Source organism: Balaenoptera acutorostrata, chromosome 16 (assembly GCF_949987535.1).
Source record: "Balaenoptera acutorostrata chromosome 16, mBalAcu1.1, whole genome shotgun sequence".
Taxonomy (NCBI): Eukaryota; Metazoa; Chordata; class Mammalia; order Artiodactyla; family Balaenopteridae; genus Balaenoptera; species Balaenoptera acutorostrata.
The window spans coordinates 49,103,450-49,345,543 of record NC_080079.1 but is presented as its reverse complement, the minus strand read 5'-3'; the positions used below and the strand labels follow the sequence as shown (position 1 = coordinate 49,345,543).

At 47.4% G+C, this 242,094-nt stretch overlaps 1 protein-coding gene and 1 pseudogene across 4 annotated transcripts; both read right to left on the bottom strand.

The window, feature by feature from the left end:
- Nucleotides 1-3,080: 3,080 nt before the first annotated feature.
- On the bottom strand, nucleotides 3,081-160,599 carry ARHGAP22 (Rho GTPase activating protein 22). 4 transcript variants are annotated; one of them, XM_007178737.3, is made up of 10 exons: nucleotides 160,209-160,599; nucleotides 137,679-137,878; nucleotides 108,185-108,272; nucleotides 42,969-43,145; nucleotides 19,218-19,425; nucleotides 13,816-13,948; nucleotides 12,847-12,920; nucleotides 12,134-12,255; nucleotides 9,314-10,217; nucleotides 3,081-3,617 (listed from the first exon to the last, which is right to left on the bottom strand). In XM_007178737.3, exons 1-10 carry the CDS (start codon nucleotides 160,240-160,242, stop codon nucleotides 3,389-3,391), a joined length of 2,169 nt encoding a protein of 722 aa, XP_007178799.1. In that variant the 5' UTR covers nucleotides 160,243-160,599; the 3' UTR covers nucleotides 3,081-3,388. The 4 variants fall into 4 exon arrangements, with proteins under 4 accessions (XP_007178799.1, XP_007178800.1, XP_007178801.1 ...); XM_007178738.3 differs by having other exon boundaries at nucleotides 43,017-43,145; XM_007178739.3 differs by lacking the exon at nucleotides 42,969-43,145.
- A 20,413-nt stretch (nucleotides 160,600-181,012) lies between these two features.
- LOC103002303 (atlastin-2-like) lies at nucleotides 181,013-185,850 on the bottom strand (annotated as a pseudogene).
- Nucleotides 185,851-242,094: the final 56,244 nt, after the last annotated feature.

Here is a 242,094-nt window from a genome sequence, read left to right as displayed (position 1 = left end):
ACTGGGAGAACTCTCCAGGGGGCTGGGGCCCTGCATCAAAAGGGGGGGATATTGTCACTGACTCCATTTATTGCCCACAGATCGCGGAGCCTGGTTACATGGACTCCATTCTGAAGCCCATTTACTGTGTGGAGTGAACACGGTTCATGCCTGGTCTGTTATTCCACCAGCCAGGTAAAACAAAGAATCTCTCTCCCTCTGTTTTTCTGTCTCTGCCTCTGTCTCTTTCATACACACACATCCCTAAAACTGTATTCTAACTTCTTAAAAAAGGGACATTTGCCAGTCTTTTAAAATAAGCCAACTCCCTTTTTTTCAGTATGAGACTTAAAATTTGCAGTTTTTCTTTAGAGTCAAACACAAATTTTAAAACACTTTTGAAGTAATTTGGGAGCAGAATCCTAGATTTTCAATTTTCCACTATTGCATGGTTGATTCATCCATAATTTGACAATTTTTTTTAGTAAGTTGCCTTTACTGAGAGCATTCATGTAGGTTTTCAAAAAATTGATTCCGTCTTTTCACATTTATAATTCATTGGTTTACTTATTTTCAAATTTAAGGATTTATTGTTATTAACCCCTTAATCTCTAAACTCTGATTACAGAATTTAGTGACAGGCTTCAAGAGGTCTTTGAAAGCTGAATTTTTAGTATATGTGGTTATTTTTCTTCTTCAAAGGGTCCATAGGCTTCGTCAGATTCTCAAATGTATTTTTTAATTGAAGTACAATGTTATTTTAATTACTGCTGTACAGCAAAGTGAGTCAGTTGTGTGTATGTATGTATGTGTATATATATATATATACACATACACATTCTTTTTTTATATTTCCCATTACGGTTTATCATAGGATATTGAATATAGTTCCCTGTGCTATACAGTAGGACCTTGTTGTTTATCTATCCTATATATAAAAGCTTACATCTGCTAACCCCAACCTCCCACTCCATCCCTCCCCCAACCCCCTCCCCCTTGGCAACCACCAGTCTGTTCTCTATGTCCGTGATTCTGTTTCTGTTTCATAGATAGGTTCATTCGTGTCATATTTTAGATTCCACATGTGATATCATATATTTGTCTCTTTCTGACTTACTTCACTTAGTATGATAACCTCTAGTTGCATCGGCTTACTAAATATTAAATGATGTCATTACAATAGGTACAACTTGAATCCACAGGTTTGGGAACAGGTTCTGTAAATGCAACTCAGCTGGAGAGAATGAAGTGGATGAGGACAGGGTACTGGGCTAGAGCCCCTCAGTCTCAGTGCTCAGCGTGCTTTACAGGCAGAAGTCAGTACGTTTTACAGATAGAATGGAGGGTGCTGGTTAAATGGAAATTGGAGGGCAGAACATCTACTGAATATTGCCAGCTAATTTTCAGAGAAAAATCACATTTGCAGGTCTTAGTTTTGCCAGCAGGTGGCAGATGCGGCTCATGAGCTGGTTTTGGGCAAGGACTTGGCCAGAAGCTGAGCCTTTGCCACTATTAATGGCTAAGAGAAGACAGCCTCCCTTTCATCATGTGAAACCCCTTTGGTCTTTTCTGCTCTTTTGATAGCCTGGCAGCATTTTCTCTCTAGGTCAAAGTCGGCAGAATTTCAGGGCTCTGGTGAGGGAACTCAGGACCATAAAATACACTGGTGTTCCCACCAATCTCCTGACCTCAGTTTCTCCTCTGAATGGGGAGCATGCAGCTAATTCCTTTGTTACTGAGTTGTTGTGAGGAATCAGTCACTTCGTATTATTTTCCTTCTCCTTGAACAGAGGAAGGCAATATTATTTCACCTTCTGAGAAAGCTAGTCACCCAGACTGACTGCTGTGATGGCACTGGTCCTGGGAGCAGATGCAGGTAGTGCTCTCCACTCATCCAACCCCTCAGAGCTCTGCAAGAGAACTCTGACTGCTAATGATGCTGAGGGCCCTCGGCAGCCACTTGTCCTCTTGGCTGGTGAGGCCAAAAGTGACCCAGCAGCAGACCAGTCATTGGCCTGCCTCACCACTGTGAGAGTTACCAGTTGGCCCGGGCCTGTAGGCTTGCACCTTATAGTGTAGAGCCAGCACTTCTGGGAGCACTGAGACCCTGGCATTTAGAGCACTGCTATCACATGATAGTTTATACCTGACTCCAGGTAGATGGGTGGTTGGGCCTGAATGACTTCTCCAGAGACAACAGTCAGAAATTGGGGCACTTTGTTGACCCCACTCCCCTCAAAACCACTGCAGTTTATGCTGGGGGTAGTGAGAGGTGATAGGTAAGGATACCATGAGCAGGAGCAAGTGATGCTGGCGCCAGCACTGCCTGTGCCCCGGAGGCCAGTCCCCTCTGCTCAGAGGTGGCTTCTTTGGTGCCCCTGAAGGCCCATCCTGTGGATCTCTGGCCCAGGCCTGGGCTGTGTGTGATGGCAGCCACGGAAAGGCTTTCTTGAAGGATTTACCCCCGTGGAGCCTTGAAGTCTGAGGATGAACTGGAGGACGAAGGTAAGCAGGCAGGGAAGGGAGAGGGATTAGCACCAGCTCGAGGGGAATTTGCAAGGGAGATGGGCACAGTCTGAGGCGTCTGTACCTGGAGGACAGAGAACAGGCACTACCCACCACCTTGGCTCACCTTTCCTTTAGAGGCACACCTTGTCACCCTGCACACTCCCGGGGTGCAGAAGCAGGGAAGTGCAGCACCCTTGCTGAGCTCTGACTCACAGGCTCTGGCTTTGGAGCAGAGCTAGAGTCAAGGGAAGGAAAGCAGGTTACAGGGGAAGGCCTGAGAGGAATTCCAGGACAGACACAAGCTGCAGAGGCCCAGGTGGCTCAGAGAGGGAGCAAGCAGTGAGGAAAGCCATCCTGCCCAGAGCACAGAAGATGGAGCTGAGAGCACAGAGATGTGCCTAAGTCCAGCTTCAATGACCATGGCAACACTGGGTGCTCCTCTGGGACCTTTGCACCCCACTTCTGAAGGCCCCATGCCATTCCACCCATGGGACACCTTGAGGACTCCCAACCCCGCGAGAAACAGGAGAGGTCACTTGGTACCCTCACTTTGCATGCCCATAAAGGAGTCAGGCATCCAGGCATCATGCTTTCAGGGCAAATTTAATAAAGAATGCAAAAAGGTCCCGGTGAGCTACTCAGATCCCAGGTGCCACCTGTTTGGGCAGCCACGGGACTGTCCCCTCTGACGCCTGCCACACCCTACTCAGAGCAGCATCCAGATCCAGAGCGGGGCTCGGGCTCCCGACAAGGGGTGTGAGGACTGCTCTCTCCAGCTGGCACCAGATCTCCTGGCACCACTGAGGCCCAGGTCCAAGCTGCAGAGGCTCTGGTTCCTCCCGAGGCTGCAGGAGGTTAGGGAGGGCAAGCTGAGCAGCAGCAGCGAACTCCCCCCACTCCTTTACTTCGGTGCTCTGGCACCTTTTGCCCCAGCAGTCAGGCTTCCCAGGGTTGAAAAAAACTCCTCCATCTCCTTCTGCAGCAGCTGGTTCCTCTTCTCTGCATCCTCCCGTGCCCGCTCCGAGTTCCTCAGCTTTATTTCCAGCATTGTGTACTTTTTCTTTTCCTGGTCTAGTTCTTCTTCTAGCCGTGACATTCGTTTCCTCAGGTCAGCACTACCTTCTTCGAGTCTTAAAATTCAAGAAGAAAGACATCATTTTAGACTTGGGCCTGCTGGGTTTGCCAAGAAAACTCCATTGTCATCAGACACTTGATGGGGCGAAGGAGCTGGTCGGGCCTGGGACCAGGGAAAGGACGTGTGCGGGCTCAGACCCGGTGCTGGGTGAGGCTGCACGGACTGCATCTCTTCACAAGACCCTGGGGCTTTCCCCCAAGCCAGCGGGGCCTCATCCCCGAGACCCTCCCCTCAGCCTTTGGCACTAGAGGCCAGGGGCCTCCCTGAGTCCTCACTCAAATACGAAGACCACTAACCCTCCCCGCCCAGCCAACTGTCCTGCTGAGGAGGGATGGACTGCCGGCTGGCAGAGAACAGGACTGAGCCCTGCACCGAGAGGGGAGCAGGAAACTGTCCTCACGTTTGCTCTTCTACGAGACCCCTTGAACTTCAGGCAGAGACAGCAACTCACAGGAAACCCCATTCGGGTTGCCACTTCATCTTCCGTTCCCTCTCAGCCTTCACACCCGAGCCCAAATGTCTCAGCCTCTGGGAAGCCTTCACACCCGAGCCCAAATGTCTCAGCCTCTGGGAAGCTTCTCTTGATCCTCCCCAGCATGTCACCCACATTACTGCTCCTTTTTGCTACCACAGAGCTACACTTCAGGCCTCTGTAGAGGTTAGCACATCTATCTTTTCAACCAGATGACCCACTCCTGTGAGGCATGAGGGACTTGCTGCGCCTGGCTCCTAGGAACCGACCTGACTACAAGACACATGACTGTGGGCAGGGCTCAAACTGCACTGAGCCCTGGTGTCACCCTGAAAATGCAGGGGACGGCCTTCCACCTACGCACTATAGCTACGATGGACCGAGGAGACCACGTGTGCACAGCACGCCACCTGGCACATGGTGTACATGAAGCAAATATCCATTCCCTGCCCCATCCAGGATGAGGCCTGGGCCTTCACCCTCAACCACTGAACACAGAGCACGGAGAAGGGCTAAAGTCTGGAAGAGAAGGATGCCTACTTTCACTACTTCGATATAGTACTGCAAGTCCTAGATACAGCAATCAGACAAGGAAAAGAAAAGGTATTCAAATCAGTAGGGAGGAGGTAAAGTTGTTATTATTTGCAGATGACATGATACTATATATAGAAAACCCTAAAGACTCCACACAAAAACTATTAGAACTGATAAATGAATTCAGCAAGGTAGCAGGATACAAGATTAACATATAGAAATTGGTTGCATTTCTTTATACTAACAAACAATGAAACAATCCCCTTTAAAATTGCATCCAAAAAAACAAAAAAAAAACCTTACGAATAAATCTCACCAAGGTGGTGAAAGACTTATATGCTGAGAACTACGAAACATTAATAAAGGAAATTGAAGGTGATTCAAAGAAATGGAAAGATATCCCATGCTCTTGGATTGGAAGAATTAATATTGTTAAAATGGTCATACTACCCAAAGCAATCTACAGATTTGATGCAATCCCTGTCAAATTACCCATGACATTTTTCACAGAACTAGAACAAATAATCCTAAAATTTATATGGAACTGTGAAAGGCCCAGAATTGCCAAAGCAGTCCTGAGGAAAAAGAACAAAGCAGGAGGCATAACACTCCCAGACTTAAGGCAATATTACAAAGCTAGAGTAATCAAAATAGCATGGTATTGGCACAAAAACAGACATATGAATCAATGGAACATAATAAAGAGCCCAGAAGTAAACCCACACACCTATGGCCAAATAATCCACGACAGAGGAGGCAAGAATATACGATGGGGAAAAGACAGTTTCTTTAGCAAGTGGTGTTGGGAAAGTTGGACAGCCTCATGCAAATCAGTGAAGTTAGAACACACCCTCACACTATACACAAAAATAAACTCAAAATGGCTTAAAGACCTAAGACATGACACCATAAAACTCCTAGAAAAGAACATAGGCAAAATGTTCTCTGACGTAAGTCATGACAACATTTTCTTAGGTCAGTCTCCCAAGGCAACAGAAATAAAAGCAAAAATAAACAAATGCAACCTAATCAAACTTATAAGCTTTTGCACAGCAAAGGGAACCACAAACAAAATGGAAAGACAACCTATGGAATGGGAGAAAATACTTGCAAATGATGTGACCGACAAGGGCTTAATTTCTAAAACATACAAACAGCTCATACAATTCAGTAACAAAAAAGCAAACAACCCAATTGAAAAATGGGCAGAAGACCTAAATAGACATTTCTCCAAAGAAGACATACAGGTGGCCGGAAGGCACATGAAAAGATACTCATCATCACTAATTCTTAGAGAAATGCAAATCAGAACTACAATGAGGTACCACCTCACACTGGTCAGAATGGCCATCACTAAAAGGTCTAAAAATAACATGTTGAAGAGGGTGTGGAGAAAAGGGAACCCTCTAACACTGTTGGTGGGAATGTTAAGTTGGTGCAGCCACTATGGAGAACAGTATGGAGGTTCCTCAAAAAACTAAAAATAGAGTTGCCATATGATCCAGCAATCCCACTCCTGGGCATATACCCAGACAAAACTCTAATTCAAAAATATACATGCATTCCTATGTTCATAGCAGCACTATTTACAATAGCCAAGACATGGAAACAATCTAAATGTCCATCGACAGATGAATGGATAAAGAAGATGTGGTATATATATATACAGTGGAATATTACTCAGCCATAAAAAAGAATGAAATCATGCTATTTGCAGCAACATGGATGGACCTAGAGATTATCATACTAAGCGAAGTGAATCAGAGAAAGACAAATATCATATCACTTATATGTGGAATCTAAAATATGACACAAATGAACTTATCTATGAAACAAACAGACTCATAGACATAGAGAAAGGATTTGTGGTTGCCAAGGGGGAGGGGTGATGGTGGGGAGAGGGATGGATTCGGAGTTCAGGATTAGCAGATGCAAACTATTATATATATAGGATGGGTAAACAACAAGGTCCTATTGTATAGCACAGGGAACTATATTCAATATCCTGGGATAAACCATAATGGAAAAGAATATGAAAAAGAATATATGTATATGTATAACTGAATCACTTTGCTGTACAGAAGAAATTAACACAATGTTGTAAAACAACTATACTTCAATTTAAAAAAAAAAGCATGGAGAAGGGAGAAAGCCTCCCTTCACCCCAGCCTCGCATCTGGGGAGCACGGGGCATAATGTCAGAAGACCCACCCCCTGCCAAGGCAGGGGCAGCAGGGCCCCCATGAGCCCTCTCACTGCTTCTCCTCCTGTCCAGGCCCCTCCTTTGTCAGGTCCTCCCTGCCCCCTGGTGCTCCTGAGCACAGCCTCCATGCCACTCCTTGAGGGACCTTGTCCAGCCTCAGACTTGAAGCACTTAAAGCACTCAATGTGCTGACAACCCTCAATCTTTATCTCCCTCAAGTCCACTCAGAAACTTAATAATAAGTATCTCCAACTTAACAGACCCACAGCTGAGCTCCTGCCCTCCTTCCCCAAGTCACCCTCCTATAGCCCCAGTCTCCCCAGCTCAGTGACCACCTTCTTCCAGTTGCTCGGCCAAAACAAAAATGGTATCTCTCAAGTCAGTTCTTTTTCTCACCACCACACCCGATCAACTGGAAAAACGCAAACATATTCAGAATCTGGCTGCTTCTCCCACCTCGACTGCTGCCCTGTAGGTCCATGCCAGCCACAGGTCTGACCTAGTTGGCCATGGCCTCCTAACTGGTCTTTGTCTGCCTCATCAAGCGCTCCTGAGCACAGCAGTCAGTGCACCTCATCAAAGTGATCAAAGTCCTCCAGGTCTTCCAGCAGCTTCACATCTCACTGGCAATAAAAATCAAAGCATCACTCCTGCTAAACGCCTTGCCGCCTGCCCCACCCCGACTCTGCCACGCTTTCAGAGCTTGCCCAGACACTCCGCCAGTACACAGTGGGGCAGGGACTCGAACCCATAGCCTGCCAGGCAACAATACTGCATTTCCCCTGAGAACCCCAGCCTCCAAGAAGGTGAAAGATCTAGAAGCTCAAGTCAGCTCCACAAACAGCCAAGAAAGTGAGATGTTGATTCTGACCCCCTCTAAGGCTGCCCTCAGACAGTGTCCGCTGAGTAACACTTCCTGTACACTCTGAGCTCATCTTCAGCAGTAAACACCTTCCAGTCAATCTGCAGAGAGCTCCTGCTATTATCTCTGCCTGGTAAATTCCAACCCAGTGCTTACATTGTGGGTTTTCTCCACAATTTTAAACCCCGGGGTTTTACTCATACTGTGTCCTTTCTCCTCCTTGCTCAGCTCAGTCCTGTCGGTCCTTCAAGTCCTGGCTCTGACATTGCCTGCTGTGACCCCCGCCCCCTGACTTCCCCCATGGCAGGGGCTGCTGCCCTCATAGCCCCTTTCCTGCCATCTTCCTGCCGTGAACACAGACTGCACACACCTGACACTCCCCAGGTGCCCAGGAGACAGCTGCCAGCAGAACAAAAGGGTCAAATGCTACCATTCCAGCTCCTTGTGGGAATCCCAGGCTCAGAAATAGAAGCATGAATCCCTTCCACCTCCACTGTCTGATGGAAAAAGGAAGCACTCAGAACGCGCTGAAGCCCCCTGCTAGTGGGTGGGACATGGGTTCATAGGTCTAATACATAGGCTGATGCAAGGCCTGGGGCAAAAGGAGCTAAGGGGTCTGAGATGCTGATGGAAGCACTGCTCACTGTCCAGTGTAGGCTGTGCTGGTGATTGTAATTGGGGAACTTGGCCTCTCAGAGCTGGAAAATGCCCTCTGCACAGGGAGGCTGGGAGGATGGATCCAGGGCCCATCAGTGAACAAGCCTGCAAGCCTTAAAGGGTGGCACGAGGGACTTCCCTGGTGGCACAGTGATTAAGAATCCGCCTGCCAATGCAGGGGACACGGGTTCGAGCCCTGGTCCGGGAAGATCCCACATGCCACGGAACAACTAAGCCCATGTGCCACAACTACTGAGCCTGTGCGCCTAGAGCCTGTGCTCCGCAACAAGAGAAGCCACCGCAATGAGAAGCCCACGCACCGCAACGAAGAATAGCCCCTGCTCACAGCAACTAGAGAAAGCCCGTGGGCAGCAACGAAGACCCAACGCAGCCAAAAATATATAAATAAATAAATTTATACATTAAAAAAAAAGGTGGCACGAGGCGTCCTCTGTGACCCAGCAGAAGGGAGGGCTTGGCTCCCTCCTCAGAGAAAATCGGATTTCGATCCAGAAGTCCTCATTCTACATCAGGTCCAACCACGGTCAGTCAAACAGGCTGGCCTGGGGCCTGCAGTGCACGCGTACCCTGCCCCAGTCCCAGTTCCTGGGCTACAGGACATACATTGGGGGCCTGCCTCCTCCCTGACTGAGGGCCCCAGAGGGACCCCCACTCTGAGCCTCTCCATCAAAGGTCTCTGACAGCAATGCCAGCCCCTCAGCTCCTGAGCTTTCCCAGACATAGGATCCCCAGCTCTCCACTCCCAGCCCTGTCCTGTGGGCATTGGCCCAGAAAGGCGGCTCCTGGGCGCCGGCTGCTCTGAGCCCTGCCAACAGGAGGCTTTCTTTCAGAGCCAGAGGCCAACTGCCCGGACTGGTGCCCAGTGAGCTGGCTGGCTGCGAGGGCCCTGCCTGGCCCGGGGAGCGCCCGCCTCGCACTCGCCCAGCAGCTGCAGCCCTTTACCTTTTCACACTCATCTCGTACTCAGTCCTCTGACGACACAGCTCTGCCCTGAGCTCCGTGACCAGGCCCTGGAGAGCCTCAGTACGGTGGGCGAGGTCCTGGGTGGGGCTGCCTGGGTCACTGGGCTCACTGCTGCTGATGCAGGCGCCCACCCTGTCCAGGCCGTGGTCCAGGTCTGGGGATCTGCACTCCTCGCTGCTGCTGGGGACAGGGGAGGGCTCGAGGGCCCCCTCAGTGTGGAGGGAGCTGCAGGCAGAGGAGTCACTGGCCCTGCACGCTGTGCAGCTGCTGACCGAGCCCCTGGCTGAGGCCTCGCCGGAGGAGGCCCCAGACCATGGCATGCTGGCCACGCTGGGTGTGCTGGGAAAGGGGCTGGGCAGGGGCACGTTGTCATAGGTGGAGAGTCTCTGCTCGGAGCCTGAGTCCTTGAACCGGTCTCCCGATGAGGCCCGGCGGTGGCCTCGCAGGGAGGATAGCCCGTTCATGAGCCAGTTCCCTCCGGAGGAGATGATGGGCACCTCCAGGGATGAGGTGCCCACCTTCGGGCTCCCTGACCGGGACCCTGACTGCCGGAAGGATGACCTCCAGTTGGGCAGAGTCTGCACCTTCTTCCCAGGGCTGGTGGCAGCAGGGCTGCTTCGGCTACCCAGGCCCGTGGAAGAGGTTCTAGAGAATGCCGCCACGGCAGCCCCATCCAGAGAAGAGGTCCTGTGCGAGGGCAGGCCGGGGGCGCTGGGGCTGCCAGGCTCTGCCCGGCTGTCCCTGGTGACCTCCTCGGAGCCCCATCCCACGGTGCATGGTGGGCTCCCGCGTGGGGAGGCTGGCCCTTCCGTGGTCCTCGAAGTGAAGAGCTGGCTGTGTTTGCGGATCAGGACGGTCATCAGGTGCTGCACCAGAGAAGTGCCTGCCAGGAAGAAGGAACCAGAAAAGCCGGGCTGTGAATGCCTCCAGTCCAGGCTCTCCAGACCAGTCAGGGGAAGCTGCAGCTCGAACCCAGGGTGCCCAGCCCTGATAGTAGCCCCAAACCAGCCTACTTCTCAAGTGAGGACTCAACAAGAGCTGGCCATGTGCCGCCCCAAAGGAAAGGATGGCCACCACCCCTTCCAAGTCCAGGCAGGGACAGAAGGACCATACCCAAGAATCTCCGTCCTCCAGTGTGGGCCCTGGAGCACAGAGCAGCACTGTGCCTTCGCACCCACTCCACCCAGCTGGCGGGGGGAGGAGCAGGCACAATGCCTGTTACGGCTGTGGGCGGAGCCAAGGGCAGGCTGGGACTGGAGACCAGGACCTGGACGGCAGGGCCCTCGGCTGCCCCATATGCTGCCCACAGTGGCCGTGCCTGACCGTCCATCCTCTGGGGGGCACAGGGCTCTGGGACACAGAGTAGAGATGTCTTACAGGTACATGTAGGCACACATACACAACCCATACACACAGAGTCATATACACACAACCCCGTGCACAGACAGATGCACACGGCTGCCCCCCAACGTGAACAGCCCCCCACACATGCACACAATCCCTCTTCTCCAGGCCACAGACCCTGAGATGCAGCCTGTGGCATCTGTGGGGACTCGGTTCCTGAGGCTGTGGGGTGGGGGGAGCGGTCAGTGACAAAGGGAGGCGGCGCAGAGGGACCATGGTATCGATCCTCCTGCCTTGTTCCCTCCTGTTGTCCTCAACCAAGTACCAGAGACTGGGGAGGCTTCTGCATGATGAGGAGGGTGAAGTACTTGGGTGGACCCTCCCACTAGAAGTAACTGAGAATCGTGGGGAAAACTAAGTAAACAATCTTTAGTACAGAAAAGTAGGTGAGGCAGGAACTCAGCAAGTCAGTGGGGTGAGCATCTGCCCTCAGACATTTGTGCAACCTGGCAGGCGGGAGCGCTGGGGAGACCTGCCAGTCAGGCCAAGGGCGTGCCAAGCGAGAGCACCACCCCCAACGGTCACACTCTCGGCTGGGGGCGGCAAGGGACAGCTCCACAGCCCACCCCGCCCCTCCCCTAGGTCACGCGCAACAGGAATGGCCACTCTGCCCTCAGCCTGCCTGGCGCTAGGGGCAGCGGGCTCCAGCTGGCGTCGAATGGGTCCTGTGTGAGTCCCCGCCGGTGGCTGCGCTCAGCCGGGACTGGCTGCGGGTTTCCTGCCTGTGAGCGGCTAGGCTCTCACACTAACCCCGCCGGGACAGTCTTCCATGGGGTCTCCAAGCAGGGCTCTCATTTCCATGCCAGCCTGCACCTGTGCCCTTTGAAAAGTTGGGCTGACAGAGTCACCTTGCCTCTCCTGGCCTGTCTCATCAGTAAAATGGGGGCAGTAACCACAGCGCGGGCTGCTTGTGAAGATTAAAATGCAGTGGCAGAAGTAAAGTACTTAGCAGAGGCCGGGACATGTTAAAAGCAGCTGCTGTTGCTGCTGCTATTTTTTTAAATCATTATTAGTCTTCATTATAGAACGGAATATCCCTAGGGTTTGCAAAAGCTCTGACATCCAGAAGAAGCCTGTGACAATTACTTAATTGAAAATTACTTTAGTAAAGCAAAAACATCTCTGTGTATTCAAGGGCAAGGGCGCTGACCTTTTCCACACCCGCCCCCCAGCCTCTCCCACCATTCTAACTGCACCTTATGACCCCATCCACAGGGCAAAGCTCCTTTTCCTCTTGTAGCTGCCCCATGGGGGAGGAGGAGCTGGAGGAGGCGGGGTCCAGAGAGGCTGCTGCCAAGTCCCCAGCGCCCTTCCTGCTGGCCTGGCGTTGAGGATGCTGAGGACTTGCCCAGGATCAAGGCGAGCCCAGAGCACCACGCACACCCCCACCATTACCTTCCATGATGGTCACTGGGTCTTCTATCTGTGGCCGAAGTATATTAGGTCCAAAAACAGTTGCCAGGTTCTGGACGCTCATCTTGTTGACATCTGAGTGGGACTGGACTTCATCCAGAAACCTGCAAAGTAAGGAAGAGACAGTTGGCAGAGAAGCAAATCCTGATGCCAGATTTACTGGGAATTGCCTGGCCCCCATGCTCAGCTGCACCCACATTTCCACAGCTGCTAAGCACAGCCAGCTGCCCCTGCCAGGCTTGGAAGAAGGCAGAGCTTCCCCTAAGATCTGAGAGGGCCGTCAGAAGCAAAGGCCACTGGGACAAGGGCCTGTCATGGAAGGGGACACAATTCTCCCACCTGCAGTGGGAGTAGATGCCCAGGAAGGCCCAGATCCCCCCAGACACGGGGCTAGGTGAAGGCCACCCTGCATGTCCTCTCCTGGTACCCTAAGCCTAGGTTGTGGTCAGGAGGCAGACCCATGGGGAGGGGATGGTGAGAGGCACCCAGAGGAGGCAGAAGGAACAAAGGCTGTATCCTTTTCCTTCAGGAATGATGTGCTCAGGACTGTAAGCTCTATGAGCGCAGTGACTGTGTTCTATATTCCCCATTGGCTTGACAGACATGTGAGTGGAATCATGACCCAGGCCCCCGACCCCCTTGAAGGGCAAGGAGCCAGAGCACAGGGGAGGGAAGCCCCACCCCTAGTCACTTACTTGCAGATATATCTGAGCAGGTTGTAATTGACCAGGGGAAGGCTGCTCACTTGTTTAGCCAACTCCAGAGTTCCCTTGGGATTGAGAGAGAAAAACAGCATTTCAAAGACCAGCAAGGAGGCCCCAGTCCTTCTCTTACTAGAGGGAGTAGGGGGTGAGAATCCGAGTCCAGACCTCCATCCACAGCCCGTGGGCCTGGCCCCTGGTGACCAGAGGGCACCACCACTTCCATCTCCCTGGCTTGTGACCTCCGGGGGGAAGCAGATTTACTTTCGAGAAGCCGTTGTGAGGGATGTGCCTCTGCAGGGCCACAGAGGAATGTCAGGGCCAGCTCACTGATGGAGGTACAAATATTTGCCAGATAAAGACCCCTCATCTCCCACACAGTCAGAGGGAGGGCAAACAGTCCTTCCCCAGCCGGAGCCCACCAGGGCTGCAGGCGGCCACTGCAGGGGTGGGGTGGGAGGCCCTGTCCTGGGAGCAGTCTCGAATTCTTTTGGGAGGCGGCAGGATAGAAACAGATGCAAGGCCTGGTTGTTTCTGAACCCCACAGCCGGCCTGGGTAGCCTGAGTTGGTTGTGGGAGCAGGTGATGGAGCAGGAGTGCCTACTGGGTAGTGGCCCAGCCTGAGCTCCCTGTGCGCAGGGGCACGGCTGGAACACGGCCTGCTTTAGGGAGTACCTGTCCCTCTGAGAGACAGAGGGCCGCACACAGGGAGGGGATGCTCCAGGCACCTCGCCCCAGGGTGCCCTCGCACACACAGTGGGATGTTCCAGCCCTCCCCAGATTAGGAGCTTCTAGGCCTGTCCCCCCCACAGAGCAGGCTGCTCCAGGGCACCACCCCCCGACACACACAGAGCAGGAGGCAGGATCTGTGTGCCGTGAAGAGTCACAGAAAGTCCTGTCTCCACATACCCGCCACCAACTAGCAGGCCCACCCCCCAGGATGGGTCCCCATGAGCCACTAACCTCCCCCTCGTCCTTGGTGAGCAGCTGGGCGCAGCTAAGGAAGTCCTCATACCTGGCGAAGGGGACCACAGGCTCGGGGAGCTCCCGCAGGTAGAGCTTCAGGAGGGAGGCCACCGTGTGCACGTCTGTTGTGCTGCAGGCAGAGGGACGAGTGTGAGGCCTGGGCGCCAGGGAACCGCAGGAGTGACCAGTACCCCGCCCCACCCCCACCAGGGGCAGCCTCTGCTCTCACGTCCGCGTGTGTGTGTGTGTGTGTGTGTGCGTGCGCACGCGCTGTGACAACTGGCTGGTGAACAGGTGAGCGTGAAGGGCCCCCTTCCACTGCCCTGCTGCCTGCCCCAGGGTACTGTGGAGGGTGACGTACAGCTGCTCCACACCGGGGAGGCGGGCAGCCAGGGGCACAGCTGTCCTTCGCCACAAGCCTGAGCTTGCTTCTCTGCCCAGGCTCACCCTCCAACGGAAGCAGGAGGGCTGTGGCAAAGGCGCCCACCACGCAGGGCTGCTGAGCCCCTTGAAAAAGGGCAGCTGTCCCTGGGCACCTGCCACCAGGGGCTGGGCAGGTCAGAGGTCAGGCCCTTTCCCCGGCTTCTGGGCTTCTATTCACACTATGGATGCCCCATTTCCAGCGCCCCAGAGCCCCGTCTGTGCACTCCCAGGCATCAGTCTCCTGCTCATAGCTGGGAGCTGCCCAGGCTGAAGTGGGCCCTGTGGAGGGCGGCAGCCCTGGGCCTGTTTGGACTCTGGGTTCAGGTCCTGGACTGCAGTCTTGGCGCCTCCTCCAAGTTTGCCTTCCAGGCTGGGCTAGGCCCCAGGTATTTCATCTGCTTTTCTAGGGCCCTGGCTTTAAACGCTGGACCCGCATCTCCCTCATGGGAGGTGCTCAGGAAAGATGGGCCTAGGACCAAAAGAACGTGGCTGTGCCATTAAGGTGCCACCTGGCCCTGGCTGTCCAAGGCTGGTAGCACTGAGGTAAGCCCTGGGGTCCCTTCCGCCCTGGCATTTGGAATTCTGGGGTTCCACAGGGCTACATGCACCTCAAATTCACGCACCCAGAGCCCCTCCCTGCCTCAGGACTGGTGGCTCTTGGTGGCTCTCGGTCTGGCCAGTGGAGCGGCCCCCATCCCTGCCGCCACCTCCCCTCTCCAGCCAGGCGTGCTGCCACCCACACCCTGCAGTGCCTTCTCTCAGCCACCTCCTCTGCTGACACATCCATTTCCTGGGCGCTTAGGTCCCCAGTGGGTACCCAGCCTTGAGCCCAATGTCCCTTCTCCCACCTGGGGACCCCATGAGTTCACTGCCAGCCACTGTGTGAGCAGGAGCCCCAGGAGGACGCGGGGAGGGATGGGAAGCCAGGAGGATCAGCTGCTGGCCTTCGGACAAGGGCCAGCCATTATGTGTCCCCCGACGGAGGAGGTGGAAGCATTTCTGATCTGGGCAAGTAGACGCAGAGCGGCCCCTCCATGCTGCAGACCTTGCCTCCGCGTCCCTGCCCAGAGCCCCATCCCGGCGGCTGCTGGCTGCCCGCGGGTTACAGTGCTCCTGCGTCTGGGAGCTTGGGCTCAGCCCTGACTGCCTCACCTTCTTTCTCCCTCCCTAGAAATTCACTTCCTCCCTCTCTCCCCACTCCCCACAGTTGACCCAAGGCTTCTTCTGGTCACTTTCTCCCTAAACTCCCCTCAGACCCTCCCCTCCCACACACACCTGCCTGAATCCAGCCCCCAGCTCCAGCACTCAAGAATGTTCGCAGCCCAGAGCACAACGGGTGCCCACCAGCCTGTGAGCCCTTCCGGGGCAGGTGTTGTCACCTGTCCTGCTCCCTCTCCCAGGAGCAGGCGCACAGCGTGCAGTGGAGGGGGGCTGGGCGCACAGGCAAGGAGGGCAACAGCTGGAGACAAGGGCTCGCCCTGGGGTCCACATCAGCTACTGCCCTCGCTGTTGCACAGCAGGTAACCCGCCGTGAGGCAGATAACCCCCAGCCTCAGTTTCTCCATCTGCAGGATGGATCTGTTAATGCCGCCATTCCCCTGCATCTCTTCATTCCCAAAGACCCCCTCACCCCTGCCGACACCAATGTCCATCCAGAACACAGCTGTGGTCTCCTGCCCCCTACACCTTGCTCCCCTGCAGTCCGCTCTCCAGGCGGCGGCCTGGCCCATCTTTCCCATCCCAGCCCAGTCACCAAGCACTACCTCCCTGGAGGCTGGGCTGCCTGCTCTGTGCGGTGGGCCAGGCCAAGGGGAGCTTGGTGATGGGAACCCGAGCTGGTTCCCTGAGTGCATTTATTTGTCATCTGTCCTGGCCACGTGAGGGCAGGGCCTTGTCTGCTGTCTGTCGTGTTCATGGCCACTCCCCCACACCTACCAAGTGCTCTCCATCAATGGATGGGTGCGAAGTGATGTAAGAAGAGTTGTTGCAAGAGTCACCAGAGCCACCAAGGTGGGGCACGGGGGAGACCGTCCTCGAGATGCTCGGCAACAGCATGGACAGGGCTGGGAGAGCTGCTACGGGCCAGGGACTAGAGACCAGGGTGGCAGGAAGGGACAGGTGTGGTGACTGAGGCTTCCAGGCCAGGTGGGGCTCCGTATGGAGGAGCGAGTCCAGGACTGGAGGCCGGAGTTCACGGTGCAGAGCGTGTCTATGTGCATGGAGCGAGCCAGCTCGGTCCCGGATGGCCTCTGCCAGCATGTGGGTGAGGGGAGCAGCCCTGGGACAATCCTGTCAGGAAGTGGAGAAGAGGAGCCTTGGGATGCCTGCGTTGGGGGTGGGCACAATGCAGGGCCAGAGGAGATACCAGGAAGTGGGAGAGAATGGGGTCAGATACCCCAGGAGAAGCTTCCAGAAGGGAGAGGCACTCAGAGCCTGGGCCAGCTGTGGCAGTGCAGGGAACACTGTGGAGAAGGGTCCTGGAAAGGTGGGTGGAGGAGCCCTGGTGTTCAGGGGGCTGAGGACGGGCAAAGGTGGGTACGGGAGAGGAGACCCTAGGTGAGAGGCTGTCGGATGACAGGAGGGAGAAACAGGATGGTTCTGGAAGGGTGAGCAGGCTGAGAGAGGAACTTTCCTGGAGGGGGGATGTAGGTGGAGGGCAAGGGGCTCTGGGAAAGAGGCCAGGATCCAGCTGGGCAGAGCCCACCTCTGGGCATCTTGGGTGAGTTACATGGGGTCTCCCAGCCTTGGGTTCTAATCCATAAAATGGACATATGACCATTGAAGAAAAGTCTGTAAACGCACTGAGGGCAGGGCTAGTGTGGGATGCTCCAGATGGAAGCAGGGGGTCAGGTAGGGAGAGGGAGGGTGGGGGAAGAGAGGCTGAGGAGAGGTTGAGGTTGGAAGGTGCAAAGGGGGGCCTGCCCTGCCCCGTCATGCCCCTCACCCTTGCTTCTGCCCCCACCTGGCATGGGGTTCCCCCTTGGCCACTGGCCCCTAAATCTGTTTGCTGAGCAGAGTCACTGGGGGCTTTTATACATGCAGATTCCCACTCCTCATTCGTGTGTCTGATTCCACAGGAGTGGGGAGGGCAGGGCCTGGAACCTGGACTTTTGGTAGCTCCTGGGGATCCAGATATACTGTCTTACCGCCTGATGCCAACTCGGGAGATATCTGCAAACACGAAATGAGATCTGGCAGCCGCCCTACTCAAACTGTGCCTGGCCTCCTGGGCCTCAGGACCAAACCCAGCTCCCTGGAGTGCCTTCCTCGGCTTTGCCCCTGCTGCACACATGCTCTGTGCAAGCTGCGGTTCCTGAAGGCCTCAGCCTGGATCCTCTCCCCTTCTGGCCCACCTGTTGAACACCCACTGGAGAGGCAGAGCCCCTCAGACACCCCCGCCTTGCAGCCCTGACTCCCGACCTCTCAGCAGTGTGGGGCAGGCCTTCCCTGGGCTCCTGTGTCTCTCTGGACACTTCTACTCCTCTTCCTGGGATCACCTCCAACCCATCCTCCAAGATGGGGCTTCTCAGGTTGTCCCCTTTCCTCTCTTCTCCCTCATGCCCTCCCAGGTGCACTCACCTGCTCTCACACCCTATTGTTGCCCTGTTGAAACAGAGGACACCCAGCCCCACACCTGCCGCCAGAATCCTCTCCTTGGTTCTGGAACCGAGGGTCCCTCTGGCTACTGATTGCATCACTTCCCTCAGATTTCCCACCAGCACACCACACTCAGCTCCTCAGCACCTTCCAGTGACGGGGGGAGCAGAGAAAGGAGAGGCCGTGGTCATCCACAGCCAGGGGCGTGCTCAGGGTGTGGGGTCAGTGGCAACCGGGGCCGTGGTCCCTTCTCTAAAAAACCTCAATGTCAAGAGCAAGTTTCCAGGAACCACAGAGAAGCATTATTTGAAGCAATCTCCAACCCTAACCCATAGCCACACAGGCACAGGATGGAAGAGGCTTGGCTGGCAGAGGTTCAGAGTGGACCACAAGCTCACTGAGATTATAAATAATGAATCACAAGCTCAGACTATCAGATGGAAATTCACAAGGCTCCAGATGAAGGAACCCCTGTGCTCTCCTGGGTAGACCCCCTCTGGGGAGTGGTGATCAGTCCCAGGCTCCACATGTGAAAAAGGAATTGACAGACTCTCCTGGCTGTGGTGATGGGTCTGGGCAGATGCTGGAGGGGCTGGAAGTGTTCTGCCCCGAGAGGAAAAGATCTGAAAACGCCAGGGCTGCCAGCAGAAACCTGTGGACCTATCCTGCAACAGAGGGGCCCTCGTCTGTGAAGGCAGATCTGAGAAGAATGGGCAGAAGCTCCATGGGGGCCAGGGCTGGCTTGATACAGAAAGAATTTTCTATGAAAAACTGCCCCATGATGGAGATACCATCAGAGAGAAGAGGCCCCCAAACAGCTACCTCTCCCCCATTCTTAGCCCCTGGGCTCTAAGTGAGGCTGACTATCCCGGGGTGGAGCCCAGGACCCAGTAAGCCCCAGTGATGGGGTAGGATGGGCACTGGCCCAGGACAGGTGGAGGAGACTTGCTCCTCCGCCCCCAAAACCTGTGAGGATGTGGGGCTGGAGCCACGCCTCCATCTTGGCACCAAAGGAGGCTGCGGGGCAAGTCATCCCAAGAAAGCAGAGCCAAGAAGCAGACCCTGCAGAAGGCCTGGAGTCCTGGATGGTGCCAGCAGAGGCCTTTCCCTGCTCCTGCTGGGGTGGGCTTGCGGGCATCCACAGTGGATACAGCCCACGTGGAGGTGGCAGGATCCACCCCTAAGGGAGACGCAGGGCTGCTGCAGTGATTCTGTGCCCCGCACTCCGCCCACTGGGAGGGCTGGCTGGGCACATGTGCCAGTGTGGGGCGCCATCCCATCCTCCATCCTGCACCCATGCCTCTCAGCTGGCATCCTGAGAGGAGGCTATGCAGGCGAATGGACAGGTGGCCCTATCTGCACCCCTCCCAGGAGCTCACCTGTCAAACAGTGGCTTCTCCCCACAGTCGAAGGAATCCTGCAGGTCCCTCACCAGGTTGGCCTGGCCAGGCATGCGGAAGAGGCCCTCCTCGGTGAGCCCGCGCTCCCGGATGAAGTCCACACACTGCTCCACCAGCAGGGGTGCCAGGCGCGGGCCATACTTCCGCTCGTGGTGTACTGTGTCCTCCAGGCGCTGCCCAAAGACCCCTGGGCACAGAGAGGAGCTGGTCACACCCTCAGCTAGCCGGCGCGGCGGTGGGGGAGGGCGCTGGGGACAACAGAGGGCAGGGGGTGCTGTCAGGGCCAAGGGTGGCTCCCCCGTGAGGGAGCAGGTTAGAAACCGGGAGGGCAGTCACCAGGGGGCTGGGACGGGGCAGGAGGGCATAGCGGGCAGGGGCCTGGCCTGGCCTGGCCTGTGGAGCTTGTACAAGCCTGAGGACCCTCAGGGAGGGCCCTCAGGGAGCATGCATTATGCATTTTATTGATTGGCTTATTTATGCAACACTAACCTCCAAATGGAAGTGGCTTGCATTTAAAAACCCAACACTATGTCCACTGAAAGACGCACTCTAGAATGTTCTTAGTGGCACTCCCTTGCAATCCCTCCAAATGGGAAACTACCTAATGCCCATGAGCGGCAGAATGAGCGGGATTGTCATGGTCTACTCATACCGTGGAGCATGGGACAGCAATGACAACAGATGGGGCACAGCTCAGGCAAAAAGACAGACGATAGATGATGTGAGAGCAGAATCACAACTCAGCATCACTGATCATTAGCGAAATGCAAATCAAAACCACCTCACACCCAGGAGGATGGTTACTATCCAAAAAACAGAAAACGTGTTGGTGAGGATGTCAAGAAATTGGAACCCTTGTGCCCTGTTCATGGGAATGTAAAACGGTGCAGCCGCTGTGGAAAACAGTATAGAGGCACCTCAAAAAATTTAAAACAGAGTTACCATATGATCCAGCAATTCTATATACCCAAAAGAAGTGAAAGCAGAGACTTGGGCAGATATATGTACACCCATGTTCACAGTAGTATTATTCACAACATCCAAATGGCGGAAGCAACCCAAGTGTCCATCAATGGATAGATGGATAAACAAAATGTGATACATACATACAACAGAATATTATTCAGCCATAAGAAGGAAATTCTGACACATGCTATAACATGGACAAACCCTGAGGACATTTTGCCGAGTGAAATAAGCCAGTCCACTAAAACAAGTAAAATACTGTATGATTCCACTTATAGGAGGTACTTAGAATAATCAAATTCATAGAGACGGAAGGTAGAATGGTGGTTGCCAGGGATTGGAGGACAATGGAATGGACAGTTATTGTTTAATGGGTACAGAGTCTGTTTTACAAGATGAAAAGAGTTCTGGAGATGAATGATGGTGATGATTGCACATGACGAATATACTTAATGCCACTGAATTGTACACTTAAAAATGGTTAAAATTTTATGTCAGACCTATTTTTACCAAAATTTTTTAAAATGAAAAAAAAAAAACACCCATAATTGCTAGCAGAAGCCAGACCCAGAGTGTACACTGCATGACTCCATTTATGTAAGGTGCAAAACCAGGTCAGAACACGGTTCCCTTGGTGGGTCAGTGACTGGAAGGGGCCTGAGGGGATCTGGGGGTGCTGGTAATACTCGGATTCTGGACCTGGGCACTGCTGACCCAGCTTTGTTCACTTTGAGAAAAATCATTAAACTACACACTTGTGACACCTGTGATCTGTTCACCTTTCTGTTTGCTATATTTCAATAACATTTGCAAAAAAAAAAAAAAATTAGGAAGCAAAATATCCAAAACATTTAATACAGGACAAGAAAGCAAATGAGGGACAGAGGCAGAGAGCAAGAAGGTAAAGGAACTTTTGACCCAGAAAACCTGTGACAACTAAATATACAACTGGGCAAAGAGGTTCCTGGCAGCCCAGGCAAAGAGTGGAAGGAGTGGAGATCCATGAAGCTCCCTAACTCACAGTGATAGTGAAGGAGAAACAGACTTCTCCCAGCCCTAAGCTCTACAAGGCCTCTGGAAGGCCCGCCATCTGCCATCTCCCTATCTCTGACTCAGAGACCATCCCCGCAGGGCGGCTGTGGGGTGGGCCAGAGCATGACATCAAAGCTCCATTCTGTCCAGGCAGTTCTGTCCTCCCAGAGGGATGCAGCCCAGGCAGGTGGCCTCCCGAGACCTGAGTGCTGAGCCAACCAGGTGAGAGGGTGGCAGGACGGATGGCTGCCTACTGTAGCTTCCCACACACAATGGCTGTTTTGAAATAAGATACATCAGTCCCTAAGACAGTGCCTGACATAGAGCAGGACTCAGTCAATGTTCCTTTCTCATGCTGCTCGACCTAAAGACAAAGTATATAGAACCTGGGGGATGAGATTTCTCCCTTCTAGAAAACATGCCCACAAGGAAGGCACCCAGTGACGCCATCAATGCTTTGGGGAGAAGTGTGTGGATGCATGTGTGTGTGAATGTGTGAGTGTTCATGCATACACATGCATGTGGACTTGTGTGTGCATATGTGTGTGTGTGCATGCATACATATGTGCACAAGGAAAGTGTGCTGAACTGGCCGAGACATGGCACTCATGGTGCCAGGTGATGTTCTAAGCACTTTACCTGTATCAACATATTTGATCCTCAGACAGCTGGATAACTTAGGGAATATTACCATTATTGTAATCATCATCACCATCATCATCATTCCCAATTTCCAGATGAACAAACTGAGAGGCAGCGGGCTTCAGAATGTGCCCAAGTTCACTCGGTATGTGGCAGGGTCAAGGTTCAAACCCAGGCAGTCTACATGGAACATTCTCCTGGATAGACCACATCTTGGGCCACAAATCAGTGAATTTAAGAATACTGAAATCATATCAAGAGTCTTTTCCGACCACAATGCTATGAGATTAGAAATCAATTATAGGATAAAAACTGTAAGAAACACAAAGACATAGAGGCTAAACAATATGTTACTAAACAACCAAGGGATCACTGAAGAAATCAAAGAAGAAATTTAAAAATGCCTAGAGACAAATGACAATGAAAACATCATGGTCCAAAACTCATGGGATGCAGCAAAAGCAGTTCTAAGAGGGAAGTTTATAACAATACAATCTTACCTTGAGAAACAAGAAAAACCTCAAATAACCTAAACTTACACCTAAAGCAACTAGAGAAAGAAGAACAAACAAAACCCAAAGTTAGTAGAAGGAAAGAAATCATAAAGATCAGAGCAGAAATAAGTAGAGACGAAGAAAACAATAGCAAAGATCAATGAAACTAAAAGCTGGTTCTTTGAGAAGATAAACAAAATTGATAAACCTTTAGCCAGACTCATCAAGAAAAATGGGAGAGGACTCAAATCAATAAAATTAGAAATGAAAAGGGAGAAATTACAACTGACACCACAGAAATACAAAGGATCATAAGAGACTACTACAAGCAAATATATGCCAATAAAATGGACAAGCTAGAAGAAATGGACAAATTCTTAGAAAGGTACAATCTCCCAAGACTGAACCAGAAAGAAACAGAAAATATGAATGGACCAATCACAAGTAATGAAATTGAAACAGTGATTAAAATACTTCCAACAAAAGTCCAGGACCAGATGGCTTCACAGGCGAATTCTACCAAACATTTAGAGAAAAGTTAACACCTATCCTTCTCAAACTCTTCCAAAAAACTGCAGAGGAAGGAACACTCCCCCAAGTTCTTTATATGAGGCCACCATCACCCTGATACCAAAACCAGACAAAGATACCACAAAAAGAAAATTACAGGCCAGTATCACTGATGAACATAGATACAAAAATATTCAATAGAATAGTAGCAAACCAAATCCAAAAATATATTAAAAGGATCTTACACCATGATCAAGTGGGATTTATCCCAGGAAATGCAAGGATTCTTCAATATCTGCAAATCAATCAGTGTGATACACCATGTTAACAAAGTGAAGAATAAAAACCATATGATCATCTCAATAGATGCAGAAAAGGCTTTTAACAAGATTCAACACGCATTTATGATAAAAGCTCTCCAGAAAGTGCGAACAGAGGGAACCTACCCCAACATAAAAAAGGCCATATATGACAAACCCACAGCTAACATCATTCTCAATGGTGAAAAGCTGAAAGCATTCCCTCTAAGATCAGGAACAAGGCAAGAATGTCCACTGTCACAACTTTTGTTCAACATGGTTTTGGAAGTCCAAGAAATAGAAGGAATCCAAATTGGAAAAGAAGAAGTAAAACCATCACTGTTTGCAGATGACACGATATACATAGAAAATCCTAAAGATGCTACCAGAAAACTACTAGAGCTCATCAATAAATTCAGTAAAGTTGCAGGATACAAAATTAACACACAGAAATCTCTTGCATTCATATACACTAAAATGAAATATCAGAAAGAGAAATTAAGGAAACAATCCCATTTACCATTGCATCAAAAATAATAAAATACCTAGGAATAAACCTACCTAAGGAGACAAAAACCTCTACTCTGAAAACTATAATACTCTGATGAAAGAAATTGGAGATGACACAAACAGATGGAAGGATATACCATGTTCTTGGATTAGAGAATCAATATTGTCAAAATGACTATACTACCCAAGGCAATCTACAGATTCAATGCAGTCCCGATCAAATTACCAGTGGCATTTCTCACAGAACTAGAACAAAAAAATCTTAAAATTTATGTGGAAACACAAAAGACCCTGAATAGCCAAAGCAATCCTGAGAAAGAAAAACAGAGCTCGAGGAATCAAACTCCCTGACTTCAGACTATACTACAAAGCTACAGTAATCAAAACAGTATGGTACTGGCACAAAAACAGAAGTATAGATCAATGGAAAAGGAGAGAAAGCCCAAAAATAAACTCACGCACCTATGGTCAATTGATCTATGACAACAGAGGCAAGACTGTACAATGGAGAAAAGACAGGCTCTTCAATAAGTGGTGTTGGTCATGCCAGGTAATTTTAGAGTTACACTAATGTTTACTAGAAAATCTAAAATGCCTGAGCACTTCATGCCTGAAACACAGGACTGTAGCTGAGTAAGTCCTTGACCCAAAAACAATGGATTTTCCCTCCAACCTTAGAAAATACTAAGTATCAATACTATGTAATTAGTACATACATAATACATAGTACATACACAATACATATATAATTAGTAAGTACATAATACTATGTAATTAGTATTACAATATTTCTATTTTCATTTTCACAATTAGTAAAAAAAAAAAATTAAAAGGTAGAGAGAGTATACTCCTGGCATCATTATAAGCTTAATATATGAATTTTGATAACCATTTTTAAAATCCATGTTCTAAGAAAATTAACTGTTTTTAAATATTTAGAAGACCAACTTCAATATCTTGAAGGCAGTGAATTCATTGTCATGTCTAATTATAAGTAAAAACAAAATCTTGAATGTAATTTTGAAGTTTTGGCTGATATCTATTATTGGATGCTCTTCATGCTATCCTGTGCTTGGATGCTGAGCATGCATTTAGGGTAGAAAATAATAGCTTATTGTCACAACTAATCTTTTATCCATAATATGCATTTTGCCTTACCAAAAAAGCTTACAAAATTGTGCTTATTCCTCATGATTTAGTTGGTGATTTGTTAATGTCTTATTTTAAAGAAAGTGCTGTAAATATTGATCTCTGAAATGGGTTTTTTAATATTGCCTGTCAATATAGCCAATTTTTTTCTTTTAAATGTAAATAAAATAATGCTCTTCCAATAAATTTGCTTTCATTATTTTTAAATCAATAAAATAATGCAAATATCATGCTCAAAAAAAAAAAAGTGCTGGCAAAACAGGAAAGCTACATGTAAAACAATGAAATTAGAACATTCTCTAACACCATACACAAAAATAAACTCAAAATGGATCAAAGACCTAAATGTAAGGCCGGACACTATAAAACTCTTAGAGGAAACATGGAACACTCTTTGACATAAATCGCAGCAATATCTTTTATGATCCACCTCCTAGAGTAATGAAAATAAAAACGGAAATAAACAAATTGGACGTAATTAAACTTAAAGGCTTCTGCACAGCAAAGGAGACCATAAACGAAACAAAAAGACAACCCACAGAATGGGAGAAAATATTTGCAAATGAAGCGACTGACAAGGGATTAATCTCCAAAATATATAAACAGCTCACACAGCTCTATGTCAAAAAAAAAAAACAACCCAATCAAAAAATGGGCAGAAGATCTAAATAGACATTTCTCAAAGAAGACATACAGATGGCCAAAAAAGCACATGAAAGATGCTCAATGTCACTAATTACCAGAGAAATGCAAATCAAAACTACAATGCGGTATCGCCGCACACAGGTCAGGATGGCCATCGTCAAAAAGTCTACAAACAGGGCTTCCCTGGTGGCACAGTGGATAAGAATCTGCCTGTCAATGCAGGGGACACAGGTTCGGTCCCTGGTCCAGGAAGATCCCACATGCCGCGGAGCAACTAAGCCCATGCGCCACAACTACTGAGGCCCGCATGCCTAGAGCCCGTGCTCCACAACAAGAGAAGCCACCGTAATGAGAAGCCTGTGCACCACAATGAAGAGTAGCCCCTGCTCGGCGCAATTAGAGAAAGCCCACGCACAGCAACAAAGACCCAATGCAGCCATAAACAAACAAACAAATTAATTAATTAATTAATTAAACTATTATAACAATTTGTGGACTAAACTAGCATCAAAATTAAAAAAAAAAAAAAACTACAAACAATAAATGCTGGAGAGGGTGTGGAGAAAAGGGAACCCTCCTACACTGTTGGTGGGAATGTAAATTGGTACAACCACTATGGAGAACAGTATGAAGCTTCCTTAAAAAGCAAAAAACAGAGCTACCATATGATCCAGCAATCCCACTCCTTGGCATATATCTGCAGAAAACCATAATCCAAAAGGATACATACACCCCAATGTTCACTGCTGCACTATTTACAATAGCCAAGACACGGAAGCAACCTAAATGTCCATCATCAGAGGAATGGATAAAGAAGATACCGTATGTATATATATATATATATATATATATATATATATATGTATGTATGTATGTATGTATATATATATATACACACACACACACACATACATACAATGGAATATTACTCAGTGAAAAAAAGAACAAAATAATGCCATTTGCAGCAACATGGATGGACCTAGAGATTATCATACTAAGTGAAGTGAGACAGAGAAAGACAAATATCAAATGATATCACTCATATGTGGAATCTAATAAAAAAAGATACAAATGAACTTATTTACAAAACAGAAACAGACTTACAGATATCGAGAACAAACTTATGGTTACCAAAGGGGAAACATGGGGGGTCGATGAACACACACACACTACTACATATAAGATAGATAACCAACGAGGACCTAATGTATAGCACAGGGACCTCTACTAATTTCTGTGATAATCTATATGAGAAAAGAATCTAAAAAAGAATGAGTATATGTATAACTGAATCACTTTGCTGTACACCTGAAACTAACACAGCATTGTAAGTCAACTATACTCCAATAAAATAAAAATTAAAAAAACAAAAACAAACAAACAAACAAAACCCAGGCAGTCCGGCACCAGGTCCAGAGAATGTTCTAGGCCACACTGCTGCTCTCCACCCATGCTGGAGCATGGATACCTGTGTGATGCTATCCACGCACCAGCCTTGCTTCCTGTGTTTCTTCTGTCTTTCTTCACCAGTAGCTCCCAAGGATGTGGTCATTTGGGCAACAGGCAGAGGTAAGCAGAGGCTAGAATACTGACAAGAAAGGAAAAACTGTCTGCCTTCTGGGATTTGGTGGGAGAGCCAAGCTGCCCCTGCCCACAGAGGTGGGGGCCGATGGGCCAGTCAACGGCCCTGAGCACAGCATCCTGGCCTCTCTGCCCAGCCTGAGAGTGGCCTGGGTTGGTCTGGGGACACAGAGCCACTGTTCCCTCTCACTTCACTTATGCCCAGCAATGAACCACATGGGTCCACATGCTCTTGTTGAGCTAGTAAGATGTTTGAAACATTTTTAAATTAGTTATTTAAAATCCAGAGATTTCATATAAAAATCTGGATTCCCAGCTTCTCTTAAAAGAATCCACAGATCTCATGGCACCTGGCCAGAATTCCCAAATGGTTACACTGACGGAGTTCAGTGGCACTTGTGCCCTTTTGATAGCCCATGTATTTGCTAATTCTCCACAGACCCCACCATTCCCTATTGCCTCACATCCAGTCCACACTTCACTCATGTGGCTTTGCCAGGTACTCACCTCTTTTGCTTCAACCTCCATGGCACAGACTTCCCCCCAGGGCCAGGATGAAGTAGGAGACTGGCCCTGACCCACAGAAGGTAGAAATGGGAAACCAGGCCTATCGTGACCAGAGGCATCTGCTAGGACCTCAAATGAGCAGGCAGAGAACATACAGGGGGAACTGCCCATAAGCAGAGGGTCCTCAAGAGGGGAAGGAGCCAGGCTGGCACTGCATCCCTGGCGCCTGCCTCCTGCCTTCCTCCCCACTCAGGCCCCTGCCCTGTCCCTTTCACTTCCGCTTTACCCACTATGCGAGCATCCCGAATACATCTGCTTTCCTGCTGCCTGGCCTGTGCACAGGAGGACTCTTCCCTGTTCAGTCTGTGTAAAATTCTTATTAGCCCTTGGGAACAGCTCAGGTGTCCCCTCCTATGTGAGCTGTCCCAGATCCTCCCTTCAGCACAACCACAGTGCTCTTGGGCTCTCTCCCTGGCCCTTACCACAGACCATGTGAAGACACTCGCCTCTGCCCGGATCCTCACTGGGAACCACCCCCTCTCCCCAGTCCTGAGCCAATGCTGGGCTTGGAACAGAGGTCAAGGAGCACTGAGCGAAGGAGGGTGGACACACAGTCCAGGACAGTCTGTGGTCCCAAATTCATGCACTCAGCTCCCCACCCTCGGCTCACAGTGACTGAAGGCCATAGTCAGGGAAGAGAGACACTGAGGAAAGGAATTCTAAAATTCTCTCTAGAGATTCACAAAGCTTGGGTAATTCCATCCAGCCTCCTCTTGGCCCCAGCCCTTCCTACTCTCCCATTTCCTGTCCCCAGGGCATCTGCTGTCTACCTGTCCATTCGTCCATCCATCCATCCATCCACCCTTCCATCACTCTTGCGTTTGTGCCCCACCCTGTTCTAGGTCCTAGAGGGTCTCAGAGCTGCCCAGAGGGCTAGAAACATGTAAATCCTACCACGGGCTCCTGTGCTGAAAACCCCTTGCTGCCTCCCTCCTCCCCACCCAGGATGAAATCCAAACTTGGCAGGCAGAGAGGCAAGGGCCTGCCGCCCTCCCTCCACCAGCTTCTGGGGCACAGTCTGGGCCAGGCAGAGGGCAGCTGCTGCACGGCCAGCCCTGCTGTTCATGCGGTGCCTGCGGTCAGGCGGCTCCCACGTCTCTGAAGCCCTCTCCCAACCTCAGCTCAACCACTGCTTCCCCCTGTGAAGCCTTCCAGACCACTCTTCCAGCCCCCTGAACAGGGCTATGAGAGCCAGGAAATGGAAGTCCACAGGATCCCGGGTGCTTCTAAACAGAGGCGATTTAGAGGAGGAGGGAACATCAGAACTGGGGTCTAAGAATGAGCAGGAGATAGCCAGGCAGACAGGCGGGTGCGGGGTGCTGTGGGCATGCATGAGCAGAGACCCCAAGGCAGACCTGAGCGGGGGGCTGGGGGAGGAGGTCTGACAAGGGCCCCAGGGGTTGGAGGGTGGGTGTGAGAGAGCCTGACTGAAGAGGCTGGGAGCATGGCAGCCCCCTGTCCTGACATGGACCATGAGCCCTGGTGAGCACTGACCCCGTACATGGCTCAGGGGCTCTGGGAAATGATGAGACTCCCCCAGAGGCCCTCCAAGCGCTGAGCCTGGCGAGAGCGCTGAGCTAGGGGTGGGGAATGGGAACACAGGTGGCAGGTGATGGTCAAGGCTGAAGGCCACAGAGACAAAGATTCTGAGCCTGCACCTGCACTGGTCTGGGTGCACATCCTGACTAAGCCACTGAGGAGCAGAGTGGCCTCCTTTCCTAGGTCTCAGTTTCTCCATCTATAAAATGGGGATGTTCACACTTGTCTTTAGAGGCTGCCCCGAGGCCCTGCTCCCAGCCACCACCAGGCCCAGGACTGACCCCACATTCCCAGCAAGGCAGCGTGGAGCTGCCTTGCATCCGACCTTGTACAGCCTTCAGGTGTGAGCTGCCCTCTCACCACCCTTGGTGGGGAGATGCTCCCGGAGCCCCATGGGAAAGACTTATTCCAGCTCAGCCTCCCAGGGCTCTGCTCCCAGCTTCCTCCTGCTGGAGGCGCCCTGTGCTCAGGCTACAGGTCTGGCCTCCTTCAGCCAGGGGCCTTGCCCACCACTCCCCTCGTCAGGGTCTCTCAGCCAGAGCCTGGCAGGGCCTGGAACGGCTGTGCTGAACTTCCTCAGCCCTCCTGGCACGTCTCAGAGGGGGAGCCTTGCCAAGAACCAGATTCAGTAGGTCTGTCGGATCCCTGGAAACCCAGCCAGTGTGCAGGTTCCTCGAGGGCCCAGCCCACACTCTTCTCCAGTGGCACAGCCGGCGCTTTGTGAGGAAGCTGGCAGAGGCTGCCTTTCCTCTGGATGAACCTGCGGACGGGCTCAGAGCTGGGCCAGGCCTCCTCCCCTGCCAGCTGCTCCCTGGCAAAGCCCGGCCCTCACTCCCCTCTCCCCAGAATCCCAAGCAGGGGCAGGAAGGGACAGGCCCAGCACTCAGCTGACTCAGATCCCTGTCCTGGGTGACCTTGGGCACCGTCCTCAACCTCTCTGAGCCTCGGTCTCCACCACTTCATGGGGCCGTCGGCAGCCACGGGAGAGCCTGTGGTACCAGGCGCTTGATAAATGTGGCCTTCTCCTGACCCAGGAGGGCCAGCCCAGGATAGGGTGGGCTCTGCCTGCCCCCGGGACCCAGCAGGGAAGGGAGGCAGCTGAGATTCCCTCTGGAGCTGATCCCCGAGGGGAGACCTCAGTCTCCTAGTATGGCTCTGGCCATACTAGGGCTCTCTCCAGTTGGGGGGAGAGGCACAGAGAGAAGAGACACAATGAAGACAATAATTCTTAAATTCTCTCCAGAGATTCACAAACTTTGGGTAAACCCTTCCTGTTCTCTACTCCCCTCCCCAGGACATTTGCCATCCTCCATGCACGCACCCCACGGTTTGTAAATCCACTTTCCATCACTCCCGCACTTGTGCCTAAGGGCACTGCCCTCCCGCTAGGTACTACAGAGCCTCAGCTCTACTCGCAACAGCTGTAACCAATTGGCTGGGCTGTAGCCAAGTTTCAACAACCAAGAGGCTGAAATCAGTCCAGGGGAGAGAAATACAGCGAGACGCCAACATTTTGGGGGGTGTCCTGCCCGAGGCAAGCTGGTCCCCAGGGCAGAAGTGACCCCTACCCTCTGGTGTTCGCCAGCCCCACGCCCAGACACGGGTGCCTTCCTGAGGCCTGGAGAGGCAAACGTGGGCTGAGCACTGAACTTGGAGTCGGTAGCCCAGAGCTGGCATCCTGCCTGGTCCCCTCAGTAGTGGTGGTGGTGGTGGGGTGATCCTTTGCAAGTTCCCGCGCCCCGGAAGACTAGGCTCATCCCTGCACGCGGGATGCCCACCACCAGGGCGGGAGGTAGGAGGAGGCGTCCCAGCTCTGCCTCTTCCCCCTACACGCGCGTGCCCGCTCCCCCAGCCCGGCGACCGGTCCCGCTGCTGCCCCCAACCCCTCCCCCCTCCCTCCCCCCTCCCTCCCCCTCTCCCCCTGGGCACCCCGCGACCCGCCGGCGCAGCGCTGTCCTCACCCGCGCGTGGGGCCGGGGCCGAACGCGCTGTCGGCCAGGGACGCCGCTTCCGCTCGGCTTCGCGGGGCGCCCGCACCCCACTCCCGCGGTACCTGGGGCGGCGGCGGGAGCGCAGCAGGCTGGCAGGCGGCAGGGCGACCGCGGGCAAGCGCGGCACCCGGAGGAGGCCCGCGCGGCCGGCATCAGGCCCATGGCGCGCCCGGGCGCGGCGGCGCGGCGGCGGCAGGAATGCCCGGCACGCGCGCAGGTAGCGTCTTGCCCGCCGCCCGCCCCAGGCCCGGACCCTGGAGCGAGGGAGGGAGGGCCTGGGCCCGGCGAGTTCCTGAAACGCTGCTCCTGGAGTCGGCCCCCGTGGCGCTCCCCGCTCAGACCTCTGACCCGCTTGTTCCTAACGCTCGGTGTTACAGGCACCGTAGGAATACTAGCAACTCCCAATGACCCGCCCCTTCTTCCTGGTCAAGGGCTCGCTTTAGGAAATTCCTCTCCCCGCAGAATGGGAGGCAGGTGTTCCAGGTGGAGCCCAGGTGATTTCGGTTTGGGTCAAGCAGCGGGGTGAGTGCCGAGCCCAGTCTACAGCTGGGCTGCTGTCTGTGGAACTGGCATTCAGGGCTCCAACCCTCTGCCTTGCCGAGGGGCCAGCGCCCCAGTGCCACGGAGGGTGCTTAGGACTTAACACAAGCGTCTTGTGCAGCTCTGAGCAGTATGAGTATTAATGTCCCATTTTACAGATGAGGCAGCTGAAGCTCAGAGAGGTTTTGTAATTTTCCCAAGGTCACCCAACTAGTAAGTGACAGATCTTCAGTTCAAACCTATATTATCTTTCTGCAAAGCCTGAGTTCTTTCCAGAGTAGGATTCTATCCCAGAGAAAAAAACCCACAATCCCACACTTCCAGAGGGTGCAAAGGGTGGGGACCGAGGTGGGTGCACAGCTTCAGGCATTCACCAGGAGGGCAGGTGGACAGAGAAGCAAAGCTGGGGCCCTGCAACACCAGAAGAAGGGGTGGAGGTCCCCAGGGGTCTGTGGGCAGAATTCTGTAAGGGAAGGGCTTAGGGGAGCCCTGGGGCTGGAAGGGTTGGGAGCTCATCTGAAATCCAGTGTGTAGGGTAGGGTCACTTTTCTTGCTCTTACTAAACAGGGTCTAGACTAGAATGAGGCAAGTGAATTTTGCACTTCAGGTGCAAGGTTAAAGGGGGTGCCAAAAATTTCAGTAATCAAGAGAAATATTTTTGCGATATTTAAAAAAATACAAATTAATGCCAAAAAAAAATCCATGATGAACAAAATATCAAAATTTTAAATAAAGACAGGATCCGACCCTGTACTTGCACAGACTTTGAGAGTGAGTGCCTCATTTGCCTCACCCTCATCCCACCCACAGATCCTGTCTTTATTTAAAATTTTGATAGTCTGTTTATCATGGATGTGGTAGGCTAAACAATGTCCCCCCTCAAGACGTCCATGTCCTAATCCCTAGAACCTGTGACATTGCTACTTTACCTAGCAAAAGGGATGTTGTAGATAGGATTGAGGACAAGAGGTTATACTAGATTATCTCAGTGGGCCTTAAAAAATGGAGGTAGAGGGAAATTTGACTACAGAAGAGGAGGCAACATTAGGAGGGAAGCAGAAACCCAAGAATGTGAGCAGCTTCTAGGAAGTGGAAGAGGCAAAGATCCATTCTCCCCTGGAGCTCTCAGAAGGAAACAGCCCTGCGAACACCATGATTTCAGTATCTTCAATATCATAAAAATTCAGTTCTTCCGACTGCCGACTTTTAGAAGGGTGAGCAAATAAATCTGTGTTATTTTAAACTGCTGAATTTGTGACAATTTGTTAAAGCAGCAATCGGAAACTAACACAATGGATTTTTTTGCATTAATTTTCATTCTAAAAAATTAAATAAAATATTCATCCTGATCACTGAGTTTTTTGGTGCTCCCTTAAATTTTGTGCCCCAGGCCAGGGAGGCCCCCTAGTCCTGGTCCTGATGCTAGTGTGCGGGGTGGGGGCTGAAGTCCTCCCGAGTGCTGGGAACGTGGGGAAGGGCTCGGGGCTCTCCCCTCCCAGAGTTCAGGTACACGTGAAGGTGGGAGGGGTGGTTCATGGGGCCAGGGGGCCGTAAGTCAAGGAGTATCCTGCCCTAAACCTGCCGGAAAAGCCTGGAGCCCCCATGGCCCACAGTCCCCAAGGTCTGATCAGCTCTGCCCATGTTAAAGAGAAGGGTCCAAGGGCTCAGGGGAGGCACCTACTCCGGGGGAGGAGGGGTCCTCCCAGGTAGGCAGAGGGCTCTGGCAACTGACTTGCTTTCTCTTTTCTGAGCCACGGTTTCCCCATCTGTATGGTCAGAGAGTTAGACTGGCCAATCTCTAGGGAATCCCTCCACCCAACCTCCCGCCCAGATTCCCCGCATGGATGGAGGTCTGCAGCTGCCCCCCATTTAGAAGGCTCTGGACTCTGATGCACACTGCCACAATGAACTCTAGGTTCAACCCTGGCCAGGTCACCACCCACGTCACCTTGTGAAGGTCTTTTTAATCCATGGGGCCTGAGATGGGGGATGGGTATGCAAAGATAGTCATGAAACTTTCCTCTTGGGGTGGGCCAGGGAGCTGAGAGGCTGGGGATCTGTCCTCTCACACTAGCGCCTGGTGACAGGTGACCTCTTGAGCTGGGGTGGCTCTCGTTTCTGGGCTGGGTCCAGGACCTCAGGGACTACCTCTGTCCTCAGTCTTGCCTCCCTTCCCCTGTCCCCACACCACTCTTAAGACAACGCAGATCCAGAGACTATGGTGCCTGGCAACACAGCATCCTTGGATGGGCTCACCCTGGAGGCAGGCTGCCCCTGCTTCCAACCCTGCTGTGTGCTGTTAGGCAAGTTGCTGAACCTCTCTGGGCCTCTCTGTCCCTCTCTACAATATAATTTTGATACAATGAACCACTGTCAAGAGTAGCAAATGGCAAGCATGAGACCCCTTCCTCTTTCCTCAGACTGATGTGGAGGACCAAGGCTGTCTGGGAAGAAACTGAGAGCCAGCGAACCCGACCACAGGACACTCCGAGGGCTCCCGGCATCCTGCTCTCCGGACCCGGCATCCAGCCCCAGGGCTCTGAGCTCCCGCAGACCTGGGTTAGAAGGCTGGCTTCCTGCTTACTTCTTTGGGACCTGGACAGATTACCTGAGCCTCTCTGCTGCTCAGTCTCCTCACCTGTAAAAGGGGCTACAGCAGGACTGATTTCAAAGGGCTATTGTGAGGGTCAACTGGGGTGCAGAGCCCGGCACCGGGACACGCTGAATAAACATTAGCTGCTCTGGAGAGTGGCTACCTCAACCCAACTTCTCCCCTTGTGGCTGGGAGTCACCAGGACATCACGCAGTGTTGCTGGCACACACCCTCCACTGGCCTCATCTTGGCAATGACCATGACAAACTCTTTTCCAGCCCTGGGATCTGAGCTCTTCTTAGCACACACGGAAAGCCAGGCAGGCCCAGCTGCAGGGGCATTTCCACCACAGCTGCTGGGAGGGAAGGCAGACTTAGCGAGCCAGCAAGGTGGGTAAGAGGCAGTTAGTTGAGCAGTTAGCATCCTGAGTTTCACAGGAAGCAGTGGTGAGCAGCCCCCTATAAATCACCCTTGCTGGCCTGCCAGGCTCTCCCAAGATAAGGCAGCTGCTCCTCCACCCTGCTCTCCTGGTAAACGGCCCCGGGCTCCCTGGCCGCCTGTCAGTGGGGTCTGTGGCTGGGGGCTATTTCCCCTGTCCTGGGGATCTAAGCTCGAAGGCTCCTGGAGCACTTCAGGGGAGAAGCCTTGAGGGCTGCAGGGGAAGGAGGCCCAAGGGTGCTGTGTACTGACCCATATACTCAGAAGAGGACAGATCTGGCCTCTGTGAGCTTGGGGCTGGATGGGGTCCAAGGCCTGTGGCGGCAATTTCTCCTCCACGTGGCATATGGTCCCTCAGGGCCCACCAGAATGGGCCCAGGGTACCAGAATCAGACTCAAGTGCCCCTTCTGCTGGCTCAGTGACTGAAGCCCAGCCCAGGTCAGCAACAGTCCTATCTTTCCCCTTTTGGAAAGGCAGCCAGGAAAGACCCAGGCCCACTGGTCTGGTGGGTTAACATCCAGGGGAAATAGAAATAAGACTTTCTCTTCTTGAATCTCCCAGAAGCGCTGGGATCTGGAGTAAGTAGTGCTGGGGAGAAGTGGTCCACTTAAGATCTCAGGCTCCACCACTGCCAGCCTGGGCTGGGGTCAGTGACCTTTCATCCTGAATGTGACTGTGCCTTGAGGGCTTCCATTTGGAGATGTCATTCCAGCAAATAATGACCACAACCAGCTGGACTAACAAGGTTGCTTTGTGTACTTCCAAGTTGTCCTGAGGCTGGATTTTCTCCAGGTCAAGTGTCCTGCCCTGTGGCTTCTGGGAGCCGCATTCGTCCCCCTCTTTCCCCCATGATTTCTGAGGAACCTAGGACAGGACTGTCAGCTCTGGGGGGGTCAGGGGAAAGTCTCCAGAGGCCTGTGAGAGCCACACACACATCAGGGTGGGGCCCGGCATGGGCAGCGAAGCTCTGATGGCCACTGCAAGGCTGTCGCCTGGCCCCTCGTGCCCCTCCCCGGCGAGGAGCTGTCACTCTGGGCAAGGACACCGTTCCCATACCAGGCTCCTGGCCCCAGGACTGTCACTCTGTGTTGCTGCCTGTAAGGTTGGGACAGTTGCTGGGCTTTGCTCATCAGTGCCACGGGGTAGGGGGGATAGTTACCATGCTACTAGTTACTGAGCGCTAACCCCGACCCCCAGACTCCTGCATCCAACTGCCCACTCAGGATGCCCAGTGGTTTAATGACTAACAGCCATCTCAAACTCATACATGCCCAAATGGAGCTGTGGTCTTGCTGCATTGTCCCAAACCTGCTCTAGGCTGTGTCTTCTTTACTCACTTAATGATGGTTCTTTCTGTCTGCTCTCTCAGACCCCTGGGCGTCCACCTTCACTGCTCCCTTTCTCTCAAACCCACATCCAAGAGATCTTGTAGGTCCTACTTTCAAAACAGATTTGGAATCTGCTCACTTTCACCACCACCCACCATAGCGTAAGCACCCTTGTCTCTCACCTGAATTACTGCAAACAGGTCCCCCGCTTCCCCTTTTCCTGCTCTGGTCAGCAGTCAGAGCGGCCCTTTTAACTATCTATCAGATCACGTCCTTCCTCTGCCATCAGGCTCCTTTGCATCTGGCCCTGTCCCTCACTCCCTCATCCCACCTGCCTCCGAGCTGGTTCAAGACCACATCAGATGCTCTCTGTTTTTGTCCAGGCTGTTGCCTGGGTCTGGCACACTTCCACCCGACATCCTCCTGGCTCACTTTCTCACTTCTTCAAGACTTTGGGTGTCACTCTATCATTAGGCCCACCCTCACCACTGTATTTTAAACGGCTCTATTTTTTTTTTCTTTCTTTCAGTAGCACTCACCACCTTCTAACACAGCAGTTCTCGAAATGTGGGTCCCAGACCAGCAGTATCACCTGGGAACTTGTTAGAAACACAAATCCTAGTGAGTTGGAAACTCTGGGGGAGGATAAAACAGTCTCCCTTTTCTTCTGGGTGGTTCTGATGAGAACAATTGCTCTGTGCCATGCGATGTACTTTCCTGTTACTCTCTGTCTAGGGGAGTAGAATGGAAGCTCCGTCTGATCCCTGCCGTGTGCCCTGCCTGCACGTGGCAGACGTTCTGTGTTGAATGAATAGAACTATTTAGTTCTGAGAGTGCTGAGCACTTTGCATCCATTTTCTCTATTAATTCTCATGACAATTCTGCAAAGAAGATATTCTTATTCCAATTGTAAAACAAGGACACAGAGAGGGTAAGTGGCATGCCCAGGGTCGCACAGCAAGCAAGGGGCAGAGCCAGATCACACACAGACTGCAGCCTGATGCCAAGACCTGTGCTCACTCTGACTCCTCTAATACTTCAACGCAACCGGCTTTGCTAATAAGCACCTTCCTATGCACATAAGACGCACCTTCAAGGGCTTGCTGGCTCTGTCCAGATAACCAGGCAAGGCAAGGACTCACCTGTGAGCACCCATCAGATGCCAGGCAGCCCTGGTATCGTGTGACTCCTTTCTCTCCCCTTTCACAGAGAGCTGGCTAGGAGGTGCTGCCCAACAGGGCCTCCCCAGGGGCCGTGTTCCTAGAGTGGGACATGGAAGTCCAGAGATCCACTGGGCAGTGGAGCTCTCTTCACAATATCAAATCTGCTGATCCATGAACATGGGATCTTTCCATTTATTTAGGTCTTTAATTTCTTTCAAGAATGTATTGTCATTTTTAGAGTATTAAGTTTTGTACTTCTTCTGTTAAATATATTGGTTAAGTATTTTGTTCTTTTGGATGCTATTATAAATGAAGTTTTCTTAATTTTTCTTAATTTCATTTTCAGTTTTCCCAGTGCTACTGTATAGAAATACAATTGATTTGTGTATATTGACCTTGTATCTTGCAATCGTGCTGAATTTTTTTATTAGATCTAATAGATTTCTAGTAGATTTCTTAACACTTTCTAGATACGAAATCATGTCATCTGCAAATAGATTACTTGTTTCTTCCATTCCAATCTGGATGCATTTTATTTCATTTTCTTGCCTAATCGTTCTGGTTAGAATTGTTCTGGTCTAGTGCAATGTTGAATAGGAGTGGTGAAAGCGAGAATCCTCGTCTTGTTCCTGAAAAGCATTCAGTCTTTTTCCATTAAGCATGATGTTATCTGTGGGGTTTTTTGTAGATGCCCTTTAGCAGGTTTAGAAAATTCCTTTCTATCTCTAGACTGTTGAATGTTTTTATCATGAAATGGTGCTGGATTTCGTCAAATGTCTTTTCTGAGTTGATTGAGATGATCATGTGGTTTTTGTCCTTTATTCTATTGATGTATCACATTAATTAATTTTCAGATGTTAAACCACCCTTGCATTCCTGGGATAAATCTCATTTGGTCATGGTTATAATCCTTTTATATATCGCTGGATTCAATTTCTTTGTATTCTGTTGAGGAATTTCCCGTCTATATCCACAAGAGATACTGGTGCTCCAGCAATTCTTCTCTCCCTCATCTGTACCATCGTTGCTGTTTTGTCTCCCAACTTAAAAAAATAAACAAACTCCCTCCTCCAGCTACTGGAGGACTGAGCTACTGTCCCATTTCCCTTTTTCCCTTTACAGCAAACTTTTTGAAAGAGTCGGCTATGATCACACTCCAATTCCCCTCCTCTTATCCTTTTTCATACCCACTATTATCAGGCTTTACTCCCAGGACTCCACCAAAACCACCCTTGACAAGTCAACCATGGACTGTGCTCACCATCTGTTCTCCCCTGGTTGATCTACTGGCAGTGCACGGATACTTCTTTCTTAGATGCTCTCTTCACTCAGCTCAGGGACCCCACTTGCTCCTGGCTCTCCTCATCCACTGTGCTGGCTTCTCCTCTGCTCCCTGACTTCCTACCTGGAAGCAGCTCAGGGCTCAGCCCTGGTCCTCTGCTGTTCCTCCGCTAGCTCCATGGTGTCTCATCCAGCCTCATGGCTTCAAACCCCATCTATGTGTCAATGGCCCCCACATTCTCTCTCCAACCCAGTCTTCTCTCCTGGTCTCTAGACATAAATGTCAAATTGCCTACTTGATACCTTAAACTTGAGCCTCTAACATGTATCCCAGACTAAGCCCCAAAGTGAACTCTCCATCTTCCTTCCAAACAACTGCACTTCCTGTGTTCTTTCTCATCTCAGTTAACAGCTAATCCATCCTTCCAGTTGGCTTAGATCAAAACACCTTGGAATTACCCTTGACTTCTCTCATTCTCTTACACCTTTCACCCATTCCAGGAGGGGAAATACTATTGGTTCTACCTTCAAAATATATCAAGAACTCAATTATTCCTCATCACCCATGCCATCCTGAGCCAAGCCGCCATCACCTCTCACCTGCACGACTGTGTAACGAGCTCCTAACTGGTCTCCCTGTTTCTGTCCTTGCTTCTTTCATCCATTCTCAACACAGCAGCCAGAGGGATCCTGCTGGAACCTGAGTCAGGCTTGGCCACTGCTCTGTTCAAGACCTGCCAATGACACCACCTCGCTCAGAGGAAAAGCCAGAGTCATCACCGTGACAAGGCCCTACTGATTTACCAGCCCTTACCTCCTCTCTCCCCCTTCACAGACTCTGCTCCAGCCACACTGGCCTCCTTGCTGCTCTTCCAACCCTCACGTCTGCCTCCAAAACGCTCTGCCCAGATATATGTGTAACTCACCCCTTCATCTCCTTTACTCAAATGTCACTAAACTCCAAACCCCCATCACTCCCGCTTGCCCTCCCCACCTCATCTGCCTCCACTGCGCTCTCTACCATCTAACCTACACCAGGCTTACTTGCTTGCTGTCTGTCTCCTTTCTTAGAATGTACACCCCACGAGGGCAGGGACCTTGTCTGTCCTACTCACTGCTGTGTCACCAGCCCCCAGAACACATCCTCGAGTGAATGACTAACTGGCTGAATGAATGCCCAGACAAGAGGCACTCCATCAGGGCCACCCCTGGGCAGGCCATCGGCAGTGACCGGCTCCCCTGCCCTGCTGGCCGGCGTTTTCTCTGTGGGGTGCCCGGGCTCTCCCCTGACTGCAGCAGGCACGCTGCCCATTGGTGCCTGTCAGAGGTGGCCGCTCTCTGCCAGAACAAATATGCTTGAAAGGGCTCACGGGCTCTGTTATTAAACAGTGAAAGAAGGGCTGATCCTCTAAGCCTCCTTTCCAGGGGAACCCAGGCTAATAACAGCTTTGCCAGGAAACCTGCAGAGGCAGATGGAGACCCCCTTCAAGTGCCAAACTTGCCCGGACATGTCTGCCACCGCTAACCCCTGGGATTTCTGCCTTTCCTCTATATTTCTGGTAGAAAGGAGATAAGCGCCTTTGATGGTGGTTCCTGTTTTTTTTTTTTTTTTTTTTTTAATCTCATTTATTTATTTATTTATTTATTTATTTATTTATTTATTTATTTATTTTTGGCTGTGTTGGGTCTTCGGTTCGTGCGAGGGCTTTCTCCAGTTGCGGCAAGCGGGGGCCACTCTTCATCGCGGTGCGGGGACCGCTCTTCATCGCGGTGCGCGGGCCTTTCTCTATCGCGGCCCCTCCCGTCGCGGGGCACAGGCTCCAGACGCGCAGGCTCAGCAATTGTGGCTCACGGGCCCAGCTGCTCCGTGGCATGTGGGATCTTCCCAGACCAGGGCTCGAACCCGTGTCCCCTGCATTAGCAGGCAGATTCTCAACCACTGCGCCACCAGGGAAGCCCGTGGTTCCTGTTTTAATTTTTGTCTTCTTCGGCACACAGCACACAGCCTGAGAAGTCTGATAAAAGCTGGGGAAAGAGGGCCGGGGGAGGGGCAAATCTGGTTTCTTTGTGGGATTCTGCAAATGGTCCCCATTTAGCAAGTACAGAGAGAGAGAGACAGACAGAGAGACAGAGAAAAACAGGCAGACAGGCACGTGTGTGGGTCAGGGAGCCAGCACACTGAGTACAGGTAGACCACTTGTGACGTGACAGTGCCCTGGATGGGCTGGAACAAAGCACAGCCTTTGGGGTCAGAACATCTGCCTCTGTTTCTCAGCTCTGCTCCTGACTAGCTGTGTCATCTTGGGCAAATTACTTAGCCTCTTTGACCTTTAGTTTCTCTCCTTTCTTTGTTTTATTTAGTTTTTGATTTTTTATGAGTGAAATATGCAGACATTCAAAAAGTATTTAAAGCACATATGCACAGAGATGCAGAGTATTATAAAATGAGCACCTGTGTAACTAGGCCTGCTATCCTGACTTTTACAGCTTTCATTTCTTTGCTTTTCTTTTTATTTTTGCTGCCTAATTATTTACCCATAAATAACATGGTTTCCTTCTGCCCTATTTTCGACTTTATGTAAATAGAATCACAGCATGTTCTTGGGCTGCCCTAGTCTCACAGTATGTTTTTAGGATTCATGCATGCTGTTGGGTAGAGCTGTAGTTCATTCATTCTCACTGCTGTAGAGTTTTCTGTTGTAAGAATGAATTGTGTTTATTTCCCCATTGTATTGTTGCTAAATACTTGGTGCTTTTTGTAACTCATTTAAAGAGTCTCTTGCTAGCCAAGATCATGGCAATGTTCTCCTTTCCCTGATGCTCAGGGGTGCTACCTGTCATAAATCCAAGTCCAGAGGCATGGGCGTCTGGGCTCTATTCTGTGCCATTGGGTCACTTTCAACCACCTTGCACCAAAGGAAGCCCGTGGAGGCTGCAGAAGTTCCTGGGTGGGCTTGGGTTTTCCCAGGCCATTAAATTGGGGCTGTGGGTCAAAGGTGCCGTGATCACCAGGGGGCAGGGAGGCCATGGCTAACAGTGTGGAGCCATTTAGGAAGCCCCCAAAGGTGAGCTTCTGCCCCTGCCTGGATGGTGCATCAATCAAACACTGTGAAACATGGAGAGAGAGGATGTCCATGGTTCATGTGGTCAGAACACAGCTGGCCCAAAGGCCCCTGTCTCCACACTTAGCTGGGGGTTGGTGGCCCCAGCCCAGCTGACATGGTGATCCTTTCTAAAAGCCCTTTTCATGATGACTGCGCAGAGACACCGACCTACAGAGACAGCACCTGCACAGCTGGGCGGCGGTGTTCCCTTCTCCTGCGCCCCGTGTCCAGACCATCAGCAAACCCTGCAGCCCCACCTTCAGAACACGTCTCAGCTGACCGCTCTCCACGGTTTCCTCCACTCCCACACGCGCCCAGGCCCCGCACCCGGGTCCAACAACTGTCCCAGCCTGCTTCGGCCGCTCTTGTCTCTATGACCCACCCCTCACACGGCAGCCAGACGACTCTGCTTATAAATATAAATCAAGTTGTGTCTGTCTCCTGCTCAGAGCCCTCCCTGGTGCCCCATCAATTTAGAACAAGATCTGGAAGCCCCACTATGTCCCCAAGGCCTCAGGTCCTCCATCCTCCTGTCCTCACTCCTGCAGACCCTCTGGCCTTCCGGAAGGTCCTCGTGTTTCCATGGCCCTTTCCCAACCCAGGGCGTTTGCACTCGCTGGTCCCTCTGCCTGCATGCTCTTCCCCCGCATCCCCTGGATCTCCTGGTGACTTCATTAAGTTGGCTTCATGAACAACACCTGACACAGTGCCCCCTCCATCCTCCGCTTGGCTCTACTTTGCTCCCTGCGTTTCCCCCTACTAGACATCACGAGTCACCTTCACTTGCCTATCGTTTGTCTCCCCCAGGACAATGGAGGGGGAGGGTAGGGCAGAAGCATCCTCTATTTGGTTTCCCACTGAATTCTTAGCACCTGGAATACCACTCCATACATTTTAGGCACCCAGTAAAAGTGTAGAATAAAGGAGCAGGTGAGTAAATGGCAACCTTTGTTTTCAGGTCGGGAACAGAGAGCAGGTTTGCGGGCCATGCAGGGGCCACAAGCCGCAAAAGAGGGAAGGACACGGTACCTCGCCATCCAATATGACCCTGAGTGTCCACTTCTGGCCTAAGTGTAGACCACCCCATACACACCCAGCATTCAGCAGGGATCTGGACACAGGGAGGCAAGTACACACAAGCCACAGGACTATCCAGTCGGAGGAGGGCGTGTTTTTGAAAAGTGGCCCAAATCTCCCCTGCGAGGACCTGCTTAGTCCACCGAGGGGTGACCCCTGAGGGCCAGCAGCAGAAGAGGACGACCCTGCCTGTCTGCAGTAGGAAGCGTGGGGCTCAGCCAGCAAGACCTGAGCGAGAGGGATCTTGCAGGCTCAGAGCAGGGCGGAGGGGCGTGATTACCTGGAGGCAAGGGTTCTAGAGGGTGAGCATGCGCGCTACGGGCCGTACCTCCGCCAAACGGGGCCCAGATGACCCGGCGGATGGCCTGCACCCAGTCCTCCATGTCCCGCTGGGAGCTGGCCATGAGCAGGAGCGCCTCGGGGTTGGCCGGCACCTTCTCCCGCTCCCCGGCACCACCTGCAAGACAGGGAGAACAGGCTTACTGCAGGGACCCCGGTGGACACGGGCTGCCTCCCCCACAGGGCTCTCTCCAGTCCTGACCACAGCTGGCTTTCATTCCCTGGGGTGTGAGAAGGTCGTCTCTCCAAAAACCACTCGGCAACAGCTGTGCTTTTTGGTTCTATATTGGCAGGCCATCCCCTTCCCACATCCCACATCTGGCTTTGGGGCCCTCTTGGGTTTCTTTTTCTCCCTTAGTCTTCTTTGTTTTTCTCCACAGCAGTAAAATCATCCTGGGGTACTAGTAGGAAAAAGCATGCAGATTTGACACCAGCTCAGAGAAGTTCGGATGCCAGAGGAGCTTCGCTACGTATTTTATTTAAATCAACTTCACACATCTTAAATGCACAGCTAAATGTCACTATGCGCTATATGTCACTTATGTCACTATAAGCTAACCGGGCTTATCTGCTGGTGGGGTGAGTCGCAGAGATCCGTGTTCCCAAGGGGGTGGGATGACAGTTAGTAGAACTGAGACCCAGGCTGATCCTTGCTGGGGCCCGCAGCCCAGTGACAGAGACCAGACAGGAGTTAAGTGCTTACTGAGCGCTTGGTACCTGCCTTCCAGTGAACTAGAGCGGTGCCTGATTCTTCTAGTTAACAAAGCTGACAGACTCACCTGCCCTCCTAGGATTCTTTCATCTTCACAATGCCTCTGAGCGAGGTACTATTACTATCTGCATTTGACAGACAAGGAAACTGAAGTACAGAGTGACTAAGGAACTTGTCTGAATTCACAGAGCTAATACGTGGCAGAGCCAGGGATTCAAGGTCCCCAGCTCTGGGCTGGGACTGGGAACCCCCCCTGCTCCTGCCATTCCCCATGAACGAGGCGACCTGCTGGGGTCAGGCTGACAGTGGTCACAGCAAGGCCGCTGAGGACTGGGGAAACTGAGGGGACGGCTGTGAGGGCTGGAGCACGGGATGAGATGCATCCTTGCTGGGGGAGTGCCACAAGTGAGGCCTGGAAGCTGGGTGGTGGGAAAGCAGGCTGGAGGGGCCCACGGGGCCCAAAGCTCAGGAGAGTGGTGCGCCAGGGCCCTAGGATGCCTTCTGAGCCCCGCAATATACACACACTAGCCCGGCTCCTTTGGGCCCAGGCAGCAACTGGGCAGCAGCCCTGCAGCGGTGGAGAGGTGGAGAGGAAGGGAGCTTGAGACAGCAGAGCCTGAAGCCCAAGAGACAGTGCAGGCCGATGGAAAACAAAGATTGTACCCACAGCTGGGGCAGCTGCGTGGCCATTCACGGGGCAAGGGCACCGCCACTGAGAAGGGGACAGCGGCTCTGCATCTTTAGGGTCCCACTCAACGTGGACTATGAGGGCTCAGGTGGCCGAGTGTTCCACGTGGGGAAGGGAAGCCAGGTGTTGCCAGGAAGCTTTTCCATGTATGCTTTTCTGGAAAAACATCTCCAGATGACTCAGAAGAAAGGGACCTGGAGATGGATGGCTCTAAGAATTTGTTGTGGTTACTTGTTTGTCCTAAATGAATACTCAGGTTTGTATCTAACTGGAATTTCTCGTTTTTTTCAATTCTTTTTCCTAAAGAGGGCCACCCACGTCATATAAGCTTCATTTACAAAACCCGGATCCACCTTGCCCAGAGGTTGACAGATGCTCTCATGTCCAGCTGTGCCCCCGCCCAGGGTCCTGCTCTAAGCCTGTGTGTGTTTAACTTTTCAAGTACTTTTCAGGTATGTATGTTTATTTATGTATATTTGTATATATGTATACTTAACTTTTTAAGAAACTGCCACAAACTGTTCTCCGAAGTGACTGCACCATTTAACGTTGCCACCAGCAGAGTGTATGAGGGCTCCAGTTCTTCCAGCTCCTCACCAACACTTGGTGTGGCCGGTCTCTTTACTTTTAGCCATTCTAATGGGTGTGTAGCGGTAGAGCCCTGTGTTTGAATTTGCATTTTCCAAATGACTAACGATGTTGCGCAGCTTTTTATGTATTTAATTGCCATCCATGTGCCTTCTTTGGTGAAATATCTGTTGAAATCTTTTGTCCATTTTTAAAAGAGGTTGCTCATTTTTCATTATTGAGTTTTGAGAGTTCTTTACATCTTCTGGATACAAGTTCTTTATCAGATATATGCTGTGCAAATATCTCTCCCAGTCTGTGTCTTTTCTTTTCATTCTGTGAACAGTGTGTTTCCAAGAGCAGAAGTTTTTAATTTGGATGAAGCTCAACTTATCAATTTTTTTCTGGTTTTGTATCTAAACAATCTTTGCTTAACCCAGGTCATAAGTTTTCTCCTAGATTTTCTTCTGGAAGTTTCATGGTTTTAGGGTTTACATTTAGGTCTATGAGTTAGTTTTTGTATATGGTGCAAGGTATGGACTGGAGTTCATCCTTTTATACATGGACGTCCAGTTGTTCCAGCACCATTTGTTGAACAGACGATCCTTTCCCCACTGACTTGCCAGCGCACCTACACAGGTGATCGTGCTATCTGCGAATAAAGACAGTTTTACTTCTTCCCTTCCAATCTGGGTGCCTTTTATTTCTGATTCTTGTCAAATCGCGCAACTAGAGCCTCAAATACGATGTTGAATAGAAGTGGTGAGAGTGGACATCCTTATCTTGTTCTTGATCTTATAGCAAAAGCATTCAACTTTTCACCATTAAGTATATCTATTGTAGGTTTTTTGTTGATGTCCTTTCTCAGGTTGAGGAAGTTCTCTTCTATTTCCAGTTTGCTGAGAGTTTTAGTTTTTTTTTTTTTAATCAGAAATGGATATTGGGGTTTTGTCAAATGCTTTTTTCTTTATCTATTGAAAGATCACTTTTTTTTTTTTAGTTTGCTATTATGATGAATTACACTGACAGATTTTCAAATGTTAAACTAGCTTTTCATTCCTGAAATTCCAATTGGTCATGATGTATTGTCCTTTTTATTATTGTTGGGTTCAATTTACTAAAATTTTGTTTAGAATTTTTCATCTATATCCATGAAGGATATTGGTATGCCATTTTCTTTTCTTATGTCTTTGTCTGATTTTGGTATCAGGGTAATGCTGGCCTCACAGAATAAGCTGGTAAGTAAGTATTCCCTCTTTTTCAATATTTTTGGAAGAGTTTGTGTAGAGTTACTTTTCTTTAAAAAAAATATTTGATAGAATTCACCAATGAAGCCACCTAGACCTGCACTTTTCCTTGTGGGATGGTTTTTTAATAAATTAAATTTCTATAACATATACACCTATTTCTTCTTGAGTGAGCTTTGTAGTTTGTGTCTTGCAAGGAATTTGTCTGTTTCATCTAAGTTGTTGTATCTATTGACATAAAGTTGTTCATAATATTTCCCTTATTATCCTTTTAGTATTTGGTAGTGATGTCACCTCTCTCATTTATATTATTGGCGATTTGTGTCTTTTCTTTTTTCCCCTGATCAGTCCTGCTAGAGGCTTACTGATTTTATTAATCTCAAAAAAGAGCTTTTTGTTTTACTGACTTTATGTCTTTTTCTTTGTTTTTCTGCTTAGCAAACTTTTAAAGGGCTAGATAGTAAATATGTTAGGTTTTCGGGCCATATGGTCTCTGCCCAAACTACCTACTCTGCTGTTGCAGCTAGAAAGCAGCCATAGATAATATGTAAGTGAAAGAGCAGGGCTGTGTCTGTGCAAAAATTTGTTTACAAACAGAGCGAGCCAGCCCACAGGTTGTAGTTTGCCAACTTGTATCTCATTAATTTACACTCTGATCTTTATTATTTCTCTTCATCTGTTTACTCTGAGTTTAATTTGGTCTTACTTTTCTAGTTTCCTACAGTGTTTAGTGCTATAGTTGCCCCCCTACGTACTGCTTTAGAGGCATGTACAACATTTGTATATTGTTTTTTCGTTTTTATTCAGCTCAAAATGTCTTACCCTTTGGATTTCTTCTTTGACCTATGGGTTATTTAGAAATGTGTTATTTCCAAGTTTGGGGGATTTTCCAGAAATCTTTCTATTATTGATTTCTAATTTAATTCCATTGTTTTCAGAGAAGATATGTTGTATGATTTGAATCCTTTTAAATTTATTAAGACTTGTTTTGGGATTAGAATACGGTCTATCTTGCTAAGCATTCTGTTTGCACTGAGAAAAATTACTCTGCTGTGGTTGGGTGGAGTGTTCTATAAATTAGGTCTAGTTGTTGACAGTTTTTTTTTTTTAATTTTCCATATTCTTACTGACTTCCTGTCTACTTGTTCTTACAGATTTTGTTTCTAAGATTTATTTGGTGGGTCCAGAGTTCTCAGTATCGAGCTAATAACTCCTCACTTCTGAGAGAAAACCCTTCTGTGTATGCTGTGCAATGCCCCAGGAGTCCAGTGGAAATAGGCACTATTTCCTGCCCTGTGTCAGAGTGGTCAGTGTTGCCTCTAACCCTTTCCAGTGGTTCTTTCCTCAGCCTCAGGTAATGTCCTCGCGTGCGTGTGGTGATGAGCTCCCAAGGGGGTTTTCTCTTTGAGCAGCACTTTCCTCCTTGGTATTCTATCCTGAAAACTCGAGATGCTTTGGTCTCCCCAGCTGTCTCTTTAACTCGTGGAGTCCACTGGGCTCCACCTGGGTTTCCCCTTCCTACATCACAGCCTGAAAACTTTCTCAAGCCAGTAAGCTAGGGCACGTGTAGGGCTTGCCTCGTTCGTTTCCCATCTCTTGCTGGGGGGCTGGGGGGGGCGGGTGTCACAGTCCTTCACTGCCTAATGTCTAGTACCTTGAAAAACATTGTTTCATATTATTTGTCCTTTTTTGGGGGGGTTGTTTTAGGTGGGATAGTAAATCGGTCCACCGATCTTATCCAGAAGTGAAAGTCCTGCAACCACTTCTAAGGGCCCACTATATGTAAACCACTGTGCAAGACAGTTAACACGCACAGTCACATTTAATCCTCATAAACACTGTGGGAAGGAGTGCTACTGACTCCATTTTACAGATGAAGAAACTGAGGCTCAGAGAAGTTAAACATTTAGCTCACAAACAAACAAATGGAGGGGCCAGGATTTAAACCCAGGTTTTTTCAACTATAAACTCGTTCTTTTTGCAATAGAAAACCTCCTCTATGTTAGTGGAGGGGAATGCAAGGAAGATAAAATAAATAGGTCATCAAAGCCAACATTGGAATTTTCTATAGCATTCAATTGTGTACGCTTACCTTGTCCTCTGTTACTTAGGAAAGATTAGTATTAGCTTTAGTTAAGGAAAAAAAAAATTCTAACAGCAAACATTTCAGGAAGAAATGCATCATGAAGGATGAGGGTCTCTTGATACTGTTTCTGGTTCTTCCCTTTTCTTGCATTTCTACCTATCCTGCCATATACCCCTTTGTTTGAGGCCCTCCTGAACAGTGCTGAGAGCCAGACCTGGGTGAATGCTCAGATCCACCAGGTGGGGCGCAGGGACTTAACTTCCCCCAAATGTCAGGCACACGCCTGTAAGGTGAAGAAAATGGGGGTGCCTACCTTTTTGGGAGAATGAAATGAGCTATTCCCTTAGCTTAGCACCTGGCAGCTAACAAGCACTCTCTAAATGTTCACATTTATTATCACACTCAGTTAAATCCAGTGTGGAGCAGAGTTTCTCCACCTCAGCACTAATGACATTTGGGGCCAGATAATTCTACACGAGGGCGGCAGCGGCTGCCTTGTGCATAGCAGGGTGTTTAGCGGCATCCCTGGCCTCTACCCACTGGATGCCGGTAGCAGCCTCTCCCTCCCTCCCAGGTTTGACAATCAAAAATGTCTCCACATGTTGCCAAATGTTCCTTGGGGGGGCAAAGCTGCCCCCAGTTGAGAAGCACTGATAAACAGCAATGAGATCTAGACTTCCTATGAGTCTAAATGACTTTATGATTCTACCGGTGTGGGACATCCCACAGGCACAACATGGCTTGTCTGCAAATCATCACTACCTCACCCATCACACCAGCTTCCTCTTGTGCTCCTATCTTAGTGCTGGGCAACCAGGTGCCCAAAGCAGAAAGTTGGGAGTCACTAGGCCTTTTCCCTCCCCTTGTCCCCATACTGACCCATACTGTGCCCTGGTGAGCTCATCCAGTCTGAGAACTTTAACTGCCGTCCCTGTGCAGATGACTTCCAGGTTCGCTGCTCCCTGCCCTCCAGACGCCTCTGTGCCCTCACCCAACAGCTCCACTGAGATGTCTCCAGCCATCTCCCACGTACCAACTACAAAATCCATCTCCAGATCTGCCACCCCTTCCCCTCTCGAGTGAGGGCGACTCCACCTTCTAGTTACTCAAGTGGAAACCAGACACATCCTCAGCTCCACTCTGTCTCATATCCATTCCTAGCAGCAAATTCTACTGGCTCTTCCTTCAAAACATATTCAAAATCTGACCATGTTCCACTGGCCCACCTGGTCCGAGCCACCTTCATTTCTCCTCTGGCTTATTGGCATGGTCTCTAGGCTCCCTACCTTGCCCCTGGCTGCCTGTTCTCAATATGGCAGCACAGTGACCCAGTTAAGCCCCAAACTAGCTCACGTACCTCTGCTCAAAATCCCACAGTGGCCCCCCTCTCAGCAAAGTCCGTGCGGTGATCTTCCAGGCCTCTTGAACTCTTGCTGGCTACTCCTCTAGCCTCACTGCTGCTCTCTGCCTTGCTCTTTGTCATTCCGCAGACAGCTGGGCACGCCTCTGCCCCAGGGTCTTTGCACTTGCTTTCCCTTTGCCCTTGTTCTTGCATGGAAAGCCATTCTTCCAGACACTGCCATGACTTGCTCCCTCACCTCCTTCAGGTCTTCCCTCAAGTGTCACCTTCTTGGGGAATCCTTCCTGACCACCCTTATTGAAACCTCAATCCACATCACCCACTGCAACCTGGGCCCCTTCCCGGCCTTAATCTTTCCATAGTGCTTATCACAATCCAGTACACATATTTTATGTGTTTATATGACATGATTATTTACACTGTTTATTTTCAGCCTGCCCCCATTCTGTCTGTTTTATAAGCAACTCCAGCACACTGAGCAGTGCCTGGCATGGGGAGGGTGTGCACGGAATCTGTGATGAATGGAAGAATAGCAATAGCAGAACCAAGGTGATTGGCACACACAGAGCACCCACTCTGAGGCAGGCATGATGTTAACAAGCTGATGGGAAGTGCTGTCATTATTCCCATTTAAAGGAAAGGAAACTGAAGTCCAGAGATGTTTAGAAACATGTCCAAGCAGTAAAAGCAGTGAACTAGGATTCCAGGCAGCCTGATTCCTAACCTTGACCCCACTCTGTGCTCACTACTTCAGCCTGTGGCTTGTTTAAGGGGACCAGCCCCTACATGACCCACCCAGGACCCAGCCCAGCTTTTCTTGTCCCCAGCTGGGCTTTATTCCCCTCTGGGCTCCTGGATTTAAGAACTTTCTTTTGAGTTTCTCTTTCCACCAACACAAGGGATTTGGGGGAGAGGAGGTGACTCCAAAATGCAGCAGATCCTGGCAGGGGTTCCAGGACAAAAACTCCTATCTTTCAACTTTTCTGTATAAGAATTTTCAAAATAAAAAGAAAAAAGAATAAATGATATCTGTGAAACCATTTTGTAAACCACTATAGCCCATGGAACTTCTTCTATGACATTCAGGTCAAAAAGTTGTCATTCTGATGTAATTAATCAAATGATACCTAATAAGCCCAGGATTTACGGAAAATGTTTAAAAATCATCAAATCAAAAGAAATCACTATTTAAAGGTGACAGCAGCTGCAATGTATGATGTGTCACAGGGCCCACCATCATTCTACAGGCTGCCCAGGGGAGCAGGGAGCTCCAGGGAGGCCTCCAACACCTGGCTTTCCAGGGCTGAAGGCCAAGCATGGGGATGCAGCTGTCCAGAGCAGTGTAATCCAATGAAAATATAATGCAAGCCACATGGATAATTTCAAATGTTTTAGTAGCTACATTAAAAAAGTAAAAAGAAGCAGGTGAACTTATTTTAAATGATATATTTTGTTTATCCCAATACATCCAAAATAGTATCATTCATTTCAACACATAGAAACTACTGAGATATTATATTTATATACTTTTTGTACTAAGTCTTCAAAATCTAGGGCGTAGTTTGTACTAAGAATATGTCTGGACTAGCCACATTTCAAGTGCTCAGTTGCCATATGTAGCTGGTGGCTGCAGGACTGGACAGCTTTCAGACAGCCTAGACTAGGGCTGGAGGGGAAGGGGAGAGCCCACTATCCCTAGACTTCCTGAGACTCTGTGTGTGTTTGTGTGTGTGTGTGTGTGTGTGGCCAGCTCTGGGCAATGCCTAGTTGGCGGCTGGGCTTTTCTGCAGTGTCTCCAAGGTTGGCCTTCCCCACCCATGCCTGCCAGGCTGCACCGGGCTGAACCTGAGCAGAGGTCCAAGCTTCCCACGTATCCCTGTTGACTCATCTTCACTCAACTTCTTTTGCTTGGAGCCACCAAATGCCACTTGCCCTTTGAGGGTTAATCATCCCCCAGCCTGCTCTTGACCCTGGCTGTTCACTTACCCCTGGGCAGCTGCCTGCTCCTCTTCAGATGCCTGGCAGGGCAGAAGGGCATGGTGCAAGAACTGGCAGGGCTGTGGTGGCAGCAGCGGCAGCCAAGCTCACCCAGGCCAGGGACAGATGCCAGGCAAATGAGGTGCTGGCAGCTCCAGGTTGCAGCCGCCTCCTGGCTGCCTGTGCGCTCTGCCCGCGGGCTGGGGACCAGACACTTTTTGTCTCTCTGGGGGAACTTTGTCTCTCCGGGGGAACTTCTGTACTTCTCAGTGCCCCAAAGCCGGGACTGACCCGGGCGGGGCGGGGCGAGGAGGAACAGCAGGTTCCTGCGGGGCCCTCCGGCTGGTGCCGGGGCTGGTGCATGGCCTGCCTGGGTTTCCTACAGTGGAAATCCCAAGGCAGGTCCCAAGTGCCTGCCACCTTGCACACTCCCTCCCCTATATTCTAGGACTGAGAGCACAGGGGCTGGACTCCCAGCGCCACCAGCTTTGTGCCTCTGGGTCCTCCTCTCCAAGTGGAGCCTACCTCACCTGGCTGGTGGAGATTAAATGAATACATGGGAGAAGGCTGATAAAATGTAAGGGCTTACTGGCCACATAATGTTTCTACATTTCCATTTCTTCATCAGCAAAATAACTGGACCTAACTTGTGAGATTCTGGTGAGGACCGAATGAGACAAGGAAGCCAGGAGCTGGGCACGACGCCTGCACATGCTTCCTAAGTGCTGTCATACCCTCTGTAACCATCACCATGCCTGTGTTACGACAGGGCAGCTGGAGCTCCCAGTGGCCCAGGGCCACCCGGCCGGGAAATGGCACAGCAGGGTTTGGATTTAGCAGTTTGGGATTCTTTTCATTAAATCAGCTCCACCCTTATGGTGTATCCCTGATCCCAGAGACAAGGAGCCTGAGACAGCCCCCTTGCCCAGCCTGGTTGCTTCTCCTACATCACTCAGTCCTCCCAGGGCACAGTGTCAGGAGCCTGGACTACAGGCAGCCCTGAAGATACCATCCTAAAGGGCTGGGGCAGGCAGCAGGCACCAAACTCTGGTGAGAGAGCACAGGGAGGGAGGCTGCGCTTGTGTTGATGCCGCCTGTTTATCTGCCCATCCCTCCCATACATCTATCCATCGGTCCATCGGTCCACCCATCCCTTCAACAAAGAAAAGCAGTCAACTCAGAGCAAAGCACATCTGCTTAAAACTCCTTAGAGGGCCTAATGTTCCTGGAATAAAAATCCAACTCTGATGTGACCCTGGGCATCCAGGTCCCCTGATCACATCTCCTCCTACTTACCCACCCTTAATGCCATCAGCCATCCTGGGTCCTTTTCTCTTCCTCAAGCTCACCCTCTTCCAACTAGAATCTCTGCACTTTCAGGTTCTTGGAATGTTGTTCCTCCAGCTCCTTGCAGAGTTGGCCCCCTCTCACCTTCAGACCTTACCTCAAACATCACTTAGAGAAAACTTCCCTGGGTGAGAACATTTGTCAAGTAACTGCCCCTCCTGCCCAATGACTCTCCCACTCTGTTCTCTATAGAATATAGCACAGCGGAAAATTAGCTTATTTATTTGTATATTTGTTTATTGTGTCTCTGCTAAAGGCATGTAAGTTTCATGAAAGCAGACCTTGCCTCCCTTGGCCTCGTGGAATCCCCAAGGACTAGTCCAGTGCCTGGAAAGGGACAGGAGTTCAGTGATTGGCAGTGGTCACTGTGGGGACACATGGAGGGCTCTGTGCAAGTGACAGGCAATCTCTCTTAATAAAACACTCAAGTTTTATTGGGTGTTTACCACATGCTTGGTACCGTTTTAAGAGCTTTGCATATCTCAGCTCCATATCCTCAGGACAACCCTATAAGTTGATACGATTATGACACCCATTTTACAGATGCGAAAACAGAGGCTGGGGGAGGCTGAGTAATTTGGCTGAGGTCACACGACTAATTACAGTGGCGCTTCCCAACTGGTCAGCAAGGGGAAATTACTTGCCAACTGGTCTCCAAAAGTGCTGGCCACTCACAACCTGTCTTGGACCTGAACCCAGGCAGTCTGGCTGTAGTCTGTCCTCCTGGCTCCATCCCTCTGCTGGGCAGCCTCCAAGGTGGCCCCCAGTGAACCCTGCTTCCTGGTACTGTATTCACACTCTTGGACAATCACCCCCTTGCACGTGGTCTGGACCTAGTATCTTATTAGAATAGAACAAGGCAAAAAGGGACAGGATGTCATCTGTGTGCCCTCCACTGCCACAGCCCTCAGCCGGGGATGTGAGGAGGCTGACAACCCACCTCTGCATTTCTGGATGGCTTTTTTTATTGTCATAAATGCAGAGAGAAAAAGGAGAGAAGGGAAGGCGGAGGGGAGAGAGTAAAGAGGGCGCTGGGCAGTCACCTGACACGGGGACTCTAAGAAAGTATGGGAAGGCTTGTCTTGTGGCCTAAATGTCTGCCACAAAATACCTCTGAGCATGTAGGGAAAGAAGGCACCCCAGGGAAAAATGGATATGGAAGAGGACTGCTGGAAACACAGGCACGAAGCCCAGGTCGTCCGGCATCTGCAGTCCACCTGCCCTGCCTGTCAGATGCTCCTGCCAAGGGAACTAAATCACGGTGCATTTCTGTTGTCATGGCGACTGCAGGGTCCAGAGTCTCATAAATGCTCACCCTCCCCACCCTGCTCCATCCCCAGCACAGCACTGCAGTGGGTGCCCCAGCTCTGTCACTGTCAGTCACTGAGGAGGAGAGATGGCCCGGGAGCTGGGAGACCTGGAGGGCAGAATGTCAGGAGGGGAAGCGATGGGCTGAGAGAAACAGAGACTTCAGGTCCCTATGGTTCCTTTAGGGCTCTCTGGAGTCTGTCCCTTAGGGTTGCTGTACTGTGCCTGGAGGAAAAAGGATGTAAACCCCAGGGCAGGTCCTCAACCTGCGCAAAGCTTCATGCACATATCTACCTGGGCCCCCGGCGCTCTGTTTTCTGAGAAGGAAGACAGGATCTGGTGAAGAAGGGAGAAAGCTCACTCAAGCAGGACCGGACAAGCAGAGACCCCTGTCCCGGCACAGACTGCACCCCACGTCACTACACTGGGGCACGTGAAAACCTTATGTTGGCCTTTCTCTCCCTGGGGCTGAGCTGGCTGAAAAGACTTCTTTTGTCTCAAATAGTGAAACTCCTGAACAGTGTCCTGGGTGCCCGGCTGTCTGCAGGGCCCCTAGATATTCCACATTAAGAGTCTCACTGGCCCCCTCCCCCAGGGCCAGAGCCAGCAAGGAAATTGCTGACACCTTGAAAAAGTACACCCAACTCCCCCAGTCTCGGACAGAGAGTTAGAGCCCTCACCCCCAAGCAGTCAGCACGCAGTGGACTCTCTGTAGTCTCCCCATGGCCCCCGCCCTCTCATTTGCAGGGTTCTGGGAACCGACTCTGAGCTTTCAACCACACCTCTTGATGAGCTGGAACCAGAAGTGAAATTCTAATTGGGCCGAGAAAGGCACTGGCCACAGCTGCACCCGGAGTGTTTGGGAGCTCAAAACGCCCCAATGGGCAGGCAACAGCTGAACCCAGTACAACGTCAGAAGCCACATAATGGCCAAAACAGGGGAATGGCTTAGGAGAGTGCGCACATAAACCAGATGGAATCATATGCAGCCACTAGGAAATGAGCACTTATGAGACATTAAGGAGATTTTTAAAGAAATGAAAAACAGTTATACTTTACAGGCTAAGACCGGAAGATGCAGCCTCTGAGACACAGGCGAGGTCCCTGGAGGGTCTTCTGAGAAAGGCTTCATGACTTCTAAGAAGGACCCCACAAACAGACCCCGCTTCATCAAGGCGGCATATCGTGCCTGTCTCTGGGATGTTTGGTAGTCATCTTGTGACCATGCTGACCAGCCAGCAAAGCTAACAGGCCAAGGAGGGCAGGGGAGGAGGGGGGCCCACGCCCTTGCTAACTTGACTGAGACCCTGAATCGCTGACCCAGGAGCTGCCTATCTCAGGGCTTCTCGGTCTGTGAGAATAACACGTCTCCTTTGATTTAAGCCTGTTAGGTGGGCTTTTCTGCTTCCTGCTGCGGAAAGCATCCCAGTCCAGAGACGAGAGCCCCCAGGCAGCTGAGAGCTGCACCGGCTCCCCCAGGAGCTGCCAGGGAAGGGCAGGTCTGGGGCTAGCTGAGGTACACTGGTGGACCTGCAGCCCGGGTCCAAGAGAAACCTTGGAAGGCATGTGACAACATTCAACATCCATTTTGAAATTCTACGTTAAGTCGGGATAGATGGATCCTTCCTCAACACAGATGTAGCCGAAGCCAACATTGTGTTTAAATTTTTTTTTTAATTTTTTTTAAATTTATTTTTTATTATTATTATTTTGGGGGCTGCATTGGGTCTTGGTTGCGGCACGCAGGCTTTCTCTAACTACGGCGAGTGGGGGCCACTCTTGGCTGTGGTGCGTGGGCTTCTCATTGAGGTGGCTTCTCTTGTTGCGGAGCACAGGCTCTAGGTGTGCGGGCCTCAGTAGCTGCAGCATGCGGGCTCAGCAGTTGTGGCTCGCGGGCTCTGGAGCGCAGGATGAGTAGTTGTGGCGCACAGGCCTAGTTGCTCCATGGTATGTGGGATCTTCCCAGACCAGGGCTCGAACCCATGTCCCCTGCATTGGCAGGCAGACTCCCAACCACTGTGCCACAAGGGAAGTCCCAACACTGTGTTTAGTGGAGAGATGCTAGCGGCATTCTCATCAAAACCAATGACAAAACAAGCATGTCCGCCATCGCCAGTGTTATTTAACATTTTCCTGGAATTATCTGCCAGTGCGATTAGATTAGAGAGAGAACATAAAACTATAAAAGTGGGAGGGGAGGGTGTGGTGGTATTATTATCGCTGTTATTATTTATATGTGTGGAAAACCTAAGTAGACCAACTGAAAAACCATTACAGGCAATAACACAATTCAGTAAGGTACCAGACGCAAAATTAATATACAGAAATCACAATCTATTTATAAATTAGAAGTAATAGAAATGCGTACCATCCATAGAAGTAGGAAAACTCAAACAGAGATGCAAATTCCCCCTAACTTAGTCCGTAAATTTAACACAATAAAGTATGAATAGCATTTCTTTTTAAATTAGAAAAGTTGATTCAAAAGTCATAAGCAAAAATAGCAATGCATTTTTGTAAAAAAAAAAATAAGGAAGTCAGACCAGCCCTACTAATTATTAAAACAGAGTAAATTATACAGCTATAATAATTAAAACAGCATGGTACTGCATAACGTGAACAGATAAGACTCAAAACACATTTGAGAGTCTGGAACAGAATTAAGGAGTTATTTCAAATGGGCGAGTACAAGATGAATTATTTAATAAATGGAATAGGGACAATTGGATAGCCACCTGGAGAAAAATTATCAAGTTGGATCCTTATAGCACATCTTACAACAAAATAAAAAATCATGATGTATCAGTGATTTTAAAGATTAAAAAATGAAACCACAAAAGTACCAGGATCAATTGTGGGAGAAATTTTGTGTAATCTCAAAGTGGGAAAGGCCTTTTTAATATGACCCCAAAACCAGAGCCCATGAAAGAAAATTTCACTTCAGGAAAGTTAAAAATACTTTCAAGGCGGGATTAATTGGGAGATTGGGATTGACATATATACACCAATATGTATAAAATAGATAACTAAAAAGAACCTGCTGTATAAAAAATAAAATAAAATGCAAAAAAAACACTTTTCACGGCAAAGAAAAGGGAAAAGACAAATGACAAGGAGAGGAGAGGGATAGACATTCATCAAATGTGATGATTTGCAGATACTAAAAAAAATGAGGACGCACTTTACACCCAGAATGTTCTCTGCTAGATACCGTTAAGTGAAAAAAGTAAAGGGAAGAATAACACGCTATCATTTTTGCAAAGGAAGGGAAGGAGGGAGGAAGGAAGAACAGAAATATACTTGTTTGTGCAAAATATCTCTGGAAGGAGACAAAGACATTGGAGCATCAGTTCTGGGAGGAAAGGGGATGGCTAGAGGAAAAGGGTGTAGGGAGACGGGCACTGGCCTTTAGATATTTGAACCATGTTACCTATTTTAAAAACTAGATGAAAGTAGAATTTAATATAAAGTGGCAAGTGAAAGAAACCTCACATCACGTGTGGGCGGTGGGCTGCAGGCTGCGCACAGTGGAAAACGGGGGTGGAGGGCACGCTGGCACCTGAGAGTCGCTCAGAGCCGGGCGACCAGCTCACCGAGGGGCGTGGGGCTCACAGCCGGAGGCACCAGCCCAGGGCGGACAGTGAAGCAAGTGGACAGCCCTAGCACGTTGGTAATATAGATTTTCCCACAACCCCTTCACGCTGCATAATCTGACAACAGAGTAGCGCCCCTCCCCCCATATCCACGAGAGATTTGTGCCAAGCCCCCAGCAGATGCCTGAAACCGCGGGCAGTGCCCAACCCTATAAGGACAATGTTTCTCTATACATACATACCTGCGATAAAGCGTAATTTATAAGTGAGGCCCAGTAAGAGATTAACAACAATTAATAATAAAATAGAACAATTATAACAATATACTGTAACAAAAGTTACGTGAATGCGATACCTCGACAGTCTGATAACCGAGTGAGCTGCTAAGTATACGTAGACGCGGGTAGCTGGGTATATGTATACATGGATCCGCTGGACAAAAAGATTAGCCCCCCGGTGGGACAGAGCAGGACGGCACAAGATTTCAGCCTGCTGCTCAGAGCGGTGTGCGATCTAAAACTTTTGTATTGTTTATTTCTGGAATTTTCCATTTAATGTATTTTCATACTGCAGTTGACCGCGGGTAACTAAAACCACAGAGAAGGAAACCACGGAAAGCAAAACCACGGACCGGGGGCCACTACCATATCTTGTGGAGCCCCATATCAAGGACACCCTACATCAAGGACACAGGACAAAAACTCCGGAATTAACGGAGCCCCCATAGCAACTGCTGCCATGGGCTCTCCTAATCTAAACGGGACAGCCCCCGACTCCACAGTAGACAAAATAATCACCATGTAGCAACCTTGTAGCACCCTGACCAATCACCTAATGCCATCCTGCCAGCAGGAATTTTCTTTGTCTTGAGGCTATAAAATGCTGGCTACTAGCCCACAAAGGGGGTCGGCTCTCCCTGGTCTATCAGGAAGTCAGCCCGCTGTAATTGCAGCGGCCCTCACTAACTCTGCTCCTTGTTCTCAATAAACTCACTCTTGTCTAAAATACTGTGTCTGGAAATTCTTCTTCCAACCCACGCGCGGACCACGACATATCTATCAAAATTTTAAATGACTCAGCAATCCATTCCTAGGGGATTTATCCTTCAGATAAATTTGCACATGTGCATAAGGAGACAGTGAGAATAACAGGGAACAGCCTAACTGTCCATCAAGTTAAATAAATAATGTGTTGGTTAAATAAACGACGTACATCCAAAAAAAAGAAGGTGGTGGAACTATGTGATATGAGATGATACATTATTATGTGGAAAAAGCAAAATACAGCGGGAAGCACATGCTGCCATTTGTGTGAGAGTGATGTGGACACACGGGGGCGGGTGGTCGGGCCCATTTCTGGAAGGACAAGCAGGACCCAGGGACCCAGGCAAGGGGCCTTCAGGAGAGGAGGCAAGGGGCTCAGGAATATGAGGCTTACCTCCCGCTATAGGCTCTCTGAAGTGCTTGCCTGTGTGTTCTTGCCTGTGTGTTCTCACAGGCACAGATTACTTTCTTGAATAAAGACTGCTGCTTTTCATTGTTAAGAGAAGTGATAGCTCCTGGTTTGGCCCTGGAGCAGTCAGACCTGCCCTGTACTTTGAGTACTTTTAATTTAGGAAAATGTCCCAAATGTCCTCCAATCGGTTGGCACTCCAAGTTCCGCTTTTGCCAGCCCATCCCCACAGCGGAGTTTCATTTCTCAAAACCGGCATCTCCCTGGGAAATCTTCTTTTGTGGTTCCGGGGATGTTTGGGTTTTTAGGGAATCTGTGTTGACCTTGCCTGGGGCAGCACCCTGTGGGAAAACTGGGGCTGTGATTTTTCTCACAGGGACAATTGCAGAAGTGAAGGAAGAGCTGGGGCCAGCTGGGGAATGCTTGGGCCTGGCCAGAGGGTCTGCTCTGAAATACGAGGCAGGTCTCTCCCTTGCCTGGTAAAAATTCCACACCACAGCCTCTCTCTTCTGCCTCCAGGAAATGTCCCCGCTCACTGCTTCCCATTGGGGCTCCTCCATGATCAGCTGAGGGGACCTCTCCAGCCCAGCCAGCTACTCCCCACCTCACTGGACCCACCAGGCACTCCATCCTACTTATTGTTCCCGGGATACACCATGTACTTCACGCCTCTCTGTCTTTGCACATGCTGTTCCCACTTCTTGGGATGCCTTTTCATTTTGTCCACCTGGTAAACTCCTACTCATTCATCAAGACCCAGCTCAAATAACCCCACTTCTTCACCTTCCCTAACTCTTCCCCCCTCACCCACTCCCAGTCTTCCTTATCCCATTCCCCCTTCCACAAAATGTGTATTAAAGGTCTACCACGTGCCAGGCACCGTGCCGTGTGCTAGAGACACAGCAGTGACAAAACCAAGAGTCCCAGACTGGCTGGGGAGACGGGCTTCAACCATTATCACAAATGCAAACCTGCCACTTCAGCACAGGAGGGATTCCAGAGGGGAGGTCGGGGGTGGGGTGTGGGGTGGCTAGACCGCACTTTGAGAACTGTATCCCCAGGGCCACCTCCCAGGGCCACCAAAGCTCAGCTCGCCTGGCTCTGGGCCTGGCCTGACTTGGCCCCCTCTTGTCTCTGGACCTTCCAGGGAAGCTGGAACAGGACTGGAAAACACCACTGATTGTAAGGGCAATCCATCCCCCCACCCGCGCCCATTTAAAAATAAACTGCTGTGTATAAAAAAAAATAAGCTAAAAATAGCAACATATGAAAATGGAATATGCCAACTGTCAGATGAAGAGCAGGTCCTGAACTGTTCCAGGGTGGGGGGTTATGGGGGAGGAGGGGTAGGCCTGGCACTTTGAGCTGGGGGAAAAAAATGTGATTTATGCTCAGTGACCATTAGCTTAACTCATTATTCTAAGGCAGGAAAAGGGAACTAACATTTATGAAGCACCTGCTCAGCACTCGCTTCCTTATACACAGTCAGATTCAACCTCTTCCATGAGTGTGTGTTGGGGGGTTAATTTCTACAATGTCACAAACAACATCAGCTGCAGAGACGTAACAAGGACGCGCCCCTGCAGCTTTACTAGTACCGCCATCCCCACACTGCTACTACTCGTAAAGAGGGGCACCCCTCCGAGGGACTCTAGGAAGTCAATGTTCTGATCACATTACCACCCCTACTACGTGCAGGAGAAGCTGAGGCCAAGCCCTAGGATCTAGTAAATGATGGACCCTTGATTTGCATCCAAGACTCTCCTCAGTATCCTCCCAGCGCCAGGTTCCCACCCGCCTGGGTCTCCCCTTCAAGCTTTCTTGAGGTCTGCGAGGCACCCCTGCACCTCTCCTAACACCTAACAGAGAACTCTGTCCAGGTAGGCATGTGGACATTTGTTAAATGAATGACTGCAGCACTGTGGGCTAACAGGAGCTGTCATTAACCACAGGAAACTTCTGTCTTTTGTTACTTCACGTTGCTTCTGAGAATGTTTTCCCCTCACACTGCATGTCTTAGCCTGGGTTCCCCGAAACCAAAGCCAGAGACTAAGGGTTGTGTGCGGGCAGTGGGCTTGGGAAGCAGGGCAGGAAATAAAATGAGGAAGGAGGGACAGCCCACAGGGATGTGAGATGGTGCTGGCCACCGTCTGGGGACCTGGGGCCTCCATCCTGCTGGCACCGTTAGTGCAGCCTCCTGAAGTGTGGACCAGAGTTGCCAGCCCAGGGACGAAAGGGGAGTAGGGACCCATGCTCCAGTCACCATTGGTCACATGTGGTACCAGGGGCTTTAACATCCCTCTTCCATGCCCCCCTCCCCATACCCCATCTTCTCTGTGGGGCTTGACTGGTGCAGGAGACCTCAGGCAGGCTGGGCCTGGCTTAGCCAGCATGTGTAAAGAGGCCCTTTCTTTCAATGAGGCAACAGATACTCCTCAAGGCCCTACTGTGTGCCTGGCACAGGGGTGGGGTGGAGGGGGCACACAGGTGAAGGGGAGGGCAAGGCACTGCCCTCCTGGAGCTTACTCTCAGGGGGGAGCCAGACAAAGGATGAGGGAGCAAACCAAGGAGGGAGGGAGCACAGACGGGGCGACTGCCGCAAAGATAAGGTGGGCTTGCTACTTAAACAGGGGGTCAGGAAAGGCCCATCGCAGGGGGTCCCTGAGCTGAGAATTAAGTGTACTAGAAGGGCTGGGCCAGGCGTAGAGGGTAGGGGGGTGGGCAGCAAGTGCAAAGGCCCCGAGGTGGGAAAAGTCCTGAGGTCCTTTGTGTATCTCAGTGCACCCAGGAGGGCATGAGTGGGTCCAGAGGTGGAAAGGACCTGTTCCCCAGTTCTGGCAGGTGTCCAGGGGGGAGAAGTGGTGATGTGGGTGAAGGGGGGATGACAAGCACCTGGGTTCAGGATCTGTTTTGGTCTTGGTGGTGATCCAGAGGAAGTTCAAGAACAAGGCTTAGCTTCTGGGGCTCCAAGCCGCCCTACCCCCGGGGGCATAAGTAGAGCCTAGGCAGGTACTGGACCCCTTGCTGGTGGCAGGAGGGGGTGTCCCAAGTCCCATCACACCCTGCTCACTGTCTCCAGAAACTGCACATTTAGACTAAATAAAAATCACTTTGTAATTGTAAGCATCACTTTTTTTAAATGCCGGTGGCAACCCCTCTCACTCCCCTCCCAATTGATCCCCACCTCGGGCTCAAGCCCAGCTGCTTGAAAAGCACAGACCCAGGATATCTGCCAAGAATCCCTTTTCCTGGTTGTTAGCTCCCTGTGCCCAGGCTCCCCAGCCTGGCATCACGGGGGAAGGCCTGGGGCATCAGGCAGGGGCTGACCTTCATCCAAGGACCCGGACTAGATTCTTATCATTGACACCAGGAGGTGGCAGCCAGCCCGTGCCTACATCTCCACTTCTCCCACCACCAGGAGGAAGTTCTTGTTTGTCCCCAGGTGCCCCTCTGGACAGCTGCTTGAGAACCGCTGCCCTGAAGGACATTCTCGGATCCTATCCTGCACAACCTTCCAGATGCCATGCTAGGAACTGGGGACACAAAGATGAAGCCCTGGTCCTCAGGGAGTCAAGGGCAGGCGGGTCAGCCACAGACTGGGAAGCAACCCAAGAAGCCAAATTAGCAACAGGGACATCTGCTCTTTCCTTCAGAGTCTGGGAGGATGTACCGCCTCTCTGCTCTTTATCATGAAGATGCTCGTAAGCCCCTTCCCCAGTTCTGCATCACAAAACCTCCCGGTCACAGGAACTCTTCCTGGTGGGGTAGAAACCTGGCTAGCAGCCTGGGTTACCTCCTGCAGCTTGGAGGAGTGGGGGAGGGGGCATTCCTACCATTTCTGCCTCCCCCAGAGAGGGGTTCAACTCCCTCCCTGAGGCCAGGGTGGAGGCTTGAAGGAGTGCCTCGGGCTGAATGAGGAGACTGGGGCTGGGGAAAGTGACATGCCAAATGGCAGTGAAGTGCCTGGGGCCTATGGGACTCCAGGCCCATTACCCACCCAGGATGTTACACTCAGTACAACCTTCCCAGTTCCTTTCTGCCTCTGCTAGCCGGTAATGTGGACGTTTGTTGAGCCACAATACCTATGCTGGGCACACGAGAAATCCCGTACCGTACTTTGATATGGACACCACGGATCTCTGTCTGGTGCTCTTTTCCTCTTTGCATGGGTTCCCCAGAATGTAGGCCCACCTCCAGCAGGTGTGTGAGACCTCAGGGCTTTAGCTAATGTTCTCCCCATGCTCTTCTTCAACCAAATTCTTCAGATTCCTTAAAAAACAACATACTATTTTGTAAACTGCCTCCTTCCTGGAGGCCAGTTATAAACAACCAGACAAGCAAGAAGTCATGCTCGTGCCAGGATGGAGGTTTAATAAGTTCCCTGTTAACTGTAGCACCACTCCCCAGCACAACTCCAGGAGGTAGCCATTCACATGGTAGTCTAAGTGCCTGGAACCCTCTGGAGGCAGCCATTCACCTTAGAGTTTGAATGAATGGCACCCCTGGAGGCCAACACTCACACTGTAGTCTAAGTGCTTGCCTACTCCCTTCCCCCAAACTGCCATTCTCACTGTAGTCCAGCTGTCCCCAACCTTTTTGGCACCAGGGGCTGGTTTCGTGGAAGACAATTTTTCCACAGACTGGGGATGGGGGATGGTTTGGGGATGATTCAAGCTCATTACATTTATTGTGCACTTTATTTCTATTATTATTACATTGTAATATATAATGAAATAATTACACAACTCACCATAATGCAGAATCAGTGGGAGCCCGGAGCTTGTTTTCACTTGCCACTCACTGATAGGGTTTTGATATGAGTCTGCAAGCAATTGATTTATTTTGGTCTCTGTGCAGTCAAACCTCTCTGCTAATGATAATCTGTACTTACAGCTGCTCCCCAGCACTAGCAGCACCGCCTCAGCTCCACCTCAGATCATCAGGCATTAGATTCTCATAAGGAGCACGCAACCTAGATCCCTCACATGCACAGTTCACAGTAGGGTTTGCGCTCCTATGAGAATCTTATGCCGCTGCTGATCTGACCGGAGGCGGAGCTCAGGTGGTCATGCGAGTGATGGGGAGCGGCTGTAAATACAGATGAAGCTTTGCTCGACTGACTGCCGCTCCCCTCCTGCTGCGTGGCCCGGTTCCTAACAGGCCATGGACCAGTACCAGTCTGTGGCCTGGGGACTGGGGACCCCTGTTGTAGTCTAAATAAATGGCGCCCTCTGGAGGGCCCGTTCACACTGCAGCTTTTGTGAATCCCCCCTCTGCTGGAGTTATGCAACATGGTGGCCTCTATGTTCTCACGCTTAAGCCTCAAGACAACCTTGAGAAAGGTCTTACCTTTCCACATTCTACCGAAGAAAACTGCCCCAAACTCCCAGCCAGAGAGCCAGAGCAGAGATTTTATGCCTCACCTATCTGTTGTCCAGTGCTTTTCCCTTCAGCAGAGCTGGCAGGGCTGGGGAGCAAAACCTCCGCTCCCCCATCCTCTCAAGGCCTCCTGCCTACCACAGTCCCACAGCAACCCCCAAACTAGGCCTTATGAATCCCACTTCCCTGATGGGGAAACTGAGGCATGGAGATGTGTGTCTCTTGCCTGGAGTCTTGCAGCCAGTGAGTGTCACGGGTCTGCTCGTCTCAGAGAGGGCCCGCTTCCCAGGGCTGCCATGCCTTCCACCAGGATGGTAGAATCCAGTTCAACTGCCAGGGCTCAAATGCTGGGGTGGCAGCACTGAGGCAGATGTTGTTCTTTACATGGTGGTGCTTTGAGGACCTCCAAACCATCCCTGAGGTGTCAGTCTCTCACCTGACCCTCATCCCAAACAGATTTACCCTGCCAGGCAGGGCCCTTGTCAAGGGTCACACGCTATGCTAGGTTGTATGTAATGACCCCACCACTGGTCAGTGGGTGGCCCAGTGTCCTTTGTGAACAGCTATTAACAGGGACTCATCAGAGGCCTGCAGAGGACATTTAAAAACCCACCATGAGGGGCTTCCCTGGTGGTACAGTGGTTGAGAGTCTGCCTGCCAATGCAGGGGTACAGGTTCAAGCCCTGGTCTGGGAAGATCCCACATGCCGCGGAGCAACTAGGCCCGTGAGCCACAATTACTGAGCCTGCGCGTCTGGAGCCTGTGCTCCGCAACAAGAGAGGCTGCGATAGTGAGAGGCCCGCGCACCGCGATGAAGGGTGGCCCCTGCTCGCCACAACTAGAGAAAGCCCTCGCACGGAAACGAAGACCCAACACAGCCAAAAATAAATAAATAAATAAATTAATTAATTAATTAATTAATTAATTTAAAAAAACAAAAAAACCAAAAAACCACCATGAGGGCTTGACATCAGTCTGAGCTGGACATCAGTAATGGCTGGCATAGCTGCTCAGAGAGGTAGCTGCCAGTCTGGCTGCCAAGCCTTAACGTGCAGCGAGGGTTCCCTCCAGACACACAGCAAGGCCCACTGCAGGCTCTTAGCCTCAGGCACAGGCTAAGAGAGCTAAGCTGCCTCCTTTTGGAGGACTGTCTGATTTTCTATGCGATACATGGTTAGGTACCAATGGGGGGGAAAAACAAAAACTGGAAAGTCATCAAAACTTTTGAACAGATGGGCACCCCACCTGTGACTCCAGCCATACCCACATCCTGGAAGGGCCACAGGAAGGTATGGCTAGAACATCACTGCCCAGCCGGCAGCTGTGTGAGGAAGGGCCTGCAAGTTAAGTAGAGGGGACCCGGTGCACGGTCCTTTGGCATGGTGACGGCTCCAAGAGGTCCAAGTGCAAAGAAAATGCTCAACTCTGCTCAGCTCTTCCCAGGTACCACAAAACGCATCGCTAATGGAGACACCTGTTAACATACGGAGACATCCCGAGAGCAAGTGTTCCTGAGAAGGCGCTGAGGGTACTGCTGAGGTGGGGGAAGAGAAACACAGTTGATGAGACACTGCTGTGACCATCTCATGGTGAAACTGAGTACGTATACATAGGGAGCAGAGATGCCAGAGCCTTTGACTCTGGACGCAAAAGGCTACATCTTTATGGGTCTCTCCCTGATGACCCTTTACTGATCTTTGTTCCTGTCCATCCACACAACTGTCCTTGAGCAAGCCCGGGTGCGGCCTAATGACGGGGCGGATTAGACCTGACCTCCCCGGGGAAAGGCCAGGGCAGGATCTCATTTACGGAGGGCCGGATGCCGTCCTGTACTCCCTCTGCCGGCCATCCTGGTCCAGGACGCACACCAGGCCAGCGTGGGGGACCAGAGTCCATGCCGGGCCCCACGGGGCCTCGCTCAGGAGCACTCAGGACAGGGAGAGCCCCAGCATCCCCGCCCATCACTGGGGCGGCGGGGTGCCCTCCGGCTGAAGCCTGAACGGGATGCCGAGCACAGCAGAGCTTTGTTCCAGCCTCCGCCATCGATCGCCGTGCAGACGCTCCGTGAATGGCACTGTTGTGGTATTTTAAGAAGATTCTACAAATAGCACTAACTCAGAATCGGCCTCAGAGCCAGCTGATGAATTCTGCCTCAGCGAGGGCGGGCCAGCCTGGGAGCTCGAGCCAGGACAATGGGGCCTCACAGGGAAGGCAGAGCAGGATGTTGGGTGACCCGGGCCTTTTCCGGGGCTCCGTGGCCTCATTTCCCCCAGACTCACCCGGCGGCACCACCCCTCCTCTGTCGCCCAGTCCTGGTTGGTGGCCTCCTGGGAGTTTATTGGGAAGGAGTGACTCCCCAGCCTCTCTGAATAAAGGAAGGGGGCCCCCGACATCCTTTTGGCGCCTGCATCTCCCGGATTTCCAGGGATTTCCAAGCTCTGCTGATGTCTTGCGGGTCATGGAGGAGGGGGGCACAGGAAGGAAGGATGTCCTTAGGTTTTCATCAGAAATAACTTTATTAGGTAGCCAGAGAAACCTCAAAGACCCACAGTCCTAGCAGCCAAAGACTATTAATTGGAATCTTTCCAGAAGAGTCCATTCTTGAGACTTGAAAGACAGCTTAGGGAAAAGAGAAACAGCCTGGATTTGGGGTCATTCAGAGCTGAGTTTAGACTTAACTTGACCAGCGACACATGGGTGGCCTGGGGCAAATTATTTACTTCTCAGAGTCAGGATGTCTTCATCTCTAAAACCCACAGTATCGGATGCCCCTCGCGGGGAAGGTTGAGAAATCAGAGGCAGAGCATGCGCTGTGCTTGGGACCGTCAGCGGTCAGCAAATGTTGGCCTCTCTTCCCTCTCAGATGAAAGACCGTTTATCTAACGCATGTGCACATTCCATGCATAAAGTGTTTCTGAACTGTAGCGGAGAAACCTGGCAGGCATTAAGGGAACCCCTCTTGACCCTGTGAATCCACAAATACATCCGAGCTGTGGTGTTGATGCAAACGAGCAAAGAAGGACAGTAGAGAGGCCCGCGGCCTGCAGCAAAGTAGAGGCTTAAGCCTAAGCCCGTCTGGTACTTGGAAAACGTTGAGACAATGGAGGAAGGGTCACTTCTGACGGAGCTGCCCTGACCGCCCCCCCCCACCCCGCCTCAGCACATTCTGAGCAGGGGCTATGGCCAAGGGGCTGGCTGTGGCCATCCAGCTGTCAGAGGTGGTCTGCAGGGGGGCTCCCCACACCCATCAGCTCCCTTTCCCCAGCCCTCACCCTTGCCTTGAATGACTTTTGCATGTTTGGCCCTTTCCCTCTATTACTCCATTTGCAGTAATGAAGGTGTGACCCCCGCCCTGTAAGTGGCCTAGCACAGAACTTGCCCTCAATTCATAGGGACTAAACTAGAACGAACTTAGGCAGCCTTATTCAGAACCAAGAGCAGTCTGGGGCCCCCAGACTCAAGGATGAGGTCCCTACTGGGCCACTGACATGGTGGGTGGCCTTAAGCAAGTCATTTTTTCTTTTGGGGGCTTTTAAAACAACTCACCTAGAAAACAAGGTCAGGCTAGGTGGATCTCTGAGGACCTCTCAAGCCTGCCCCCTCTGAGCCCCTACATTACATCTCTAAGTCCCCATGTTTTGATCATTAGCAAGATGAAACTCAGTGTAGACTCTCTCCCTAACCCTCCCCAGGAGGCCTTCACTGGCAAAGAGCTTGCTTGTTCCCCACACGGGATTGGGGCGAGGGAGCTAGTGGTCCATTTGTAGGCAGGTGGCCCTGGACATGGCCTCTGGGGCCGTGCTGAGTCAGAGGTGCAGGTGTCTCCCAGAGGAGCCCAGAGCCTGCTGTCCTGGGGAAGACAGCATTTGGTGCTGGGGGGCACCAGCCCTTTCCCTCCACGCCCTCCGGTGACAGCCCGGTGAGGCGGTGCTCTCCCAGCCAGGTGACATCGAGGCCCCGAGCCCAGGGCGCACAGCCAGAGGCACCACAGGTCAAGGTGGGTGAGTCGGGACTTGGGCCTCGAGCAGCCTGACTCCAAGGCCGTCCATGCTGTCCCCCCGCTCTGCACCCCCTTGGAGGTGACACAGGCTCTCTCAGTCAACTGTCCTCAACAGTAAACTGAGGAAGTAGAAACTACCTAAGCTCAAAGATCTCTCCTTGCTCCCAAGTTCAGGGCTCTCTGCCTCCAGAAGTGGTTGACGCAGACTGGGTGATATTCAGAATCCTCAAAAATGGCTCTGCAGGGACCAGGATCAACCACAACAAAAGTGGGCCATAAGCCAGGCCTGGTCCTAGGTAGCTGGGTCCTAGAGAGCGGGGAGGCTGGGGGCAGTGACGATTCACTAACTGGTTTGGGAACATTTCAGCAGTTTATAAACCTCCTAGCTGTTCTGGTGAGCTCCCTCTGAATGCCTGTCATGGCTGCAGACCTCCTGGACAGGAAGGTATCTGGGAGCCTGTGGGTGAGGGCCCTCCTGTGGGGAGCGGGTGCAGAGGGCTCGGTGCCAGCTCCTGATACACTTGCACAGACAGTCACATGGCAGGTGGGGCCACTGTGACCTCACTGATTGTGATGGTGGCTGTTATAAAAGACGCACTGAAGCCCTGGGCTGCCCGCATCTTCATGGCCCTAGTGTGTCAAGGTGAGTGCCAAGTTATTAACCATCCCTCCTGCTGATGGTGCTGCCAGCTCCTGGGCATCCGTGTGGAGAGCTGACGGGGGTGGGAGTGAGGGACTGAAGCCAGCAGCGTCTCCCCCGCCAACGAGCCCTCAGTCCATGTGAGAGTCCGAGCAGGCTCAGGGAATGGCTGTGCTCGGGGCAGTGGCCAGCTCCAGGGACGGGCTGCAATCCCCGGCCCAAGAGGAACTCCAATGGCGGGGAAGGTCCTGTGTGTGCCTGATCTCAGAGGGGAACCTGGCCAGGCTCTGTGGCCCAGCTGAAGCCACAAAGCGGAAGTTGCTCGGTTGAGCCTGCCCTTTGACTTTTTCCAAAGTGAATGTGACTCGGGAGTATTCAGTCCTTTTGTTCCAAGTTTCATTAGTAAGGGGCAAATGCTGCTTTTCATTTTACTCTCACTTGAGTGTTCTCCACTGCCAGTCGTCCAAGTGAACACCTGGCTTGGAGGTGTGTGGTATTAAAATCAAACAGTGCAGTTGAGGACTGCAGACTCTGGTGCCAGACAGCCTGGGTCAGAATCCCAGTTCTAAGGGGCCTGGGGCAGGAACTTCTATGCCTCAATTTCCTCATCTCTAAATGAGACTCATAATAGAATCCACTTGAGGTTCATGGTGAGGACTAAATGAATTCCCATGTACAAAGTGCTTAGGACAAGGCTTGGCACATAGTGAGTGTTACATGGGCTATAATTGCTTTTATTTCAACAAAACACCAGCCTCATCATTTTTTAGAGTCTTATCCTAAGCCTCAAGACAAATAATAATCATTTCCATGATAGAGCATTTTTCCGTGCGCCAGCAGCCTCATATACAGAGACTAATTTAAATTTTCTCTTGACATAAACTGGTGAGGTTGTGGTAACCCACTTTACAAACAAAGGTATCCCTCTTTGGCTCAGAGAAGCAACTTGTCCCCAAGGTTGCAAAGGAAGAGCCAGAATTCAGCACCAAGTCTGCCCAACTCCTCTGCCCAACTCCCAGCTGCAGGAGCTTACAACATTTCACACTACCCACTTGAGACCAAGCCCTCAGGCACCTTACTCACCTCCAAGTCACCACTTAGCATCTAGGTAAAGGTGAGGTAAGAAGGACAAGGCCTGGGCCAGAGAAGAGCTAAGTACCTACTCACATACCTTGGCATTAATTAGCATCTTAGAAAGTCCCATCCTGGGACACTGTCACGATTTGACCTGTTATGCAGCTCCCTGAAAAAGCCCTATTTACAGAGCATTATCATTATTTGATCTGACTCACTCTGTGGAAAAGCCCTATCTCCAGGGCATTTGTCAAAAAAAATCAGTGGTAATTCTTTAATATTACAGCTGCCTAAAACTGTGATACTAATTGGGGCAAATAAGCTCTGGCCAAAAGGAAGTTATGGGGAAGGAGAAATCTACTGGGGACTTTGAAGAGGTCTGACCTATTTCTGGATATCTACACGGCCATGTACATGTATAGAGCCTTGTCAATGAGCAGGAAAGACTTGAGAGGTCTCCAGTCTCTGACCTCTGGCTGACTTTGGGTCCTTGCACAAGCAGGAAGTGAAGATTAAGTCACAGTCATAAACTACCTAAGCATTGAAGGTGTGCCCCAACACACACACACACACACACACACAAACACACATTCAGCACAAAGTAGAAGACTTATTGGTTAAAGGCATTTAGTATAACTCTGACAAATCATTAGCTGACCACTAAACGAATCAATGAGAGACTTCAATGGCTATATACTACAGATTTTATAAATTTTGTCCAGGAAAGTCACTAAACAGCTAAAACAATAACAACAACAAAAGCAGGGAGGGAAGGGAATCTAATTTGCAGAGTTTCCACATTATATTATTTACAGTGTCCACTTTTCAACAAAAGATTATAAGACACATAAAGAAAGAAGTATGGTCCATACACAAGGGAAAAAAAGCAGTCAATAGAAACTATCCTTGACCCAGATATTAGACTCACTAGACAAATATTTCAAATTGGCTATTATAAATATGTTCAAAGAAACCATGTCTAAAGAATTAAAGGTAGGTATGACAATGATGTGTCACCAAATAGAGAATATAAATAAAGGGATGGAAATTACAAAAAGAACCACATAGAAATTCTGGAGTTTAAAAGAATAATGACTAACATGAAAAATTTACTATAGGGATTCAATAGCAGATTTGAGCTGGCAGAAGAAACAATCAGTAAACTCAAAGATAGGTCAACTGAGATTATGCAATATGAGGAGCAAAAAGAAAAAAAAAGGATGAAGAAAAATGAACAGAGCCTCAGAGACCAGTGAGACATCATCAATGTACAAGATACACACAATGGGAGTCTTAGAAGGAAAGGAAAGAAAGGGTTAGACTGAATATTTGAAGGAGTAATGGTTGAAAGCTTCCCAAATCTGTTGAAAAACATTATAAATCCAAGAATCTCAATGAATTCCAAGTATGATAAACTCAAAGAGATTCATACTCAGACATATCATAGTCAACCTGTCTAAAGAGAGAGAATCTTGAAAGAAGCAAAATGATTCATCACATACAAAGGATTCTCAGTAACAGTTAATGTCTTATCAAAAACCACAGAAACCAGAAGGCAGTGGGATGACAATTTCCAAATGCTGAAAGAAAAAAGACTGTCAACCAAGAATTCTATACCCAGCAAAACCATCTTCAAAATGAAGGAGAAATTAAGACATTCCAAGATAAACAAAAACTGAGAGGATTCAGTTCTCTGTCCTAGCAGATCAATACTACAAGTAATTCTAAAGGTGAAATGAAAGGACATTAGATAATCACTTGGATCTACATGAAGAAATAAAGAACACCAATAAAAGGTAACTATTGTTAAATGTAAAAGACAGTATAAATGTATTTTTTGTAGCACTTTTCTTCTATCTGATTCAAGAGATAACTGCATAAAGCAATACTTACAAAACTGTGTTGATGGACTTACAAAACTGTGTTGATGGACTTATAATGCATAAAGATGTAGTAAGTATGACAATAATGACACAATGGAGGGAGAAGGAACAGAGCAATATTGGAGCAAAATTTCCATACACTATTGAAGTTAAGGTAGTATTACTCTGTACTAAATTGTCTTAAATTAAAAGGCTAATTGTAATCCCTAGAACAAACACTAAGAAAATAACCTTTAAAATACTATAAAGAAACAATAAAGAAATTAAAGCAGTACATAGAAAATATCTATTTTATGCAAAAAGGAGGCAGTAATGAAGGAATAGAAGAACAAAAAAAGACATGTCACATAAAAATAAATAGCAAAATGGCTGGCATTAATCTACGTTATCAGTAATTACATTAAGTGTAAATGTATTAAATACTCCAACAAAAAGGTAAAAACTGACAGAATGGATTTTAAAAACAAACTATATACTGTCTATAGGAAACACATTTAGATTTTAAAACACAAGTAAATAGAAAGTGAAATGATGGGAAAAGATATACCATACAAACAATATCCAAAGAGAGCTAAAATGGCTACACAAATATTGAACAAAATAGACTTTAAGACAAAAATGTTACTGGAGAAAAACAAGAAGATTTTATGATGAAAAAAGGGTTGATCCAGCATGAAGATATCATAATTATTTTTTAAAAAATGCCCTAACAACAGAGCTCCATAATTCATGAAGTAAAAATAGACAGAATTGAAATGAGATTCAACAATAATATTTGCAGACTTCAGTACTCCATTTTCAATAATGGATAGAACAACTAGGCAGAAGATCAATAAGGACACCGAATACTTGAACAACACAAGGAGCCAAGTAGGCCTATCTTATAGGACACTCCACCCCACAAGCACAGAATACACATTCTTCTCAAGTGCACATGTAACGTTTTCTAGGATAGACCATATGCTAGATCCTAACGCAAGCCTTAAACACTTAAAAGGGTTGAATGAGACAAAATATGAAAGTATACTCACTGACTATAGAGGAATATTATAAATCAATAAAAAAAGGAAATTTAGAGAATTCATAAATATGTGGAAATTAAACAACTCACTCCTAAATAACTAAAGAAGAAATCACCACGGAAATTTAAAAAACATTTTGAGATGAATGGAAATGAAAACACAACATATCAAAACTTATGGGATGCAGTGTGCTTAGAGAGAAATTTACAGCTATAAATGCCCACATTATAAAATAAGAAAGTTGTCAAATCAAAAACCTAACCTTACACTTTAATAAACTAGAAAAAGAACAAACTAAACCCAAATCAAACAGGTAGAAGGAAATGATGAAGATTAGAGTGGAAATAAGTAAAACAAAGACTAGAAAAACAACAGAGAAAATCAATAAAAACAAAAGTGTGGTTCTTTGAAAAGATTACCATATATGACAAAATTTAACTAGACTGACCAAGAAAAAAGAGGATAAGACTTAAATTACTAAAATCAGGGATGAAAGAGGGGACATCACTGCCAACCTTACAGAGATAAAAAGGATTATAAGGGAATAATATGAACAACATTATGCCAACAAATTAGATGACTTAGATGTAAAAGAAAAATTCCTAGAAAGACATAAAGTACCAAAACCAAATCAAGAAGAAAGAAAACCTAAATAAACCTTTAACATGAGACTAAGTTAATAATTTAAACATTCCCCCAAATGTTTCACTAATGACTTCTACTAATCATTTAAAGAATTAATATCAGATAGTTTCACTGGTGAATTCTACCAAACATTTAAAATATTAATACCAATTATTCACAAACCCTTCCAAAAAAGTAGAAGAGGAGGGAATGGTTCCCAACTCCTGTGCAGCCAGTATTCCTCTGATAACAAAAACAAAGACACTGCAAAGAAACTACAGACCAACATCCCTTATGAATACAGACACAAAAATCCGCAACAAAATACTAGCCAAATATGATTCAAATGGTCATCATTTGAGGAGTGGATAAACAAAATGTGGCATAATCATACTATGCACTATACACAGCCATAAAAAGGAATGAAGTAGTGATAACATGCTACATCATGGATGAACCTTGAAAACATTTTGCTAAGTTAAAGAAGCCAATTACAAAAGGCCATATATTGTACAAAAGTATGCAGTTTAGTGGTTGCCTGGGGCTGCAGGACAAGGAGGGGGGGTTGTCTCAGGACTATTAATGGGCATGGGATTTCTTTTGGGGGTAATAAAAATGTTCTAAAATTAGATTATGGTGATGGTTGCATAACTCTAAATATACTAAAAATTACCAAGCTTTACAATCTAAATGAATGGATTCTGTGATATTTGAAATATATCTCAAAAAAGCTGTTTAAAAGAGTCTGGTGATGGGTGTTTAGGGGACGAGCCCAGCAAAAGATGTAATTCAGGCAGGATATGCATCAGCTACATAGCTGAGTTGGGGCATGTAGGATAAGGAGAACTATTTAGGGGTTCACTTCACTTGGATGCTCCCCATTTGGGGCCCCGGATTCCTGAAGGAGAGTCCCTTATGGTGAAAGGACCCACAGACCACGAAGATGAGAAAACACACATCAGGTGTTTCCTTACCCTCTCCCTCCAGGAGTTCAGGACTCTTGAGCTCTCTGGGAGGCTTGCTGCCTCAATGGCCAAGGTCAGGGACTTCAGGCTCCTCCAGGACTGGCTCCTCTTTGGGGCCATAAGTCCACCCCCCAACCCCAGGGCCAGCAGTGTTGACCGTGGCTGTGTGCTGGTTAAACAGATCTGCTCATAAACTCTGTCCACTGACCTATCCTTGCTGTCTCACACCGCCCCCCAGATAAGTGCTGGCTGAGCCCTCTCTGAGAGGGTGGGAAGAGGCATTTGACCTTCTGATGCCCTCCTGCTAGGAGCATAGAGCAATTCTGAGTTTCCTCAAATAATCATCTAAGGTTCAAGCTGACAGGGACATTGGAGATCATCCAGTCTTGCCTGTTTCCCTCTTTACAGATGAGGAAACTGAGGCTCTGAGTGGTAACTCAGCTAGAGAGGGGCGGTACTAGGACTGTTATCTGGCCTTCTGACAACGTGGCGGTTGGCATGCCTGTCCCCATTCATAGACGCGGCTGCAGAGGCTCAGAGAGGTGAGAGGTGGCCTGGGGTGCCCCGGCTAGGAAATGGAACCAAATCCTCTGCCTGAGGCTGCTTCCCTTATTGAAAAACCCACAGGACTGCTGCCCCAGGACATTTGAATGGGGAAGAGGTAACAAAGAGGGACACTTCTTGGAAAACAACTGTGACCCCTGCAAGGCCTGAGCTACAGACAAGAGGCCTCTGGGCTCTGGGCCATGAACACAGTCTCTGGAGCAGGAGGCTTGAACATTCTGACATATCCTTCCCACCTCACATGTCCTTAAGGCCGAGTCAGACATAAGTGCTCTCATGCCTGGCTTCTGCCAGCCTTCCCAGTGGAGAGAAAAGACAGAGCCTGCCCTGCCTTCAGGGAGCTTCTGGTTCACATGGCGAGGGGACAGGTTTTGCAAACTGACACACATATATGTATTCATTGTGATAGGTGTTTTAAAGCAGGGGTCCTCAACCCCTGGGCCGTGGACCGGTACCTGTCGGCGGCCTGTTAGGAACTGGGCCACACAGCAGGAGAGTGAGCAGCGGGCAAGCAAGCGGAGCTTCGTCTGCCGCTCCCCATCGTTCGCGTTACTGCCCGAACCATATCTCCCCACCCCCAACCCCGTCCGTGGAAAAATGGTCTTCCACGAAACCGGTCCCTGATGCCAAAAAGGTTGGGGACCGCTGTTTTAAAGGAAAAGTATGGGATGGCACGTGAGCAAATAACAGGGGTCAGGGAAGGCCTCTCAGGAAAGACTGACGTTGAGAGTTCACTGTGGGCACCACTGGAGTCCCTGAGCATTTCTGAGCAAGGAGCAGTGGGCCCCGGGGGCCACTGGAACAGTCACTGGCTACAGCTGGAGGACGGACTGGAGTGGGGGAGGGTCCAAGCAGGAAGACCCGCCGGGAGGCCACTGCAGTGGATGGGTGGCAGGCCGGCGGCTGGACCCAGGGAGCTGGCGCGGATGGAGACAAGCAGAGGGATTCAGGCGCACTTGGGAAATGGAACTGGCAGGACCTGGCAATGGCAAATTGGAGGAGGAGGATGGAATTGAGAGTTCAGGTTTAGCCTGATTAGCTTCGGCCATTCTCTAGACCAGGAGACACCCAATGGAGGCGTCAAGTGGCTCTGGTGCTCAGAGCGAGGCCCGGGGTGGGAAGATCACTGTGGCTCCGAAGAGGCTGCCAGCAAGAGGGCCGAGTGGGTGCGGGCAGAAGTGAGCCCACGGAGGATCTGCTCGTGCAGGACCCCGGGAGCAGCGGCAGAGAAGGGGCGGCTGGGGAGCTGCAGCTCAGGGGAAGCCTCGACCCCAACCCACCTCCGCAGGCCTGGAAAGCCCTTCCCTACTGTCTCTGTTGGGCTGGCTGCTCATCCTATGAGAGCCAGCTCGGGCATCAGCTGGTCTGGGCATCCTCTGAACCAGCCCTTGCAGAGCACCCAGGCTTGCTGTTCTCCCTGCATTTCTTCTCGGCCTGCAGCGTCACCATCTGCTTCCTGGGTCTCTGCTCGGCCAGGCTATGAGCACACTGGGGGCGGACGCTGTACCCTCCCCAACTCTTTATCCTCATGCGGGGCACGAGACCTGGAGTAGAGCGGGTGTCCCACAAATGACTGTTAAATGAACCACCCAAGATTGCTTATTAGCTATCTTGGAAGATTTTGTGAAAAATGGAACCTTCTCAAGAAAGCGGGCTCAGAGGCTATACAAGCGTTTACACAGGAGAACCATGTCTATCACCCCTACCCCGGGACGGCCACGCCTCCCTCCACGGCAGCGAGGGGCACCTCTGTCTGCCCAGCTTGCACTGTGCCCAGCAACAGCGCTCCTGCCTGGCCCACTGGCCTCTGCACCCTGGCCACCAGGCACCCTGACAAGCCTGCTGACCTCAGGAAAGGGACAAGGAGCCCATGTCGACACCTCACTCTATCACTTGGAGCGCTACAACAAGTGAAGCTGGACTCTCCCAAGCGGACTGCCGCTGGGACCCCCAGGCATCAGGAGACAGAACAGGTGCAGGTGAGCACAACTGTCTCCCCGTCTCTGCTCCGCCCACTGCTCTCCTGCCAGCTTCTCTGTTGAGTACAGTGCCAGATCACAGAGGTGACAAGACGACTGCCACCTGGGGGGGACAGACCCACACCAACCAGGCACTGGAGAGAATGAAATGAACTGGGCCCCCGGGGCCAGGGTTTCAGAGATGGCTCCAGGTGCAGGCCACCTTCCCGGGTCTTGACCCCTCTCAGTCCCGACTGAAGGCACCGTGAGAGGGCGTGGTGTGTGCAGGGGCCAAAGAGGTCCAGGCGGTGTGGTGGGGGGAGGTTGGGAGGGGGCTGGAGAGGGGTGACAGGTAACACCAGCAAGGCTAAGAAGCTGGGCTGTCTTTTGTAGGCACTATGGGGCCAAGATGCAGCTTGAGGAGGGACATAAGGTGACAGGAGCCGTGCATGAGATGCTGGCTTGGGCAGCCGACTAGCAGAGGCAAGGATGAACTTGGGATGACCAGTCGGGAAAGCCAGCGCAGTGGAGATGATGAGGGTCTGCACAGAAACTGCAGTGGCCTTGGGGGCAGGGATGGGGACACGGCCCTGGGCAGGATCTTGGGAGCTGTCAGCCTTTGGTCATGGGAAATGAAGCAGGGGGCAGGCTCTCAGGAAATGAGAGCCAGGAAACTGGGAGAAGGGGCTCCAGCTGGAGTTCTGGATCTGCAGGCTGGAGGTGGGCACTGCGGAGGCGGGGGCAGAGGATTTGGGGGCTTTTTCCTTAGAGGTGCTCACAATCATTGGGGCCCGGGGTGAGATGCCTGGGAGAGACTTATAGACAGAGCTCAGAGGGTGAAACAAAGAGAATTCACAGCCAAACTCGGTGCATGGGTCAGGGAAGAACAGCTGGCCAGGGGAGGCAGGAAGGGCCGGGCAGGTGCAGTCCGGGAGGGGGGGCGTGGGGCGGGTTCCCAGGTGCTCAGAACAGCGGGACTGCTCACCAGGTCCAGCACCAGCACGGGGTCAGGGCTAAGTGCAGGAGGAGCATCGGGGGAGGCTGGGACCAGCAGACGGTTACTGGGGGCTCGTGATGGAGGGAAGGAGAGATGGGCTGGGCTTGTGGGGCACATAAGGGCAAGAGACTGCTTTTTTTTTTTTTTTTTTTCAATGTTCTAATGAGAGACTGAAGCAGGTTCGTGGGCTGATAGAAGGAGCCAGTGGAAGGTGCTGGGGACAGAGGACATGACAGGGGGCAAGATCCCGGAAGACAGGAGGGCTCCCAATGCTGAGACCAGCAGGAAACATGAGGGGCAAAGTGGGGCAACAGGGGGCCAGCGGACCTCAAAGGTCTCAGGGGCCCCCGGTCTGCCCTTGACCCTCCCTGGCCTTGAACAAAAGCTGCCTCAGTGCTGCACTCCTGTACCACTTCTTCCTCCAAGTCTTGGCCTTGGGTCACCATGCAAACTTGAAGAGAATGAAATCTGCCACTGAACAGCCCCACCACAGAGCTCTACATAGCAGAAGCATCTGGAAACATTGTCTGGAAACAATGAAATCAGACAGTGTCCTCAGAGTTCAGAGCAAGCCTGCTCGCCTCTGCTTTTAGGAGGGTGTAATTCTTCTCTGCACATCAGATCCTGCTCACTGACATTTTGGCTTCTGCAGAAGAACCCAGGACCCAGGACTGCTCCATTGTAACCATCTGTCCCGTGTATGATAGTAAATGTGATTTATATCGCAGCATATCATACCCCGAAAAGCACCTGCAGCAATCCCTCCTCAGGTCCAGGCTGCCCACCTGCAGCTCCACCACCAGCAGGAGAGCAGGTGTCCCCTGGAGAGAGTGCCAGGCTTTGGATTTTAAAGACATCAAGCCTAGATCCACTATGGTGACTCTGGCATGTGATGTATTTTTGCTGCTCTCTTTATGGGATTTATTATTTGAGCTTGCCTGCTTTTTCAAGTACACTTTTACTCAGGGACATGGTCAAATATCCTGTTGTAAAAGTTTTGATTGAGAAATACCCAAGAATGAAATCGATAACAACAGCTGTTGTCTTGGGGAAATTTATACCAATGACCAATGGATTCTCTTTTGATCTTAAATAAAAAACACACACACTTTTCTAATCTGGAAAGTCAGAAAGCTTCTTCACAGGTAGCTTGTAACAGCTAAACACACACAACATGCACGTGGACACACACACACACCCCTTGGAAACAGATGTACTGTGTCACTGCTATGACAACTCAATCACAGTCCAAAGCAGCATTTCTTAAAGTGTGTCCAAAGATATGGATGCCATGAAATGCTCTATGAAAGGCAGGTTCCCTGGGCAGAAGTTCGGAGACTGTATCTACCATCCACCTGAATTGGAGATGCACAATTGCACCGATGTGTTGAAAGTTCTGAGAAGTCTTGCAGTGAAAAACCTTCCAACCTTTAATAACTCATGACTTCTAAGGTTATGGCCAAGGGAAACCTGCCCCCCTGTTTATAGCAGAACTCATTTGGAACAATGGTCCAAACTGTCTCCTGCCTAGCCGGACTGGCCACATGGGTTCAAATTTGTTAAATAAGGCAACAACATTTAAATATTTGGAGATTTTACATTAAAAGACCAAATGTCTGCCCTCTTTGACCATCCTTCCTGCCTGCCAGTGGCTGGCTGCCTGCTCTGGACAGGGCGGGTACACTCTGGCACCCCAGTGCTGCCTAGCCCTTCTCGCTCCAGGCTTGGCCAGCTCTGTCACTTTAAATGGGCTTTGGGACTTTGTGGGCCCTTCAGACTGGGTTCCTGCTCCCGGGCTGCTGTGGCCAGCTGTGCCTTAGGGTGGGTTGGGAGGATGGGGGCAAACTGGGAAACACTCCTACACCAGGTCTGTTCCTCACATGGACAGTGTAGCCTGGGGTCCATAGTCCCCAGAAGACAACCCTAGCAAGAGATGTCCCTGGCTCCCTTCTGGGGCTGCTAGTTGAGTAAGTACCTTCCCTAACCAAGGCCTTGCAAATCCACCCTTGCTTGTGGGACTCAGGCTCCACCTCCCTGCAGGGTTTACTGAGAAACTGTCAGGAAAGACTAAAGCTGCTCCAGCCGTGCCAGGCCCCAGTGAAATCCTTCCTGCTCTGCTCTGGGCTCTGGCCTGACCTCAGCCAGCATGCAGCCAGACCCTGCCCTCTGAATCCTATGGAGGCCCTGGCTACTGCAACAGCCAAGACTTGCTCACCCTCAGTCTCTTCCCTCCAAACATGAAGACGCACGTGCAAAATTCTTTTTTCTTTTTAAAATCAAAGTTAGGAAAACTGTTGCTCTGGAGCAATGAGAACCATGAAAGTATTCATATTTCACTTGGGCTGCAAAAAAGCTCAACCACAGATACTATCTTATGGCCAGATTAACTGGGCTCTTCTCTCTTTGCTCTGTATGACCTGTTCAAATGTAGGGTCCAATTTAGTTTTGCTATATTTAATACTCATGTTATAAGCTACCTCAAACCCTTTGTGAAACAAACCAATACATTTGTGCCATCCTTCTCATCACCTGGACAAGAGTCCTTCAAGCTGCTTGACACATTCAAACCTTTCTTTATCAGGATCCAGAATATACTTTTCAAGGAACTGGGACCTGGCGCCCATCCTGGTAAAGCCTCCGCTGACCTTACAGTTTAAAGGAGGCTTCCCAGACTCACCTTGTCTTAACAGTCACTTAGGGAAGTCCTTAAACACACAGCTTCTCAGGCTCTTCCCCAGAGCCTATGCAGAAAGAAGGTCAGGATGGGGCCCGGAAATCTGCATGTTTAATAAGCGAGGGACAGGTGGGTTTTAGGTTCCGGCGAGCTTGGGAAGCGCTGCAGTAAAGGGTTGCATCACTACGTTTCTGACAATCAACAGGGATCGTTTCAGTCAGTCAAGGGTTAAGTTAGAAGGGCCACTGCCCAAAGGAGGCCGGACCTCATTAGCAGACAACGTCCTTGGCAAGTTTCTCGGCTTGGAGCCCTCCCCAAGCCCGCTGCATTCCACAAGCAGCTCCCCTCGAGGTTCCGCCGCGACTTTTGGAAAACTCTGAGTCAGGGCCCCTGGGTACAAGTCTGTGACAGAGGCAGGCGAGGAGAATGAATGGCCCTGCTCCGGGGCGGTTAAGCCGCAGAGGCGGCACAGGGCGCAAGCCAGGCTCCCTCTGCAGAGGACCTGCGGGCGGGGCCGGGAGCCAGGGGTTCCGCCGCCCCAGCCCTGGACTTGCTGGACCCGCAGCCGGCGCTCACCGTCCGCTCCGGACCCCACAGAGCGGGCGCTCCTTTCCGCTCGGCTCCCCTCCTACCCCGGGGACGGACCCTAACCCCCAGCCGGGTTCCAGGAGAAGCCCCTGTACGCGCCCTCCAAAGTTCGGAGACTCTGGGGGAGTTACAGCCACCTCTGAGCCCTTTCCAAGGCGGAGGAGGCAGGTGTCGGGTGGCCCAGGGGGATCCCGCGGACAAATCCCCGAGGCGGGACTGGCGGCGCCCAGCGGCGGCTGGAGGGAACCGGCGGCGCGCGGCGCACGTGCGCGCCCGAGAGTTACCTTTGGGCGCTCGCAGGTGTCCCCTCCAGTCTTTGCAGCAGCACAGCCCCATGGCAGCCGCCCGCGCCCGCCGCTCGGCTCCGCTGCCTGGCGCGCCGCCTGCTGCCCGCACCCCCGGGGCGGCTCGACCGACGTCCGGCCGGCGGGCAGTGTCCAGCCCGGCGCGGGGCCACCGGCCGGGCAGCTGCCTCGTCCTCACGCTCCGTACCGGTCCCGCTCCGCGGGTCTCCCGACCTCCGGGCAGACCCTGCTAATCAATAGGAGAACGCGCAGATCGCGCCGGCCGCGTCGGCCGCCCGCTTTTATCTCCGCGCGCCGGCTCCCTGCCCTCGCAGGCGCCCTCCCCGCAGCCCGTTACTCTCCCGGGGCGCCGAGCTGCGCGCTCGCGAGGGGCCACCAGGGAGCGCTGTGCGAGCCGCCGCGGTCTGTAGCTCCCTCCTCTATCAGTTGGCAGCCGGCTAAGGGTGGGGGTCGATGCTGGCCGACCGCAGACCGGAAGGAAAGGTCCCCTCGCTGTGCAAGGGCGGCGCCGCCCTTCCCCCAGCATCCTCTAAGTAGTCATCTCATGGTGACTTGGGGGGCGTCTACCAGGGCCACCCTGCTCTCAGTTTTCCAGCTCACCTGCACTCCACAACTGTGCAGTTGCCCAGATTACCCCCCAGACCTGTCTGGGTTACCTGTGGACTAGTGACGTTGGGTAAGTCACTTCCCCTCTGAGACTGTTCTGAAAAGTGAAGGAAACGACACCGTTTCAGATGTCATTTAGCACAAATGAAAGGTTTGATGGTATCAAGTTACGCAAACACTTTGTACTCAGTTTTCTCATCTATCAGATGGAAAGAATAATAGAACTGCTTCACTGGATCTTTGTGAAGATTAAATGAATATTATTCATTTAATCATTAAAATGTTTTAGGACACAGCCGGCATGTTGCTAAGTGCTTTGTAAGTGTGAACTATCATCATCATCAAGTATTGGTGAGGATTTGGGCAAATGGGTACTTTTGCCAGGAGGGTTTGCTTTGGTGCAATCTCTCTGGAAGGTAACACTCAAGCTGCTTATTAAAACTAAAAATGCTAATACCCTGGGACCAAGCAATTGCATTTCTCAGCATGCATTCAGCCCACACCCCCAGGAAAACCCGTACCAGGCTCCTCATTGCAGCCCTGTTTGTAACTGCAAAAAATTGCAACCAAAAAGATGTTCATCAGTAAAGGAATTATCAAATACACTGGTATTTTCATAAAATGAAATACTATCAAAGGAGGGAGATGCAGCTGAATGTTCAAGATCTATGGATTCATAACACTTATGTAAAACACACACCCTCAGAATATGACTCCCCTGTATAGTGCCCAGTCTATGCTGGGCACTGCTCTAGGCACTTGGGCCTGGAAAAATACTTGGGAAGAAAACAAAAAATCAAGAGTGGTTCCCTCTAGGGAGAGGGCAAGTGATAAGAATGAATTGAAAGTGGGTGTCAAGGGAATTTAGCATTCTTATAGTGGTCTAATTTCTTAAAAGGAAGGCATATTTACATATTATTGTGTAATTAAACAAGTAAGAGAAATTATTCCAACTGTCCGGCACAGAGTAGGGTTCTTAATATTAGGTTCTCTCTCACCCATCCAGTTCCTAGGATCTGTTCGTGCCCCTGAAACGGGCTGTGGTCAACCTCTGATGGCCTTGGCTTGACTGGGATTTTCTCCTTCCCTCCCCACCTCCATCCTGCCTTGAGAAAACAGACATGGTCTGGAGGAAAGCAGTGGCAAGGCCAGGCCAGAGGCAGAGGCTGCCTGTGGCATGGAGCAGAAGAGTTAATTGTTGAGGGGGAGGCTGGGGAAGGGAGGAAAGAATGACTTGGAACAGGGAAGAGGTTTTTCCAGGAGTTAAGTCTCATTCAAAGGAGAGATTAACAACAGTGGGACAGATTTCTGCTTCCCTCTCTAACTCTCCAGAAAGACCAGGGTGAGGCTTCTTCAGGGAGAGAGGAGGGTTGCCCCGCACTAGATCCGTAAAGAAAGATGTTTTCATTTCATGACATGAAGGCGGGGGTTACAGAGAGGGAGTAACTGAGAAAAAACAGAGAGACCTGACTTCTGGTTGCTGCCAAGTCATTTTAAACAGTTTTAGCACCAGGCAAGATCACTTAGTCACAGCGGGCTTAATGAGGCCCCAGGAATTCCAAGCTAGAGCTCCCTGCATTCAGGGAGAGCATGTGCGGGGAGTGAGCCCCCGGGTGATTGTCCAACGGCCAAGTCCTACATTTGGAAAGCAAGATTTAAAAGAAAACATCACAGCGGCCATTGTGGGCTGCTTGTTTATCTTTCTAAGAGGAAGTAGCAAAGCAGGATCATTTCAAATGAACCTATTATAGAGGGTCAGCATCCCCATTGAACCGTTCAAATATATTTGGGGATACTCAACTTTTCAAAGTGACTTTAAATATCAACTCCCAGGGCAGTTTATGGGACAGAACGCAAGGCAAGAGCTTATAATATTATTTCCTTGGGTTTCACACACTTTAAGTCCTGATTATATTGATATATTGTCTTTTTATAGTTTTCTAGTTGTGCATCTATTTCTCAAGCGGGGAGGAAAATAACGTTCACTATGTTTCCCACCATGTGCCAGGCAACTCACAAGTGCGATTATCTCAATTAACCACAGGACAACCCCATGAGGCACCATTAGATTAAATTTACAGAGGAAGAAACTAAAGTTCAGGGAGGTGAAGAGGCTTGCCCAAGATCAATGAAATGGTAAGTATCAGAATCAGGATGGATGGATGGATGGGTGGATGGACAGGTGAGTGGGTTGAGTAGGTGAATGAGTGGGTGGATGGGTGGGTGGGTAGATGGATGGGTGGGTGGGTGGGTGGACAGATAGATAGGTGGATGGATGGCATTTACCCCATCACGTGTAGAATCATGGGCTGCAATTGCAAAAGCATAGACTGAGCAAGGAATTCACCTGAAAAATTAAAATCCCTGAACATAGACCCCTGAATTGATCATGACCCCAAACCATCTTGAACTGAGCCAAAACGTCAGGATCACTCACCGCTCCAAGGCCTCAGCTGAGCTCAAGCCACTCTACTCCAGAAAACTGACCAGGGAGGTGGGGGCCCCTGAGACATCTTCCTGAGCTAGAAGGCCAACATCCTACACATCATGGGAAAGCAGAGCCAGAACCAGGGGGCGGGTATCCAGTGAGTACAATGAGCTCTGGGAGGAGGATCGGATGCCAGCTTTGGAGAACAAAGGCTCTGCGGGGCTGGGGCTACACCCACCCATCCAGAGCTCCACCTCCTGCTGCTTTAGTCCATTTCTCTGGGAGACTCAAAGTTTGGTGGTGAGGATATGGGGTTGTTTCTAAGGAGGCTGCTGCTGCTGGGATCCTAGCCCTCTGCAGCCTGAGCCCCTGGTTCCAGACATGCTCCAGGCCATTCAGGGATTTGCTTAGGAGTCTCAGGACCCGGCCTTTATACCCCTCTGCAGGAGTCTGGTTGCTCCTCCCGGCTCATACCCAAGGTACCCCTAGGGTGCCATCTCAAGGTGTGAGCTCAGCCCGAGGCAGCTCAGGGAAGAGTAGAAATGGGGACATGGCATCTTAGTCACAGGTGTAGCTTTGGGGGGCTGTGATGATCATTCATTCATTCTTTCATTCATTTGTTCATCCATGTACCAAACGATGACTGAACACAACTGAATACCTGAGAAGAACAGCCCAGGGCTGAGCTCTGGGGAGGCCAGGAGGGCACCTGGGAGCTCTGGGGGGACAATGCCCCAGTCTGCTGAGGGTGGTCAGGAGAGGCTCTCCAGAGGAGAGGTCTCTGAGGTGAGAGAACTGAGACATGAGGAGGAGTCCAGCACCTTAGGGATGGCGTGGGAATGGTCCTCCGAGGAGCATTGTTGGTATCATGTGAAGGAGCATGGTTCCAGGGTAGGGGGCAACATAGCAGGGCATTTAGAGTATGATGCAGCCTGTGATTCTGACTGATCAGCCTGGTGCTGGAGCGAAGGAGGGACTGGAAGGGCGCAACCGGGAGAAGGGAGGAAGCCTAGAAGGAAAAGGCATAAGGCAGGTGAGAGATGCAGGGCAGAGGAGACGGAGATCGGGCGGGACTGTGTACTAGTGAGGTGGCCCCCAGCGACCCACACCGCCCAGGCCCCACGCCCTGTGTGCTCCTATCCCCTTGAATCTGGGCCACCCTGTGACTTGCTTTAACCAACAGAAGGTGACAGAAGTGAAGTGACTCTGGGCCAGCCCTGGGCCTAAATCCTAAGATGGCTCGGTAGCTTCCGCTGTTGTCTTCCAGGGAGAGCCACCCCCTTGTCAGCAGTGGGACTCAGTCCTGAGACCGCCATGCTCCGGGAAGCCCGAGCCAGCCATGCGGAGAACTGAGGTCAAGGCCAGCCACGCGAGTGAGGCCGCCCTGGAGGCGGTCCAGCTGATACGTGTAGAGCAGTGACGAGCTATCCCTGCTGAGCCCTGCCCTCATTGCAGAACGAGAGCAAATAAACGTTTCAGTCACTTAGCTTTGGGGTAGTTTGTTATGCACTAACACAACTGAAACATGGGGGGCGGGGGTAATACATCCTCCTAATAGCCAGCACTGCCAGGCTAAGAGTGTGACATTCCATTCGAATTCAGAGCAATCCTATGTGTCCGGTATCCTCATCACTTCCTCTTTAAAGAGGAGGACACTGAGGCACAGAGAGGTGAAGTAATTTGCACAGGTAATTCACACAGCCAATTAGTGGCCGAGCTTGGATTAGAACCCAGCCTGTCTTGTGAAGGAGCCTCCGCTCTTAACTCTGTGATAGATATTTGGAGGGAGAGGGAACAAACTTGGCAATGGATTCATGCCGCATGGGTCTAAGGCATGTCCGTAGGTGAGGCTCGTGGTAAAAAAAAGACAGCCCCTGGGAAGTGCTGGACGGGGTCTGGCAGGAAGGCCATGTGAGGCTCACTGCTCACTTAGCTTTTCAGAGTAATGCCTGTTCCCTGGCAGCCCTGACACCTGGTTAGAGGGGGCTTCTTGAAGGTAAAAGCACTTTGTAGACCGCTTACTACAAACCTACCCCATACTGGCACTGGTATCTCACATTTAATTTTCACAGCAGCCTCATGATGGTGACATGTCATAATGCTCATTTTACAGGTGAGAATATGGACATCTGCCCAGGTTATGTGAGCTCTCAAAGTCACAGAGCTGGTAGGTGGGAGAGCCTGTCCTTGAATGTGGGCAGTCTGACCACCACGAGACACCTTCTTAATGATCAGCTCCCTGCCTCCTGCTTCTTAGGCCTGAGTCACCCTCTCTCATCTTCTCCTCCCATCACAGTTCTGATCTGTGTTAGGAGTTTGGCCAAAATTCAGTGTGCATATTATGCCGCACGTACAACACTCACAGATATTCTGGAATTGGAAAGGACTTTACATTTTAATACGGCCTTCTCATTTTTCATGGGAAATGCGAAGTCCAGAGAGGCTAGATCCACTCCACATCAGGTATTTCTTGAGGGCCTACTATGTGCCAGGCACTAAAGTTGAGTTGGTGACAAGTTGGGGCTATCTTCAGTCAACTGCAGTTTTTGCTTTGAAACAAATAGATGTAGAGAAATGATAAGCAGAAAAGAGGCCTCACCCACCATCTCTCAAAATAAGTTTTGTGCACTTTTACCACAGTGCATGGAAGCCAACTGATTTGGATTTAACTATCTGGCTAAACATATTAACTAGCTCCCTCCCATGCCCCCATTATCCCTCATCAACAGCATTGCTATTATTCACTTTACAGACTCATTGCTCTGGGTTCTTTTTTCTAAAATGAAGTATGTCACTCTGGGGAAGGTGGAGTCTATTTGAAGCAAGCACACACTGCTTTGTGCTAGAGGAGGCTGTGGATCCCATAAGGAGTGGTATGCTTTTTCCTTTCTTTTAATGAGACATAAGTCTCATTTTCTCTTTTTCCTTTGGCTGCCAGGAAGCTCAGGGAAATTTTAAAGTTTGGCTTTGGCAAGTATGAAGGCACCAAAGTAGGCTTTCACATTTACGTTTTGTTTCCTGATTTTGCGTTTCTACTTTTATTTGCATTTTCTTGGGTCCTTCATTTTTATAATTATTACCATTGTGTTACCTTCATTTTAAGTGTTCTCATTAGAAGCCATTTCAAACCCTCTGTGGAATAACATAGGAGTATAAGTCGATAAGTGGATGTAATACCTCCTGTTTTAAACGAGGAGTTGGTAAACTTTTTCTGAGGGGCAGATCATAAACATATTTAAGCTTTGCCATATGGTCTCCATAGCAACTACTCAACTCTGCCCTGGTAGCATGAAATCAACCATAGACAATACAGAAATGAATGGGTGTGGCTGTGTTTCAATAAAACTTTATTTACAAAAGCAGGTGGTAAGCCAGATTTGTCCTGTGGGCTTTATGTAGTTTGCAATCCCCTGTCTAGAAGACTTTTAGACCATTAGGAAACTGTTTCCTCTTAAGTTGGGAAGTACTTGGCTTAGAAAAAAAGTGAATTCCCATCTCTAAGAGGTGGGGATTCTGTCCAAGATGTCTAGTTTCCATTTCTGGGTGACAGATTAGGAAAAAGCAACTGCACAAACTGTCTGGACAGTTGGCTCTCGGGAGAGATCCACAGTGCCCGGGAGGGGTCAGTCTCTGATACAGTGGGCTCTGAAGTCTGCCAGCCAGAGCCTATTCTCCTGCACATTTGCTGTGCCCAGTCCTCAGGGAGGGGGGTAATGGGGGCAGGGCCCTAAGGTGCATGGCCAGCGGCTTCCCCAGCTCTGGCCAATGGGCCTTCAGCTGCTGCGGATGTTGTTTGTGGAAGGAATGTGTCTGCAGCTCCAAATTCCCACAGAGAAAGACAAGGGGAATCGTTGGGGAGAAATTCCTGGGCCACATTTTTCTTGCTGTTCATGTGGCCTGAAGCCATTGAACTTGGCCAGACTGCCCAGAGAGGGATTTTACAAAGCCCATTGTCCTTCCTGAAGCCTCACCCACAGCCCTGCTCCCACCTGCTCTTTCTGCCTTTCTTTCTTTCCTCCCCCAGCCCCAGCAGAAATGCAGCATGGGAAAGAGCGGGGGGGGGGGCCAGGGCCATGGCCCTGAGGGCTTTTGCTCCCTGTCCAGGACTGACCGGCTGCAGCAGCAGCTCCTCGAAGGCAGGCAGGGCACTTCCTGGTGGCTGTGATGGCACCAGAACTTTCCATGCACTACAGGGGGATGGTCTCATCTGCTTGAGCAGGAGTCACCAAGTGGTGCACTTGCTTCAGTAATAAGAGCAACACATATTGAGCATCTGCTGTGTGCCAAGCACTGAGCATTCTACATATATTTACTCAAACTCCACAAGAACACTATTACAACCCCCATTTTACTGATGGGGAAACTGAGGCACAGGGCTGCTAAGTGATTTACCTGGGGTCCCACAGCTAGTAAGAGACAGGATTTGAACTGAGGAGCCTGGCTCCAGTGTAGCTCTTACCTCTCCCTTTCAGTACCTGCGATCCCGTCAGCTCAGCATTCCATTACAGATACTGCCCTAATGGCGAGTCTCCACAGTATTAGAAAAATCCAGGTGACAAAGCGTTTGCATAGATAAGACCTGTGCACCTTTGAAGGTTCCCAGCATTCCCACGTGCCACAGAAGATAAGACCCTCTACCATGAGCTAGGCCCATCTGTTGTCTGGTCCGCTTGGTTGAGGGCACAGCTCTGTGACCTGGGGGTTAATTAGTTCTCCTTGCGGTTGTCACCATTGCTGCTGCAGCTGCTGACAGTGGAAGGGAGTGACCTCAGTTACCGGGTGAGTCTCTGAGTCTTTGCAATGCACCAGCCTCCAGGATTGGCAATTTGCATACATTATATGTCTTAAGCACAACCACCCTGAGACCGAATGTAGAAAACCCCATGTCACAGATAAGGAAACCAGCACGTTAATCAGGTAATTAATGCCGGCTGCCGTAACAAAATAACTGCAAATCTTAGAGCCTTAACCCTATAAACATTCTTTTGTGCTCAGGTCACCATCTCAAGTAGGTCAGCACGAAAGGGGGGGAGGGAGGAAGCTCTGCTCCAGGCGGTCACTCAGGGACTCAGGCTCCTTCTAGGACCTCAGCGTCCTCCCCTGGATCCTTTCCATCAGAGGAGGGAAGAGGGAGCAGGGAGATCTCAGGGAATTTTAGGGGCTGAGAGCAGCCTGCAGTCACACTGCCACCCACATTCCATTGTCCAGCGTTCAGTCATGTGACCCATCTTGCTGCGGGCAAGGCTGGAAAACTGCATGGACATAGGAAAGGGAAACGGGTTTGGCTGCCACCCTGGGGTTCAGAGAGGTCAGGTGCTGTGAGCGGCAGGTGGGCCATTAGATGCCCAAGCCTGTCTTTGGCCTCTGTACTGCCTTGACTGAAACTGAGATGAATTCCAACTTCCACCATCTTGAAAGATCTTCTGTCTTTCAGTGGGGCAATGGATGGGGCCGAAGGTGCTGAAGGGCTGTGAGGATTAACTGGGACACTAAGAGAAGTAAGTGCCCAACAGCCTTCCTTTTCATAGTAGAGCTGCAGCCAGAGGTGCTGGGCAGGTGGAGGGGCGGCACTGGGAGAATCTCAGCCCAGAGGAGAGAGGTGGGGATGGCAGAGTCCAGAGAGAGGGGTTCAAGTACCTGTGCTTGCTGCTGCCACCTAGCTGTAGAAGGAGAAAGCACAGGACAAGCCGGCTTCGCGATTCTGGTTCTGGTGGGCAAGTGTCCAGGCCACTTCCATCCCATCCTGATGTCCATTCGGTTTCTTAGCAGAAGCTGGCCTTGGCCATGTGTCTAAAGCATAGATGCTGGGATGGGTGAAGTCCCTGTTCCCCAAGGTTTTGCTGTGGAAGCAGCAACTCTTCCAGGATGTTCTGCTCAGGCCTCAGCATTTCCCTCAGTCTGGAGGACTCCTAGCCTGATAAGGCAGGACCTCTGGGGTATGACTGTGGATGCCCTTGCTGACCACTCCCACAGGGCTGCCCCAGGATGGTGGGCATGGGGTGGGCATGGGGTGGGCCCCTCCCAAGCTGGCCTTGGTGTGTCAATGAAATTACAGGTGTGTGGGAACGGGCTGCTGGGCACCACAGAAATACCCCCGTGGGGAGGGGGAGGGCCACCAGGTCTCTCGAGGGACACACAGCACCTCTGGCACATGACATCTTGCTTGGGGAGAGGGTCCACAAGCTTCTAGTGCTCCACTCTGTCAAATCACACCCAGACACACACAATTTCCAGGGGCGAGTTGGCCTCAGATGACCAGGTCAGATCCAGTTCTAGCATTTGATAACTCCCAAGGACCACCGTTTCTCTTCTCCCTACTCAGTCCTAGGTGGAGCTCACTAACCCCATGGCCACAGCACCCTTCCCACAGCCAGGCCTTGGTCCACCCAACAGGTGTCCTGAACACCAAATCCCAAGAAGAGTTTTTCAGACTATGGACTCCAACCCAATAGGGGGGTCATGAAATCAACTCAGTATGTCTTGGCCAGTCTTTTAAAAAATGAGATAGAATCACAGAGAGTGAAAAATGCCAGTGGGCACTGCATATAGGAACAGTACTGTTCTGTGAAACCCTTGCTTCAGTCTGTGCCTGAGCCCTCAGGTGGGATGTAATGTTTATTTCTTGTCAAAAAAGTGTGAATGGGGCTTCCTTGGTGGCACAGTGGTTGAGAATCTGCCTGCCAATGCAGGGGACACGGGTTCGAGCCCTGGTCTGGGAAGATCCCACATGCCGCGGAGCAGCTGGCCCCGTGAGCCACAGTTACTGAGCCTGCGCGTCTGGAGCCTGTGCTCCGCAACAAGAGAAGCCGTGATAGTGAGAGGTACGCGCACCGCGATGAAGAGTGGCCCCCGCTTGCCACAACTAGAGAAAGCCCTCGCACAGAAACGAAGACCCAACACAGCCATAAATAAATTAAATAAATAAATAAATAAAGCATGACACAAATTAAGCAATGTGAATACCATCAAGCTTTAAAAAAAAAAAAAAGAGGGGATATATGTATGTGTATAGCTAATTCACCTTGCTGTATAGCAGAAAGTAACACAATATTGTAAAGCAACTGTACTCCAATTAAAAATAATAATAATTTTAAAAAAAAGTGTGAAAACACGGTGGTGATATAGCCATCTCATTCCTTCCAGAAAACTTGGACTCTTTGTGCAAATTAGTCCGCACATTTCTCTTCTTCCCCAATTCTCCCCACAGATCCCCCTCTGCTGCATGCCAAAGGAGGGCACGATCTTTGCCAAGCCACTCAAAAATACAAAATAGAACCCACCACTACCGGCCACAAAAGGTCTCCTTAAGCACAGATCCCAGGATGCTGGGTGCTTACTCGTCTGGGATTTGCATCTCTAAGACGGCCACTTAAGTGACCCTTCACAGAACAAAGAAGATCAGCTTCTCTCAATTTAAAAGAAAAGAAAAGAAAAGCTTCCGCGCTGCACATCTTTTCAGTGGAGGCTCCAGCGAGGTGGGCTGGTCTGGCAGCACTTTGTTCTGACACATCTGGTGAGTTGTTGTTCCCTCTCCAGCATCATTCCTGAGACAGTTATTTGTGGAGTGCCACTCAGTGCCAGACACGGGAAACCACAGACCAGAGCCCCCTGCCCGACGGCCCTTCTCAGCCCGGCGTGTGTGTGTGTGTGTGTGTGTGTGTGTGTGTGTCTGTGTGTCTGTGTGTGTGTGTGATGAGGACGGCTGCTCCTCTGCCAGCTCCAGGCCTTTCCTCTCAGAGGAAGGCTCCGCCCATGGCAGGTGTGTTCTGGGCCCCACCTGCTCCAGCTCTGCCCCAGAGCCGGTCAGGAAAGGCCTGGCTCTCTAGGATGCTGGGATTCTCGTCATTCCTGCCTGTGGGTGGGAGAGGCCCCTCAAGTGTCTGAGTGGCTATGATGTACCAGGCACCGCTGCATCCCACATCCCTGCCAAGGCCCATCAGGGTCATTACTGTCACCATCCAATGAGGCTCAGGAGATGAGGTGACTTTCTAAGGCGTGCACACAGCCAGGAAGAAGCCAGTTCTTCCCGGGATCTCGGACTCCTGCGGCTCTGTTCTTCCCACTCGACCACAGGCAGCATTTGGAAGTGACCAGGTGGTGGTGCAGGTGGCGCAAATGACGGGCCATAGCTGGGGTAGCAGGCTGCTCAGAGGAAGGGGCTGTGTAAGAGGATGGGGGACCTTCCAGGGAGGAGGGGAGGAAGGTGAGCCAGGTCTTTGAGGTTTGGGGCCTTAAGAGTGTGAGCTGGATTCTCCAGGCCAGTGAAAGTCGGTCCTGTTGCCAGAGGCCCTTTGCTCTGGCCGCTTCACTACTAACTTCATGGCTGTACCAGTTTGCTAGGGCTGCTGTAACCAATCACCACAAACTGGCTGGCTTACAGCAACAGAAATGTGTTCTCTCAGAGTTCTGGAGGCTAGAAGTCTGAAATGGAGGTGTTGGCAGGGCCGTGCTCCTTCTGAAGGCTCTAGGGAAGGCTGTCCATGCCTCTTTACTAGTTCTGGCGTTGCGGGGAATCCTCAGCCTTCCTTGGCTTGTAGCTGCATCACTCCAATCTCTGCCTCCATCCTCACATGACCTCTCCCTTAAGTGTCTGTGTGTCCAAATTTCTTCTCATAAGGACACCAGTCATTAATTTAGGGCCCACCCTATTCCAGATGTCATCTTAACTAATTTTATCGGCAAAGACCCTATTTCCAAATAAGGTTACATTCTGAGACTGCCGGTGGACGTGAATTTCGGGGGGACAATAACAACCTCTGTCCTTTCCCAGCCACAGCCTCCCCGGCTCTGTTTCCTCCAATGCAAGTCTGCAGAAAAGCATCAGGGGCAGCTGTGCCCTCAGAACCCAGGAAAGTATCACTGACCTTGAGGAAATCTTCCAAATCTGGTGTTTTTTTTTTTTTTTTTAAGTGATTGTAGCCCCAGTTTTTAACATTCTGGTATTCCAGAATAATGTGCTTTTAAAACACATCAAACTACAGGTATTTTTGTGATATATTTTTTAAAAATTGGAATCATTTACACCTGGGGATATGCTTCAATAGACGTTTGGATCCGGTAAGGAAAAGGTTGTTTAGAAAGTGGTTTTCTATTCCTCCATAATCCACAGTGGGGAAGAGAACCAAGGTGCCTCTATTGCAACATAAATCCTTATTCTGTTTCCAAGACTTTCCGAACCAGTGGCCTTCAAACACAACTGCTCCTAGCAACCCATCACCAGACCCGTGGGATCACCTACCCAGGAGGATGCTGCAGAAGATGAGACAAACTGGAAATGCTTTTTTTGAGATAAAACTAGAGCTCATGATTCATTAAAAGATGTAGCCCCTGCTAACCACAAAAAAGGAGTTAAAAAAGACCTCTAGCATATTGAATAAGAAAGAAGATTATTTGAAGGTAAAGCACTCAAAGGATAATATTAGATTGAAATTTAGTTTGGAACAATATCCTCAAAAATTTTATAGCAGCTAGAAAAAAGGGGCACCAAAATATGCTCGTGATTCAAAAATAACATCAAATAGTGTGATTTCAAGTGTTCATTATTATTAAAATTTTCTTTGTTTTATGGGGCTTGGTTTGTTATTGTTGAATAATATTTTATTAATTTCATCTGCTAATAATTTTTATTAGGAGGGTAATATTTTCAATGTTTATATTTCATAGGTTTATGTTTTCACTTAATGCTTTTCATATGTATGCAATTTCTATTTGAAATGTGTAAAATATTTAGCTTCACTGAATTTAACAATTTTATGTATTCTGTAGCCTTTTGGTGGAAAATATTGATAATTAATGCTGATATTTTAGAAATGCAGGGAATAAATACCTGCATTCATGTGTGTTATTTTGCTCTGGCAACTGCAATTACTAACATCTTACTTATCAGCTTCTGCTAACTATGTTCCAGGCCTGGGGATTAATGCTCCACATGGAGATGCTCTTATTGAGTCCATTTTACAGATGAAGAGACTGAAGTTTAAAGGGTAATGTGACTCGCTCAGGACCCCAGACCTGGGCAGAGGCTGAGCCACAACTGAATCTCAGACAGTGTGACTCAACACCTCACCCTTAACCACAGCCGCACAAGACAAATAAATGGGGGTGTCAAATGACTCGGCCAATACACAATAACTATCATTTTTCTAGCCATCTTTGATTTTGAGTTTTTAATTGCCTACACTAGAGCTCCCAGACTCAAACCCTTATAGAGAGATGAGACAGGTAAGTTGAACTGAGAAAGCAGGTGTCAGGGGCAGGAGGGGGCCTGGGATGGGGGCAATAGGGAGAGGTGGGGATTCTGGCCAACTGGAGGACAGTCAAGCTCTGTCCAAAAGGGGCAGCTGTTACTGAGATCCTGTTAATTGTTTATATGGGGAAAGCAGGCCCAAATTCACCCTTATAGAAATCTACATTATCAATGGGTAAAAACTTTTGCTTTTAAAAATATTTCATGAGCCAAACAAAATATGTCTTGCGGGCCAGAATCAGCCCATGGGCAATCAGCCCTGGTTTGCAGCTTGGCTTGCAGCCTGAGAACTAGACTCAATTTCTTGTCACTGTTTGCCTCTCTCTACCACCACTTTCAGCTCCCTTCCTGCTTTTGAGTTGCTGCTCTTTCATCAGTTTAATTTATCAAGCATCTTGAAGAGCATGGCACTAGTTTCTGCGCGCACAGATGCAAGACCCTCCTCAGAAGCTTACAGTCCAGGGTTGGGTAGCACTGACGTTGTTTCGCTTGGGAGCATTGCTTTGCATTCAACATGCACACAAATCGCTCAGGACTTATTGCTATAACCCAGATTCTGTTTCAGTAGTTCTGGGTGGGGCCTGAGAATCTGCATTTCCAATAAGGTCCCAGGTGATGCTGATGCAGCTGGTCCATGGACCACACCTGTGTACGAAAGACCTAGACTAAAGAACAGCCTTGTGTCTAAGTTCCTAAGCTGAAGGCTCCCCGCTGTACCTGGGCTTGGCTTCCCAGAGGTGACCTGGGTCATTCAACCCCCCACCCACTAATCCCCTGCCACATTCCTCCCCACATCCTAATTTATCTAGAGATTTAGTCTAGCTGAGATCACTCGTAAAGAATTTTATCTACATCTTTGTTCTGAGCTGGCACTGAGCATACCTCCTCCTGCACATCACCCTTTCCCATCCGGTATGCATATCTCTAGCTGAGGAATTTCTGTCTGCGCCCCTCTGTGTCTCAGAGCTGTGATGCCCAGCACCCGCCTTGGCTCCTGTTGGCAGCCTAAGATGGCACCCTGGACGGGGACTCACCTGGATGGACCCCGATCTCCATCTTGTACTAGTCATGTGACTTTGGACAAGTTACCCCTCTGCGCCTCAGTTTCCAAATCTCTACAACAGGAGTGTAAGGTCCAATCACCTGGGAACACTGAACCAATACACTGTAGGGTGCCCTTCCCACTTCTCTTTCTCAAAAGAAACTCAACAGATGACTTTAAGAATCTCGTGTTGCTTGTGTCCTGCGGAAAATGTTAACATAGGGAATTTATTCCTATTGCTGTCCCAGGAACATGACCAGTTGCTCTTGAAGGAATCTAGCAGGTTTCCCCTGTGAGTGGTCTTTCATTCCGTCAGTCAGCAAACATGTTCCTGTACCTGATCTGGGTCGGGGCGTGTGAGGGGCAGCCATACAGAAGGTGGGCAGACACGTGCACAGTCGCCATAGCTGCAGGAGTGCCACACACAGGTGTCTGCAAAGTCAGGAAATGTCAAGCTGTTAAACAGGGCATTTGCCAATTTTCAAATAATATTCTCAATGTTTTTTCCTGTGAAACACCCCTAAGAAACAAGGGGCCCAGTGGTCAATCAATCAGTGGACCACAGAATGGCCAGAAAGTCACAAAATTCTGAGAAAGTACTGTATTTGTTATACTTTTTTTTTTTTTTTTTTTAATATTATTCCTCCCCATATTTATTTATTTATTTATAAGCAGATGTTCATTTTAAAATTAATTATTTATTTATTTTTGGCTGTGTTGGGTCTTCGTTTCTGTGCGAGGGCTTTCTCCAGTTGTGGCAAGTGGGGGCCACTCTTCATCGCGGTGCGCGGGCCTCTCACTATCGCGGTCTCTCTTGTTGCGGAGCACAGGCTCCAGACGCGCAGGCTCAGTAGTTCTGGCTCTACGGGCGTAGTTGCTCCGCGGCATGTGGGATCTTCCCAGACCAGGGCTCGAACCCGTGTCCTCTGCATTAGCAGGCAGATTCTCAACCACTGCGCCACCAGGGAAGCCCTGTTATACTTTTTAATATAAATAACTTGACCCATTGCCTTAAGTTTAGAGGCATTTTATCTGAAAAGGTATTTGGAGGTTGAAGAAAAACATATTGAGTATATTATTTGAAAAGGTTACTAACTACTCTTTAAAGATACATTGATCCTTTGTTTCTAGGTTTTGCAGACACCTTATTGTAATACTTGCTAAACTGTATAGAATACTTAACACAGACCAGTATTGTCCTAAGATATAGGTGTATCATATCACAAAAACACTATGGGGTATGTACTTAAAAAAAAAGTTTTCTTTTGAAATAATTCTAGATTCACAGGAAGTTGCAAAGAATTGTACAGAGAGGCCCCATGAACTCTTCACCCAGCCTCCCCCAATATTAGCATTTTTTTTTTTTTTTTTAGCATTTTATATAACTACAGCACAGCATCAAAACCAGGAAACTGACCTTGTACGATCAATCCACAAAGCTGATTCAGATTCTGCCAGTTATACATGGACTGGGGTGTGTGTGTGTGTGTGTGTGTGTGTGTGTAATGAGGCAGGGGAGGGGTCTATGCAGTTTTATCACATGTGTAGCTACATGAAGCTATCACCACCATTAAGTTACTTAACTATATCATCAGAATAAGGCTCCCTCTGCTCCCCCTTTAGAGTCACATCCAACCCCTTCACCCCCATCCCTAACCCAAGATATAGATATACCCAAGGTATAGGTATACTTTAATTATTCTCATTTTATATATGAGGAAACTTAGGCACAGTGAAGTTAGCAATTGACCAAGGTCACGTAGCTAGTAAGTTCTGGGTCTGGTTTTTGAACTCTATCATTAAAAAGACTCATCGTAGGGAGGGGTTTGTGGGGAGCATGTGGGAGTGGAGTCTGGAAGGGCTTCCTAGATCACTGATCTTTGTCTTGAATGGAGAAAGAGCATCACTTACAGTGGGGGAGGGCTGGAACATCGGACCCCGTGGGAGTGGAACTGAGGGCTTGACAAGCCCTGCTCCCTGCAAAACTGAATCCAGGTTGTCACAGCTGCTAGCCTGGGCTTCCGTGACCCTGCAATGACCCAGTCATCTTCATCCCCAAACTTCTTCTCCCTGTCTGTCCATGTTTAGTTGCCCAGCAGCCTGGCAGTCATTTTGGACTCCACCTCCAGCATCCTGTCCCTCACCGGGTCTGGCCTTTCTGCCTCCCAGCCCTCCCCCATCCTCCCAGCCACTGCTTGGTTCCAACTTGTCAGTACCCAGTGCCTGTTGCTCTATTAAAGCAGCCCGCCCAACTGGTTTCGGGTCTCCCTTGTTACCGCCCACCCCAGTCCAGTCTTCTCATTGTTGCTAAATACGATCATAACTTTCCCCTGTTTAAGAACCTTCAGTGGCTCCTCATCGCCTATAAGACTGCCCAAATGCCAAGGCTCTTTGGGATCTAACCCATGGCGAGTGGCTCAGAGTTAGCCAAGCTCTCTCATGCCCCAGGATATTGGCACAACTGTGCGTGTCTCCTCCCGTGCTCCTCATCTGGGCCAGACACTGAGCACCGGGCTGAAGCTGCAGGTGTGAATCAGACATGGACCCTGCCCCTGAGGAGATCTAAGTCTGATAAGAGAAATGTAACTGCCCCCAAAAGAGAAGAAGGTCAAAAACCAAGAGGTACTTTCAGTCGTGCACGAAAGGTGCACAGAAGCAGGTGCGGCTCTGAATGAGGAGCCCTGAGGTGGAAGAAGGTGGGTCACCTGGCTGGGACGAGGATGACAGTGGCAAGCCTGGAGTCTGGATCCACGCGCCTCCCCAGGCCAGGGCAGGACACTTCCTGGAGTCCCCGCAGGCCATGCAGGTGGCCCTCACTGTGCTGATCAGAAAGCCGTGGGTCAGGGGGTCAGGCAGAGTGTCACACTTGCCAAGATGAGGCTGAGCCAGCGCACTGGGGTAAGGGCCGTGTTAACGCACTCAGGAAGCCAGGCTGCCCTGGTGGTGGGCAGCCCTGGGTGGGCCGCTAAAGGCAATTTCTGATTGGCCGCTAAAGGCAATTTCTCATTCAAGAGAGGTGGCTTCAGTCTAATCACCTAATGGACCACAGCCTTGACTGGCAAGGATGCAGGCGCTGCCTCTCAGGGCAACATTCCCTGATGCCCTCTGGGGTGCCGGCAGTTCCATTTAAAGGCCCCTCTGTCTTAGCGGATTAGGATGTGGGAGAAGCGGAGACCTCAGCAAATGCAGGAGCATCTCTATTAACAGGCCCAAAGGGAGAGGACAGGGCAGCAGTGGCTTCGGGCCCAGGGCAAGGGATGGACGGGAAGAACACAGGGCTGGGCTACGATGGGTGGGGGACGCTCAGCCCCTGGAGAAGCCACATCCCTTCTGGGTGCCAAGTTTATGAATGGGATAAAGACACTGATAAGATGTGGACTGAATTCATTTATGACTGGAGGCTCTGAGGGCTAGTGAATTTCCAAGAAGAGATCAACAGGGGTGTTAGGCTGAGTTCACAGGCTGGAGTCTAGCGCAAGAGAACAGAAAGTCAGGTCCTGCGTTTACGTCCAGAAGCCCACAGTCAGGGCTGAAGGGCCTGCGACCAGGGCAGGTGCACAGGGTCCCTGCTCAGAAGGACCCTGCATTAGGAATTCACTGCTCTCTGGTGGCTGTCTCGAGGTTGTCAACAACTCTGCCTTTAAATTTGTGTTTTGTACGTGAACTCTGATGAGCCAGGGGAGCGTGTGCAAGGCCTTGGAACCTCAATTCTCCGGTGGTCCTGCCCCTGGCAGCCTCCTGCTTCCAGGGATGCTGAGCCACCCGCTGTCTCCTGGTGCCCCAGGCCAACGGCCCCCCTCCCCCCTCCCCCCAGTGACTGCTGCCACCCCCTTCCCCTAGTCTGGCAGAGGGCTGGGATCAGGGCCACCAACCCAGCACAGTCTCAGGGTGGAGCACGGTGGTCGGCCTGTGCACTGCACCTCGGGGGACCCTGGGTGCCTGTGAGTGGTCTCCTCTCATCCCACGAGTATCTCCTCCACCCAAGGGAGTGCGCCATTTAAACAGCAAATAGAAAACCCCGTGCCTGGCCTGTCCCTAGTCTCCCACAAAGAATAGCTACACCTGCTCCCGTGTCACAGTGCTTCGTGAGGCCGTCAAGCCCCTTGGTGCCCTCTTCCCACCACAGTGGAGCAGCTCAGCCTCGTTTGTATAAGGCCCTCGTAGCACAGTGCCGGGATCATCACCTCCTTTATTCCAGACTCATGTCTCCATGAACACAGCCTCTGGGCTCCTTGCTCCCGTAGCTGCCCCTCCACTGTACTCAGGACCAAGTACCTAATTTGTGGGGCCCAGTGCAAAATAAAAACGCAGCACTCCGTCTTCAAAAAGCAGGGGAAAAGCACCATTAAAGGCATCAGATATAAAATTTCCCCTTTCTTCCGTGAGCTCCCTTTCAATCTGTCCAAGTGTGGTCCCAGGCCAGCAGCACAGCATCACCTGGGAGCACATGAGAAATGCAGGTCCTCTGGCCCCATCCCAGACCCTGGAATCAGTAACTTTGGGGATGAGCCCAGCATTCTAGGTTTTGACAAGTGCTCCAGGGGATTCTGATACACAGGAAAACTTGAGAACAACTGCTGGAGAGCTGGGATTTGTTTGTTTTGAAAGCCATAAACTAAAGAAATTTGAAATCTTATTTGAAGTTTGCTTGTATATGGTAGATTAAAGAGGAGTTGAAAGAATGGGAGAGAGGGAGGGAGAGAGAGGAAGAGGAGAGAAGGAGGGAGGGAGAGAGAGAGGAGAGAGGAAGGAGAGAGGGAGGGAGGAAGGGGAGAGAGAGAACAGGTTGGTGGAGAGCGGAGGAGTGCTCTCTGCACGTCCAAGTATCTTAGTTCACTTGATGTTCACAGCCTTCTTGCCAAGTAGGTAGTTTTATTTCTATTATCAGGTGATGAAAATGAGACTCAGAGAATGTAAGTTATTGGCCCAAGTTCTTGCCATTAGTGAGTGGTGGAACTAAAATGTGAATCTTGGTGTCTGACTTCAAAACCTAGGCTTTTCCCCCAGTTGCCCCTCCTCCTTCCTCCCTCCCCTTCATTTTAGGGGGACCTGTTGAGCACCTATTCTGTGTCAGGCATTGCACCCAGTCGCCTCCTCATCGGCCTGCGCTGTGCAGTACGGCTCCACCACACGCATGTGGCTGCTGAGAACTTGAAATGCAGCTGGTGTAACTGGGCAAGGGGATTGTCAATTTCATTACAAGTGCGGCTCGCTTTATATTTCTATTGAACAGGGCGGCTCTAGAACATGATTTTGGCCGAAGGAATGAACTGCAACCTCCTCTTCAAGGGCATCTACTTCCAAAGACATCAGTGGGAGTTTCCCGTACCTGGTCCTGTGTTTTGTTAAGAAAAGTGAGGTTAAGACAGTAGGGCCAGACCACAAAGCAGGGAAGTTCCAGAAACCACTCCTGTATTTGCTGATTCTCCCACCCTCAGGGGTGGGGAGCGCTTGTGAACTGCTCATCTAATTTCATTTCTAGTCATTACCCATCGTCTGGCGCTCTGCAGGCAAACTCAGCAGGGCCACCCGGGGTCAGGCTGATAGGCTGGCTGGCTGGTACCAGGTGCCAAGATAGGCTGAGATCGGCATCCTGCTCAGGAGGCAGCTAATGAGATGAGCGATGCGCTGGGGATGTCAGGAGCACCGTATCAGTCTACTTCCACAGAGTAATCTGTGTGTGCTGGCTTCGCTTCAAGGTCAGGCCTCACAGATAGCAGGCAGCAGTTCTCCTATCTGCTTCAAGCTGCAGGCAGATAAGGACAGGCAGCTGTAAGCTCAATGCCCGAGAGAGGCTTCAAAGATCCAGTGTAGCCGTAAGAAACTGCTGGAACCCGTTCTCGCAGGGGAAGCTTGGTTATGGAAGGCCATTCTTCTGGCGCCATTCTACTAGGGCAGGTGGACACCTCGGAGGCCCTCTTATCCTACAGTTGGAGAAACCAAGGAAATCTGATCTGGTTTCCCCAGCAAGTTAGAGACTGAGCTGGGTCTGGGACCCACTTAGACTCCAAAAGCATATGCATGATCAGGGCCCCCTTGCTAAGAACTTGGCTCATGAGCTTGGAACTGCACAGGAGGAAACAGAGCTCCGCTTTAAGTGGCCTGGCTTCTGAGTTGCCTCCCCGACGGTGAGCGCTTTGGCAGGGCAGGGTGGTCTCCTCTGTGGACATTGGCTGGGGCGAGGGTCAGGGCAGAGCATGGCCTGTGGTAACGAGGAGTAGCAGCTTACCTCCTCATCTCCTGCCGGGTCCTTGCAATCCCCCCATCATTACATTAGTGGTTTTTCTAACACACAGTTCTGGTTTTAACCATCCCTCCTGCCTGCTGAAGAAGTGCAGTGGCTAAAGTCCAAGCCTCTTTGTCCAGCATCCAAGGCCCTTCGTGACCTGGCCCCTGCCCACCTTTCCTCCTTGGTCCTCTACACCACGAGTCTCCCCCACAGAATCCTTCTCCAGGCCTCTGTGCCTTTGTGTACTCTATCCCCCCATCATTTGGGGATGACCTTCTCTTGTTTGCTCAGCTGGGTCATTTTCACTTCCCCGTCAAGGTTTAGCTTGGGTGAACTCTTCCCTAACCACCCAGGCGAGCCATCCTCACCCTCTGCTCTGGGCTCTCAGCCCTGGGGACACCCCTATTGGGGCACTCATCACACAGTATTAGGACTGATAACTTACAGGTGATAGCTAAGTGGGAACTGTGTCGCTGTTATTAATAATAATGATAAACAGACAGACTGCAGAGAGGAGGGAAGAATAGAAAAATATTGGCATCTACACTGAGCTCCCCCTGCAACCTCACCAAACCCAAGGCACCTGGCTTTATTATCTCCAAATTAGAAGTGATGAGACAGAGGCACGGGGACACTGAGTGACTTGTCCAAAGCCAAGCAGGCCCTGGGTGGCAGGGTCGCGCTTCTGTCCAGTCCTCCCTGACTTTGGAGAGGACAGTCTGGAACACTGGCAAGAGCTAGCTGCTGCACGGTCACACGTGCCCTGCTGGAAGAGGGCAGAAAACAGGCGCAAACAGGGACATGGCACGTGCACTCGGCCTCCCCACTCTCTCCCCTGGAACCTTCCTTTCTGCGTGCAGATGTCTGCCCCTAGGGAACAGCGGCATCGCTGGCAAGCCTGGGTACACTCCACTGTCTCCCCAACTTCCATGGAGTGCCATTGCTCGCTTTGCTCGTACCAATGCCTGGCTGGAGCTGAAAACCCAAGGCCTCAAAGCCATCCCTGCCCAGGCCTATTGCCCGCAAGATGCCCACCTGGTGTCTGGGGAGTGGGTGGGGATCCCAAGCAACGCGGTAGAAGGAGGCAGCAGGGGGCTCTGTGGGAGAGCAGGGCACCTGCCAGACCTTCTGAACTGGGCAGTTTCCCCACCAGAGCCTCCAGCACTTTATCTTGAGAAACGTGGTCTGCGGGGCCCAAAGCAGACAGGCGCTCTGCGATGGGAACTGGGTCCAGATGTCAGAGCCTCCGTGATACCCTCCGTGTCCTCCTCCTGCTCCAGAAGACAGCACTTTCCCGCTCTGAGATTCCGGGCGGCCATTCGTGTTTCACCCAGGTTATCCTCAGCCCCGCACGCTGGGGTCCTCGCAATCCATGAGGAAATGCTGCCGGGAAAGGCACTCGGACCTGCGACCCCGGTGTGGATTTGCAGAAAGAGCCACGGTCAGTGTGGACACTTGGTCCCTAAAGAAACAGCCAAGGACTGTGTCTGATGCAGGGCACCTTCTCTCCCTTCCCTGGAAGCACCTGAGTTCCTCTGGGGGGTCCTTGTGCCTACTGTGTGAGCCTTTGTGGGCAGGTCTGTCCAGGCACTGGAGTGGACAGGTCTTTCCTCACCACCCCAGTGTCACCAGTGGCGGGCACATGGCTTAAACACAGTCACCTCAGACCCTGAGCCATCGACGCAGCCGGGACTGAAGAGCCTGTGGGATTCGGCCTTCCCCGCACACAGCACCTACCACTCTCTGTTCCTGGCTCGGGGGGCCCTGAGCAGCCCCGCCGCCTGCCCCTTCCACACGCATCTCTCCAGCTTCCCATGGGCTGATTCTGTGTGGCCCAGTAACCTCTGGCCATTTCCCCCTTTGTCTGCATTTGCCAGAGCTGGCTTCTGCCATCTGCAATCGGGGACTCTGGAAAGACATGCCCAGCAATGGAGAAGCCGCGATGGACCAGCCGTCACTCGCCAGCACGACTTAGGGCTCCCGTCTGAATGCCTGTAGTCAGTGGACTTGCCTCCCTGTGGTAGCATCATGGTAATACTAGAATAAGGATGTTAGCGAAATGACTTATATGGATCACCTAACTCGACCCACTAAATATAAGCACAAGTTGTGGGTTTAGCAACTTTTTATCCAGAGCGCCAAAGCAGGCCTCTCCACCCCTTACCCCATCCTTGTAGATTCGGAGGAAGGCCTAAGCTTGCCTGTGCCCAGATGCCTGCAGTGCCAAGCAGTGATGGTCTGGGAGGCCAAGAGGATCAAGTCTGCAAGGGACAGACAGCTTTCAAACGGCCGGGAGGGGTGGGGTTTGTCAGGCAACTGCCAGGCTAGAGAAGAGGCCCAAGTGGAAAGGAGACCGAGGGTCCTCGAATCCCAGCCCCTTCTGGGGCCTGGCTCCTTCCGGCCTGACCCAGGAACCAGCCTCAGACTATTGGTGGATGCGGGGCTCTGAGGCTAGAACTGGCTCAAGCCGCAGCCCCACTATTTAGTGACCGTCGGAGCCCATCAAGAATCAGAGGTATGGGGCTTCCCTGGTGGCGCAGTGGTTGAGAATCTGCCTGCCAATGCAGGGGACACGGGTTCAAGCCCTGGTCTGGGAGGATCCCACATGCTGCGGAGTAACTGGGCCTGTGAGCCACAATTACTGAGCCTGCGCGTCTGGAGCCTGTGCTCCTCAACAAGAGAGGCCGCGATAGTGAGAGGCCCACGCACCGCGATGAAGAGTGGCCCCCGTTTGCCACAACTAGAGAAAGCCCTCGCACAGAAACGAAGACGCAACACAGCCATAAATAAATTAATTAATTAATTAAAAAATGGTCCACATCAAAAAAAAAAAGTCTTAAAAAAAATAAAGAATCAGAGGTATGGCTGGGCTGAGATGGTTGCGGGCTGGCTGGAGGACACGCGTGGCCTGTCATGGAATTGGCATATCTCTCCACTAGATGGCACTCACAGTATAATTTTCCTCATATTTTAAATTCTATCTTGATGAAAAATTGTGATTTTTTTTTTATACTGTTGAAGAGCACGAATAGAACTATGACTTAAAATTCATGTAACTGATCTCATGCATTATCATTCTTGGGTTTCTATCACATGTCCAAGAGTTGTCAAGTTTCCCTCCCTCTGAGGTACTGGGTGTGGCAGACATGCACTGCAGCTTGGCTTTCCGGGGCCAGAAAGATGCATCCGATGGAGGCGATTGAGTCCTTCCTTTCAGCGCTTCCCAAAGGCTGCCTGGGGCTCCGCACTGCCTACCACCTGACCTGCTTTCCCTGAGTGGTCTCACAGCTCCCCTCCACTCCCGCCCCTGGCTTTCAGGAGCAGCTGCACATTCAAAGGCAAGAGGGCAGCGCTTGGAACCTGCATACATTTGGTGCTTCGACCACTGCTGTGCTTGGGAAAAAGGGGTGTGAGGAGCCTTTCCTTCTATAACTGCGTCCTGAGACCTCTCGGGCCCAGGTAGGAAAAATGCCAGACCTGTACCAGGTGCCTGTGTTGAAGGGCAGCATAAGTGTGTGGCTTTGGAAGTCAGACTGCCCAGGTACAAGCCCTGACCCTACTGCCATCCAGCTGTGTGTCCTTGGGCAAGTCACCAATCCTTTCTAACCCCCGGTGTCCTTTTTTATAAAATAGGCATGGAAGTACCCCTTACCTTAGAGGGATGGTTTGAGTACTGTGGTAGCAGAATAATGGTCCCACAAAGATGTCCACGTCCTAAGCCCTGGAACCTGTGAATATGTTACCTTATGTGGCAAATCGGTCTTCCCCACAGTCAAAGAAATTCCTGTAAATAGCTCTGACCCAGATAAAGAGCACGCGCACTGGTGATCATTCCCATCCGGTCCCTGGGGGCACACGTCCAGTGCCTTTCTGACTTCACGGTGGTGCGTGCTGACCTCCACCTTTTGGCTCTGGCCTCACCTCACTCCTCCCCAACTCCCAGGCCCAGGTCCCCGGCCCCTCCCCGCAGCCGTCCTTCCATGTGTCCAGCTCCCCCTCCCCTACATGGCAGGGCCCTGCCTACCTCATTCCCCTCCTTCATTTCTTCTCTACCTTCTTGGCAGAAACCTTTACTCCTGTTCCATAATCAACCAAGCCTCTATTTTCCACTCCATACCCTGGGATCCCTCTGTTGCCATCTTCTAATGTGTCCTTTCAGCATCAAGATTCTTGCAGTAGATGAAATACCCAAATGAAACCACGGTACTTGAATTCTGCATATGCGGCAGGCAGTTGGGAGGGTCTCCCTGCACTTCACCTGCAGCCTGTACCTCCTGGAGTTCCCAGTATGGACAGAGCAAAGGTGAACACACCCTGCCCCAGGCTTGGATTCGCTCACTCCTGCTCCCAGTGGGCCATAGCTTGCTGGCCTGAACCTGGGCTGATGCGTCCCATGGTGTACAGCCCATAGCCAGGTCACTTCGTCAGAGGGGTTGGGTGGCTCTGCCGCTCTGAGACTGTAAACTTACTGGCTCACAGACCCCACTGAGGCCCTAGCCACAGCTAGGGTGGTCCACAGCCACCACTTCCCAGAAGGAAGTCTAAATTCGGACGGCACATGATAGGGTGTGACGACTAGCTGCCTGTAGCCTCTGCTCTTGGTGCCCTTCCCAGACCCCTGGGCACTCACCGTTCCCATCCACACTGGCAGCCTCTTTCCTCAAGCACCTGCGACTCTGCCTGAAGGCCTTCTCTGAAGGCAGGGAGCTTGGCCAAGTGCAGGGCAGGCCAGAAATGCCACAGTCAGCCTCGCAGGGAGCAGCTCTCAGTTAATGGCCGGTGGGAGTTGGTGGGTAAACCCCCAGCCCCCTCACTCCTTGGGTGAGACACCCCTGAGTCGGTTCATTGGAACTGAGCCCCGGGTACCCACAGTGGCACCAGCTCACCCTGCTGGCTCTCCTCCCTTCCTGCTCCCTTCCTCGTGCTTTTTGGGGATCACCTCAGGATAAACTGCTCAGATCCTTGCCTGAGGCTCTGCATCAAGGGGAGGTCAAGCTTAGTAAAATACCACCTCACCAGCCAGCCCTTCTGTAAACAGACTGACTCATTTGCAAGACACATTTACTTAGTTCAATAAGAATCACATTTTAAAACTGGGAACTTTAAAAACCTGTTTTGTAACTGCTAACATGACGGCGGTTCTTTGAGTTAAATTATTTCCCTTCCTCCCACCACATTGCAATGCTTTGTTCTGGGATTCATGATAGAGCTTATTTTAATGCTCTGAACCTGTGCTAGTGGTTTTCCCTGGGCTTATTTGCATGTGACCCAGATATTGTGTTTGGACCTTCACTCTAAGGTGTCCCCATGGATTGGTTACCTCCCTTGTTTTATTTTGAATTTAAAAATCCACACTTTTCCTCTCACCAGAAGTTAATTACCTAGATAATTGACTGGATTTTCTAAATTCCCCCCAAATGTGCAATATCCTCTAGATTTGGCCCAAATTTCCGAATTGTGCTTGGAGACAGCGCTGGCATTCCTACAGAGAGGAGTGTTGTGAAGGTGGCCCTTCCCAGGCCAGAGGTGCAGTGACACCGCCAGCGGGGCCACCAGGGCCAGCGCCAGCACAGAGCTGAAGGGTGCTCAGGCCTACCTGGGCTGATCTCAAAGAGGTGCTTTCCCGGGTCCTCAGGGCCAGGAAGAAGTTCAGTCACCTGGGTCCCTTGTAGAGAAATAAAGCCCTAAATAGAGAGACAAACACAAACACGAGAGCATGAGATGGCTGGGAAAGGGCTTCTGTGGTCAGGGCTCTGGGGAGCAAAGGGTGGAGCCGCGGGTCAGAGTCCCAGCCCTCCAGGACCTGGATGTGCAGGCTGGGTGCCGAGAGGAGCGCAGGCCTCCCCTCCATGGCAGGGACCGAGCACAGATGAGGCCTTGCATGGGGTCCCCGCTCCAGCGGGGCGACACTACCTTCTGACACCTTTGGAGGAGCTCTGCCCACAGAGGACTGCCCAGGGTTGTCACTCTCCTGGTTAAGGCACGGTAAGCCCAAGTCAGGAGCAGGGAGGAAGCCTCCATTACCGGGGGCGGGATGGGGGTGGGGGTGGAAATGTGCCCATTTGCAGGCTTTCTGGGGCAGGAGAGTCAGGGGGAGGAAGGTTTCTTGAACGCAACTGTCCAGGCGGTGACATGGGGGAAAGGATGCACAGATCTGTGTGAGCCCAGTTTTGCCCCCTCCTGGCTGGGTGGGATTTCATTTCTTTACCTGTTACATGGGAGTCAGCTACCACGAAGAAGGTACCATACCTACAGTCTAACTGCCTGGGTTCAAATCCTGGCTCACCTACTTACTGGCTGTGTGACCTCAGGCAAAGTATTTAACCTCTCTGTGCAACTTCCCAATTTCCTTATCTGTGAAATAGGAATAATAATAGTCCTTTGTGGGGCTGTTGTGAGCATTAAGTGAATTAGTACTTGGGAAGCCCTCAGAGCAGTACCTGGCATAGTGAAAGCTGTTTATTTGCTAAATAAACCCCAGCTATTACTGTGTGTCAGGGCTCCACACTGGGTGGGGGAACAGCATCCCTGCGTCTGCACTTGCCCAGGTGACTGGCGCGGTCACCTGCTGTATCCACATGGTCGCCTCCAGTCCCCACCCCCATGTGTACTCATGGAGCGCTCTTCTTTCCACTCCCATCTTTTCCAGGCAATTCCTGGCTTTCAAGGTGACTGGAGGTTCCACGTGGCTGCTGGAGCCTTGTGCTGCACGGACACATGGAGATGCCTTTTCTCATTTAAGCACCGTAAAGGCAGAACGGCGTCTTTACCTATGGATGCTTGCTTTAGAGAAATTATAGTAATAAACCAGAGAACCAGATGGTAATCGGTGTAACTGAACTAACGGTTTCTTTCTAGGGAAACTAGGGCTAGTGGGAATCAATCAGGGCTGCAACCCCAGGATGGGGAAACGTGTTCATTACGGGATGTGGATGAGATCCATCACCGGCTAACGGGAAGGGTCTCTGGTGTTTGCTGTTTCAGTAACTGTCTCTGAGTACTTCTGAGCACTTTGGGTTTCTTTTCCCTCTATGCCTCAATATCTGTCATCCATAAAATGGGAGTAACAATATTGACACTGACATTACTTTCTACTCCAGCTAAATGGAAAAGCAGTAATAACCCTTGTTTACAGAGCTTGTACTATATTCCTGGCTCTTTGTCTAAACTATTGGATCTAATCTTTCTAGAGGCCCCACAGGGGCGAGTACTACTATTCCTATCGTCTTGGACAAGCAGATGGAGGTCGGAGAGGTGAAGCAACCAGCCTCCTTGCCCCACTGCTGGCAAGGGCAAGCTGGGATGTGCACTCCGGGGGTGTCTGATGATGGAGCACTTTCCCTCCTATATTTGTGACAGCAGCTGCCGGCTGACTTTGTGTGCAAGAAGCTGCCCTGGAGAGCCAGGCTGTGCCTTTGGGACCCACTGCTCATCACTCACTCAGAAGAATCCCAGTGTGGCCCCCATTACTGCAAGGGGCCCTCAGAACTGGCTTTTGGTCGCCCAGATCCCTCCTGCTTCCCAAGGGTTAAGAGCACGGCTTTGATCCCAGCATTTTGCTCAGGCACTTGGGGGTGGAGGGCTGGGAGCGGGGAGGAAAAGGGGAGGGGAGAGGAAGGGGCAGGAGAGCAGAGAGAGTCTGCTTTCCCGTTTCCGGTATGTCATTTGTTAAGGCTGTGATGAAAGACACGTAGGAGTCAGTATGAAGCCTCCAGCTGAAACCCTCGGGCTAGGTCTCAACCTTGAGAGGGCATGAGAGTCACCCCAGGGCTTGTTAAAACACAGAGTACCGTGGATGGAGTTAGAGTCTGTCATACAGAGTGAAGTAAGTCAGAAAGAGAAAAACAAATACCATATGCTAACACATATATATGGAATCTAAGGGAAAAAAAAAGGTCATGAAGAACCTAGTGGCAAGATGGGAATAAAGACACAGACCTACTAGAGAATGGACTTGAGGATATGGGGAGGGGGAGGGGTGAGATGTGACAGGGTGAGAGAGTGGCATGGACATATATACACTACCAAACGTAAAATAGATAGCTAGTGGGAAGCAGCCGCATAGCACAGGGAGATCAGCTCGGTGCTTTGTGACCACCTAGAGGGGTGGGATGGGGAGGGTGGGAGGGAGGGAGATGCAAGAGGGAAGAGATATGGGAACATATGTATATGTATAACTGATTCACTTTGTTATAAAGCAGAAACTAACACACCATTGTAAAGCAATTATACTCCAATGAAGATGTTTAAAAAAAAAAAAAAAACACAGAGTACCAAGTTTGGTGGTCTTGCAGTAAATGTTTAACAACAGGCTCTCCAAAAAAAATAAGGCAAGCTGATTTGTAGTGTTTGCCAACTTCTGTGATATAAATACCCTCCATGGCTGATTTCATGTCGTCATTGAATGTGGCACTGGGAAGAAATGCACTGCAGTGTTCCTGCCACATGGATACCATAGGGGTCAACAGGCTCTAGAGCATAGATAGTAGTAAATGAAATCAAACAATTAGGGGGTGATACATTTTGAGGACTGATTATCTTTATTTTTTTTTAATGTATTTTATTGAAGTATAGTTGATTTACAATATTGTGTTAGTTTCAGGTGTTCAGCAAAGTGATTCAGTTATATATATGTGTGTGTGTTTATATACATATTCTTCTTCATATTATTTTCCATTATGGTTTATGACAAGATATTGAATATAGTTCCCTGTGCTATACAGTAGGACCTTGCTTATCCATCAATTACCTTTGTTTTTAATATAATGTATTTAATTGTAGGTCTGTATGATATAATTTCTAATAATGGAAATGTTTAGCAACTGGCTGGTAAGCATAGCACTAATAGAACTACCCCTGGGGTTTCTGACTCAGTAAGTCTGGAGAAAGAAGAAGAATCTGGGGATTTCTCTGCCGGTCCAGTGGTTAGGACTCGGCACTTTCACTGCCGTGGCCCGGGTTCAATCCCTGGCTGGGGAACTAAGATCCCACAAGCCCTGCAATGTGGCCGGAAAAAAAAAAGAGAGAAACAAAAAAGGAGAATCTGCATTTCTAACCAGCTTTCTGATGCTGCTGGCCCCTGGGGATACACTTTGACAACCACTCTCTAGGGGCACTTAGAGTAAGTAGCCAAAGGAATGTGCCTTTTGCATAAGCTTACTCAGCACATGTTTCCTCAAGTGTAAAATAAGGATAATAACAGTATCTACCTCATGAGGCTGTTGTGAGGGTTAAAATGATCCGATATTTTCCTGCTGGCCTTGGAGAGCCAGGTTTTGGTTGAGCTGCTGTGCCTTGGACACATGCAGTTCCGAAGGACAAGGAGTACCTCCAGCCACTCAGATAGTGCCCTGGATTAGAGGGGTCCGGGATTTCCCTGAGGAGCCCAAAGTGAGTGTTAGCGCTTTGGAGGGGGCGGCTGGACCCTGCAGGACCTGGGAAGGGACCAGACACACCATTTGCACCTACAACTGCACAGATGGGCAGCTGGGTGCAGAAAGAGATCGTGCAAACTCCAGTCACACGACAGCTTCCCACAAAGGTTAGTCCCCTCTCCCCCTCCCACTGTGTCTGAGCTTATGTGCTCTGTTTTGCTATTTACTCAGGCTGCATATCCAGGTTTGTCCTGAGAGGCTGCCAATGACTTCATTCATCTCTCGCTTCACACCAGTGCAAGTCCACTGGTGTAAGGGAGTAACGGTCAAAGGATGTGCTATTCTGTCTGTGTGTAACCGGGCTCCACTCCAGGCCTGCTGCTGGCTCACCATAGCTCCCTCCCCAACCCTTGTGAATGTACCAGCTTGAGAGAGTCTGTAGGTAGCCAGTGGAGGCCCCAGACAAAAGCTCCAGAAACTCCTTCTCTCAGAGAGCAACCTCTGGGAAAAGGATAAGGCACATGCAACAGAAGGGCCTTTGGGAGAGAGTATATTTCTTATATTAGTGTCAGCTTAGATGGTTTATTCAAAATCCATCATTTCTACAGCATAATAAATACAAACTCCAGGAACACTGCAGGTGGAGGGGAAGCTGCCCGGTGATTAGCCTTGCTCCCTCTCATTTGTCTAAACCCAGCAATGGGGCACCTAGGATGTGGTACAACCTTCAGGGACTGGTGAAGATGCTCAGAATTCAGAAAGCTTCCCATGTCAGATTCTGAATGTCTCAGTTATCTATTGCGACATAACAAATTACCCTAAAACTTGGTAGCTAAAAACAACAATAAACCTTTATTCTCTTACAGTGTTTCTGTAGACCAGGAAATTTGGAGTGACTTAGCTGGGTCTTTCTAGCTTGGGGTCTTTTATGAAATGACAGTCAAGATGTTGGGTGGAACTACAGACATCTGAAAATCTGACTGAGGCCACAGGATATGGTGACTCCCTCAATGGCGGATGTAAAAAAAAAGTCTCAAATCTACATTCTAGAGATGAAAAGTACAATGTGCAAATAAAAAATACAATGAATGGGATTAACAGCAGATTCAATGTTGCAGATGAAAAAACTAGAGAACTTGAAAATATAGTCATAGAAACTACTCAAAATGAAACAAAAAGAAAAGAGAAGTAAAAAGAATGAACAGAGCATCAGTGAGATGTGGGATAACTTCAAGCAGTATAATTTACATGTAATTCGAGTCTCTGGAAAAGGAAGGGGGAACTGAAAAATATTTGTGAAGAAATTATAGCTGAAACTTTTCCAAACTTATGAACAGTATAAACTCACAGATCTAAGAAGTGCAATGAGCCCCAAGCATAAGAAATATAAAGAAAAGTAAGTATATGAAGGCATAATCAAATGGCTCAAACCCAGTCATGAAAAGAAACTCTTAAAAGCAGCCAGAGGTAAATGATACAATATGTACAGAGGAGCAAACGTGAGGACGACAGCAAATTCTTATCAGAAACAATGTAAGTTAAGAAATCAGTAGAACAACATCTTTAAAGGTATTGAAAGGAAAATCTGTCAACCTCTTATTCTGAATCCAGTGAAAGTATTCCTCAAAAATAAAGGCTAAGTAAAGACCTTTTAAGATACACAAAACAAATAGGAAATAATGCATCATTAGCAGACTCATACTACAAGAATTGTTAAAGACAATTAGGCAGAAAGAAAATGATATTAGACAGAAAAAAGGAAAGGAATGAAGATTAATGGAGCAATAGAAAGTAGACGATTATAGTAAAAAAAAGTTCATTATCTATTTATCAATAATTGAGAAAACAAGTAGACATAAAAATCAGTAAGGATATAAATGACCTGAAAAAACACTATCAACCAATTTGACCTAATTGCTGCCTTCCTCAACAGCAGAATACACATCTTTTCAAATGTCCATGAAACTTTTACTAAGATGGCCATAAACAAGTCTTAAAAAATGGAAAAAAATTCAAATACAACATATGTTCTCTGACCACAATGGAATTAAGTTAGAAATCAATAACAGAAAAATTTCTGGAAAAATTTCTGGAAAATCCCCAAATATTTGGAAACCAATTAATGCATTTCTAAATAACCCATACATCAAAGAAAAAAATCAAAAAGGAAAATTAGAAAGTGCTTTGAACTGGATAAAAATGAAAACACAACATATAAAATACAGAGGAGTAGTTAGGGGGTAAATTATAGCACTAAATGTTGATATCAGAAAAGAAGAAAGGTTTCAATCAATGACCTCAGCTTCTACCTTAAGAAATGACACAAAGAAGAGCAAATTAAACCCAATGTAAAAGAATGAAAAAATAAAGATCAGAGTGGCTATAAATAAAATGAAAAATAAAAAAAATAATAAAGCCAATGAAACTAAAAGCTAGTTCTTTGAGAAGATCAATAAAATTGATAAGTCTCTAGCAAGATTAATCAGGAAAAAGAGAGAAGATAAATTGTCAATATCTGGAATGAGAGAGGTGACCTCACTACAGATTCTTCAAATATTAAAAAGATAATAAGGTAATGTTAAGAAAAACATTATGTTAATAAATTTGGAAATTTAGATGAAATGGATAAAAGAAGACAAACTACTGAAGCTCAGTCAAGAAGAAATAGTTAAATAGCCCTATATCTAGTAAAGAAATGGAATTTGTAGCTAAAAACCTTCCTACAAGGAAAACTCCAAACTCAGATGATTTCACTGGTGAATTTTACCAAATATTTAAGGAAGAAATAACACCAATACTACACAAACTCTTTTTGAAAACTGAAAAAAAGGCATGGTTTCCAGTGCATTTTATGAGGCCAACATTACTGTGATATAGAACAGCCAAAGACATTATAAGAAAAGGACACTGTAAACCAATATTGCTCAGGAACAAAAATTCTCAGCAAAATTTTAGCAAATCAAATTCAACAATATATAGAAAGGAAAATAATGACCAACTAGGGTTTATCCCAAGTATGCAAAGTTGGTTTAACAAACCAAAATCAATCAATGTAATTCACCATATTTATAAACTAGAAAAGAGAAAAGATCATCTCGATAGATGCAAAAAAAAAGCATTTGACAAAATTCAACATCCATTCCTGATAAAAGTTCTCAACAAACTAGAATAAAAGAGAACTTCCTCAACCTGATAAAGGGTATCTCTGAAAAACGAAAAGCTAATATCATACTAAAAGCTTTTCCCCTAAGACCAAGATCAAGACAATGATGTTTATTCTTATTATTTCTATTAAATATTGTACAAGAGTCCTAGCTGTGGTTATAAGGTGAGAAAAAGAAATAAAATTTGTCCAAATTGGAAAGGAAGAAGTGAAAGTGTTTCCACAAACAACATAATTGTCTATGTAGAAAATCTGATGAAACTTTACAAAAAAAAAAAGCTACTAGAATTAATAAATGAGTTTGGCAAGGTTTCAGGATACAAGACAAATGCACAAAATTAAATAGTATCTCTCTCTATTAGCAATGAACAATTGGAAATTGAAAATCAAAACCATTTTACTTGCACCCCAAAATATGAAATACTTGGGGACAAATATGATGAAAGATCTTCAAGATCTGTGCACTGAGAACTATAAATCATTGCTGGGAGAATTGAAAGAAGATATAACTAACTGGAGAGATATACTGTGTTCACTGGCCAGAGGACTTACTATTGTTAAGATGTCAATTCTCCCCAAATTGGCCTAAAGATGCAAAGCAATCCCAATCAGAATCCCAGTAGTGTTTTATAGAACGTGACCAGCTGATTCTAAAATTCATATAGAAATATAAAGGACCTACAACAGTCAGACAACTTTGAAACAGAATAACAAAGTTGGAGATCTGATACTTCTGGATTTCAGGACTTATTATAAAGCTATAGTAATCAAAACATTGTAATACTGGCATTAAGATAGACAAAGAATTTAATAAAACAGAATAGAAGGTTCAGTAACAAACAAACAAACAAACAAATGGATTTTTGACAAAGGTTCAAAGGCAATTCAGTGGAGTATGGATAGCAGGATGGTATTTTCAGTAAATGGTGGTGGAACAATTTTATATTCTTGTGTAAAAAAATGAACTTTGATCCATGCCCAACATCACATATAAAAATATACTCAAAATAAATCATATACCTAAAAGTAAAATCATAAGTCGATAAAACTTCTGGTAGAAAACCTTTATGACTTTGGTTAGGCAAAGATTTCTTAAATACAACATCAGAAGCACAATTAATTAATAATTTGATCTATTTAAATTAAAAAACCCTGCTCTTTGAAAGATATGATTAAGAGAAAATATGAGTTATACACTAGAAGAAAATATCTGAAAATCATATATCTGGTAAAGGACTTGTACCCCAAATATACAAAGCACTCTCAAAATATAATAATAAGGAAACAAACAACCCAATTTAAAAAATAGGCAAAAGATTTGAACAGATACTTTATTATATCTGTAATATAGACAGATGTAGGAATGGCAAATAAGCTCATGGAAAGATCCTCCGCATCATCAGTCATTAGGGGAATGCAAATTAAAACCACAGTGTGGGGCTTCCCAGGTGGTGCAGTGGTTGAGAATCTGCCTGCCAATGCAGGGGACACGGGTTCGAGCCCTGGTCTGGGAAGATCTCACATGCCGCGGAGCAACTAGACCCGTGAGCCACAACTACTGAGCCTGTGCGTCTGGAGCCTGTGCCCCGCAACAAGAGAGGCCGCGATAGTGAGAGGCCCGCGCGTCACGATGAGGAGTGGCCCCCGCTTGCCGCAACTAGAGAAAGCCCTCGCACAGAAACGAAGACCCAACACAGCCAAAAATAAATAATTAATAAATAAATTAAAAAAAAAAAACAAACCATAGTGTGGCATCACTACATATCTACTAGAATAGATAAGATTTAAGACTGACCATAGCCAGTGTTGGTGTGAGTATGGAGGACCTAGAACTCCCATACACTGCTGGTAGGAATGTAAAATGGTACAAACAATTTAGAAAACAGTTTAGCAGTCTCTAAAACTGTTAAAATATACCTAGGATTTGACCCAGCCATTCCTCTTCTATGTATTTACCTAAGAGAAATGAAAGCATATGCGCATACAGAGATTTGGACTTCATTTTTAATATCCCCAAACTGGACACAACCCAAATGGCCATCAACAAGTGAATGGATAAACAAACTGTGGCACAGCCATACAGTGGGATACTACTCAGCAATAAGAATGAATACAAATGCATGCTACAACATGGGTGAATCTCTAAATCATTATACTAAGTGAAAGAAACCAGAGTATGTTCTGTATTACTCTGTTTACACAGAATTCCAGAAAATGCATACTAAACACATTGGTGATTGCCTGGGGTCAGGGGTTAGGAGGGGCAGAAGATGGAAGAGGGATTACAAAAGGATACAAGGGAACTTCTGGGGGTAATAGATACATCTTGACTGTGGTTATGGTTGCACAGGTGTACACATGTATTTATCAAATTGTACGTGTTAAATATGTGGAGTTTATTGATGATAATTATACCTCAATAAAGCTGTTATGAAACACTGACACTTGATTCAGTTATTGGAAAAGTTTTTAGTACATGTATTAGTTTCCTAACAGAGCACCACAAATTTAGTGGCTTAAAACAACAAAAACTTATTTTTTTTACAGTTCTGGAGGTCAGAAGTCTGAAATGGGCCTTACCAGGCTACAACCTTCTGGAGGCTCCAGGGGAGGATCTGTTTCCCTGCTTTTTGCAGCTTCTAGGGGGTGCCTGCATTCTTTGGCTCTTGGCCCCTTCCTCCATCTTCCCAGCAGCAATGCATCTTGAAATTGCTCTCAGACTCTGACCTCCTCTCCTGTCTCCTTTTCCACTATAAAAGACCCTTGTGATTACCCTGGACCCACATGGGTAATCCAGGATAAATTTTTGTTAAGGTCAGCTGATTAGCAGCTTGATCCCATCTTCAACCTTAATTCCTCCTTGCCACATAACATTCACATCTTTGGGGAGACATTATTCTGCCTACCACAGGATATTTGGAACAATGTGGGTATGTGACTCTACTTCTTCAAATGTAAATTTCATGAAATCTCAATATAGACCAAGTATGTCTGATGAAAGCTTAGTGTCCAAATTGAGATATGCTCTAAGTGGATTCCAAAGACATCATGTAAAAGAAGAATGTAAAATATCCCATTAATAATTTTATGTTGCTTACATATTGAAATGATAATTTTTGGATATGTTGGTTAAGTAAAATGTATTAGGAAAATAAAAGACAAAGAACCCAGTACAAAAATGGGTAAAGGGTATTAACAAGAAATTAATAGAAGAAATACAAATGGTCAATAAACATCATAAGATTCTTAATTTAAAATGACTACTGGGGAGGAGGGACAAATTAAGAGTATGGGATTAACAGATACACACTACTATACATAAAACAGATAAGCAACAAGGATTTATTGTTTAGCACAGGGAATTATATTCAGTATCTGGTAATAATCTATAATGGAATATAATCTATAAAAAAAAACTGAATCACTTGCTGTACACCTGAAACTAATTCAATATATTATAAATCAACTATATGTCAATAAAAAGTAATAAAATAAAATGACTGCTAATATCTAATATTGGGGAAAGCAAGAGAAATGGGCATTCTCAGACATTTTTGATGGGATAGTAATTTGATAAAGTCTTTTTGAAAGCAACTTTGTAATGTCTGAGATAATTTGAAAATGAAATATCCTTTAACCTAGTATTGAATTTTGAGAATTTGTTCCAAGGAAAGACAAACACACAAGGCTGTATGTATAATGATGCTCACTGTAGCATTTTCCCTACCACAAAAAGTGGAAACAACTTACTTGTCCATCAATGGGGGAGTGGTTAAATAATTTCTGGTACAGCCATATCAGAATGAGGTAAATAAAAAAGGCTTCTAAGCGAAATTGTTAAATTTAAAAAAAAGAAGTGCTAGAAAAATAATTTAGTATTTTCCCATCTCAATTTCTGTTTCTGCCCTCTCTCAAGAACCCACGAGTAACATGTAAATATACAGAAGTGGCACAGAAAACTCACACTTTGGGAGGGAGTGCTGGGAATGGTGAGGCAGCTTTTATGTTTTGCCCTGTAATGTTTGCATCAAAATAAGAAAATTTAATGTAAAAGTACAGAAGAAAAAATAAAAGAGTAGTCAGATAATTCATGGGGTGCAGTCCATGCCTGAGTAATGGGCTGTTGTCATCTTTCCACTGTCACTCCCTGGGTGAATGCTCCCCCATGTAATGTGTCAAGGGCCAGGCCAGCCTGCCCAGCTTCTCTGCAGCCTGGAACGTCCATCTATTATTCCCAGGCAAAGGACAGTGATTTCCCCTCTCTCTCCTTTCTGCAAACATCTGGAGTGGCAGGCCTCTCAACTTCCCTTGGACTAAAATCTAGTGACAATTCCTCTCCAAGTGCTCTAACCAGAGCACACAAGCCCCTGCCCACCCCAGGAGGCTGCCATAGCTTGTTTGGCAAAGAATGATCTCTCTTGGGAACAGTTCCCAGGGCACCGGATCGTCTGGGGACCTCAGCTCGGCCCAGGGGAATGAATGACAGTAACAACAGCAACAATGACAAAGATTTCTCTTCACCTGTCTCTATTCAGTTGTCTCATGCCCAGAGCTTACCCTAGTCATGAAAAGATAAACATCAATTACACTTTAAATCTGAGATGATGTGGGACAGTTTTGGACACCTCACAGGTGTTAGCTTCAGACAGATCTGGTTTCATCCTGACACTACTGCTTATTGACAGTAAGTGCTTGGATGGGTTCACTTCTCCTAGCGTCAGTTTCCCTCTCTGTTCAATGGGGTTCTCTGGGAACCAAACGGGATAGAGTGAGCAGAGGGCCTGGAATGGAGCTGGGCTGTAGCAGGCACCGAAGAAGGCAGCATGGTGGAGGCGTCACTAGTGAAAGCTTACAACTACGGCTCAGAATGGGCCTCCAATGCCTGTGCAACAAGGCGAGCTTCAATTTCCTCCTCTATAATGTGATGTGCTTTGAGGCTTTCGTGATCCAGTGCCTCCACAGCACTGGGTTGGGTGCCTGGCGAGAGTAGTGCTATTGTTGTGATTTGTGAGTTATTACATAGCCAAGGAACAGAGTCTGCTTATAACCATTTTACAGGAGTTGGAATACATATAAACATTTAAAAATAATTATAGGGGTTTGTAATTATTGTGACATTGACACTTAATGTGGGACTCAAGCAGGTCCAGGGCTGATGCCTGGTTTTATTACCTGTACAATGAGAACATTAACCTCTGTCCTTTTTTCCTCACTGGGCTGCCTGAGCTGGTGCTTTGTAAAGCGCTAAAGGCTGAATGAATATGAGTACTTGTCATAATTATTATTTTAAAACCATTTTGGCCGCTATACCTGTTCATTTGGTTTGTCTCTGGGAACAATCCCTCCCCCAATAACACCATCACTTGTGCCACAAAATAAGGTATGGTGTAGATTCAGGAGTCCCAGGATGGTGAAGGACTGGCTTCCTCCTTCATAGTTTGCGGTGACAATCCTGGTGGGACCTCCTGCGGGGGCCGGGGTGTCTGCACTTCTCCCACTGGTCTGGGTTTTGGGCTTGCTGATCGTCCTGTGAACTTCACACTCTAATCCAGCTCTCTCTCCTACCTGATCAAATCTGGCTCTCTGGGAAGTCTTCATTTTTCATCTTGTCTAGAGGGAGACTGTCTGAAGAACCAACTTCTGAAACGCTTCTTAACAAGTGGCATGATAAGATTTTCCACTGGCAGCATCTTGGAAAATTGCACACATTTTAAAAAGCAATCACTTAGGGTTCTTTATCTCCTATTATTCTGATTGTGGCCTCAGATCAATCTTAAAAAGCTTTAGCCTCTGACACCCAACCAAGAACTGAATCACTCCAAATTTTAAATAACGCAGATCAGAATGAAGTTCAGTGCCAAGCTGGGAACCATCCTCCTCCTTCCTTATCATACAAGCCTTTAGCCATGGTCCATTACTGTCCAAAATGTAGATATTTTAAAAGGCAACCTAAAAGTTGGAGACAAATTGCTTCTTGGCTGGGGCAACTTCCCTCCCTAAGGAGTTGAGATGAGTCACTTCTCTGGCCTCACTCTTTGCTCAGGACTTCATCCTGAAGATTCTCCCAACCGATTCCAGCCTGGGGCTGCCTCCTGTGCATTCCAAATGCACCTGGTGTGCTCCACGCGTCTCCGCGCCCCACTTCACCACCATGTCGGGGCTACACCTGGTCTCCCGATAGAATCTGTCCACCCGTGAGGGGTGCCACTCGGGGCAGAGTGTTGGAGGGACAGCACTGTGCTTGGCAGAAAGCAGGGGCATTGGGGTCTGAGCACCAGCTCCCTGCACCTTCCTGAACCACCCCAGATGGCCACAGGCACTGAAGCCCTCACCGGGAAGGCCACCCAGCCTGGGGCCTGAGCCCACACAAAGTCTAGCTGGGATCAAGGGTGAGCCTGGGACCCAGGGCCTGGGGCAGACTTGCGGCACTAAGCCTGGGGTCTGGGGAGAGCCCTCAGCAACCCTCCAGCCCCAGCGTTAACAGTCTCTCCCAACCTTAGAGGGAATGTCCTCTCCAGGGTGGGTGGGTCTCCCTCCAGTGGTCCTGGTTTTCCCTGCAGTTAGTTCTGTGCCACTCCAGGACTCTGATCTAGGCTCTGGCCCAAATCATGAACGCCTGACTCTCCCTGAGTGATTCCTGAGCCTCCCAGAGGCTATAGGATTGAGGCTGTGCCCATGGTCCCAGCACTGTGAAACCTCGGGCTCCACCCAGGCAAGGGGTCCCAATACAATCACCCCCCAGGCCCTTGTCATTAATGCCTGTGATCATGTTCATGAGAAAAAGATGCATGCCATGTTGCAAAGTGTCTGTGTGAAGCCAGCGCTCACTAGATTTAGTGTCCTAGCCTCTCTGTGTCACTGTGATGGGCCCAGTGCTGGGGTGCCAAGTAGCTTTCTAGGGACACGGTGGAACGAAAGCTTGTGGCCAGTGGACCAGAATGCTTACAAGGGGGGCTTCCTGAACCCTCTAGTGGTGACAGGGCTCTGGCCACTGGGACTAGGCGGTATGACTTCATCTACTTCTGGGCCTGGTCCTTTAGAAATGTAACCTCCATCCTTCTCTCTTCCCTCCCTCACTGTGTCTACCTTAGAGGGCACAGAAACAGATGAAGCTGCCACCTTATCCACAGCAGACTTGCCATAGCAAGAGGTAAACTGTTATTTTGTTTAGGTGCTGGGATTTCAGGAATATTTAGCATTGTTTATTTTAACTAATTAGATGTTATTTTATTTTTTTAATAAATTTATTTATTTTTGTTTATTTATTTTTGGCTGTGTTGGGTCTTTGCTGCTGTGCATGGGCTTTCTCTAGTTGCGGCGAGCAGGGGCTACTCTTCATTGCGGTGCACGGGCTTCTCATTGTGGTGGCTTCTCTTGTTGCGAAGCACAGGCTCTAGGCACGCGGGCTTCAGTAGTTGTGGTGTGTGGGCTCAGCAGTTGTGGCGCACGGGCCCAGTTGCTCCGCGGCATGTGGGATCTTCCCGGACCAGGGCTTGAACCCGTGTCCCCTGCATCGGCAGGCAGATTCTTAACCACTGCGCCACCAGGGAAGCCCTAGATGTTATTTTGAGTAAACACATTTCAGATAATTTTGTCCCAGACTGCTCACCTGGCCCAATAAAAAAGTTTTTAAATCAGTAGTACTGGGACTTCCCTGGTGGCACAGTGGTTAAGAATCCGCCTGCCAATGCAGGGGACACAGGTTCAAGCCCTGGTCCAGGAAGATCCCACATGCTGCGGAGCAACTAAGCCCATGAGCCACAACTACTGAGCCTGCGCTCTAGAGCCCTCAAGCCACAACTACTGAAGTCTGAGCGCCTAGAGCCCATGCTCCGCAACAAGAGAAGCCACTGCAATGAGAAGCCCCTGCACCGCAATGAAGAGTAGACCCCGCTCGCTGCAACTAGAGAAAGCCCGCACGCAGTAACGAAGACCTAACGCACCAAAAATAAATAAATAAATGAATTTATTTTTAAAAATAAATAAAATCATAGTACTATTGAAACACTGTATTTCTATGCAAAGCCATTTAACTAATGATTATTCTCTTGCTCCCCTGACTGGATGTTGGGAAGGAAAAGCAATGAGAGGGCAGGCCCATCTACTTGTGATACAGCCTTGGGGGGCACAGGCTGATGGGATCTGCCTAGCTCTCATGGTCAGAGCTCTGAGCAGGGCATGGCAGAAGGTCTGGGTTCTGGCCTCCAGCTACGATGGTTGTGGAGAACCCCCTTCCTGCCTGACCCTTTGGACTGGAGCACAAGAAACCCAGCAAGGATACAGGTCACTGTCCGAGAGGGGTCATGGCTCCCACTGTCCCTGGCCAAATGCCAGTCTGTAAAGGATTTCCGCTGGGCAGTGGGAGGTCCTGGGAGTGTAAAAATGCCCCCCTTCCTCCTTGGCTCAATGGACCTAATGGTAGGTCTCTTTGCCTCCTTAAAATACCTGGTGTTCTAGCTGGAGGAGTTCAGGGAGAACTAAGCCTACTCCCTCTGGTGCCCATTTGGTGGCTGCATCGGTTAACTGCAGTCGAGGGCTGATGCATTCACAAGGGAACCAGCCATCAGAGGCCACGTGCTCTGAGCTTCCTATAGGGGAGTGAGTCTTCACTGGTCAGCCACGTCTTTCCAGTACGTTCTCTGACCCAAGACTCAGGCAGATGTTGGTGTCAATTTCTGCCCCACCTAGGTGCTGACTCTGCCCTTGGCTCTTTGGAGCCCACGTGGCGGGTGTGGAAAAGCCTCTGCTTCAGAACTGGGAGCCCTTGGTAGGCAGCGCTGCCTGGCCTCCACCCCATGCTGTGAGGAGTCCGGGGGACACTGCCTCTCCACAGCCCAGGGTCTGCAGCACTGAGCCACAGGGCTATTCTTCCACGCGGCTGTCTCTGCCATGTTTCTGGGGCTGCACAGCTTCCAGCCTTCTCCCCCCCATGATGAACAGTCTGTCCCAGAGGCTGCCCCTGCCACTCAGCTGGCCTGGGCCTTGGAGCACACTCCCTGGGAAGTGTGTTTCTGCTCAGAATATGCACTGTGGGGACATGTTGATGCCGGGCCTGGGGGCTTGCCTTGGATGGTCTTGACTGGAAGTGGTTTGGTCTGTCTTACTGCTCTCCAGGCCCTGCAACTAGTGCTATGCTCTGGGGTATGTGGTGATTTGGGAGAGGACTGCTATGCTGTTTAGTTGAGAGCAAGTTAGTCTGAGAAACGCGGTATAGATTCTTTTGCTTTGATCTGTGCCAGGCTGACCTGCTGAGCAGACTGCCGCCGAGGGGCACATGCGGCTTTCTGCTGAGGAAGGCATACCCCATCCCGATCCTCTGCAAAGGATCATTCAGGAAGCCTACCCATCACCCTCAGCAGACCAGGCGAGGCAGCAATCCCACAGCAGCACCCTCAGATCACCTCCATTTTGCTGATAAACAGTAACTCAGTACTCAAATCTTGTCCCTGAGTGTTTAGGCAGTATGAATGAGCTAGAATGTCCCAAATGTAATTAAAAGTAAGTTATGCTCATCAAACAATGAATAAGATATGTTTTCCATGCTGCCTCAATGTCATTCGATTCCGTTTTTTGCCTAGTAATTGACAAAATGAGTCATCTACTAACCAGGCTTCCAGCTATTACTGTAAATTAACTGGGTTCAATTGAAAGCCAAAGGATTGATCTATTTTAAGTGGAGGACATTTAAATACTGTAAATGAATATCCGTGGCTGACTTAAATTAGCAGAGCCTGAGAGAAGGTTATTACATTTCCATGAACAGGCAGCCACATTGAAGGAAACATAGAAGCCATTTTTAGAAGATGAAGATCCATTCTGTAGGCAGAGACACTCTGAGTACGCAATAATTCGGGGGCAACCAAGACACTTGGCACTTGTGATTTACATACTCCCAAGCGTGTCATCAGGCTTCTTAGTAACTGGGTTTGCTTTCCACACGACAGTGGCAAAATCTTGTCATATAATGATGAGTTGTAGGTACTCATAAGGTATTGTGATGCTGTTATTCCAGCGGTCGCTTTCAGAACCACTGGTATATGGAGCAAGATAAGCTTGAAAACTCATATTTTTGGATGATTACTTCCATCTTATGTTTTTCCTTGACAGGTCAGATGCAGAAAAAAATTGCTTTAACTAAACAGTTTAAAAATTGTTTAAAAACGAGTTGGCTGCTGCCGCCAATTTTGAATTTACTAAATACATTTCTGTTTCATTTTAAATAACTATTTGACGAGAATTTTCATTTTGATCTGTTAGTAGAGGGGAGTTACATTTCTCAAATAGCTACAAAAATATGAAGTATCCCTTAAGAAAAAGCCACGCATTCTGACATTTGAACCTAAATAAACGATGACTCTTTTTCTTTTAACAAGACTCCAGTGAGTATTTCTTTACAAAAGCAGCATTTGAAGTCATCCCCAAGGACATTTAAAACAAGAAAACATTTACTGTTTAATTTTTCTTCTGTGGCGCTAATGGCAACGTTAATATCAGTTCCCAGTCAGCTCATGGTTATTTCTACCGCCCTGTGGAGGACGTTTGCTCAATAGCTACTGAGCTATCCTGAGGCGGCGAGCAGGGCTGGTGTGATGCTTCAGTGTCCTTCCCTCTCACCCACGCATGCTCCTCTGAGCACAGCTTGATCAACTGGAATTTGCTGTGCCAAGATCTATGGGAGCAGCTAGGGAGGTAACCAAGCCCTTGTTCTTCTGTGCACAGAGATGTGCAGGTGGAAAGTATGAAGGGGGAAGTGAAATCAGGCTCTTCTGGACCTCTCAGGGAGTCAGGGGCAAGTTCACGAGGCCAGATGTGACTGGTGGAGACGCCAGCTGCAAAGGCCCCACTGCACCAAGGTCTGTAGCCATCAGCTCTCTTGCCGCCAATTGTGTCTCTGCAAGATCTTTGCCAGGAGCCACCATTAAGCTTGGCACTAAATGGCCACTAATGACCAGGAGTGGCATCAGCTGCAGGAATTCTGGGAAATCCCCCTGCTCTGGCCAGACCCCCCACAGCTTGCCTGCTTCTCTTCCTTACTCATCCAGGATGGAACTTCTGAAAACCTCTATGGTTTGGCTGACTCTAGGCATTGTCCCTCCATTCCTCCTTGCCTTATAAGGTCTCCACTGACCTCCTGGCTTTGAGAGTTGAAAGGGCACTTGGAGATCATCTGTGGCCACCTTCCTACCCAGCGACAGACTCTCCTCCAAGCTGCTTAGTCAAGTGATGGTCTGGCCTCGGCTTGCCCAGCACCAGGGACTGGAGCTCACCCCTGCCCAGTAGACCACTCCACGGGAACAAAGTATCTTTCCTATATGGAGGGCACAGAGGCCTCCATGCAATTCTGTTTGTCCGGGCTATAGCTTCTGGAGGTTCACAGAATAAATATAGTCTTGTTCGCATAAGGATGCAGTGCCTGATCTAGTGCCCTTTCCAAGATTTCTCTTCTCCAAATTTCTTATTCAGTTTGCCCCTCATATGGGCAGGAGTTCAGAGCCCTCATCCTGGCTGCTGGCAGTTGGAATGGGCCAGAAGGTCCAAGGATGCCCTACTTGTCTGTCTGGGCCATGTGGTCCATCTCCTCATAATTCTGTGGTCCACTCAAGCATCCTTACAGAGTGGCAGTGGCTTCCCAGAGCAAAAGCAGAAATGGCTTGGTGTCTCAAGGACCGAACTTAGAACTTGCATGGCATCACTTCTGCCTCATTCTATTGGTCAAGTAATCACTAGGGCAGCTCAGGTGCAGAAGAGAGGAAGGAGACTCCACTTCTTGTTCGGAGGAGGGGTGTGTGCATAGGCAGGGGAGGGACAGGGACAGCTATCCTTGGAGACTATCTACCATGTGCCTTGTAGAGTTGCTGTGAGAATTAAGTCAATACATGCCAAGCACTTAGGATCGTGCTTGGTTCGTATGCATGTAAGTGTTAGCTTTTATTTAGATTTCAACCCATGAAGTAAGGCAGAGCCAAGATCAGGGCCATGCTGCATGCCACGGGACTTGTCTTGCATGACTGAGCTGGATGACTGCTAACCCTTTACTGCGTACAGTTCCACCGAGGAGAGAAGGCCAACACTAGGCTGTTTCCAATGTGTTTAATCTTACTCTCACAGCAGCCCTATACAGTAGGTGTGGTTATTCCCATCTCACAAAGAGAAAACCGAGGCTCAGAGAGGGAAATACCTTCTCTGGTAACTAGCAAGTAAGCAGTGAAGCCAAAATTCGGAAATCTGTCATTCTCTGTCATGCAGGATTCAGTAAAACGACTTGCTAAGGTACAGCCTGGACTCTTAATTGGAAAAGGCATCATAGGGTTGCTCTCAGGGAGCCTCACGGGTTCAGGTGATCCCTGCTTCCAGGCTCTGTCACCTGCTTTGCACATGTCATTTTAGAAGCCTTCTTGGAGGACTTCTATCTTAGATCCCATTCTAAGAATTACAGGAATCTTGTCCCTGAGTGTTTAGGCAGCATTGACACCACCACTGCCGCCAGCTGCCATTTGTCCAACTCTCAGGGCAGCCTCAGAACAACACACCAAACGTGGGAGCAAGAGGGGCTTCAATGATCTGCCTAAACCTACAACCTGTAGGTGGTATAAATGGGATTTGAACCCAGGTTCTGTGATTCCAAATATTATTTTCTTTCCATAGTATGCAAGCTTCCATTCCACCCTTCTGAGCTTCATTTTCCCCACCTATACAATGGAAATGAATTGTATCTGCCCTATTAAGGTTGCTGTGAGGCTCAATGGAAATTATGAATGTTTATTTAAAAAGGATTTATTGAGCTTCTACTAGGTGTCAGGCACTGTTCTGGACAATCAGGATACAGGGTAAACAAAACAAACAAAATCCCGACCTTGATGAGCTTACATACTAATAGGGGAAGGCAGTCCAATGAGCTCCTTGTCACTTTTCAAGCACTTTACAAAAACAATGAAATATTTTCCCACCAAGGATCTAACACAGGCTGGATCAGTGTTCACTCATTCAGTCAATTTACTCATTTCTTCATTCATTCACTCATTCATTCATTCAATTATTCATGTAAGTATCAAATATTACTGCATATCAGTTATGTGTCAGGCACTGTGCTGGGTGGTGGGAAAAGATAAGTAATAAGATAGACTGAGGCCCGGTCTGAATGAAGTGTACAGACTAGAAGGGAGAAGACATATAACTAAGGAAGTGTTATAAATTAACAGTAGCAATGTCAACAACAGCAACAATGGTAACAACAACGGTAACAATAATGACCTCTAGGCTGGTTTGAGTAACAGTTTACAACTGAGGAAGGATGCTCGGTTAGTGTTTGCTGAATCAACTCCAGCTGAGTCAAATTTACAAGGTCTAGATGCGAAAGAGCATCTGACACATGGGCTGCTCTGTGACTTGCTGTGAGCATGGACTGGCTCAGACCAGCCTGACAGCATCTTAATTATGCCCCCAGATAGAGCTGAGATAAGGGCCCTGGTGGGTAGAGTCTTACTAGCCAAAGCTGTGAGGTTCCATGGGCAGACGTTAAGCAAAGACTTCAGGCGCTATGGTAACACACCCACTAACCTAGGCCTGATGCCAGCCCCCAAATTCCCTCATCCGGAACATGGAGACAACCCAGGCACCTTCCTCAGGAACCAGGACCCAAGGAGCCAGCTCATGACAGCACCAAGTTTTTGTCTTTGACATTCAAGCTTGGTAAACAAAGGAAGGAGGAAACGGGTGATTGGCGGCCTGCTGGAACATTCCCTGTGACCTTCAAGTTCTGGAGTCAGATGTCCTCTCTTTCCTACCCTGAGGTTTCCTCTTTCTTAAAGACTGCTGGTTTCTGACTGCCCCATATTAATGTTCTCTCCTAGAAGTGCATCTGCTTTCCCATCCATCTTGTCTCTCCTCCTCCCAATTCCAACCTTTTACTCTAAATTAAATCAACTTTAAATCAATCTTCTCTCCCACTCCCATTACTTACGCTCCTGGAAAACAAAACAAAACAAAACCCAGCCTGCTCTCAAAGTGATTTTTAAATTGCCTCTGCTAGAACCTACAGCTGCATCGGCCATATGGGCGTAGATTTGAGACTCTGCCACTCAGGGATGCAGGCGTCAGCTCCCACACTTTGTCCCCTGCTGCTGTCAAGGCTCCCCAGCCCCTTGTTCCAGCACCTGGCGGTCTTCTAGGCCACACCGGCTGTCAGGACAACAGCCCCATTTGGATGGTCTTTCTGCCTCCAGGCTGGCACCCTGACATTCCCTGCCTGTGCTGCCATGGATGACTTTCCTCTCGGAGTGCGGAAGGCTAAGTCTGAGCTCCCAAACCTCACAGCCCCCCAGTGCTGCCAGGACCCAGCTTCTGAGTGTGGCACCCGAGCCGTCCACGTCCAGCTTCTGGTACCACGTGTGCAGTCTGGGTTCCTGACAACACGATGACCCTCACACTTCTGCTTCAGAGGCCCTGAGCTCCGCCCTGGGCATGAGCTGCCTGAAATCGCCCACCTCCACACACGAAGTTACACAATTTCTGAGCACCTCCAGTGTGCCAAGGCCAGCTCTGCAGAGACCAGCTGGGCTTGGCGGCTCTGTCTGGAAGAGGGAGCCCTTTGTCTGCTCCCCTTTCTGGTTACCTGAAGAGAACTCTCTAGGGCTGTGTCCCTGTTGCCTTCCTTTTCTGCTTTTAGTTTTTCTTTCCTTGTTTAACTTAAGATATTTTAAAATATGGACATAAATAAATATAGTCTCATTGTGAGAAATGAAAAGACAATCACCCCTCGGTACTGGCGGGGAAGGGTTCCTATATTGCTCCCCCATGAAGTTACCCAAAACCTCGGATTCCCAAGTCCCTTATATAAAATGCTTGTAATTGCATATAACCTAAGCATATCTTCCCATATACTTTAAAGCATCTCTAGATTACTTATAATACCTAATACAATGTCAATGCTATGTAAAATAGTTGCCGGTGTACAGCAAATTCAAGTATTGCTTTTTGGAACTTTCTGGAAATTTTTTTTTTTTTCTGAATAGTTTTAAGCCCAGTTGAATTCATGGCTGTGGAGCCCACGGATATGAAGGGCCAACTGTAATACAGATAAATCTCAAGTTTTTTGATCATCACCTCATTCTCCATTTTCTCCCCAAAGCCTTACCCTATAGCTTTGATTTGTAGTAGCTATATTCTGAAAATCCCAAAATTAAACTATTTTAGCTTTATTTCACTTTTTTTTTAGTGAAAGTTATATCTAAACACAGTTTAGAGAATCAAATAGCTCTACAAGGCTTGTTATAAGGCAGCAATTTCTTCCTCTTTACCATTGCCCAAATCTTAGTCACCACTTTCAGCTCTTTTAGGTGAGGTTTTTTTTTTCTTTTCTTATGTTTATTTCTAAATAAGATGCTTACGTTACCATGTCTTGATTTAAAATTTTAGGCATTATCTATGGAATTCCCAGCATGGCAGTTTGAGATTTTGCTTTATTTAACTGCCCTCCCCGCCGCTCCTCCCTATGTGACTTCCTGAACCTCCACAGTAACTTTGGTTATATCAGTCAGCATTCACTGTTTATACTCCCATCCTAGCAAATTTAATTTAACTGAATATTTTTTCTAAGGATGACTTTCATCTCTCTTTCTAGAACTTCTTCTCAGACGCTGAGTTGTCTCTCCTCTTTTCCTCTCTGTTGTTCCTCTTTCCGGGAGATTAAGTTCTTCATCCAACCCTTCATTTGAGTTTTTTTTTTTTTTATAAATTTATTTATGTATTTGTTTATTTATTTTTGGCTGTGTTGGGTATTCACTGCTGCGCGCGGGCTTTCTCTAGTTGCAGCGAGCAGGGGCTACTCTTTGTTGCAGTGAGCGGGCTTCTCATTGCAGTGACTTGTCTTTGTTGCGGAGCACAGGCTCTAGGCGCCCAGGCTTCAGTAGTTGTAGCACGCAGGCTCAGTAGTTGTGGCTCACGGGCTCTAGAGCGCAGGCTCAGTAGTTGTGGTGCATGGGCTTAGTTGCTCCGCAGCATGTGGGATCTTCCTGGACCAGGGCTTGAACCTGCGTCCCTGCATTGGCAGGCGGATTCTTAACCACTGCACCACCAGGGAAGCCCCATTTGAGTTTTTGTTTCTGGTATTTTATTTCTGAATTCTGGGAGCCGGTTTGTGCTCTGACTGTCCATTTTATAGTCTCTCTCTGAGGATGTTAAAGACAGTTTTATATTAAAGCTTTCTCCCCCCTGCAGTTTTTATTGCCTCCAAGTTGTTTTTTCCCCCCTTTCCTGTGTTTGTCTGGCCTTCATATACAATTCTTTCCTTAAGTGAAAGAATTCACTTTGGGTGAATTCTTCTAGTCACCTTCTAGTCACCTTCTAGTCACCTTCTAGTGACCTTCTAGTCACCTTCTAGTCACCTTCTAGTGACCTTCCAGTCACCTTCTAGTCACCTTCCAGTCACCTTCTAGTGACCTTCTAGTGACCTTCTAGTCACCTTCCAGTCACCTTCTAGTCACCTTCTAGTCACCTTCTAGCCACCTTCTAGCGACCTTCTAGTCACCTTCTAGTCACCTTCCAGTCACCTTCTAGTCACCTTCCAGTCACCTTCTAGTGACCTTCTAGTGACCTTCCAGTCACCTTCTAGTGACCTTCTAGTGACCTTCCAGTCACCTTCTAGTGACCTTCTAGTCACCTTCTAGTCACCTTCCAGTCACCTTCTAGTCACCTTCTAGTGACCTTCTAGTCACCTTCCAGTCACCTTCTAGTCACCTTCCAGTCACCATCCAGTCACCTTCTAGTCACCTTCTAGTGACCTTCTAGTCACCTTCTAGTCACCTTCTAGTGACCTTCTAGTCACCTTCTAGTCACCTTCTAGTGACCCACAGTTCTTTACTCCCACTAGTTACAGTTCTCTAAGCAGCTGATTGGAAATTGTATGGGGGCGGGCGGTGAATGTTTACAGAGAGAGAGATCTGCCTGGCCTGTTTCATTGGGGACCCCTCCTGTCAGTATATTTTGTGTTTTTCTTCTTGGCCTGTCAGATTCTCCAGTGAAAATTCTTCATTTCCTTCCTGAGGGCTATTCCTGACCGCTGGGATCTGGCGGCCAAGTGTGGGATAAAGACTGGGAGGGCTAAGTAACTGATATGCATGCCCACCTCCCTCTAAGCCTCCTGTTCTAGTGTGGTACCCCCCACCCCCCCACCAATGAGGGGGCCAGCATCCTCAGCTTCCTTCCAAGTGTTATGCCCTAATGAGGGAGGGCAGTCACAGCTTTGCACAAGGTGGTTTGGGAGATCTGGGACCTAATTGCTTTTTTTTTTAATAGATCTTTATTGGAGTATAATTGCTTCATAGTACTGTGTTAGTTTCTGTTGCACAACAAAGTGAATCAGCCAAATGCATACACATGTCCCCATACACCCTCCCTCTTGAGCCTCCCTCCCATCCTCCCCATCCCACTCCTCTAGGTCACCACAAAGCACGAAGCTGATCTCCCTGTGCTATGCTGCTGCTTCCCACCAGCCAACTATTTTACATTCGGTAGTATATATATGTCGATGTTACTCTCACTTTGCCGCAGCTTCGCCCTCCTACCCCATGTCCTCAAGTCCATTTTCTATGTCTACCTCTTTATTCCTGCCCTGCAACTATGTTCATCAGTACCACTTTTTTTTTTTTTAGATTCCATATATATGCGTTAGCATAAGGGACTTAATTAAACTTAAAAGCTTTTGCACAGCAAAGGAAACCATAAACAAGAGAAAAAGACAACCCTTAGAATGGGAGAAAATATCTGCAAATGACACAACAGACAAAGGATTAATCTCCAAAATATACAAACAACTCATGGAGCTCAATATCAAAAAACAAACAATCCAGTTAAAAAATGGGTGGACCACTTAAATAGACATTTCACCAAGGAAGACATACAGATGGCCAAGAGGCACATGAAAAGATGCTCAACATCACCAATTATTAGAGAAATGCAAATCAAAACTACAATGAGGTATCATCTCACGTCAGTCAGAATGGCCATTGTCAAAAAATCTACAAACAATAAATGCTGGAAAGGGTGTGGTGAAAAGGGAACCCTCTTAACTGCTTTTTACACTGACTTTCAATCAGAACTCCTGTCTGAAGCTCTTCTTTTGCCCTCATTTCCAGAGATAACTGGTCCTGCTAATGTCTGAGTCTTTGCTGGGCGGTGAGGGGATTTGCAAACCCGACAGATTTTTGTGCTCTCTGTGGTGCTGGCTTGGAATTTAGCTCTCTGGGGTCGGCTGATCAGCTACCTCCCACCCACCTGCTGTCCAGAATCCAGAATGCGGCTGTCTCGCTCCTGCCCTCTCCATCTAGGTGTGTCCAGACCTTCACAAGCACACCTTTAGTGCTCTTTATTGGAATTTTGGGGTTTTTAACTCTGTCATCCTTGACTAGAAGTTTGAATTTAAGTTTTGATTTTCTTATTAACTTAGGAGGTGTTATGAAGTACGTGTGTGTTTTATTTCCACGTGTATAGATTTCTCTCTCTCTTGCATATACGCCCTCACTCACTGTCATTTTGTTCTTAATCTCTAAGTCTTTTTTTTCTTTTGCACTATTGTCAGTGAATGTGTCTCTATAATTTCATTTTTTAAAAAATGGAGAACAATGAGAATTCTTTTTCTTTGTTTAAGTATCCTTCAAAGCTATGTCATTAAGAACATAAAAGTTCACAGCTGCTCTATTTTCTCAGTAGGTTGTTATTTATATTATAATGAAATGTTTCTCTTTGTTCCCTTTTGTTCCTATCACCTTGAATTCTATTCTATTTGATTTTGATATTCCTAAATCTGTTTTCTTTTTGCTTGCATTTGCTGGCTTCCGTTTTTCCCATTATTTTGTTTTTCAACCTTTTTCTTTATTACTTTCTCTTTTTTAAGCCAGACTTCCACTTTCTGTCTTTTAAGAGACAGATGAATCTGACCTATTCACATTTATTATGACAACTGAAAGGTTTCTTCCTATTCCTTGCTATCTTATTTATTTACTTTTTTGTTTTCTATTTACCTTTTACTTTTGTTTTTTCCTCCCCTCCATTTTCTGCCCATTTGTTGAAATGATCACATTTAATTTGTTACATTCTTTCCATCTCATGTTTTGGAAGTTGTACTTTCCATTTCTATTCTATTCCATTTCTATTCAAAGCCAAGAAACCCACAGTGAAGGAGTGGGATAACTAGACTTAAAGTGAATCCTCAAACAGTGGAAACAGACCAGGCTGATCAAGAAAGAATGTGGCAGGAGTTTTCATGGTGCAAGAAACATTTCGCAGAAGCTAAAACCATTTAAGAGGAAAAAACCTGGAATCTTTTATTAGTAAAACTGTAGGATCTGTCTGCTGGAAACTATTAGGGACATGTGTTGGGAAAAGCTGGAGGGACAGGGCCACACTTTCAGGTTCTGTTTTAAAGCACCTTTGCCTAGTCTTTCTATCTGAGTTTCCATCTGAGCCAATTCTTCCGCCATCTTGAATTTTCCCCATCTCTGTGCTCTATGTCCTCTGCTGACCTTCCTGCCAGTGAGAAGGGGAGAGGGGAAGAGCTAGGGCTTTGGAGAGAGAACAAGAATGTGGCCTGGGAGTGATCCTTATCACATGTATGTGCTCTGGGCAGCATCAAGGGTAGCTGGACATCCCTCCTCTCCACAATTACATCTGCTGGACAGATGACAGGCCATCTGTTAGGAGGGAGCTCACTGCCTGGGCACTTCTATCACTGTAAACAGTGAGCAGGGCCCATTTTTCCAGGAACCAGACATTGAGAATTAGTCCATTACATGTAGTTCATGCAATTAAATGGAAATCTGAGGGTTATTCTGCCAGCAGGCATGTAGGTTTGAGATCATACTATAAAGATAAATGAGTCAAATTTGACCAAGAGTCTCCTTGAGATTGGGAACCTGAGCAACAGGGCTGCAAGAGCAGTCAGGCTTTGTTGGGGAGGGGGGATTATGGAAAAGAATAATCCCCCATGAGGATCTGTCAGGGTCAGTGAGACCCGGAGAAGCCAAAAGAGGAGCCCTGGGCATGATGCTGGCATCTGTTGGAGATGCTGGCTCCTTTCAGGGATCCAATGGCTCCCTGGTGACAACTGCGCTGGTTTAGCTTGGGTCGGGCCCCAGGGCTTCTCCTTTGTCCAGGCTGGTGACTGGGGATGTCATTACTTCCATTCAATTAGCTATTTCCACCAGAAGCCATTGAAGGTCTGGAGAAGGTGGCAGGTGAGGGAGAAGAATGTCCAGTCTGGGAAATCTGGGGGATGGAGGTTCCTTCTGGAGCTACAGTGACAGGTGAGGGCCACCTGAGGCTCACCGTGAAGAAGATGTGGGGAAGCCTGGGGCAGGGGTCCACACATAGCCTGGTGACCTCAGTGTGTTACTTTAGACCACTGGGTTCACCCAACATCATAATGCATTTCTCCCAGGAGATGGTGCTGTGGCCTGGGCCAGGAGGGGGATGACAGTAGGGGCCATAGGCAGGGCTCTGAGGTGCTAGGGACTCTGGCAACTTTGGTCACCATCATCAGAGTGACATGTCACCAACAGGACAGCCAGGAAAGCCAAGATGCCACTGAAGGGCCAAGGCTGGTCTTCAACACAAAACGCAGAAGCCAGAAGGAAAATGGCGGTGGGCAAGCCAGAGGTGTGGTTCCTGATCTGGGGAGCAAGCTGAGGGGCAGGGCTGGGGAGACAGGGAGCAAGGCAAAGGTGGGGCTGAGGGAGCATGAGGGTACCCAGACTTAAGTATCCCAGGTGCTAGGATTTGTACTCCGTTGCATATATGTTCTACAATCTAATTCTTAGTGCATCTCTGTGAGGTAGGTAATAATGTCTCCATTTTAGCAATGATGAAACTGAAAGTAAAAAAAAAATTAAGTGACTTATACCAAGTTATTCAGCTAGCATGACTGACCTAATTCAGATCAAATTCAAAGTTCTTGTTTGTTCCACTCCACCTCTCTGGGAGTTCTTTTCCTTCCTTATAAAGCCTGGGAGGCTGGACAAGATCAGAGTTCCCTAAGCTTTAGCTTAGATCCACCTTCATGATTTTTGTCATCCTCACCTCTCGTCTCTACTGTTATTGGTGTAAAACTTTTCCTTAAGCAGTCTCACTTGTTTGTGTGTGTGTTAAAATGTACGTAACATGTAATTTTCCATTTTAATGATTTTAAAGTGTACAGTTCAGTAGCATTAAGTAAACTCACACTGCTGTGCAACACTTTTTGTTTTTAACTTAGATATATTTTAGAAAGGAAAACATGCTATGACTCTCGCGAATGGAAACCAGTATGGCTTTCCATAAACAAAAGTTAACCACTAGAATAAATACAGTGAAGACAGAAAGTTATTAACTTGCAGCTGGTGACTAGTGCCACTGAGGTCTCTGAGATGAGGCCTGCTCCTTCCCACCCCCAGAGTCCCATGTCTTTAAGGGAGGGTCCCAAGTATTGGGGAAGTGTTAAAGATAGGACAATTCCTTCTTCATACTCAGAAAATTTGGAAGAGGAGTGACAGGGTCATTTTCTTGCTGTGTTGACGACGTGATACCGTGCTGTGCCCAGGTACCTCCTTCCACCTTGCCCATCACAGAGCCCCCTCCCCGCCCCCCAGGCCCCTGAGCACACCGTGGAACTGCTGGATGTGCACAGGCTACGGCCCTGCAAAGCTCTGTGACCCTTGACCCCGAACAAGGGGATCTCCCTTTTCTTTCCAACTTGGATGAATGACTAGGAGCCACCTTCGGAAGAAGTCCTGCAAGTTCCCTTCCCCATTTTCCCCAAGAGAAGCGACGGTAGCTCCCAGACATCCTCTCTCTGTCTGAATCCCATAACAAGGGTTAGCTTGCCCAAGCTCCGCAAGCCCAGCCACCCTGGCCGGCAGCATGCAGAGCACTCGGTTACGATGTCTGCACAGGGCAGCTGTGACCAGGCCGCACCATGGCGCATGAGGCCACCGACTGCTCTGAGTGAGTGAACTTAGTGGAACTGGGTAGAAAGGCAGACGTGTTAAGCGCCTGAGGTGGAGCTTACAGGGCTGGTGGAAAACAGAAGCCTCCCCTGACAGGCAGAGGCCTCTGACACAGGGGTTTCACCACGAGCCAGAATTCAGTACGACATTAGATGTGTCTGGGTGCCCGTTTCCCTGCATAATGGAAGCAATGGAATGTGTGCACCTGTGTCCTCCTTGGAAGCACTAAGAGGCTGAAAAGGACATGAGGAAGAGTTGTTTTTTTAAGCCATGGAGGGATGTTCTCTATCAACATTATAAGGAAACATTTCCATTACTGAAGCTGTGGATGTGTCACAGTAAAACAAGGTGTGATACCAGGAACGTGGTGGCAGGGGATAAAGCTCACTTTGGAGATCCCAGTGAAATGTCATGCTGAGTGGAGTCAGGGGCTTGGCGCTTGAGAGGTGGAGGTGCTGACGGGAGGGTCACTCTCTGCCTTCTCCCCTCTCCTGGACGTAGTTAAACACGCCCGCCCCCCCCACCCCCGCCTGGAGCCCCGCTGTGATGCCCGCTGGACACAGGACGCACGCTCCTCACCTGGGGCTTGCTCTCATCTTTGTCCTTGTAGTAGAAGAGCTGATCCCCACGCAGCACGAACCAGCGTTGCTGCCAGTTCTTCATGATGCTCCTCTGCTTCTTCAGCCAGCCAGCCTTCAGGACGGGGCCCAGCCTGCGGGGGCAGGGTGTCTGCCCAGGGCTCCGGCTCTGCTCCCCCATCACCAGGCTTTTGGAGCGGGCTGGAAGCCAAGCACACACACAGTGAGCACGAAGGATGGCAGGCCAGTGGTCAGTCCTTGCCCCACCCTGGCATCCCAGCTGCCCGGTGACCAGAGTATGGGAGCTTCAGCCAGCAGGGCATGATCATGCTTGGCCTATCTCCCCGTTGGGTTCAAAGGGGCATGGGTTGGAACCCCTCAACACCACAGCCCAAGGTCATCCACCTGGGGGAGTGCACAGCCTGCCTGATTAGTTTCTGCTATGTCTCTGGGATCCAAGATTCTGCCTTTCCCCAGGTTTGTTCATCCATCCATGCCTCCATGCATCCATCCAGCTTTCCATTTGTTCAATGACTCATTCATTCATTCAGCAACTATTTATTAGTACCTACTATGTGCCAATCACTGTTATAGGTGCTGGGGAAAAAGCAGTAAAATAAGAAACATAAACATCTGGATCCTGCTAGAGCTCACATTCTAGCAGCGTTCCTGTCACTCAGGCCCCAAGGGAGCTGGCCCCAGCAGACTCCCTCCCTGGTACCTGCGTGGCACCTCTCCCCTGGCGGCATCAGATCTCAGCACCATTGCCCAGAAGCCCCATCCCACCTGGCAGACCACCTTGCTGCTTCCCTGGGATCATCCTGGCAGCTGGGCCTGCACCGCAGGGCCTCTGCTGCAGGTGCTTGCTGTGACTTGCTGATGGCTCCCCGGCAGGGTGAAGGGGCCGCCCCTCCGACCTACAGCCACCGAGTGCCTTGAGCACTCCTGCCCCGCAGAGACCACTGAGCAGCGCTCTGCCAGGGTTGGTACTGCCCTTCACAGTGATTGAGTTCTTGCCCCTCCCATGCCTCCCCTACCCCTTCCCCTCGCTCTCCCCTCTGTCCTGGGGAAAGCTTCTCTCCTCTCTCTGGCCAGTATCAAGGATACTGCTGCAGTGGTCACTAGGAGGGGCCATCCTGGACTTTGGAGGAACAACTCTGAGTCCAAATGTAATCACACTTACAATACTTAGACCACGGATCCTAACTTATGATTGGAACGCATGGTCCCTGCAACCCACAGTTGTTTCTTCCATCCCTTTCCTACTCGATCCCTGGCTTGGCTGCATGGTGAGCTCCTATTTATCCTTCAAGATCCAACTCCACAGAACCTTCCTTCTGATCTCTTCTAGATAGTCATTCCCTCCTCCACCAGGACATGTGGTCCATGGCTGGTATTTATTAATCTGTGTGGTTGCCTTTCTGCCCCTCTAGACTGAGGGGTAGGGATGGGAGGACATGATGTCTTATCTAGTTCTGCACTTGTGGCTCTCATCACCACACCAGGCAGGTAATGGATGTAAGACATGGTTGTCAAACATCACGGGCTACTTTGGCATACTCTTTTATTTTAAATTGAAGTATAGTTGATTTACAGAATCACCTGTCCTTGGCAGAAGCAGGGCTCCAGTGGAGGAGAGGAGAGGCCAGCCCCTGCTCCCCTCAGTTCACCAGGGAGGCGCTTCCTGCAGATGCCACTTAGGCTGCCCAGCCAACCCGGGTTGTCCCCCAGCCGATCAATCACACAGATATTACTTATAAGGCCCATAGAGCATCTTGAAAGGAAAATCATTGTTGTTATGATTTATTAATAACCACTGTTCCTGTCTTCAGCATTTCCTTGAATTAAGCCATGTAAATATTCCAGTTCTGTAAACATTTAAGCCAAGATTTCAACTCAAACAGCTCTGACCTTCTAAGGCTCCAGAACTAAGGGGAGTTTCTGGAGTTTCTGGCCCAGGAGCAGGCCTGTGACCTGGGGAGGAGGAGGGTGCTTTTTGCCCTCCTCAAAGTCAAGTTCTTCGGCTCACAAGCACAATCATTCATTCACTCATTCATTCATCCATGCCTTCCAAGTCTGCGGAGCTCCTCCAGGTATGGGGCAGAACCCCGAGTGGTTGGTGTTCCCCCAGAGCCCCAGGGCTGGCAGGAGAAATAACATAAAGAAGAGCCACACAGAGATGGAAGAGTCACAGGCCACGTGGACAGGCAAAGGCTGCAGACACTTAAATGAAGGTGCACCTTTCCGCTATAGACATTTGCAGAGCCACCCAGAGGAGGAGCGCCTAGGCTGAGCCTTGAAGGATGACCAGAATTTGGGCCCACCACAGGGGAGGGGGCACTCCGATTTGCAAGGAAGGAACAGGAGTCGCATTTGCTACCTCTTGGCTCAGATCAACGAGTGTGCCGGGTTGATGCGGTCACCTATTCGCACTGACAAGCATCTCTTGAGAGGATGGACCACACGCCCAGTCTCTCCTTTCTCACCCCCCAGTCGCTGCCAACCCCTTCCAACCCCTTCCAACCCCAAGTCTCTCCTTCCTCACCCCCGAGTGACTGTCAGCCCCAGTCGCTGCCAACCCCTTGCATTTGGAGATTTTGTCCTCTCCTGGAAACTGCTCTGATGAAATCCGACAGTCTGGTTCTGATTCTCAGCCTCTGAGACCCTTTGGTGCTCAGGCACATTGATTACCCTCTTCCTGAAGCTCTTCCTTCCTCCCCCGCTGCAGAGCCCAACTGCCTGGTACACCCACATCTCTTACCACCTGCCCAGCCCATTCTGGCCTCAGTTCCTCCTGTTCTCCCCGAAAGTCCTGCTGTTGCCCAAGGCTGCCCCACCTGCCCTCCATTCCATCATGAGTCCAAGTCTTTATTTCTGCCCAGATCTTTCTCTGAAACTTCAGGCTCACGTTAAACCATCTCCATGGGGGACATCTCCATAGGGATGGTTCATGATCGCCTGTGCTCATGTTCAAATTCAATGCCTGCTGCCTACTCACATCTCCCAAACCTGCTCCCCATCCCCCTCCTCACCAAGGGCTCGTGACTGGGACCGGCCAATCTTGACAGCTTGGAGTTGTTTTGACAAACCCCTCCCCATCAAGTCCCAATTAGTGTCAAATTCTGGCCAAGTAGCATTGGCCAATTAGTGTCCAAATTCTGAAGATTCTCTCTTTGCACTCTTCTTTCTTTTCATTTCTGTTTTACTGAATCAATTCGAATTCTTATCATCCCTCGCCTGGACGCCTTCCTCTTACTCCCTGCCCTCTGTAGGAGTCTCCAGAAGAGATACGCAGCTTCCGAGGAAATCTTTCTAAACACAGATATAATCAGCTTTTACTCCTTTTCTCCACAGTAGTTAGAGTATTTATCAATTACGTGTGGAGTAAAATCCAACCCCAGCCTGGCAGTCACGATCAGTTCATGGGACAGCGCCACCCCAGCTTAACGATGCACCTCCCCATCCGCCCAGGGCTAACGGCTGCCGAAGGTGCCTGCATATTACGCCTACCTGGGACCTTAGGAGATCCGGTCTCCAGGTTTGTTGAAACACAACTTCCGGGGGAAGGACCTGGAATCTGGATTTTGAAGCAGCCCAGGTGATTCCAATAAACGCTGCCCTGGGGTCTAGTCACACTGGACAACTCCCCAGTGTAATGCCCTTTTGCTCATCTTCACTGTCAAAGTCGTACTTTCCACTCAACGTTTGGGTCCCGTTGCACCTCCTCCATGTAGCTCTCCAAGAGTCACTCCACTAAAATTAGTCTCTTTCTTTTCACTTCAATTTCACCTTTAGAATAGTATGAATAACAGTCTGATGTATAGTAGTGTTGTTTGTGCAGTGCATGTATCTACCTCTCCCCAAAACTGAGGGCCATGGAGAGCTAGGGGGCCCAACTCCCTCCTGGGAAAGTCTGTGTGCATGAGTGTGTGTTTTTTTTCTAGTATGTAAGTATGTACGTGCATGAGTGTGTAAGAGAATGTGCATGTGTGAGTGTGCATGTGCATGCGTGTGTTTGCAAGCATATGTGCTTGTGAATGTGTGTGTGTGCATGCTGCAATGTGCAAGAGTGTGTGCACACATGTGTGTGCCATTGTGAGTGTACAATGAGGGTATGTTTGTAAGTATGTCTGAGAGTGTGGGTGCATGCATATGTGTGAGTGTTTGCAAGCTTGTGAGGTGTGTGAGCGCATACCTGTTTGGAGCAATCCTAAATTCAGAATCTGGGGTCTCGGTCCAGCAGTCAGTTCTGAGCGAGCAGACCCTGAGCCCAGGGCCTGCAGACTCATCCAGGAGCCCTGGAGGCCTGAGATCCTTACTCAGAAGCCAGGCTGTTGGGAAACTGGGAAAGCTGACAGGACAAGCCCGGGGAGGAGAGACAGAGGGTACAGGGTGGGGTGAATCTCTGGGAGGGTGGAGAGGAGGGGCCACCCTGAGAGACATTTAGGAAGTGGGGCTGATGACTGACGGCATGGAGAGGGGGACAGGCCAGCAGTCAAGGAGGGGCAGCAAGATGGTGCACATGTTAGATTTTGCAGTCTCTCTGACATCCAAGAGGATGTGTCCGGGGAAAATGGGACGCGGGGGAGGGAGCCAGCTCAGGAGAGAGGTGCTGCAGATCAGTGCCCAGCACATAGGAAGCACTCAGTCAGGATCTGCTGAATGACACTGCACTAAAAACCTTCATGAATTGCTCATTTAACCCTTCCAACAAGTGTTCTTCAGCCACCGGGGTCGCACCGTGCATAAGTGGCACAGCCTGTTTGTGAATCCAAATTCTCCCTCCTTCAGGGCCTGCTCGGGTGGTGATGGGGGGTTAGCTTGGAACAGCCGCTGGGTGTTGGCAGACTCGGCCCTCATTGCATTAGCACTGGGCTGGCCTTCCTAGAAATGCTGGCCCAGGAGGGGTGAAAATGGGAGAAAGAAGGAACTCGATGGGTGGACAGGGTGAGGGTAGGGTGGGTGGCAATGGAAGGGATGGACATGCCTAAGTGCCTGCAAGGGCCAGAGTTAGGGGTGGAAGCCCAGCAGCTGACATGAGTAATTTCACTTATTCCTCAGAATAATCCTGAGTTCTCAGATGTTCTGAGACTCAGAGGAAGAAAGCTGAAGGTTACACTCAAGGTTACACAGCAATGTTGTTATGTGGCGAAGCCAGGATTCAAAGCCCAGTCAGTGCTGGTCACCGAGGATGCTACAATCCTTCCCCAGCAAAATCGAGACTGAGCGGGGCCCTAAGTGCTTCAGCTCAGAGATGCCAGGAAGGGAGGAGAAAAGCAGCCTGCACAGGAGTGCGCCCAAGTGTCCGCAAGGTGACAGAGGCTGCCAGGGATGACAGCACCAGTCACTCCAACTCAGGAGGTCAGAACCCTGGGTGGAGGAAATGGAATGCAAGGACCCAAAGGTTCATTCATTATCATAGAAGGACAAAGGGCTATGCAGGCAGCATCAAGGTGCAGGGCCAGCCATGATTTTTTTTTTTTTTTGGCCTTATTGTGTGGCTTGTGGGATCTTAGTTCCCCAACCAGGGATTGAACCCAGGCCACAACAGTGAGAGCGCCCAGTCCTAACCACTGGACTGCCAGGGAACTCCCATGCCCTTTTCCTATCAAGGAAGTGTAAAAAAAATTTTTTTAACATCTTTGTTGGAGTATAATTGTTTTACAATGTTGTGTTAGTTTCTGCTGTATAACAAAGTGAATCAGCTATATGCATACGTATATCCCCATATCCCCTCCCTCTTGCGTCTCCCTCCCACCCGCCTTATCCCACCCCTCTAGGTGGTCACAAAGCACGGAACTGATCTCCCTGTGCTATGTAGCTGCTTCCCACTAGCTATCTATTTTACATTCGGTAGTGTATATATGTCAATGCTACTCTCTCACTTCATCCCAGCTTACCCTTCCCCCTCGCCGTGTCCTCAAGTCCATTCTCTATGTCTGTGTCTTTATTCCTGTCCCGCCCCTAAGTTCATCAGAACCTTTTTTTTTTTTTTAGATTCCATATATATGTGTTAGCATACAGTATTTGTTTTTCTCTTTCTGACTTACTTCACTCTGTATGACAGACTCTAGGTCCATCCACCTCACTACAAATGACTCAATTGCATTTCTTTTTTTTTTTTTTTTGCTTTTTTAATTATAATTGCGTTTCTTTTATGGCTGAGTAATATTCCATTGTATATATGTGCCACATCTTCTTTATCCATTCATCTGTCGATGGACACTTAGGTTGTTTCCATGTCCTGACTATTGTAAATAGTACTGCAATGAACATTGTGGTACATGACTCTTTTTGAATTATGGTTTTCTCAGGGTATATGCCCAGTGGTGGGATTGCTGGGTCGTATGGTAGTTCTATTTTTAGTTTTTTAAGGAACCTCCATACTGTTCTCCATAGTGGCTGTATCAATTTACATTCCCACCAACAGTGCAAGAGGGTTCCCTTGTCTCCACACCCTCTCTAGCATTTATTGTTTGTAGATTTTTTTGATGATGGCCATTCTGACTGGTGTGAGGTGATACCTCATTGTAGTTTTGATTTGCATTTCTCTGATGATTAGTGATGTTGAGCATCTTTTCATGTGTTTGTTGGCAATCTGTATATCTTCTTTGGAGAAATGTCTGTTTAGGTCTTCTGCCCATTTTTTGATTGGGTTGTTTGTTTGGTTTTTTTTCATATTGAGCTAAATGAGCTGCTTGTATATTTTGGAGATTAATCCTTTGTCAGTTGCTTCATTTGCAAATATTTTCTCCCATTCTGAGGGTTGTCTTTTTGTCTTGTTTATGGTTTCGTTTGCTGTGCACAAGCTTTTAAGTTTCATTAGGTCCCATTTGTTTATTTTTGTTTTTATTTACATTTCTCTAGGAGGTGGGTCAAAAAGGATCTTGCTGTGAGTTATGTCATAGAGTGTTCTGCCTATGTTTTCCTCTAAGAGTTTTATAGTGTCTGGCCTTACATTTAGGTCTTTAATCCATTTTGAGTTTATTTTTGTGTATCGTGTTAGGAAGTGTTCTAATTTCATTCTTTTACATGTAGCTGTCCAGTTTTCCCAGCACCACTTATTGAAAAGGCTGTCTTTTCTCCATTGTATACTCTTGCTTCCTTTATCAAAATTAAGGTGACCATATGTGTGTAGGTTTATCTCTGGGCTTTCTATCCTGTTCCATTGATCTATATTTCTGTTTTTGTGCCAGTACCATATTGTCTTGATTACTGTAGCTTTGTAGTATAGTCTGAAGTCTGGGAGCCTGATTCCTCCAGCTCCGTTTTTCTTTCTCAAGATTGCTTTGGCTATTTGGGGTCCTTTGTGTCTCTATACAAATTGTGAAATTTTTTGTTCTAGTTCTGTGAAAAACGCCATTGGTAGTTTGATAGGGATTGTATTGAATCTGTAGATTGCTTTGGGTAGTATAGACATTTTCACAATGTTGATTCTTCCAATCCAAGAACATAGTATATCTCTCCATCTGTTTTTATCATCTTTAATTTCTTTCATCAGTGTCATAGTTTTCTGCATACAGGTCTTTTGTCTCCTTAGGTCGGTTTATTCCTAGCTATTTTATTCTTTTTGTTGCAACGGTATATGGGAGTGTTTCCTTAATTTCTCTTTCAGATTTTTCATCATTAGTGTATAGGAATGCAAGAGATTTCTGTGCATTAATTTTGTATCCTGCTACTTACCAAATTCATTGATTAGCTCTAGTAGTTTTCTGATAGAATCTTCAGGATTCTCTATGTGTAGTATCATGTCATCTGCAAACAGTGACAGTTTTACTTCTTCTTTTCCAATTTAGATTCCTTTTATTTCTTTTTCTTCTCTGATTGGGAAGTGTAAATCTTTTGTTTGTCAGAGTTGAAGAAATTAAAGAAGTGAATGTACAGAAGAGGAAATACAAACAGCCAATAAAGATGTGTAGTGATGCTGGATTTCAGTAGTAATCAGGGGGAAGTACAAATTATAGCTATTATATGATGAAGCACTGTGTACCCTTTAGGCAGGTAAATTTTTAAAATTCAGTAATATCATGTGTTGTGAGTTATTGTAAGCTACTTTATAGAAGGCAATTGGGCTGTGTTTATTAAAATTGAAAACATGCCCACTCTATAACCCAGCAAATTCCGTTTCTTACCTCTTTCCTGCAGAAAGAACCACAAGTGCCTAGGTAGTCACACACAAGGATGCCCTTGGAGCACTCTGAGTGATCCCTAAAAATGGAAAAACCCAAATGCCCAACAATAGGAAAATAGCCAAATAAACTGTGCTATATTCACATTATAGGATGCACGGCAGAAGTTAAAAGGAATGAGATGAATGTATATGAGCGAACACGGTTAGCTCCCCTCTTCAACAAACACCTCAGAAGAGGTGTCTTCACTCTTTCCAATTCCTCTCCTATTCTCTTTTTTTATTGTAGTAAAATACACTTAACATAAAGTTGACCATTTCAACCATTTTTAAGTGTACAGTTCACTGTGGCTTTAAGTACATTCACATTGGTATGTAACCATCACCACCATTCATCTCCAGAATTTTTTCATCATCCCTAACTGCTTCCTGTTCTCTTTTGATCCCACCCAGTTAGCCTTCCCCTACCTCTGTACCACCAAAACTGCTCTTATCAAGGCCACCAATGACCCTCACGTTGCTTAATCCAAGGTCAAGTCAGCCCATCCATTCCTTCCCCTTACACCACTTGACCTCAGTTGGTCCTTCCTGCCTCTGTGACCATTTCTACCCTTGGTTTCCAAGACCACTCTCTCCTGCCTCTCCCCTTCTTCACTGGCTACCACTCTCAGTCTCCTCATCATCCCCACCTCTTAAAGTTCAGCACCGGGGGCTAGTCCTTAGACTCCATTTCTGTCCACACTCACTGTCTCGGTGATCTCCTTCCATCTCATGGGTTAAAACACCATCAGTGTGTGGAAGGCACCTGTGCAGAGCTCAGCCCTGAACCCCAGACCCAGGCGTCCATCACACCATCCACCTCCAGCATCTCATGGCAAAGCTCAACTCCTGGTCTTTCCCCACCCCCAAACCTACTCCTCTCATGGTCTCCCCCATCTCAGTCAATGGAAACACTATCAGACATGCCTATTCCCAGCCACCATCATTTCTCACTTGAGTTACTGCTACAGCCTCTTCTCCAGTCTGCCATCTGCCATACCCCACTGCAGTTTCTTAACAGGGCAGCCAGAGACAGTTTTTAAAGATGGGAGTTAGATCATGTTACTTCCCTATGAAAACCCTGCAGGACTCCCCCTCTCACTCAGAGTAAAAGTAGGAGCCATCACTACAGCCTACAAGGGTCCTTGGGACCTGGCCATGTGGCCTCTCGGACCTCCTTGCACTTCCCTGCTCTTGGCCACACTGGCCTCTGCTGTTCCTCAAACAGGCCAGCCATGCACCGGCCTCCCGGCTCTGCACCTGCCATCCCTGGCCCCATAGGGCTTCCTCTCAGCCCCTTTGTTCTTTATTCAAATGCCATTTTCTCAGTGAGGACTTCCTGACCACCCTTAAGAAGATGTATCCCCAACCTTTCCATCTCCCCTTTTCTGCTTTAATATTTACTTAAGTTCTATTATAGCGGTGGAAGAGAGCAAATAGCAGAAAAATACACAAATTATAAAACTATATAAAAAGGGAAGAAAAACACAACCCCTTAAACAAAAGGTATATTCGCAAGGTATATTCAGTGGGTACATGCATTTGCATAGAAGGGACATGTCACACCTGTAACGGTGATTTTGGTCATGAAGGGGAGGACGGGGCTGTAGTATTGTGGTTTTATACAGGAAGGAATGCATGCATTGCTTACATAAATTAAAATAAAAACTTTAAAAGAGAGAGCTCTTTTGGAATGGAGCTAAATCCCCTCAGGAGATCTAAAATAGCAATTAAAATATCACAAGTTTGATAAATGTTTATGCATATTTATCTGCAACAAGCACTGCGCTGGGCTGTGGACCACAACACAAAGAGATGCCTAGCCTCTGCCTCCTCGGAGCTTCCAGGCTGAACAGATGACGCTTCATGGGAGCATGGCCCAGGCCCACCTGTGGACCTTCTATGGGATCAGGTCGGGGGCCCCCTCTCTGTAGGTGAGCCCCTCCACTGGGCCTGGGTCTACTCCAGCCTGTCTGCTCCACCCCATCTCGCATAAGGAGGGGCTCAGCAAGGGTGTGCAGTTCATTCACTCCCCCAGTGTTTCAATGAGGATACCTGGCAGCTGCTGCATCTTGGAAATGGCTGAGAACACATTAAAGATACCTTACACAGTGGAACATGCCGGAGCTCTGCCCAAACTCCCTTGATTCCTTTTTCCTGTCTTTATGCCCCCTTACTTCCAACAGCTTGCCCCGGGTGGTTTTTCAGGGCTGCTGGCCCGTTTTGAAGTCTGTCCTTGGGTTATTGGAGCCATTCTGAGCAGGCACTGGGAGAACTGGAAGTGCCCAGGAATTTACATCCCTCCCTCGCCCCACAGCCCTTGGCCAAAGACTCCTGCATATGAGAGCCTGAAAGCCCCTGCAGCCTTGTTTCTAGTTGGACACCACTTGGAGGGATAAAGAGGTGCAATTCACATTCAAAGTTCCCGTGGGGCTCAGGCTGACACCCCTCCTTTATTCGCTTTGCACCCCAGCTTGGCTCTCCCCTTCCTGGTGCTGCTACCCCCCTGCCGCCCCTCACTGGTGTCCCTTGGGAGCACCTGCTTACGAAATTACCACATACACTACTCATCTCAGGGTCTATTTAGGAGATCCACACCTAGCACACCTGATCGTTTTCAGGGCCTTATGACCAGGCTGTGGCATCAGCACCCTGTTTTTCCATCTGTAGCTCTGTTAGTGCAGCCCCGAGAGCGTGGAGGAGTGGCTGCACTTGAACTAAAACACAATTGATTTATAAAAGTCAATGGGATTTTAAAGCCGGGCTGGGGAAAGAGCAAGATGGCTCTCAGAGCTGAATTGATTTAAAGCGTAAGTATTGAGGCAGAAAGATTAATGGAGAAGAGAGAGGTGAGGTAATGGAAGGGGCACTCTGGAGGGGGCCGGACGAGACGGTTTCATGAAGTTAATGCAATTTGCAGCTAAGGGCAAGGGGGCCTCGCCAGGTTCCTGTGCTGTCCTGGGAGCACTGCATGAGCCTCAGATGATTTATTACAGGATGGTTCCTGAGTGCCCCTTACCTTTAAAAATTTTGTTTTGTTACTTAGCTTCTTTCTGGGCTCCACTTGGTCATCTGTTCTTTGCTAAGTCCCCCATCTGAGGGGTCTAGAGAATCAGCCAGGCCCTCCTAATGGGTCTCACTTAGGGGCCTGAAAGGTGAAGGACAAAGGGGAAACCTACCACCCCCCTTAAGTAAAAAGTATTAATTTTAATATAACTCTGAGGAGGTCTAGGAAGTTTGGATTTTTTCCATAATGATTATTTTAATGCTTTCAAAACATCAACATAAAAGATCACTTTCTTTACCATTATTTTTATTGGCTCTTCCTGGGTCTGTTTCCTGACTCAGCTGGTGCTGGTCTTCAGCGAGGGGGTGCAGGAGGCAGGGCAACCCCCAAACTGCATGACCTGAACTTCCATGCAGTGTGAACCCCCAGGTTCAACTGGATCCAGTGTTCTTTTATCCATTCATGGGGCTTATGGGGCCTCCTGGGTGTCCACCCTGTGCAAGCCACTGGGGTATGGAAATGAAAGGCACGTGCCTGCCGTGGTACAAGTAAAGGGAGAACAGAGACATCCAAATACAAGAGTCTGTCATCTCGGCACATATAAGGGGAAATGAGAGTGTGAAGGCAGCAGCAAGGAAGTCAGGCTGGGAGGTTGGGAGGCCAGAAGTGAGGCTGAAGCTGGATGAAAGAATGGAGTAAGCTGTTAAAAGGGATCAGGTTATGCCACCCCTAAATATGCCACTTTGGCATATTGATTATTTTGAGCTGAAGGCAACTGAGAAACAGCACACAGGAAGAGCTCTTTTCCCGCCCCCTTTCTGCTCAAAAGCAGGGCATAAATTTCCCTTTGTAAAGGTGCCTTGCAAGTCCTGTACCAGGAAAAGGAGAATGAGATTCTTATCATCAGGAGACGACTTGAGTCTGCATAATGAACCTTACTAAACAACCCTTATCTACCATACTTTTCCTCGTCACCTTCCCACATTTTACTGACCCTGGGTTTAACTGCCTCTTTTCTATAAAGCACCTGCCCGTACACTTAAAACTATCAATAAAATTTATATGTCTTTTCTCCTGTTAATCTTTTAGCAATTTAATTAGCAGGCCTCAGGTACAGAACTTAAGAGGGTAGAGGAAAAGTTTTTCCTCCCCTACACTATGGAAGGCTGGGAGGGGGAAAGGGTGTGCCCAGCAGATGGAACAGGAAGACATGCAGGATGAGAGAGCATGGGGTTAAACCCAGAAAGTCTGGCTCCCAGGCTCTTAACCCTGACTCTCACAGGACTCGTGTCACTGCGCTAGAACAGACCAAACCTTAACCCCTTCCTACCAAGACTAATGAAAAACCCTTTTCTTTGAGAAAGACAAGCCTGATGGATGTCACCTCACCTCTATCCACAGGCTGGACCTCCAACTATCCTGCCATGGTGGGATCCCTCTTGCTGCATCTCCTTTAAAGAGGTTATGCTTTAGCCATTATCGACATGGGTATGAAGTCGGGAAGATGAGAAGGCCTCTGTGAGCTTGTGTGCAGTCAGGTCTCCAGCTTCACTTCCCACTCATACCACACACCCCACTCTTTCCAGATCAACGACTGGTCCCCACAAGGCCATTTTGTGCCAGACAGCTGCACCTCTGTGCTTGCCCGCCTGATGAGCCCTGACACTCTTGAAGTGTTGGTGCAGCCGTTTCCTACTATGTGAAGACTCCTCTAGCAGGTTCCCAAAGCAGGGCCTTGACTGCCATCCATCATGCCACCCCATAGACAGCACACACTTCTGGCTGGACACATGCCTCTCAAATCTCTGTGTTGATTTGTGAGCTTCTCATGGCCAGAGAGGGTGCCCTCCTCATGCTTGATTCCTGGAATGTAGCAGAGAGCCTCTCAAATGCTTGCTGAATGAATGAGTGGACATAAGACAGGAATCCTCAAGTTCAAAGAAGATGGGAAAGATCAAATCCAAGAGACCTTGTGCCTCTACAGATGATCCTCCTGGGCTGGAAGAAATCTGCCAGCAGGATTTCTCCTACCCATGGCCTGTTTCCACATGATGAAAGGTTTAAGGGCACAAGATCACTGATTCTACTCCTGTAATCAGAGGAACGCAAGTAGGAGCAGGAAACAGGGAATGTAGTTTTCCTACTTTTCCTAGTTTGGTGGTGGGAGTGGAGAGGCCAACTGAGGTCATGGAAAGGGCACAGGATTTGTAGGCTCTTTAGCCTCTTGGAGCCCCAGGTTTCCACATAAAATGAGAGCAAAATACAAATCTTACCCACTTCCTAGACCATGGTGAGGAAGAAATGAATGACACTTTGAAGGTGCTTTGTAAACAGAGAAGCGCTGAAAGGATGAACGGTGGTGAGTACTGTTTCTCTTTGCTGCAGGCTGAGGCCTTGGGAGGCCTCTGTTCCCTCTATTGGACCTCGTCTGGGAGCAGCTGGCCCTAGGTTTGCTGCCTCTGCTCCTGTTCAGATTAGCAAGCCATTCACCAGGAGCCAGGGATCAGTGGAGTCGATGTAATTCAATATTGATTATAAATTTCATTTCTGCCTGCCTACGGGCCATTAGCTTAGATCAATACATTCTCCACCCTTGGTTAAGTAATCATGGAGGCTGTTGATGATTTCAGCAGTCAGGCAGGTCCCTGGCTGCCTTGGTTGGGGGAGCCCAAGGCAGCTCTCCCAGTCTAGGTCTAACCCAGCTCAGGTCTGTCTTGCAAATAAATCATTTATTCCTGTCTGCAAACGTGAAGGTCATGGACAAGTCTTCAATTCTCTGGGGCCAAAAGTCCAGCCTGGAGTTCCTGGAGCCCAGCATCTGGAAGTGCCTTATATCCTGAGTGTCTAAGAGTGCTGGGTTATGGACTCTGGGTATCTCCCACGGAAGAACTCAGTTTTCCCATCAGCTGGTATCTGGGAGGAGAGGCAGGAGGAGGGAGGAGGCCTGGGTTCACAGGACACAAACTGCCACCTTCATCTCCTAGTACAAGAGCCTCGGTGGCAGCAGAAGGACTGGTGGTCTGGGGCTGGGGTGTGTCCAGAAGCAGGGGAACCTGCCTGGCAGTGGCTGAATGCTCTCAGTAGATGTGCTCTGACAACGGTCCTGCTGTCCCCTCATGCCCTCTGCAGATGGCAGATAGGAAACACCATCAATCCCACAGCATTTACTGAACATCTATCTCTTTTCTCCCTGCCCTCAGGGTCACTCTCTGTAGACCCACTGCCCACAGTGCAGCCAGCACCATCGTCTAACGCTCTGTCCAGACACATCACTCCCCTGTTGAGAGCCCTACCTGGATGTGGGATGGGTCTGTTCTCCCTGCCGCATCACCTGGTCCCTTCACTGCCTTCCTGCGTAGCAGTCTCACGGTTGGCCAAGTGCATGTGCCTCTGGGTCTACATTCTTCACAGAATTTAGATTCTCTCTGTATCTCAGGCAAAGCAGATGCCATATCACCTAATTAGGTTACTGGCCCTTTGCTGTCCCACGCTCAGGGCCCTAGAGGTGGTCTGTTTTAGGGAGCCCTCAGAGCACCTGACAAGCCTGGGCGGGGGCAGCATGGGATGACCATGGGCATATTCGGGAAGGCCACACTATTCAGAACCAAGCAATCAGAGGAGGCCTATGAATCCCATGGTCACCCCTTAAGAGCAGAAACTTCCCTCTGAACAATCTTCCAGTGTGAACTGGTATGAGGTCAGGTGACCTCCAGTCTATCACTTCTTGACCACACCTCACATAGCCCTGCAAGCTTTAGGGTGAGACCTGGCAGGCTCCTGCTCTCCCACCCCCTCCCTTCCCCAGCCCCCAGAGGCAGCCACTTCAGTTGGCTCCTTTGGTATTTACCTCCACATTTCTTTTTTTTTTTTTTATTGTGGTGGCTTCTCTTGTTGCAGAGCATGGGCTCTAGGTGCACGGGCTTCAGTAGTTGCAGCACGGGGGCTTAGTAGTTGCGACGCGTGGGCTCTAGAGTGCTCGGGCTTTAGTAGTTGTGGCACACGGGCATAGTTGTCCCGCGGCATGTGGGATCTTCCCGGACCAGGGCTCAAACCCGTGTCCCCTGCATTGGCAGGTGGATTCTTAACCACTGCACCACCAGGGAAGTCCCTACCTCCACATTTCCAAATAGTGTTTATTTATCGCTATTTCTTTCTTTCACTTTTTCTTCATTACCCTCATCTAGTTAATTAACACATGCATCAACTCACATATTTATCTTTTTTGTGTGTGCGAGAACATTTAAGTTCTACTCTCTTAGCACATTTCAATGATACAATACAGGGTTATCAACTATAGTTACCATGTTATACATTAGATCCTCAGGTCTTATTCATCTTATAACTGAAAGTTTGTACGCTTTTACCAATTTCTCCCTATTTCTGCCACCTCCCAGCCCCGGCAACCACTTTCTACTTTTTGTTTCTATGTTTGCTTTTTCTGTTTTTGTTATTAGATTCTACATATAAGTAATACTATGCAGTATTTGTCTTTCTTTGTGTGGCTTATTTCACTTAGCATAATGTCCTCAAGGTCCATCCATGTTGTCACAAGTGGCAGGATTTCCTTCTTCCTCATGGCTGGAAACTATTCATATATATATATGTTTTTATATATAACATTTTCTTTATCCATTCATCAGTTGATTGACACTTAGGTTGTTTCCATGTCTTGGCTATTGTGGATAATGCTGCAATAAACAAGAGAGTACAGATATCTCTTGAGATCCTGTTTTCATCTCTTTTAGATATATACCCAGAAGTGGAATTGCTGGGTCATATGGCAATTCTATTTTTAATTTTTTGAGGAACCGCCATACTGTTTTTCATAGTGACTGCACGAATTTACAGTGTACAAGAGCTCCCTTTTCTCCACATCCTTGCCAATATTTGTTATCTCTTGTCTTTTCGATAGTAGCCATTCCAACAGTTATGATGTGATATCTCCATCTGGTTTTTGATTTGCATTTCCCTGATGATTAGTGACACATTTTCATGTACCTCTTGGATATTTGTGTATCTTCTTTTGCAAAAATGTCTATTCAGTTCTTCTGCCTATTTTTTAATCTGTTTCTTTTTTGCTATTGAGTTGTATGAGTTCTTTGTATATTTTGGATATTAACCCCTTATCGGATATATGATTTGGAGATATTTTCTCCCATTCTGTTTCTTTTCATTTTGTTGGTGGTTCCCTTTGCTATGCAGAAGCTTTTTAGTTTGAGGTAGTCCCACTTGTTTATTTTTGTTTTCCTTTCCTTCGCTTTTTGTGTCTAATCCAAAAAATGATTGCCACCACTGATGTCAGAGACTACCCCATATGTTTTCTCCTAGGAGTTTTGTGGTTTCAGGTCTTATGTTCAAGTCTTTCGTCCATTTTGAGTTAATTTTTGTGTATGGTGAAAGATAGGGGTCCAGTTTCATTCTTTTGCTTGTGACTGTCCAGCTTTCCCAACACCATTTATTGAAGAGACTGTCCTTTCCATATACTGTCCGTTGTATATTGCTGGCTCCTTTGCTGTAAATTAATTGACTACATATACATGGGTTTATTTCTGGGCTCTCTATTTTGCTCCATTAATTTATGGTCTGTTTTTATGCTGAATCACTTCTTGATTTTTTCCATTTTAAATGTTATCTATTGACCTCTAACTATGGAAGATGAGGATTTTATTTATTGCACTCTCCTGTCCCCATCACACATAAGCACCCACTCCATCCTCCCAGTGTATTTTTAGTTGGATCAATATGCAGAATTTGCATTATTAGTACTACGTAATTGCTAGTCCCAGCTGAGCTATGTAGGATACTGTAATATTTTGTGCACCACTTTTTGTTTTCCCTGGAGTTCATAACTGGCTTGCCTTTTAATTTGCTTAGTGTTCTACTATGTATCAATAATTCAACCTTAAATATTCCAACAGTTGTTCAAATCTAATTTTCATGTATTCACAGGCAGTGGGCATCTTCTTAAAAATCACACTGCATTTTATTACTCAAAGAATTTATAGCTCTCCTGGAGACATGCAGGGCCACCTGCAGTGGTGTTTGGATAGTGTGAATCCCTGTGTTGGGTTAGGGAGAGGGCATAGACCTCAGCACTGGATAGACATGAATATGAATTCCACCACTTGGTGGCAGGGTACCCACAATTCTCCTTCCACATCTGTTGAAATGGGAATAATGATGCCTCATCATAGTGTAGTCATGAGAATTAAATAAGTACAATGGAAATGTCTGGAGCACGGAGGGCACACAATAAATGTTGGTTTGCTTACTTGTGGGAAAATCAAGAAAAATAAGGCCAGTGAAAGTACTTCATCTCACTCATAGAGCTTTCTCTCTGTATCCCCAAAGTATTGACCAGGCTCTGCACATTCATCAGGGCTTCTAAGACATTGATACTCATTTGAAGGAAAATAGCTCAAGCTACTGGAGCTTTGCTCATCAGGCTAATGATCTCCTTTAAAAGAAGGAGCCTCCTTAATCACAACATCAATTTTATTTTGAAATATTCTAAACAAAGGCAGAAACTCTAAAAGAAAATATTGATAGGTTGATGGCATAAAAATTAAAAACTTATATATATCTGGGGGAAAAAAGCCCTTGATATAAAAGTAAAGGGCAAGCAACAAATTGGGAAAATATTTGCAACATATAAATCAATCAAGGGAGGGCTGACTTTCCTAAGGACCTGGACCAGTTAGGTCCAGAGACAGTGCTTCAGCCTCCCAGGCTAATGCTTTCTCTGCTATTAAGTCACTCACTCACTCATTCATTCATTCATACATTCATTCATTCAACATAAATGTATTGAGTACCTACCAGATGCCTGGCTTTGGGGTATAATGATAGTCAAAAACAGAAATGGCCCGTGCTCTCCTGGAGCGCACAGTCTAGTGGGGTGACAGTTATTCACCAAATAGTCACACTCAGCAGTGTACAACTACAACCCAAGGTAAGTGCTACAAAGGAAAGGAGAGCACGGAGCAGAGGACCCAGTTTAGACTGGGGTGTGTGGGAGCACTTCCTTGGCTAGCGACACTTGAGCTGAGAACTGGAGGGTGAATAGGAGTTAAGAAGTGTGTGTGTGTGTGTGTGTGTGTGTGTGTGTGTGTGTGAGAGAGAGAGAGAGAGAGAGAGAGAGAGACAGACAGACAAACAGACAGACAGAAGGAGGCATTCCAGCTGGGGAAACAGGGTGCCAAAGCCCTGTGGTAGGAGGCCCATGGAACAGTTGAGGAATGGGAAGAAGGCCAGTGTGGCTGGAGCTTGGAGAGTGAGAGGAGGCTGGAGGTTTGGCCAGTGGCTAGACTGTAAGAGGGGCCTTACGGGCCATGGTAAGGACTTAGGATTTTAACCCAAAGAGCGATGGGGAAGCCAACCAAAGGATTCCAAGCTGGGGCTGGAGGAGGAGGCCGGAGGTGGGTACAGGCTGGATTTACATTTGAAAAGATGGCTCTGGCTTTGGAATGGGGAATGGATGGGAGCGGGTGGGGTGAGGCAGAGTGTTATTGCCACAGGCTAGAAATGATGATGGCTGGGATGATAACATGAGATTGAGTGAGACAGGCAGAGTCAAGAGCTCTTTGGGAGGTAAAACAACACGGCTGCCTTCCATACCTTATCCTTGTGGAACAGGGCAAGACCAAATCAATAAACCTTTATTTTGGGCAGTGCTAACGGGCACAGAGGAGGCCTCAATCAAGATTGTGGGAATACACAAATCTTTGAAGAAGCAGACCCTGGGTCAGTGGATTTCAGGAAAGGGAGCAATCCCAGCAGGCTGGGGTAGCATCAGGGTCAAGTATTTTGGGGCTTTGTTCTGACTATGGCCTGGACAGATGGGGATGAACCCGGTTCCCCTCACAGAATCTGGTGATGGGCATGAGCTTACGGCTTGGGGCTTTGCTGCCCTTCCTCACCCTGGATAACTACCCACGTTGCTCCCAGGACAGAGGGTGACAATCTTATGTTTTTATTTTCTATCTTAAAAAATAAATTGCAATTTTTACAGTGTCACAGAACATGTGCACTTGTGACTTGCTCCACTGTGTGATAAATTCATGGAGTTTTAGTAAATTTATCTTATTTTTCTTCTAGGAAAACTGGCAGGGGTGGGGTGACCTGTCTCTTCCATTCCCACTCTGGAAATATGGCAACAATTCTCAGTGGAGTTAGAGCTTGCCAGGCGTGGCATCAGGAAAGGCTCCCTGGACGGGACCCTGGGAGTCAGGCAGGAGCTGAGTGGGGCAGAGCCAACCAAACCAGGTCCAAATGGCCTGGTCTGGCTTCCACAGGCCATGATGAGCTAGGGTGAGTCTGAACTGGTCCTAAGCAGGCAATAGCAAGCTAGAATCACAGTATCAATGGCCAGTGTGAGCTGGTATGAACCAATCTGGACCACTTTCCCAAAACAGTCTAAATTGTGTGATGCACGTAAAAGCAAGCACACTGTTTGAATTTACTGGCCTGTTTTGAGACATTTCCAGCTGGTTTGGGTGCCTCCCTACTTTTTTGAATTATTATTGTCCTCTGCTGTGTGTGTGTGTGTGTGTGTGCGTGTGTGTGTGTGTGTGTGTGGTGTGTGTGTGTGTACAACACCTGCCTCATCTGCCTCTAACTACTTCTTGGAAGTTGAGCTCAGACTGACCAAACTTAGTTTTATATGCAGGTAAGCGACAGTAGGGTTTCTCCTGGGAGGTTCTCAATCTTGACATCTCCCCCTCCATGGGACAGCTTTAGGATGATGGCAGCCTTTGCCAGCTCTCTCAGGGCTGGCCTGGATGGGGACCTTCCAGGAAGTTGACAGCCAACATGACCCTGGGGAAGAGTCCTTGGGAAACCCCTATCTGCAGAGCAGCAAAGGCTTCTGAGCCAGCTGACAGGGGCTGGTTTTATTAACTATTCCAGAAAGTGACCCCAGGTCTTTTTCACTCAACCCATTGTACCCAGGTGATGGTGTAGTCTGGAAGTATGTCTGCAATACGTATCGTCTGGAGCAGTCTGGACAAGGCAGTCAGTGTGTGGATACCAGGGCCTGTGATCTGTATCCTATAGACAGGCTGAGTTTATGACATGTAGCTTGCCCAACTCCTAAAAGGTGCAGAGGGGGATGAATTTTGAGGAAAGGTCTTCCTTCTACCAGAGCCCAATTTCTTAGAGGCATTCACATATAATTTTGGCCTGTATTCCTCCAGAAATGTCCCTGCGTGATCTAACTCCTGACCTGGTCTCCAGCCCCAGCCTCCTGGCCCTGTGTGCCCCTCCCCTCCCACAGCATCTGCACATGCCGATCGCTGCCTGAAACGTGGCCTCCTCCCTCCACCACCCTTTGCCTCGGTAGCCCCACCATTCTTCAACTCACAGCTCAAGCACCACTTGCTTCCTCTGGAAGCTTCATTTGTAGTATATGTTCTTATGCTCTTAGAATACTCCTTGTCATGGTTTATGATCATGTATTTTTATGGGTAAATGATTATCTTATAAATATCTGATATATAGCACCATAAACTTTATCTTTTAACATATCCTACAAGATAATATCATCTACTAGAAGGGTTCTCAACCTTAGCGCTATTGACATTTGGAGCGGGAGAATTCTTTGCTGTGGGAACTGTCCTCTGCATTGCAGGATGTTTAGCAGCAGCCCAGCCTATATCCGCTAGATGCCAGTAGCACTCCTTCGCTGGAACAACCAAAATGTCTCCAGACATCCAAAAATGTCCCCCAAGGGGCAAAACAGCTCCCGGTTGAAAACCACTGACCCAGAACAAATGTTTTTAAGAAGTTTGAGATTTCAAAGGCAGGCTTCCTGAGACCCCGTTGCAAAGCACTGGTTTCTTTCTAGACAAGCCCCATCCAACAGAAAGATAATGTGAGCCACGTATGTAATAGTAAATGTTCTAGTAGCTGCATTAGAAGCAAGTAAAAGAAAAAACAGGTGAAATGAATTCTAATCCATATTTTATTTAACCCAATATATCCAAAGTATTGTCACTTCAGCAGGTGACCAATGTAAAATAATCACTGAGATATTTTACATTCTTTTTTTCCAAGTCATCAAAGTCTAGTGTGTATTTTTCTCAGTTTGGATTAATCACACGTCGCGTGCTCAATAGCCAAGTGTGGCCAGCATTTTAGACAGGAGTGGGAGAGGAGACCCAAGCTCTCTTAGAGAGCCTGGCCCAGCCCACCCCTTGCATCGTCACCAGGCTGTACTGCTACCCCTGAGCAGAGCCACGCACAGTCCTCCTTTGCCCACTGGGGCCCACAGGTGACAGCCCATTCCGAGCACCCCATGGAGGGGCTCTGACTACACTCTAGAGGGCCAGCCTGCCCAGGAAAGTCATCCAAATGCCTGCAGCGTGCTAATGAGATGGGTGTGTGGCCCGTGAGCTCACAAGAGCCTGGAGGGTTCCTGCCTCAAATACACAAACACTTGGGTGAGGCAAGCACTGTTTCCAAGCTCCCCAGGCAGAAGCTCCACCTACCTCCAAACCACCCTCCTCGTGCTCCTTGCTCACAAGGGAGGCTCAGCCCTCCACAAACACTGGCCACATGGAAGGACACATTCTATTTTCTTAAAACAGAGATGCTCTCATCTAAAATGATACTTGCACTGGCCAAGAAGTTGCTGTCCAGGGAGATGCTGTCCCTAGCCCCAAGACTTGTCCTGAGGCCCCAGGCCATTCTGCAGGGCCGCAGCCTGGTTGGGGCGCCAGCCCAGAGCTCCAGGATCACCCCTGCAAGGCTCTCCCGACTCGCATCTCTTACTTATCTCTAGACACCCCCAACACCCACAACTCCAGGCCCTTCTGCTTCCTGGGAGTTCTCCCGGGGAGAGCCCCTGCCTGCCTGAGGGGTTGCTTCCTGCAGCCCAGCTGTGGCAGCTCCTGCAGGCTCTGCAGAGCGGCCTCCCGGGAGCCAGAATGAAGACCTTCACTGGGACCTGGCTGTCTGGAGAAGCCAGGGCATTGCCCTTCCTAGTGAGGGCTACTTTTGTCTTGGCAGCGAGGGCAAATCTTGAGCATTCAGCATTTCCCTTTTAGTAGAAAACTAAAGTTTTACCAGAGTTGTCACCCGGTCACTTTGGGCAAGCCAGGGACTCTGTAAAACATGGAATGTGGGGTGAAGCCTGCACACCCACTGGGGCAATAAGCTGGCTATCGCCCTTTGGCAGTCTCAGGTGTGACCCCCACAGACCCCAGGAGCGTCACTAGAGAGGGCTGTCAGTCATCACGATGCCTCCAGAACGCCTGCCCCATCTGACCCCAGCGTGGCAGCCAGCTGAGTATCCACGCCCATCGGCCAACAGACGCACGCACACTGTGTCCAGATCCGCCTCAGGAAGTTGGACTTACCCCTCCTGGCTTGCCTCATCTTTGGGCTCAGCATGTTCCTGCCGCCTCCTGGACGGAATCGCTGGGCCGATCATGCTGTCATTCACTTCCCTTTTCTCTTCCTCTGGCCCAGTTGCCCCTCATGCCCCGCTCGGGCCCCCATGGCCGCTGGCGTCACCAGCGAGGCTCCCTCGGCTGCCTTTCCTGGCTCCGGACCGACGGCTTGCCTTGGACTATGTAAACCTCAGCGCATTATTTATCCATCTCAGAATTAATTCCCACCCAAGCGAACCATTAAGAGGCTCAGTAACCGCTGCTGATCAATCACCGGGCCAGGGCGGGAAGGCCTGACTGTCCCTCCGCCTGGCCGGGGCGCACGCGGCACAGCCCATCCCAGAGCGGAGCTGGCGGCCGGTCGGGCGGAGGCGAGAGGAGGGCGGGGAGGGAGGAGCCGGGCGGAGCGCGCGGTCCCAGCTGGTCCGATGGTCCCAGAGGGCGGGCGGGCTCCGAGCTCGGATCCGCCCTCTGCACGGGGAGGGCCTGTCGGGGGTGCGCGCCACTGGCTGGAGCCACCAAGAGGCCGCAGGAAATGCACGGCCTCTGGCCGCCCGGGGTCCCGCACGCCCTGCCAAGGCCCGGCGGTTGGGCAGCGGGTGGCCGAGGCCCGGGCGGGCCAAGGATCCTTCCAGGGTCCGTCCACTGGGGACCTGCTCTGCCTGATGTTTCCTGCCAGGAGGGCCCAGGAGGCCGTCTATGACCGTTCCAACTGTGGAAAGACAGGTGTGTCTTAGAAAGAGCGTGCAACTTTGGCATATTCAGAGCCTCAGGGGACTGGTCCAGCAAAGCCGGTTAGGGATGTTAATTTTTTGCCACCTTAATAAGGTGAAAGGAATAAGAATGCGGTGAAGCACTTAGTTCAGGGCCTGCACATAGTAAGTAGGATCTCAAAAACTGTTCACTGGGTAGTGAAATCTCTGCTAACTGCCATGTTTCTGTTTAATACTAGTACAGTTCTAAAGAGTGTACGGTGGGGAATTTTGGGAGGTTCAGACTCAAGATCCTAAAAATTGCCCAAGAAATGCAATCACAGTAACCGTTCTCATTTATTAGGTGCCTACTATGTGTCCTTGAGGTTGGTGCTTTATATTCAGTATCTCATTTAATTCTCAAATTCCCTGAGGCAGGGAAGCCTTTATCATGGCTTTTCAGATGAAGAAAATAAGGCACAGAAATGTGAAATATCTTGCCCAGAGTCACACAATCCTGTCAGGGCTGGGACCTGAACCCAGGCTGTCTCTACATCCTATGCTTCTCTGTGATGCCAGTCTAAGTACCCTGATTCCAACCACTTCCTGTGAACGTTCCCGGCTTGAGAGCCCTCAGTGAACTTGCTAGATGGTGAGGACCAGACTTTGTGCCCCTGAAATCACCCCATGTGCCCTGTCAGGCATTTGCGCCTGGCGCTGGGTTCTTTGGGCCTGGGTACTGTGTGATCCTCTTAATAGGTGGAAGATGAGGGATTTGAACAGGGACCTCTCTGCTTTGAACGGCCGTGCTCCCACCCTAATCTTCATAGTGCCGCTATGTCCGCTGGTCCCCAAATGGCGGACTGATGTGTAATCAACTCTAGTAGCTGGAAAGGAAGAGGGTCCAGAGGCTGAGGGGTCCACTGTGGCTGTCCGTGCTGGGAAGGACAGGATCTGGACTATGGAGAGGAGGGGAGGATGGGAGAGGTTAAGGACTCACCAGGATGTGGTAGGTCAAATCGCCAGGGTAAAGGGAGAGAGCAGAATCCCTGGAGACAAAGCTGTCTTACTTAGCATCCAGTCACTTACTCTGGCCCTCAGCTACTCCTCAGAAGGGATGAATAAGCATAAGTAAGTTTGCCATAACATTCAAGGCCTTTTATGGTACTGGCCATGGTTTCCTCTGTGACCTCTCTTGCTAATGCTACACACAACCATATGCATGCACAGCCCCTGCTCCTGTGTGCTCCCAGTTCCTTCTCTCTGGAGTGTGTGTTTCAGCCACAGAAGTCTGATCATTCTAAGCAAGTCTCCCATGAAACTGTCCTGATTCTACCTCCAGAAGGAGAGCCAGTAAGCACTTCCTCAGGGCTCTTATCTGTGTCCCTCAGACTGTCCAATGCCCCTTCTGCAGGCCCAGCCCTGAGCCTCAGGTTGGACTCAGGCCAGGAACCCCATGAGGAATATTGGCTTGATGGGCAGATTCGAGAAACACCACTGAAATGACAGAATCGCCCTCCTGTTTTTTGGGGCCCAGGTAAAGGTCAGATCAGGCTGGGACAGAGGCCATCTAGCAGGAGAGGAGAGATACAGAGCTGGAAAACCTCAAGTCACATCAGGGTCACAGAGGGAGGTCCCACGGCCACTGACAACATCTTGAGCAATCACGAAGGCCTGTGAGTAATGCAGCCTGGACCACTTCCAAGCCAGAGGCAGGAAAAATACCCTGAAGACTTAGTTTGGGTCCATTCACACTTGTTTTGGTTAAGAAACCACTCCCGGGAGCTTTTTCTGTGCAGCTGTTTCCCTGGATGATATTTAGCTGCTGAGCTTACCCATCTGCTTTTCCGGGGATCAGCATTGGAAATGGGCAAAACCACAGAGGCTCTAAGCTCAAGCCCAGAGTGAAGCTGGGAAAAGGGCAGGAGCTAATCTGAACTCTGCACCAGAGAATGGTGGGGGGCATGGGACGGGGGCAAGTTAGCTCTTTCCTTCTCTATGCCCTCAGATCACGTTCCCAGTACTTCTTTGGATGAAGGGATCCATGGGTTCCAGCTGGAAGGGACATTAGCACCCCCTCCTTCCTGAAGTTTACAAACCGTGCACCACAGCACTCTGTTCCTTCCAGCTTCCTCTGAGGCCACCAGGAGGGAGGGTGGGGTGAGGACAAGAGCAGAGCAAGGGAATCTGCTGAATATGGTGGCCTCCTGAGTAAGCTTTTATTTGAAGGAATTGCCCCACTCCTCTTACACAGGCAGGAATCCGAAGCCAAGGAGGGGAAATACGGGCCTCAATTAGGAGTAGAGACAGAGAGATGGCCCCCTTTCCCACTGCCCTTACAGCACTCTACCTCCCGGCCGTGGTCCTGGGTCTCCCTTTGCTGGTTCCCTGCCCTGCATCATTTCTGCATTTTCTAAGGGCTCCTCTGGGCCAGGCACCTCTGGGCACTGAAAGACAAGTGGAGAGGATTGGGAGGGCAGAACTGTCCAGAAGGCATTTGCAGAAATGCACACCTCTTGGTGGGATGGTCACCCACCAACATCATTGGCTCAGAGCCAGGATGGCTTCAGATCAGTGGTTCTCAACCTTGGCTGCAAACTAGGGAGCTCTGAAAGCTAACTTCTGTTTCACCCCTGTCAGCTCCAATTTAACTCGTCTGGACATTGGTCCCTGGGAGGTGTAAAAGCTCCTCCAGTGATCCAATGTGCGGCCAGGGTTGAGAACCACTACTTTATTAGATAATTGCATATCCTTGAGCCTGGAGCCACCAGAAGCAGTCTTTGCCTGCTCTTGCCTTGAGGGAGGCTTCTTCTGAGGGAGGTACACGTTTGCCAATCAGTCTCCCGAATAGAAAGTGGAAAGGGGCCTATATCTCAAGGCTCAACATGAAACAGCTCCATGAGAGCTACAGGTACTGTTGTAGAGGTTGTGCACTGCACAAAAGTATCCAGTAGGAGGGGGAATAGGGCTGGGTTTGGGCTCTGCTGGCAAAGCCATGTGTTCTAGCATGGTGAGAGGGATCTGCCACCAGAAGGGCAAGCCTTTCTCTAATTTATACAAAGATGTCATACAGATAGCAGAGCCCTGAGTCTGAGACGCCTGCTCAGTGGTCACCAGCACCAATGTCCCCTGACTCCCTGCTTACGGCACTCTCAGTCTCTGTTGCCAGGCAGCTGAAGCTCTAGCTCCCTAGCACACCACTTTTGTCCATCCCACTGGTGTGCTGGACCAGCCAGCTGGTCCCAATAGCCCTGAGAGCTGTTAAATTTTTAGGAATGTTGTAATTTTAACACAGACATCATTAGAAATTAAATTATGTAAACTTACAATTAAATAAACTATATTAGAAACAAAGGCAATACATACTCAACAGACATGGCTTTCTAATTACTTACTACATTTTCCTATTGTCTACATTTTTAGGATTATTTCTCTCTATCCTATCTGTATGGTGCAAATACTATTATGATTGTTGATTTTTATGTCATCTTGACTGGGCCACAGGGTGCCCAGACATTTGGTCAAGTATTATTCTGGGTGTGTCTGTGAGGGTGTTCCTGGACAAAACTAACATTTGAATCAGTAGATGGAATAAAGCACATTGCCCTTCCTGAGGTGGCTCATCCAGTCAGCTGGGGGCCTGATTAGAACAGAAAGGCTGACCCTCGCATGAGTAGAAGGGAACTCCTCCTCCTGAATGCCTTGAGCTGGGACACTGGTTTTTTTCCTGCCTTCGAACTAGAACTACATCGGCTCTCCTGGGTCTCCAGCTTGCTAACTACAGATCTTGGGACTTCTCAGCCTCCCAATTGGCTCATGTATAATTACGTGAGCCAATTCCTTGTTATAAATCTCTTGATATATACAGACAGTTCCTGACTTATGATGGTTCAACTTAGGATTTTTTGACTTTATGATAGTGTGAAAGTAATACACTTTCAGTAGAAACTGTACTTCAAATTTTTGAACTTTTATCTTTTCCTGGGCTAGCCACATGCCAGATGATACTCTCTCATGATGTTGGGCAGTGGCAGTGAGCCACAGCTCCCAGTCAGCCAGGCGATCGTGGCCAGGAACTTACAACAGATACACTTACAACCATTCTAGACCCATATAACCATTCTGTTTTTTCACTTTCAGTACAGTGTTCAATAAATTACATGAGATGTTCAACACTTTGTTATAAAAGAGAATTTGTGTCAGACGATTTTTGCCCAAATAATGTACATGTTCTGAGCATGTTTAAAGTAGGCTAGGCTAAGCCAAGATGTTCAGTAGATTAGGTATATTAAATGCATTTTTGACTTAACGATGGGTTTATTGGGACATAACTCCATTGTAAGTTGAGGAAGATCACTGTATATACATATAATCAAGCGTTTATATATCCTTGAGGTACATATATATATATCCTTGATTGGTTCTGTTTCTCTGAAGAACCCTAATTCAACTATATACTGGGCTGCTACTATACATCTCTTCCCAGCTCCTTGTTCACTGATCATGCTGCTATGCTGGTAGTTTGAAGCTGATGGTGGTGGGAATATTTATAATATACCAAGAAAATCAGCAAATGCTATCAATTGTGAAAAAGAAAATAAAAAGTGGAGTTGGTATTGCTATGAGAGGTCTCTAAAATGAAGCCTGGAGGCCGTTGAGGAAGTGCGGCTTACGCATGTCTCAGCCCAGATGGAATCTGATCTTTTAACTACATATTGTCCTAACGAAGACATCCAGAACACCTGCTAGAAACTCGAGATACTTATTAGACCCTTACCCTAGAATAATTCATGACAGCCTATTCCTTAAGGACAAATATTTCTTTCCCTGTGTCAGAGTATAGCCTTGTGGCTTTTGTCTTTATAAGCCCCTGACTCTTTCTCTTCCCCAGAACACTCTTTGGAATCTGTCTCCCAAATTGCAATTCATAAGACCCCCAAATAAAGCTCTTTGTTCTTTGCAGCCTCGATATTGATTACAGTTTGACATAACCAGGACTTCAATTTTGTTTCCTTCCAGAAAGCCAGTTGTTAGGCATTTGCCAGCACGCCTCCGGTCATCCCCTGTGAGGTTTGCTCTGTGTGCTCCAGTCACTGTCGACTCCCTGCTGTGGGCAGAGGATGTTTGCTCTCCACCCAAATCTGTTCTCCCCGTCCTCCTGGGCACACCTAGGTGCTCCACATTTCCTAGCCGCCTTGCAGTTTGGTGTGGCTGGGCCCCGGCATTGTTCATCAGCAGACATATTGTGGCCACTTCTAGGCATAGCCCACAAAACTCCTCCCCCCAACAATCCTCCATGTTTGCCTCCCTTTCCTGGGGCCACCTTGGAAGCCCCGTGTAAAAGAGGGCAGAGGCCCCACAGTCTGGGTCCCTGAATGACTGAGTGAGCCCAGCCCCTACTGTCAACCAGAAATATCTCAGACGGTTGTGAGAAGAAGAGCTGTTACCTAGTTGGTCCTCTTTGTTACTACAGCCGACCTTCCCATCAGATATACTCACTGCCTGCCTTTCTTCGCCTCCTTTGATGCATCCTTTTGGACCCTGTTTCAGTGTCACCTCCCTGCTCGGAGCCCTAGAGTTACAGTTTAGCACCTTTAATGTCTCCCTCATCACCCATGCCTGAGGACACATGAACCTTCTAAAAGCCCTCCTGCTAGACCCTAAGACCTTACCCATAACTTAGATATATAAAATTTAAATTACCCATATTTATTACCTATAATTTAAAAATTAACCCATATTTTAAATATTATAGCCTATAATTGAAATATAAACTATAAACAAAACTTATAGTATGCTGACTTTAAAATATTCTTTCTAGATTTTTTTCTTTTTTTTTAAACTTTTTATTTTATATTGGAGTATAGTTGATTAACAATGTTGTGTTAGTTTCAGGTGTACAACAAAGTTATTCAGTTATACATATACATGTATCTATTCTTTAATTGCAAAATTGTGTCAGATTATCAAAGGTGAACTTTTCTCCCACTTTGGTGGCCTTGCCTTGCTGGTACTCTGAGCATAGCCTTGGTTTCACCTCTGGGCACTTGGGTCCTGCAAGCTGCTGTGTCCCTGAGGGAAGAGGGCAGGGCCTCAGTCCTGTTGCCTTTGGCCTGAAGTCTGTCTCTGTCCTTTGGCTCAATGCCCCCTCCAGATGTGTAGCTTGGCTTTTAATTTCAGTCTTGTCCACACACTGCAGTCTATGGTACACCCTCTTACACATAGCCCAGGCCCCCAGAAGGGGTCTAGAGCCCTGGACTCTTACTTTTCTGGGTCTTTGGTGTCCTGGGATCCTGGGCAGAGAGTCAGAAGGACAAAGATGCAGAACCCAGGGTTGGGCACTGGAAAACCACCAGACACACTGGGCCAGCAAGAGCGTTCAGACCAGAATTCAGAGGCTTTGCTTGGAAAGCCCCATACTCGTGACCTGTAGCCTCAGGCATGTATCCTTGAGTCCTGCAGCCCTGGCCTAGGGGGAGAGGTGGCTTAGGGGTAACTAGGTGAGCTGCTTCAGAAACCATAACCTTTGGTTTGAACCTCCACTATACCACTTGTCACCCATCACCTTTCACTTTGCAACAGCTAATGTCCAGACAGCTGATGTCCAGGGGGGCTTAGTGTTGAGTTGATGGATGAGTGGTGTACCAGCTGGGTTCTCCAGTGGCTGATGCGGAGATGAGAGTTTTAGGAGAGATGAACACTTGTTTAGGAAAGGGGAGGATGCAGGAGTGGGGAGGGAGGGGAGTGTCTGAGCCATAAGCAAACCTGACAGTGTCTCTGCCAGCCCACCTGGGAGCTCCGAGGCAGATGGCCCAGAAGAGGGTCTGGCTTTGGGTGGAGGTGGTTAGGTCCATGTACTACCGTCATTGGCTGGGGGCCTTCTCGGAGAGGAGCATGACCTTGGCTACCACTGCCTTGTGTAGTCATTGGCTGGGAGCCACCTAAGAAGAGCATAAAGTTGGCGCAAAAGCTGAGGCTGACCCTAAAAGAGCTAACAGCTGGTGGTGTCAGCTGACCCCCCCCACTCCTTGCAGCTGGGCGGCAAGTCCTTTCCTGAAAGGGACACTGAGCAGCTCAGCTGTGTGTACCTGACAGGTCCTGTGAACCTCACAGGCCTCATTTTCAGGCCTCTGTAAATCCTGGGTTCAGACTAACTCTACTCACCTAAGACTCTTTGCTCCACCTGGGCAACTGTCTGGGCTCCCCATTTAATTGGGCAGCTTTCAGATAAAATTTTATTCAGCTGCAAAGTCTCACTGTGGTTTCCTCAGAAGGGAAAGCTTCCATTAGAGGGTTGTGTAGAGCCAACAATGGGACAGACCCTGCCCCCCTTTCGCCTGCAGTGGGACAACATGTTCAAAGGGCTCCATGAAAAACTGTCAACCTCAGGGCACTGTGGGAAGTGGCAGGTGGGACCCCAGCCCACCAGGCCTGACACCCTGGGCCAGGCAAGGGTCCCCTGCTAGGTTCCTGCTTCTGGCAGTCAGAGGCTGAGAGGAAAGAGGGAAATGATACTTCACTAGTGGGTTTTGGGTCCTGGGAACATGAGCTTCTGAGGTTTCAAGGAGCTGTCACCCTTCCCCTGTAGCAGGGGGTGGGGGACTCAGAGGTGGGGTTACCACCAGCATCAGCCTGCCCAGGCTCCAGTGGCAGCCCCTGTCCTCACTCAGGTCCAACGAGGAAGCAGGTTTGAAATGATGTCCCCTCCCACAAAGAGTCGGATTTTAGAAAATGATGAATCACCACTTTGGTCAGTTTTCATTATTGAAAAACAAGTCTTCTCCCTCGTGAAAACACCTGCTTGTTGTGGAAAGGCAGGGATTGGAACAGATGGAAAGAATGGAAATTTCCCAGTCGCCTTCTCTCCCAACTCACACCTCTCCCCAAAGTCAAGATTCCTCCTCCTCCGCTTGACCAGCCCCTCCCCCCGGGCACACAACCTTCATCGGCTCTTCCAATCATTTCCCCTCCTTTTGCATCTTTAATCCTGCCCTCCCTCACTGGTTCTCTTCTCCAAGCTGACAAACACACTCAGGTCTCTCTTCTCTCAAAATCACACCTCCCTTTACATCATTTATTATAATGGAACGGGACTCGTTTGGGGGCTGTACAACATCTGGCCCCTTCCTGTTCTGGAGCGACCCCCCCGCCACCTCCCTTTTTGGTCTGCTCTGTCCCTGCAGGCAGTTGGTTGTAGCCATGTGATGTACACTCAGGCCATCAGATGCCCCTGCCTGGGTTTGATCTAATCTTGAGCATGTCATGAAAAGACTGAGAGATGGTGAGATGGACTTCCCAGCACCGGCAGCAGTGATGATGTCCTGTTGTGACCTTGGTGCCTTCTAACACAGTGGAGGTGTCCTGCAGAGATGTCCTGACCATGCCATTCCTGCAAGAAGATGATCCTGTGATTCTTGCTTTTAGGCCCCCTGAAGCCACCATCATTCTTGGCTGTTTTCCAAGCCTGGTTCTCCAGCTCCCAAAGGATTTTGTAAATCTCTCATATATTTCGAATAAATTCCCTTTTCTGGCCTTTAGCTGGCTTGGGTTGCCTTTCTGTGACTTGCAACCCACAGAATTCTAACTGATGCCCATATCATGCCTCTCAGCCCCTGTTTTCACATTCCTCTCCTCTCTCACTTCCTAATTTTCCTAACTCAGCACAGATGGCACTGTCTCCCAGTTGTCTGTTCTCCCACAGATGACATTTCCTTCCTTATTTCCCCAATTATGCCACCAAGCTAATCATTGCATGTCTCAGACTGGAAACCACAGGCCATCCTTCCAGACCATGGCTCTAGTTTTCTACAGCCTATTGTCATATTTCCATGACCGACGGTACTCACAGCTCATCCAGAAGGTGCTGCTGGAGGAGGCCCTCCCACCCTGACAAACACTTCTTTCCTCCCAACCTTTACTTCATTCTCATCTGTTTCAAATCCAGCTCCTGTCTGGGTGTACACGTCTGACCCTGGTGAGGGTCTGGTGCACACATGCTGCCTTGCTTTCGCCTGCAGTGAGACAACATGCTCAAAGGGTTCCATGAAAAACTGTCAACCCCAAATCAACATCTGGCAAAATTATTCTTCAGGATGAAGGAGCAATTAACAGATTCTCAGATAAACAAAAACTGAGACAGTTAATTGCTAGCAGATGTGCCCTACAAGAAATGTTAAAGGGAGTCTTTCAGGCTGAAATGAAAGGACACTAGACAGTTAACTCAAACCCACATGAAGAAATAAAGAACACCAGTAAAAGTCATGGTATAGGTAAGTATTTAAGATGCTATTGATGCATTTTTCTTGTAACTTCTCTTTTTCCTTATCTGATTTAAAAGGTAACTGTGTAAAAAACTGATAAATCTATGTTGATGAGCACACAATATTTAAAGATATAATGAGTGATGATGAAAATATATAAAAGTTTTTGTTCAGCAGATAAATGGATAAAGAAGATGTGATGTATATATACAATGGAATACTCAGCCATAAAAAGAATAAAATTTTGCCATTTGCAACATGGATGGACTTGGAAGGCATTATGCTAAGTGAAATAAGTCAGAGAAAAACAAATACTGTATGATATCACTTATATGTGGAATCTAAAAAATACAACAGACTAGTGAATATGACAAAAAAGAAGCAGACTCACAGATGTAGAGAACAAACTTGTGGTTACCAATGAGGAGAGGGGGGTGGGGCAGTGGGAGATACAAATTATTAGGTGTAAGATAGGCTCAAGGATGTATTGTGGGACTTCCCTGGTAGTGCAGTGGTTAGGAATCCGCCTGACAATGCAGGGGACACAGGTTCGAGCCCTGGTCCAGGAAGATCCCACATGCTGTGGAGCAACTAAGCCTGTGCGCCACAACTACCAAGCTTGCGCTCTAGAGTCCACGAGCCACAACTGCTGAGCCTGAGTGCCACAACTACTGAAGCCTGCACACCTAGAGCCCGTGCCTCTGCAACAAGAGAAACCACCGCAATGAGAAGCCCGCTCACCACAACAAAGAGTAGCCCCCGCTCGCTGCAACTAGAGAAAGCCTGCATGCAGCAATAAAGACCTAATGCAGCCACAAATAAATAAATAAATATAACCTTTAAAATTGTGAATCACTATATATTGTACACCTGTAACTTATATACTATTGTACATCAACTATACTTCAATTAAAAAATAAAATAAAAAGTTTCTGTATACTGTATTTATTAATCCAAACTAGATTGACACAGATTAAGGTGTAATCTCCAAGGCAACCACTAGGAAAATAACCCCCAAACTATACAGTCAAAGAAACAACAAGGTGATTAAAAGGTTATGACAGACAATATCCATTTAATACAAAAGAATTCAGTAATTGAGGATGTGAGGAACAAAAAAGATATGACACATAGGAAAAAAATAGCAAAATAGTAGGAGGAAGTCCTCTCTTATCAGTAATTACCTTACATGTAAATGAATTGAACTCTCCAAATAAAAGGAAGGTGTAGGTAGAATTGACTTTTAAAAAATCCAGCAATGTACTCTTTAAAAAGTGTTATTTTAGATTCAAAGACACAAATATGTTGAAAGTGAAAGAATTTAGAAAGAGATTCCATACGAACAGTAACCAAAAGAGAGCTGGAGTGGCTGTACTAAAATCATACAAAATGGACTTCAAGACAAAAATTACTGCAAGAGAGAAAGAAGGATAATATATATTAATAAAAGGGTCAATACATCAAGATATAACAATTATAAACATATATTTGCCTAACAATAGAGCACCAAAGTCCATGAAGCAAAAATAGATAGACTTGAGGGAGAAATGGAGAATGCAACAATCGTAATTGGAAACCTCAATATCCCACTTTCAATAATGTATAGAAAAGCAACAAAGAAACCACCTAGACCTAACAGACATCTATAGAACACTCCACCCAAAAACAACAGAATACACATTCATCTAAACTGCACAGGGAACACATCCTTGGATAGACCAAATGTTAGGCCACAAAACAGGTCTCAGCAGATATAAAAGGATATCTTCTCTTACTAGTCAACATTGTACTGGAAGTTGTAGCCAAGGCAATTAGGCAAGAAAAAATAATAAAGGCAGGACCTGTCACATTTCGGAGCCCATGCCCAGGACTGGGTTTGAGAGAGAGCAGAGAACAAGGGACTATTCAGTGTCCTGTTCTGTCCCTGGGTAAGGCAATGGGTGGCAGCTCTGACCTGTACCCATGGCATCTTGCTCTCTTTCCACATTTTTTATTTTGAATTTAAGTCTCCACTGATATCCCAAGGGATTTATGAAGATCCCAGAGGTCACTGTCAGGCCTGCATTGCAGTCCAACTTCTCCCTATGCTCAGCCCTGCTTCCTGACTCCCCACACCTATCACTCTTCAATAAACTTACTCCATGCTGACCTCCATCTCAGAGTCAGCTTCCCAGGGGACCTAGTCTTCAATGGGGCTAAAGGCCGATCTCTGGGGTATTGTGAAATGACTAGTGTACAGTCATAAAGTGGACATTGTACAGCTTCAAGAGCTGATTGTTAAACTGTATGCATGTTCCAATTCCACTCGTGTCCTTATCAAAAGGAAAGATGCATATATGTGTCAAAACTTTTTGGAGATAACAGTAGTTATTTCTGCAGAGTAGGGATGGAAGTTTGGAGTCATTTGTTTTCTGCTTTACACTTTTCTATGCTGTTTGAATTCCTTCCCTGAGCATGCAATGATTTCTATAGTGATAATTCAAAGGAAGGATGGATCCAGTAGTTGAAGGGTTGGGGTGCAGTGAAATGTATATAAACGCAGAGAGAGGAATCTGGGCAGCGGTTGGTCAAGCCCTACTCAGCTGTAGGGTGATCAAAATCCTAGTTTGCTCCAGATTATCCTGGTTTTAGCATTGAAAGTCCTGCATCCTGAGGGACACTTCAGTACTAGAATAGAATCAAGAGTTCAGAAATAAACACTCATATTTATGGTCAACTGATTTTTAACAAGGGTGTGAAGACAATTCAATGGGGAAAAGAATAGTCCTTTCAACAAATGGTGCTGGGACAACTTGATATCCACATGCAAAAGAGTCAAGTTGGACCCCTCCCTCATACCATACACCAAAATTAATTCAAAAATGTATCAAAGACCTAAATATAAGAGCTAAAACTATAAACTCATAGAAGAAAACTAAATAAGAAAATAAAATAGATAAACTGGATGTAATCAAAATGAAAAATTTTGTGCTTCAAAGGACACCATGAAGAAAGTGAAAAGATAATCTGCTGAATAGGAGAAAATTTGTGCATATCTTACATCTATTAAGTCACTTGTATCTAGAATATATTTTTAAAAACTCATACAACTCAAAAAAAAAGTATTTTGCAAATATTTTCCCCCAGTCCATGGCTTCCTTCTCTTCAGAGTGACTTTCTCAGAACAGAAGTTTTGAATTTTAATAGTTTTATTTTAATGGAGCACCGTTTTGGTGTTGTATCTAAAAACTCAGTGCTAACCTAAGGTTACCAGATTTTCTCCTATGTTTTCTTCTATAAATTTTGTATCTTGTGTTTCACATTTAGGTCTATTGTCATTTTGAGTTAATTTTTGCTAAAGGTATAATGTCTGTATCAAGGCTCATGTTTTGTTTTGTTTTTTTTGGTCTGTGGACATACAGCTGTTCCAGCAACAGCTGTTAAAAGTACTATCCTTTCTCCATTAAATTGCTTTTGCTTCTTTGCCAAAGATCAGTTGACTATATTTGCATGGGTCTATTTTTCGGCTTTCTATGTGATTCCATTCGTCTATATGTCTATCCTTTTGCCAATACCACACACTATCTTGGTTACTGTAACTTTAATATAATTAAATTGAATTTGGGTAGTGTGATTCCTCCAACTATGTTATTCTTCTTCAGTTCTGTGTTGGTGGCTTTGGATCATTTGCCATTCTATGTAAACTTTAGAATCAGTGTGCTGATACCTATAAAATAGCTTGCCAGGATTTTTATTGAGATTGTGCTACATCTATAGATCAAGTTGAGAAGAACTGACACCTGAACTCTTTATTTATTTAGATCCTCTGATTTCTTTCATCAGAATCTTGTAGTTTTCTGCATGTAGATTCTCTACATATTTTGTTAGATCTTTATGTATGTATTTAATTTTTCATGCTAATGCAAATGGCATTGTGCTTTTATTTTCAAATTCCACTGGTTCATTTTAAACAAGTATAAAGGAAAGAAACTGAATTTTGTATTTTAACTTTGCATCCTAACCTTTCTATAATTGCTTTTTAGTTCTAGGAGTTTTTTTGTTTGGGGATTTTTTTTTGTAGATCCTTTGTGATTTTCTGCATAGATAACTTTATCATCTATGAAGGAAGCCAGTTAAAACTTCCTCCCCAATCTGTATAATTTTTATTTCCTTTTCTTGTCTTATTGCACTAGCTAGAGCTTCCAGTACAATTTTGAATAGGAGTGCTTAAAGGGAACATCCTTGTCTTGTTACCAAAATAGGGAGAAAACATCCAGTTTCTCATCATTATCATGTTAGCTGTAGTTTTTTTGAGATGTTCTTTATCAAGTTGAGGAGATCCTCCTCATTTCACAGTTTGCTGAGAGTTTTTATCATGAATAGGTGTTGGATTTGTCAAATATTTTTCTGTATCAATTCATTTGATCACATGATTTTTCTTCTTTAGCCTACTGATGTGGTGGATTAAATTGATATTTTTTTTGAATGTTCAACCAGTTTTGCACATCTGCAATAAACCCCACTTGGTTGTGTTATATAATTTTTTTTATACATTGTTGGGTTCTTTTTCTTTTTCATTTTTTTTTTTCTTTTTCATTTTTTAATAAATATTTTTATTTATTTAAAAAATTTTTTTGAAGACGTGGACCATTTTTAAAGTCTTTATTGAATTTGCTTCTGCTTTATGTTTTGGTTTTTTGGCCGCAAGGCATGTGGGATCTTAGCTTCTGGACCAGGGATTGAACCTGCACCCCCTGCATTGGAAGGCAAAGTCTTAACCACTGGACCACCAGGGAAGTCCCTGTTGGGTTCATTTTGTTAATATTTTGTTGAGGAATTTTGCACCGATATTCACAGGAGATATTTGTCTGTAGCTTTCCTTTCTTGTCTTTATCTGGTTTCGGTATTAGGGTAATACTGGCTTCATAGAATGAATTAGGAAGTGTTCCTTCTACTTCTATTTTCTGGAAGAGATTGTAGAGAATTTGTATCATTTCTTCCTTAAATGTTTGGTAAAACACACCAGTGAAACCATTTCAGCCTGGTGTTTTCTTTTTTTGGAAATTTATTACTTACTGATTCAATTTCTTTAGTAGTGGTAGGCATATTCCAATTATTTCTTTTTGGCATATTGATTATACTTACTTAAAAATTTTTTGTGGTTGCCCTAGAGTCTGCAATATATATTTACAGCTAATCTAAGTCCACTCTCAAATAACACTATACTACTGCTTCACAAATAGTGCAGGTTCCTTACACAGAGTATTCCTAATTCATCCCTTCTGTTCCTTATGACATTGCTGTTACTAGTCTAGCCATCTGTATACCATAATAACGCAAAACACTGTTACTATTGTTACTTTGTGCAGTTATCTATTAGATCAATTAAGAATAAGAAAAAGAAAAGATTTCGTTTTACCTTCATTTATTCCTTCTCTGGATACTCTTTCTTTATGTATATCTCAGTTTCTGACCTATATCATTTTCCTTCTCTCTGAAGAACTTCTTTTAACATTTTGTGCAGAACAAGTCTACTAGTGATGAATACACTCAATTTTTGTTTGTCTGAGAACATCTTTATTTAGCCTTCACTTTTGAAGAATAATTTCAATAGATATAGAATCCTATATTGGTTGGGATGTTTTTTTCAACACTTTAAATATTTCACTCCACTCTCTTCTTGCTTGTATGTTTCTGATGAGAAGTCTGATGTAATTTTTATCCTTGTTACTCAAAGGTAAGGTGGTTCCCCCTACTCCCAGCTTCTTTCAAGATTTTCTTTGTCTTCTGTTTTCTGCAATTTGCATATGATATGCCTAATATGCACATAATTTTATCCTACTTGGTGTTCTCTGAGCTTCCTGGATCTGTGGTTTGTTGACTGTCACTGCCTGGAGTTGGCCAAGGCACAAAGTTTAGAGTCAGCTATCAAGTTTGAGGGCACACAGTTCTCCATAAGGCCAACCTCACTCCTGACATCAACTGCCAAGTTTGGGGGTGTTCTCCCAAACCACCCTCCGTCCAGTAATTTGCTAGAAGAACTCATAGAACTCACTGAAAGCTATTATACTCATAGCTGTGGTTTATTACAAGGAAGGAATACAAATTAAAATCAACCAAGGAAATGATGAATAGGGCAGAGTCTGAGAAGGTTCCAAATGCACAGCTTCCATTGTTCTCTCTCATGGAGTCAGGACATATTGCCCAGCCAGCATCAATGTGTGACAATACAGACTAATGTCAACTGAGAAGCTTGCCAGAGCCTCAGTTTTCAGAGTTTTTATTTGGGCTCTATTGCATAGGCATGATTGATTGTCCACCTGGTTGATCTCAGCCTCAGGGTTGACCGATACCACTTGACCCAAAGCTCCCACCTTAAATCACATGATTGGTCTTTCTAGCATGAGCAGCTTCTACTATCAGGTGTGGTTAGCAATACTCTAAGATCTGGTGTAGCCAACCCTTGCCCTAAATGAAGACATTCCTATCAGGTACAACCAAGGTTACCTCCTAGAAGCCAAGGACAAAGGCTAGCCCTCTTTTTGGGTAAGAATTCTCTACTACACAGTCATTAATTTTGGAAAATTCTTGGCCATTATTACTTTAAATATTTCTTCTGTTCCTTTTTCTCTTCTCCTACTGGCATTCCAACTATGTGCTTATTACACATTTTGAAATTATCTCACCATTCTTGGATATTCTGTCTGATTTTTTGTTCTCTTTTTTTTTGTATTCAGTTTGAATTTTTTATTGACATATTTTCAAGCTCACTGATTATTTCCTTAGCTGTGTCCAGTCTACTGATGAGCCCATCAGAGGCATTCTTCATTTCTGTTGCACTGTTTTTTATTTCTAGCATTTCTTTTTTATTCTTTCTTAGGGTTTCCATCTCTCTGCTTACATTAACCATCTGTTCTTTTTTTTTTCTTTTCTTTTCTTTTTTTAATTAATTTTTATTGGAGTATGGTTGCTTTACAATGTTGTGTTAGCCTCCACTGCACAAAATGAATCAGCTATACGCATACAGATATCCCCTCCCTTTTGGACTTCCCTCCTGTTTAGGTTACCACAGTGCATTAGGTAGAGTTCCTTCCCAATTTCTCTCTCCCCACCCCTTTCCCCCTTGGTATTCATACATTTGTTCTCTACACCCATGTCTATATTTCTGCTTTGCAAACAAGATCATCTATACCATTTTTCTAGACTCCACATATATGCGTTATTATATGATATTTGCTTTTCTCTTTCTGACTTACTTCACTCTGTATGACAGTCTCTGGGTCCATCCACATCTTTACAAGTGACCCAATTTCATTCCTTTTTATGGCTGAGTAATATTCCATTGTATATATGTGCCACATCTCCTTTATCCATTCCTCTGTTGATGGACATTTAGGTTGCTTCCATGTCCTGGCTATTGTAAATAGTGCTGCTCTGAACGTTGGGGTGCATGTGTTTTTTTGAATTATGGTTTTCTCTGGGTATATGCCCAGTAGTGGGATTGCTGGGTCGTATGGTATTTCTATTTTTAGTTTTTTAAGGAACCTCCATACTGTTCTCCATAGTGGCTGTATCAATTTACATTCCCACCAACAGTGTATGAGGGTTCCCTTTTCTCCACACTCTCTCCAGCATTTATCGTTGTAGATTTTTTGATGGTGGCCATTCTGACCAGTGTGGGGTGATACCTCATTATAGTTTTGATTTGCATGTCTCTAATAATTAGTGATGCCAAGTATCTTTTCATGTGTTTGCTGGTCATCTGTATGTCTTCTTTGGAGAAATGTCTATTTAGGTCTTCTGCCCATTTTTTGATTGGGTTGTTTGTTTTTTTGATATTGAGCTGTAAGAGCTGCTTGTATATTTTGGAAATTAATCCTTTGTCAGCCATCTGTTCTTGCATGTTGTCTACTTTTTCTATTAGTGTCCTTAACATACTAGTCATAGTTATTTTAAATTATCTATCTGATAATTCCAAAATCTCTGCCATATCTTGGCTGCTATTTTCTGAATTTCCCTATGTCTCTAGATTTGGGGTAGTGGTTTGCTCTGTGACCTCAATTCTCTGATGGGTCGAAGAAGTCATTGATTTTAAGTTCGTTTAGTTTTTTCCTTATAGTAAGGGTTGGAGTGATAATTTCTAATCTTTTTACACACCAAAGATAAAACCAGAAGCCTGGGTCTTTAAATTTTAATAGCTGTTGCATAATGACTATTCTTTTTCAAACAACTCCTACTGCACCTCCCACCTCCCCATTCCTAGAAGATTCCAGAGGCCTGTGACCCACATGGAAGACTTCAGAGAACAACTTCCTTTAGATCCCACCATTAGATTAATACAAGTAATGAATGTAAGCTCCAGGAAGCAGGGATTTTTATCTGTTTTGTTACCTACTGTATTCCCAGTACCTATTACAGTTCCTGGCACAACAATGTGTACTGAGTGACTAATTATCAACTTTTCATTAGGGAACCACTGAGTCCACCTTTAATAGCCCCAGCTAGCTCTCAGCTCTATGACGATCTGCCTTCCTCTGGGACACTCAGTTGACTGGCCTTGGATTTGCATTCCTTGAACACTGGAGAAGTAAGGCTGGGGGCCTGGCTCCAAATATAGGGTCCCTGTGTCTGCACACAGAGTCTCAATCAAGTAAAATCCCATTATTCTACTTTCTTCTAAAAAAATTCCCAAAGGCAACAGTTCACAACCTGAGATTAACAGTGGGATCCAATGGTTTAACTGAAAGGGAATTTCTATTCATTCAGGAATTACCATGTGCCCTTCCTTGAACTCTCTGTTTTTATTAGCTATGCAATCCTTATAACAGTTCTGTGAGATACGGCCTATCATGATCTCCCTTTTATAGTGAGGAACCCAAGTGGAGAGATTATATCACTGGAATAAGACCAGAGAGTAAGTAATTGGTGGAACTAAGATTTACACCTAGGCCTGGCTTTCTTTAAAGACGATTCTTTTCAGAACTGGCAAAACGATGCCAGTGTCAGGGTGGGAGGGTTGACTTTCCCTGTTCACTGGGAAGTTAACAAGGACTGGATCATGACATAGGGCTAAGAGGAGGGAGCAGAGGTCTGGGGAGAGGAGAGAAAACAGTTTCTTTTTGGGGTTGGGGAGGAATAGAATGCTTTTTTTTTTCTGTTTAAGAACAGATGAGTTGGTAGCAGTTTAATACAGATGGAAACAAATACAATCCATATAAAAACAGGATTTCAAGCAGGAGGGGGATAGATCAACCAAAGCAAATTTAGAGCTTTCAGCCATGCAACTCAACATCTGAGTTCTCTTCACTTATAAACCAAACTAGATGCTTTAATAGGTGTTCGTAGAGAAGGCTACGAAAGTATTGCAAAATGTTAGCCTTACATATACCACAAAAAAGAGAGAGAGAAACAAAATTAATACACCCCCTAGGCTAATCACAACAAGTTTTCCCTAACAGAGACAGACACAGAAAAATAACTTTTTACAAGCTTAGCTTCGAGGTATGAGGTACGATACCTTACAGCTCTCACTTGGGTGTTTCCCACTCATGCTCTTTTCAGTATAAACAAATAGGTTTATGTAGTGGAATACATATTTGAAGAATTCCTTAAAAAAAAATCACAAGTTCCATTTTATATATACAAATATTTAATTATGTACTGAAAATAAATTACAGGAAAGAACTTTAAAATGCAACAGAGGACAAAGTCACGATAAACATTTCCACTGAATTTCCTTGGCTGGGGGCGTGGTGAGACTGCAGTGCTCAAGAAGATAAATATCACAAATATAACAAAAACTTCAAATTGTCTATGCACTCACACACTGACATGAGCCACAAACATTCCTTCACAGGGACTGTACTCATTAGCCTACCACAGAACCAGGTTTCGTCATAAACTACAAAACTTTTAATACAAAATCATATTTATATATTTATAATTCATATACTTGCCCTATCTGTGATTTTAGAAAATAAAAGCTACACACTGTATAGATACTCTTAACTCATAGCTGTAGGCAACATTTTTGGATGGAATTTCTCCCCCAATAAAATTAATGGCATATTTTATGTACATGAAGGCTAAACTGCATCAAGACAGTTCAGTTTCCCAGATATGCATCTCCTTTTAGGGCAGGTTTATAAATTTAAAAAGGCAAGACAAATGTACACCTCAGAATCACTTTCTTAGCTACAAGAGTTGTCATATAATTTCTGTGATGTTTCTGATACATGCATTTATGTAATACTGGTATTGAAGGCAGTAAAGCAATATATACTTTTAATGTCGTGGCTCAATAAAGGCTTCATTGTCATTCCAATCTGATTCTTGATAGTGATTCATAACTTCTCTAAAAATTAAAATTTCAATGGGACACTGTGTTAAAGAGACTCTAAATAGATTTCTTAAAATATTTCCCTGAAATATCCTTTACATAAGACAAATTTCACTAACATTAGATTAAGTAAAAAGGGGAAAAAAAGCATTAAACATGGCACAAGTGTGCATGAAAACTAATGCTCCTCAGCCAATCTTCATGTCTTAGGAGCCATGAACAGAATGCTTAAAACCAACAAACAATTTCACACTCTGTGGCAGCCATCTGTGAAGCCAGTTATACTAAACTACTTCTACAGTTGATTGTAAACTTTGGTTTATTTTTGAGTTCTCACTGTACAGCAAGAATGAAAAAAAGAGTGGAGTCCATGAGGAGATGAACTGTCAGTCTGTCCTTAATCTGGCATGATGAGACACCTGGTCAGTCAGGTCTGCTTTGACAGAGTTTGTTACAGACTGCCTTATGTTTTCCTCCATGAAATTATCACCCAGTGGCTTCAATACCTGTCCCCATAGTGTTTAAGCAATCTGATCAATCATTGTTCCAATTTCTCTGAACTCCCCAGAGTATTTAACATATGCCCAAGTACAAAGAGATGTCAGGGCTTCCCTGGTGGCGCAGTGGTTGAGAGTCTGCCTGCCAATGCAGGGAACACGGGTTCGAGCCTTGGTCTGGGAAGATCCCATATGCCGCAGAGCAGCTAGGCCCGTGAGCCACAATTACTGAGCCTGCGCGTCTGGAGCCTGTGCTCTGCAACAAGAGAGGCCGCGATAGTGAGAGGCCCGCGCACTGTGATGAAGAGTGGCCCCGCTTGCCGCAACTAGAGAAAGCCCTCACACAGAAACGAAGACCCAACACAGCCCAAAAAAATTAATAAATAAATAAAAATTAAAAAAAAAAAAAGAAAAAAAGAGACGCCAGTGCTAACCCCATGACAAGGTTACACAAGACGGCTATAGAGTTTAGGGCAATGAAGCCAGTCAGTCCTGAGATTATATACATAGCAAACATGACTGCAAACAGTGTGGCAGGGGTACAAGCAACATAGAAGATGTTTTTGCCATAATTGTGCTTTATAAAATTTGCATAGGTTTCTTCTATTTCAGCCTCAAACTGGTCCTGATAACGAGGGCAGAATTCATCTCCACCCATTTTTTTTTTTTACTGAACAAAACTGTTTAATTGCCACTTCCTTGAGATCCAGGTGTTTTCGCTCCAGATCTGAAGGTGCAATGTAAGGGTTGTCCCCACTGCCTACCTGCTCCATACTTTTGCAATAGATCTCTCTTGCTCCTGCTACTGCAGCAAGATTATTAGCTTCAGCTGTTGCCTGAAGCATGGATTTTGGATGTGGAAGCTCCTCTCCTTGATAAATTTTAAGGTAAGCCTTAAACTATTCTACAAGATCTCTACAAGTGACTTTAGATCCACTTATCTCTTTTTCTACCAAATTTTCTGGGGCAAGTAGCAATGGAACCAGATTTCGAAGCTCTCGTTTAAACTCTTCATCAATATCTTTCAATCTCCCATCAAAACTAGGATTAGTTGCAACTTTAAGACCAGGATGTGGCAAAAGGAAGCAACCAAGATTTGAGAAACAGTTGTGAATGTGCTTCCTTACATTCTGTAGCTCTTCATGTTGACTTTGTTTTACCTGCAATCTCTTTTCAAGGAATTGTTTTCCACCTTCCAAACCATATGAATGTTCATAAGGATAACTCCAGTCTTGAATCAAAAACATTAATGTCTGAAATGGTTTCTGGCAGTTTTCTTCCATTGCAAGTCTGCTGTATTCTGTAAATAACTGCAAGTGTTGAAGATCATCTTCTTGAATATTTTGAGACAAATTATATACCTGGACAGAGCTAGTCATAGTGCTCAGAGCAAACACTGTTGCACAATCTTTGATAGTTGACTGGCTATCAAAGGCACCCTGGGTATCCCTCAGCAGCACAGCCACTTTTGTTCCATTAGGTCTCTCGATCACAAACACTTCATTCCAGACTTGTATGCCTGTTGTTTCTCTTTTGCAACCAACTCGCCAAGTAAAGCCAGTCAATGGTTCATTGCTTCCACCAATCCAACTTTAAGAACCCTTGCTATACATATATCTAAGCATGAAGTCCAGTAGAAATGATTTCCCTTTAGGAAAAGCTCCTGCCACGGATACCACTACTATGTTAAGATCTTGCATGTGCTCCTGTAGCAATATCTGCTCCAAAGCTTCTTCATCAAGCTCAAAGTTATGGTCATCTTCATGTGCAAGAACAATCTATACTGGACATGGTTTCTTCATAACCTCATCAGAGTTTACTAGGTCATCATCTTCATAATTCCCACCTAGGAGGGTCCTGGACAAGACGTGGTTAACCCCGGTGTTTGGGTCGCTGGTTCGCCTCCGGCACTGCAGCCCCTCATGTGGCTGCCGCCTCCGTGCTGCCTCGTCCCCCTCCGCATCTTGGACAGATTTAAAATTAACTTCCCCTAGAATGCTATTTTATTTTTTTAAATTTAAGTATAGTTGATTTACAATGTTGTGTTAGTTTCTGGTGTACTATTTACAATAGCCAGGCATGGAAGCAACCTAAATGTCCATCGACAGATGAATGGATAAAAAAGACATGGTATATACATATATACACATGCGTGCACACGCGCGCACGCGCACACACACACACACACACACACACACACACAATGGAATATTACTCAGCCATAAAAAAGAGTGAAAACAGTTTCTCAACTGAGCACTGGGCTGAGCTGGTCTTCAGGATGCACTGAGTCTTAGATGGCATTTAGGGCAGGTTTCTGAAAGTCCATGCTATGAGCATCTTTGTCCCCATGTTAATCCTCACTTTCCACCCAGGCCACCAGGATGTTGCTTCTTCCCACCACTGTTGCTATGGTAACTGGCTGGCAGTCTTACATACCAGCCGTCAAACATGCTGAGAGAAGCCCGTTCGTACCACTAACCCAGTCATACTGTGGAAAGCCGGATGGATACACATTCCAGTTGTGGTGGGGGACTTGATGGCTATGGCCAAGGGGTGCAGCCAATGTCCCTGAAGGCAGAGGTGTGGCTGCAAATGAGCAGTAGAGATGGGTCAGCTCAGATCTGGGTTGAGTCCTGCTTCTGCTGCTCAGTAGCAGTGTGCCCTTGGGAGTCAATGCATTTCCTGAATCTCATCTTCCTTATCTGGCCAACAGGGAGAACTGTTCTGCCCCCACAGAGCTGGGGCAGCAGTAAATGAGACCGCAGGGGGGTGCAGAAGAATTGTGAGCCCTCACTGTGGTTTGCCATTTCGCAACCACTCTCAGGGTCGAGTCATTTCTCCCAGATGTGCAGGAACAGAAATCAGCGTAAGAAACTGGTTCCCTAAGGAAAGCCCCTGACTCAGCCCCTATTTGGTTCAGTTGCTGAGGGTGGGTAAGTGTGGGCTTCCGCTGGCTTCCAGAGGGCAGTGTGTCTGGCAGAGTTTCTGTCTAGACACTGGCTGAGTGCTCTGCCCAGCCTCCCCCCAGCCTCCTTGTTCCTGGGGCACAGATGCCTTACTATTCCTCAGGGCCAACAGCTCAGGATCCAGGAAAGCAAGAGGGCTCTTCCCTGCTGTCATGGGCTGAACTGTGCCCACTCCGCATTCATATGTTGAAGTCCTAACCCCCAGTACCTCAGGATGTGACTGTATTTGGACATGAGGTCTTTAAAGGGGTGATTAAGTTATAATAAGTCATTAACATGGGTTCTAATCCAATATCACTGGTGTCTTTAGGAGAAGAGATTAGGACACAGACATGCACAGAGAAAAGACCATGTGAAAACACAGGGAGAAGATGGCCATCTACAAGCCAAGGAGAGAGGCCTCAGAAGAAACCAAACCTGCTGACACCTTGATCTTAGAACTTAACTTTCCAGAATTATGAGAAAATCAATTGTTGTTTAAGTCACCCAGCCTGTGACACTTTGTTATGGTAGCCTGAGCAGACTAACATGCCTGCCCTTCCTCCTCACTGTAAGTAAGAGAATTCCAGCTCCCATGGGGACCCTTGGAGACAGAGACCCTTCTGGAACCACCATGAAGTGGGACTCTTCATCTTGTTTCCGGTCGCTCTGTCTCTCCCTACTCCCTGGCCCCATCTCTGCACTGGGGTTCCCAGGACCCCAACTCCATGTCTCCCCAAGCCTGTCCAGCTCACATATTGCCCCCAGCTTGGAGAGAGGGATGCATTAGGGGCACAGGCTGCAGCTTGTAATACAGCTCTGGGCGCCACAAGTCCCATCTCTGTGACCAGTTCTGATTTCAGTCACAGGTGTGATAAAGAGTCCTTGTCCACTGGTGGTTCCCACTCCAGGCTCTCAGCTGCTGGGGACTTCTCTGAAGCCAAAGGGAACCTACAGACCCTGTGCAAATGAACGAAGCCCAGAAGTGCTGGGCATCCACATCTCTAGGGGCAGCCTTCAGGTGAGGGAGAAAGGGAGCAGGGTAATTCTCCTGCCTCTGTCCTTCCTGGACCATCTGAGAGGCACTCCATACTCTTCTCAGGGTTCTGCGGAAGTCAGTCTGTTGCTGACAGCGCGACCTTGATAATGCCCTTTACACAGGCCTGCCTTCCATGTCTCACTCTCCCCACCCCCTCATTCCCGCTTCCTGGCATCATCTCCCAAATAAACCACCTGCACCCAAGCCCTTGGGTTCTGCTTTTGGGGAAGGCAGATATGGGCATAGCTTTACCACTTTCCAGCTAGGGAGCAGTATGGAAAGATTTCACTTTCCTTATTTGTAAAATGGGGACATGACTATCTCACAAGCTGGTTACAGGAGTTAAATGAGATCACCATGCTGAAGTGAGTTGTAAACTGTGCAAGGTGATCTCAAAGCTAATATTTGTTATTATTTTTAGTTTGGTGGTAGCATAGGTCCTTCCTTCACTGTTCTTTCATTAAAAAAGAAGAAGAAAATCCCACCTCCATCTCATTCCCTAGGGTCCCTGTGCTGCCAGGTACAGGTGAACATCCTTGAGGAGGAATGGGTGCTAAGGGGTTGACACTGCCCCTCCCCTCCCCCTCCTTCCCCAAACAGCGTCAGTGTTTATCAGTGGGCTTCTATAAAGACAGCTGGCAGAGAGGACACTGAGTGGAGGAGACACCGGGGTGGCAGGTCTTTCCAGCCCAGCCGGAGTCAGTGCTGTCTGTGTGTCTGGGTGTCACAGGCTGGGCTTGGGGCTTGTGCAGGAGCCTGGGAAGGAGCAGGATGGAGGCCTCAGATTGCCTGACACAGCCCTGGCCCTCTTCCAGGAATGCCTGCTGCGGGCTACCTACCTGGCTGCTTCTTGCCCATGCTCCAAAGGCCGACGTGGCTGTTCCCTGCTCTGGGACCCTGCACCGACCCAGGAGCAGCACTGAGACCCTCCTCCTGGTTCCTGCTCTTCTTGCACACCGTCCACCAGACCCCTGTGCTTCTGCAGACCAAGAGCTCCTTGAGAGGAGGGCTGCATCTCTGCATATGTGTTCAAGCATCTAGAACAATGACTGTTGGCTAACAGTACAGGCTCGACAAACATTTGTAGACCTACGGCTAAGTTATGCCTGGGGGGACAGTGGGAGGCAAGCAGGGAGTCTTCACTCAAGGTAACTTCCAAGAAGCCAGAGGAGTAGGCAGGCACAGCCAAACTTTGGCTGGCACACAAAGTCCAGAATGCTGGGAGGCAAGTCAGGAGGGGTAGGATAAGGGGTGCGGGGACAGAGCTGCTCACAGAGCAGAGACGTGAAGGCAAAAGGCAATGTGCACGATGCAGTGTGGGTGGGCTGGGGTCTGAGGGGCTTCCTTAGGTTGGCTGGAGCTTTAGCTTAATTCTGAGAGTTCTTCCAGTGTGAAGGGCCAGAGTGGGTAGGTGGGACAGTCAGAGAAGGTGCCCTCCATATACACTTTGCCACCATCCCTACCAGATCAGTCCCCAAGAAGCTGATCCCCCCAGAAGCCAACCAGATCCCTGGTTGAATGCTGCTGAGTCCCCTGCAGATACAGACAGGCCCCAGTGCAGTGTCTATGGTGTCGGGTGCTGGGCAGGGGCAGATGCCATGGATCATTGCTTGTGTGAAGCTGGGCAGTGGGTGTCTCTCTTCACTCACAGAGCTGTTGCCCAGAGCACCCCACAGGGAATGCATGATGGATGGTTGGATGGTTGGATGGATGGATGGATGGATGGATGGACGAATGGTGTTGGAGTTGATGAGATGTGATAGTAAGAGAAGAGAGAATGCTGGAAGGGTCAGTCAGGAATGGTACCAAGCAGTCCTCCCCACACCTGTCCCTCCTTCTGTGCCACCTGCCAACAATGGCACCTCCTCCCTCCCTCCTTTCCACATGAGCCAGACACCCAGCTCTGTGCATTACATATTCTTAGACTGTTCTGTCTCTACCACCACTATATAGGTCCAACTTCTCATCAGCCCTTCCCTGAACTGTTGAAATGTCTCCCTGCCCTGGCCTCTTCCTCCCTGCCCACCGGCTTCCCCTCCCAGAGCCATCCTGCTGGAATCTTAGAATGGCCTCACATCTTCCATTGGCTTCCCATATCCAAAACCAGAGCATAAGAACCCGTGATGGCTTTCTAATACAACTTGGCAAGGCTGAAGGACACGTCCCAGGCTTCCTTTTCTTGTATGTTTCCCACAGGCTACAGGGAGATTCTTGGGAGATTTGAGAGGCTGAAGGGAAGCAGCAGCCATTTTGCAGCACATGGGCATTATTGCTGATAAGCTGATTCATCTCATTGGCATGAAGCAGCAGCTAGACCTGCCGTTGTCCTTCCTTCCCATGGAGCCTCTTCAGCTTCTCTGACTCCTGGGCCATGTACGTGTGTCTTTAGCTCTGTGACAAAGGTCTGGAATTCTGCAGAAATACTTTGCAACACCAAAACCAGCTGCGTAGACATCCTCAGTGCCTTCCCTGTCCGGCACTGCCAAGCATTGTCCATCTTTTTTCTCCACCATCTCTTGAACCCACTGTCCCCTTTATATTCTTACTGACTCGGATCCTCAAGAAGGCTACCTGACCTCCATTAGTCTTCTCTCCATGCTATTTGTTCAGTTATTCAACAGTCATTAAGCATATACTTCAGGTCAGACATCATTCTAGGCACTGTGAAAACAGCTCTAACCTTAACTTTCACCCTTCCCTCCTTATTCTAAGTGGTGCTTGAATAGTGACCAAAGGGGTAGTGGCAATAAAACCTGCAGAATAGAGCCTGTATCTTAGTAGGAGAGGGGAGACAGATAGTAGATGAAATAGGTAAGTAGGAGGCAGGACTTCTAGCTATGTCTGAGTGATGAGGTCAGCAAAACCTCTTCGCCAAATGCAACTATAAATCTGGACAAAACTGACAAAAACAACCATTTCCATACTCTGAAATTGACCAAAGGCATGCAACAATCACTTATGCTTGAAAAACTGCTATACTTTAGTTAAGAACAGGGAGAGTCTGTTGTGTTCTTGCCAAGGGGTGCTTCTATCCCACTTTCCCCATCTCAGTCCTCACAGAGGTTCTGCCAGGGTGGGGCACATCATGGGGACCAGCAACTTTGCTGACGAAGTCAAAAGTGGCTTATTCAATTTTGAGCAGTGGGTGATGCCTACACCCAGAGGCATTGTCAGTGGAATAGACAATCTTGGCAGCAAGTGAATGGGGAGAACTAATGCTGTGTCTGAGTTTGTAGTCATTGTTGGGGCAAACATGTTCCTGGCTTAGGGTGCGTGCACATGCTGTGGAGACCAGAGAGGGCTCAGGGTACCCATACACTCCTGCCAACCCTAAGACTGTGGGCAAGTGCAGAGGTAATGTGAAGAGTCCAGCAGAAAGTAAAAGCCAGGGCAAACTTGAAGAACTTGAAAACAATCTGAACTTTGACTGCATTGCCCTACCTCACGCAGATCTACTGGCAGAGAATGGAAGTTCTACTAGCTCAAGGTTTGAATGCAACATCTGTCCAATCATTGGCTGATCACTGAATTACACAGAAACAGAGGTGACCCCTAGGAAGCCAGGTTTAAAAATAAAAGGAAGAATAAACAACAAATATAACCAGAGATATTAGTGACTGCATATTGTAGAGGAGACAGATTTAACAGATTTATCCCAGGCAAGTTACCAAACAATTCAACAACAACATTGTTTAGGTGAGTAAATTAGAATTCAGAGTTCCTACAATACATTATCTAAAATACCCAGTTTTTAATTAAAAAATTATAAGTGTGCAAAGGAAGAGGAAAGTGTGACCCATACTTAGGAAAAAGGCCAATAGAAACTCTGAATATTCCCAGATTTTTGTATTTAGCAGACAAATACTTTTAAAAAACCCTATGTAAATACATTTAAAGAACTAAAGGGAACATGTTTAAAGGATTAAAGGGATGCATGATAATAATGAATCAACACATAGGGAATCTCAATGAGATAGAAAATATAAAAAAACAAACGGAAATTCTTGAGTTGAAAGTCCAATAATTGAAATGAAAAATTCACTAAAGGGGCTCAACAGAAGATTTGAGATGGCAGAAGAAAGAATACGTGAACTTTAGGACAGAGCTATAGAAATAACCCAATCTGAAGAATATAGAGAAACACAGAACAAAACAATTGAAGGAAAAAGAACAGACTTTCAGAGATCTTTGAAGCAACAATAAGTATGCCAACATATGTGTAATGCAAGTCCTAGAAGGAGACAAAAGAGAGTAACAGAAAAATTATTTCAAAAAAAATAGTGGCTGAAAACTTCCCAAATTTGATGAAAAATATGTTTCACATGTAACCAACTTAAAAAATCCCAAGCAGTTTTAAAATACAAAGAGATTTATAGTTCAACACTTTAGAGTCCAACTTTTGAAAGATAAGGAGGAAATCCTGACAGTGGCAAGAGAAAAACTTGTCCCCCTCATCACATGGAGGGGGACGTCAACATGATTAACAGCTGACTTCTCATCTGAAACAATGGAGGCTAGAAGTGGAAGGCCATATTCAAAGGGTTGAAAGAAAAATAAAAACCATTAACCAGGAATTTTGTATCCAAATAGCTGTCCTACAAAAATGAAGGCAAAATTAACACATTCCCAGATAAACAACAACTAACAGAATTCCTTGCTGGCAGACCTGCCTCATAAGAAACACTAAAGGAAGTTCTTCAGGCTGAAAGGAAATGACACCAGGCGGCGACCAGCATCCACAGGAAGAGATGAAGCACACAGGAAATCATAAGTACATGGGTTAATATGAAAGACTCTATAAATATATTTTTTCTCTTTTCTTCTCTTAACATCTTTTAAAGACTTAACTGTGTATAAAGCAATAATTATAATAGTGTCCTTTGGGGCTTATAAGACATAGATGTAATACATATATGACAATAATAAAACAAAGGAGAAGAGAGGAAATGGAACTACCTTGGAGCAAAGTTTTTATGTTTCACTGGAATTAAATATTAATCTGAAGTAGATTAAGATAAAATGCATATTGTAATCCCTAGAGCAAGCACTAAGAAAATGACACAAAAATATAGTAAAAAAAAAATCAATAAAAAATTAAAGTGGTATACTAGAAAACATCTAATACAAAGATGATGGTAAAGGAGGAACAGAGGAATAAAAATAGAGGAGACATATAGAAAACAAGTTACAAAATGGAAAATGTAAACCCAATCATATCAATAATTTCATTAAATGTGAGTGGTCTAAATATCCCCATTCAAAGGGCAAAGACTGTCTTCATGAAATAGCAAGATCTAATTATATGCTATCTATAAGAGACACACTGTAGATTCAGTGATACAAACTGGTTGAAAGGAAAAGGATGGAAAAAGGTATGCCATGCAACAGGAACCATAAGACAGCTGGAACTGGCTATGTTAATATAAGATAAAATAGACTTTAAGAAAAGAAACATTACAACAAAGAGGAACATTTTACAATGATAAAAGGGTGAATACATCAGGACGCTATAACAATTATAAACATACACAGACTTAACAGAAGAGCCTCAAAATACATGAAGTAAAAAGTGACAGTAGACAGTTGAATAATAAGAGTTGGAGATTTCCCTACACCAATCTCAATAAATGACAGAACAACTAGACAGAATATCAGTAACAATATAGAAGGCTTAGACAACACTATTAATCAATTTGACCTAAGTGATATATATAGGACACTCCTTACAATGACAGCAGAATATACATTATTTTCACGTACATATGGAACATTCTTCAGGATATGCCCTAAAATAATAAATCAACTGGTGAGTGTATAAACAAAATGCACATCCATATATTATTCAGCTAAGAAGGAACAACTACTGATACACACAAGAACATGAATGAACCTCAGAAACTTTATGCTAAATGAAAGAAGCTTGATGCAAAAGACCACATAGTATATGATTCTGCTTACATAAAATGTCCAGAAAGGGCAAATTTATAGAGACAGAAGGCAAATCAATGGTTTCTCAGGCTGGGGGTCAGGAGTGGGGATTAATTGCAGATAGTCAGGAGGGAATTTTTCCGGGTGATAGAAATGTCTAAAAACTGGATTATGGTGATGGTTGGATAACTCTATAAATTTACCAAAAATTATTTAATTGTACACTTAGAATGGGTGAATTTTATTCTGTGTAACTACATCTCCATAAACTGTTAAAATATAGAAATATATGAGATAATAACAAATGCTATGAAGAAAAATAAAGCAGAGGATAGGAATGTCAGGGTGGGATTCAACTTGTGCAGTCATTGGTGTGGTTTGCCAACCCTAACCCTAACTCTCCCTTCCAGGCATGTGGTCGGACTGTACTTCCTGGACCCCTCGTGGGTAGTTGGGGCAATGAGCTGTGAGTGGAGTGTGACATGTGACTTCCAGGCTGAGGATTTCACTGCTGCCATGAGACCCTTCTGGAGCTCAATCTCTCCCTTTGCCATCTGGCCTGGCCACCAGCAGCACTTGAGCACTTGATAATGGTTGTTCCATTAGCCTGGGTCTTTATAATATATATATATATATATAATTTTATTTATTTATTTATTTTTGGCTGTGTTGGGTCTTCGTTTCTGTGCGAGGGCTTTCTCTAGCTGCGGCAAGCGGGGGCCACTCTTCATCACGGTGCACGGGCCTCTCACCATCGCGGCCTCTCTTGTTGTGGAGCACAGGCTCCAGACGCGCAGGCTCAGTAGTTGTGGCTCACGGGCCCAGTTGCTCCGCGGCATGTGGGATCTTCCCAGACCAGGGCTCGAACCCGTGTTCCCTGCATTGGCAGGCAGACTCCCAACCACTGCGCCACCAGGGAAGCCCCTAGCCTGGGTCTTTGAGTCACTATGATGGGCAGGTGACCCATGACCCAGTTACTGTGTAACTTATCCCATTGTGACACAGACAGGCAGTCAGTGAAAGCCTCAAGAGAAGGTGACATTTGGGCAAAAATCTGAAAGAGGTGAGTTTGTGAGCCATATGGATATCTGAGGGTTAGGGTGCTCTGGAGACAGGGGAGAGCACATGCAAAGACCTGGCATGTCTGAGGAACAGCAAGGAGGCTGGTGTTGCTGGTGCCAAGCAAGCAGGGTACGTAGGAGATGATGTGATGGGTAATGTTGGGGTGGGTGGAAGCGTGACATGGGGATCCACTGGGGTGTGTTGAGTGAATGACAGATCTAATCTGATTTAGGTTTAAGAGCCTGTTCCAGTTGCAATATTGAGAAGAGATGAAAAGGCCATGAGTAGAATCAGGAAGACCAGTGAGGAGGCCTTTGTAAGAATCCAGGTGAGATCTGACTTCATACCCAGCTGCCATGGCATTCTTCCTATAAACAGTTCTGATCAGTCCGATTCTTACAACTTTCAATAGCTCCCTATTGCCCATAAGAAAGAGTCCAAGTTTCTCAAAGTGACATCAACCTACCTTTCCTCTTGCATCACCCACCACTCCCCTTCCTATATCTTCAGTTCTCCTCTCTCTGAATCTCCTGTTCTCCCAGGACATACTCTTGCCTCCCTACCTGGCATCACAGCAGGGAGGGGTGAGGGTATGCTCTGGAAGAAGGAAAAGTAAGCAAAGCCACAGAATTGGGAAGGCCTGGAGAAGGGGTGTGATGGAGGTTGCCCATTCCAAGCTGCCCCCTGGCCTTGGTCCTGAAGGTCAGCTTGTGGGCCAGGGAACTGGGGACCTGTAGGAATGGCTTCAGAGCTACCTTCTTCTCTGTGGACTCTGGCCTGGTATGGGCAGGAGCCACCATTTTGCTTCCCACTATGAATCTGACGTCCAGTGGCTATTCATGGAGGGTCAGCTAACAGGGAGAAGCCACCAGTCCTTGGCAGAGAACCAGGCGGCTCAGTGACCAGAAGTTTGGGAAGCTGGGAGCAAAGAGACTGCACCTGGTCTGACCAGGCAAGATAGTGGCACAGGAAAAGCTCACAAGAGGTGGAGCCAAGGGTGGTGCCCATGGCTGGGTAAGAGTTTTAGCACAGCGCCCCCCAGTGAGAGGCCAAGACCTGTAGAGGTTGGTCTCTGACTTCCTGCTACATGGCAGGTCCTCAACTTGGCAAAATTATAGGCAAAGTGATTAAGTGAAGTACAGAAGCTCAATTTAACTCCAAAGAATCTTCTGTTTGCCCCAATTCCCTGAGAATTTCTGTTAAAAGCAAGCTCAAGTTCCCCAATACTCTCCTCTAGAATATTTGGGGGGAGAGAGAGAGAAGGGTGGGTCAGAGAAAGAGAGACAGACAGACAGATAGACAGAGACAGAGAGAGGGAGAAGAGACAGGGCTGAATTAGAGAGACCAGAGATGGGGCAGAGAACACTTCCCCTGTGTTGGCTGACTCGCCTGTCCTTTCTGAAGCCTTCCGTAGAATGGCATTGCTGCTCCTTTTTTACAAAGCTGCCAAGCTGTTTGTGGTCAGATAATAATTTAAAAATTAATTCAGTCTAAAGGAATAAAGTTCCAATACATGCTATAATGTGGATGAACCTCAAAAACATTACTCCAAGTCAAAGAAGCCAGACACAAAAGGACACACACTGTATGATTCGATTTATAAGAAATATCCAGAATAGGTAAGCCCATAGAGAGAGAAAGCAGATTAGTGGCTGCCAGGGGTGGGGGAGGTGGGAAGCAACTGCTTCATGGGGATGCGGTTTTTTGGGGGGTGATAAAAATGTTTTGGAACTAAAGAGAGTTGGTGGTTGTGGGACACCTTGAAATTGCCACTGAATTAATTATTCACTTTAAAATAGTTAATTTTACGTGAATTTCACCACAACAAAAATTTAATTCAATCAAATTCTTTAAATTCAGGTATCTCATGCAATAGCTCATTTGTCGTTTTCTCAAACGATTAGCATCTGTACTCTGAAGCCGGGGACATCTGCTACACCATGGAAATCTGGTGGCTGGAACCTTCCACAAAAGTAAGTGACTGTGACTTTTCCTTTCAACTCAGATGATGCCATAAACCCAGATGAGAGAAAAATACTGGATATTTTACAGACCCCCCCCCCGCCAATGCATTAGGACTGAACAGAGGTAAAGGCTAATCTCAGCTTCTCTCCACCCCCTATTGTAGAAAGGAGGCTCCAGAGAGGTTAAACATGCAAGAAGGGTCCCACAACACGTGTGCAGCCCAGAGTGGGATTCTGGCGACCTGGCTTTGTGGACACAGAGCTTGACTCAGCATCCCTGCGGATACCTGTGCAGACCATAGCAAAGGCTGCTGTGTGGTCTGGGGGCTCTGGGCTCTGTCTGGTGGCTCTTGGGCCTGGCTGCACACTAGGTTCACCTGGGAACCGCTGATGTCCACCCCACACCAATTACGCCTGATCTCCAGTATTCAAAAATGCCTGGGGAGGGAATTCTCTGGCGATCCAGTGGTTAGGACTCCACGCTTCCACTGCAGGGGGCACGGGTATGATCCCCGGTCGGGGAACTAAGATCCCTCATGCCACGTGGCACGGCCAAAAATAAAAAAAATGTCTGGGGATTTTTAAAAGCTCCTGCATGATTCTAACATAAAGCCAGGTTGAGTACCACTGACTGTGTTTCTCCCACTAGTATCTGGGATTTCAATCATCACCTGAAGGCACCCAGGTCCAGAGAACTTGAGATGTCACTGCACAAACACTCAGCCAGCACCTATTTGACTCACCCAGCTAGTCAGCACTTGTATGACCACACAGCGGTTTGTCCCACTTTGTCTAAGTTACCTCCTGGACACTTTACTGAGGACTACTGAACCATCCTCATTGTTTCTGAATTAACTGCTTAGCTGGATTGTTTCCAAGCAAGATATAGGGCAGCCTCAGAATGCACAGCCTTCCCTGTGATGGCCTTTTGCACCCATGGTCTGTGGGCACAGTGATTCTTACAGACTCTGAATGTCATCAGAGCCCTGAGCCACTGGAGCCAGGGTCCCTGACAATCGTGGTCATTATGAAGGCTCTGTTTTTCAGGCAGACATGAACCAGCTCCCGAGTTCAGGGGTGAGGGCTGAGCCATCAATCAGTGCCTGGGCCCTGACCACAGATGCCCCTAGGTGCTCTCAGATTACAAGACCAAGACAGCTTCTTTGGGTGGCCACAAATGACCCTATCCCTCAAGCAAGAAGCCAAGAACCAAGGTAATCATACACCACATAGAATAAAATAAACTTCTTACCGAAATATCTGGTTGCAAACGTTCTTCTTTTGCTGGAAGCTGTCGGCAACATAACGAAGCTGGCAGTCTATGTGCAAATTTCTTGTATATCCTTTTTATAAAGAGCCAACCACATCCTCAAGCAGACACGCTAATTCCTGTTTTCCAGTAATAGGAGATGAACATCTATAGAAGAGAAATATATTTAGAATGCCCTTTATCTGGTGTTTTCTTGGGTTTCCAACAAGAAGCCTCACTGTGAGGAATTAGTCCCTTTAATGCAAGTGTACCAGGGATCGTGGGATGGCCTTGGGCAAGTCACAGACCTCTGGGTATCAGTTCCTCAAATCTGTAAAATGGGAACAATAATGAACCACCCCTCAGAGTGAACGACGGGTCAACGAGATGGTGGGTATAAAACGGCAAAACCCTCCACACGTCAGATGCTACGTTTGATCTTTTCAATCAGATCGCCTGGATTTAAAAGGAGCTGTGTTTTCCAGAGAGCTTCAAAAACAGCTACAAACAATAACCTGCAAACGTGCAATGTGACTTCCAGGACCCTCACCTGATGTGCACGGCAGTCCTGTTAGTGGAGAGACGGAGGACACGGACCCCACCCCTAGATGGAGAAAGAAAGCCCCAGCAGCACCCATGGCAGACCCTCACCGTGGTGCACCGCTGCTAACAGCATGGCTTCTCATTCTATTTCTGGAAATTTAGCATCATTATTGCATAATTTACAGTTGTGGAAAGTGGAAAAGAAAAATCCCGATTAGGAAACAGCCAAGTGACATTTATGAAGCCCTCAACATCATTGACATCGTGGTCTTGGCAATCTAAGGGACAGGCAGCTCCAAGGGGCGGGGGTCAGTGTTATCGTGTTTAAATACACATGGAGTTTATATAGTCTGAGAAGCAACTCTTGGGGGGGACACCCAACAGAATGTTCTCCCAACTACCCTTCTTATCTCCTTTGCTTCCCTGCCTCTGCTGTGTTGAGCTTGTTTCGTGTTCGTGTTCGTGATTACAGAACCAATCACTGTTATGCAGATAAAGCAAGCATAGCCAGTACTCATTGTTGGCGTGTCCCCTCCACCCTGGGGCTGTGGGCTGCTGGAGAGCACTCAGCAGGCTGCGCTGGGGCAGTGTCACCTTGCTCCATGCCTTGGTGACCAGGCACAGCTCCTGCTGCTGGTGTTCTGAGGGGAGCATTGGGACAATCCAGCAGAGGGGCCAAGCTGTGCTCTGGGGAGTGACCTGGGGCAGCTTGGAGCAGAAGCTGGTGGGTGAGAGCAAAACTGCTTGAAGAGAACAACAAAGCCCCAACCAGAGATGCTGGTGTGCCCTTGGGCCCAAGTGAACGGCGGTTTGGCTTGCAAAGGGAAGCCGGGGTAAAGAGCAGAGTGAGAAGAGTGATGGAGCCCAAAGTACAGAGGCAGCCACAGAGCAGAGCCAAGGAACTAGAGGAGCATCAAGCCTGAGAACCTTGGAACTGGGACAGACCTTAGAGGCCCTTGGGGACACAGTGACATCTCTCTGTAACCTCTAAGCATGCAGGGGTGGGAGGGTGATGGAGGGGGGGTGGAGTGAGAGGAAGAAGCCCATCCCATGACCCCAAGACCTAGTGTAGTAAGGCCTTTAGAATTAAAAAATCTGGGTCCGTGTCCAGGTCCAGGTTGGTTTTTTTTTTTCTTTTTCCCTAGTAGTGTGAATCTGGATGTGTAGCTGAAATAGGGTTACCAGATTTAGCAATTAAAAATACAGAATGCCCAGTTATATTTTTAGTATGAGTGTGTTACAAATATTTCATGGGACATAACATCTACTATAAAGGTATTCCTGGTTGATATTCATTGTTGATAACTGATCTGAAATTCTGATTTAACTGGGTGTCCTATATTTTAGCTGGCAACCTATATTTTAGCTGGATACTCAGCCTTCTGAGTATCCATTTTAGCTTTGGTCAAAAGAGGATGGTCAGGTAAGAATCTTTCAGTTGCTGGAAACAAAAAGACAATTAAAATTGGCTTAAAAGATAAGGGGGTATATTTTGGCTTCTTTAGTGTGAAAGTTCTCTTGATATGGACTTCAGGTATGGTTAGATCCAGCAGCTTGACAATGTCAACCAAGTCAGGTTTTTTGGGTTTTTTTTTTCCCTCCAGTTCTCTTGTTTGCTTCCTGAGGTGTCTGCTTCATCTTCATCAAGGTTGCCTTATTATTAAAAAAAATGCTGGGGGTGGAGATCAAGGTGGTGGAATAGAAGGACCTGGAACTCACCTCCTCCCACAGATACATCAAAAATACATCTACATGTGGGACAATTTTCACAGAATACCCACTGAACACTGGCAGAAGATCTCATATAACCAAAGCTGCAAGAAAGATCACCACATAATCGGGTAGGAAGAAAGAAAAAAAAGGAATTGGGACAGGACCTGTGCCCCTGGAAGGGAGCTGTGGAAGAGGAAATGTTCCCTCACCCTGAGAATGCCCTTCACTGGCTGGGAGATCAGCCAGGACAGATAGGGAGCTTTAGAGGCTCAGAGAAGAATGCAGCAGCCAGCTTGTGGCAGGCAATGCAGAGAGAGACCAGCACAGATAGTCCTGGCCACCTTGCTGCACGCCCCCCCAGCCCGAGTCATGCACCTGCTGGTGTGCACAGTGGCTGGATGTGGAAACTCGAGCTTCAGTGGACAGACCAGGGGAGAGGACTTGATTTGGCTGCATGGAGACAGCCCAAAGGGCCTGGAGTGTGGCCAGGCTGCAACTGGGGATGTGTGCAGGACAGAGCCCAGGTCTGCCATAGGAGCCCCATTGTCAATGCATGTGAAGGGGGAGTGGTTGGTCCCACCACAGCAGCCTCAGCATGCTCAGAGCAGGCGAGGCTCCACCACCAGGAGCTCTGAAAGCACGCAAGCTCTGGCAGTTTGCCCACATGTGGAGGTGGGGCTGAAATCGGAGCCAATTCCCCATGGGTGCACAACTTGGAAAGCGGGGCTGAAATCTGAGCTGATTCCCTCCAGCTGCAAGATTTAGGTGGAGACATGTGAGTGCAGCACCTGCAGGACATCCAAGAGGATTACTGGTGCTCCCCTGGCTGGGCTGGGTCTGACATCAGCAGTGGTGGGTTTTGTGGGTACACACACTCAGAGGCTGATTCCCAGCACTCCCATGGAGGGTCTGGGTGCATGACTATGGTGGGTGCTGGTGGATCTGTGCCAACGGCTTTGTCAGCACAGTGCCTGAGGGACATCCGGGCTGATTGCCTGTGTTCTCACGGCTGAAGTGAGGCTGAGGGCAGTGTCAACAGCAGTGTACTTTGTGAGCACACACAATGGGTGACAGGTGACATCACAGAGCATATGTCACAGTGGACATCTCCTGTGGAGGAATACTCAGTGGCTCCGCCCCCAGCAGGAGCGCTCCAGTCCCACCTACCTCACACTGAAGCTTAGAACCAGATCTGGGGGCTTCTACTCCAACAACTGGGGAGCAGACCCTGCCCCAACAGGGCTGTGACAACCACAGAGCAAAGAGGAGGCCCTGCTCAACATCCAGTTCAGGCTCTGGTCACCACAACACCAATCACATCCCCTATCAAGGGGATAATGGCCAGCACACCCTAAGGAAAGACATGGCAGGCATCCATACCAAAAAGTCCTCACACCAAAAACATTAGACTCACGCAGGCTATGCAGGGACACTCCCACATAAAAACAGCCCTTCAAGACCACAGTAGATAACTGTTTCTCCTAAATTCAGAGTCAGAGAAATAGAAGTAAAATGAAGAAGCAGAGGAACCGCTCCCAATTAAAAGAATAAGAGAATTCTCCTGAAAAAGACAAACAATGAAACAGACCTCTCCAGTCTGCTAGACCCTGAGTTCAAAAAGGAGGTAATAAAAATATTGAAGGGATTAAGAAAGGCTATCAATAGAAATGCAGATCACTGTAACAAGGAACTAGGAGCTATAAAGAGGAGCCAGTCAAAATTAGAAAACTCAATTGCCAAGATGAAAACCAAGCTAAAGGCAATAAATAGTAAACTAAATAATGCAGAAGAATGAATGAGTGATCTGGAAGACAGAATAATGGAATCACCCAATCAGAACAGCAGACAGAAAGACAAATTTTAAAAAATGAAAGCAATATATGAAACCTATGGGATAATATAAAGCATGCCAATCTATGCATAATAGGGATCCCAGAAGGAGAAGAAAGAGAAAAGGGGATCAAAAATGTATTTGAAGAAATTATAGCTGAAAAATTCCCAAACCTAAATAAGGAAACAGATATCCAGGTACAGGAAGCACAGAGGGTCCCAAACAAGATGACCCCAAACAGACCTATACCAAGACATATTATAATTAAAATGGCAAAAGTTAAAGATAAAGAGAGGATTCTAAAAGCAGCAAGAGAAAAACAAAGAGTTAGTTACAAGGGAACCCTGATAAGGCTATAAGCTGATTGCTCTACAGAAACATTGCAAGCCAGAAGGGAGTGACAAGATATATTCAAAGTCCTGAAAGGGAAAAACCTGCAATGCAGGATACTCTACCCAGCAAGATTATCATTTAGAATAGAAGAAGAAATTATTTCTCAGACAAGTAAAAACTAAAAGAATACAGCAATACTAAACCTGTTCTAAAAGAAATATTGAAAGGTCTTCTTTAAATAGAAAAGAAACAAGAATCTATAGGAAAGAGAAAATCACAATAGGAAAAGCAAATATATAAAAGGATTGTAGATCACTTAAGTAAACAAGTACACAGATTTTAAAAAATCAAAAAATTTTGTGAAAACAATTATAACTATAATGAACAGCAAAAGGATAACATGAAGATGTAAAACAGGACTTCAAAATCATAAAATGTGGGGGAGGGGAGTAAGAAAATGTAGGATTTTTGTAGAAAGTGTTTGAGCTTATATAAACACCAGTGTAAACCAAGTAGCTATAGTAATGGCTTAACATACTTGAAAACCAGGGTCACCACAACTCAGAAACATACAATTGATTCACAAAAACCAAAAAGAAGAGAAAAGCACGATACAAAAGAAAACCATCAAACCACAAAAGGAAAAACAAAAAGATAAAGAAACAAAGAAACAAAGGAATCAACTGGAAAACAAGGTTCAAAATGGCAATAAATACATACCTATCAATAATTACCTTAAGTGTTGATGGACTAAATGCTCCAATCAAAAGACACAGAGTAGCAGATTGGATAATAACACAAGTGCCTACAATATGCTGCCTACAAGAGACCTACCTTAGGGCAAAGGACACACATACATTGAAAGTGAGGGGATGGAAAAAGATATTTCATGCAAATGGAAATGACAAGAAAGCAGGGGTAGTAATACTCATACCAGACAAAACAGACTTTAAAACAAAGGCCATAAAGAAACACAAAGAAGAACACTATATAATGATAAAAGGATCAATACAAGAAGAGGATATTATACTCATTAACATATATGTACCCAATAGGAGTACCCAAATACATAAAACAAATACTAACAGAAATAAATGGAGAAACTGATAGGAATACAATAATAGTAGGAGACTTTAACACCCCACTGACATCAATGGACAGATCTTCCAGAAAGAAAATCAATAAGGCAACAGAGATCCTAAATGACACAATAGAATAGTTAGACTTAATTGATATTTTTGGGACATTACATCCCAAAAAAGCAGAATATACTTTCAAGTGCACATGGAACATTCTCTAGGATGGACCACATACTAGGACACAAAACAAGCCTTAACAAATTTAAGAGGATAGAAATTATTTCAAGCATCTAGGACACAAAACAAGCCTTAACAAATTTAAGAGGATAGAAATTATTTCAAGCATCTTTTCTGACCATAATGGCATGAAACTAGAAATCAACCACATAAAGAGAAAGGAGAAAAAAAACAATTACCTGGAGACAAAACAACATGCTACTAAAAAACCAATGGTAACTGATGAAATCAAAGAGGAAATTAAAAAATACCTTGAGAAAAATGACAATGAAAACACAACCATACAAAATCTATGGGATGCAGCAAAAACAGTACTAAGAGGAAAGTTTATAGTGATACAGGCCTTCCTCAAAAAATAAGAAAAATCTCAAATAAACAACCTAACCTATCACCTAAAAGAATTAGAGAAAAAGAACAAACAAAACCTAAAGTCAGCAGAAGAAGGAAATAATAAAGGTCAGAGAGGAAATAAATAAAACAGAGATTAAAAAAAAAACAATAGAAAAAAAATCAATAAAACCAAGAACCATTTTTTTGAAAGGATAAACAAAATAGACAAACCTCTAGGCAAGCTCACCAAGAAGAGAAGAGAGAGGACCCAAACAAATAAAATAAGAAATTAAAGAGGAGAAAGAGCAACCAATACTGCAGGAAAAAAAAGAGAATATTATGAACAATAATATGCCAACAAATTGGACAACCTAGAAGAAATGTACAAGTTTCTAGAAACATACAGCCCACCAAAACTGAATCAAGAAGAAATAGATGATTTGAACAGACTGATCACTAGAAGTGAAATAGAATCTGTAACAAAAAAACTCCCTGCAAATAAAAGTCCAGAACTGGATGGCTTCACTGGGGAATTCCACCAAAGATACAAAGAGGAACTTATACTGATCCTTCTCAAACTATTCCAAAAGATGGAAGAGGAGGGAACACTCCCAAAGTCATTCCATGAAGCCACCATCACCCTGATACCAAAACCAGACAAATATGCTACAAAAACAGAAAACTGCAGGCCAATATCTCTGATGAATCTAGATGCAAGAAATCCTCAACAAAATATTAGTAAACCACATCTAAAAACTCATAAAAAGGATCATACATCATGATCAAGTTGGATTCAACCTAGGGTCACAAGGATGATTCAACATATGCAAATCAATCAATGTGATACACCACATCAACAAAAGAAAAGACAAAAACCACATGATCTGGGCTTCCCTGGTGGCGCAGTGGTTGAGAATCTGCCTGCTAATGCAGGGGACACGGGTTCGAGCCCTGGTCTGGGAAGATCCCACATGCCACGGAGCAGCTGGGCCCGTGAGCCACAATTGCTGAGCCTGCGCGTCTGGAGCCTGTGCCCCGTGACGGGAGGGGCCGCGATAGAGAAAGGCCCGCGCACCGCGATGAAGAGCGGTCCCCGCACCGCGATGAAGAGTGGCCCCCGCTTGCCGCAACTGGAGAAAGCCCTCGCACGAACCGAAGACCCAACACAGCCAAAAATAAATAAATAAATAAATAAATTAAAAAAAAAAAAAAAAACCACATGATCATCTCAATAGATGCAGAAAAAGCATTTGATAAAATTCAACATCCATTAATGATAAAAATACTCTCACCAAAGAGGGTATAGAGGGAACATATCTCAACATAATAAAAGCTATTTATGACAAACCCACAGCCAACATAATACTCAACAGTGAAAAGCTGAAAGCCTTCCTGCTAAAATCTGGAACAAGACAAGGATGCCCACTCTCACCACTTCTATTCAACATAGTATTGGAGGTCCTATCCACAGAAATCAAACAAGAAAAAGAAACAAAAGGTATCCAAATTGGAAGAGAAGAGGTAAAATTGTCATTATACGCAGATGACATGATATGATATATAGAAAACCCTAAAGACTCCCCACAAAAACAACTAGAATTGATAAATAAATTTAGCAAAGTAGCAGGATCAAGATTAACATACAGAAATCTTTTGCATTTCTTTACACTAACAATGAAATACAGAAAGAGAAAGTTAAAAAAAAATCTCTTTTAAAATTGCATAAAAAAATACTTAGGAATAAACCTGACCAAGGAGATGAAACACTTATATGCCGAGAACTATAAAACATAGATAAAAGAAACTGAAGATGATTCAAAGAAATGGAAAGATATTCCATTCTCTTGGATTGGAAGAATTAATATTGTTAAAATGGCCATACTACTCATAGCAATCTACAGATTTAATGCAATCCCTATCAAATTATCCGTGACACTTTTCACAGAACTAGAACAAATAATCCCAAAATTTATATGGAACCACAAAATACCCAGAATTGCCAAAGCAATTCTGAGGAAAAAGAACAGAGTTGGAAGCGTAACCCTCCCAGACTTCAGACAATATTACAAAGCTACAGTAATCAAAACAGCATGGTATTGGCACAAAAACAGACATATGGATCAATGGAACAGAATAGAGAGCCCAGAAATAATCCCACACACCTACGGTCAATTAATCTTTGACAAAGGAGGCAAGAATATACAGTGGAGATAAGAGAGTCTCTTCAATAAGTGATGCTGGGAAAACTAGATCGCTACATGTAAAAGAACGAAATTAGAACATTCTTTAACACCATAAACAAAAATAAACTCAAAATGGATTAAAGACCTAAATGTAAGTGCAGATACTATAAAACTCTTAGAGGAAAACATAGAACAATCTTTGACATAAATTGAGCAATATTTTTTTGGATCCATCTCCTAGAGTAATGGAAATAAAAGTAAAAATAAACAGTTGGGACCTAATGAAACTTAAAAGCTTTTGCACAACAAAGGAAACAATAAACAAAACAAAAAGACAACCTACAGACTGGGGGAAAATATTTGCAAATGATGTGACTGACAAAGGATTAATTTCCAAAATATACAAACAGCTCATATGGCTCAATATCAAAAAAACAAACAACCCAATCAAAATATGGGCAGAGGACCTAAATAGACATTTCTCCAAAGAAGACATACAGATGGCCAAGAGGCACGTGAAAAGGTGCTCAACATCGCTGATTATTAGAGAAATGCAAATCAGAACTACAGTGAGGTATCACCTTACACTGGTCAGAATTATCAAGAAGTCTATAAATAATAAATGCTGGAGAGGGTATGGAGAAAAGGGAACCCTCCTACACTGTTGTTGGGAATGTAAACAGTCACTATGGAGAACAGTATGGAGGTTCCTTAAAAAACTAAAAATAGAGTAGCATATGATCCAGCAATCCCACTCCTGGGCATGTTTTCTGGAGAAAGCCATGGTTCGAAAGGGTATATGCACCCCAATGGTCACTGTAGCATGGTTTACAATAGCCTAGACATGAAAGCAATGTAAATGTCCATCGACAGATCAATGGATAAAGAAGACGTGGCATATATATGTGTGTGTGTGTATATACATTATATGTGCATCTGTGTATATATATATATATATATATATACGATGGACTATTACTCAGTCATAAAAAGAATGAAATAATGCCATTTGTAGCAACATGGATGGACCTAGAGATTATCATACTAAGTGAAGTCTGACAGAGAAAGATAAATATATGATCTCACTTATATGTGGAATCTAAAAAAAATGATACAAATGAACTTACATACAAAACAGAAACAGACTCACAGACATAGAAAACAAACTTATGGTTACCAAAGGGGAAAGGGTGAGGGGAGGGATAGATTAGGAATTTGGGATTAACAGATTCACACTACTATATATAAAATAGATAAACAACAAGGTCCTACTGTATAACACAGGGAACTATATTCAATATCTTGTATTAACCTATAATGGAAAAGAATCTGAAGATATATATATATATATATTAACACAACATTGTAAATCAGCTATACTTCAATTAAAAAAAAAAAGGTGTCAAGGTAATTCAGTGGGGAAAGGATAGTCTTTTCCATAAATGACGTTGTAACAAAGAGACACAAGGAAAAGAATGAACACCATGCACAAAGACTAACATGAAATGAAGCATAGACCTAAACATAAGAGCTAAAATTATTAAGCTTCTAAAACAGTGCTAGTCAATAGAAGTATAATCTGAACCACAAATCTGAGCCATAGATATAATTTTAAATTTTTTAGTAGCCACATTAAAAAACATAAAAAGTAATGGGTGAAAATAATTTGGATATTTTATTTAAGCTAAAACATTCAAAATACTATAATTTCAGCATGTAAGCAATAAAAAGATTATTGATGAGGGAAAAAAATGCTGAACACCAACTTCAGGAGCTAATACTTCCTCCTGCATGTCTAGAGGTAAGAAAAAACATATCTCCCAGAGTCTCTCTCAGAAGCGCTGGGAAGCTTTCCCTCTCTATTTCTCCAAACAGCTCTTCCCTCATGGCCTTGATTGGGCAAACAATCCACCCCTGAAACAATCCTGATGGTTGGGGAATAAGATGCGTTGATTGCCTAAAGCAACCTGGTCTCATCCCAGGAGCTGGGTGGAGTTGGCTTCCACAAAGCACCTGTGCTGGTACAGGATAGATGTAGATGCTAAAAATAGATGTCAGGGTACTGTGATCAAGGGGAGGGGGGAAGGGCTCGAAAAATACAATGCCCACTGCAGGTTGCTCTAAGGGTAAGATAAATGACACTGATTCCCAGGTGTGTGTGTGTGTGTGTGAGTAACAATGTTAGTTCTTCCCCTTGGATGTGTTGATTGCCCTTCCTTTCCTCCCCAATCCCTACCCTTCTCCTGGCTACCCAATCTCAGCTCTGCCATTACACAATAGAGGCCTCCCTGGGAGACAGTGAGCGGGGCCTCTGTCCTGTCTGTGCCACATGCCCTGGGCAAGTCCCTGCCCCTCACTGCCCACCTGTATCATGGGGGGAGTATATATGTGTATGAGTGTGAGTGTGGGAGGCATGATTATACCGGCAGGGCTCTGGTTGGAGGACTGACCTTCACTGACCTCAGCCTGCAGCAGGATGACAAGGCCCTGGGGCGTGGGCATCTGCTTTGGGGAAAACATGGGTGGAAGGGCAGGTACGGTGGGTTCTGCTCTCCAGCTGGGGGAGAGCGACCTCAGGGCAGACGGGGAGGAGAACCGCTCTCCAATCACCTACCCCAGCCCTTGCCTGCCCCTCACCTACCTTTCTCAGCAGCTGTGCTCCAGTGCAGGCCACAGCCCAGCTTAGCTCAGCACAGTAGGGGCACAGCTCCCAGCCCTGCCAGGCAGTACCGTGAAGGGCAGTCTTGGAGAGCAAGCTGGGGGATGACTCAGCCAGGAGCAGCTCTGGTTGGTACCGGCCACACAGCAAACGGGCTCACCATGGGGGTGGGTGCGGGGAACACCAGGTCTTCCTGAACTCAGGCCAGTGTGCCCTGTACCTGGGCATCACCCCACCCACAGGCATTATTACTAATGACAGCTAGCACTTAGTAGGCACTGACTGTAGACCAAGCACATTAACCTGACAGCACCCAGAGGTGAATATTTCAATGGAATTGTGAGTCATCCCAAGTCACACAGTTTAACATGGTGAAGATGGGGGGTGTGATTCAAACCCAGATTGCTCTGGCAGTCACTGCCACTGCATTCTTCAAACTTAGACAGACGGACCCTGTTGTCCTGGACCGGCCTAGGTGTTCACCCTATGCTTCCTCATTCATCTCCCACAGGGCGCCCCGCTGCCAGCGTGTGTGAGCACGGGGTAAAGAGCACCCCATCACCGAGTGGGCATCTGGGCCCGGCAGGCAGGGGGAGGCCCAGGCTTCCAGGAAAGCTGCCTGCGTGTTGCCCGGCCAGGGGTCTGCTCACCTGGTACGGGGGAGCCGGACACCTCCGTTTCCGCTGCCCAGAGCCTGCCCGGGGCTCCCTCTTCAAGACACTGCCTGGAGGAAGCGCCCGGGCTCCCTGCCCCCTCTTCTCACCCTGGAGGCCCTGCCATGGCCTTGGCCCTGCCCCCGGCCCCCATGTGACCAGCGGGAAAGGGAGGAGGGCAGGACAAGGAGGAAGCTGCCCAGGCCGAACATCATCAGTCAGATCCAGGCTCCCTGGCTCCTCGGGGCCTCTGGGGATGGTGCGTTGATGGCCGTCCCTGGCCTGCTAAGAGGCTGCAGCAATCTCGCCTCAGGAAATGTTCCACGGGTGAGGCTGACCTCCGCCAGGAAGGGCTGTGACAGGGCGGCTCTCGGTCTCTGGCCTGGGGTTTGACTTGGTACACAGCGCCCCCTGGTGGGCACCAGCGGCACTGCCTCCCACGCCCCTAGACCCCTCCCTCGCAACCCCATCTCTGCATCCTTCCCTGCCTCTGGACCCGCAAAGGCCAACTCGCCCCACCCTCATCTGTAGCCTCACCTTTCTTGGGGCCATGCGGGGCTCTCGCGGGTTGTACGGGATTCCTGGGGCTTCCTATACGGTCTTCCGGTCTTCCTCCGAGCAGCTGAATTCTGCGCAGCTGATGCAGTCCTGTCTGGAGTACAAGGAGGAAGTTGGGGCTGGAGAAGTCATTAGCAGGGGAGGAGCCCTCAGGTTGCAGAGGGAGGAGCTGAGCCACTTCCCAAAGTTACAGCATCACCCAAATCTCCCCACTCTGGGGACTGGGAAGCAGGTCAGAAAGGTTCAGTCCACTTCCCAAGGTGACAGATTACATCGCTGAGATTTGAAACCAAGGCCAGCTGATTCAAAAGGTTTTGAAAGACAAGGCCAAGGAGGGAAGCAGGCAGATGGTCCTCAGTAACCTGCCTCCCAGTTGGGCTCTGGCGGGCAAAGAGCCCCCTTCTCCGAGAGTGCACCAGCCTCCCCCTCACCTGGACTCAGAGTGGCTCCTCACTGTGGTCCTCCCTGACCAAGGCAGGTGGGGAGCTGGCCATGGACGGGTAGCCTTGGAAGCCTGATTCGGCATCTGGGCAGAGTGGGGCCTGGGGTGGAGGTTCAGCCTCGGGAAGGTGACGATGGCAGAGGCGGGTGATCACCCATCCTAAGCACTGTGATAACCTCTCGCCAGTCCTTGGAGACTGCTGAGAGTGGGGCAGGGTGGGCCATGGTGGAGAGGAGTTGCTGGCACAGGTAAGGAGGTATACATCCTGCTGCAAGGCCAGAGCTCAGGGGTCCTGAGGAGCAAAGTGTAATGTCCTGCTCTTGGACCTTCCTATCAGGGACTCAGTTGGAAAGCAGCAGGCTAGGCCTTCTCTGTGCTTGCACCGCGGAGGGCTAACTCTCTGTTCAGCCCTGCTGGGGGAGGCAGTGGAGCTGGTGTGGAAAGAACGAGCGCGCTGGAGTCAAGCAAAGTTGAATTTGAGTCCTGCCATGGACACTTCTTAGCTGGGTCACTGAGTAAGTTACACTGTTTCTCTCTGCACCCCATTCCCAATCTGTAAAATAAGGATAATAATACAGCTGACTCCAGCGTCTGTTGTGAGGATTAAGGGAAGTAAGTCATGCAAAGAACTCTGCTAAGTGCTTCCCGCTGGTCCTCACAGCCACGATGCACCAGCACTTAACAGGGATCCAGGAAGGGCTCATTTCCTGCATATTCCTCCATCAGCAGCGGCAGCATTAATTAGGGCAGGGTTCAGTTCTTAAAATGGGTTTCCCGCACAGTTTAATAAATTCTGCATTTTAATTTAACACAATAAATTAAAAAGTAAGCCCTTTTTAGAAGGTGGGATTACAACCTGATAATCAAACACTCCCAGGTGATTTTAATGCCTGAGTTTGCATTTGTATTAAAATCAAATTGGCAGCAAGTGACAGAGAACGTGTCTGTCTCTTTAATGTTTAGCACGTTGGGCTCTGGTGAAGTGGGTCCCTGGGGGAGCCAGCAGCCAGATTGTGGCTGCCTCTTGGGAGAGTTTTCTGGGGCCTCCCAGGTGTCTGGGTGGGGACCCACAACCCTCACCAGGAATCAGTCACCATCATTGAGCTAAATGGCTTCCATGAAATTAGGGTTCTGTATAGGGGCTCTGAGGGCTTGGAAGCCCCCAGAAATCAGGGTGGCCACACAAAAGCCTCTGGAGGCCTCTGTTCAGTGAGCCATTGAACCCCAGCAGTCACAAATTCAGCCAGAACCACACTGTAAATCACATTTAATTAAGAGTTCCTAGGGGATATTTTGTTTTTACCTAGCAAAGTTGTTTTGTTTTTCTAGTTGTTATAAGTTATAAGCATAGGAAGGCTACATATTGTTTTATGAGTGTATTGAAGTTGATGCTGGAGCCCAGGGGTTGTTTCACCCTTCTTTTGAAGAGGCTTCCCATTATTGAGTAGAAGAAGCACAGAACTAATTATAAATGGGTACTGAGCAATCCTGGCTGTAATTGGCAACTATGGCCACAAGATGGCGCTCTCAGCACACTGCTTCCGGCATTACTGGGTTTTCCAGCTGCGCATGGCCGCCAGTCTGAGGAGGCCCTTCCCCGGAGGACAGGAGGTATCGGCCTCAGGGGGCTCAGGGGAGTCACCTGCATAGCACACAAGGGAAGCACATACTTCTGGGGGGTTCAGGGCTGGGACTAGGGTAAGGCAAGTGAGGCATCTAAGGTGCAAACTTTAAGGAGGCAGTGAGTGCCTCACCCTCGTCCAGGCCCTGGGTCTACTGAGCTGGGATGTGTATGTGAGTAGTGACATGGGCACTGGAGAATGGTCCCCAAGACCTTAGGAGAGAGGAAGATGCTTTTGCCATAGCTCTGGTCAGGTGGGGCCCTCCTAGCTGGGGCATTAAGGTCCCTTGTCTCCCCAAGAGGGTATGGCTGGGAAAATCAGATGTACTTTCTGGGAGGGAATTAAGAGGAATGGACAAGGTGCTCCCCATCCCGGACCCCACTCGAGTCAGAGGCAAGTGTGTGTGGCGAGCAGAGAGGCCAGCAGGGTGTGGCAGCAGAGCAGAGCGCTGGCTTGGAGGTCCCTATCCCGCCTGCAGCTCAGGCTTGTCCCAGCCTTTCATGGCTCCCACCGGATAGAGGAGGAACAGCTGTGCTCCAACAGAGGCACGAGACCCTGGCACCTGTGGCAGGTGGGTCTCTGCCCAGGGTCTAGGTCCTCGGTATCACTGGTGACACTGAGAAAAACAATGCAGTGGGCAGTGTGGCCCCTGGAAGCTGGGTGAGGAGAGCTGATTTGTGAAGAAAGCATGGGATGCCAGGTATACAGGTGGATGAAGAAATCAGCAAACATGTTGGGAAGTCTAAATCATCATTACGTATAAAAGAAACGAGCGTAATGAATTAAGGTGGGGTGTGAAGAACAGGGTGGAACTAAAATCACATATGACACAATAGCCAATACTGAACACAGTAACATGTGCAACAAGAGTGGGGAGAATCAGAGCATTCCGACTCCTGGGTACTTGGGGCTTTAGCTCTGGATGAGCACTGTCCAATACAGATATACCATCGGCCACACATGTAATTAAAACTTTTCTAGCAGCCACCTTCAAGAAAGAAGCAGAAAGAAACTAAAAAATTAGTTTCATAATATATTTTATTTAATGCAATATATGCAAAGTTTTATAATTTCAACATGTAATCAATATAAATATTATTATTGAAAGATTTTATATTCTTTTTATACTAAGTCTTCCAAAATCTGGTGTGTAGTTTACATTTATAGTGCATCTCAATTTGGATGCTAAATTTCCATTGGAAATAGTTCATCTATATTTAGATTTCATAAAATTTAGAGTTGAAAGAGATGATTCACCTATCCAAATTGCTCCAAACATCTGTAAAAGCTTTTCAATAACTGTACTGTGTATCAATTTTTAAATTAACATTTAAATTAATTAAAATAAAAATTTAATTGATTGGTTGATCCCATTTCAAGCACTCAATAGCCACAGGAGGCTAGTAGCCCTACTGTATTGCACGATGCAGCACTAGACATTTTAAAGTCAAGTATGCATGCTAAAATTTTAAGAGTAACAAGTAAAGAACAGAGGTAGAATGTATAACTTCCAAACCAGTAGAGGGAGATAAAGACAAAAACAAAAACAAAAACAAAACAATTTAATAAATTCAGCAGGAGGAAGAAAGGGAGAAAAAAACTTAAAAGGAAAATCATGGCAAATGGAAACCCCAAAGAAGAAGGTAAAAAATATGTATAAATCTATCAGTAATCATAGTAAATGTAAACAGATTAAGCTTACATATTAAAAGGTAGAGACACTTGTTTGATTTTAAAAAGATTATAGCTGTATGCCAAGATATACCTAAAACACAAGAACAGAGAAATATTGAAAATAAATGAATTGAAAATGATACACCAGCCAAAGAATAGCTAAAAGAAAACTTTGTAGTAATATTAATATAAGACATTGATAGATTAAGGAAAAGGGTTTATTGAGGATAAAGATTGTCAATATAAGATGATAAAAGGAACAAGTCACAGAGATGCGAAGGTCTTGAATCTATAAACACCTAACAATAAAGCTTGAAAGTTAGAAAACAAGCAAACACAAACCTATGACATAATGAGGAGAATTTGACAAATTCACAACCTTAGTGGAAAACCTAGAGGTCATTCTGACCCACTCCATGAGTAAGCCTTACAATTACTTCTACTTCCAAGGTACATGCAAATCCATCCTTTTCTCTCCAACCCCACCATTATCCCCCTAGGCAGGCCACCACCATTTCTTTTTTTCTTTTTTCTTTTTTTTTGGTTGCGCCGTGTGGCACGTGGGATCTTAGTTTCCAGACCAGGGATCGAACCCACGCCCCATGCAGTGGCAGTGCAGAGTCTTAACCACTGGACAGCCAGGGAAGTCCCAGGCCACCACCATTTCTTGTCTGTCCTTATATAGGAACTTCCTCACTGGCTTCCACACATGCCCTGTTATCCCCAGGCTGTTCTTCACACAGCAGTAAAAAGTAAATTGGAAAAATATTTTACCATTAACATGCTTCCCATCATGCAAGTCTCAAGTCCAAACTCCCCTCCAGATCTTAGAAGGGCCCCCCAGAGGGGTCCTTGCCTGTTTCTTCCACTTGTCCCCACACCCTCCACTCCCCACACACCTTGCCAGCATTATGCTCTGGGTGTACTGGCCACTAAACTCCTTTTCTGCCCCAAGCCCTTTGCATCTGCTTCTCCCCCTTTTTGAAATTCTCCACACATAGTCTCTCAATAAACACTTTGTTTGTTGAATGAACAAATACATACTAACCTGTTAACACAGGGATTTTAAAAGTCCTTATTTAATAGCTGAGGCCCAGAAGGACTGAGTGTATTTATCAATACAGCATATTTGGCTATAGGGATATAAACCTAGTGGTTCCAGCAAATCACCAGAGATGAGCTCTAGCTGACCATTGTGGGCTACACACACGGTCCTGCATGCATCACTGTGTCCAGGGCAGAGAATAATTTTATCTAATGGGCCTTGGTCACGTGTCCATCCACTGCCAAAAGGTAAGATCAGCTCCAACCAAACCCATGGAGTGAGAATGCATGAAGAGAGGCTCCCTAAACAGCTATATTTGTAATAGCCCCAAACAGAAAACATTCAAGGTAAACAGGCAAATAGTTAAACTGTGGTCCATGCATGCCATGGAATCCTACTCAGCAAAAAAAGGAAGAACAACTGATACACACAACAACATAGAAGGATCTCAAGGGTATTATGCTGAGAGAAAAAAGCCAATCTCAAAAGGTCATATACTATATGATTCTATTTATATAACGTTCTCAAAATGACAAGATTGTGTACATGGAAAGCAGTTTAGTGGTTGCCAGGGGTTAGGGAAATCAAGAGGGCAGGAGGTGGGTGTGATGAAATAATTCTGTATCTTGGTGGTTACAGAAATCAACACATGTGATAAAACATCATAGAATGATATCCATTGTACAAACATCAGTTTCCTGGTTTTGATACTGCACTATATTTACTTGAGATGTAGTCATTGGGGGAAACTGGGGAAAGGGCATGTGGGACCTCTCTGGATCATTTTTGCAACTTCCTGCGAACCTATTATCATTTCAAAATAAAAAGTTTAAAACATAGAATACAAAATAGTGAATACTCACTAAGAGCAACTATATACATTCCTAATCTATTATGTATGCACATAGAAAGGTCTTCTTAGGATGTTAAAACTTTGCTAATATATATTATTTATCATACTTTTAAAGATTTCTCTAAAGATCAAAAGGCAAAACATATATGATAATTAGTGAATATAATTCCCCTTCTCCCATCAAGAGGTGGGACGTGATGCTGAGACGTTTCTGCACGTAGCCCCTAAGAAGCCTGTCAGCTTCACTTCCTCTCCCAGGAAGTCAGCTGCTCTGTTGTTAAAGGCATGTGTTAAAGTCCAACGAGTGATGAGAGGCCATGTGGGAAAAGAGAGGCTGCCAGGAGCACTGAGACACCAGTCGTGTGACTAAAGCTTCTTGGATGTTCCAGCCCCTCCCAGCCCCCAAGTGAATGCAGGTGGCGGCTCCCAGCCCACACTAAGTGGGACAGAAGAACTGCCCAGCTGAGCCCTGCCTGCTTCCTGTCCCACAGAACCGTGAGACACAATACACAGCTGTTATTTTAAGCCATTATATTTTGTTATACACCAGTAGATATCTGAGACACTCTTCTATAAAACTTGGAGAAATTTGACAATTAAATGTTTGATTGAGCACCTACTGTTTGCCAGGTTCTGTGCTTGCGGCAGGGGCTACAGAATGAATAAGAAAGAGTCCCTGACTCAAGAGCTCACAGACTGGAAAAGCAAGGAGGCAACTCTAACAGTGATTTGCAGAATGGATGAGCAGGGGGGCAAGTGTAGGGCGTTGCAGGGGGCAGGGGAGGAGAAAGAATTCTATCCCAGAAAGGCAGGAACCGGGAAAAGATGTCTCTTCCTGTTGCTTCATCCAGCAATAACTACTAGGGGCACTTTGTGATGTTTCCCTCTAGTATCTTATGTGGGTGGATTTTGCCATCGATGCAATAACGATGCTGATTGTAGATAATGTCAAAGACTTACCATGTGCCAGGTGCTGTGAATCCCCATTGTTGTCCTCACAACCACCCACGAAGAAGGGTATTGCTAGGGTCCCTTGTACCGGTGAGAAAGTTGAGGCTTAAAGAACTGATGTGAAGTTAGTTGCCCAAGGCAGCTAACGAGGGACAGAGGCAGGACTCAAACCCAGGTGCTCTGATCCCAGAGCAGGTGCTCACAGCCATGATGCTGCTAATCTGTGTTTTAACTGAACATTATAAATCAAGCATTTCTTCATGGTGTTAAAAATAACATCTGAAATGGCATATTAATGACTGTATAATAGGTTATTTTAAAGTCTTCTGAAATTGAACATTTCACATTATTTCCAACATGCAGAGTGTGCATTTTCACACAAAGATTTGCTTTTGCATTTATGTCCCCCCATCATTCCATTATTTTAAAAAAAGATTTGAGGCCAATATGAAACAAGCCTTTTCTGAATAGTGGGTCATTTCCTTAGGATAGATTCACAGAAGGGTAAATAATATACATTAAGTTTGGGGTTTTCTGAAAGGAATGTCTGGAAGGAAAGGGCAATCTCTGTGGGTCATAGTCACATCCACCCATGTTTGGAGCAATCATTCCCACATTTCATGGCTCTCTAGAAGCACAGAGAGGTGCTTCTGCAGAGGACCCAGCCATAATGAGCTGTAATGAAACTGCCTGTCAGTGTTTCCTCAGAACTTGAAGTGAACCTGTGGCTGAGGTTTGAGAATTCAAATGTGCTCTCTGGGCTGGTACCTCAGTGGGTGTGAGCAGAAAGCAGAAGTGGCCTGCCTCTCCGCCTCTTCCCCATACTTCAGAATCAGGCCAGTCTCTGCAATGGCTCTGGTGCTGGCAGCTTCCCAGGGTCTCTGGGGGAGCCTGGCAGTGGGTGACCACGGGTTGTTTGGGCCACAGGTTCTATTGGTAATTGATGGTGGGGATGGGGACACCTGTCTTCAGGAGCAAGCACTGCCACTGTGCCTGCACATCCTCACAGATGCCCCAAGAGGCTGAGGGGCAGGGATGCCCCTTTTTAGAGATGTGTAGGTGAAGGCTCAGAGAGGCGTGACCCGCCCTGTCAGCACTGCTGTTTCCCAGCTTTTCCCCCTGTCCTCCATGAAGAGCCCTGGCTGTCCTTCTAATGAGTCCTATAGCCCCTGGGACCACACTGGCCCTGGAGCATGGGAGGAGGAGGCGTTTCTCTCCATTTCCTCCTAGTTTCTTATGTGATGTAATGGTAGGATCAGCAAGCCTCTGAGACAGTGGTGTGCTGGTAAATGCTTAACAGTCGGTTCTCAAAAAATGCATCCATCTATCCATCGCCTAAGTTTATTATAAATTCTACTGATGTAAAATATGTGTAGCACATAATTCACAAATAATAAGAAAAACATACAATTTTCTGTTGCAAATTCCATATAGCCAATTGATTCTTATATAATACTTTTATTAATTTTTGCCAAACTCTTGACTCTGTAGCCAACCTATATAGTCTCAATTTAGCCATGATTTGACAAATGGAGTTGCATCCTAATCCACAAGGCTTTACCCAATAATTTATAGTCATTAAATCTAATATGTAATCTACTGTTAAACTATTTCTCACCCTCATACAGATTATATTCCTTAAACTGAAACAATTTTCAGCTTTAGCACTATGTATGTGAGAACTTTACTCCACAGTCAGTGTTCTGAGTGACTTTGCTGAATTGGATAATCATTTTCAGACACTGGAAAAATATTTGCTCAATTTTTTTGGTGCTATTCACAACGTGATGGGTATAGACCCAGCACAATTTAAATTTAATCTGCATTAATAACACTTTCTCCACTACTTAAGTCTAGTCAACAAAACAATAATTTAAGCACTTGTTTGTAGCATTTTCCAGTTTCCATGGTGTAAATTCTCCCACCATGGTCAATTTCAAAGTACTGGCATGATGTCACTAAATGCAGAGTTGGGAGCTGTGCATCAGGGCACCATTATAGGGCTTGTCTACCACACAGATGCATTAAGTACTGGTGACCTCAACAGCACAAGAGCAAAATGTAACAAAGTGAGTTGATGTTAAGTACTTACTACCTTTGTTTTAAATATGATTTGTTTATTGATAAGTTTATATAACATATAATTTAACTTGAAAGTTTAATGACACAGGAGTATTTTTCTTCTGAGTCAATCATGTTTCTTGGTTCTACAGTGAATATTATGATTGAAACCACCATATCATCAATGTTGTTTATTTGTTTTCTAGTTTTTAGAGTCAACATATTGACAAAGCAAGGAAGAGACTTTTAGTTAACTAACACAAACATTTTAAACCACAATGACAGGAAAACAATAATATAAGAAACAAAGATAGGTGGAGGAGAGAATAAGGAAGAATAAACTAAGCCAGTATCCTTGTCTTGCAGAGTAGCAAATACTGTCTTAATTTAGTACATAGAAAAGTAAATACACTGTTTAAAGTCAGAAAGGCAATTACTAGAAAGAATTATAAAAATACAATGAACAAAGCTGAGAAGGCAACATTTGGAGGAATAAAATAAAAATATAATTACAAATCAGGAAGGAGTGTGGGAGAGGAAGAAGAAAACAGAGTAAGCATGCTAATTTTCTTATTTTTCATGTCTGCAGGTCTAAAGGTACCATCTAAAATTAATCCTAAAGTAGAAGTCTTAAAGTTGTAATGGTAACCATCAGAAGATCTAAAAGCAATCGCTTTTAGTGATTATTTGGGCAGAGGGGAGAATGATCATGGGCAAAGGGAAACTACTTTTTATGTTCTTATAAACTGAATTTTATTTCCATGTGTAGGTATAATTTTATAAGTAAAAAAAGAAAACATAAGTACTGTTAAAAAAGCAACTTATGCTTCCTCTGGTGTAGACCACATATACTTTGCAGTAATCCCTTTTACAGTATAGTTTGCTTTCAACTACATGTGCAAACATCCTGAAAGTCCTGCAGTCACATTTAATCCCTCTTTCCAGTTCCCATGGCCTCCACCTTTGCCCTCCAGCCAGGGGGATTTGCTAGTTGCACAGGGGAGTGCCCACGTTTTGTGCTTGTCTACACCACAGCTATTCATAATGTGCTAAACATTGCACTTGGCCATATGGTGCATTCTTTTTTTTTTTTTTTTAATCACTCATCAATTTTATACACATCACTTTATACATGTCAATCCCAATTGCCCAATTCAGCACACCACCATCCCCACCCCATCGCAGTTTTCCCCCCTTGGTGTCCATACGTTTGTTCTCTACATCTGTGTCTCAACTTCTGCCCTGCAACCCGGTTCATCTGTACCATTTTTCTAGGTTCCACATACATGCGTTAATATACGATGTTTGTTTTTCTCTTTCTGACTTACTTCACTCTGTATGACAGTGTATGGTGCATTCTTACTATCTATTCCTCATTACCCTAAATTTGTGTGACTGGAAAGGAAGGCCCAAGGCAGTTAGATGCCTTAATCAGAGTCCTACAGTTTAGTGGCTTAATTTGGCAGGTTCCTGTTCTCCACAGCGAAGGATTAAGACAGTTAAGGTAAGATAATGTCATCCAGGGCATCATCCCTCCTCCCCTTCCAGGAAATGCAGTGCTCCCCCAAGTAAGAAGTCGATGCCTCAGGCTCCCACCTTAGAGAACCTCAGGGCTCACGGTCCCCTCAGCAGGGGGCAGCCTGCAGCCTGGAGAGGGGGGTTTTCTTCCCAGCAACTCAGGGGCAGGGCGGTGCGCGGAAGGAAACCCCCTCTCTTACCTGTCCCTTGAGGTCCTTCGAACTGTACTCTGCAGAGTCAAGGATGTGCCCCCAAGTAGGGCCCTGGCGGGAAGGGGAGGGTGGCCTGACCTGCCAGCTTTACACACGTATTCTATTTAATTCTCATTAACGCACAATCAGTATGAAACAGCTGTAATTGTCTTTATTTTCAGATGAGGAAACAGCCTCGGTGCAGTTAAGGAATGTGCCCGAGATCACCTTTTCCCTCCTGCTCTCCCCCACCCGGCCCCCAGCAAGGTGTGGCCGGTCCTTGAGCTGTTCCTTCCTCTGTCAGGCCTCCTGGCTGCTGGGAATGATGCGCCCGGGAGGGAGAGGACAGGGTCCACGTGAGCTCAGAGCCTCTGGTGGGAAATGTGGCCTCCCTGCTCCTGCTGACGTTCGGAGCTCACGTTGACCTCTTCCGCACCATCTTTTTCTGCAGGGCACGTCCGGGAGCTGCGCCTGAGCGGAGGCCCACAGGGGCCACAGGCCAGCTGGCAAGGTGGCTGCTGAAGTGTGGAGACAGCCCCACCTGCAGTCCCCCCCGCCCACCTGCTTCCACTGTAACTGAAAGCTGCTGTCTGGAGGGGGCTGTGCCAGAGCAAAAGGGCCCCCAGGACGGCTGTGGAAGCGTTGGGCTCTGCACCCTGTTGCAGAGGACCCGGGACCCGAGGAACGGCCCTGGGACGTGGAAGAGGGTGCTTCCCTTCCTATGCATCATCTCATCCGTCTTGGCAGGAGCTCGGCAGGAGGGAGGCTCCTCCGCAGGGAGTCATCTGACCTTGACCAAGTTCTCACCTCCAAGAACGGAAGCTCGGCCACCCTGCTCTCTCTGCTCCACCACCTTGCCTCCCAGTGCTGTTCTCAGGGGAGCACTGCTAACCTCACCCAGCCCTTCTGAACCCACCAACCTCAGCCTCCCAGGCCTTGGGGTCCCTCTCCCCTCCTCCAGAGTCAAACATGGCAGCATCTCACTCAGCATCTCCTCCAGCTCAAGAAGAGGACATGCCTAGCTGTCTGGCAGTGACTGGCTGCAGGGCGACCTCTTTGGGGCATGAGCGTCTGGCCGGGCTGGGGGCGGTAAGGATCACTGATGAGACAGCCTTCCCTACCCAGCCCCCATGTGGTTGGTCCAAGTGTTCACTGATCCAAATGGAGATGGCGAGTAGAGAGCATCTCTGTCTGTGAGGCTGGACCTCACGCGAGGGAGGACACTCTGGAGCCGTGCGGGACCGTGTTCTACCGTGAGTGCTGTGAGCCTGGGAGGGAGCTGGCCAGAGTCCGACATGTGGAAAGATGCAGAGAGCAGGGAGCAAGAGGACAGCACCTCCTGCTCACGTAGCCCAAGCCAGTCACTTGTTTTCTGTGCCTCCCACCAAAAACCTACCCAGTAAGGCATGTAGGAGAAGCACCAAGAGTCCAGCTAGCTGGGGGAGGGGAGATGGGGGTGTTGAGGACACACCTCCTGTCCAGACCCTTCCTGAGTCTTCACTAAGGACAGCAAAGAACAGGCCTGTGTCCAGAAACTGTCTTCACCCTCTGCCCCAGCCTCCCTCCAGGACGTCGAAGCCACGGTGCCCAGACATCAGTGCCAGTGTGCGCTGTCCTCATGTAGCATTTGCTCAGGGAGTCAGTCCTAGTTCTCAGCCTGAGGGTGCATATCAGAGCCTTGGGTGCTACTGTCCCTACTTCATTCTCCTGGTCACCACCCGGGAGAGCTGAACACAGCTGCATCCAGCGCTGCCCATGAAACCTGCGCTGGGAACGCTGGCCTCCTGCACATTCCCGGTGGGCCTCCAGCACCCTTCCCTCAGGGTGTCTCCCCCTTCCTGCCCATCTGCTTCTTAGCACCCCTCCAGCGCCATGTCCCGGCACTCTCTGTCCTCTCGGTGATGGGGGAGGTGTTGCTGACTACTTCAAGGTGCTTAGTGCTTTACTCTCAGGTTGCCTAGATACTCTCCCATGTTTTCTCCTAGGAGCATTATAGTTTTAGTTTTTTCATTTCAATCTAAGAAACACCTTGATTTTGTGTGTGTGGTGTGAGGTAGGAATTGAGACTGATTTATTTTCATCATGGAGATCCATGTTGTTTCAGCACCATTCCTTGAAAAGGCTTTGTGTCTCATGAATCTTTTCAAAAAATCATTTCTTCACCTTTCCTTATCGCCAGAAGCTGCAATCCACTCCACTTCCAAGCCTGCTTCTCCCTGATATTCTCACTCTGGTCCCATGAGATCTCCCCCCACGTCAAAAATCTTTAGAGAGGATCTAATTTCTATCAGTGCCATGTCAATGGTGTGAAGGCATAAAGGCCCTCGGAATTAAACTGAAGTTTCAGCTGTCTATTCCTACTTCCCCAAAACAAAACCGTTTTGGCATGACAGATGTGTGGCTGTGCACGGTAGCTGAGATCTGCATGGGGTGTGTGATGTCTGTGACCTCCCCAAAGACAGACTGGATCTCACCACCCAAGGCATCTTGCACAGTGTTAGTCATATGATAGTGCTGAGGAGATGGAAGTGGAATAATGGAAGTGTCAATCGTGAGAGGCCTTAACCAATGTCTTACAGAAGCTCACATCCACAGTGATGCAATATCTTCTCATCCACCAAAGATAAGTAAGCTTACATTTGCCGCGACATGGATGGAACTAGAGATGATCATACTAAGTGAAGTAAGTCAGAAGGAGAAAGATAAATACCATATGATATCACTTATATGTGGAATCTAAAATATGACACAAATGAACCTACCTATGAAACAGAAACAGACTTACAGACACACAGAACAGACTTGTGATTGCCAAGGGGGAGGGGAGTGGGGGTGGGATGGATTGGGAGTTTGGAATTGGCAAATGCAAACTATTATATATAGAATGGATAAACAAGGTCCTACTGTATAGCACAGGGAACTATATTCAGTATCCTGTGATAAACCATAATGGAAAAGAATATTAAAAAAATGTATATATATATGTACAACTGAATCACTTTGCTGTACAGCAGAAATTAATACAACATTATATTGTTGTATTAATCAACTGTTCTTCAATGAAAAAAATTTTTTAAAAAAGAAAGATAAGTAAGCTTAGCCTAAAAGTTGTTGAAAGGTTTGAAAGCTCCTTGGGGAAGGCATTCTTACCTATTATTTGTGCCTGCAGAATCCAGCTTAGGACTTGGTCCTGGCAAATCATTATGCTGATTGAAGTGGGTTGAATAGCTTGCATTTAACTGAATGGTAGCTTATGATTCTTCTTTATCTTTTGATGGGCTCCTTTTGAGTTTTATGTCAGTACTACCAACTGGAGTTGTAGATTCCAACCTCCAGCTATTTTTGAAAATTAGGGAAGTATTTGCCCATTTGTAGTTTTCCAATCTTCTCTCCCTTCTCCAAGTCTCCTCTTGTCACCAGCCATAGCTAGCATTGTTCCTGTGGGCTCCAGGTGTCCTGTGGAAGGATTTTCCAGTTGCTCCAGGACTCATACCCTTCATCTCTGAGGAAATACAATTTGCTGGTTGGATTCCCTCTGTTTTTCTGGAGTTCATCATAATCCTCACAGGGAATGTGGAAATACAGCTAGTTCCAAGGAAGTTGCTTTCTCTCCAGGTTAAAAAAAAAAAAAATCCCCCTGCTATGTAAATAGTCTTCCTTCTTCTTGATCCCAAACTTGGTGTAAAAAATACATTGTAATGATGAAATAGGAGAGTGTTTAGGATGAATTAAGTGAAAAAAAAAAAGAACAGTTTATGAAGTAGAATTTGTGGCATGATTTTAAATTTATTAAGAAAAAATTGAGATCAAAGAAATATACTTCGGTAAACATGGAAAAAAAGAATGTAATGCTGTTCTTAGCATGGCTATTGCTTAGCTGTTTAGGGTATTTAGAGTATTAATAATTTTTATTTTATTCTCTATTTCTTATACTTTTTTTATCATGCATAAAATTAACATGAATTATTTTAAAAGTCAGAAAAATATCATTCAGTTTTTTTGTGCATTGTTTGGAATATAGATTATGTCTCTGAAGAGAGTATGGCAGAGACTGGTAACCTACCAAAATGCATTTTCCCTAATAATAGGTTAAGACTGACACATGACTGGACTGCATGTCCCAGCCTTTCTTGACATTAGATATGGCCATGCGCTTAAAATGGAATGTGAGCCAAAGAGATACGTGCCACCTATAGAGTGGGCTTTTATGTGTGGAGATGTGCTTTGTCCTCTCCCTTTTTCCTTTTGCTGATTGGATGCAGATGACAACAGCACTCTAAGGGACAAAGGAGTTTGTGTTCCTGAATCATTATATTGGGCGAATCACCTGCCTACTTGAACAATTGTTGTTGGAAATCATCCTAACAGAAGTTTGCCATATTCATCTCTGTTTCTCTAGGATCTAGCTGGGATCTGGCCCAGAATAGATGCTCAATGTGAGTTTGTTAATTAGAACTGAACTCTGACTTTCCTGACATCTTCATCACAAAGCTATAAATAAAATACCACAATTTTGTTATACTTAGAGTTAATAAAGTATTATTTCATATAAAATGTGAAAAGCTTGCAATAGCATGTTTCCATTCACTCCTTCATCTTTTGTGCAATTGTTGTCATATATGTTTCATCTACAACGTATATGAACTGGAGATGGTATCAACTCCAAAGTACAGTGTTACACTTTTTGCTTTAAGTAGTTATAGTCTTTTGAAGAAATTAAGATAAGAAAAAGTACATAGTTTGTTTATATTTGCTCACATATTAGCCATTAATAGTGTTCTTTCCTTTCTGTAGATTCATGTTACCATCTGGAGTCTTTAGCCTCAAAAACTTCCTTTAGAATTTCTTGTAGTGCAAGTCTTCTGGAGATGAATGATGTCAGCTGTCACTGATCTGCAAATAACTTTGTTTCATCCTCAGTTTTTCAAGGATAATTGGGTTAACAATTTTTTTCTTCTAGTATGCTAGAGATATCTTTCCATTGTCTTATGATTTCCATTGTTTCTGATAAAACATCTGCCTAATTTTGTTTTTGTTCCCCAATATGTAATTTCTTTTCTCTTACTGTTAAGATAATTTTTTATTTCTCATTTTCAGGAGCTTGACCATGATCTGCCTAAGTGTTGTTTTCTATCCATTTTGTTCTTCCTGGGGTTTACTAAGCTTATTTTATCTTCTGCAATTTGCTGTTTTACAACAAACTGAAATTTTCAAATATTTTTCTTCAAATATTTTTTTTCTGTTCTCTTCTCTCTCTTCTTTCTCTCTGGGACTCCAGATACACATATATTATACCATTTGATATTGTCCCAAAGGCAACTGAGTGTGTGTTTGTTTTTCTTCAATCTTTTTTCTCTCTGTCCTTCAGATTGAATAATTTCTGTTCATCAATCTTCAAGTTCATTAACTTTTTTTTTTTTTAATTTGCACTCACTGATCTGCTGTTTGGCTATTAGTAAAATTTTCATTGCAGATATGCTTTTCACTTACAGAATTTACATCCAAATCTTCTTATGCTTTCCATTTACTTCCTGAAATTTCCCACCTTTCAATTATAATGGCTATCTCTTCTTTTAGGTCCTTGAATATATTTCCAATAGCTGCTTTACAGTCCTTGTGTGATAATTCCAACATCTGGTTCATCTTGGGATATATTCCTGTGGATAGTTATTTTTCTTCTTATGAGTCACATTTTTCTGTTCTTTCAGATTTCTACTAATTTTAGTTGTATTCTGGACAGTGTGGATGCCACATTGAAGGGATGTTGCATTATGTTTTCTTCCTTTAAAGGATGATGTGTTTTTTCCTGGTTGACAGTTAAATTACTGGAATATCCTTTTGGTTCTGCCAGGCTTTTATTCTTTGTTAGGGCTGTTTTGTTTCAAGTTCGAACTTGTTCTAGTTCATGGCTCCTACTCTAGGCTGTAGTTCTTATTTCTCAGGTTTGGCTTTTCTGGGATGTAAGATGAAATCCCAAGATGTTCAGGGAGGTCTCTCCACTCTGGATGGTATGGAACTCTAACACTGTGAACAGTGCCCAATCTCTATTACCTCAGCTCTCAGCCTTGGAGCAGGTGATCTCTGCTGGGTTTCGTGGGGTCTTACCCCATGCATGTGTAGGCAACCCTCGGCCAAGGACACACACAATGAATTCCCACCAAACACACCCTTCTCAGGCCCCTGCCCTGAAAATTCTGGCCTCTTAAGAAACTTGGAACTCTCTGACTTACACCTTTTTAGTTCAAGGATATTACTGCCCCTGGGGCTCCACCTCCCTGTACCATGGCAGGAAAACACCTATAAGAAGAAAGCCAGGGCAGCTGTGGGGCTCACCTTGTGTGTTTTTCTTATCTCAAGGATCAGTCTTATGCTGCCTGCTACTCAATGCCTGAAAACAATTGTCTCATATATTGGTCTTTTTTAGAGTTGCCTTCAGTGGGAGGTTATCTCCTGTCATAACTGGAAGCAGAAGTATCATTGCTATTTTTAGATATTTAAAAAAAATTACAGAATCTCACATTTCCCCTCAGCAAAAATATATATTTACATGAGCAGTTCATAGTTGTCCTGGCATCTTCAGTGTCTTAGCATGGTCAACTCTCTCAATAATAATAACTCACATTTGTACAGACATTCGTAGCATTTAAAAATCCTCTTGCAAATATTAATTTGTTCCTTACAACATTGCATTAGTCTCATTCCACAAATAAGAACCAGACTTAAAGATGTTAATTCCTTTTGGACAGTAATGAGAATTTCAACCCAGATTTTCCATCCAGGAGTGCAGACTCCACTAACCCATCATTTTAGTCAACAAATCAGGTACCTCCCTAGGAAGAGTCTTGCACCAGATGCTGAGAAAATTAACATATTTCTCCATAATGGTACACACTATAGTACAATTGTTCTGGAATATAGTATAACCAGATCTTAATTTGTTGCTCTAAAAAAATTGGAGCCCATTCTGGCTTGACAAGGTGATACTTGCATACACCTCTTGCATGTCTCAAGGTGATCTGTGGTGCCCTCCTGTGCAGAACCCTTCCAGTTTCCATTCTAGCTTCTTTTCTACCCATGAACGGTGGAATGAGAAATGAGAATTTGATCAGGGATGCTGGTACCTCTGACTACTGTTGGGGAGTGGGCGTGGGGTCAACATGGGCATGTGATGAGGTCTTAAGCTGGACAGGTCTCCTAGGTTGACTGCTATCTACTGGCAAGTTTGCACTGGCAAGAGTTGAGACATTACTACAAATGTTTTCATCCTTTGAATCAGTCTCAGAGCCTTTTTGCCTTCCATAAAAGATGATGTTGCTTCTCACTTATAGTTACTCATAAACGGTCAGTTGATTGTGAGCTAGAAACAGGTGATGAGCTAGCTTTATGGATCAGGCATTTGTGCTAACCACTGCTCTTGCTCATGTGGCACAGGGAGATATTGTGTTTGAATGGACATGCTGGCTGGTCCTACATGGATGATGCTATGGAGAGATGATATGAAATGATTCAACCTAATAAGCCCAAAGGAACAAGAATCTTGATGTTGAATTCCAGAGAACTTCATTCTATTACTTAAACTTTTCTTTCATCATCACTTTAATGTTACCCACTGATCTTAAGGGACTCCCTTCTCTCTTTTTTTTTTGTTATTGTTTTTTTTTCCTTTTTTAAATTGAAGTATAGTTGATTTAAAATATCGTGTTAGTTTCAGGTGTACAGCACAGCAATTCATTTTTATATATATATATATATATATATATATATATATATATATATATACACACACACACACATATACATATATGTATACACATATATAGAGATATATATCTTCTTTTTCAGATTATTTTCCCTTATAGGTTATTACAAAATATCGTGTATAGTTCCCTGTGCTTTACCAGAGGCTCAGAGAGGAGAGGTGAGGCCAAGGAAAGGAGGAAAAGTCCAGCCACATAGTCCAGGGCTGAGTGAACTCTGTGTCCACTCTTACTAGTTTTCCCTCTTTGCCCTCAGCCCCACCCAGCACTGCTTGACCATACTGCGCTAAGCGGCTTTTCTACAGGGCCCAGGTCACCCACCAGAACTCAGGCAGCTCTGCTGATGGCTGGGAAGTGGGCAGAATCAGGCATCTGTTGACTCTCCACTTCTGCTTTCTCCAGGAAATGAGCAGAAACCCAGCTCAAGTGATTCATAGTGAAACATCGTTAAAGACTGAAGATTCTGGGCTCAGTCCTCTTCCCCTAAGCCTGAGGGGCTGTGGCTGGTTATGGGGGCGCCCATGCCATCTGACGTCTCTAGGCCCTGACGGACATACTCCAGGTAGGTCACCTTGCTCTTGGCCACGCTAGGTCAGCCCAGAGGAGGGCATGGGGGTCCTGTCTTCCAGGGCAGGCTGACTGGCCGCCTCCTGGAAAGCTGAGCATGGGAGCACATGTGACCACCAGTGCCTGATCTGGGTTTGTGGATGTGGGAGAGGAGGTAAGCTGAGGCGCAGGAAGTATGTGCAGGGCAGGTGGCACATGTGCTCAGGGCCACTCCGATGTCTGGGTCTGCTGGGGTATCCCACTGTCGGGGTGTCTCAGTGTTGGGGTGTTTGTCACTGCTGGGCTTTGCTGAGCCAGGCCAGGCTCTGGCACTGTTCCTCATCCTCCCACTTCAGGTCAAGCCCTTTCTCATGGTTCTGTTAAGGAAGGTGACCTGCCACACCTAGGAGAGGCTGGACACGGGCCCGTGTCTGCCAACTGTCCAGGGGTGGAGAGAGGGGCTGGCTGTGAGACTCCCCTGCCCACCCCCCACGTGGGCCTCTGAAGGGTCCCAAACAGAGGGGGCCACTTCAAACTGGTCACCAAGAGATCTGGCTCTTTCCTGGCCCTGTGGTCACTGCTGGGCGTCTGGTAAGTAGGTACCCCTTGGGGCCATCCTTTCCTCGTCCGAATTACCATGTCAAACCTTAGCAACATCAATATTTTTGGATCAGCAGGCCCACTGGTTTCAAGAATTAGCTCTTTTCTCCCCGCCTAAAATTGCACCTTATAGAACACAGAACCAATCTTTCGTCCCAACCTCTCTGAAGCATGAGGAGCTAATCTGGTAACTAAGGAGTTCGTGTGTTACCTTTTCCATGGAAAGTTTCAATTTTAATATGATTTTCTGCATAGTCATCCATTTAATTGTTCAACAAACATTTATTGAGAGCCACTTCCTGCCAGGCACTGCTAAAGACGGCCGGGTCAGTGGTCAGGGGAGGGTGGTGCCCAGTGCCGCAGGCTCCAGTGGGCTGGAGAGCAGAGGGTAGGGAGCAGGGGTCAGGAAGCCCGGGAAAGCACATGTCTTCTGAGTGGAGGCCTGAAGGAAGGGAGGGCCTGAGCCATGTGCGTTTCTGAGAAGCTTTCTTGGCAGGGGGAACTGAGAGGGTCAAGGTGCAGAGGAGGAGGCCTGGTGGAGACCAGGGTAGCAGAGAAGGCTGAGGAGTGTGCCAGGTGACCTGGCCAGGGAGGGCTGGGGTTGAGTCAGGTCAGGGAGGGCCTTCCTCTCCAGTGTGAGGACCTGGGCTGTAGTCCCCCAGACTTGGGAAGTTTTGAAATATTGAGTAGATAGAGAAGAAAATTTAGAAAAAGTGTATACGGTATAAGGAATAAAAATTGCATAAGCCCTGTGTGCTGTCACCTTAGTGTTGTTTTAAAGATCATTAGCATCTTTGAAGTCATCTGTGTGCTTGTCCTTTTCTGTCTCTTCAGAGCTGTTGATATGAATTTTGGGTTTATTGTTCTTTTGCCTTTCCTTATAGTTCAACCTTGTATATTTAAATTGCTAAATATGTTATTTGGTTTTGCATGGTTTTGACCTTTGTAAATAGCAATTAAATATTCTTTTAAGACTTGCTGAATTGCCTCAAAATTATGTTTCTGATATTCCTTCATATTGTTGCATGTGCCTCTAATTCATTCATGTTTATTGCTGGATAGTATTCTGTTATACATGAATATACCTCAGTATACTCTCTCAATATACTGCCAGTGGGCACTTGGGATATTTCTAGGTGTTTTTAAAAATTTTTTTCTATTATAAGCTGCTAGGTGCTGTTAGCACTTGTAAGTGCTGGTGGGACTCTCCTTGTACATATATCCTGGGGCGTGTGTGCAAGAATTCCCTAGGGTATATATATCCTAGAAGTAGAATTGGTAGGTAGTAGGGTATATAAATCTTCAGCCTTATTGGATGATATCAAAACTTTTTCCAAGCCAATCGTACATGTTATCCACTCATCAGCAATATGTAAAAGTTTCCGTTGCTCTACATCTTCACCAACATTTGATCTTGTTAGAGTTTTATACCAATTCAGTGCAAATGAAAAGCCGTCTATGTTTTGAATTTGCAGTTTTTGAATTTCTAAGGTTGGGCATCTGTTTATATGCTTATTGCTCACTCTAAATTCTTTTTCCTCTTCAAATCTTTTTCTCTATGGGGCATCTGTCTTTTATCCTATTGGTTTTCTGTAATTCAGTACATATTCAGATGTTAATTCTTTGTTATTTATGTATGTTATAAATACTTTTCTCTTATTTGTGCCTTGTCTCCTTATGTTATTTGTGATTTCTATTAATGATTGAATTTCTTAGTTTCAAACAAGCTTAATTTACCCATATGTTCTTTTATGATATACACTTGTGTACTGTTTAAGAGATTCTCCTCCACTATAAAGTCATAAAATTATTCTCTTACATTATTAAATTTTTAAAAATAATTTTGCCCTTCATATTTAGTCTTTAATCCTACTTAGTAATGATTTTCCTATACGGTGTGAGGTAGCGGGTAATGTTTTATTTTATTTTGTTCTTTCCATATGGATAACCAAGAGTCTTAGCTCCACAAATCAAAAAGGCCATTCTTTAGCCACTAATCTACACCTCTGTTGTAAATCTGTGTAGTGGGTCTGTTCCTTGGCTCTCTTCTGTCAATGTGTTTCTCCCTTTGCCAACACTAAATAATATTATGAACTAGAGGCTTATAATAAATTTTGGTATCTGGAAAGAGTCTCCTCATTTGTTTCTTCTTCTTGACATTCTTGGTTCCTTCTTACTTAATATGGATTTAGAATCAGCTTATCAGGTCCAACAAAAAAGTTATGTTCAGATTTTATTAGAAATATAATTTGAAGAGAAGTGATATCTTTATGAACATGACTCTGCCAATTCATGAACATGGTTTGTTTCCTTATTTATTTAGGTCTTCATTAAAATATCTAAATAAAATTTTATAATTTTCTTTATAAAATTAGTGCACACTTTGCCTAGATTTATTCTTAAACGGTTTATTTTTATATCATTGCCACTGTCTTTAAAAATATGTTTTTTTGACTCTTGCTGATATATGCTCCCATTTTAAAGAAAAATCACTTCTATGGGTGTCAAAGGGAGAAGAAAGACTAGCAGTTAAGAGGCTGTTGTAATAATCCAGGCTGGAGGTAATGGTGGCTTGCCCCAAATTGATAGTAACAGAAATAATGAGAGGTGGTCAGACTGGTGAGATTCTAGATATTTTTGAGAGGGATTTGACAGTGTTGCAAGCGTTGGGTGTGGGAGAGAGAAGTTAAAGATGATTCCAGAGCAACACAGAGCATGGAACTGTCATTTACTCAGCTGGGTCAAGGGTGGAAGGAACTTATTTGCAAGGTGGTGATTATTCCAGAATATCGATGCGGACATATGTAAAGGTGGAGATGCCTATTAGACATCAAGTGGAGGAATGAATTCTTGGCACCCCCCTCCCCAGGTGGCCTTCATGGTAGAAAAGCAAGGCAGTGTGGCCACTTGGGGGAGGGGGTGTTGTTGCACAAAACAAACCGAAACATTGGAGTTTGGTGCAGAGAAAGGTTTGTTAATCGAGGAGGCGCCGACTCAGAAGATAGGAGGCCTAAGCTCGTCTCAAATCTATCTTGCTAGCTGGCTGGGGTACAAGGTTTTTAAAGGCGAAAACGGTAAAAGGAATAGGGTCGTAGCATATTTGATCAGCTCATGGACCTTCTTCTGATCAGTTGGTGGTGCGGTAATGGTGATGTTTCGGGAATTTCAATCATCAACCTTCTGGTTCCAACCAGTCTGGGGTCTACGTGCTTGTGCCCAGAATGTAGTCACCATCCTCTACCTGGGTGGGGGTCTTAGTTCCTACAGAACAACTCAAAGATATGCATCAGATGGTTATCTATTTCCCTTCAGGAGGAACTAGGAGTCCTGTGACTCTCCTGTCCTAATCATTAACTGCTTGAGTCTGCTCTTTGGAACACGGAGAAGGCTTAGGAGACTAAAGCTTTTTTTTCCCCCTATAAATAAGAAATGGGGGGCATGGAGGGTCTTTTTCACCCAGGAGGGCCCCGTAGGGTCCTGCTCGGTTTCAATTCCCCCTTTCATTTGTTACTCTTCAATCCTGAGGGGAACAGGTGCTGGACAAGATCTTTCTTATTCTCTTTCGAATGAAGTTTTGAATAGGGGGGTTAAAATTCGGCAGAGGAACTCGATTTTACTGGGACTCGGTTTCAGGAGTGGAGATATTTTGTGCAGAAGGGGAAGCAGGAAGATGAGCTTCTCAGAGGTCCTTGAGCCACACTGTAGAGCTCACACCCATTTTATTTACAGCTAGGGCCTTGCTTTGGTTGTCTCCCTCCAAGGGCTTCAAGCCATCAAAATGCACCTGCATTTTGCATGGGGAATGATGTCTCCAGGCAACATTTCTAAGCCCTCCGCACACCTTTAAACACTTAAGTCTCAAAGTCCAGATCTGCATTACCCAATACAATAGCTTATAGCCATCCCTGAAAAGTGGCCAGTCTGAACTGAGATGTGCTGTAAGTTGTAAAATGCACCTTGGATTTCAAAGATATTACAAGCAAACAACAAAAGAAATATAAACTATCTTATCTCATTAATACTTGAAACTATTGATTACATATTAAAATAATATTTTGGATATATTGGCTTAAATAAAATATATTTTAAAATATATTTAAACAGATAGATTTACCTAATTTAACCTATTTATTCTTACTTTCTAAATGTGGCTGCCCCCAAATTTAAAATTACACATGTGGCTCGAATTTGTGGCTGGTTTTATATCTCTGCTGGGAAGCACCCTTCAGAGAAATGCTGCTTCTTGTTCCATGGCTAAGGCTTTTGTGAGGAACATGGTTCAAGAAGGATGGGAAGTTAGAGGAGTGAAAAGTCACTCGTCCTAAATAATTCCAAGAAAGAAAGGATGGAGGATAAGAAGAACGGATATGGGCTTCCCTGGTGGTGCAGTGGTTGAGAATCTGCCTGCCAATGCCGGGGACATGGGTTCGAGCCCTGGTCTGGGAAGATCCCACATGCCGCGGAGCAACTAGGCCCGTGAGCCACAATTACTGAGCCTGCGTGTCTGGAGCCTGTGCTCCGCAACAAGAGAGGCTGCGATAATGAGAGACCCGTGCACCGCGATGAAGAGTGACCCCCACTTGCCGCAACTAGAGAAAGCCCTCGCACAGAAACGAAGACCCAACACAGCCATAAATAAAATAAATAAATAAATTAATTAATTAATTTTAAAAAAAAAAGAAGAACGGATATAGTGCTTACAATAAGCTGGACACTAGATAGGGCACTGGTATTTGCAATCTCATTTGATCCCCACAGTGAGATCAGTTTCATTACTTCCACTTTACAGATGAGAAAATGGAGGCTCAGAGAGGTAAGGTCCTTTGCCCTCAGACAGTAAGTGCTTTGTCTGGGATTCGAGCCTAGTTCCACCTGATAAGTCTGCATGCTTTGCATTAGGAACACTACCACTAAAAAGCTGACGGAACACTTCTGGAGAGATGTAGTCAACATTTGGCAAGAGTGTGAAAACTGCTCTTCCCTTTTGGCCAATGGTTAATCCTTTTTTTGAGAATTCATCTTCATAGATAATTCACAGCAAACAAAAAGATTGCATGGGGATCCTTTCTCCCAGCATTGCCCATAACAGCAGTGGAGATGCCCAGAGCATCCCATTAATAGGGAGTAAGAGAGTCAATTATGGGGATTCGACCAAGAGGATGCTTCTTGGTCATTAAATCTGATAATTTAAGGAAAAGAGCAACATAGAATGCGTTTATGGTATGATGATGGATGATTAATGCATTAAAACTTTGTACATCAATTACAAGTAAAATATACTTGGATGTGAAAAGTAGTATGCAAAAAAAAAAAAAAAGAGGGCAGGAAACACTTGTTGATTTTTGTATTTTCAATAATAAGAAAATTGCCAAGCAGCACTCCAATATCAGATTTTTAAAAGATATACACAAAATATAAAGAGTTATACAGTCAAAGATGAAAAAAGATATGCACACATGAAGAAATTGTGTTATAGAGTGGTCAGAGCATATCAGGAGTTAATGATGTTGAAACCTACAGTGAGCCCCCAGAGATTTCACTCCTCCCAGGAATTTGGAGGGTGAGGAATAGGATGGGGGAATCTCAGCATCTGGAGACCTTCATACAGAGACCTAGCCTCTGCCCACACTCTCCACCCTACTTCCACCCTGCATCCCTCACAGTGGCACAAAACCATCTGTGGTGCACCCTCACCTCTCTGGTCCCTTTGCATGCCCTTCCCCCTGGAGCAATTCTCTCTAGCCCGTCCACAATCTTGCTTCACCTCCCCTCAGGCTTCCTCTCCAAAATCCCTGCTTCTGTGAACCCTCTCTTACTATCTCCCACCCTCACTCCACCCCACCTCATCCCCAATAACCAGCTCCTTCCCTCTGCCCCCTTAGTGCTGGATTCCTGCTCCAAAGGTTGTATTTCAGGCACTGTATTACAGCATCCTTTTTCCTGCCTCCTGTCCCCTGCAGGCTGTGAGTACCTGAGAGCAGGGGCTGGGCCCTCTGGGCAGGCTCAGCATCTACCAGAGGGTCTCTGTATGCCATCTGTGACACTCCCTGCTGAGAGACCCACAGGGACTCCCAGGACACTGCATGGCACGAGGGCCATGTCCATTACTGGCATTCATGGTCCTTTCCCAACACACATCCTCACCCCATCCCTGCTCCCTGTGCTCCAGCCTTGAACCCCACCTTTGTCTCTGAACACACATGCTACCTGGAGTGTTTGTCTGCTTTGCTTTGGGGACACCTCCTCCTCATCCCCCAGTGCCCATCCTGGGTGCAGTTTTTTCTGAGAAGCCCTTCCAGACCACCACTCCCCTCTCTGGGCTGGGCCATGAGCCTTCTCTGTGCCCCACAGCCAGGCACCTCCATGCCCAGCACCTACCCCACTGTGTCTGTTTCCTCAAGTCCAGGGTGTGGACCAGGGGCAATTCTGCTCCTTACATGTTTAATAATCAAATGGCCACAACACAGAGAAAGCTGAGTAGCGCCGCAGCTCTGGTGGCTAGCCTGGAGGGTGAGTGATTAACGCTGGCGTGCTGCTGGTGCCAGCCCAGGAGTGACTGGCCAGCTAGTGCCCACCTTGTGCCGGGGCTAATGAACCCTGGACCCCGTGGCTCCCAGAGAGCAGCTCTTTCCTGGGGGGATGGCGAAACCACAGGGTCCTGCTCTGGGCCTGCTTGCTTGCAATGTGAGGGGGCCAGGTGGCAGGCCTTGTGCTAAACCTCTCACAGCCAGGGGTCAGCAACAACTCTGCAAGGCCAGCCAGGGAACCCCTATAGAGCTGCTAGCAGTAAGAGTTTCCAGCTAGTACCTGAGGTGCCCCTGAGGTCTGTTTTTACCACTGTTGACCACTGTGTCAAGCCAGCCTGGAGCGGTAAAAGGGGGTGGGGGGCTTTGGAGTCAGAAAAGTCTGCATCTGACCTTGATTCTGACACTTATCAGCAGTTTGATTTCAGATAAGTTACCTATTTTCTCTGAATCTCAATTTCTCTGAGTCTTGGTTTCCCCGTCTGTATAATGGGCATAATAATACCTACGTTACAAGTTTTCTAAGATTAGAGAACACCGATGGCCTGTTAGTGATGCTTATTCCATTATGGCCATTCTTACTTAGGAATCATTTCTTTACGTTCCAGTGGAGGCCAAGCCACGGATTAACTCCCTCGCTGGGAGGCTCCTGATTATGGGAGCTGGGCTGCTTGTTGCTGTCACCAGCCCATGTCTTTGTGTGACAGTGGTAGCTCAGTTGCAGCTAAGCTTTGAGGGTCTGGTCGGGGGAACTGCTCCCTGGCCATTTTTGGCAATGTGGAAGTTGGTACATATACCGAGATATAAAACTGGGTCCCTTCCCCAGGACACTGTGAGTTCCTATATTTTGTTGCTGTTGCAAAAACCACAGAGGTGTGTGCCAGCCAGGAGTGCATGGACTGAAATCCGAAAAAGGAAGTGAGGAGGGCCGTGGGAGGTGTTGCCTCACCTGCCTGGTTCCTGCCAGTCAAGTCCCCATCTTAGTCTTCAGGGGAATTCCTGAACTTCTGGAAACAACCTGAGCTGCCTCCTTTTCCTCTTGAGTCATTTGAGGCAGGATGTAGGGCTCTGGCCTCTGCTGTTCTCTGCCTGTGGGCACTCTTAGCCCTTGGCTGATGTAAGAGGTGGTGTCACTTGCTAACTAGAGGGGCCTGGGGCTGCACCAAGGTGATCGCTGGTCCTGGCCCTAGAGCTGGGTGTCAAGGCTCTCAGGGTACCTCTGGCTCTGCTCACCCCTCCGCCCTCCCAGCCATTGTCTGCAGAGCTGCTATTTTCCCACTTGCCCCTCCTGCAGTGTCCCGCTGCACATGCTCTTGTTTTCGCCCTGGAGCCTCGCTCCTGGGGACAGCATTTCTGCTCCTGGTTTCTACTCTTTATATTTGAGATGACCAAATCCTCAATTCCAGTCCTGTCTCCATGCACTCCTGGGCCCACACCTCTTAAGGCCTCAGTTTGGTCCACTCAGTGTCCTATTGTCCTTTCAAACCAGCTCCTTGTGAAAAAACCTGAGATTGGACAGACTCAGTGGACAGGCCAGCAGGGAGGTGATGCAAAAGAGAAGCCAAGGACTCCAGAACACATCCACAGAGGGCCTTGTGGGCTTACATTCCCTCAGGAAGTGCAGGCAGATTTCAAGAGCCTCGAGGCAGCAATATGCACAATGGGGTAGGGTGGGGTGGGGCATGTGTGGTGGCTGAAGGTGCCACTGTGAGGCCCTGGACATGGCCTCACATACATTGACGTGCTTAATTTTTCCTACCACCTTGCGAGGAAGATTTTGTTCCCATTTTACAGCTGCAGACACTGAGGCTCTGAGAGCCTAAGTCAGTAAGACTGCAGGTTAGAAAGAGAGCTAGGATTTGAATCAGATCTGTCTGATGCTGCTCTGGGTCAACCTGCCCTGGGTGGGGAGGGGTTGAGACAGGTCTAGCCAAGTAGTCTAGGCTGAGGGTTGTGGTGTTATCTTACTATGGAATCAAGGCCAGAGGCTGCCACACATCCTAGACTCATAGGGCCCATTTCCAGATGCGCTGAGCTGGCCTGCTGGTGAGCTTGGCACTCTTGGGACCTGCCCAGCTCACAGTTAACCCAGGGGCTGCTGTCTGGCCTTCAGACAACAGGGTTTCCTGGGAAGCAGGAGAGACCTAAAGTTAGTCCCTCACTCTCTCCCTAACCAGCACTGTGATGCTGGATGAGCCACCCACCTCTCTGGGCCTCAGTTCTCTAGGCCTTGCACACTCTGGGATTCTTTAGCGAGGCACCCTTCCGGGGACTTCCAACATCTTCCCAGGCCCCCACCTCTCCTGGGGACACACAGGCATCACCTGGGACCTTGCAGAAAACACGCCTGCTTGGGGCCCACCCAGACCAATTAAGTGGTAATCTCTGGGGACCAAGGTGTGCAGCCAGGGCTGGTGATGATGGCTCTATTTCTAAACTCATCAAGTGGATTCTTCATCTCTTTGGATTATCTCAGAGGTCCCTTTGCCTCGTTTCCAAGGTGAACCTTCTAACTGGAGCGCTCATCACCTACATGTGGGGTGTGCGTCAGGCCCCCGGCTTGTCTTTCTTTTTGTCTTTCCCTGTTCTAGGCCTGGCTTATGCCAGCCAGGAATAACCTTACTAGATCTGTGCTTATCACACTGTTCTCCTTTTCCAGACTTTCCAGATCTCCCCATTATCTAGAGCCCCACGTCTAACTGTGTCAGCCTACATGACTCGGCTATAGTGTGATTTCTCATCATGCCTGCACTCAGCCCTCTCCTGTCTGGAGAGTCTGTCTGCTCTCACTGAGCTTGGTGCTGTTCAGGGTCCTCATCTAGCTCTTTAGTCTGGTTTGTGCAGATCAGGTTGGGATGTTAGTGAAACCCCCTTTGAGCAGCAGCCCCAGTAGAAGGAGCAGGGGAGGCAGGCGGACGCTTCACACCGGCATGTTACTGACGACTTCTTTGTCTCGGGACCCATTGTCCACAGTTTCACGCCCACTTTTTCTTCAATTTATTCTCAGCTGCAGAGACAGATAGGAGGGTGCACCTTTCATCCACAACCCCAAGTACGGCTACTCCTGTGCCATGTGCTCCTAAGAAGGTGCAGGCTAACGTGTGCCTGCCGCACGGAGCCGCTCAAGCAATGAGGGTGGAATTCAAAGTACGCGGGAAAGGCTGGCTGGTGGAGGGCTCTGCCGGGCTTTATCTAACACTGCCATGCTGCTAAGCTCAGAAGTGGGGCAGAGGTCTCTCCTGTGCATCGGCTGTTCAGGAGCGAGATGCAGACCCAGCGGGCACGCCCAGGCTGCAGAGAGCTCCTCCTGCGGTTCTGACACGAGCTCCGTTGTTTCTCCTCTTGCCCCTCCACAGACAGCAAGGGTCGTTTCCACCTTTTTGCTATTGTAAATAATCATGCTGATAAACATGGGTATACAAGTATTTTTTGACTCTTTTGTGAGGGGTATCCTTTTACTTTTTATAATTGAGCCATCTTGTCTATTATTTCAGCCAATGTGACAAAATGATCATTTAATAAATACAGTCGATGCTTGAAAAACATGGGTTTGAACTGTGTGGGTCCACTTATATGTGGATTTTTTCGGTGTAAATACTACACCATCCACGGTTAGTTGGATCCACGATGCTGAACCATGGATATGGAGGGCCGACTGTAAGTTACACGGGGATTTTCCCCACGTTATTCAAGGGTCAACTGTATAGTATTTTTAATTGGATGGAAAAGTGGATGGGAACTCGGGGTGCAGCCTCCACCCTTGACCAACATGGAGACTGAGGCCTGGGAGGGCCTCCAAGTGAGCCCCTATCTGAGTGTGGCTTCTGTTCACAGGAGATTTGATCCTGTCCCCAATCAGTGACCTTCCGAGGAAGGAGGGGGTGAGGTTAAGGAGGAGCACGTTGGCTTTGCAGTCAGAGACACAGAACTTGCATCGTGGCCATCTGGGGAAGTGACTGACCCTCTCTGAGCCTAGCTTTCAGCACCTGTAAAATACTGCCCCTGTTTGTTTGCGCCCTCATGGGGTGTTGTGTGAAGATAAGGTGAGATGATACAGAGATCAGGATGCAGAGCCATAGTAAAGTAAGCTTTCAGCAAGTGGAGTTATTATACAATTAAACATGTGGGTGTAACCCTTTTGTGCTGGGTAGAAACAGGTGAAGGGACTAAACCCTTAGGCTCTAGCTTCTCTATTGGTGCTCTTTCCACCTCAGTATGTTTGTTTTTTTTATGTCAGGTTGATTGACATGTGACTTACAGACAGAATATTTTACCCTTCTTAGTGTGCCCTCTGGACACACGTACACAGTTGTGTGACCACCACCAAGGTCAAGAGATAGAACATTTCTACCACCCCTTTGCCCTTTGGAGCCACCCTCCTACCTGAAATCCCTGGCAACCACCAATCTATTTTCTGTCCCTATAATTTTGCCTTTTCCAGAATGTCATGTAAATGGGGTAAGGCAGTATGTAGCCTTTTGAGATTGGCTCCTGTCACTCGGCATAAGGGTTTCGAGACCCATCCGGGTTGCCGTGGGTCAGTAGTGTGTTCCTTTTTACTGCAGAGAAGCATCCCAGTGTATGGAGATACCTGTTTGTTTATTCATTCACCCCTTGACAAATATTTGGGTTGTTTCCAGGTTTTGGCAGCTATGGATAGACCTACTATAAACATTCAGGTATAGGTTTTTATATGAACATTAAGTTTTTACTTCCCTAGGGTAAATACCCAGGAAGGTAATAGTTGGGTATATGTTTAACTTCCTCAGAAATTGCCAAACTGTCCTCCCAAGTGGCCGTACCACTTGCATTCACAGCAGCGAGAGTGACAGTTGTGGTTGCTATGCATCCTTCTTAGCACTTATGGATTTTGTTTGTTTTTAAAAGACATTCTAATGGGTGTGTCCTGGTATCTCAGTGTGGCTTTAATCTACATTTCTCTAATGCTAATGTTCTTGTCCGCCTCAGTGCTTCTGATTAACTGCAGTAGGCTGTGGAGTGAACAGAGCATCCACATTATTGCAACTTCTGCCCACCCCTCCCCCTTTTCACTTGCTTTTTTTTTAACTTTTAACTTGTAAGCTCTCTTGTTAATGTGTAATGGTGGGGAAGAAGGATGCAAGGCCGAGCCCCACCTTGCACGTGTTTTTGGAAGAAGACTGGCTTTGTTACTTTTTTTCTGAGAGAACTGACACAGGAGCAAGAGCGTTTGGATCTGCTAACATACAGCGAGGAACTGACTTTTGAATGGAAAGGAAAACAGGTCATTTACAGCCATACATGGGAAGTTGCTCTTCTGTTCTGTTATCATCTGGTTTAGAGGCTCCCCCAGCTCCTGGGCCTGGGGACCATGCCTGTGATACGGATGGCAAATAGGTATGCCTCTGCACTGGGTGTGTACAATCCAGAAAGGGTGACAGTCATATACGCAGACAAGAAAAAGGGGGGGACTTCAATCTTGAATTTTATCATAGCACCTCTTTGGCACTAGGTCTGAGCTTCCCCACAGAAGGCACTGAGTCCCAGGTTTCCTCTGACCTGCCCCGCCGGAGGGTGGCTCCACACAACTTCTTGCTCCGTTTCCTCCAGAATAGCTTCCTTGCATCTTAGCCCCAAGGGCTGCTGAATCGCATCTCATATCCTGAGACTTTCACCCATCGGCAAATCACCCCGCAGGAAGTCAGGGATGAGACAGTCAATCAAATGTGGGTTTAGCTCCCAAACATCAGTAACCCAGCTGATTCTTCAGGCTCCAGATGTTGCCCTCCAGTGCAGCAGCTGTGGGCAGGATGGCCTGGATGTTTTGCTTCTGAAATATCACAAAGCAGAGCTGGGACGATGCTACGGATCTGTGCAGGATAGGTGGGCTGGGAGAGAGGATGGGCAGTGACCCCCGACCCCGGGGGCTCGCATGGCCACTTCCAGCCCCGGTGCCCCAGAGGTCATAGGGAATCCCCCCTCTCAGGTCACTGCAGACTTGTCACCTGGCTCCCTGCGCACAGTGCACAGACAGGGGAGCACCTGGCCCGCGCCCCTCACCACACACAACCCACAGGCTCTCAGTCCACTCAGGCACCTCTCCAGCCACTCTGCACTGACTCACTGGCCTGCATCTCCTCTGTGGTCAGTGCGTAAAGCCCAGAGGGTGGAACTGAGATCACCAGGGCCATTTCAATGAGAAGAAACTTAGACTCAGAGAGGGGAAGTAACTTGGTTAAGGCAGTACAGCAGCCAAGCTGGGACTGGACTCCAGTCCTGTGACTCCCATTCTGGCCTGCAGCTCCCCTCCGCCTGGGGGCTGGGTGAGTGGGCAGGTACCTGCACAGCTGCCTGTCTCTCGCTGCTGTGCCAGGCTGCAGAAAGGCAGGGCCTCTAGTCGGCCTGGTTGGGCATGCGGAGGAGCCATGACTAAACTGGGCTACGTGCCACATGCCCTGAGCCTGACCCAAACTGGGAAACAGCTTGCCGGCACAGAGCAGGGCCTTGTCTTTCCCTGGAGACCCCTGGGACCCCTAGCAGCCGCCAGACCTCTCATCCTGCCAAGGCCATCTTTCCCTTCACCCCTCCCCAAACTTCTACTTATCCAAAACACTTTTTAGTGTGGTACCTGGCTAAGCCCCTCCCTCCTCCCTGGGCCCCAAGCAAGCCCTTTTTTGAGTTCAGTCTCCGGTGTGCAGTGCTGTCTACAGACCGAGGGTAGACTCTGCTTTAGCTACCGACTCACAATGGGACCCTGGGCAGGTCACTTCTCTGCTCCGAGCCTTAGTACCATCTGCAGACAAAGGCTGATAGATTTGACATTGCTGGATGGAAGGAAGATTAAGTGAAGGGATGCAGGTAAATGCCCGTACAAAGGAGGCTCCAATAAATGCCGTCCCAGAGCACTCACTTTATTCCCTGAGGGGTCCCATTATTAGCCCATTTCACAAATGAGGACACTGAGGCTGGGACAGGTTTTGTCACTTGGTCTAAGCCCATTGGATTCAAACCGGAACAGCTTGGCTCCAGAGTCTGTGCTGGTGCCTGCACCTGTTTACAGAGGTAAGAACACACTTTTGATAACAAGTGAATTAGAATGGTTTCTTCTTGCCATTCTTTGTGCAGCCCTGAGAGGCTACTCCCCATGTCCTTCCTTTTACAAACAAAACCAAAGCAGGCCTACAGAAGGACAGGAGAGGGGATGGCCACAGCTTGACATCTGAGTCATACAACTTCTCCACGGGATTCATGGATCCCATTTTGTTAGAAATTCTTGTTTTTCAAAAATCTATCTTTTCAAGGGAACATGATTCAAACGTCTCACTTCAGTAAACATGGCTTCTTAACTTCAGAGGAGATCTGAGGGGCTCTGATATTTCCCCTGGGTGTCCAGCTGTGTTCCCTAGGAACACATTTTCGTGTCTTGTGACCCAACACTCACTTTGTCTTCTCACCTGCTTATCCTAGAAACGTGGTGTGTTAGCAGGCCCTCTGATTCATTTTATTGAATGAATCAGTTAGTAGCACCTGCTGGTATAGCCCCAAAATGACTTTTATGTGATAGAAACAAGCTTAGCTTGGCTCCAGCCACCATCCTGTGTGTTGGGATGTCCGTGCTGGACTTGGGCTGGCTCTGTTGATGATGGTAATGTCGGTCTGATTGAGACATAATGACTTTCAGAGTCTGGGGGGAATCCAAGTAGAAAAAGAACTTATTTAGAAGAGGAGTCTGGGCTACATATAGCGAGAGATTTGGGTGCCATCAGCATATAGGTTCATTCATTCATTTATTCATGTATATGGTAACATTTTATTGAGCATCTACTCTGTGCCAACCCCTGATAAAGGTGCAGTGGTCTTCTTTCACAGAGCTAACATTTAGTGGATATGTGGCTCTCAGGGGTAATTAATGCCAGGGAAGAGCTGAGATCTTCTACAGTAAACTTTTGAAATGAGAACATATGGCATCTATCTGAAAACAGAAAACTGTTGTGGGGAGTCCGGAAGGACACTGAGCAGCAGACAGACAGAAACGCATCCAACAAAATACGTAGTGAGATGCAACAAAGATGCCATTGTTTTTTTCTAATTAAAATTTTTTTTTAATTATATAAGTTACAGGTGTACAATAGAGTGATTCACAATTTTTAAAGGTCATACTCCATTTATAGTTCTTACAAAATATTGGCTATATTTCCCGTGTTGTACAATATATCCTTGTAGCTTATTTTATACCTAATAGTTTGTACCTCTTACTCCCCTACCCCTGTATTGCCCTTCCCTCCTTCCTGTCCCCACTGGTAACCACTAGTTTGTTCTCTGTATCTATGAGAACATATGCTCATAGGGAATCCCCCCTCTCAGGTCACTGCAGACTTGTCACCTGGCTCCCTGCGCACAGTGCACAGACAGGGGAGCACCTGGCCCGCGCCCCTCACCACACACAACCCACAGGCTCTCAGTCCACTCAGGCACCTCTCCAGCCACTCTGCACTGACTCACTGGCCTGCATCTCCTCTGTGGTCAGTGCGTAAAGCCCAGAGGGTGGAACTGAGATCACCAGGGCCATTTCAATGAGAAGAAACTTAGACTCAGAGAGGGGAAGTAACTTGGTTAAGGCAGTACAGCAGCCAAGCTGGGACTGGACTCCAGTCCTGTGACTCCCATTCTGGCCTGCAGCATATGAGAATCTATGCTTTTTTTGTTATATTCACTAATTTGTTTTATTTTTTAGATTCTACATATAAGTGATACCATACAGGATTTGTCTTTTTCTGTCTGACTTATTTCACTTAGCACAATGCCCTCCAAGTCCATCCATGTTGCTGCAAATGCCAAAATTTCGTTCTTTATTTATGGCTGAGTAGTATTCCATTGTGTATATATGTATCTTCTTTACCCATTCATCTGTGGATGGACACTTAGGTTGCTTCCATATCTTGGCAACTGTAAATGATGCTGCTATGAACATTGGGGTGCATGTGTCTTTTTGAATTAGTGGGTTTTTTGTTTTTGTT

Bases quoted from the DNA above. Each gene is read 5' to 3' on its own strand.
- ARHGAP22 (XM_007178737.3), bottom strand. From the start codon at position 160,242: ATGCTGAGCCCAAAGATGAGGCAAGCCAGGAGGG. The intron at 108,273-137,678 runs GTGAGGAGCGTG...CTCTCTATTTAG, and splicing joins AAGATGAGAGCAAGCCCCAG to GGCTTTATTTCTCTACAAGG. The intron at 43,146-108,184 runs GTAGGCCTGAGC...CCTGTCTTGCAG, and splicing joins CCTCTTTGAGATCAGCCCAG to GTGGTGCCGGGGAGCGGGAG.